The sequence below is a fragment of the Eschrichtius robustus genome, chromosome 1 (genome assembly GCF_028021215.1).
Source record: "Eschrichtius robustus isolate mEscRob2 chromosome 1, mEscRob2.pri, whole genome shotgun sequence".
In the NCBI taxonomy this organism is placed as follows: domain Eukaryota; kingdom Metazoa; phylum Chordata; class Mammalia; order Artiodactyla; family Eschrichtiidae; genus Eschrichtius; species Eschrichtius robustus.
This window is the reverse complement of record NC_090824.1, coordinates 133,162,791-133,451,148: the sequence shown is the minus strand read 5'-3', so window position 1 is coordinate 133,451,148 and position 288,358 is coordinate 133,162,791. Positions and strand designations below refer to the sequence as shown.

General features: G+C 40.5%; 3 protein-coding genes, 1 long non-coding RNA gene, 1 other non-coding gene and 1 pseudogene across 10 annotated transcripts; 4 read left to right on the top strand and 2 right to left on the bottom strand.

The window, feature by feature from the left end:
* The first annotated feature begins 75,683 nt into the window (after positions 1-75,683).
* On the top strand, positions 75,684-103,750 carry ADPGK (ADP dependent glucokinase). Of its 3 annotated transcripts, none has more exons than XM_068555092.1 (7): positions 75,684-75,986; positions 82,791-83,016; positions 86,886-86,948; positions 94,024-94,144; positions 98,590-98,786; positions 99,409-99,507; positions 102,153-103,750. In XM_068555092.1, exons 1-7 carry the CDS (start codon positions 75,748-75,750, stop codon positions 102,699-102,701), a joined length of 1,494 nt encoding a protein of 497 aa, XP_068411193.1. In that variant the 5' UTR covers positions 75,684-75,747; the 3' UTR covers positions 102,702-103,750. The 3 variants fall into 3 exon arrangements, with proteins under 3 accessions (XP_068411193.1, XP_068411185.1, XP_068411202.1); XM_068555084.1 differs by having other exon boundaries at positions 102,150-103,750; XM_068555101.1 differs by lacking the exon at positions 75,684-75,986 and adding an exon at positions 76,172-76,272 and having other exon boundaries at positions 102,150-103,750.
* An 841-nt stretch (positions 103,751-104,591) lies between these two features.
* On the top strand, positions 104,592-112,174 carry LOC137771569 (uncharacterized). 2 transcript variants are annotated; one of them, XR_011075387.1, is made up of 4 exons: positions 104,592-104,701; positions 105,629-105,673; positions 106,022-106,061; positions 111,965-112,059. It is a non-coding gene; the product is annotated as an uncharacterized lncRNA (long non-coding RNA). The 2 variants fall into 2 exon arrangements; XR_011075386.1 differs by lacking the exon at positions 106,022-106,061 and having other exon boundaries at positions 111,965-112,174.
* On the bottom strand, positions 111,637-157,926 carry BBS4 (Bardet-Biedl syndrome 4). Of its 2 annotated transcripts, XM_068555057.1 has the most exons (16): positions 157,854-157,925; positions 145,565-145,616; positions 133,013-133,086; positions 130,960-131,023; positions 129,314-129,425; positions 128,261-128,333; positions 123,033-123,086; positions 121,154-121,281; positions 118,780-118,834; positions 117,718-117,786; positions 116,586-116,738; positions 116,322-116,493; positions 114,625-114,694; positions 113,861-114,002; positions 113,105-113,306; positions 111,637-112,557 (listed from the first exon to the last, which is right to left on the bottom strand). In XM_068555057.1, exons 1-16 carry the CDS (start codon positions 157,875-157,877, stop codon positions 112,448-112,450), a joined length of 1,554 nt encoding a protein of 517 aa, XP_068411158.1. In that variant the 5' UTR covers positions 157,878-157,925; the 3' UTR covers positions 111,637-112,447. The 2 variants fall into 2 exon arrangements, with proteins under 2 accessions (XP_068411158.1, XP_068411164.1); XM_068555063.1 differs by lacking the exon at positions 113,105-113,306 and having other exon boundaries at positions 157,854-157,926.
* On the top strand, positions 151,842-151,914 carry TRNAV-UAC (transfer RNA valine (anticodon UAC)). Its single transcript has one exon. It is a non-coding gene; the product is annotated as a tRNA-Val (tRNA).
* Positions 157,927-170,460: 12,534 nt separating the features above from the next.
* On the bottom strand, positions 170,461-287,405 carry ARIH1 (ariadne RBR E3 ubiquitin protein ligase 1). Of its 2 annotated transcripts, XM_068555043.1 has the most exons (14): positions 286,802-287,405; positions 243,879-243,946; positions 221,990-222,134; positions 211,922-212,014; positions 211,368-211,423; positions 191,343-191,409; positions 189,916-190,022; positions 187,699-187,741; positions 187,088-187,159; positions 184,231-184,361; positions 180,783-180,840; positions 176,542-176,802; positions 174,987-175,099; positions 170,461-173,828 (listed from the first exon to the last, which is right to left on the bottom strand). In XM_068555043.1, exons 1-14 carry the CDS (start codon positions 287,168-287,170, stop codon positions 173,744-173,746), a joined length of 1,668 nt encoding a protein of 555 aa, XP_068411144.1. In that variant the 5' UTR covers positions 287,171-287,405; the 3' UTR covers positions 170,461-173,743. The 2 variants fall into 2 exon arrangements, with proteins under 2 accessions (XP_068411144.1, XP_068411135.1); XM_068555034.1 differs by lacking the exon at positions 176,542-176,802 and having other exon boundaries at positions 286,802-287,255.
* Positions 252,812-253,805, top strand: LOC137766332 (large ribosomal subunit protein uL1 pseudogene; annotated as a pseudogene).
* Positions 287,406-288,358: the final 953 nt, after the last annotated feature.

Here is a 288,358-nt window from a genome sequence, read left to right as displayed (position 1 = left end):
GAGTCCCCAGAACCAGAAATGTCTGAGGTCCATGCTGTCTCTCAACTAGTCTGTCATTCTAGCCAAAAATTTCTCTTTATTTTTGCCTGAGCTAGTGTGAATTGAGTTTCTATCATTTGCAACCAAAAATCCTCACTATATGAATGGCATCATGATTAGATACTAACATAAAAGATTAGATGCTAAATATGTGGCCCGACAAGAGCAGAAGAACTAGGGCAGAGACCCACAGAGCAGGAACATTTGAGCAACAGTCAGAGAAAGTTTTGTGTGTGTGTGTATTTTTTTTAATTTGGTATTTTGATAGCTTTTTAAAAATATTTTATTTTATATTGGAGTATAGTTGATTAACAATGTTGTGTTAGTTTCAGGTGTACAACAAAGTGATTCAGTTATACATATAATGTCTCTATTCTTTTTCAAATTCTTTTTCCATTTAGGTTATTACAGAATATTGAGCAGAGTTCCCTGTGCTATATAGTAGGTCCTTGTTGGTTATCTATTTTAAATATAGCAGTGTGTACATATCAATCCCAAACTCCCAATCTATCCCTCCCTATTACCCTTTCCCCCAGTAACCATAAGTTCATTCTCTAAGTCTGTGAGTCTGCTTCTGTTTTGTAAATAAGTTCATTTGTATCATTTTTTAAGATTCCACATATAAGTGATATCATATGATATTTGTCTCTGTCTGACTTACTTCACTTAGTATGATAACCTCCAGGTCCATCCATGTTGCTGCAAATGGTATTATTTCATTCTTTTTAATGGCTTAGTACTATTCCATTGTATATATGTACTACATTTTTTTATCAATTCCTCTGTTGATGGACATTAAGTTGCTTCCATGTTTTGGCTATTGTAAACAGCGCTGCAATGAACATTGGGGTGCATGTATCCTTTCGAACCGTGTTTTTCTCCAGATATACGCCCAGGAGTGGGATTGCAGGATCATATGGTAGCTCTATTTTTAGTTTTTTAAGGAACCTCTATACTGTTCTCCATAGTGGCTGTATCAATTTACATTCCCACCAGCAGTGCAAGAGGGTTCCCTTTTCTCCACACCCTCTCCAGCATTTATTATTTGTAGACTTTTGATGATGGCCATTCTGACTGGTGTGAGATGATATCTCATTGTAGTTTTGATTTGCTTTTCTCTAATAATTAGCAATGTTGAGTATCTTTTTATGTGCCTCTTGACCATCTGTACGTTTTCTTTGGAGAAATGTCTCTTTAGGTCTTCTGTCCATTTTTTGATTAGGTTGTTTGTTTTTTTGAGATTGAGCCGCATGAGCTGTTTGTAAATTTTGGAGACTAATCCCTTGTCGGTCACATTGTTTGCAAATATTTTCTCCCATTCCATGGGTTGTCTTTTGGTTTGTTTATGGTTTCCCTTGCTGTGCAAAATCTTTTGAGTTTAATTAGGTCCCATTTGTTTATTTTTGTTTTTATTTCCATTATTCTAGGAGAAGGATCAGAAAAGATATTGCTACGATTTATGTCAAAGAGTCTTCTGCCTCTGTTTTCCTCTAAGAGTTATATAGTATCTGGTCTCACATTTAGGTAAAAGAGACTGAAGACTAGCAGCCAGAGAGGTAGGAAGAAAACAAGGAGAGTGAGGTCATGGAAGACAAAGGGAGTGAGGCTTGTAAGAAGGCTTGGTCAGTATCATCAAGTGCTACTGAGAAATCAAACAAAAAAGAAATGGAAAATTTCATTGGGTTTTTAGCAGTGGGACACCCCTGGTGATCATGATGAAAATGGTCTCAATGGACGAAAGGGGGTAGAATTTTGATGGTCAAGTGTTGAGGGGTAAGCAAGGAAGAAAGTAGACACAACGAGTGTAGAAAACACTCAAGAAATTTGGTTGTAAAGGGAGGAAAGGGACGGGATGACAGCTGGAGAGGACATGGTTGTGTCAATGAAGTTTTTTTTTTTTAAGATAACAAAGATGTGAACACATTTAAATGTTGATGGGAAGAGACCAATAGGAAGGTAAAGATTACAGCTATATTGGGACTTCCCTGGTGGTCCAGCGGTTAAGACTCCGTGCTCCCAATGCAGGGGGCCCGGGTTCAACCCCTGCTCAGGGAACTAGATCCAGCATGCCGCAACTAAGAGCCCGCATGGTGCAACTAAAGATCCTGCACACCGCAACGAAGATGCCATGTGCCACAACTAAGAGCTGGGGCAGGCAAATAAATAATTTTTTAAAAAAAAGATTGTAGCTGTAAGTGAGGGAGGAGACACAGCAGTCCCAGGGAAGGTGAGAGGGGCTGGAATCTAGAGCATAAGCCTTCACATAGTAACAGGAGGGTAAGAGGGGAATATAGGAGCAAGTTCAGATAGGTTTGAGGTTTGATGGCAGAAAAATGGAGGAATTTTATCTGTGAAGTAGCAGCAAGGTTATTGCTGATGGCAGCAGGGGGCTAAGACGTAATGGGCCAGGGAATGGTCAGGGTGGAGGTTTGAGGAGAAGGACTGGAATGGCGCATGTGGAGAACAGGAAACAGAGCCCCAGAGGAAACCTAAAGGGCTGACCCGACGTGTGGAGCTGCTCTCAGCAGTGTCAGTACAGGTGTGAAGAAGGCAAATGGTTGAGCCCACACAGGGTTGGGATTTTACAGGACTCAGGAACAGCGGAGTAGAGGCCCTTGGAAAGCAGCATAAGGAGGGAAGGGAAGGGAAGAGAGGAGGAGGCTGAGAGAGAGGCTAGAAGTAGAAGGTTGAGGACCTGGAAGTGGGAGGCTGGAGAACAGGTGGAGAGAGTGTGTTTGGGCACAGACACTCATGCAGCCCCTACCTGACACCAACCAGAGGCCACCGCCTGCCCCCAACACCCATTCGTGATTTGGGTCTCCTTAACTAGGTTATGAGTTCCATGATATGCAGGGCTACTTGGCCATTGATGACAGATGAGGATAGATAGATAAATAGATAGATAGATAGATAGATAGATAGATAGATAGATAGATAGATAGATAGATAGATAGATTAGATAGATGATAGATAGATAGATAGATAGATAGATAGATAGATAGATAGATAGATAGATAGATAGATAGATAGATAGATAGATAGATGGATAGATAGATTGATTGATTTTGCATCAGGGAAAATTTTCAGTTCCTTTACCCATGAGGAGTTGCCAGGTAGGGGTCCCCACTTTTATGGCCATCACACAAGCACACACAGACATAGGCAAACACAGGGTGCAGAGTGCAGGCCTCTGGGGGCACATGGACTGAGGCCAATGCAAAGATTCACCGCTAATAATGCTAAAGCCATCTCCACTTCGTTTTTCAACCAACACTCCAGCCGCACCGGGCTCCCCTCTCTGGTCAAGGCCAAAGACTGACGGGGCCAGTAACAGCCTCTCAGACCAGAAGCCGGCCTCCCACCCATACTCTGGGACTGATGAAGCAGGCTCCACAGGGCCAGCTGCCCCTGGCCCTCCTACAAGGAGAATGACCGAGGGCGCCAGCTGGCCTCGCCCACAGCCTGAGGACTAAGCTAAGCAGAGCGGCCCCAGGAGCCCCTGAGGGTCCTGACGGCCAGCGCATCCAGATGATTCCGTTCTTCAACCTGCCTGTGCTGCTCGTTTTCCCTGATGGAAGAGCTCCAGTTGCCCCCATATTTCGCCCAAAGAAAGCAGGGCTGAGGGGAGAATAGGGTCTGAGACAGCAAGAAGCAAATGCCTACAGATTGTCCTCGACCGTCCTTCCCAGAGAAATCAGCACTGGGCTGCGAGTAACCTCATTAGACCCGGAGCAAGGCAGGCGCCTCTGAGTCGATGGTAGGATGATAAGGAAAGAGAAGCAGGAAATGCGGGCTTTCTGGACCTCTTCTTGCCAACCAACCAGGAATACTCATGCAATTTCCAGCAAATCTGCCTAGGTTAGAGGTCTCTAAAAGTCGGTCCCCTGAGCTTCTTCTCTTGACAGTTTCTAACGGTGATGCGACTTAGAGAAACAACTCCCAGAGAAGGACCTTTTGAGTCCTGGGCTAGGAGAGGCTTCCCTCCCAGGCCTCCGGGAAGCTGGGACGGAGTAAGCAAGGAGAAAGGGCATTTTCTGTTCCTGCCGCCCTGCCAGCCACCGGCCCGGGAGGGAGTGTGTGCTACCCACTGCCCACAGCTGCCCAGGTGCGGGGCTCCAGGCTGAGAACGGCTCCCTTTTACTCCCTCCATGCTGGCTGGGTCGGGGCTGAAGCTGACAGCAGGAGAGGGGCTGAGCCGCTGCAGGAGCAGGGCAGGCCCACGTGGGGCAGAGGCGGGCAGCTGGGGGTGCTTGAGGGACAACTCCCCCTGCGATTGCCCACTCCTTGCTACTGCTCCTCGTGCCGGAGCTGGCCTGGGCCTTCACTGAGCCCCTCTCACAAGAATGCTGGGTGATTGATGACTCTGGCCTTGGCAGTGATGCAGAGTTGGGTGGGAGGTCGGTAGAGATGAGAGTCTCGGCAGCAGGGCAAGGGGTGGCTTCCTCGCGGGCCTGGCCCTCTGGCCTGACACAGTGGAACTGGTGGAATATGTCCACCTGAGTGGGGTTGGAAGGTAGCGAAAAGAGAGAAAGGGAGAGTGCCTCTCAGGGCTCAGGTTTGTGTGCATATGGGGTGTGTGTGTGTGTGTGCATGCATGCATGCGTGTGTGTGTGTGTGTGTGTGTGTGTGAAAACATTGCTCCTTTGTGACAAAATAGGACTGGCCTATGTGGAGGGAAAATTTGAGTGTACAGTGGAGGCTCTGACAAGGGCATGCTTTGGTGCAGGATGGGCTGGTGTTTATTGGGTTTCTCAGTCATCCATTTGTTGTATTAGTTATCTACTGCTGCATAACAAATGACTCCAAAACTTAGTGGCTTCAATGAACAACATTCCTCATCTCACTGTTTCTGTGGGTCAGGAATCCAGGCACAGCTGTGTTGGGTCCTCTGGCATGAGAATCTCATGAAGCTACGATCAAGGTGTCAGCCTGGTCTGCAGTCACCTCAAAGCCCAACTCTTCTGGCTGTTGGCAGGAGTCAGTTTCTCACTGGCTGTCAACTGGAAGCCACTCTCAAGTCCTAGCCACATAGACCTCTCCATGGGGCAGCTCACAATGTGGCAGCTGGCTTCATCAGAGCCAGCAAGTCAATAAGAGAGAGAGAGAGAGGGAGATGGAGTCATGATCTTGTATAACCTAATCTCAGAAGTGACATCCAGGGACTTCCTTGGTGGTCCAGTGGTTAAGACCCTGCGCTCCCAATGCAGGGGGCCCGGGTCCGATCCCTGGTCAGGGAACTAGATGCCACATGCCACAACTAAGAGCCCCCATGCCGCAACTTAGAGCCCACATGCCACAACTAAAATATCCTGCATGCCGCAACTAAAAAAAAAAAAAAAAGATCCCGCGTGCAGCAACTAAAGACCTGGCACAGCCAAATAAATGAATAAATATAAATTAAAAAAATTAAAAAGTGACATCCATCACTTCTGCAATATTCTACTCATTGGAGGTGAGTCACTAGGTCCAGCCCACACTCAGGGGAGGGGATTACACAGGGACATGACTACCAGGAGGTGGGTTCATTGGGGGCTGTTTTGGAAGCTGCCTACCATGTCCATTAATTCATTCAGCAATTATTTAATGAGGACCCTCCATGTACCAGTCACCATGCTGAGTGTGGATGATAGAACAAAACGGTGACTGTCGCTTGATGATTACAATCTGGAAGGTGAGGCACATAGTAACTAAAGAAACACGCAAATGAATATCAAAATCTACTACAGAAAATGCCCCCAAAAGGCAGTGGGCAGTGGTGGGGGGCAGCACATTGTGCTATGAGAGCATTTCACCAGGGGACCGGGCCAGGGGGCACCCTGAGGAAGGGATGATTGAAGAATGAGCTAACAGTTAAGGGAAGACCAGGTGTTAACTGGGTGATGAGAAGAGGTGAGAATGGCAGGGGACACCCAGCCGGCCAAAGGAACAGCATCGTCTATGTTTGACTGTGGTGTGTGTAAGCCAAGAGCCCGTGTGCATGTGTGTTCTGTTCCTGGGTGGATATGGGTATCTACACTGTGTGTGTGGACATCGTGGGGAAACAGCACTACCGGTACACTTAAAAGACTCTAAGGAAGGGACAGGAGGTGGCAGGGGACAGAATCTGAGCAGCACTCTCTCTAAACATCCAGAATTATGTTTCTTCACTCTTCTCCCTGCTCTTCCGCCCTCTCCATGACCTCTCTGGAAGGTTTCTTTGGAGAGTCTTCTGTGTCCTCATAAAAAGCAAAAATCTGCTGATGCAGCCTAATGCATTATCCTGAAAAGCAGAGCTCTCTGGGGGAACTAGCTCTGCCCCTGCCCCTGCTCCTGCCCCAGAGGGGAAGTTCCATTCGGCAAACCGGCATCTCCCTTGTTAAAGAGACGGCCTATTGATTGAGGCCAAAGTGACTTTTTATGGGTCCAAAGACAGGAAGGCAGGGCCCCCTGTAGGAGGGAGGTGGGGGGCTGTTCTGCGGCCAGTAGGAAGGACAGAGCAGGGGGGTGGGAAGGGAGCCGGGGGAGCCCCTCGTCAGGACAAGGCCCCTCTGGGTGTCAATGGAGCCAAATGTGGAGGAGGCTGGTGCTGAGGCAGGATGCAGCATGACATGTGGCCCAGCCCCACACACCTGTGTGAGGCTGACGAATCCCACACACTGCCTGGTCACTCGGAGACAAGTCCAGACCTATGCTAACCAGCAGAACTGAGCAAAAGCCTACAGGATCCCTGTCCTCTAGGCACCTGAGGAGGACTTCCCTCTTCCCAGCAGCACCTTGGTAAGCTATGCAAGCAGTCGCTGTGTCTGGAATCCTGCCCCAATCCCTCAGCCTAGCAGTAAGGGTCTGACTCCCATTCATTCATGTCTTCATTCATTCAGTAAATATCCACTCCTGTGTGCCAGGCACTGCATTAGGCTCTGGAGACACAGATGTGGTTCCTGCCTTCATAGACTCTCCAGTTCAAATAGCAAGTAATCACTGAATGATTTTTCACTCACCGTGTAATGACAGTTGTGGAAGTGACATGAAGGAAAAACACAAGTGAGAGCTAGCACGGTTTGGAAGACATTATGGTGTCAGGGAAGGGGCTCCTGGTCTATATGTTGTCCTCTGGTACTTGCTGAGCCCTGCAGAGGTGACCTGGCCTGTCCAGGTGTCAACCTTGGTCCCCACGACATTCCTACAACAGTGTCCATTGCTGGCGTGACATGTGGTCCATTTTCTCAGCAGATTAAGAGTACAGTGGTCTACTCCCTTCTGACCCACCACCCATTTTTACAATGGCCGGCCCTGTCAATCCTCTGACCCATCGTTATACTGTGCTGGTCTGGGGCTGCCCTTCCCACTGTCTCTGCTCCAGGGTCCCCTTGCCCTACAACAAAATGGACCCCTGGCAGCCATGGGAGCTCCCCATAGCCAGCCATCTGCTTGGCGCCTCTCCAGGGCCCAGGAACATTTTCTTATCCCCTTCACAAACCACTGGAAGTGAAAGAGTCTCTGGGTGGGGTGAAATGAGAGGCTAATTTATATCCCCGAACCCATCATGAACCATGATGTGGGGACTAAGGTACCAGCCCCACCATGTTTCTCCCTGGTCCTCATCACTTGCCCCGCAGCCTGAATTTTTATCTCTTTCTGTGTCCTACTCTTCTTTCTTCCCTGTTCAAACACCCAGTCCTCTGAGCTTGGGATCTTCAGAGCCCACAAATGCTTTTTTCTCCACCACAAAGTCTGACTTTAACAAATGAAAATCTTGCTTTTATGCCCATTATAATTTCCATCATTTTAAAGCAGTGGTTCTTAACCTTAGCTGCACTTTGTAGGGACCTGAAAAGTTTCCATTCCAGGAACTTCTGATTTAATTGGTCTGGGGCTTAGCCTGGGCGGCAGGATTCTTAAAGCTCCCAGATGATTCTAGTGTGCAGCTAGGGTCAGGAACCACTGCTTTAAAGAGTCCCATTTATGAGTAGCAATGATGTCTTCTTTTTTTTTTAATTTATTTATTTAATTTATTTATTTTTGTCTGCACTGGGTGTTTGTTGCTGTGTGCGTGGGCTTTCTCTAGTTGCGGTGAGGGGGGCTACTCTTCGCTGCGGTGCGCGGGCTTCTCACTGCAGTGGCTTCTCTTGTTGCAGAGCATGGGCTCTAGGCGCAGGCTCAGGAGTTGTGGCGCACGGGCTTAGTTGCTCCGCGGCATGTGGGATCTTCCCGGACCAGGGCTCGAACCCGTGTCCCCTGCATTGGCAGGCGGATTCTTAACCACTGTGCCACCAAGGAAGCCCCAGCAATGATGTCTTTTGTCTCCACTAATCCTGTCCTCCCCATGAAGAAACCTAAGCCTCAGCATCATTCATTGATTCAACACGTGTTAGTTGGGCCCCTTCTACGTGCACTGTTCTAGGTGCTTGGGACACAGCAGAGAACAAAACAGACAAAAATCCCTACCCTTGGAGAGGTGACATTCTAACCAGGAGAGAGACAGGCTAGAAACAATAACAATAATGTGTAGTAAATTTCATAGTACATTCTCAAGTGAAAAGTGCTAAAGGAGAGGGGAAAAAAACAGGGTGAAAGGATCCGAGAGGGAGAATGCTCATCAATCAAGCTAGACCTTATGGAAAAGGTGACATTTGAGAAAAGACTTGAAGGAGGTGAGAGAGTGAGCCAAAGCAAATTCCCAGAATAAGAACCATGGTGGATATTTCACAATATTATCCTGCTACCTGTATGTAGAAGGGAGGACCAGAAGGACTTGATGATTGAATGTTGGGGTGAGTAAAAAGAATCCCTTAGGGATGACCCTCAGATTTCTTACCAAGTGTCCTTCACTGCGCTGGGGACACTGAGATCTGGAGGTGAAAGTCCAAAATTACATTTCAGACATTCTGGTATGAGGCATCTACAAGACATCTAAGTGAACCAAAATGTAGACCTGGGGGCGACCAATCTCAGCCCATGGACCACATCTGGCTTGCCATCTGATTTTTAAATTTTTAAATAATTGGAAAAAATCCAAATGAGAATAATATTTCCTGAAATGTAAAAATTATGTTAAATTCTAATTTTTAAATGGTCAGAAAAAACTGAGAAGAAAATATTTCCTAACACATGAAAATTATGTAAAATTCTAATTTCAGGGTCCATAAACAAAATGTATTGGAACACAGCCACGCCCATTCATTGTCACATTTTCCATGGTTGAGTTTGCACTATAATGGCAGAGTTGAGTAGTTGGAACAGACACCATTTAGCCTACAAAGCCGAAAATATTTACTGTCTGGCCTGTCACACAAAGAAATTTGCTCAGCCCTTGCATAGACGATTGGATGCATGGATCTGGAGCTCAGGAGGATCATGTAGGCTGATGATGTGGGTGTCGTTAGCATCCAGAGGTATTTAAGCCATGGATGGCGATGAGATCGGAGCTTGAGAAGGGAAGAGGATGAGGTCAGGCCCTGAAAAACTTGGATATTCGAAAGTTGGATAGAGGAGAAAGAGGTTAGAAAGGAGACGAAGAAGCAGTAGCCAAGAGGTTGGAGGAAAATCCAGAGACTATGTTGTCATGGAAAAAAAGAAAAAGTGGGCAGACCAAGAGGTCAAAGATCAACGCTGCTGAGAAGTCAAATATCATAAGAATGGAAAGTATCTAATGAATTTAGCAACAGGAAGGTAATTAGTAGCCATAGTGGGAAAATTTCAGTGAAGCACAGAGAGAGGAGGCCAGACTGGAATGGGATGAAGAGAGGACGGTGAGGAATGGGGATGTGATATAAGGATAACTTTTTCAAGAAGCTCAGCTGAGAAGGGGACTGCATCAGCCCATAGAGATAAAATGGTGTCTAGAAGTGGAGGAAAGTCAAGGAGGTTTCATTGTTGGTCATTGTTGTTTGTTTTAACATCTGATTGATTGGAGGGTATTTGATTGGCAAAGGGGGAGAACGAAGACACAGGAGAGAGAACAGCCACGGACAGAACAAAGTGGCCTGGCCCTGTGGAAGCTCACTGGCAGAAGCCCTGCCTGGGCCCCTCCTCTACCTCCATGAGCCCTTAGAAGTCGGGGAAATAAGCTCAGACAAGGGGAGCCCCCGCCCCCTATGGCAAGTGCAGTGGAAAAGGGAGGCCCTCTGCATGCAGACAATGTAACTTAAAATCCTGGCTCTGCCTCTGTGTGACCTTGGCAAGTGACTACTTGGAGTCTCAATTTCCTCATCTGTAAAGTGGGGCTAAGCCTCCCTAGTTCACAAGACTGGTGAGGATCAAGTGCGATAGCGTTCATGCACCAACCACTGTCTCTAACACATGGGAGACACTCAACAAACGTTAGATTCCCTCCTCCCTGTCCCAAACCACTCCCAGCCCAGCTACTTCTCAGACTTTGTCTTGGAAAAAAGAGAAAAGAATCTTGGACACAAACTTGACCTACATTCAGTGCCAAGTCTCTTGTCTTTGAGTCTCAAGTCTATTGCCTTTGGAAGAGAGGCAATTCCAGCGATGCACTTAGCCAGCTGGCCCAGACTTGGCCAGATGTGTTGTTTTGGAAGCTCCCAGCGAAGGAAGGATCCTGAGATTCCTTCTTCCGATTAGACCCTGGCATGAGCCCTCTGACCTCCTGAACTCTGGAAGCTTTTGTCAAAACAGGAATTTCTAGCCCGTTTTGTCAGAGTTCTAGTTTTGTAGGGGGTTTTGTAGTATCGTGGACTGTGGGGTTGGCTAGAATTGTCAGCAGGGCACCAAGCTTTCACCTCCAGAGAACTTACAGGAGAAGATGGTTTCTCGTTTGACTGCTGAGAGTCCACAGAGATCGACAGTCCCCAGCACAAAGGAAGGTGTGGCCAAGATCAGGAGACATGGCCGATGGTGGGTGGGGGAGTGGATTGACAGGCAGTGTCCAGCATTAGCACACTTGTGGGGCCATCTGCACAGAACACCTGCCTCCTGCAATCAGCCTCTCGGGCTGTGACTCAGCAGCATCCTGTCCTAAGCATCGTCTCCCCAACCTGTTGTTTAGAAAAGATAAAATAGATCGATTTCCCTGGCATTTCCCTTTCAAAGCTGGCAAAGTGGCTGCAACCCCTGCTTTATACTCAGTCAGGGAAGCATTTCATCATTTTCTAGGACAAAAATCCTATGAAAGAGACAGACCAGGCTGTCTTTCATCATAAGAGGTCAGCGCAGCAGGCCAGGGAGGGAGAGAAGCCATTTGTTCTGGAAAGTGAATCAAAGTATCAAAGCCACCTCCTGCAATTATTTAAATTAAATATTACATTTCAATGAATGTAAGATATATAATTAATAAAGGCACCCCAGCTTTTTTATAGTCTTACTGGACTGCAAAGAGATCGTTACCAGAACAAACTTCTCCCACAGTGCCCCAGATGACGGGTGTGTGCTTGTGAGCTGATACGTGCATACGTGTGCGTGTTCAAGTGAGCGTGTATGCCTAACTGTTTCTGCGAACTTGTGGCTAAGGGGTCATTTACTACAAAAAGCCCACCTAAGCCAACTTAAGTAAAAAGGCATTTATTATAAGGAACTGGGAACATCTCGCTGTAACAGACAAGTTGGTCAGTTTCCCTACCCTGTCAGAGTCTGCATCTTCTGGTTGGACCAGACCACCCCCTCACTGACAGCCACAGCACGTTGGACTGGGACATCTGACCCACGTGGCATTAGTTGGCTTCTCACTCCCAGAAATTTGAGACTGGGACACAGACATGTGAGTTAGTTCATGGTAGTGTACCCAGGAGGACATGTCTCAAAGACATGTGTCAGTGTTTGAATTATGTAGCACCTTAGCACAGTGGTTCTCAACCTTTTGCATGCCACAGGATCACGTAGGATGTTTGCTAAAAATGTGGTTTCCTTGGCTGCATCCCCAGAGATGCAGGGCTCTGAATTTTTAATAAATGCTTCAAATGATTTGAATGCAGGTACTTCAGCAAGAAGAGAAAGGAAAGCAGATGAGCAATGAAAGAATTTCATTGCCCCAGAGAGAAAAAGAAAGAAGCGCAAGTAGCTGCTTTGGTTGACGATGGCTTCCTTTTTCAGTTCCAGTCCTTCATAAGGCCCTTTTGTCTTTCCTGTCCTTGTTTTTGGTGGATAACTTTGATTCCTAAGATTTTCTAAGTTGGTTTCTGTTTCTTGCTACCAAAGAATTCCTAAAAGCGTTTGTGCTTATGGAACCCAAGGGTATGTGACCATCTGGTCTCATTAACCATAGCTGGTAGGAGAGGGGGCAGGACCACTTGCTACAAATGGCCACCTTGACCCACCTCTCCGACAGGTACAATAGCAGGTCCTTTCTAAGAAGGAGTGTTGTCTGGGAAGACACCCCGAACACATTTACCACAGGAGAATTTTCTGAGAGGGCCTAAGGGCCCGTGGGTGTTTGTCTGCCTGTGTGTGCATGCATGTGCCCAGCTCTGGTCTGCTGCCTGTGAGCCCTGGGTATGGTATTTTCTCAGAGACAAGAGTATAATTGTGAGTGGGTGTGTGTTACTGAATCAGTCTGTGCACATGAGTGGGAGAGAACGAAGCCAAGCTGCATTCTAGGTTATAATTGTCCACATTAGAGACTCATTAACTATATCACTACCTCTACTCATAATACACCAGATCATATTTAGAAATGAGCTTCTTAAAGAGATAGAACAGAGAGCCCTACTATTGGGGCATGGTGAGGAGGGGATACCATTTGGAAAGGTAAAAGGTAATAAGGGTTGCTGCTCAGAATACCTGGGACTGGGCAGAGACAGACACCAGGAGTCTGTAGGGTCTATCCCCAGACATCCCCAGCAAGCAGCAGGTTCAGTCTGCATGGTGTGGGAATGCGGCCCGAGAACCAGGAGATAACAAGGACACAACATGCCTGGTGAGAAGTCCCCGAGGGGTTGAGAGTTCATTCAGTGATCAGAAGAAGAGTTCTGGTACTGTCTCAACAGGAGGATTTTTATCTACCTTCATGAGACTCTTGCAGCATCCTAAGAGCACTTCTACATCTCTGATAGGCACCACAATTAATTTTTCATTACACAACAGAGCAAAGAAGAGAAAACCTCTCCTTCCCATAGACCCCCCCCCCCACCCAGCACTTTATCTGTATCTCTCTGATGTCATGTGTTACTTTCTATCTCATGTCGTATCATGTACATTCCCATCTACAAGCTCTTTGGAGGACACCCTCAGCCCCTCACCTAGATCCCCCTCAGATCCCCTTTTGCAGTGCTCATCCCCCAGCTTCTGTGTACTTTGCTACTAATTGTTTGCAGCTGTGACCTCCTTCAGAGGTTTGCCGTTGGGCTCCTGGGGCTGCTGCAAACATATCCACATATCCAGAGTTATAGGTCTGGGAGTGCCTAGGAGTTTACTCCCCATCCCCTCCCCACCACTTTCCAGCAATGACTAGCTGGTACAGGGTTAAAAAGCCCACCTCTCTTGCCTGAGTAGATGCAAACTCTCAGATGCAATTTGTACTCCAGAGCTCCCCAGGGGCCAGCCAGAGGTTTTGACTTCAACTGAAATCCTTCCTTTCACTGACCTTCCCCTTCTGATAGTGCTTCCTCCACTCCCTTACTGATTTCTCCTTGGAACACTTTCTTATCAAGTCCCTTGAGCTCAAATCCTTGTCTCAGAGGCTGCTTCTCAGAGAATCTTCTTCCTAGTGTCCTAACTCTGCCCACAGCCCCCAAAAAGGCAATTCTACATACCATGGGACTTCACCTCCCTGGCCACAGCTAATCAGACCAGGTGGATTCCTTATCAATGCAGAGCCAATTAAATTCTCAAAATGGATAATCATTCTACATGTGAGGACTAAAACTATAAATCTCTTAGAAGAAAACAGGAGTAAATTTTCTCAACCTTGGGTTAGACAATGGTTTCTTAAATACACAGTTTGCTTGGACTGCTACAAGAAAATATCATAGACTGGGTGGCTTAAACAACAGACTTTTATTTCTCGCAGATCTGGAAGCTGGGAAGTCTAAGAGCAAGGTACTGGCTGATTTGGTTCCTGGTGAGAGCCTTCTTTCTGGCTTGCAGACAGCAGATTTCTTGATTTCTTGTGGTGTCCTCATGTGGCAGAGAGAGAGAGAGCAAATTGTCTGGAGTCTCTTCTTGTAAGGGCACTAATCCCATCTTGAGGGCCCTACCCTCATGACCTTATCTCCTAAATACCCCATCTCCAAATACCATCACGTTGGGGGTTGGGTCTTCAACATACTTATTTGGGGGAACACAATTTGTGTGCCAATAAGCACATGAGAAAATGCTCAGCATCATTAATCATTAGAGAAATGCAAATCAAAACCACAACAAGATACCACCTCACAGTCACTAGGATGGCCAGTAGGTGTCCAAAAGTCAGACAGTCACAAACATCATCAAGGATGTAGAGGAACAAGAACCTTTATACACTGCTGGTGGGAATGTAAAATGGCACTGCCACTTTGGAAAACATTTTGACAGTTTCTCAAATTGTTAAACCTAGAGCTACCATGATTCAGCAGTTCCACTCCTAGGTATATACCCAAGAGAAATGAAACATATCCACATGAAAACATGTACACAAATGTTCATAGCAGCATTATTTACAGTAACCAAAAAATAGACACAACCCAAGTGCCTCTCAACTGATGAGTGGATAAACTAAATGTGGTATATCTATACAATGGAATATTATTCAGCAATAGAAAAAGAATGAAGTACTGATACATGCTCTGACATGGATGAACCTTGAACACGTTATACTAAGTGAAAGAAGCCAGACCTAAAATATTACATATTGTTTGACTTCATTTATGTGAAATGTCCAGAATAGGCAGAGAGACAGAGGATAGATTCGTGGTTGTCTGGAGGTGTTGTGGTGGAGGGAGGTGGTGGGGAGGGGGCATGACTGCTAATACATCCAGGATTTCTTCTGGGGGTGTTGCGACTGTTCTAAAATTAGATGGCAGTGATGGTTGCACAACCCTATATATATATATTTTTTTTTTTAAAAACCACTGAACTAGGGGCTTCCCTGGTGGTGCAGTGGTTAAGAATCTCCCCGCCAACGTAGGGGACACGGGTTCAAGCCCTAGTCTGGGAAGATCCCACATGCCGTGGAGCAACTAAGCCCGTGCACCACAACTACTGAGCCTGCGCTCTAGAGCCCACGAGCCACAACTACTGAACCCACGAGCCACAACTACTGAACCCACGAGCCACAACTACTGAAGCCCACGTGACTAGAGCCTGTGCTCCGCAACAAGAGAAGCCACAGCAATGAGAAGCCTGCACACCGCAATGAAGAGTAGCCTCCGCTCGCTGCAACTAGAGAAAGCCCGCACGCAGCAACCAAGTCCCAGGACAGCAAAAAATAAATAAAATAAATAAATTTTTTTAAAAAACACTGAACTTAAAATAGGTAAGTTTTATGGCATAGGAAACATATCTCAGTAAAGCTATTTAAAAATAAAGCCTCATAGTTGGGTCCACTGGATATTTCTTTGTATCTTCCTGATAAACGGGCTCCTCCTCCTCCTGCGTTTCTCCTTTATTACTTCCTCACAACCACATTCACAACACTTATGCCACCACATGTGTGGAGGTTTTCCACACCAAGCAATTCTTTGCAACACCAGCTGGGTGCCCTACAATTCAATGCAGTTTGACACTAACCAGAGTTAGTTAGTTAGACCCCCACAGGTTAAGGGTGTCATCCCACAAGACTGCCCCCGCCTTTACCTCAGACTCCAGTCACAAATCTAGGTTGTCACCTGTGCTTCTGAGCAACCAGCTATAAATCACTTTCCCATAACCCCGCCCTTGGGTTCAATCATTTGCTAGAACAGCTCCCAGAACTCAGGGAAACACTTACTTATGCTTACCAATTTATTATAAATGATATGAAAAGGATGCAGATGAAGAGCCAGATGAAGAGATACATGGTGTGAGGTCCAGAAGAGTCCCAAGCACAGGAACACCTGTCCCCATGGAGTTGGGACGTGTCACCCTCCCAGCACATGGATGTGTTCACACACCTGTGAAGCTCCCTGAACCCCACAATTTGGGGATCATTATGGAGGCTTCATCAAGTAGGCATGATCGATCACTAACAAAATCTGCAGCCCTTTTCTCCTTCCCCTTCATGGAGGATGAGGGTAGGTCTGAAAGTTCCCAGCTTCTAAACATGGCTTGCTCTTTCTGGTGAACAGACCTCACCCAGGAGCCAACCGAGCATTGCCCCATTAGAACAAAAGACACTCCTATCACCCAGGAAATTCGAAGAGTTTTAGGAGCTCTGTGCCAGGAACTGGGGGCAGAGACCAATATGTATTTTGTCTATTGTTTCACACTAGCCTTAAACTTCTGAGTGGGTTTCTGTATCCTGATGCCAAGTATTCCTAAAGACACCATGTCTCTTCTCCCTATTAGACTGTGAATTTCTTAAGGACAGGCTGTGCACATAATTCATATATCAATATGTTGCTCCAAATGCCTTGCACTCTCTTGCTCTCAATCTCAGAGGAAGAGTTACCTTTTCTCCCGCCCCAAATACACCTGTACACCAGTAATTGCCCTCATACCAGTCTATCCTCTTGAGGGCCTCCCTTTATTAATTACCCCCTTTTCCTGTCTCCGTCAAGACCCTCTGTATATTAAAACACAGAGTCTCTGGTCATTCTTGGACCCAGGTCTCCTCAAGCTATCCTGATACTTTCTCCATCCTTCACAGCCAACCTTCTCTGAAAACCAGACTATTCTCCCTCACCCTGTTTCCTCACCTCTTTTGTCCATTATAGGCTGGTTTCCACACCATCACTCTCCTGGACACAGCTCTCACCGGGATAACCTATTAATTCCTCATTGCCAAACACAGTAGATTCATTTAATCCTTGTGTTGGTCACAGCTTTTACATAGCTTTCTCTTGGGTCTCCTCCAGCTTCTCTGACTGTTCCTTCTCAGGATGTGTCCTGCCTCTATTTCCCCTGTCATCCCTTAAAGGTTTCCCAGGGACCTACCTTCTGCTGTAATGCCTCCTTCATCATCACAGTTCCCTTGGATGATCACATAGACTCCCAAGGTTTAAACCTCCAAAGATTCCCAAGTTGACATCTTCAGACTAGACCTGTTCCCCAAGATTCCAGCTCGTACACTTCCTAGACATCTCGACCTTGATATTCCATAGGAATCTCAAATTTGATGTGTCTAAAATGTAATTAATTATCCCCACCCTACCCCCAACTTCACAACCACCACAGACCTACAACTCAGGGAGTCCCTATCATCGTTATGCTTAATGACACCACCATCCTCTCCAGTTCTTAAGCAGAAAGCTAAAAGTATCCTCAGACCCTCCATCTCCCTCACCCCACATAAAATCTGTTAACAGGTTATTTTATTTTACATTTAATAAATCTAATATCTTCACACCCAGGGCTTCAGCCACACTGAATCATTTGTAGTGCCTGAGATACACCGTGACTTTTCCCCACCTCTGGACTTTAATATGCATTCTTAACCTCTCCTTGGAATGCTTCTTCCTACGTCATCCTCCAAAACCCAACCCAACTACTGTCCTTCTTGGGAAGCATCTTCCATCATCCCCAGCAGAATCTGCTGCTCCTTTGAAACACTGGACACCAACTGCTGGACTCTGGCCCACATGCTTACTTTATCTAACTTTCCCAGCTCCCTCTGTAGCCTCAGTTCCAGGGCACAGAGGGAGGAAAGAACACAAATCTAAGGGATCTTCTACCCCTCCTTCACTTGTGTCCCTGTCCTCCACCCATTTTCCCTCACCTTTCTCCTGCTCTCTTGGGCTGTGTTTCCCAGGTTCACGTGTCATCTGGCTTCTGATGGTGTTTGGCCCTTGGGGAGCACTGGCAGGAAATTGAGTCAGGGTTGGGGAGCCAGGTTATTTCTCCCTCTGCCTCTGCTTTAATTGCATCTCTGGCAGTTGCTGTGTCTTTTCCATCCCTCCAGTTCCTGGCAGACAATCCCACTTGGTTCAAACGCTTACTGAGTGCCTTCCAGCCTAGGGGTGATAGTTCTTCCTGCTACTGTTAATCTCTGAGTTGTCTCACTGTCTTCTGTTTGACTTCTTGGCCCTTCTATCACCTGTTGTTTAACAAATTCCTTTCATTAACGTCCCTCATTTTAAATATTCAAGTGGTTTCTATTTCTTGGTTAGATCTTGACTGATCCAACTCTAAATAAGAAAGAGCTTCACTGTGAGGTGAAGACAGGAGTCTGGAGCCTTGGGAGCATAGGGGAGAGGACTGGATTAGAGACCCATGTGGGAGAGTCATTGACATAGTGGTGGAGGATAAAACCTAGGAGCACTGAAGGATGGAACTATGAGAGCAGCAAGATTGACTACACAGTGGATAGGAAGCTCACTACTCATGAAGCAACCCGTCCCAAATTAGTGAAAAATACTTGTTTAACATATTGAAATCTGCCTCGCTCTAACATGCACCAATTGTTACCATAGATCACATCTCATTTTTTCCACATGCCAGTCTTTTAGGTTTTCAGTGAGATATATCTTGCTCCCTTCCATATCTTCTCTACTGTGACATATCCAAATCTTTCCACTTATTCTTGATGGGGCAAGGTTTCTGGGGCCCTCACTCTCCTGACCTGGTTGCTCTCCTCTGGACAAGCTCCCATTTAGCAGTGTTCCTTCAAGACAGGCTCCTAGGGTGGAACACAGGTCTCTAGATATCATCCCACCTCCTTGCTGCAGACATTAAACCTCTGCTGATGCACCCAAGACTGAATTCCCTTTTGGAGCTGTGAGCCCAACTGCTGGTTCACTGTGGATTTGCAGACATGTCACAGAATGGGAGAAAGGATGAGTCTTCCATCTGAGCTAAACTTGCCCATTCTTGTCCGTGGTAATTTGTTGGACAGCTCAAGATGCATTCCAATCCCCTTCTCCTTTCCCACCTCCACCCTAGAAGAGGGAAAAATGAAATTCTTTCCCACCTTTCTCTGAACCTAGTTCTGGTCAATTAAATATGAATGCAAATCTGTTGGGAGCTTCTGAGAAAGTTTTCACCTTCCTAATAATAGGGACAGATGTCTCTGGAACCATCCTTTCCTGGTCCTACCTGCCTTTAACACAGTTATAATGTGACTCTAAGAGAAATGCCTAGAGAATCTCAGAGAGGCTGGCCTTGACACTGTTGGGTCACTGAGCCAATGCTGACAACCACCTACCTTTGGACTTCTTGTTGTGTTAGGAAAAAAGTCTGAACCAACGCACTGGGGAAAAACATTGTCAATTTATATTACAAAGAGTGAACATCCCTAATATTTAATAGAGTTTCTGAAATAAAGAAATCAACAACTATTTAGAAAAATAAGCAAGAGACATGAACAGACCATTAACAGAAAAGAAATGCAAATGAATGCCTCTTCACTAGATGAAAAGATGCTCAACCTTGCTCATAATAAGAGAAATACAAACAGGGATTTCATCCTCCTCTATTATGAAGGCAAAAATTCAAATTTTAAATTTATTTATTTGTTTATATTTTACTTTTGGCTGTGTTGGGTCTTTGTTGCTGCGCGTGGGCTTTCTCTAGTTGTGGCGAGTAGGGGCTACTCTTCGTTGTGGTGCGTGGGCTCCTCATTATGGTGGCTTCTCTTGTTGCAGAGCACAGGCTCTAGGCCACGCGGGCTTCAGTAGTTGCAGCACATGGGCTCAGTAGTTGTGGCTCGTGGGCTCCAGAACGCAGGCTCAGTAGTTGTGGCACACGGGCTTAGTTGCTCCGTGGCATGTGGGATCTTCCTGGACCAGGGCTCGAACCCGTGTCCCCTGCATTGGTAGGCGGATTCTTAACCACTGCACCACCAGGGAAATCCAAAAATTCAAATTTTGACAACCTACTCTGTCAGTGAAGCTCTGGGAAATAGACACTTTCATAATTTGAGGATGGGAATGCAAAATCGTACAACGCCTATGGAAAGAAATTTAGCAAAATTATCTAGGCATTCAGTCTTCAACCCAGCAATCCCACTTCTAGGAGTACATCCCAAAGATAAAATGGTAAAAATAGGGCTTCAGAAAAATCAATGAAAACTCTACAGCTAATATCACATAATGGTGGTAGACAAAAAGCTTTCCCCCTAAGATCAGGAACAAGGCAAGGATGCCTGCTCTCTCTACCTACTTTATTCAACATTATATTGGAGCATAATTCAACAGTGCAATTAGGCAAGGAAAAGAAATGAAAGACATCTAGTCATTATTTGTAGATGACTATCACCTATGTAGAAAATCTAATGAAATTTACCAAAAAAGCTGCTAGAATAAATAAGTTTGCACTATTGCAGGATATAAGATCAATATACAAAAATCAATTTATATTTCTCGATATCAGCAATGAACAATGAGAAGTTGAAATTTTTTTAAATACCAATTAAAATAGCATACACAAATATGAAATACTTAGGGACAAATCTAACAAAAGATGAGAAAGATCTAAACACTGAAAACTATAAAACATTGCTGAGAAAAATTAAAGATCTAAGTATATTGTGTTGGGACTTCCCTGGTGGCACAGTGGTTAGGAATCTGCCTGCCAATGCAGGGGACACAGGTTCGAGCCCTGGTCCAGGAAGATCCCACATGCCACGGAGCAACTGAGCCTGTGTGCCACAACGGCTGAGCCTGCGCTCTAGAGCCCATGAGCCACAACTACTGAGCCTGCATGCCACAACTGCTGAAGCCCACGCACCTAGAGCCTGTGCTCCACAACAAGAAAAGCCACCACAATGAGAAGCCTCACACCAAAATGAAGAGAAGCTCCCGCTCGCCGCAACTAAAGAAAAGCCCGCGTGCAGTAACGAAGAACCAATGCAGCCATAAATAGATAGATAGATAGATAGATAGATAGATAGATAGATAGATAGATAGATAATAAATTGTGTTCGTGGGCCAGAAGACTTAGTAAGATGTTATTTCTCCCCAAATCGATATACAGATTCAAAGCCATCCCAACCAAAATACCAGCAGGCTTTTTTGTAGAAATTGATAAACTGATTCTAAAGTTCATATTGAAATACAAAAGACCTAGAGGAGCCAAAACAAAGTTGGCGGAGAAGAAAAAAGTGGGAGGACTAACTGCCTAATTTTAAAACTTACTATAAAGCTACAGTTATCAAGATAAATATTGCTGTAAATGCAGACAAATCAATAAAACAGAAAATAGAATCTAGAAATAGATCCACACATGGACAATTGATTTTCAGCGATGGTGCAAAGGCAATTTAATGGAGAAAAGATATTCTTTTCAATGATACAGGGACAATTGGCTCTCCATATGCAGGAAAATGAACTTTGATTCATACCTTGCACTATTTACAAATATTAACTCAAAATGAATCATGGATCCAAATGTAAACTAAAACTATAAACTTTTTAAAATCTTATTGAAGTGTAGTTGATTTGCAGTATTGTGTTTAATTTCTGCTGTACAGCAAAATGACTCAGTTATATATATTTTTTCTTTTTCATGTTCTTTTCCATTATGGTTTATCATAGGATATTGAATATACTTCCCTATGCTATACAGTAGGACCTTGTTGTTTATCCATCCTATATATAAGAGTTTGCACCTGCTAATCCCAAACTCCCAATCCTTCCCTCCCCCACCTTCACTCCCCATAGGCAGCCACAAGTCTGTTCTCTATGTCTATAAGTCTGTAAAACTATAAAACTTTTAGAAGAAAGCATAGGACGAAATCTTTGTGACCTTAGGTGAAGCAAAGATTTCTTAGCTTTCTTAACACTGAAAGTACACTCTATAAAAGAAAAATTGATAAATTAGGTTAAATTTAGGATAGGTTATTTAGGATAAATTAGGTTAAAATTTTTAAAGATTAAAAATTTCTGCTCTTTTAAAAATACTGTTAAGAGAACAAAGACAAATCACAGACTGGAAGAAAATACCTGTAAATCATTTACCTGTTAAAGGATATGTATACAGAATATACAGAGGACTCACAAAATTAAGTAAGAAAACAAACAACCTAATTAAAAATGGGCAAAAGATTTTAAAAGACCAAAGAATACATATGGATAGTAGATAAGCATATGAAGATTTTCAATGTAGTTAATCATTAGGGAAATACAAATTAAAACCACAATGAGATATTACTACACAGTTATTAAAATGACTAAAATAAAAAAGAATGACCCCAGCAAGCATTGGCAAGGATGCAGAGAAACTGGAACACTGCCAGTGGGAATATAGAATAGTGCAACTACTTTGGGAAATAGTTTGTCAGTTTTTTAAAAAGACAAATATAGACCTACCACGTGTTTCAGCCTTTCCACTTCTGAATATTTACTCAAGAGAATGAAAGCACATATCCCAACAAAGACTTAGAGATGAATGTTCACAGCAGACTTATTTGTAATAGGCAAAAACTATAAATGATTCAAATGTCCATCAGCAGATGAATAGATAAACAAATTTCAGTGTAACCATACAAGGGAATACTACTCAGCAAGGAAAAGAATGAACTGTTGATAGATGCAACAACATAAGTGAATCTTAAAATAATTATGCTGATTGAAAGACTATAGACAAAAAAGGGTCCATACTGAGTGATTCCATTTATATAAAATTCTAGAAAATGCAAACTAATCTATATTGACAGAAAGCAGATGAATGATTCTCTGGTGTGATAGGCAATCTCTAAAATGGCTCCTTATACTTGCCACCTCCCTTGTATAATTCCTTTCCCTTGAGAGTGAGCTGGATGTAGCTACTCTAATGAATAGAATGTGGCAAAAATGATGATATTTCACTTCTGAGATTAGGTCATAAAGAGATGATGACTTCTCTCTCTTTCTCTCTCTTAGGAAAACAGCTGCCATGTTGTAAGCTGCCCTAAGGACAGGCTGATGGGAAACGGAAGTCATGCACTCAACAGCTTGTGAGGAACTGAATCCTGCCAACATCCATATAAGTAAGCTTGGATGCAGCTCTTCCCTTGGTCAAACTGTAAGAGGAGACCACAGCCCTGGCCAACACCTTGGTTACAACTTTGAGAGAGACCTTGAGGCAGAGGCACTCAGGTAAGTTGTGCCCAGATCCCTGCCCCACAGAAAATGATAATTGTTTGTTGTTTTAAGCTGATACATTTTGGGGTTATTCCTTACACAGCAATAGCTAACTAATACACCTGTAGATTGGGGGTAGGGGCAGGTGTGACAGGTAGGAGAGAGGGATTGCAAATGAGCATGAAGAAAGTTTTGGGGGTGATGGATACGTTCATTATCTTAATTGCTGTGGTCTCATGGGTGTATACATATGTCAAATCTTACTAACTTATACACTTTAAATATGTGTAGTTTACTGCATGTAAGTTATATCTCTATGAAGCTGTTTTTTAAGAAGTTTGCTGAAAAGTCAAGTAAGGAAAGGACTTCATCAATGGATTCAGTAGCATGGAGGTTAACAATCTAGAGTGACTTACTGTCTGTATTTGCCAGGGACTGAGGTGAGTGTAAGACATTCCATTTTAAAAATTGAGAAAGTCCCAGGCACATATGGATGAGCTGGTTACCCTGCTGATGACACTAACAAGAGTAATAGCAGCATCCATTGCGGAAGTCAATGTCAACCTTGTCAAAAGTTGTCTCAGCGGGATGATGGGAAGAAGAATTGGGGGCACTGCATATAGTCAACTCTTCTGAGGAGCTTTGTTGCTGTAGTGAGAAGAAAATGGTGGGAAGAGCTGGAGCGGGTGTGAAGTCAAGGAAGTAAGTTTTAAGATGGAAGTCATTACAGTCTGTTTGTGTGCTAAGTGAAGTAGTCTAGTAGAGAGAAATTTTTTTATAATACTGAGAAGAGATACTTGCAGGAGAAAAGGCCTCCAGTAGGTGAGAACTACTTGTTAAAGGCAGTTTCCTCAAGTGTCCTAAGGCTCCCTGCCAGGCCACAGGGGCTCCCAAATGGGTCAAAGGACCCAAAAGTACAAGTTCTCTCTTCAGTTCTTAGATCCAAGTGACTCAATCTTCTATAGACTCTCATATTTTGAGTCAATTCAGGGTTACTTACTAGTCAGCTATGAATGAGTCATGAAAGGTTACTAAATGTGCTATTCATCAACGAAAATGACCCCATACTTTGATTGTGTCCTTTGCTAAGAAATCTGTCTGTGACCCAATCTTTAGCAATGTTGTCAAACTCTTACACTGCAGGCACACTTGCTTATGGTTAGAATTTCACAATTTGGGGGAAGGATATATTGTCAGTATTTCATCAGTGTTACCCTGAACTGGCTGTGTTTTTTTTCATTGCTAACGGCCTTGCCATTTTTATTATAGAAGTCTCTTTTCGTTTAGCTTTATCAGTATCCATTTAGCTTTTTGTAGGTTGTTAGGTTAATTTCAGAGTCTATAGTGATTCAGATTTGCATCAATAATTTTTAACCGATAATATTCCTATAATAGACTTCAAGACCCTGTGAGTCTGATGTTCAAATGTGAATCATTCACCTCTCTGTTGACTGTAGGGGAAGGTGTCATGTGTGTTGGACTGATTGTGACTATCGACTACTTTAATAAGTAAAATCAAATTATTGAGTTATTTTTAAGTTTTTGGGAAATTGTTTTATAGCACAAAATTTAGTAGTATGTTCATATTCTTCTAAGGTAACTAATAAGTGAATCATTTATATTGCTGGCAACATGATATATCCAACTTGTTGTGTTTCTTCTCTTTCTTTGTAATCCTGGAGTTTTTTCCTAGTGGAAACTCAAGGAGATGGGAGAACACAAAGCTTTATATTCTCCCTGTAGGTGCCGCAGTCAAAAGATTCAGGAGCCCCTGATTGTAGAGGGCATTTTAGGGCTTCTCAGGACAAGGATTTGTGCCGGCACAGGTCAAGTTTACATTTCCCAAATCATGTCAGCTGTGGTTTTCCTAATTCCGGGCTAGCTCACAAGTGTCCACAGGCCATTCCCTCTTCCCAAGGAGTGCCCAGAGGACACTGTGGCTTTGCTGCACAGGAATAACATCCTATTTTCTGGGCTGTGTCTTTGCTTTTTTCTTTTCTCCTTTGGCTTCTCTCTTTTCCTTGTCCCAAGATTGACTGTTCTAACTATAGTTTCTAACAGGTGTGCAGCCAGGGCAGGGAGGCTGTGGTCCAGCTGTCCCCAGACACATGGATTCTCTCCAACCGTCTTGCTGGAATCATGGGGCCCTGAGCGCACTCACTGAGGGAAGATAACCCTCTCGGGGTCATGGCAGGGGGAGGGGCAAAGGCAGGGGAGGCTTCTCATTCCCAGAGCAAAGCAGAGGCCAGGAGAGTGTGGGAGTTATCCCCAGATCCAGGAGCACCGCTCGGGTTCAACAAGGAATCAGGAATTAGTTCCTATTTTCCCATTCGTGGGTGATACTGCCAAATGTCTACTCAATATCCATCCCCTCCTCGTTCTTTCTTATTAATATAACCCTCATTTGAGCCTCACCTGCCTCAGAGTAAGCACGTACTATGGGTGAAGTACTGCTGTATTATTTAAGGCACACATAAACTCACTGTGCAGAAGAGTTTGTGCCTACGCTCAGTGATTTACCTGAGATCTCACAGCCAACAGGTGGCGGAGCTGGGTTTCAAACCGAGGTCTGTCTGACTCAGAGATGTATCCTCTTTCCTCTCTACCTCCTGTCTCCCTAAGAAGAGAAAGATCCACATGCAGAGGCGGGAGCCCTAGAAAGCACCTATGATACCCAGGCTTATCTCTGGGGATAAGATCATCCCATAGAAAAGGTGGCAGTCTCTCCCCAGGACCACCCAAAGTTTCACTCCCTTCTCTCAATGCATGGCCCAGAGCTTGGCTCAGAGTACAGGCTCAATGGGAAAAGAAGAAATGGAGGAGAGGAGAGACAAAGGGAAAAAAAACGAGGGAGGGAGGAAGATATCAAACAGGCATGTCTTCAGCTACCTGCCCCAGCCCCAGGTCCCAGGTTTAAGGATAGTTTATCAGTTAGGACTTACATTCAGTTAAGGAAAACAGCGATGGAACTTAAAAACGTAAGAGTTTATTATGAAAAGTAGGTAGTGGTGCTGTGTTAGTGGTTCAAAGATGCCAGGTTTGCAGTCTCTGTTTCTCCTCATGGTCACAAAATGGCTGTTGTAGCTCTAATCATCATGATCTAGGCAGGAAGAAAGGAAAGCAAATCTTTCTTGGAAACCTTTAACTTATGTCTTAGTGGCCAGAACCAGGCTGGGAAATGTAAATTTTAATTTTGTTTGTTGTTTAGCAAGGCTTCTTTGCTCTGTCACCCCCTTCCCCTGCCTCCTTCTCCACTTCTCATCCCAGGAAATGATCTCTAAAGTTCAGAGGAGGCTCAGCTCACACATGTACCCTCATAAGAAAGGACAAAGCAGGTCATGCTGAAATTACGAAGATTCTAGAAGATGGATCCAAACCCCAGAAATTTCAGACTTGACTTTCAGAGCACAAGCTCTGCCCCCATCTGACCCACTGGGCTTTCTGTAGCTTGATGGCTCCTCTGGGAGACCCCCTAGTCCCCAGAACACACAGAGAAGGCAGGAATTGACCACAAACATCAGGGAGCAAATTCTGGGTCAGTTATGATGTTTTCAGCTACAGGTAACACAAAACTGCAACTCAAAGTACAATATCTCTGAGAGAGTTTATCATCTCACATATCAGGAAACCCAGAGATGAGAGGAAAGGACTCCAGACAGGGTACTTCAGCACTCCAGTTTTTCTCTCTCTGGTTTTCTGAGAGCTGCCCCACTCTATGTGTTGGCTGGTAGCAAGATGGTCACAGAAGTTTCCAGGCGTCACAGCTGGATGAAGAAGAGAGACTATCTCTTCCTGGGATATTTATTAGAAGTGTGAAAACCTTTCCCAAAAGCCCCCTGCAGATTTTTCTTCATGTCTCCTGTGGCCTCTTCACATGGCCTGGGCTTCCTCACACTATGGAGGCTGGGTTCCAAGGGCAAAATCAGGATAGAGAGAAACAGAACCAGATGGAAGCCATATCTCTTGTCATGACCTAGCCTCAGAAGTCCTGTAGTGTCACTTTTACCACATTCTACTCATGGAGACGGTCACAAAGTCTCACCCAGCTTTAAGAAGAAGGGAAATGGAATCTAACTCTTGATGAGGCAGTAACAAGTTCTGGAAGAGCATATGAGAACTGATACATTATGGCCGCTTTGGGAAAATACAATCTCTTGCATCAGAAGATCCTGTCACTCTCTGCATAGCCTGCCCTTTTCCACCACCCCCTCACTGATCACTTCCATATCCAGGTCTTACCTGGCATGATCTAGATCACCTGCAGAACCCTATTGCAAGGGAGTCTGGGAAATGTTGTTTGGAGCTTTCCAGCCTCTACAGGGCAGGAAGGTAAGCTGAAGCAGGTCAGAATAGGTAATGAATGAAACAGCTTACAGTGTCTGCACAGCTAAGAAAGAAGAAAGAGGGAGTAAATAAATAATTGGGAAGTGGCTCGTGGGGTCTGTACCTTTTCTAATCTCTACTGTTTAACTCTTTCCTGTAACATCAACAAGTATCTATTGAGCGTCTCCCGTGTTCCAAGCAAGCTAGGCTAAACAAGACAGATAAGGATTTTAGAATCTATGAAAGACAGTCTTAGACAGAGAATCATTATAAATAACTGTATTTACAATTACTGTAAGGGCTTTACAAAGAAGTAGTGTATTCTGTCCTTCCTATTCCCACATATATATCTTGCCAGCCAGCCTGATAGGAAACTTCAGACATTAGAGACTGCCCTGAGCCTTCCATAAATCCTCTGTAGTCATTACAGGACAAAGCTCATCTAGGTGCTCAGATATTACTTAGTGTATTAACTATTCAGAGTTAAGCAGTAAAGATGAGTAAAGGTAAGTAAGTGTCTAAATAAATGTAAAATTCTGTAACAGGCTAGTATCAACAGTATCTGGACAAACTTGGCACTAACCAAAGAAAAATAAAGGCTTTGGCCTCAAAAATGAGAAAAGTTCAATTCCAGGTATAATCCCAATACTGACAAGAGTAGGCAGTGGGGTCTATCTCAAGACAGAAATGTGAAATTCCAGTGCCAAGGCCGCCATTAACTACTTGTTTCAGGAGATGTAAACATTAGATTTCCTCAACATCAGCCCTGAGAAATGGAACTTAAGCTCCCAAGGAAAATCTGCCAGTTATTCCAGGGAAATGTGGGTGCTGACAATGGGATGAGGTAACCGTGATTGGACTACGTGTCTGGAAACAATTACATCCATATTGATCTACACCAAAGGTGTTCTCATGGGGTCACATGTTCAGTGACCCCAGAAGGTCTGTGTTTTAGTCTTGTTAAAATAGATTCCCCGTTTGGGCTAACCACACAGGGCTCTTTTAGTAGCTAAACCAAGAGCTGTGTTGATGACATTTTAATATATATTAAATCATATGTTATTTCCTCAATTAACGTAACGAAGTCAGGGGAATAAACAGCACAGCCTCACACCCATTCTTTTCTTCTCTGATGCTTTCTTCTTAAGAAACAAACACACAGCTTCATTACCAACAAGCTCAGAATAAATTAATTGGAGCTGAAATCCGTGAAATTAGATTCACTTTTCTAATTAGCTGAAGAGTTCACAGATACCAGGGTGGTCTTTATCTCAGGCTCTCTTCTTCTCTGGAAGAGGATGGCCATTTGTGATCTCAGAAAATTAAGCCTTCCCCTCTTACATTCTACAAAGGAATTTCTGATTGAAGTGTAAATGTGAATTTCCTTTGGTCACCCGGAAGATCATTCTGAAGCTGTGAATCCTGAACAAATTCCTCATTAATTCCACCCCATGGTTGGGAGATTGTGTGATAAGGCAACTTCCCTTTCCAAAGGATTTTTCTTTTTACTAATAATGTCCTCAGCTTAGTTGGCATCTTTCTCCATGGAGTTCAAAGTGATTTTGAGACTATTTGTCTTCAATTCTCACATCCCAGACAGGAGAAATAGGGGCCAAGAGAGAAAGCAACTGCTTTCCTGACCGTCAAGTAAAGGAAGCTGAGGTCAGGGAGCCAGGTGCACATAGAACAAAGTTTTCAAGATGACCCAGTGAGTCAGTGGCAGCCCTGGAGCATCCCAACTCTATTTTATTCCTTACCCCCAGCTAACCAACAATCCCAATTGTCTCCCCAAAGTCTAATATTGTCAAACAGACCCATGGGGCTCTAAGTGAGAACTCTGGAGGCCTGACACTGCCCCTTCTAATGATTCACTCTAAGTGACTTAAAGTGACATAAAAGGGCAAAATTTGTCCAATGAAGGAATCAGCTCCCTGTCCATAGCAGCTAGATTCTCACTTTCAGGAATTTCCTGAATCATGTACGCATTCAGTTACTTGAGCAAATTTTATTGAGCAGCTATTATATGTCAGATACTATTCTGGGCACTGCAGATAGAGAAATAATAAAATGAATGAAAATCTTGGCTTTCACAGAGGTTGTTCTAGCGGGGAAGACAAACAGTAAACAAGATAAATAAGCAAAACATAAGGTTTGTTAAATGGTGATAAATGCTAGGGAGAATATAAAGTAGGGAGGTGGGATTTAAAATGTTAAGGTGCATGAGGGGGTGTATTTTTAGTTGGAATGACCAGAAAACACTGCGTTGAAAGAACCCGGGAAGAGGTGGGAGACCACATTGAATGCTGTGGAGGGTAACATACCCTTGTGTGGAACAGAGACTAGATGTTTTCTATAGTCTCCTTTGAAGTAAATTTATGCCTCCTGCTTATGCATTTGTGAATATGGCTGATATCTATCCTCTATAGGAGTTAAGAAATTAATTAATATCTGTACTGAGTTGAATAGAGTCCCCCCAAAATTTACATCCACCTATAACCTCAGAATATAACCTTATTGGAAATAGGGTCTTTGTAGATGTAATTAGTTAAAATGAGGTCATACTGGATTATAGTGGGCCCTAAATTCAATGACTGGTGCCCTTATAAGAAGGCCATACAGAGACACAGAGAACACACATGGGAAGACAGCCATGTGAAGATGGAAGCAGAAATTGGAGTGATGGAGCTACAAGCCAAGGAATGCCAAGGGTTGCCAGCAACCTCCAGAAACTAAGAGAAAGGCAAATTCTCCCTGAGAGCCTCTAGAACGAACCAACCCTGCCAATACCTTGATTTTGGACTTCTGTTCTCCTGAGCTGTGAAAGAATACATTTCTGTTGTTTTAAACCACCCAGTTTGTGGTAATTTGTTACAACAGTCATAGGAAACCAAGACAGATTTTGGTAGCTGGAAGTGGTGCTGCTATAACAAATACCAAAAATGTGGAAGTGCTCTGGAATTGGGTAACAGGTAGAGGCTGGAAGAATTTTGAGGTGAATGATAGAAAAAGCCTAGACTGCCTTGAAGAGAGTGTTAGTAGAAATATGGACATTAAAGGAGATTTTGCTGAGAGCTCAGAAAGAAGTTAAGAGGATAATAGAGAACACTTCTATTATCTTGGAGAAAACATATACTGTCATGTACAGAAAATTGATAGACATACGAACATTAACGATGTCTCTGGTGAGATCTCAGATGAAAATGAGGTCACCTTTCTTCCAGTATTGGAAACTGGAAGAAAGGTGGCCCCTGTTATAAAGTGGCAGCGAACTGGGCTGAATTGTGTTCTAGTGTTGGGTGGAAAGTAGGTCTTCTACTTACTAAGGGTATTAGATAAGGATATCCTTAGTAAGGATAGTTAGTTAAGGATACTTCCAAGCAAAATATGGAAGGTGCAGCCTGGTTTCTTCTTGCTGCTTATAGCAAAATGTGAGAGGAAAGAGATAAATTAAGAAGGAACTATTAAACAAAAAAGAACCAGAACTTGATGATTTGGGAAATTCTCAGCTTATCTATATCATAAAAGACGCTAAGGCACACTCTGGAGATAACCCCAAGGGTGTGGCCAGACCTTCTACTCAAGAGATTTGGTGTGTAATTCGTTGATCCAACTAACCATCTCAACAGAAGTCAGGAGGAGAGTTGGGGTTATCCAGGAAGGGCCTAGAGAGAATTCTCATGTCACATGACATGGATCCCACAAGGATTTTGAGGATGTTATGCCACCAGAAACACTACCAGCATGGGCCGAAGAGAGCAGAGATGGAACAAAATGAAGGAACGCTACTGACTGCTGGGATTCTACAGGCAGGAAGCCAGACAGTAGAGCTACTCAACTGTGAACATGTGTTATCCTTCAAGAGAAGAAAAGAATGACTTTGAGGGGGCTCGGAGGTCAGCAGGGCTACTTGTTCCCCTAGAGAAAGTGGCGCCCAAGACACCAGGGTCCCTGAGCAGCAATTTTCGTTCTCCACACACAGTACAGAAGGAGAGGAACATCAGGGAACAGCAGAGGCAGAGGCTGAGGCACTTAGGTATCAGCAGCAATCCTGACAGAGAGGCAATTAGACACCCTATCCCTATTTTCCAGGTACCACATCAGCCTCGATATGCTGGTGAGATCCTGAAGAGGAAAAGGAAGCTCAGTAATTACTCTAATGGAATTGTCCATTCCCCTTGTGGGATAAAACTACAACATCATTATTAGGTTACTTTACAGGAAATGAAGAACGTGTGTATTTCTTATACACCTGAGTGAAGAGACTAAAATTTATGTCTACCCGAATGTTTCCAAATTGTCCTTATAAAAAAAGATTAAACCAATGAATACTCTTATAAGCAATTATGAATGGAACTGTTTCCTTAGTTGCATGAACAGTAGATGTATCTGTTATCTATTGCCATGGAAGAAATCTCCCCACAATTCAGTGGCTTAAAACAACAATGATTTATTATTTTTCATGATTATATTGATTGGCTGGGAAATTCTTCTCCTGGTTTCTCCTGGGCTTGCTCATTTGGCTGCATTCAGATGGAGGTTTAGCTGGGCTGGAAGGTTCAAGATAGCCTCATTCACATGCCTAGTGCTGTATGTCAGCTGGGGCACTTTGGTTCTCCTCCATATGGACTCTCATCTCCCAGCATTGACTTCCATACATGATGGGCTCAGGGCAGCATTCCAAGAGAGGGAGATTAGATACTGCAGGGCCTCTGAAAGCCTGGCTCTAGAGCTCACACAAGCTCACTTGTGCCACATTCTATTGAGAAAAGCAAGTTATTAAGCCAGCCCGGAGTCAAGGGGGTAGAGGACTGACTCTACCTCATGATGAAAGAAGAGGCAACATCGCTTATAAAGATGTGTGACCATGGGAAGGCAGGGTCCACTGGGGTCCATTGTTATAATGATCTACCACAAACCGCCCTCTGGTCCCAATGATTCACATCCCTCCCACATGCAAAATACACTCACCCTCTCATGAGACCCACAAATTTTCAAACAATTACAGCATCAGTTTCCAAGTCCAAGACCTCATCATCTAAATCAGATTCAACTGTCGATGGGGCTTCTTGGGAACAGCTCCTTGGATAGTGCTCATGTTGATCCAGAGACCTATGAATTAAAAAAACAAGTTATTTGACCTCAACACAATTAACAGAAAGTGGCAAGACAGGAATAGGCTATCCCCCAAGAGACACCTCCATTTAAAAAGAGGGTAAATGGGAGACACATAATAGTAACTGTTTCATAGCATTTTTGAAATCTAGCTGGGCACATGTCAGCAGTTCCCCCAACTCTAGGGTCAAAGAGTGTTCCTTTATTGGGGGTCTATTTTCTGCTTCCTGGGAGTAGTTCCCTAGTTATTGCTCTCTTTGTTTCTTTGCTCCACCATCTGAGACTTCTTTCCTTTTCAATAATTAGTGGATCATATTTACAGCTGGGTAGCTCTCTCTACCTGCTTCCTGCCTACAAAAATTTAAAAGCCCAGAGACCTCTTTTCATTTTGCTGTTTCTGTTCCTTTTCATCCAAACTAGTAATGTTTTTGCTGGTACAATTCTCTTTAAAATGGTGTGGGTTTCCCGTGAATCTGATTGAAAATCAATGCATGCTTCAAAAGCCACATTCATACTTTCCAAACTATGTGTCTTTCTACTTTAGGTTGGTGTCAAGGTTGTGTTAGAAGCTCACGTGTCTAAGAGGATCTATTAAGCACCACCTTAAATCTTTCTGAGATCTAAACAAAGAGTCTTACAGTCATAATCATGATTCATTCTTTACCTGAGACCATTTCTTACTTTGAGAATCTTTTGCTGGCGAGAGTGTCCTGGAATCTCCATATGGCCTCTAAATTCTTCCTGCACACTGAATAGTCTTGAGTTTCTTTTTCTCTTACAATACCTTATCATGTGCTGCTAAAAGAAGCCAATGGGCACTTTCAATATTCTTCCTGGAAATCTCCTTAGCCAGATCCACAGGTTCATTAACTACATTTTTTGTTCTCAAAGGTAACACTAATTGTTCCTCCACAATATAACACAGGTTGCCCTTTCTCCAGATCCAAAGAACAGTTTTCTCACTGCCTTTCCATTAACCACATCCTCATCATCCTTCCAGCCTCTAGCTGCCACTCAGCCCCAAAGTCTACCCACGTTTTAAGTTTTTGTTGATAGCACCTCTACTCCTAAGTACAAAGTTCTGTTTCAATTAGTCTCTGATACATTAAAAAAAGCTACCCCAAAACTTAGTGGCCTAAAGTCAGCAATCTGGTCTATGCTCAGTTGGACAATTTGTCTCTGCAGCAGATGGTTTCAGCTGACTCACTCAAGCATTTGCAGCCAGCTGGTACCTCAGCTGGGGATGGAGGAACAAAGATGGCCTCGCTTACATGCCTAGACTCAGCTGGGATGACTGACATGATTGAAGTTGGCCTGGGCCTCACTCTCTGCACAAGGATTATTATCTTCAAGGAAGCTATCATGTGCTCCTTTACAGGGAGTCTCAGGAAACAGGAAAGACTCCTTAAGGACCAGGCTCAGAACTTGCACATCCCTTTCTCTGCATTCTCTTTGGCCAAGCAAGTCACAAGCCCAGCCCAGATTCATCATGGGAGAGAACTACAGAAAGGCACAAATTCAGCACCTTTGGTTCTCAATAGTATATCAGTAGCCTAAAAGATTGGCAGTGGTCTGGGCCCCTCTAGGTCAAAGGAGAGGCTCTGGTCCAGAGTAAGTACGCAGTCAGTGCTGACAAATGAGCAAATGAACATGTGCGACCTGCCCTCCTCACTGACTGAGAGAGTAACTTGCCCCAGGAGAGAGAAATCCCCCAGTCCTGCCCTTTGCTGCATCGCCATCCCCTCACTGTAAGCTCTGGCTTTGGCCCCCTCCTCTCCACTCTCACCCGCAGCTGTGGAGCCAAGACCGGAAGGGTAACCCTCGTAGCCACAGGTTCCCGCCCGCTCACCGCTTGGTGTCATCATGCCTGGGTTACCGTGATGGCAATGGGCTCTCCCCTGAAGTCCAGCAGCACAGCAGCTTGGGGCCAGAGACCCAGAATGATGGCAAAGAACAGAAAGGAGGGGGTGGGCAAGAGGATGCCGGGAATGTCCCCACCACAGCATGACCTCACCAGCCACAGAACCATAGACCATGGAGGGCCTGAGCCACTGCACAGGTGGAAGTGGAGGCCCGGAGAGGAGCCTCTGGTCAGCGGCCAGTGGCAGAGCCATGCCTCAGGCCTGGGGGTCTGACCTTTAGTAGTCCATTTATTCTCTTAGAGGGCCACTCAGCAGACACTGACCTGGATCTGAAGGCTTGCCAGGACTTGCCTCTGGCACTCAGGAGAGGGTGCAGGGGAAATAGAGTGAACAAAGAGAGAGAAGGCCATCCCTTCCCCAGGGATCCCCCCAACAGAACCCTCTCTCCACCTGAGGCCTCCCGTCAGCAGGAACCCCACGAAGCAGGGCCAGGTCTTGGGAGTGTCTCTTGGTCCGGAACTTGCCGTGTTCTTCCTGGTCCATCAAAGGGGAATGTTGCCTCCCCCCACCAACCCTCAGTGCTCACCCAGTACCCCCAGCCTCTTGCCCCAGCTGCCAACTGGGACAGCCGTGACACAGCCTTCACCAGCCCCATTCCCTCAGCCCCCACCTCCTCTGACCCTCCCACCCCCTCCAGGACGCCCACCTGTGTCAGCCCCCAGAGTGCACAGCCCTGAGCTCATCAGTCAGTCACCTTCCCTGCCCCTGCTCTGCGCTGGGCCCGGGAGACAGCAGTGTTGCAGAGGCAGCCCTGCCCTCAGGTCCTTCCAGACGTGGACAAATAGCCATTTCCCTCTGACAAGCAGATTGATGCTTTCCTCTCAGGAGAGGCTCTTAGAGCCTGGGAAATGTTCCCCCTCTGCGTCCAGAGCAGCTCTGAGGGCAAAGAGACCCGGAGCTGAGGTCCCTCTCCCCAGCCACCACCTCCTCCCTGGGATCTTCCATAAATCCTTGGGTGACAGGGAGAAAAGGACTAAGAAGAGTGAGGGAGGACTGGAGAGAGGTGCATGTCACAGGCATCCTCGTGCACACACAGACTCAGGCCTGCACATCCCGCTCAGACAGGGGCACACACATGCCACAAGGTACATGCACACAGAGACACAAACACCAGGCGCACGCTCGCACGCGTGCGTGCACACACACACACACACACACACAAGCATAACAACACACACATGTACTTAGACACACAAATGCCTGCACAGAGTCACACCCAGGTAAATGCACACATAAACGTACCTACTGACATAAGGCACTCACATCATCACGCAGGGTCATGTACAAACACAAAAATAATATGGAGATACACACATGCTGCAGCCGCGGCACACAGACACTTGCACATAGACTAGTTCGCATGAGGTTGCCCGACTCTCATAATCACAGTGGGCACGTGCATCACATTGGCTCTACCCCGGGGCTGGGCGGTGCTCCCTACAGCCTGGGGTGTAGCACAGCCCCTACCCGGGTGGTCTGAAGCCTCTGACGGGAAGAGGGGAAATGCAGAAGGGAGGAAGATGCATTCTGAGGAAGTCCTTAGCCAGGCTGAGGGATGCATCCAGTGGCCCTGGGACAGGGGAGGCTCCAAAAGAAGTGCCAGGCGATTGCAAGTCTGAGGGTGTACAGCTAGCCACGCTCCCCACGCTGCAGGCCAGGAAACTCCAACCCAGTGTCCAAAATGAAGGGCTGCTATCCGGGCCTGAGGGGGCTTCTGCTGAGAGGGAGGGAAGCAAAACCTCCCGGCCCTTGCCCTCCCTCCACCCTCACTAGGAATCCCGAAGCAGACCTGCTGTTCCAGCAGATTTCCAGGGGCGGGAGCAAAGGAATCGATGAGGCTCAGAGCATTTACAGCCAGTGGGAAAAGCTGCCCTGGGCCTCTCTGACATCAGAAATAAATGATTCCGCGAACAGAAAACCACTCAGACGCGGCCAGAATGACCAAACTAGTGAGTGCTTCCACCTTGAGGGACTGCTGGCAGCTTCTGGCTGCAGTGAGCCCTGGCAGGGCTGTCTGTGCAGCCCAGGGTCAGATCACACAGCATCCAGGCCCCAAGACCCCAGCAGCCCAAGCTACAGCCACCGACATTTCTGCCAGGCAGCCTCTCAGCCCTGGGCACAAGTGAGACCGGAACCTGGGGGCCCATCCTCTTAGAAAGCAGCTGCTTGGAAGGATCTGTCCGTGGACAAAAATGGGGTTTTGTTTTCTTAAACAGAAAATCTGGTTTCTTTCTCATCTCACATAACTCCAAGGCTGCTGACAAACTCGAGAAAGGAAGAAACCAGTAGGCACACAAGATCCCTGGCTCATGCGGGACCCGTCCACCTGCTAAATCCCCCAAGTGTTTCTAGGGGTCCCAGAAGGTGACCCACATGTGCTCATGGATGAAGCTGGTCAGTTGCTATACAACAGCTGCAGATTTATTCCTCTTCTGCTAGGGACTGTGTCCGCCTGACACTGCCACTTCTGCTGGGTAGTTCTGGGTCCCTCTGACACCTCTATGGGGCCAGAGCCTGTTCCCAAGCCAGGCAAAGTGGGGCAAAACCTCTCTCCTCCCTTGCCATGCTCAGTCAGAGGCATCCAGAGCAGGGCTGCTTGGGGCCCATTGCCTTACAGAATTTTAGGGAAATGAGTTTTGCCGTTCTGACCATCCCAGCCATTCTCCCCTCCTATGCCTTAGCATCCAGACATGAGCCCGTGGGCGCTGGTAATGGAGACAGAGGAAAGGCTGGACCCAGAACTACTTTGCCCCTAATGCCTCCATTGGAAAAACTCATTGGCCTGGTCACCTCTTCCCAAAGGACTGATGGTCTACACAAAAGAGGGTGCTGTCTCACCAGTTGCCAGAAATATCTAGCCTCATCTGAATTCTGGAGATGGACATTGGTTTGGCTCAAGCAAGGAGTCCCATTACATGCAGACACCTTTTGAGCCTACAGAAGTAATGACAGCACCCTAGTAATGTCAGAAGCAAGGCCCCGGCTTGGAGCTACCCACCAGTAACTCCACCTGAAACTGCCCAACAGACAAGAACGTTGTCTCCCAGGGGCGGATCCTTGTGCTCTGCTCTGAGACCTGACCACCACCTGCCCCCTAGTATAGTGGGCAGAGGATCTAGACTCCCACAATCCTCGCTCTACTTGATTCTGTTCCATACAAAATAAAGACTGCTGGCGTTGAAGAAAGGAGGGATTACTGACCCGAGCTAAAACCCAATGTTCTTCCAAGAGCTCACCCCACCTCACTCCTCCAGTTCTGGCCTTAGTACCCTTGCTCAGTTTTGCAGCCTCTACCCTGCTGCTCTGAGACAGGCCCTGAGGACCCATTACACTGCAGTCTTGATAACCAGCCTCACCAGAGACCCTGCTCACATCCCAACTTCATTTCACCCTCAGTCTGACCCTGAGTGACTCTATCCTGAAAAACTGTAGCCTGTTACCTTTGGCTTCTGTATTTACAGGGAAGTTTGAGTGTAGTATCAATCTCTGGCTGGACATCACCCAAATATCCACAATCTTCTCAAAGACGATGTTAACAGCATCCCCAAGTGTGTTGTTCTTGGGCTCAAGCAGCCCGAAGAGGATTCTTGGGAGAGAAGAGACCTCTAGAAGAGCAGATCTGTGTCTCAGGTGGCACAAAGAGAGAGGAAGGTCTCACAGTTGGCTCTGAGGGCTAGGGGACCTGTTTGGGGCTGTGATCCCCCTTGGGGGGCAGCAAAGGGTGTGAAGTGGTTCAGAACATGCCACCCCCAAATATACTGCTTTGGCATGTTGATTATCTTGAGCTGAAGGCACTTGAGAGACAGCAGGTGCAGGAAGGGCTCTCTGCCCTCCCCCTTTCTACCTAAAAGCAGGTCATAAAATCTTCCCTGAGAAAGGTGATCTCCCTGCACCAGGAAGAGAAGAACATTCTTATCAGCAGAGCCTGGGAGCCGACGCCTAAATGAGCCTGTACAAGCAAACCTACTAAAATCATCCTTATCTTCCATTTGTTTCCCCCATATATTCTCTAGTTGCTGCCCCACAAGGTACTGCCCGGTCCCCTTTGTCTTGACACATCCCCACAATTTATCGTTCTTTGTACAAAAGGGGATAGAAGCTTCTGGGCCTAACGGCTTCTTCAGGTCTTCATTTTCCTTCTGAAGACTCCCATGTGCACATAAAAATATTAAATAAATTTGTATACTTTTCAGTATACAAATCTAACAGATAGATTATACTGTTAACCGGACTTGTGCCTGCTTAATTCTTAGGCCTGCCACAGAACCTAAGAGGGCAGAAGGAAGCTTTTCCTCCTCTACAGGAGCATCTTAGAACCTAGCAGTCTGAGGAGATGTGCAAGGTGTGCTGATGATTTAATTGCCCCCAAACTTTAATAAATGCTTCAGACTTCAAAAACTCCAACATTTCTGTCATTCCTTAGGCCAATACTGATGCCTCTTGCTGTAACGCAGGGTATCAGGTTGTTGGCACTTGGGTGCTATGGTGAGACGCCAACAACGACTTAGTTCATCTCTTGACACCAGCTGCACGAGGCATGTGGAGGGTCCCCTAGATGTGAGAGATGACACCCAGGGCAGGGTCCTGCAGTGTAACCCACTATAACCAGCGTCCAGGCACCAGCCTGCCTTTGGGTTAGTCCCACAGGGGAACTAGGAAAGGGTTCCAAAAGAGAATACAGGAACCAAGAAGGGTGTAGAGGGAAGTGATGCAAATTGTGCTAGGAGAAAGGCATACTGCCCACGGCCTTGGGGACATTTGTGAAGATGAACACAGGGGTTGGGAGAAGCAGATCAAGGAGCCCTTCCAGTCCTGGAGGTGAGACATCTCTAATCCTGAAGTGCAAGCACCCAGCCTTCCGCTCTCCTGACTCCACGTGCCCTCTCTGTCTGGGACACAGAGACATGGTGCTGGCCACAGGTGCCTTCCTGGTCAGTTCTGCGAAATTCATTCCAGGCTTCTGGTATGATCTGTTTTATGTGTACATTGACCATAGGGAAAAGAAGCCCTAATATCTCTCTCTACATACATTGTGTGTGTGTGTGTGCGTGTGTGTGTGTGTATATATCGTGTGTGTGATTACTATTATTATTATTTTTAAATCTGAATGCAGTCGGAGATGTGGTCCTAAAAGGATGATAGAATTCCTCAGAGGGAGAGAGCTGCTCTTTTTCTTGGGAAAACACCTTAATGGATCTCTTAATTATGCAAAGACAGGCGCCAGAGCCGCTCTGGACGTGAGGATGACACAAAGAGGAAGCTAAATTGCACTACGTAAAAACTCACAGGAATTTTGGAACCATTCCAGGAGGTCGCCTTAGGAAAGGGGTCCCCCGCAAGAAGGGAAAAGTCAGGGGCTTAAGGAAAAAAGGCAGCTGCCGCAAGGAGTTCCCTGTGCCGACAGCCCTTCTGGCCCTGACACCCTAGGGGACAGCATTGATTTCCTCCCCACCACACTGGAGTCACTTTACCTAGATGTTAATGAAAAGGGTGACCTAGAAAGCTGGAATGCTGAGGCGTCTGGATTACAGATTTCAACTATTTCGCTCCTTGGGTTGCAGATTTTTATTATAAAGCAATAAGTTGGCTTTTTGGTGTCTACCTCTGCTTTTCTGGGAGTCGGGAAAGGGTGGAAGCAGCGTGGGGAACTGTGAGTTGGAGATGAGGCAACTGGCCACCAAAGAGAGATTCAGGGATTGAACAGAGATCACCCAGGGGTATCTGACTTTAGTTCTGTTTTGTGCTTTGCGAGGTCACCCTCTGTCCCATTGCTTCATCAAATCATCAGTAAAATCTGCATCACTTGCTAATGATTTGTGGAGTCCTATCTGACCTTGGAGGGATGTGATTATGCTAAGTCCTGCCCCAGCATGGGCACGGGTGATAGCAGACACTCGGTCACACCTGGGCTCCACCTGAACTGAACGTGTTCCATTCAAAGCGCTGTCCTTAATTCTCAGGTTCTGTCCTTCCTATTTTTTATGATATGATGAGATTTATTTTTCACATACTTACTTGACAAAATAAAAATTTCAACTTAGTATTGCCTCCCTTTTTATTTATTTTTTTTTAAAGTCTAGTCGATTGACTACCTTAGTTTCAGGTGTACAACGTAGTGATTCAATATTTTTATAGGTTATACTCCATTTAAAGTTTACCTCCCTTTAAAAAGAAAAACCTTTCTTACTGGTTCTTGAAATCCCAGAGTCGGACATAAAGCCACACTGACGGTCCTGCGCCTCACATGAATCTTACTGAGGTCAGAAATGCAGGGACCCTTGTGAGGAGAGTGGCTCTCCCTTTCATAAAGCTTTTTGCTGCTTCTGCGTTACCGTGTGCAGCGTTACTATTCTCTGTAGCATCAGGAAGGCCAGCACAATCTTTGAAACAATGAAACCAGCCTTTACAGGCAACAGATGAAAGTTTTATGGACACTTCATGTCCTTGGGCAAACTTCTTGGGTTTTTTTGAATAAGCATCAGACTTAGAGGCGCATGTATTTTCATCTGATGTTCAGTTCCCAGTATCAGAACTTTTCATCTCCTCAATCATGTTTAAATACCGTTTAGTCTTTATTATACATCACGAGGGAAAAAGCCTTTTCATGGCATCTTGTAGCCTTTTTCCTTGTCCTGAAGTGCCGTGGCCCTTTCTCACCCCTTATCCTGCATAAGGTTTCCACCTCCTCAGGCTCCTGCACCCACGCCTCCTCCCAGGATCTCCTTCCTCTCTGACCACTCCCAGATGAAGCTCTTCCTCCATGCTCTACCCATGGTCCTCTTCCCTCTCCATGCCAGTGCTTCTCAAAGTGTCATCTGGACCTGCATGCAACCTGTCCAGGTAGCCTGTTAAGCACGTGGCTGCCTCCTGCGGGCCTTGGAGAGGCTGTGAATCAGCCAGAGCTGGAGCTCAAGGGGACCTGAAATTACACAGAGCCACCTACGAACCTCTCTCCCTTCCCCAGGTCAGATGGAGGCTCAGTGGGCGACCACTTAGGGCAGGGCTCCTGGTGGCATATCTATCCTAGGTTTCCCATCATGTCTTTTAAGAAGGCTTCTCCCAGTCAAGATGTGCAGCCACATCTGTTCCCTTCTCTCTCCCCCACAATCAGCAAGGACATTTCTGCAGCACTGTCCTGGGCCTTCAGAGCTCTCAGGTGTTCAGGCCCCTGTGCCCCAAGGTCACTGGGAGGGAACTCGTGGCCAGCGCCTCTGTGTGTGTGCAGGCAGAGAGCGAGCACAGAGCCAGGTGGCTGCACCATGCGACACTCCGGCATCTGCACATCCCTGCCAGCACTTGGTAGTACTCAACCTCTCTTTTTGCCAGTCTATCACATAACAGTCTTTGTTGTTGTAATTGGCATTTCTTTGATTACTAATGCGGTTTGAGCATCTTCTTAAATACTCCTTAGCATTTTGAGTTCCCTCCTCCATAAATTGGTCGTTACCCTTTGCCCATGGTTCTATGCGTGTTTCTCAGCCGCTTGGCTCTGCCCAGAGGCTCTTGGGAGGGAAAGAATCAGTCTGGACTCAGAGTTCTCTCCACCCGCAGAAACAGCTTCCACGGTTTGGAGCTGCAGCCCTCCCTGGACATGCTCTCTCCTGAACTGCCTCACCCACACATGCTTAAATAAATGAGCAGTCCTAAACCAGGGTGAAGAATGTGCAAGATCCCAGAAGCTCAGTGACCAAGATGCTACACTGGGGAGCAGTTTATCTGGTGGGCGGGCTTCCTGGGAGGAAAAAGGCCAAATTCCAGAGGTTTTTTTTTAGCCCCTGTCGGGAAAGGCTAAACGATTGTTCCGGCAGACGCCAAGTTGGGAGTGGAGAGGGCTGGAGCGAAGCCCTGATTACCAAGGGCTCCTTGTGCCTGCTCAGGCCTCTGGCCTATGGAGTGAGGTGAGTTATGGAAGAATATTAACCTCCCTGTAGAACACGGGCCACGCCTCCTTCATGTGTGCTGAGGACATTGAACCTTCATAGATGGAGCTTCCACACCAAAGACGTTGTGGGACTGTGGCCTTTCACATTGAACCCCAAACCATTCCCCCACATGTTGGAACACACACAATATGTGTGAGGCATTGTGTGAGGGCAGAGGTACATGCGTCCAGTCATGTGGGTTTGGGCAGCATGGAATATTCATTGCAACATGTGTGTGTGCCTGTGTGCTTGTGGGTGGGACATGTGTATATGTGGGTCTGCTAACGTGTAAGTGTTTGTATGAACATGACTGGGCACAAGTGGTGTGTGCATGTATGTGCACAACTCTTACAAAGGACAAGGAAGTGAGGGGTGCCATACTATGATAAATGAAGAATATGAAAAGCTCATAAGGAAAGTAGAAAAAGAAATTGTTATGGACTGAAAGTTTGTGTCTCCCCCCAAAATCCACATGTTGAAATCCTAACCCCCCAATGTGATACTATTAGGAGATGGGGCCTTTGGGGGTGATCAGGTCATGAGAGTGGACCCCTCATGAATGGGATTAGTGCCCTTATAAAAGAGACACCAGAGAGCCCTCTCTCCCTTTCCACTATGTGAGGACACAGCAAAAAGATGGTTGTCTATAAACCAGGAATAGGGTTCTCAACAGACACCAAATCTGCCAGCGCCTTCATCACGGGCTTCCCAGCCTCTAGGACTGTGAGAGATAAATGTTGGTTAAGCCACTCGGTGTATGGTATTTTGTTACAGCAGCCCAAGCTAAGACAGGAACTAAAGGAAGTAAAATTGTGTTTCTCCCTTCTCCTCCTCTTCTGTATACCTTCTATGACTTTCAGCACATGGTGACTCAGAAACATTCTGAAACAATCTCAGAGTTGGACGGAATCATCTAATGCTTGAAACCCTTTGGCAGGACCTCCAACAAGTAGCTGTCTTCTTCTGTTCAAACACTCCTGATGGGGCCTAGGGTGTTCACTGCTACTCCAGGGAGTACATCTCTTTATCAGGTAGTTCTGATCACTGGAAATACCTTCCTTATATTACCTGAAATCAGTATCCCTGCAGATTCCACTTGCTGACACAGGTTCTATCCGACAGGTTTCACAAACCAAGTTTCTCTTCCCTGTGCCAGCTTTGTCATGGTCTCTTGAAATATGACCCCCAGGACTCAACATGATTCTCCAGACTCAGTCAGATCAGAGTAGACAGGACGGTTGAAAAGTATTTGCCATATCCAAAACAAGGTAGGGATAGGGACTGATATCTAGAAAATTCTGAGATCTCCTACAAATCAATGTAAAAAAGACAGGCACCACGAAAATTGGCAAAGGATAGCAACCAGACAATTTATGGAGTAGGAAACTCAAAAGGCTGAGGAGTGTCTGAAAAGATGCTCAAACTGTATAGCAATCAAAGAAATGCAAGTTAAAACAACAATGAAAGATTACTTTATATGTGTTAGACTGGCAAAAAGAGAAGCTAAGTAATACCAACTATTGGCAGAGATGTGGGTGGTGGAATTCTCACCACTGGTGAGAGTGTCAAATGATGCAACAACTTGGGACAGCAGCCTGGACTGCCCAGGTAAAATAAGGAGGCACTACCCTCTGACTCAGTAGATCCTTGCCTGGGTATATAAATGCCCAGAGGCATTTTCATACAGGTCCATAAGGACATGTCCAAGGATGTTCATACAGTTGTTTGTAATTGCAGGAACTTGAAAGCAATCTGAGCATCCATCACCAGGGGAGTAGGTAAATATGGGAGGATTCAGCATTTTTGAAGCATTTAGAAGAAATGAACTTGATGTACTTGTGGCAACATGGATGGAAATTTACAACAAAGTGCTGCTTGGGAAAAATAAAACACAGAATGAGCTCTATGATATGATACATTTATATAAATTTTGAATGACAGAAATACACACTTTACAAGAAGATATACAAATAAGAAGAGTGAGATGATATCTCATTGTAGTTTTGATTTGCATTTCTCTAATGATTAATGATGTTGAGCATTCTTTCATGTGTTTGTTGGCAATCTGTATATCTTCTTTGGAGAAATGTCTATTTAGGTCTTCTGTCCATTTTTGGATTGGGTTGTTTGTTTTTTTGTTATTGAGCTGCATGAGCTGCTTGTAAATCTTGGAGATTAATCCTTTGTCAGTTGCTTCATTTGCAAATATTTTCTCCCATTCTGAAGGTTGTCTTTTGGTCTTGTTTATGGTTTCCTTTGCTGTGCAAAAGCTTTTGTTTCATTAGGTCCCATCTGTTTATTTTTGTTTTTATCTCCATTTCTCTAGGAGGTGGGTCAAAAAGGATCTTGCTGTGATTTATGTCATAGAGTGTTCTGCCTATGTTTTCCTCTAAGAGTTTGATAGTGTCTGGCCTTACATTTAGGTCTTTAATCCATTTTGAGTTTATTTTTGTGTACGGTGTTACGGAGTGTTCTAATTTCATTCTTTTACATGCAGCTGTCCAGTTTTCCCAGCACCACTTATTGAAGAGGCTGTCTTTTCTCCACTGTATATTCTTGCCTCCTTTATCAAAGATAAGGTGACCATATGTGTGTGGGTTTATCTCTGGGTTTTCTATCCTGTTCCATTGATCTATATTTCTGTTTTTGTGCCAGTACCATACTGTCTTGATTACTGTAGCTTTGTAGTATAGTCTGAAGTCAGGAAGCCTGATTCTTCCAGCTCCATTTTTCCTTCTCAAGATTGCTTTGGCTATTCAGGGTCTTTTGTGTTTCCATACAAATTGTGAAATTTTTTGTTCTAGTTCTGTGAAAAATGCCAGTGGTAGTTTGATAGGGATTGCATTGAATCTGTAGATTGCTTTGGGTAGTAGAGTCATTTTCACAATGTTGATTAATCATTAGAGAAATGCAAATCAAAACTACAATGAGATATCATCTCACACCGGTCAGAATGGCCATCATCAAAAAATCTAGAAACAATAAATGCTGGAGAGGGTGTGGAGAAAAGGGAACACTCTTGCACTCTTGGTAGGAATGTAAATTGATACAGCCCCTATGGAGAACAGTATGGAGGTTCCTTAAAAAACTACAAATAGAACTACCATACGACCCAGCAATCCCACTACTGGGCATATACCCTGAGAAAACCATAATTCAAAAAAAGTCATGTACCAAAATGTTCATTGCTGCTCTATTTACAATAGCCAGGACATGGAAGCAACCTAAGTGTCCATCAGCGGATGAATGGTTAAAGAAGATGTGGCACATATATACAATGGAATATTACTCGGCCATAAAAAGAAACGAAATTGAGATATTTGTAGTGAGATGGATGGACCTAGAGTCTGTCATACAGAGTGAAGTAAGTCAGAAAGAGAAAAACAAATACCATATGCTAACACATATATATGGAATCTAAGGGAAAATAAAAGGTCATAAGAACCTAGGGGTAAGACGGGAATAAAGACACAGACCTACTAGAGAATGGACCTGAGGATGTGGGGAGGGGGAAGGGTAAGCTGTGACAAAGTGAGAGAGTGGCATGGACATATATACACTACCAAACGTAAAATAGATAGCTAGTGGGAAGCAGCCGCATAGCACAGGGAGATCAGCTCGGTGCTTTGTGACCACCTAGAGGGGTGGGATAGGGAGGGTGGGAGGGAGGGAGACGCAAGAGGGAAGAGATATGGGAACATATGTATATGTATAACTGATTCACTTCGTTATAAAGCAGAAACTGACACACCACTGTAAAGCAATTATACTCCAATAAATATGTTAAAAAAAAAAAAAAAAGAAGAGTGTATTCTAGGCAGGCAAGGAATGGAGAGAAAAAAGAACAAATTAAAAAACAAATGAAACAAGGAAAGGGGCTTGTGTGGACTGATAGAGATATGCCAAGGATCAGAGGTTGAATAAATAGCATATTTCCATTAATGTGGCCTAAGATCATATTAGCATTTTTAAGTAGCTACACAAAGACTACCAGGTTTCTATGCCAGATATTCCTACCACCCCCACCTAAATAAATGCTTTTTTAGACCTAAATACAGAACTACTCACTTAGTCCTATTTCAGCTTATCTTGGCAGATTTGGTCAATTTTTTCAGGTTATTGAGCTCTGTATGGATCCTGATTCTGTTATCCATGATGCTGCTACTCTTCCTATCTTGGTGGCATTCAGGATTAAAGTCTATGTGACCTCTTCAGTCTCTTTATTTTTCTAAATTTTTTTAAATTGAAGTATAGTTAATCACAATGTTGTGTTAATTACTGCTGTACAGAAAAGTGACTCAGTTAACATACATACATACATATATATATATATATATATATTTATTTATTTATTTATTTATTTATTTATTTATTAAATACTGACTATAGTGTCCGGTGCTATACAGTAGGACTTTGTTGTTTTTCTATTCTATATATACCAGTTTGTATCTGCTAATCCCAAACTCCCAATCCAACCCTCTCCCATCCCCTCCTCCTTGGTAACCACCAGTCTGTTCTCTATGTCCCTGATTCTGTTTCTGTTTCATAGATAGGTTCATTTGTGTCACGTTTTAGATTCCACATATAAGTGATATCATATGTTCTTTGTCTTTCTCTTTCTGACTTACTTCACTTAGTATGATAATCTCTAGCTGCATCCTTGTTGCTGCAAATGGCATTATTTCATTCTTTTTTATGGCTGAGTAGTATGCAGGCTCTTTAAATCCTCTCCCATTTAACTCTTGGTAGGCATCCACTGTAGGTCAGACCCTGTGCCAGGTACAGGTAATACCAAAATGTAAAGAATGAGGGCTTCCCTGGTGGCACAGTGGTTAAGAATCTGCCTGCCAATGCCGGGGACACTGTTTGGGCCCCTGTCCGGGAAGATCCCACATGCCATGGAGCAACTAAGCCCGTGCGCCACAACTATTGAGCCCGTGCTCTAGAGCCCGCGAGCCACAACTACTGAGCCCACATGCCACAACTACTGAAGCCCGCACACCTAGAGCCCATGATCCGCAACAAGAAAAGCCACCACAAAGAGAAGCCCGCACACCACAACGAAGAGTAGCCCCCACTCACCGCAACTAGAGAAATCCCGCGCGTAGCAATGAAGACCCAACGCAGCCAAACTATAAATAAAGAATGGGTCCCTGTCCTCAAGGAGCTCACAGTCTAGAAGGGAGAGAGACGTGAGAACCCAAGGTTACAATGTAGCAACATCCTTGCTGCAAAGCAAGGGACATGGAAACAGAGGGAGGAAGGGTAACCAGGTCTCTCTGGGGATTAGAGAATGCCCCAGAGGGGGAAGAATTTAGCCTGCAACTTGACAGGAAAGGAATCAGCTGGGAGGGAGAGCTGGAAAGAGAGTAGCAGGAGGAATGGTCCTTCAAGGCAGGGAGCGAGCATGCATGTCTGTGTTGGCCTGCCCAATCTCCATTCCAGCTTCTCCCGGAGTCCGTTCTCCATTTTTCCTCTGGAAAGCTGTCCCACCCTGGAAAAGCTGATTCCAACCCCTGCTCCAGGGATGGGCTCAAGACCTGGACCGTCAGAGCATCACCTTCCTCTCACCACTGTGATTGGTTAATAAGTGGGCACCTGACGCAAGGCAAGCCAATCAGATGCAACCAGAGCTAATCCAGTACTTGGCTTGAGTACCCATGTGAGAGGGACACTCTTTCTGCTGGATTTGTTCCTGTGAGGATGTAGTCATCTGGAGCTGTGGCAGTTATCTTGCCACAATGTGAAGACAAGCCTATAGGAGAAAGGAACCAAGAAGGGAAAAAGCAGAGCTGAGAGATAGATGATGTGGTGACACTGCTTGAGCCCTTGGACCCAGCCACACCTGAAGCTGAGCCAGATCTACCCCTGGACGTTCAGTTACGTGAACCAATAAATTTCCTTTTTGCTTAAGTCGATTTGAATTGGATTTTCTGTTCCCTGCAATTCAAAGAGTCTTGACTGGTCCAAAATGACAAAACATGAAATTAGACAAGTAGGCAAGGGCCAGATGGGAATTTAGATTCTATCCAATGGGATAAACATTGTAGAAACTGAAGAATCCAGAGCAAGGAGTAAATTACATGATTTGCATGATTCACACCAGAGATTAGTATGGTGGCCAGGGTGGAAGATGAGACCAGAGGCAGAGAAGCAAGTTAGGAGCCTAATGCAGTAATCCAAGTAAACAAAGATAGCATCCCAAGCCAGGAAGAGGAAGGAGTCTTAGCTTAGTATGTTATAACAAATTACCATAGACTGGCTGGCTTAACCAACATTTATTTCTCATGGTTCTGAAGTCTGGAGGTCCAAGATCAGGATACCAGCATGGTTGGGTTCTTGGTAAAGGCCACCTTCCTGGTTTACAGATGGCCATCTTCTCATTGTACCGTCACATGGTGGAGAGCAGAGAGAGAAGCAAGCTGTCTTGTTTCCCTTCTTATAAGGAAGTCCCAAAGACCCCATCACCAAATATAACCACATTGGGGATTAGGATTTTAACATGTGAACTTTGAAGGGTTACAAACATTAAGTCTGTAACAGAAGGAAAGGAAAGAATGGACTTAAGAGATGGGATCCATTGGATTCAGGAATGGAGTAGAATTGAGAGAGACATGGGGATAAGGGAAAGGGAAGATTCTGGAATAACTCTTGGGTTTCTGGTATTGGTAACTTTATGGGCCACAGTGCCCTTCGTGGAGACAGAGAACACTGCAGAAGACGCAGGTTTATAGCAGAGGAGAGGGAAGAGATGGAGGTGAGAAGGAAAGGGCAGTGATGTGTTCAGTCTGAGACATGTTGAGTTTTAGGTGCCTATGAGACATCCATTGAAATGTCCAATAATGGGTCCACAGGTCTAGAGTTCAGAAGACAGGTCCATGGCCTAACAATATAATATAATATGATTATGATACAACATACTATGATGGGATAAGATAATATGATTCTTTCATTTCCTGTTCTCACTAACACATTACAAAAAAAACTAAGTGGCTTTTTATTTTGCTTTATTTTGTTAGAGAAGATGTGAAAGTTAAGTAGAATCTGGCTATGTTTTCACACACAAACACATACGTGCACAAATAATGACAACTCAATTTTATAAAAATGTAACGAAAATGGTATAAAAACCGTTTTATAAAAAATAAAACGTTTTATCTCTTTACTTCTCTTTGACTCTCAATTAATAATGGATGTAAAAGCAGGCCTTCAATTATTATTCTAACAAAGATAGTCCACATCTTTAAAAATTATTTCATCTGTATTAATACTTAAAATCATCTAAGAAAAAGCGAAAGAAAAAAAAAAAAGAAGACAGGTCCATGGCTATAGATATAGACATAGGGTGAGAGAAGACTTCCCAGAAGAAGTGATAGCTGAGCTGAGAACCCGAGAATGACTCAGAGAGAGCTAGGTGAAGAGAAAGGGGGAGAGCTTCAGGTAGGAGGCACTGCGTACATGAAGACCCCCAGGCCTGAGAGAAGTTGGCCTCTGCTCTGACAGTCTGGCCTTCATTTTGAAAATAATAAAGAAAATGGAGATTCCTGGAAAATGCAGCACATCCACCTCTGCCTGTATCTCCTGTGAGCCCCCAGGAGCGCTGGTAGAGAGAGAACGTGGCCAGCACACAAGGGACCAGCCACGGCAACTAACAAAAGCCAGAGGTATCTTCTTGTCAACCTTGAGCAGCAAAGCAGCAGACGTAAGCAAAGAATAGCTAAAGCCGTTGCAAGAAAGAATTTCCTTTGAAACATCACAAATGAAAAACAAAATCCTCCTAACCTAGTGACAGGCTCCTGATGGAATAAAGCACTTTCTCTGAAACTACCCCCAAATTAGCAAAACCATAATTAGGATTACTAAATGAATAGATCAGAATTCCATAGAGAAAATATTTACTCAGGCAAAACCTCCTCAATTCAATAGCTCTTTCAATTAATTTTTTCTAAAGTTTTGGATTTCCACAGACTAATCTGCTGGCATTTAGAAGGATTTGTAAGCCACTCGCCAAGTAATTAAAAAGTGTGAAATGTCTTTGCCAGGAAGCTCTTTGGGGACCTTTTTGGTAACATACAGAGAGGAGAAATGTATCCGAAACACCTCCCTGCAGCCAACAGGACCCTGCCTCTCAGTGCTAGTTCATCTCCTACTGGGACATGCCTTACAAACTTTCTCAAGCAGCCTAGGGTTGTGCAATGCCTTGGCCGAGTCCTAACATCGTCGTTGCCCCAGCTGGAGGGACAGAGCAAGCATGGGAGCCTCCCTCACTGTAGAACTGAAGGTTTCATCTGGAGGAAGCTAATGGATGATTAGAGCTGATAGGGCTCACACAACGGAGACGGACTGTGTTACTGTTGTTTTTTTTTTTTGGCTGTGTTGGGTCTTCATTTCTGTGCGAGGGCTTCCTCTAGTTGTGGCAAGCGGGGGCCACTCTTCATCGCGGTGCGCGGGCCTCTCACTGTCGCGGCCTCTCTTGTTGCGGAGCACAGGCTCCAGACGGCGCAGGCTCAGTAGTTGTGGCTCACAGGCCTAGTTGCTCCGCGGCATGTGGGATCTTCCCAGACCAGGGCTCGAACCCGTGTCCCCTGAATTGGCAGGCAGATTCTCAACCACTGCGCCACCAGGGAAGCCCCGGACTGTGTTACTTTGATTGTGATACTGAATCAAGCCTGGGCCACAAGTGAGATAGGCTGGGACCTGCGACCCTTCACCAAAGTGCTGGCACCTGGACAAACATTTCATCTCCTCGAGCAACAGAATACAAAGAACCTATAAGGGACAAAACACAACTGCACGCATGCGCAGTCGGGGCAATTATGAACAATAAGATACAAAAAGGCCAAACCAACTGCCATTTCTGAGGTGCCGGGAGCAAAAGCAGAGTACTGCGCATGATCTCTGCACACAGCACCACCAAGGGCAGGGGCAGACCACCTAAGCTACCCCTCCGGCCCGACCCACCGATCTGCCCACACCCTCATCCCGTTAAAGGAACCAGCCGCCCTTCTCAGGGAGTGAGCAAGGGTTACTTGTTTTTACTCCCTCATGCTGCAGCATGAGTCCTAATAAAGCCTTGCCTGAATTCCTCATCTGGCCTCTTATCAATTTCTACTGATTAAAAGAGTCCAAGTACCCGAGTCGGTAACACATGGAGCGCTGAGATTAATTTAGAGTACCCTTAGATTTTGACGAGTGGGACATGTGGGAGAATCCTTGATGTGGAAGGTAAGCAAGGTCCTACCCAGAGGCCTATCTCACCTATTGCCTCTGTGTTCCTTACCCGCTCACATTCCCCAACCACACGAGTCTCTTCATCTTTCTCCAAACTCACCTTTTGCCCCAGTTGTGCCCTCTGTTTTAAATGTTCTTTTCCTTAAAGAAGGGAGTTGTCAGACTGGAGAACACAGGGTAGAGGTACTCAGTGCTCCATGTAGCCCTGAATGCGGGCCTGGTGCTCTTGCAGTGCAAGCCTCTGATCCCCCCTCACCAACCCTCAAGCATTCCTCCTTGTTCCTCCAAAGAAAATCCACCACACAATGCATTAGAGTCAGAAATTGATTTTGTTCTGAAGTTTCAACAGGGAAGACACAGTAGAGGGTCACATTGCAGAGCACACAGCAAACTCAACAGAAATTCCAATTAGACATGTCACTCTCCCTGCAAAGTTTCTCGTCAGCCACACAGTTCCCCTCCCCCTTGACCCTTCCAGGAAGCTTCAGCCTCTACTCCTGCCACCCTCCCCCATATATTTCTCTCTCTTTCTGAAGAGAAGTTTAACTTTTCCTTGTCTTGCTTCCAATTTTAGAGTCTCCCTCCCATGACCCCACTCAACAGTCTTTGAATTCCATCTTCTTTAGAAGGCAGTGGGAAGTTGTAAATAACAAACAGTATTTTTCCACGTCAGACCTTTTTCGCTTGTGAATGAGTGCCAGAACTCCATGGGAAACACAGTTCGAGGCCTGGCCGAGGATGAGTGAGCAGCTTTAGTGGTCACTCTGGCTGCGGGACCTCCCCCCGGAACCACCTGGGCCTTCCTGTGATCCTTCTGAAGAGCCTGAGATCCTTCTGAAGAGCCTAGCAGGGGCTGTTCCACCTGGAAGTGGGCTGCAAAGGCCTCACCAGACCACAGGAAAAAGAGACCCAGACTAAAGCAAGAAAGTGGAAGAATGGATCTTTACAGGAAAAGATGCCCATGCTTCAGTTGCCTGAGGGCAGCTTCTATAAACTATAAAATCTCAAGTCACAGGGCATTCCGATTGGGTGGTTGCTGGGTTCCCACATGCCTTGAGAAAAGGAGACAACCACAGCCTTCCTCTCTTCTTCAAGCCTTGCCCACCTATTTCCACCTGGGAAAGCTGGGATTGCCATGCCAATCCGACTCAGGTAACTGAATACAGCTGTTTCCACAGGGGTGGGTCTGAAAGCTGCTGGCAGGAGAATCCAGCTGAGTCTTTAGTATCTGTTTGTACCCACATGTTGCCCTGGGGGAAAAAGAATTATAACTCTTACTCAATAGAGGAGGATAGAAAAACATATCTAATGGACTGGGGCAGCCCCAGATAGATGTCTCATTGCTGAACCCCTAGGAAGAGCTCAACTTAATGGCACTTGAATTTAAGCCTGTGACTTAGAGTTACCTGTAGGCTGGGATGAGGATGGGAGCAGTGGTTTGGAGTCCTGGCTGGTGTGGAGTGTCTGAATTTCTGACTAACCAGCAGGGGGCAGCAATGAGCAAGATCCAGAAGTAGTTTGTAGGCTGACATCTGCATTACTGGAAACTTTGGAAATACTGAGGAGGGAAACACTTGGAAGGATTGGACTTCCTGTTATTCAGATTGGTGGGGATGCAGAGCCTTCATACATTGAGATGTTTTGTTTGGGAGCATTTTACCTGCAGAATCCACCAAGTTGGCTGTTGTCAGATATTTATACAGATATTTACATTGATTAAGATAGGCATCTGACAGATTGTACTTTCCAAAGATGGCCACAGCAATATCACCCATCCCACATGTCCTTCTATGATGTAAACCTACCACACCCCTATCAGGAAGTTGAGTTTATTTCCCCTTTGTATCTAAGTTATCCAACATTTGCTTCATCCAATAAAATACAGCAAAAGGGATATTGCATCAGTTCTGGGCATAGCTTTTAACTTGCCTAGTAGCTTCTTCTTCCTGCCTCTGGGAATGCTCTCTCTTGGGTCCCTTTCAGAACCAAGCTATTGACTATATTTTCTTCTTTTCTGTATTCTGAATGCTCTGGCATTTGAGGCCTTGATCTGGAGAGAATGCCCCTCCCAGGGTTAGTTCATTCCTAGACCCTCCCTTACGAGTGTGCCCTTGATATACAAACCAACAAATCTAGAGCCCACACTTCCACCATCTCCTTTATCATATTCTTACACACTAAGCCAATATCCCCCGTGCCTTATCTCACTCCAGGGCCACGTGCCAGACAACTAAGGACCACCTCCATAGCCAGGGCCTAAACTTACTCACTGTGCCTACCCTGCCTCGCCCATGCCTTCCCGCAAAAACCCTGATAAAGGCTCTGGAACATGCTCTCCTCTCCCCGATTTCTGCCTCCCGATGACCCCAGTGCTTCCTTGTGTGGCCCTGCATGGCACGCAATGCCTCCTGTTTCTAGGGATCTGTGAGTGTAAACGTCTTCCTCCGTGTCAATCATTTCCATGTCTGCATGTCTTACCATACCTGATTAAAACAAGTCCTGGGTACTCTTTAGAACAGCCACAATGTTATGAGAGGCCCAAACCACATGGAGAGGCCACAGGGAGGCATGACAGTCAGTAGCCCCACTTGAGCTCCCTGACAACACCTTGTGTCAGCTGCCAACCACATGAGTGAGCCCTCCTGGACATTCAGCACAGAAAACCACACAGCTCTAACCAACTTCTGACTGCAACTGCTTGAGAGATGCCCAGTTAGCTCCACTGAGCTAAGCCCAATCAACTCGCAGAATAATACATTGTGCTGTAAACCACTCTGTCTGGGGGGTGGTTTGATACACAGCAGTAGATACCCAGAGCATGCATGATGTTCTTTCACCGAAGGATCAGTTCCCATAACGTTAAATCCCACGAATGGTACTGTAGCTCCTTGCTACTCAAAGCTTGAGGACCACCTGGAAACTTGTTACAAATGCAGAATTTCAGCCCCATCTCAAACTTACTGAGCCAGAGTTTGCATTTTAACAAGAACCCCTGATGAGTTGAGTGCACGTTAAAGTTTAAGAAGCACTGCAGAAGAAAATATTGACTATACTCTGCCCAGCTCCCCCTCGGATCTTTACTGGAGCTGTTCTTTCTGTACATGCAGACAGCCAGAAGTGTCTGGGAGTTTATGTCCCCTGGGGTAGCCCACACAATGACCAACTAGTATGGCAGTATGAAAGCCTAGCTCTCTTGCCTCGAGGTGGAACAAACTAAGGGGTAATTTTCTCCAGAGCCATCAGGATCAGTCTAAGGCTCGGACTTTGCCTGAGATTTCACTCTTGCTTCACCTCCTCCTCTTCCCTGTCCTGCTTTCCCCACTCCCTTTCCAACTTTTCTTACGAGCTCTTCCCTAATAAATCCCTTTTAGGTGACCCCTCATCTCAGGATCTGCAACAGGTACCTCACATGAGAACATTTCAACTAATCAGAACGTGGCACTGCCCTATCCCGCCCTAGTCCCACAGGTAGTAGTTATTGGCTAACATATGAGAACAGAGAGCACTGGGGGGATAAAAGGCCTGGGGAGGAAAAGAAGGCGATGAGCATAGACAACTCTTTTGAAGGGCTTTGCTATCGAGGGGAACTAAACAACGATGCAGGAATTGGAGAGAAATGAAAGTTGTGTTAATTACATTGCTGTATAACCCATAACTTCAAAACTTAGCAACTTGAAACAACAAACATTTATTATCTCACACAGTTTCTGAGGGTCAGGAATTCCTCAAGGTGGTCCTGGTTCAGAGTCTCTCACAAGGTTGCAGTCAAGATGTCAGCCAGGGCTGCAGTCCCATCTGAAGGCTTGGTGACGGCTGGAGGATCTGCTCCTAAACCCACTCACATGGCTGCTGGCCGGAGGCTTCAATTCCTCTCCACTTGGGCTTCTCCACAGGGTTGTTCATGACATTGCTTCCCCCATAGAGAGTGTTGAAAGAGACATATTTGCAAATGTGTAGGCAGGAACGGGGAAGGACATACTGTTAACAGTTGGTAAAAATCCTTAACTCTTGGGAGTGGGATTGAGGAGCACAGGACGGTGGGAATGATGAAGATAGACTTCCACTTTGTATGCTTCTAAATTCCTTCTGTAATTTTAAAACATTAAAGGAGAAAGCTTAAATGAATTGCCAGTAGTTGGTAATGAATAAAACTGCAAAAATATCTATGAGAAGGAGAAGTGACAAGCATAGAAAATTTGAATTGGGTCATAAAAAATATGTGGGGATAAAAAAATATGTGGATGATTTTAGAGGCATGTATCTGTCCCATGTGGGATTTCTGGAAGCAGGTTGTGAGCTCTGGAATTACTGCAGACCCCAGGCGAAATGGAAGTTCCTACCTCCACTAAGAAAACCGAAAGCATTCTGGGAATCTTCTTTCTCTCCTGTTTACTCTCCCCAACATAGGGGGGCATCAGCTCTGACCAGCTCTCGTGGCCTTCTTTCACCAGCTGCCTGTCTGGGGACTGACCATAGGCTTTCTGGTCTCATCTTCGTTAACACCTCAGATGCAAACATCTCCTGCTTCCTACGGCAGGTGTGACCATTTGCCCTGGATGTAGGGTCCCAACTCCTCCAGCAGACACAGCAACTGAAACAATTCAGTCTCAGGTTTTAGCATCAGCCCCTAAGAGTAAAGACAGGTAAATAGTTTACTCTCAGCTCCAGAAATGCACCTGCCCTCTGGCCCTGCCACAGAAGTAGCCACATTCCCTGAGTTCAAGGGACAAAGAAGCCCTCTTGAGCCTGACCCCCTATCCCAACAATGTGTGGAGCTGACCATCAGGCCCAGGAGAGGTCCTGGCTGTGTTGAAGGCAACATCACACTCTCGGTGTGGTCCTTGGCTCAGAAGCTTCCTCTCCAGGCATGACACTCAAGGCCCCCCTCATCGTACACAGATGTGGGGTGACTCAGGGAGAAGCGGGGGCTGCAGAGGCTTGTGGAAATGATGGGAACTTAGGGGTCTGCACCTATGTCAGGACAATGAGAGAACAGAGGTCTTGGCGGCCTGAAATGAGAGCCGCATGACATAGGGTAAAACTCAAACAGAGACTGAAGAAGACTGTGGGGTAGGATTCATCCTGCTGGCTTCTGGTGCCACCCTTAGACAGAGGCAAGAGTAGCCCCTACCGAGGGTCTCTTGACTTTCTGAGTAGTGTGGTGCATGGACCAGTGCCAATCCACAAACAGTCTGTTACTGGTTCTTGATGAGTTCGCACAAAAACTGAGACTAATTTCATGTCTGTTGAATTTGTAAAACTTTAGCCTTGTATTTTGTATGGATTTTTAAAATTTCATTTTTCTAGTGATTTGCTTTTATTGGATTTTTACAGAAGAATTGGTTTGGATTGGATTGGAAAATTAAAAACCGATCCTGCACCACAGAAAATTTGCAAAGCCCTGCTCTAGAAGATCCCACACATCACAAATACACAAAAAATAAATTGATTAAGGAGCACTTGGGATCTGGTGCTCAGCACGGGCATAGCGCAGGTATGCAGGTAACACGGTTCAGGCCCCAGGAAACACCACTGCCCTATGCCCTAGACACAAAAAACAACTGTGTCTGAACGTCACAAAGGTTTCTTGGCTGTGCATCTACCCACATCGGAGGCAGACACTGCTTCAGAGTAAGAGGAAGATTTGAGTGGCAGAAGCACTTAGGTAAGAAAAAAAAAAAAAAGACAAATTAATTAGCTTGTCAAATCCTTTTTCTCAGATAGCATGAATGCAGTAGTTTCTTGCAGGGTGAAGCGCCATTTCCCAGGAAGGCCATACATCCATTTTCATGCTTTTCTTTGTGCTCCAGTTCGTGGTCCAGGGGATACTCATGAAATAGTGTGGTACTGACAGTTTCACATGGTGGCTGAGGAACATTCTGCAATGTTCACACTTTATTTTACCTTTAAAACCATATATATGTTAAGTATAGATACATGACACTAATTCTTCCCATCATTGCATGAATCTAGATATTACTTTAAGAGATGGTGAAATTTACAATGTAAGAGGTAGAAATTTATACTGTGAAATTAAAATATTTTGTAGTATTTTCTGTAATAATGATAACTTATCTTAACTCCGTTAAAATATTTGAATGGAATGTGTACAATTCATGGTTCACTTGCAAATTTAAATATGGTTTTTAAAATTTTGATGACCATCTCACTTATTATTGAAACTTTCTCCAAATCAAAATGAATTTTTTTAATTATCTAAGAATTACATTGATTCAAATAAGATAGTCTAATTTATCATCATTTTCAATAGAACATAAATTGTGCAAAAATGTTGATTTTTGGTAATTAAGTAATCAAGGTCATTAAGTAATATTGCAATAAGGAAAGCAAGAAAAATAAACTTAATGAAAAGATACACAACAATTTATGATTTATGTAGATGTTGATCTTATTACTTATCTAAACATCACCAGCCGGTCCACAGAACGTCCAAATACGTGCAAAAATAATTAAATTCTGTTATCTTAACTGGCTTGCCAACTTTCATTCCTATAAAAACCACAGTGTTACACTGTGTTACACTGTAAATAATTTTTTTGATCTTATGAAGGTATATTTTTCAGGATAGGGGGATAGAATTTTTTATCTAATAGTTTATTGGCTTTGTTTATAATTTTAAATATTTACCCGTGTACTACATGGGCCTCCATTTAGTACATAGACCTGCTTAGAGTTGTCTTCCTGAGCTAGGCTAGGACCGCCCAGCAGTTGACTGGAGGTTAGTGAGTTCACTGCACACTTTAATTCACTTAAGAGAGGGTGCATCAGGTGGATGGAGACGTGACTTGAACACAAATATCCGAAGGGAAACATGGCTTTTAGATAATAATTATTTGCAACTGATCTCACGTCTCATTTATTCTTCAGTTAGTAGAGATTTTTGTCTGACTGTGGCTTAAGAAAGTCACTGTAGGTGTGACTGACAGTGGATGTCTGTAAGAGCCACCTCCGTGATCTTCCTTTGTGGGTGTCCCTTCTTTGATCCTGGAGGGACAGGATCTGAGCCCTGCTGAGAGAGGATGCCTCTGTCCTAGATGGTCACTCCTCCAAGCCCTGCTCTGGAATCAATGCTGCTGGTTAAGGACAGGAGGAAGTGAGCTTCCAAACATCCACAACTGTCCACCTTGCCCCAAACTAGAGGTGGAGATCTCCTATGGACAGAAAAGATCACAGTTTACCCCGGGACCTCTGGACCATGAGCCCTGAGGGAAAGCACTGTCATTTACACCATTTCTCTGCTGAGAGGCATTTGCTTTGTTCCCAGGGTGTGTGTGTCTCCACACACACAGGCATCGTGCATGCACCTCTACGATCAAAGCTGCAATAAAACACCCTTGTACATGGACCCTTAGGTGGAGGCTTTCATTTCTCTGGAATAGATTCCCTGGAGTGGGATTACTAGGTCAAAGGGCATATGTATTTTTAATTTTAATGGATTTTTCCAGATTGATTTCCAAGAAGGCTGTAATAATTTATATCTCCACCAGCAATGATTTTTTTTAATTTTATTTTATTTATTTTTTTATACAGCAGGTTCTTATTAGTTATCTAGTTTATACATATTTGTGTATATATGTCAATCCCAATCTCCCAATTCATCCCACCACCACCACCGCCCCCCGCCACCAGCAATGATTAAGTGCACACTTTTCCCCCATATGCAATAGGTATAGAAGCCCTTTTTAATTTTGCCAGCCTGAAAGGTGCAAACTGGTATCTTATTACTACTTTAATTTACATTACCCAGAATTCTAATGAATTTCAGCATCTTTCCACATAGTTGGATAATTTTCTTCTCTGATTTGCATTACTATCATTTTATTTATTTCTCCATTGGGTTGTCTTACCAATGGGTAAAAGCTCTTTACATATTACAGCTTTGACTATCAGCTGCATTACACATATTTTTTCCAAATCTAATGTTTGTTCTTGACATTGCTTACAGTATCTTTTGCCATAAACGTGCTTTAAAAATATCTATATGCAAAAATGTCTATCTTTTTTGATCTCCTAGATTTCCAACTTTGGTTGGGAAGGTCTTCGAACCCCTAGTTTATATGAGGCCTCCTTGCCAAATTTTTATTGAAGTATAACATACATATGAAATACTGCACATATTTTTGTGGATCCATAAATTTTCACAAGTGAAAACACTCATGTAACTGGGTCCCAGCTCAAGAAACAGAACATTCCCAGCACCCTAGAAGCTCATTCGTGTCTCCTTTCAGTCATTACCCTCCCCAAAGAAAGATTAACCTCTACCTTGACTTCGAACATAATAAGTTAGTGTCAAAAGTTTATTGAAACGAATCATCCATATGTACTCTTTTGTGCCTAGCTTCTTTAACTCAGCAATGTGTTTGCGAGATTCATTCATGCAGTCCACTCATTCTCATTGCTGTGCAGTATTCCTTACATAAATATACCACACTTTGTTTATCTGTCTTATTGTTGGGTTGCTTCCAATTTGGGTCTTTTACAAATAGTGCTGCTATGAACATTCTTGTACATAATTTTGGTGAATTTATGTTTGCATTTCTGTTGTATATTTACCCAAGAGTGTAATTTCTGGATCACGGGAGAGGTGTACATTCAGCTTTTGTAGGTATGGCCAGTTTTCCAAAGTGGTGATTCCAATTACACCCTCACCAGTAATGTAAGAGATGGCTTAGTTGCTCTATATCCACCCCGGAACTTGGTTATCATCTGACTTTTTCATTAGGTGGGTATAAGCTACTGTTGTACTGTGGTTTGTCCTGCCAGATTTTTAATATTTTCTTTTTTACATTTTAAGCCCTTAATTCAGCTGGAATTTTATGTTTGTATATGATAAGATAGGAGTCCATCCTGACTCTATTTCAGACAAAGAGCCAGATGTGCCAGACTAAATAATATATATTTTTGCCCGGCTTTGTCTTGAGTATAAGTAGGCATCTGCCAGGTGGAGTGAGGTCGGGGACAGCACTCCAGGCTGACGGGGCTGCAGGAGCAAAGGCACAGAAGCATGAAGTGGCATGATGTGGGTAAAATTAAAAGTGTGGCAGCAAGAGGCACAGGAGGGGAGGCAGAGCCAGCTCTTGTCTTTCTCGCAAGAGTCCACAGGCACGAGGCTGCTGTTGAATGGGTGCACCAAAGAAGGAAGGATCCCCTCCATTTCTGATGTCTGGGGATCTTCTTTGAGATTCTCATTTTGAAAAGTGTGATTATGTCACTTTCAGGGGAGTGCTAACTGAGGTACTTATTATGATCTATGACATGTATTATTTCATTTAATCCTCACCGTGACTTCATGATGGGGGCACTATTAACCTCGACTTAACAGATGAAGGCTGCAGGCTCAGAGAAATCAAGCAGCCTGCCCTCAGTCACACAGCTAGTAAGAGCTGAGATTAGAGCAGCCCAGGTCTGCCTCCCTCCTGAGTTCCTACTCTTTCTTCCAGACACACTGTTGGCACTGCCAGTGGACGGAGACTTGAGCTTCCAGCCACTTTCCAAACAATGGAGCATGTGATGAAGCAGGGATTTATAATCATTCCTTCAAGCCCCTGCAAACAGACCTTGTTGGTGGCTGCTTTCTCTTCCCCAGTCACACTGAGTGGTTGATTTCTTGGGAAACTGAGTTGCTGTTCCAGACAGCAATGGCCTCTTCAGCTGAAAAGCAAGCAGGATCATACTGAGGTGGCTACTCTGGGCCCATATGTGCAAGTTTATGAGTCCACGGAGAGAAGGGAGCGCACTCCAGGAGAAGCAGAATGCGGTGAGAGAGACAGAGAGCGCCAGGTTGCCTCTGTCCTCCGCCCCCTTCCCAATTGCAGTTCTAGGTCACAGAAGACCCAGCTGTTCTTTTCCCACCTGGGAGAGATCTCTGTGCCCTACAATAACTGCCCCCCACCCCCTGTAACCTGCACTATCTCTGTTCCCCTACTGCCAGGGAGACACGGACACTCATTGACAAGAACACACTGGCACTCAGACACACATCAGACTCCCAGACACACGCAGGTGACACACAAGCTCCACGCTGGCACAGCAGAGCCCAATCCCCACTTACAGAGAAACTGCCTCCTGGAATATGAGATCCCAGAGAATCAGTCTAGCTCAAGCATTTTCAAATCATGCCATGTGAATTATCCTGCAGAAGGAAGTCACACAAATAATGAAGCAATTTCCCACCAAAGGGAAGACTATAACTGCTAGAGATAATTGTAGAAAAGTACACTGAAATTATGAGGTGCCATTTCCCTCTATCAGATTGGCAAAGATTTAAAAGCTTGATAATATCCGGTGTTGGTGGGTGTGTAAAGATAGGCCATTTGGCAGAAAAAAATAAAGAATTACAACTTCTGGGGTGGGTAACTTGGCAATATATGTCAAAACGTTAAATGCAGCTGCCCTTAATCACAGTGATTCCACTCATAAAATTTTACATATATAGAGATAGATAACACCACACAAACATACTGATTAAGGAAGTTCACTGCAGTATTTGTTTACAAACCAGAAAATTGGAAACATCTAAAAAAATCCATTAATAAAAAACTGGCCAAATAAGTTAATGGTATACAACTACTATATATAAAATAAATAACTAATAAGAACCTACTGTATAGCACAGGGAATTCTACTCAGTACTCTGTAATGACCTAAATGGGAAAAGAATCTAAAAAAGAGTGGAGATATATATATATGTGTGTGTGTATGTGTGTGTGTGTAACTGATTCGCTTTGCTGTACAGCAGAAACTAACACAACATTGTAAATCAACTATACTCCAATAAAAATTAAATTTAAACAAGTTAAGAATACATATCATGGAATACTACTTAGCCATTAAAATGCTGAGGTGGACCTCTATGGTTCTGACATGGAAATATGTCCACAATATATTTTTTATTGAGGGATAGTTGTTTAGAATATTATATAAGTTTCAGGTGTACCACATAGTGATTCACAATTTTTAAAGGTTATACTCCATTTATAGTTATCATAAAATATTGGCTGTATTCCCTGTGCTGTACAATTTATCCCTGTAGCTTATTTATTCGATACATAGTAGTTTGTACCTCTTAATCTCCTACCCCTACCTTGCCCCTCTCCCCTTCCCTCATCCTACTGGTAACCACTAGTTTGTTCTCTTTATCTGAGTCTGTTTCTTTTTTGTTATATTCACTAGTTTGTTGTATTTTTTTAGATTCCACATAGAGGTAATAACATAAAATTTTGTCTGTGTCTGACATTTCACTAAGCATAATACCCTCCACGTTCATCCACACTGTTGCAAATGGCAAAATTTCACTCTTTTTTATGGCTGAGTAGTATTCCATTGTATATATATATATATATATATATATATATATATATATATATATATATATATATATTACATTGTATGTACCACATCTTCTTTATCTGTTCATCTGTTCATGGACACTTAGGTTGTTTCCATGTCTTGGCTATTGTAAATAGTGCTGCTATGAACATTGGGGTGCATGTATTTTTTCGAATTAGTGTTTTCATTTTCTTTGGCTATATACCCAGGAGTGGAATTGCTGGATCATTGTACTTCTGTTTTCAGGGGTTTTTTAAAGTTATTTATTTATTTAGGCTGTGCTGGGCCTTTGCTGCGGCATGCGGGCTCAGTAGTTGTGGCATGCGGGCTTAGTTGCGGTCTGTGGGATCTCAGTTCCCCGACCAGGGATCAAACCCAGACCTCCTGCATTGGGAGAATGGAGTCTTAACCACTGGACGACCAGGGAAGTCTCTATTTTCAGTTTTTTGAGGAACTTCCATACTGCTTTCCCACAATATGTTTTTTACTTGAAGAAAAAGTAAAGTACAGAAGAGCACATTTTTTTTATCCCATTTGTGTTTTTAAAAACATGTTTGTATATGTATAGACGGTATCTATAAGGTATACAAGAAACTGTTGTAGTAGGTAGCTCTGGAGTTGAAAGGGGAGTAGGAGGGAGGGGAAGAGAAGGGAGGCTGATTTTTTTACTTAATAACCTTCTGTACTATTTGACATTTTCACAATGAGCATGTGTTAACTGTATAATAAATTATTTTAACTAAGATTTTTTAAAATATATTAAGGTTTCCTGTAAGATGTCACTTAGAAAAAGAGCTCTACCACAAAAATTTTGAAGAACCTTTATGCCACCCAACCCTACTGTACAAATTGCCAGGTGAAATTGTGAAAGCCTTTGCAAGTGAGGAGGAAAAGTACTGTATAGAGTAGTGGGCTAGTGTAATCTTCCAGGCTATCTGACTCTATAGTAGTCTCCACCTGCCATTGTCTTTGAGTCTGTAAATTGTAGAAAAATGAAAATAATACAAATGAGTCTTGTCCATAGCAGTACATGCATTTTGTCGGGTGAAGGTACAATTGATTTCCCCCCACTGTGGAAGAAGTCAATTTTGGATCAATTAACAAATTCATTTCATTATTCTTCATTGCCAGTATGCGTATCTGGTCTATTTTTTTAACTTTCATTTTATTTTATTTATTTATTGGCTGCGTTGGGTCTTGGTTGTTGTGCACAGGATTTCTCTAGTTGTGGCAACCGTGGGCTCAGTAGTTGCAGCACGCGGGCTCTAGGGCGCAGGCTCAGTAGTTGTGGCACATGGCCTTAGTTGCTCCGTGGCACATGGGATCTTGCCAGACCAGGGCTCGAACCCGTGTCCGCTGCATTGGCAGGCGGATTCTCAACCACTACGCCACTAGGGAAGTCCTGTGTATGTGGTCGTTCTATTGTCCTTTGAACTGATGTTTAACACATCACTGGTTCCCTCATTAATTAAATAAAATCTGACGCGTGTTCATTTTATATTTTTATGAGTTACGATTTTTCCGTTTAAACAATGATCTTTTAAGAAAGTGGAGACAGTGAGGACCAGTTGACGAAGGTTAGGTGTTCTCAAATTTGTCTATTTTACCTACATCATCAAGTAACAAGGATTTAAATCCTTCCCAATTTGACTTGAATACTTACTCCGTATAGAATATCGTTAATTTATAAGATGCTTTCTCACAAATATGTATACACACAGTCACACACGCACAAACACCCTGCTGACATGTACAAACTCCCACACAGATGCAGGACCCCTCCCCTCCCCGCCACGCGCGCGCGCACCACTGGAACACGGGTTCTCTTCTACAAAGCGGCTGAAGGGCTGGGGGTGGAGCGTGGTCCCTTCCCGCAGACCCTCGATTGTGCCACGCAGGGAGAAGAGGTGGCCCCCTCACTTATAACCGTGGGCCAGAGGCGGCGTGTTGCTCGGGTGCTGCGACAGGGGCTCGAGTCCGGGGAGGCAGGCCCAGCCCCATCCTCAGAGACAGCGCAACCTGGGAAGTGGGCCGCCCCCTGGAGAACCAGCCACCGCCCCAGGCGCCACACCCCGGAGTCCTGGGGAGTCCAGTAAGGCTGCCCGGAGCCGGTGGCCTCCGCACTGAGGTTTGAAAACCCTGAAGCCGAAACTTCAAGCCCAGGAGCACGGCGGCTGCTGGACTGAGCAGGGGATGAAAAAAGCCGAGGCTCCAAGCGCGGACCGGTTGAGCTGATGGCGTTTTTGTTGCGCGGAAAAAGAAATCCCACGAGAAGAAGACCCGGCGCTTGGCCTGGCCCCTGAGCCGGGAGCGGCTCGGCTCAAGACTCCCCTCCCCGTGTCCCGCGCGGTCCCCGCCCCACGAGTCTGACGCTCTTGCCGTGGGCTCTCGGCGCCCCCTGCGGGCTCCGAATGGCTCTCCCTCCTGGCGCGGGCCAGCCGGGGGAGGCGTCGGCCGGAGCCTGAGGGGCGCCCCCAGGATGCCGGCCAGGTTGTCGGGTCCTCGGTCCCCTCGAGGAGCCGGGGGCGCTCCTGCAGGCGGGGCTTGGTTCTGATGCATCCCCGAAGGTGCCGCATCCACACATCTCCATCACCGAGGGAATTCCATCCCCATTCCGCAGATGAGGAAGCCGAGGTTCCAAGTCGGAGCCTGATGCATCCAGGGCACCAGGTGGAGTCTGTGGGACCCCAAGGCCCATCCTCACTCGCGTTCGTCTTTCTCCGCCTAGGGACAACTTCCTTTGCCCTAGAAAGCCTAGCGTGGCCACAGACTCGATGGTTTGAGGTGCACTCTACGTTCCCTCTCTGTAGGGTTTCTTGGAGCCGGAGAGGTCGCCTGGAGCATCCTTCATGGAACGGGCTGGCAAGGCTGCGGTGTGGACAGCAGTGCATGTGGAGTGGGGTTATTCCTATCTACTACAGAAGGGACGTGGAGTAACTTTACTGGAGGCAAATCTGAGAACATCATCGGTTGTGCCCTTGGACATAGGTGTGACTCTATCCTTAAGAGACGTTGAAGAAACTCAGCAGATTTTGCTGTGAGAATGTTCATCCCTCGTTGTTTGTAATAGCAAAAACTTGTGAGAAGTCTAACTCTCTACCAGTAGGTTGAATAACTACTCGTCTATGCAGCCATGAAAAATCATATTGGATAAAAAATTTTGGTGATATATCAAAATGTTCATTATATTGTTAAGAAAAAATCATTACAAAACAACATATACAATAATAAAATTCCACTTTTGTGAAGATGGACGTATCCGTGTGCACTCATTAAATTAAAAAGTCTGCAAAGATATACAGCAAAAAATTAACATTGATCAGTGGGATTAAGGGTGAATTTTAAAGTACTTATACCTTTCTCGGGGCTTCCCCGGTGGCGCAGTGGTTGACAATCTGCCTGCCAATGCAGGGGACACGGGTTCGAGCCCTGGTCTGGGAAGATCCCACATGCCGCGGAGCGACTAGGCCCGTGAGCCACAATTGCTGAGCCTGCACGTCTGGAGCCTGTGCTCCGCAACAGGAGAGGCCGCGATAGTGAGAGGCCTGCGCACCGCAATGAAGAGTGGCCCCTGCTTGCTGCAACTAGAGAAAGCCCTCGCACAGAAACGAAGACCCAACACAGCCATAAATAAATAAACAAATAATTTTTTTAAAAAAGTACTTATCCTTTCTGTATTTTCTAAATGATATATACTGAATATGTATTGTTTTATGATTTATTTTTTTAAGCAGAAAAAGCCCAGTACTCACTTACCCCAAGAAGAGCAGCCTAAAGAGTTGCATCAAGGAAGTAAGAAAGCGGATTACTGGGGCATTTCCTTCCCCCATCCCAGGACAGCCACAGGAATTGTGGTCACCAAGAGCTGCTCCTTCTGAAGAATGTGACAGTGATGATACATTTTCCAAAGTGTTGATTATAACACAGTTTGCAACATGACTCAATTGGTGGATCACGCATTTGGCCACAAATCAGGAGCTCTGGAAGAAAAATCGCTACTGGATACCCACTCAAGTTGAAATGGATAAAGTAACTGACCAATGTGCCAGATTCCAGAAAGTTGACAAACATGCAGTAAGTAATGCGGTTCCTTTCATATACTAGCTCCATGCAAATTGACTGGAGCACATAGAGCAACATCTGAAATCCATTGAAGAAGGAGGGGGTTTATCTGCACCAACCTGGGCTTGCAGCTCTAGGCTGTTCATGGTGAGCATGTGAAGCCATCCTGTTGATGGATTCAGTTGTGATTGGGAACGGTGGTGACAAAGTAGGCTGTCAGAAAGGAGCAAGTCGTCCATATTCTCCCAGGCAAGGAGACAACACTGAAAACTACTTTAGGCTTTTTCCTTTTGAAACTTGGCAAAGCGGAATTTGCTGAAAAGTAAGCAGTGCAGTCTGTTTTTAATTTCATTTCTCAAGAAAGCCAGCTAACTTTCATCATGACTTACTAAGCTTGTATCTTTTTTGGAAGTTAACTTTTTCGTAAACCTTAACTAAAGATATGTAGAATTTTTATGTGTGAAAATAAAATCTAATTGTTAGCATATTTTTCCAGTGAAGTAGTAGCCACTTTTTGTTTTGAAAGTTATTCTTTATTGTGCTAAACAGTACATAGTGCCAAAAACTAAGAAAAACATGTATGATAGTTTTAACATCAGGAATGACTTGTTTAAAGGAATCTGTTTGCAATAAATTGTAATTAACTGTAATGACCCTCTAAAGAAAGATTTAGATGACCCTTTAAAGAAAGATTTAGAAATAAATTGCTAGAAGTATTAATTCATTAACAACTAAAAAAAGGAAAACATAAACATGAATGAGGATGGCGGGAAATGAATTGCCTGCTCTTTCTGGGAGGTAGGGAAGTAACATCCACACTGGAACCTGCAGGCCCTGCCACTGCTGCTGAGGCCAGGGACCCCAAGAGCTGACCACTTGGGATGTTTGCTGCCCCTGGGCTGAGCACTATGGTCTAAGTCTGTGGTATAAAGAAGGGCTACTGCCGTAGAAGGAGATAGATGCAACCGGCTTCATTCTCAGAAGAATTTTTTTCTTTCTGTCTCAGAATTTTTTTAAAAGAGAGTGTAGCATGTCTTTAGAAATCAGAGATTCAAATCTCAGCACCCAATGTCCCCACCACCACTATCACTAACTGTGTGCTTTTGGGCAAGTTGCTTAATCTTTCCCAGTTTCTCATCCGTGACATGGAAAGAACAATATTCATATTGTGCAGTAGCTGGAAGATTTGTTATTATTATTCAACAAGTATTTATTGAATGCCAGGCACTATTCTAGTCACTGACTAGGACAGACAAGCTCCCTGTTTTCATAGAATTCATATTCTAATTGGATGAGATCACAATAAACAAATGAGAAAATCAGATATGAATAAGTTCTAGACAGAAAGTAAAGGAGGGAGAGGTGATAGAGCCCTACAGGCTCATGCTATTATATTGGTTGGTCAGGGAAACTCTGTGTGAGCAGATTGTATTTGAGCAGAGATATGAATGGCGGGCATGCAGAGATCCAGGGGAGAAACTGGATAAAGGGTCCAGAGGACTTCTCTGTACTATTTTTGCAGCTTCCCGTGAATCTACAACTATTTCAAAGTAAAAAGGTTTTTAAAACGCAATTAGCTATTGCTACACACTACAGCCTAGATGATCTCAAAACAATTATGCTGAGTGAAAAAAGCCAGATCAAAAAGAGCACATACTGTATGATTTTATTTATATAAACATCTGGAAAGTGGAAACTGATCCATAGCAACAGAAAGTATTTCATCAATTGCCTGGGTACAGAGTAGGAAGCAAGGATGTCTGGACAGGAAATGGTGGGAGAGAGGGATTACAAAGAGACATGAGGAAGCTTTTGGGGTAATGGATATGCTTATTATCTCGATTGTAGTGATGGTTTCAGGGTGTGTATATAGGGTAAACTTATTAAATTGTATACTCTATTGTGAAGTTTACTGTATGTTAATTTGATCTTAATAAAGGTACTAAAAAATATTACGTACCTAGAAATAAATCATGCTAAAGATGTGCAAAGCTTCTACACATAAAAGTCTAATATGTTATTGCAAGACATTTAGGTAGATCTAAATAAATAAATGGATGTATTGTAGTCTTAGATGGTACAACTCAACATTGAAAAGATGTCAGTCCTCCCCAAACTGAAACTGATGAAAATCCTAACTGGATTTTTTTTTTTTTTTTTGACAAGTCAATTTGAAAATGTATACAGGAATGAAAAAAGGCCAAGGACAGCCAAGACACTCTTGGAAAATAAGGTAAAACATTTACATTATCACATCAGAATAGTGAGGTGCTGGTATGAGGACAGACCAATGGAACAGAATAAAGAGCCCCAAAACAGATCCACACATATGTAGACAATTGATATTGGACAGAGGTGGGAAAGCAGAGTCATTGAGAAATGACCGATAAAAGGCACTGCGTCAATTGCGTATCTATAAAAATTCCTCCCACAGTACACAAAAATCAATTTCAAAGTGGATTAAACACATAAACATGAAACATAAAACCATACAGCTCTGAAAAGGTAGTATAGGAGAATATCTTCGTGACCCCAAGTAGGGAAATATGTTTTTAAACAAGTAACAAAAAGTACCAATGATAAAGGAAAAGGCAGCAATAAAAAGGAAGAAACTATTAACTACATTAGAATTGAGAACTTTATTCACTAAAGATAGTATAAAGAGAATGAAAAGACAAGCAACGTGGGTGGAAGACAAGATATTCGCAACTAACTAACATAAAAACCCTGTCAAAACCACAGTGAGACACAGATAAAAACCTTGTCAAAACCACAGTGAGACACCATTCTTTGCTGCTAACATCCTATAGAATGGCAAAATTTTAAGAATCTGTTGGTGTGTACATGGAGCAACAGAAACCCTCATATGCTGCCAGCGGGAGGGTAAACTGATGTACCACTTGGAAAGATGTCTGATATTATCTAGTAAAGTTGAGGAGAACAAGCCGCTATCATATGACTCAGAAATTTCACGCTTAGTTTATACCCTAAAGGAACTTCTATACCTGTGTATCAGTAGTGTGTGCAGAGCAATATTATATATAATAGTAAAGCACTGGGAAAACTCCAAATGTTCTATACACAGTAAAGTGGATAAATAAATTGTAGTATTTTTCATTCAATGGAATATTGTTTAGGTGCTGAGCAGCTAAAAATTAGAAAAGGTCACTGTACAGTGATCTATGAAGAGATGCCTGTCCTCCTTATAGTGAGAGAGTGGCAGCCCAGGAGGCCTGAGAAGAAAATTAAATATAGTTCTCAGGAAGCAATCATAGCAATGGCAGGGAGTGTTTTGGCATGTGTCAACATGTAGCAGACATGTGCTAGGCTCTTTTAAGATAACTCTAGCTCCCACAACCATTCAGTGAAGTAGGAATTATTCTGCAGGTAAAGAAACTGAGGGACAGAAAACGTTAACTGACTTGCCTGAGGTCACACAGATAGTGGATGGCAGAAGTGGAGTTTTAAAACCAGGCATCAAATCCCACATTCTCTCCATTTAAGTAGAAAGTGGTGATTGCCTGGCAACAACCATTCACCAGCTCTCCTTTCTTCCAGAACCCTGATTTTGTCATGATGTACCCCCTCCTCTGTGCTGTCACCCTAGGGATGGCAGAGCCAAAGACAGAACAAGCCTGGGCCCCTGACGACTGGAGAGCAGTGACATCCTGCCAGACCAGTTGAACGTTTTTGCTTCCTTTCATTTATTTTTTCCTTTATTTTAGTTTAGAAAACAACTCTTAGGCTAAGTGGTTCGAGAACCGTTAAAGTTCTTGAATGAAGAAGGAAAGGCAGTTGGAAGGCACACTTTCCATTGCCTTCCAAACGTACATAGCAAGTGTTACAGAACCCAAATCCGAACTATAACATATGCTGCATGGCCTCCAACAGGGCTGGTCGACACAGCCTGCAGAGGAACGTCAAGCAGAAGGGCCTGTACGTGCAAAAGGGCTGCAATAGGCAGTGTGATAGCAGCATTCCAGGGAGCCTGAGCCATTCCACGAGAGCACTGTGGGACCAGCCTGTGCTTCCCCACCACCTGCCCCCACCACCCCCTGACTCATTTGCCCTGTGAAGCTCTTGGGTCCCTGCCACACAGAAGCTCAAACAGCTCTGCACCTTCCACTTTCCCCTGCTCAGCACTCCCTCTCAGTCCAAGCAGTTCGTCCCAAAGTGGAAATCCAGAGCCACCACACTGTTACATCCCCACAAACTAAGAAGGTCCCTGCTCCCAACCTGTGTAGGAAGTTCTGTCACTGTCAAGGAGCTGTCATGCCCTCCTCACTGCTTTGCTGCTAACATTCTTGTCACCCAGCTCCTGTGCCTTCAATGGCCCTGCCTCTCCCCATTCAGCAGCCCATCCTCTGCACTCTGCTAGTGCCCTCCTGATGGCAGGTCAGGGAGGAGGATGTCGAATTGCCCAGAGCTGTGGCTGCAGACACAAAGCCTTCTCTTTTCAGATCCTGGGATCCTTTATTCCTTCTTTTTTGTATCCTGGGAGTTTTCTATAACCTTCAAAGCTGTGCTCTGACACTGGCCTTTGGGTGTAGCCTGTGGTGTCCCTGGCATCAGCAAAGGCCTTGACACAGAGCAGACTTCAGCGAGCAGCTTGGATAAAACCCCAGAGGCTTGGCGGTACGGGAAGAGTGGGTTAGCCCAGGTTTCATGAGGATGTTTGGTCCTACTTTAGTTTCTGTTCCAAATGTGGGAACAAACATGCTCCTTAAAACACTTGAGATCACATGGGTTGTGTTGACTGGCATTTATGTCAAAGCCAAAGCCTTAAGCTAATTTGGGACTGACAGGACTCTGCTAATCCCTTATATAAATATGGGATCTGCTCCTTGACCTTCCAGGTCAGGATCTTGGGTGGGACACCTGTAGCCTTCGTTTGCCTCTGAATTTTCTGGAATAAAGTTGCTTTTTTCTCTCATTTCAAGGTCCTGCGAGAGAGAACCAATAACAAAGACCATGTCTGGAAGCAATTTGGGTTGGGGGAGGGGTGACTTGAGGCTTGTCGAGTCCTTTTCTCTTTGTTCAGACTAGGCAGGGGAGCCACAGCTGCCCACTCAGGGCTGTTTTGTATAATTGCCCCAGAAATCTAACTTCTAGAAAAACAATTGGCTTGCGGAGCATTCCAAACTCATTAAATAGATAGATGATCAGAATCTGAAATGACTATTGTTCACTAAGGAAATCTTTCAAGAGGGACCATACTACCGAGAGAGCTGAATGCCAGCCCCTGAGCCTCTAGTGAGGAGTAGAAGGAATCAAGGCCCCTATGATTGTGTATGAGACCAGAAGCCACATCAGGCTCCAGCATGACTGGCAACTGTCACTCATGTTCTTCAGTTCCCACAGCTCCTGCCTTTAATTGTCTGTTGAAATTGAAGTTGGTGCTGGGCCCATTATCCAGCCTCACCACCACCCACAATGCAAACAGATGCTGAGTGAACAACAAACAGGAGCCCCAGAGTACCCCCATAATGACCAGATGGGGCACGCTTGCTGCTGTCACCCACAGAGTACCAGCAGCCTATTTAGACTTTTACATGAGAAATGAACTTCCATTTTGTTCAAGCTGCTGTTGTTTGTTACCAACCTGGGTTCTTGGACTCTTTAATCGATAGAAATTAATAAGAGGCCAGATGAGAAATTCAGGCAAGGCTTTATTGGGACACATGATGCAGCACAAGGGAGTGAAAACAAGTAACAGGTGCTCTTTCTGGCTCCCCGAGGTTGGGGGGCAGGGGGGCAAGCTGGTCCCTTAAGTGGAGTGAGGGTAGGGGTGGATTGGTGGGCCGGGCTGGAGGGGTGGCTTAGGTGGTGTGCCCACCCACTTGCTGGTGCTGTGTGCAGGGGGCATGCGCAGTACTCTGCTTTTGCTTCCAGCACCCCAGAAGTGGTGGTTGGCAAGGGAGCAGGAGGGTGGGAGAGGGTTGGAGTGGGAGTTTGGGATTAGCAGATGCAAACTGGTATATACAGAATGGATAAACAGCAAGATCCTACTGTATAGCACAGGGAACTATATTCAATATCCTGAGATAAGCCATAATGGAAAAGAATATGAAAAAGAATGTATATATATGTATAAATGAGTCACTTTGCTGTACAGCAGTAATTAACACAACATTGTAATTCAACTATGCTTCAATAAAAATAAATTTTAAAAATAGATTCAAAGAAACAAAGAAGCGGCAGTTGGGTTTTGGCCTTTTTGTATCTTGTTCATAATTCGCTGTGACTGCCCATGCCTGCAGTTATTTTTAGTGCCTCATAGTTTCTTTGTACTCTTGCTCCAGGAGGAGAGGAGGAGATGCTTGTCCAGGTGCAAGCACTGCAGTAAAGGGTCCCAGGTCCCAGGTTCCAGCCTGCCTCTGTTTTGCCTCTGTGGGTAAACCCCAAATTCTAGTATTGTATATTTGATAGTTGCTAATAGAGTAGATCTTAAAAGTCCTCATCACAAGAAAAAAAATAGTAACTATATAGGTGATGAATGTTCACTAAATTTATTGTGGTAATCCCCATTTTATTGCACAAAATGTATATGTATAGAAAATCATTATGTTGTACACCTTAAACTTATACAATGTTATATGTCAATTATATCTCAATAAAACTGGAGGGGGGAAAAGTTCTGGCAAGGCTAGAATGAAGCAGCAGAATTCAGTACAAAGTGCTGGCAGTTCAGCAGGTGTCCTGGGAGCCAGAAGGGAAGGCCCCAAGTGGCTTTCTCTCCACATCACTTGGCGTGGAGCACTTCCCTGCTCCTCTAAGCCTGTCTGCTCCATGGTCTTCCCACAATTCAGCTTCCTCTGCTCCCCCAAATCTTCACCTTGGAAATATATTTAATTGGCCCTATCTGACCTTCAACCTTGTGTGATCTTGCAGGTCCACAACCAAAACCAACTAGCTACAGACTCTTGGTTCAAATTCTCAGTAGAGAGAAATGGTCTCTGGCCAGCCAGTGAATTCACTGCTTTTGAGATAAGTACTGCTTCAGTCACTTCTGGGGTGGTAGGAAAACCTGCTCACTGGGGGTCATCTGGGGGAGCAGTTTCTCTGGGAACTAAATGACACGTCTCCCTGAGGAGAGAGAAGGGATAGGCAACTCTAGTGAAGACAGCTTCACACAGATCTCACTGGCTCCTTGGCTTCTTTCTTTTCTGTGGTAGCCCAAATCTCTTCCTGTGTGAACATCTCCTTTGAAAGCGATGCTATGGTCGGGTGGGCTGGGTGGGGTGAGCCGGAGAGGATAGATGACCAGGATAGGGAAGTGCTGGTGATATGGGGCTGGGGGAAATGAAGCCTAATGCCCAAGATCAAAGCTAGAGAAATAAGATCCACTGCCAAGTCCAAAGGTCAGGGGCAGTGTGGAAAATCAGACACAGAGCCAAAGTCAGGAGCCTGCAGATCTGGAAAAATGGAAACTGGCCAGGAACAAGACCAGACCTGGCATGATGGCTGCTGAGAATGAGTGGGCAGCAAGTCTAGCTTCACTGGCTCTCAACCTAGGCTCACACACAGAAGAGTCACAATGAAGACAGGGCCTGCTGGGTTTAAGTCATATTACCAAGGGAGAAGAGGAGAAACGAGGGTTTCTTAACCCAGGTCCAAAACCCCCCTATGTGGTACACAAGAATGTGTGCATTTGTGCATTTTCTGAGATTGTTAAAGGGAAGAGCGCCCCCAAAAGGGTTATTTTAAGGTTTGAATCTGATCATCCAGCAAGGACGATCACTGCGGGCTCTCCCAGTCTCGGCAAATGCCCCGAGCAGCTGCGGGTCTCGGCCACGCTCCAAAGGGATAGAATTCCTCTTGCCACGGGTGCCCCAAGGGCTCACAGCAGCGCTGCTGCCATCTGATTCCTCGGGGGAGCGCCTAGCCCCGGGCGTGAAAGAGGATGAGCTTAGTTAACAATGGAGGATGGGGGGCTTCCCTGGTGGCGCAGTGGTTGAGAATCTGCCTGCCAATGCAGGAGACACGGGTCGGGTTCGAGCCCCGGTCTGGGAAGATCCCACATGCCTCGGAGCAACTAGGCCCGTGAGCCACAACTACTGAGCCTGCGCGTCTGGAGCCTGTGCCCCGCAACAAGAGAGGCCGCGATAGTGAAAGGCCCCGCGCACCGCGATGAAGAGTGGCCCTTGCTTGCCGCAACTAGAGAAAGCCCTCGCACGAAACGAAGACCCAACACAGCCAAAAATTAATTAATTAATTAATTAAAAATCCTTCCCTCTACTTTAAAAAAAAAAAAAAAAGTGGAGGATGGACAGACGGGCAGAGGGACAGATTAAAACAGGGGGAGTGTGATTTGTGCCCCTCTGAGGAACTGCAGGCCCAGCTCAAATGGGGAAACCGACTGGATCAAAGATTGACATGAGGTTTGCCCGCTTCTTCAAAATCCGTCCGGTTCATCCTACTGGGAAAACAAACGTATCCGTGCCGCTCTATTTCGGGGTACGGATGGAGTTCCCGGAAGGGGTACAGCGCCTGGACAGGCCCTACGGACTTTGATCCAACCTCCCTCAGGGCCTCCGAACCGCGAGCGCCCCCAAGAGCCAGGACTTGGACAAAGCAAGAGGGCTCTCCGCCCCTCTCCCACGTCCATCGCCCCGCCCCTCCGGGGGACCGCGGCGCGCCGGCGTGACGTGACGCGCGTGTTGACGTCGGCACGAGCTAAGCCCGGAAGAGGCGCGGACCGCGAAAGGAGCTGTGCTCAGCGGCTCGCACACCTCTGTGTGTATGGCGCTGTGGCGCGGCTCCGCGTACGCCGGCGTCCTGGCGCTAGCGGTGGGCTGCGTCTTCCTGCTGGAGCCGCAGCTGCCGGGGTCGGCGCTGCGCTCGCTGTGGAGCTCGCTGCAGCTGGGGCCTGCGCCCGCGCCCGCACCCCCAGGACCCGGCTCCCCTGAAGGCCGGTTGTCTGCTGCCTGGGACGCGCTCATCGTGCGGCCTGCCCGGCGTTGGCGCCGCGTGGCTGTGGGGTGAGTGCCTGCGGAGCCTGCCTCTCTGGACCTCTCCAGGAGGTGCGGGCGCTCCGGGCCTCCGAGGGCCGCCTTGGCGGAGGTCAGCCGGCTTGGGAGCTGGGAGGTAGAGCCGGCGCGGAAACGGGTTCCCAGAGGTCCCCGGGAGGCCCTTCGGCACTGGTGTCCACGCTGCCTCCTTGTCGAGAAGCGTCGGACGTCTGGGACGAGCCCCGTTCGTCACTGCTGCAGGGACTCACCAGACTGCTTTTTCCTGTCGGCTGGCCCCTGCGCCCTTCTCGTCTCGGTAGGACCAGCCCCCTTCTCTCATCTCCATAGAACCAGCCGAATAGCCTCTTGCAAATCCCGCTCAGCCTGACTCCTTATAATTCGAGCCTCCTCCATTCCAAGCCCTCCTTCTCTGGCAGCTGCTCTTTGGTAGTCAACAATGGTTGGTCTTAGCACTTTGGCGGCACCCTCTTGCTTCTGAACTACTTGAAGGTGTGGTCGCTGCCATTAGTTACCGAGTTTATTTCTTCACGCCTTGTTTCTGCTTCCTTAAATGCCGTAGTCTGGAGACCACCATTCTACTGAAACTTCTCTCTCAAAGCTCACCGGAACCGTGTTGATTTTCACATTCAACTGCTTCTTTTAACCTTCTCTGTCGACTGTTTGCAGCCTTCCACGCGTTAAGCACACCCTTCTCCTTGAAACTCTTTTCTTCCCCTGATTTCAGTGACACTGCATATTTAGGGTTCTCCCAAATCACAGAGCCTCCTTTCTTTGTATTCCCCTCCCGCGTGTTAAGTAATTATTCCCTTTACACGAATTTTAGTTCTTGTCTCAGTTCGACTTTAATATCTTGCCCTCACCACAAAAACAGGCCTTCTACTGCCCTACTAGTTCCTGTGAGTATTGGGACCAGAAAGGTTAAGGTAAAGCAGAGTTATCCTGAAGATTCAATTAAATAATCCATGTTATTTAGCATAGTGTCTGCTTTAACGAGCAGACACCTAACGTTAGCTACTATTTTTTTATATCAGCATATTTATCGTTTCTTCAGATGTATCCTCTTTTACCTCTTCTTTCAAGTTCAGGGCCTTTCACCTGCATCCTTTTCAGCTTCTTAATTGTCCTCCCTGGTTTTGTGAGCATTCATTCAACAAATATTTGTCAGCTGCATGGTATGTGTCAGGTCTGTGCTAGGTTCTGAGGATACAGGGATGAATGAGGCAAGGTCCCAGCCTCGTTTGTTGGAAACAAATATATTCGTTATTGTGTTAGTCTGCTCGGGCTACCGTAACAGGATACCACAGACTGGGTAGCTTAAACAACAGACATTTATTTTCTCACAGTGCTAGAGGCTGATAGCCCAAGAGCGAGTCCTCTCTTAAGGATTTGCAGATGGCTGCCTTCTCGCTGTGTACTCATTAGACCTTTGCTCCATTCATGAGCACTTCTGGTGTCTCTTCCTCTTTTTAAACAGACACTAGTCCTGTTGGATAATGGCCTCATTTAACCTCAGTTACCTCCTTAAATAGTTCCTACCTCCAAATACAGTCCGATCTGTGGTTAGGGCTTCAATATGAATGGGGGGCGGGGGGCGGTGAGGTGACACAATGCTGTTTGTAATGATTACGAAAAGTGCTTTGCTGAACTAGTGGTGGAAACAAGGTAGCCTTGTGTCTCAGAGAAGAATTACTGATTCTTCCCAGGATGAGGTTTCAGGAAAAGCTCCATCTGAGAAGGTGACAATCCATTTACTATTGCTACATCACAAATCACCCCAAAACTTAGTAGCTTAAAACAATGGTCATTTTATTCTCATGATTCTGAGGTTTGATTGGGTTCGGCTAGGCAATTCTCATTTGGGGTTTTGTGCAGTTTCAGGCAGATGATGGCTGAGACTGGGATCATCTCAAGGGTTGATTGTTGTTGTCGGCTACAACCTCAGCTGTGGTTTCACCTGAACACCTACAGGTGGTTTCTCTATTTAGCTGTTTAGCTTTTTCACAGCAGGGTGACTGGGTTAGGGGAGGGAATTCCCTAAGAGGACCAGGCAGAAGCATTAATGCCTTTTGTGACCTAATCTTAGAAGCACATAGTGTTGCTTCTATCATAGTCTCAGGTCCAAATGGTTTTAAGGGGAGGGGACATAGAACACACCTGGATGGGGGGAATGTGAGCGGCACATTGTAAAAAGAACATGTGGGATGGGACATCTTGTGGCCATCTTGGAAAACATATTCTGTTACAGTGACTTGCAAGGGCCAGGCCCTGGAGAAGAAATGGAATTTCTCCACAAAAAGATGGGAGAATAAGCCCACCTAGGCAGAGAGGACCAAATGTGAAAAGGTATTTGGCTTGTTTGTGAACAGCAAGTTGGCCCTGTATTTAGGGCAAGGACCTTATGGTAGAGGGATGTCAAGCGATGATGCTGAAAGGAGCCTTTTGTATCAGGGTAGGTGATGGGAAAGCCATAAAGGTTTATAAGCAGGTAAATGATGCTAAGTTCTTTGCAGAGACTAACCAGTGGAATGTGAAATTTGAGCTGTGGTTGTAACCTATTTGACTGCTTCACGCTATTTTTGTGGGTAACAGACATACATTGTTACCAGCATTTCTCATTACCCAGATTTTCAGCCTAAAGATGGGAATGTATAAGGAGTAGGTGGGTGCAGTACTGGTACCAGAATCTCATTTGGCAGGTGTGTGTGTGTTGTAGTTTGATCTTTCAGGAGAATACACACACACACACACACACACACACACACATATTCACTCTCTTTCACATACTCAGTCAAAACACACAATTTGATATGACTCATAAAAAGGAAAGTCTTGAGACTCTGACGCTAGTTAAGAGTCCATAGAGCTTTTTCTTGTTTGGCAATGGCTTTCAACAGGTGAGATTTGAGAAGAGTTTGGGTGTTGTACAGTAAATAGAGACATCAAAAATGACAGGATCTTAATACTGGGGATCTTACAACAACCTTATGCAGGCAGATACAGAGATTGTCATCCAGCTTTCACAGGGAGTAAACTGGGGCTTGGAAATACTGATTTGCCCAGGATCACACAACTGTCGAATGCCTGAGGTGCAGCCTAAACCCATTCCTGGCTCCACATTCGTGCCACGTTGTTGCCACGAAGAGATTAAGAAAAAGGAACAAGTTTGTGGTGGAAGGTAACCATTTTGATTTCAGAGGAGGGGAAATGTACATTCCTGTGGAATTTTAGAGGAAGCTGGGCCCTCAGCTGCTGACAGCCAGAGGCTGTAGTTGAGGAGCAGGGTTGCAGACCTTGGGAGACTCCAGCACTTAGGCTGAGGCCAGAGACTGGACAACATCACCCAGGAAGAGAAAGAAGGGAAAGTAAATGGCAGGGGTGGGATTCGGGGAGGCACTGCCATCCATGTAAGGGGCAGGTGGGAAGGGACCAGGGAAATAAATGATAGGAGAGGTTTCAAGAAGATGGTCAATGGCGAGCCCACTGCCACATCTTTCTAAAGCATGTGCTCCCTCCCCTGCTTCAGAATCAGGCCCTGGTCCTAAGGTTCATTGGGTGAATGATGAACCCCTCATCCTAGCATTCATTCTCCCTTACCTGGCTTCACCCTGACCTTTGAAACCTGTCTAGCTCTTCTACCCTGTTGAAACTCTCCTAACTGGATCAGCATTCCTATTGTGTCCAGACACAAGGTTAATCCCTTTGTCTGCGTCTTTGCTTGTGTATGCTCCCTGTGGGTTTCAGTATCAGATAAATCTGGGTTTGAATTTAGGCTTCTCCAGTTATGGCCTTTGGAATGTTAGTTGGCCCCCAGCCTCACTTTTCTCAGCTGCAAGCAGTGATGACTACTTCCCTATCTTAGAACGTTTTGCGGATTGGCGTGGTCTGTCTGAAAATGCCTGCCTTCTTTCTCTGTCCAGAGCACCATCCAGGGTGTGGCCCAGGGACCACTGTTCCTGCGTCTTGAATTTCTCTTCTCTACGGTTCTGTATCTTACAGCGATTATGATTAACTCTCATAATATCTCAGGTAGAGTGTGAAAGCTAGAAGGAACCTTAGGAAACGATTTACAGACAGTAAAACAGAAGAGAGGTGATAAGGACCACCATCCTTGTCTTTAAGGAATTTACGATCCAGAAGAAACTGTCCCTCATTCCCACCCCACCCCCAAGTCTCTGATACTATGCCTGGCAGCCCTGGCTCCCAGCATCCTCTCTGCTAGCACAGCCACTTGTTCAGGCATTCAGCATCTGTTGCCTCACTTTATCTTCCAGTTGTTTCATCTGTGTCTGTGTTTTCTCAAAACTCACATTGTAATCTTTTATACATTTCTTATTGAGCTGTGAAATTCTGCCTAAGTGTCAAATGAGCATAATTTTGTCTTCTGGTTTTTTTACCTCCCCCCCCCCCCCCACCGCCCTTTAATTTTCCCCGAGAAGAAAGTACCTTAGGTAACGTGCTTGTTTACATTTTAGTATGCTGTTGAAGTGCAGAGAAAGATTCTTGTTCTGGTTGAAGTATTATAAAATATAACTAGAAAGCACACCTAAACGTACTCTGTTTACTATCTGGCGCATAGTAGTGTTCAATGATTTTTTTACTTTAAAAAGCTACCAAGTAAATTTTTTCCTCTCTAAGATTCTTTCCTTTAGTATTCATGACATGATTAGGTGGGGGATAGAAAATGTTCCTATGATAGTTACATTATTTTAACTCAAAATTTGTTCAGTTGGGTTTTGTCTTGTGCTGCAAAATGTGCTGAACATTGTTCCTTTCAGTTTTGTTTTCCTGTAAGTGCAGTTTCCTCCATTCTCACCTTTAAAGAATCAAACTCTATTTAAAGTCTCAGCACAACTAGATACGGAGGTGATGTGTTTATTGAAGTTGATTTTGAAGTCATTATTTCCAAATATGGGTATATCGCTCAGTATCTGAACTTTTGCTGTCCAGACTCAGGACCCAAATCCATTTGGATACATTTTCTAGGTAGGGCTGCTTGGTGGGAATGGGTGTCTCACGCTGTCCAAACTCTCACTGTCTGAACGTTGGGAGCCTATTGGAGTCTGAGAGCCAGGGATGCCTGTATTCCTGTTAAGATTCTACCCTTCAGACATCTAACGTTGCATGCAGTAGAAATAAAGGACACTTCGTGTGAGGTGGGGTTGAGACCAGTTTACAAGGTGTGTTGATTCATTATTATGTAAGGCTGTGAAAGGATTATGTTTTAAATGTATCATTAAGAACCTGCCACATGCATGTCAATGTGTTTTATGTGCTGAAAAGTATACTCACTTTTAGATTATGCTTTTCCAGTTGAACAGAGTAATTATATGTGTGTTTGACTTTAAAGGAATAAAAATTTGAGTATTTAAATGCTGTGCGGTAGGCAAAAACCTTTTCAAAAACATGGGATTCATAGGGGAAGAATTAATAAAAGAATCTTTATGATGAGTATGCAATCAGTTTTGCGTCGTGAGGACGGATGTGTTTCTTCCTTGCCCTTGTAAACCTTCCTTGAGTGATGTAAATAATATCTAGCCCACATGAGAACCTTTTAAAAATTGTTATTAGGTTCTAAGAGTAATGTATGCTTGTAAAAATTAGAAGCATATCTGATGAAAAAGAAAATTCCTCTCCCTTACCACCATCTCGTTCCTCATCTTAGAGTTGGCCACCATGAATGATTTGATCAACAGATTTTTAAAGGAGACTGGAAGGGAAACACTGTAGTTATATATTACACTAAAATCCAATCCATCAGGCCTTCTTTACTGATGAGTTTACCTTCTGGTTTCAAAGCTACTCGGAATTAACCTGGAAGCACAGCCTTGTCACCAGAAGCTGTTTCAGTTGGTCATCCAGCCCCACTGGCAGGGATGGCAGAGGCAGGAATAAAGGTGCCTGTGGTGGGGCAGGAAGACCTCATTTAGCTACCCAAAGTGTTTGGAACTTCTCTTTTAAGGGATGACTTTTAGCAAAGAAACACTGAAAATGTAAGCCAGAACTTTTCCATGCACACATAGGAGGGGCCATGCCAGACAGCCTTATATGTACTTTATAATTTCTGTAGCACCAACCAAGTGATGTCGCACTGGCTTCTTATCAGCCTTTAAAGTTCATGGATGGGTCCAGTGAACGCCTGCCAAGTAATGATTTGTTACAGGCTGCAGGTGCACTTCAGTCTTTAAGGCACCACTCAGCTCTAAGAATTTCAACTGGGAGTATTTAGACATTTAGGTATTTAGTGTATTTTACCACCATCCTAATATATCTTCCGGGGGAAGGTGGATTTTGACCAAAACTTTTATTTTGCTTACTCTACAGCAAGCAGTGTTCCTAAGCATTTATTAACTTAATCTTCACAACAGCTCTATGAGTTAAATACTCATATTACACCATTTTATAGATGAGGAAACTGAGACAAAGAGAAATTAAAAGTGACTTGCCCACATCACACAGCCAAGGTGAATCCAGACAGTTTGGTTCTGCCACCATTTTCTCAAAAATGCTAAATTTGTGTTATCATGATACTTTGTTCTGAAATGCTGAGCGCCTGTCTTCTCTCTTTGTAACTAGTGTAAAAGTTTGCCAAACTGTTGCCAAGAGTCCCGTGTTCTGATCCTAAGACATACATCCAGATAAAGTAATCCTTCTTCTGCCATATGCTATTTACTTTCCAATTCAGGTTTCAAATCCACTTCATCTGTTTTTTTGTTTGAATACAGGCCTCTGAAACATTTCCCTGTTGTTAAATGCAAAGTAGTTGCCCCAGTGCTTCTGTTTCTTTCACACTGTCTCTTTCTTCCTTCCTTCCAGAGTCAATGCATGTGTGGATGTAGTGCTGTCAGGGGTGAAGCTCTTGCAGGCACTTGGCCTGAATCCTGGGAATGGGAAAGATCACACTGAGCTGCGTTCGAGGAATGATCTAGAAGAGGCCTTCGTTCACTTCATGGGGAAGGGAGCAGCTGCTGAACGCTTCTTCAGTGATAAGGAAACTTTCCATAACATCGCCCAGATTGCATCAGAGTTCCCAGGAGCCCAGGTCTGTTTGCCAGTGGTAAATTAAGTTAGGGTGGGGAAAGACACCTTGTTTGTGTGGTTTCTAAAAGCAACCAAGCAACTTTTTTCTCCAGTTTGCCCTAAGAGGGTAATTGTTAGGAATCCAGTTCTACAATGTTTTTCTCTTTTTTGAAAACTGTATCTGACCTTCCTTTAACTCTGCTGTTTCTAGTCAGTTCAATTCAGCCAGCGTTTATGAAGCCAGCGTTATGAAATTTTGGTTCTGGGTTATCCATTAAATTGCTCTTTTTTCGTGTTATTCAGGTTTAAGGTAGGAAAGATATCTACTCCAAACTTGTTTGGGTATCGCTTGGCTGATAACTTGCAGTAATCTTAATATGGCTGAGTTCTTCCTAAGCAAAACAAGGCCAAACCCACAGAGAAAGAGTTCTAGCCTTTGCCTGGGAACGAGGGAGCTGGGTCCTTACCTCTGCTCTGCTGGTCCAGAGCAAGTTTTCTCATCCTCAGCACTGTTGACGTTTAGGGCTAGAGAATTCTCCCTTGTGGGGTTTGTCCTGCACATTGTAAGGTGTTTAGCAGCATCTCTGGCCTCCACCCAGTAGATGACAGTCTCACTCCTCCTCTTCCCCAGTTGTGACAGTTAAAAATGTCTCCTGACATGGTCAAATGTTTCCAGGGTCAGGGAGAGGAGGGATGCAAAATCACCCTGGTTGAGAACCACTGGCCTAGTTCGGTGGCTCTCCGACCTGAGTGTGCATCAGAATCACTTGGAGGGATATTGAAACACAGATTCCTGGGCCGCACTTCCAGAGTTCTGATTCAGTGTCTGTGGGGTGGACCCAAGAATTTACCCTTCCAGCTAGTTTCCTAGTTATGTTGATGCTGTGGTTCTGAACACCTTGTTCTGAGAGCCATTGTTCTACAGGGTAGAGCCTCTCAGAGATAGAACTTAGAGCTCCCCAAGCCCACCTGGTGATCATAAACAAAGCCCTGGGGCCTGCATGGTCCAGACACTTCCTGCACCTGCTGCTACACCTGCCCTCACACCTCTTACCGGCAAGTTTTGGTTGGTTGTTTGTTTAAGCATCTCTCCACCCCACCGCGTCTCACGCCCAAATTTTCTTACCTAAAATCTTCCTTTGGCCCATCACCCCAGTCTGGGTGTACTTCTCACAGGGGGAGCTCTTAATGCCATTTTTGATTTGTACCTTTCGTAGACCATTCTTTATGACCACTTATTTTGATAACTATTAAGATTTTAAAGTTTTTTTTCCCTTTGAAGCCACCCATTTGAACATTGGAAATGGGCATGGGCATTAATTACCCAGCTGAGTTTCTAAAGAAAACAGCAAGCTATTAAAACTTCAGTTACAATCATTTTGACAGCTGAGTTTGGTAGTGAGAGTCTGATCTTTTTTTTTTTTTTTTTTTTCCCTTTCTGTCTGCACAGCGCAGCTTGGGAGATCTCAGTGTTCCCCAACTGAATCTTCACCACTAGACCACCAGGGAACTCCCGAGATTCTTATCTTTTATGAAAGAATATTGATAGTTCTAAAAAGATGGCAAGTCTACTGCTTAAAAGTCTTTGAGATTGTAGTATTTAAACCACCAATTTGCTTTCTATTCTACTTTCTTCTGCCTTTTGTTTCATAATGCAAACATTTTTTTCTACAGAAATTTTATCTAGCTTTTACATCATCTAAATTATTTCTTAACGTTGTAAAACCTAAAATGTGTTATTTATCTTCCACTAGTGTGACACTTCATTCGGTGCCTTGTCAAACTCCCTTAAACTATCAGGCAGATTGACTGATAAACAGCAGTTAATAATAACTATTATATGAAAACTCCAAAATCCACTTCATGGAATCTTAATGTTTCACCCAAGATTTTTAGTAAATTCTTCTAGCCACCATAGTAAATAAAAAATTAAGGTTAACATGTTAAAAGGCCAAATTTCAGCCTGTATATCACAGAAAGTTTCAAATTTATCTATAGTAAGCCATTACTGTCCCACCTGAATCCAGTGATCGGTCAACACAAACCTTGGTTGGGCTGAAAGTGATGTCTAGCATGCAGAGTTGAGTTACTTATTCTGTGCCTCTGCATGGGACTGGGGACTAGGAAGGTGAGGTGGTAGCATTCCTCCCAGGCAAGGCTGTTGATGAGGTTTCTCAACTTTCATAATAGAGCATCCGCTGTATCTCCTACTTGTCAGGTTTCCAAAACACATGAATCCGTCCTCAGCACAATGGAATACTAGCCTTGAATTATCTGCTCTCCTGCTCTAGGTCCTCAGCTGAGAGGTGTGGTGTTTAGGAGAAAACATTGTCCTCTATTAGAGTCTGTTACCTTTAGAATTTACTCCCAGGAAAGCTCTTATGTTTCCTGATGCATCAGTGTGTTTCTTCCTTTCTCAAAATCTAGCAACAAACATTTACTGAGCACTTATTGTAAGAAGACAGTCCTTGCCCTGAAAGAGCTAGACATGTCCCCAGATGACATTAGCCCAAGCAGACAAGGGCTGTAATGGATGTTTGTTCTGAGTATAGGAGTGGCGAGTAGCAAGGGATCTGTAATCCTGTCTGGAAGGGGGGTTGTGGAGGCAGAGGTGGCCATGGGAAAAGGGAGACAAGGCATTGCAGAAGAGGTGATGCTGCAGGTGATACTTGAAAAGTGATCAGGGACTTACCAGTGAATGAGAATGGGGAGGCATCCTAGTCAAAGAAAGCAACATGTGCCAAAGGCACAGAGACAGGGAGGAAGGCAGACTTGGAGAGCTGCAGGCATGGTACGGAAGGGAGGGCGGGAGATGCAAGTAGAAAGGAAAGCAGGGGACAGATAAAGAAAGGCCTGTGTGTCTCACTTAAGAGTTGGATTTTAAAACTGATTCGGAAAGACACATGCACCCCAATGTTCATAGCAGCATTATTTACAATGGCCAAGATAAGGAAGCAACCTTAGTGTCCATCAGTAGATGAACAGATGAAGATATAGTGTGTGTGTGAGTGTGAGAGAGATGGAATATTACTCAGCCATAAAAAAGAATGCAGTTTTGGTATTTGCAGAAACATGAATGGACTTGGAGGGTATTATGCTAAATGAAATAAAGTCAGACAGAGAAAGACAAATACTGTATGATATCACTTATATGTGGAATCAAAAAATACAACAAACTAGTGAATATAACAAAAAAAACAGACTCACAGATAAAGACAACAAACTAGTGGTTACCAGTGGGGAGAGGGAAATGGGGAAGGGGCAGTAAAGGGGTAAGGGATTAATAGGTACAAACTATTAGGTATAAAATAAGCTGCAAGGATATATTGTACAACATGGGGAATATAGAAAATATTTTATAATCACTGTAAATGGGGTATAACTTCCAAAAATTGTGAACCACTATATTGTACACTTGTAATTTAAATAATATTATATATCAACATGATTAAAAAAATTGAGTTGGATTTTAGTTCACTGTAGTATTTATTGATTGATTTTCAGGAGGAGACTGTCATAGTCATATACTCATTTTAGAAGGGTTGCAGTGCTGAAGATAAGCTCTATCCATGCTTGTCATATTTCCTTTTGTTTCCTTATCTGTTCCAGTTGCCTGGAAGCTCAAGGCCAAATTTGATCTACAGTTAAGGCAATTATACTAATTTCCAAGCGTAGCAATTTGTTTTTTCCACCTTTCCTTATAACTCATTGTCTATTAACCTATGGGGTTAATGTTTTTATTAACCTCATCTGTGTGTACTTACAAAGTCACCACGAATTTTTTTTGGAAAAAAATGGACTGTAAATTAATTCAATAAATCAAAACATTATTAAGCTTGGGTAACATAGTTATGCTAAAATACTGTCTAATAACCTTGAACTGTCTTATAGCACTACGTAGGAGGAAATGCAGCTTTAATTGGACAGAAATTTGCAGCCAACGCAGATTTAAAGGTAAGTCAAATTCCCAGATTAAAACCTGTGTCCTTCACTAGTGTTTAAGTAATTTTAGGAGTAAGAATGAGTCTCTGTCTGTTCCTTGATTCAACTTGTGCCAGACCCTGGGGCTCTTGTTAGGAATATACTAGTGGAAGGAGAGGAGTGGTAGCTAATGCTTTCTGAGTGCTTACTGTGTGCCTGACGTTGTTTCTAGTGTTTGATGTGGATTACCTCATTTAATCCCTGCAACAACCTGTAAGGCTAGTTGGTACTCGTGCTGGTACTGCTATTGTCTTGCTTTCCACATGAAGCTTGAGGCATAGGGAAGTTCATAGCTAATAAGAAATAGAACAGGGACTTCCCTGGTGGCGCAGTGGTTAAGAATCCGCCTGCCAATGCAGGGGACATGGGTTCAATCCCTGGTCTGGGAAGATCCCACATGCCACGGAGCAACTAAGCCCGTGCGCCACAACTACTGAGCCCGCACGCCACAACTAGTGAAGCCCACACGCCTAGAGCCTGTGCTCCGCAACAACAGAAGCCACCACGATGAGAAGCCCGCACACCGCAACGAAGAGCAGCCCCCGCTCGCCACAACTAGAGAGAGCCCGCGCGCAGCAACAAAGACCCAATGCAGCCAAAAATAAATTAATTAATTAGTATTTAAAAAAAGAAAGAAAGAAAAGAAATAGAACAGTTCTAACCTAGGACCCCAGAGTCCATGTTCTTGAGTACCTTATCATGTAATGGTTAAGAGCACGTGGGCTCTGGAGTCAGTGCCTGAGGCTGGGAATTGTACAGTGATGAGAGAAGACTTAATTGGCTGTTCTGTGAGCCTGGATCCAGAGTGTTGAAAAATGAAGGCCACTAGATGGGGGTCAGTAGGGACATGTCTTCAAGTCTTAAGCCATTTGGTTTAAGTAGAATTAAAAATTACTGCTATGTTCAAAATAACATCTGAGTAAGAAGTTCTTTTGCTACAAGTGGAATAGGTCTGAGGGGGAAAGACAGCAAGGAGGTTATTGCTGCTGTCTTGCTGTAAAATGATTGAGGTTTGGATAGGGTAGCCAGAAGAGGAGAAGCCTATCTAAAGCCTACTAAAATGGAATCACTTGGTGCTAGATCGTATATGGGGACAAAGAAGGTAGGTTTAACAAAGATGATTCTAGAGTAAGTGAACTTGAGAAGTGCAGGATAGACGTGGCTACTGACGACAGAGAAAGGAAACCATAAACAGTTCTCAGGGGCACAGAATCAGAAGCCCAGAGATGGGCCCAAAAATTCAGATAAATGTTCAACAGTTTGAGGGGAAAAAATTCATATGGAGCCACACTGTACACCGAGGGATGGATGTGCTTAGATGTGGAGAGCATATTAAAGTGTGAACATTCACATTTTAGTAAGAATTAAAGTTTTCATAAAATATTAGGGTGTGGGAAATTTTTTTTAAAATAGTCATTATCTTTATAGATAGTAATTAACTCCCAGACAGAGAAAATTAGAAATTACAGGGCTGACCTTCAGAAGTATTACCAGCTAATGGATGGAAGAGAAGAAAAGATCAGTCATAAACTAATTAGAGAGAACCCAGGCCCTTTCCATCAGAATCCTGGGCATTTGTATGGGTCCATAAAAGGCCGCTCTTTTGACCCTGAGAAGTAATTCTGGCCCTGGAAGTCCTGGGTTAGATTGACCTTTCAATATTGCCCTCGTCTGGGACCAGTATTTGCTGTTGGTCTCTGGAGAAGCTGGGCCTGAGACCAGCCCGACTGGAAAGCATTCTGATTTTTAAAAAAAGAAAAAAGGGCTTCCCTGGTGGCGCAGTGGTTGAGAGTCTGCCTGCCAATGCAGGGGACACGGGTTCGAGCCCTGGTCTGGGAAGCTCCCACGTGCCGCGGAGCAACTGAGCCTGTGCGCCACAATTACTGAGCCTGCGCGTCTGGAGCCTGTGCTCCGCAGCAAGAGAGGCCGCGATAGTGAGAGGCCTGCGCACCACGATGAAGAGTGGCCCCCGCTCGCCGCAACTAGAGAAAGCCCTGGCACAGAAACGAAGACCCAACACAGCCAAAAATAAAATTAATTTAAAAAAAAGAAAAAAAAAGTCTGGCCTTGGTAAAAGATTGAGGAAAGAAAAGGGATATCTCTTACTCAGTCCTCACAACAATCTGATGAAGTTAAGGTATTATCACTGTTTAAAAGATAGGCGATCCAGAGATGTTAAGTAATAGATTAAGTAATGTGCATAGGCTCACCTAGCTAGTAAATGATGGAGCCAGGATACAAACACTAGGCTCTGCCATGACCTCACCACCCTATACTGCTCTCTCAGAGAGATTCAATTTAACTTGCTGAAATGCTTCTCGACATGGACCAAGTGATCATCTGAGAACGACCGCAGATTAAGGATTAGGTATTTTCCAAAGGCAATAATAATCGTTAACACTTGCGTAGTTCTTACTGTATGCCAGGCACTGTCTTAAGTGCTTTACATTAAATTAACTCATTTGATCCTCACAGTGCCCCATAAGGGAAGTCTATTATTATCCCCATTTTGTAGATAGAAAAAATGAGGCATGGAGAAGTTAAAACCGTTCAAGGTCACATACCTAGTAAGGAGTAGAGCTGGGATTTGAACCCAAGTAGTCCAGCTCCAGCGTCCATGCTCTTTACAGCCAAGCTATGTTGTCTCAGAAATAGACCCTGGTGAATATAGTAAAGGTAAATTCAGTGGAATGGTGAAATAGAAGCCAGATTGCAGAAGAGAACAGTGTCTTTATGGAATATATTTTGGAATGTAGCCAAGAATTAGAAGTAGATGTTGGATCTTGTCAAATGCTGCTTCTGCATCTTTTGAGACGATCGTGTGGTTTTTGTTTTTTACTTTGGTATATGGTTATTACATTGATTTTCAAATGTTAAACCAACCATGTATCCCCAGAATAAACCTCACTTGCTTCTGATGTATTACCCTTTTTATATATCGTTGGATTCAATTTACTAAAATTTTGTTTAAAATTTTTATATCAATTTCCCTGAGGGATATTGGTCTGTATTTTTCTCTTCTTGTATATCTGTCTGGTTTTAGTATCAGAGTAATACTGACCTTATAGAATGAATCGGGAAGTATTTCAATTTTTTTAAAAAAGAGTTTGTGTAGAATTGGTATCACATCCTCCTTACATGTTTGTAGAGTTCACCAGTGAAGCCCTCTAGGCCTGAAGTTTTTGATACGGGAAGGTTTTTAACAATTTCGATTTAATAGATAAAGAGAAATTCTGATTTTTTATTTCTTGAGTGAGCTTTGGTAGTTTTACCTTTCAAGAAATTTGTCCATTTCATCTAAGTTGTTGAATTTATTGGCATAAAGTTAGTCATAATGTTCCCTTATTCCTTTAAGATCTGTAGAATCTGTAGTGATGTTCTCTCTCTTTCCTGATACTGGTAATTTATGTCTTTTTCATTTTTTCTTTTCCTTGATAAGTTTGGCTATAGGTTTATCAATTTTATTGATCTTTTCAATAAACAATGAGCTTTCAGTTCTACTGATTTTTTTTTTTTTCCTGTATTTTTCTCTTTTCTATTTCATTGGTTTCTGTTTGCTTTGAATTTAACTTTCTTTTTCTGGTTTATTAAGGTAGTAGCTGAGGTCACAGATTTGAGACCTTTGTTTTCTGGTACAGGGTGTTTAGTGCTTATAAACTTCCCCTTAAGTACTGTTTTAGCTGTATCCCACAGATTTTGATACTTTTTGTTTTCATTTTCATTCAGTTCAAATGCTTTCTGATTTCCCTTTGATTTCTTGAGATGAGGTATTTAATGGACCGTCTATGGACTACTTAGAAGTGTGTTATTTAGTTTCTAAATATCGGGAGGGTTTCCAGATATCTTTCTGTTATTGATTTCTATTTTAATTCCATTGTGATCAGAGAATGTGCTTCTCTGATTCCTATTAAATTTATTGAGACTTTTTTATGACCTAGAATATAGTCTATCTTGGTGGAGTTCAATGTACACTTGAAAAGTACATATTTTTCTGTTTTGGAGTGGAGTGTTCTATATATAAATGTCAGTTAGGCCAAGTTGGTTGATAATGTTGTTCAAGTCTTCTATATTCTTAATGATTTTCAGTCCACTTGATTTATCTAATACTATTGAGGGAGGGGTATTGACATCTTCAGCTATACTTATGGACTTGTCTATTTCCCTTGCAGTTCTGTAACTTTTTGCTTCATGTATTTTTAAGCTGTTATTAGATGCATAACTCTTTAGAATTGTTACATCCCTCCACAAATTGACCCTTTTATCATTACCAGGGATAAAGAAAATAATTTCATAATATTCTTTGCTGTGTAATTTATTTTGATTAAAATAGCCATTCCAGCTTTGAATCGTGTTATGATATATCTTTTTCCATCCTTCTGCTTTTAACCTGTTTGTGTCTTTATATTTAAAATGTGTTTCTTGTAGGCAGCATATAGTTGGGGCTTGCTTTTTAATACACTTTGACATTCTCTGTCTTTTATTTGGGGTGTTTAGACCATTTACATTTAATATGATTGTTGCTATATCAGATAGGTTTAAATCTGACACCTTGCTACTTGTCTTCTTTAGTGGTTGCTTTAGGGTTTATAATGTACATTTTTAGTTTATCACAGTCTGCTTTCAAGTGATATTATTAAACCACCAGATAGAACGTAAGAACTTTAAAATAGTGTACTTCCATTTCTCCCCTCCAGTCTTTATACTATTATTGCCATATATTTACTTCTAGATAGGCTATAAATCTCATTCTATGCTGTTAATATTTTTCTTCAAGCAGTTAATTATCTTTTAAAGACATTTAAATAATAAGAAAAAGATCTTATATACTTATCCAGAGTTACCATTCCTGGCGTTCTTCATTCCTTTGTTTAGATCAGTATTTCCATCTGGTATCATTTTCCTTCTGCCTAAAGGATTTCCTATTTCCTGTAGTGCAGATCTGCTGGTGATTAATTCTTTCAGATTTTGTATATCTGGAAACTCTTTCAGGCTAAATTGCAGCAGGATCTGTAGGGCTTACTCAGTTTTTTTCTGTTTGTTAGGGATCACTGTCCTTTGTTGCCCAGTGCCTAAATGTTTTGAAAACCATTGTTTCATAAATTTTATCTGTTTTGTTGTTGTTTCAGGCAGGAGGGTAAATCTGGCCCTTGTTATCTCATCTTGGAAGCTGAAGTTCTAGCCAAGAATTAGAGAAAAGAAATAAAATTATAGGGGCAAGACTTTTCAGAATTGGCAAATAGCGAGCATGTGTCGAGAGGGAAGTGTATTTTCACCCAGAAGCTGGGATTTCTTAGATGCATGAAAATGCCTGTGTACAAACAAGCAGTTAATTAGCAAGTAAAAATGCCTTTGGAAGCTTCTGGATGGGGCATATCAAATCTGAAATGGTGACAATCATCTTTGAGGACTTTCCTTCGAATCCTGGTCCAGGCCCTCATGGTTCAGGGGCTTTGAGTCTGTTAACCTGGTCATGAGTGGGGCCAGAGCTGGCATGGCAGAAACAGCAGCAGGTGTGACGTGGCTTCTAGAAGGAAAAGCCAGGAAGAGGCCCAGGTTGGAGTTGAAGAAAAGGTTTTTAAAAAGTTGCAGCGCACCTCCCCCCATACTTTCTGAATCGAGGTGCTCTTTTTTTTTTTTTTTTTTTTTTTTTTTTTTTAGGATACTCTGAGCTTTAATATGTTACTGTTGTAGGTTAAGAGGATTTTATTTGCAATGAGTTTTGAAGAGATTTATTCCAGACTTTTATTTCTTAATTTCTTTTGAGACGGGTCTTCCATTGAAATCACTTACAAAAACCCAGATTTATAGAATTGCATGATGCTATCTTTTTTTAATTTAATTTAATTTTTTTTATTTATTTATTTATTTTTGTCTGTGTTGGGTCTTCGTTTCTGTGCGAGGGCTTCCCCCAGCTGCGGCAAGCGGGGGCCACTCTTCATCGCGGTGCGCGGGCCTCTCACTATCGCGGCCTCTCTTGTTGCGGCGCACAGGCTCCAGACGCGCAGGCTCAGTAACTGTGGCTCACGGGCCCAGTTGCTCCGTGGCATGTGGGATCTTCTCGGACCAGGGCTCGAACCCGTGCCCTCTGCATCAGTAGGCAGATTCTCAACCACTGCACCACCAGGGAAGCCCAATCGAGGTGCTCTTTAATTCTTCTATTTGGAAGGCTATCTTGTTCACAAAGCAGCTAAGTATAGTAGGGAGCCTGATCCCACAAATTAGGTCAGCTGGTTGATTATTGTGGTTCTTTTCTATACTGTGTAAATGCAAACAGTTGTTTTCATCTGGCAGTTTTGAGCAGACAACATCCTGTATCTGTTTGCCTACACAGGATGTGAGTCAGTTAAGAAAAGAGAGAAAGTGAGGTACAGTGTGTCTTAGTCTGCTCAGGCTGCCCTGATGACAAAATGCCATAGACCGGGTTGCTTAAACAACAGAAATTATTTTCTCACAGTTCTGGAGGCTGGAAAACCCAAGATCACAGTTCCAGCAGGGTTTGGTTTCTGATGAGAGCTCTCTTTCTGGCTTGCAGACAGCCACCGACTTGTGTGTCCTCACATGGCCTTTCTTTAACAGGTGTGGTGGAGAGAGAGATCTCTCTCTCTCTTTTCCTTTTCTTATAAGGCCACCAATCCTACTGAATTAGGAACCCACCCATATGACCTCATTTACCTCCTGAAAACCCTATCCAGATATCATCACATTGGCAATTAGACTTCGACATGGGAACTTGGGGTGGGGATGGGGAGGCCAGACACATTCAGTCCCTAATAGGGTGCATGGGATTCAGCAGCAGCATAGGTACCTGTGTAACATGTGTGACGTGGGTCTTTTGTCAGCCTCTCATTTCTGGGTACGTTGTGTCTATAGCCCCCAGGCCCTGGTAGTAGCCCTTCTAGTCTGTACCTCCAAACCAAAAGCTTTCAAAATTGGATTTGGAATCCAGTGTTTTGTTGAAATGCATAGAATTTCTGGATGTACCTTACTGAACAGATTCCATGGGACGAGGGACAGATCTCCTGATAGACTTCGTATTGCTTGTCTCCAGGTTCTTCTTTGTGGTCCGGTTGGTCCAAAGCTGCATGAACTTCTTGATGACAATGTATTTGTTCCACCAGAGTCACTGCAGGAAGTGGATGAGTTCCACCTCATTTTAGAGTATCAGGCAGGTAAGAGGAAATGAGTAAGTAATGGTGTAAACCTGGTCAGAGGGCTGTGTGTTGTCAGATGGGGGGTATCACTGTGCTAGACATTTATCTTTGTAAATTGGCAGGATCCTGTTCTTGCCTTACCAAAAGCTTCCTGGCCCCTGGTTCTACTGAGTTGATACTGACCATTGTCTCAAGGGAGAGTGATATAGAGTATTACAGCACTGAAGAAAATTCCCAGGTCTGCAAATGTAATTGATCTGAACCCAAGAGATACCAGGCTGTAGGAAAGCAAGCATCTTGAATAAAAATGAAAATGTGTTAAACACATATATTTAAAGTTTTTCTTTATTACTAAGAAGAGAGAAGGGCAGGTAACATCGGCTGAGCTCTGTGCTGGGTTCTGCCCTAGCGCTTTCTGGCCAGCTGTTCCAAGCTGCTTAGGGTTAATACCAGGCCTCTGGCAAACTTCCTGTGAAGCATTTTATTTTCCCTTGGGTGCGTAAGTGGCAGTGTTTTGTATGTAACAACACATATTATTTCCCATTACATAATGTTCCAATGTTTATAACTCCAAATCCACCCCATCCCACCCTACCCACCCCCAGTAGATTTTGTGTGTTATACAGACTACAGATCTGATTTCTGAGAGAATCCTAAATACCTGAACGTATTCTAATTTTGTTTATTTGATTCCGTGTATTTTCCCTGCTCAAAACTCAGACTCTTGAATTTCTGATTCAACACATTATTAATTCACGTTAAAGATTCAAGCATCTAAACAGACTAATTGGTACCTTAAAGCAGTACTTGCTTAATATGCATCAGTGAACTGCTTCCAAGTCAGACGATTAAGAGAACCTCACCTACTAGAGTAATTGACTTTAATATAAGACACAAAATATAGTGCATCTTAAAAATTATGCCTTCCGCCAAGTACAAAAAAAAAAAGAATTGTTTCTTGTTTCTGGTTCTCTTTTGGGTGCTTACTAGAATGAGGGAGTTAGGAAGGGCAGGGTCAGAATATTAGAGACAAGATGTTGGAGTGAGCAGTTCCCATTTGCACAGTTTTTGAGTTTCTCTCAGTGGGAAATCAGAATGATGGCTCTTACTGCCTGAAGGTAGTGGTATGGAGCGAGCTGCTCAAATGAAAGGCGTGAGCAAGTCTGTTGACTGGAAGGATCTAGAAGAGCTGAAGGTATGCCTTTGAGGCGCTGCTGCCGCTGCCAGTTCCAGATTCGTCTCACGTCCGCTCTGCTGGCGCTCACATCATGAACTTGGGACCTTTCTGGTCCCCGTGCCTGTCATTTTCCCTGGTGACTACAGAGTAGAGAGACTAGTTTCTTCACCAAGACTTTGCTGTTGTATTTGACAGCTGTGCCTTGTATGTGGTTCAGAAGACAGCACAGCTTATCTTGAAAGGAGATTGTCTCCATCCTTGGGTTTACAAGCTTCCCATTTCAGTTTTTCTTTTCAATGCCTTATTTCTTAGTACAAAGCAGTGGCCTTCCATTCAACTTTAGGTAAAGTTACATTTTCATCGGCCCCTGGAGGAAACCTAGTCTAGCAGCCCTCAGGTCAGCTCTCTTAACAGAAATCCATCCGCTGCTTCTCTCTAACCTAAATGAATAAATTCCCAGAGGGGATTTGTCAACTTTTTTTTCCTTCTCTCCTACCAGACCTTTCCAGAGAAGCTTATTTTCAGGCTTTGGGCTGGGGATCCAGTGAGTCATTGCATAGGTTTTGCTGACTTACTGACTGAAGGGCAAGATCATAAATTGAGAGAAGGGATCACTTAAGGGAATAAATTCAAAGCTTAGTGAGAAAAGAGGGGCGTTGAATATTATTACGGGCTCACCCTGTCTACGTTTCAGTCATTTTGCTTTTCGGGCCGCTCCATCAGTCAGTCCTGCGTCCTGTGGAAACCGCCAACGAACAGCTCTCACATCCCTCCTTGTCTTTGCCTTGCGGAAGCCTGTTTATTTTTGCCTCTCTCACTTTTTCCCTGAGGAAATTAATTTGTTTTGAATGCCATGTGGCTCTTCTCTCCTAGGTTGAGTTAGATAGCGCTTCTTCGCAGTTTCACTCTGAGTGGCAGTTCCAGGTCTCTCCTCGTGGAGAACACTCATGTTGTGTGTTTTTCCCATTGTACAGCGTCTTGTTAGTTGGGGAAGTGTTCGTTTAGAATTCATACCCGCATCTTTTGTGTCATGGACATTGGAGTCATCGTTCTGTTCTCTTCCTCGTGCGTTCTTTTGCTGATTCGGTCACGTGGCTATATGCTGCGTGTGGTGTGAAGCAGTAGAAATATGATGATAGAAGAAGACACAGGCCCTACCCTCAGTCCACATTTCCCTACAGGAGGTGGAGTCTTGAATAAATGATTGCACAGTTACGTGCCAAGCCCTATAGTAAGGCCCAGTGGTGGCCCAGGGAAGGAGGTACTGTAATCGAGTCTGCTTGGAGGTGGCAGAGTTCGGAAAGGCTTCCTGGGGGAGGCCGTCCCTGCGTTGGGCCTTCAGAGATGAAGCAGAGTTGGAATGCTGCTGTCAGCTCTGTGGATCACCATTGGGTATTTTCTTTGGACAAATAATAAAGCATGGGCCAGGAGTTAAGAAAGGAACATGGTGTTTTAACAAGTATAACCATTGCATCAGGTTTTAGGAAATAGGTGATGTTTTCTTTCCTGTTATACAAATGACCCACGTATGAAGTGTTTTTCAGAGGAATGGATTCGGTAAAGGTGAACTAACTCAGAGCAAAGGAAGGATGGGTTTTCCCCGCCTTGACACCCGCTCTAGAGTCAGCCCCGCCCCTCCCCCCACGCGCACTCTGCAGGGAGGCGGGGCTGCTGTTGGCAGAGGCCCAGCGGAGGAAGCAGGAAGCAGGAAGCAGGGCACTGACCCGGGGCACATCAGCCGGCAGCGTGAGGAGACCCTCTGCTGGGGTGGCTGCCGTGGGGAAAAATTTTCTGAAGGAATAACCAGTAAATGATAAAACCAACGGAAGACTAGGTTTCAGCATATGGACTTTGATTTTGTAAATGGGACCGGTCCTTTGCGTGGAGGGAGAGCTGTGTAACCCTAGGTCACAAATCCTTGCCCCCCCCAGTCTCGGGCAGCGCGCCAGGCTGGGGGTGACTGCTCCTCCTGGTGCTCGGGGAACGTGGCCTCTAAGGCACTGCCTCAGGCTGAGTTTTGAGATTTTCAAGACTTTAAGGAGAGGAATGTGGGATGCGCATGGGATGGCACCGAGTGAGCTTGGGGAGGCCTCTCCAGCCCCCACTGCCCCCCTCCCCTAGGACTCGGGCACTAGCGCACTCCCCTCAAGTGCTTGGCAGCTGGGGGCTCTCAGTTGGTAGTTCCCCACCTGACTGCACATCCGGGTCTCCAGGGGTGGGGCCCTGCCACCTGCACATTAAAAACTAGGTTCCACCCGAGATGTGGCCTCCTGGCCGGTGCCGAGGGGCACTCCTGTAGCTGCACACAGACTCCCAGCTCCTCCCCCCGCCCAAGACGCCACCGGGGAGGGTCTGGCCTCCCTCTGCTTGAATCAGATTAGTGAACGCTGAGTGGGCACTCTGTGCAGGGGACTGTGACCAGGCTGTGGGAATCAGGGACGTACGGTGTTGGGTGGGATGGGGCACAAACCTGCGAAAAGTGAAGTAATGACACAGGTTTGAGTACTGGTTAACATAGTAGAAGAGAGGACTCAAAGCAAAGTGATGAATCACCAAACCAAGTAAAGGAAAATCTCTGTGGACCCTCAAAGCAGCGAGAGTGCACCTCAGGCTGGAGCGGTTGGCAACCCTTTCGGGAGGTAGTAACACTTGAACTTAGTCTTTTATTCATTATTCATTATTCCAATTGTTATTCCCAAGCAGCTCGCTCACGGGAGGCTAGAGCAGCCAGATACTCTTAGCTTCCGGATCAAGTACCCAGGAACCACCAGTGGGCGGCAGGGAGGAGGAGGTGCAGTCATTCCAGCCTCCTTAGGTCCCAGCTAAATGACAGGTGCTGGGGCGTTATTGTGAGGTGGAAGGTGCTTTGGGAAAGGCAGCATGTCCTACATTCGGGGACCTGCATGGTGCCCACTGTGCACCGGTGTTTGGAAGTTGTGCTCTGCGACTGGGGGGGACACGGGCGCCCTGTGTTTGGACAGGAGAGCTTCCCTGGGACTCAAGGGGAGCTACTTGCCAGCTCCTTGACAAAGGCACACAGCACCCGTGCTGTGTTTCTGTGTTTTTGTGGGGCTGGGGTTGGGGTTTTGGGTTTGTTTCTTTCTGACCACCATCCTCCTGGCTGCGGCACCATGCTTCCCCTAGGCCATGGCAGCCAGGGTCCCTTCAGCCAGAGGCCAGCCTGCCCAGAGCCAAGGCTCCAGTGAGGCCCCCGCCAGCCCCCGCACAGCTAGGAGACTTAAAGCCTCTTCCTTTTCTTCCCATTGTGTTGACTGGGCTTTTCTAGGGGAGGAGTGGGGCCAGTTAAAAGCTCCCCATGCCAACCGATTCATCTTCTCCCACGACCTCTCCAACGGGGCCATGAATATGCTGGAGGTGTTTGTGTCTAGCCTGGAGGAGTTTCAGCCAGACCTGGTGGTCCTCTCTGGATTGCACATGATGGAGGGACAAAGCAAGGAGTTCCAGAGGAAGAGACTCTTGGAGGTAATAGCACTGTTACGGAATTTCACAGATTGCAGCTAGTGTTTTCCTTCAGATCCCTGCCTCCCTTGGCCTCTGCAGCTTGCGCTGCCTTGCCCTGGGTCCTGGCCTCCCGGGACGTGTCGTGGCAGCCGAGAAGCCTGCCTCCCGCTCCAGCGAGGCTCCTCATGGGGTCCTCTCAGGCACGGGCAGCATCTTGCGTAGGACAGATCAGAACATCGTCTTGCCTGAGCCTCTGCTTCCCGTGCTAAACTGAACGTGGCTGCAAACTGCAGTGTTTGTAGTTTGTGTCCTTTATGTTTTCTGTATCATCTCATTGACATCAGCTGTGCTGCAGATTCACACAGCAGTTGAAGCTGACTGCTCGGTTTAGGTCCCCAGGAAGAGGCTGGCTGCGTGAACGTGCAGGGGCAGTTCCTTGTGCGCTCTGAGTCCTTAACCCCAGTGCCTCTCTGCAGAGCCTGGTTTTCCCTGGTGGGAAAAGCCTCCCTTGTCCACAGTGTCTGTGGCCGCCCACGTGGCCGGGAGCTTTCATGAGGATGCACTGCCTCTCGGGATCTGTTCCTTCCCTCTTGCCTGACTTCCTTCTGTTTCTGATGGCAGTGCTCTCCTCTTGTCTCTGCAGGTCATGACGTCCATTTCTGACATCCCCACGGGTATTCCAGTTCACCTGGAGCTGGCCAGCATGACCAACAGGGAGCTCATGAGCAGCATTGTGCATCAGGTAACCCACGGGCAGCACGCGGGGGTCACGGAGGTGTGGGTGTTGTCTCACTCAGACCTGGGTCCATGAGATCCAAGTCCAGGAGCCAGGACTGTGCTGGAACAGGATCTCCTACTAGATTAGGAATATGGCGGTGTTACTGATGGGTTCTTGGGGCGTGTTTCTCCTTCTGGAATGGGGAAGTTGGAAGTGAATGCCTTTTGCAGCAGAACTCAAAGGAGAAAACTGAAAGCCCAACTTGGATGCTTTCAGTTGAACTTCAAGAAGTTCAGAGAAAGGAAGTTTGGGGGGATGCTTCACTCCCTCACCATCAGGCCCTGAGGTGTTCAGCCTTTGGACAGTAGCAATGATCAGATAAATCCAAGAGTGTGACGCTTAAGAGCACGGACTTTGGAAACCAGGGTTGGAATGCCAGCTTTGCCGCTCGCTAGCTTTGTGAACTTAGGCAGGTTAGTTAACCTTTCATTTTATTGTTATTTAACCTCTTTAATGGGTAATATATTCATGTGGTTCAAAACTCAAAGAATATTAAAAGATACACGGTGAAGTCTCGCTTCCTCCTGCCCCCTGTATCCACTGTTAGTAACCTCTTTACTAGTTTCACCTGATCCCTCCAGAGTTATTGTGTACGTATATAAGCAAATATGGGAATATAGCCTTATTTTTTCATCCTTTTTTACCTCCAAAGATAGCATAGCATACTGCATACACTGTTGTACACTTTGCTTTTTTTCACTGGATGCGTTTTGGAGATCTCCTCTTTGTCATCACGTGGTTAGAAGAAGCGTGTGGTGCATCCCGTGTCTTTAACTCCAACCAAAGCTGGGCATTTGGCTCTCTGCCCTTTGCTGTACCATACAGCGCTGCAGCAAGTAACTTTGTACATGAGTTTATTTTGCCCATGAGCAGGTACATGTGTATGATAAGTTCTCAGAAGTAGAATTGCTAGATTGGGGCACAAAAAGCATTTGTAAGTTTGATATTGCAGTATTCTCATCCATGAGCACTGTACCAGTTTACTTTTCACTAGAATTCTCTACAAGTGCTTGTTTCCTCATATCCTTGCCACTGGAATGTGATTAAAAACATGCTTTCTTGCCAATCTGACAGGTAAAAAGTGGTATTTCAGAATAATTTTTTTTAATAGACTACTTTTTAGGGCAGTTTTAGGCTCACAGCACAGGTGAGCAGAATGTAGAGCCCCATGTAGCCCCTGCCCTCCACACCCAGAGCCTCCCCCATCAACATCCCCTGCCCCAGAGTGGGGCGTTTGCAACAGTCAGTGAGCCTACATTCACATGTCATCATCACGCAGAGTCCATCGTTTACATTAGGGTTCACTCCTGGTGTTTTTCAGTATCTTTTTTTTTTTACTTTTTGGTCACAACTTGCAGCATGTGGGGTCTTAGTTCCCTGACCAGGGATCGAACCCGCACTCCCTGCAGTGGAAACGTGGAGTCTTAACTGCTGGACTGCCAGGGAAGTCCCATTCGGTATAATTTTTATTCTCGTATTTCTCTTTTTGAGGTTATTTTTTCACTTCTTTAAAAAGCCATTCTTATTTCATTTTCTGTGTAACTGTCTACTTAACCTTTCTAAGCCTCGGTACCCTTATCTGTAAGATGGAGGCAATACCTCCTTCCCTCAGAGCGTTACAGTAAGAAGTGAATGAAATAGAGCCAGTAGCTCAATGTCTAACACAGAACATGCAGTAAACGGAAGTGGTGTTACGTTAGCAAAGGGACAGGCCCTTGATTTTTTTTTTTTTTTTTTTTTTTTTGCCACACCACGCAGCTTGCGGGATCTTAGTTCCCAGACCAGGGATTGAACCCACGCCCTCGGCAGTGAAAGCGTGGGGTCCTAAACACTGGACCGCCAGGGAATTCCCAGGCCCTTGATTTTTTTAAAAATATATGCACGTGCACACACACCCCTACATACCCACAGGGCTCATCTCTCTTGCACAAACATTCACCATATGCAGGTCCCCGGCTCTAAGGAAGGAAGTGCTAAGTAAGAAAGATAGTAAGGTGGACATAGTGGTACCCCTCAAGATAGAAAACCATGGCTCTTGTTTGGTGCCCTTTCACACACAGTGTTATTAATAAATTCAGTCTTCCTAACCCACACCTGCCTAGAAAGCTTAGATCAGACGTGAAGCCACTCTCCTTGCTTCTTGGTGTTGTGTGCGAGGAACCCTTACAACCCTGCCTGTGGGCTTCTCCACTGTACTGGTGTGACACCTGCTGACATTCAGGAACCGAGAGTCAGGCTCCGTCAGTGGTGAGAGCCTCTGCTGTGTGTGCAGAGGCAAAAACTGGGCACCGTGGAAAGCAATACAGAGCGTACACCTCTGCCTTTGTCTCCCAGCATATAAACAGAAGACTGGCTCTAATACAGAGTTACTGCAACTTTCCAGTTTACCGCAAGTGATGATGAGCGTGGAGATAGAGGTGTAATAGCCAAAACAGGGACCTTGATCTGTCACGTCCCCCTGCAGACTTCAGGGGCAGGGAGTCTTGTGGTAAAGAAGAAAGATGCCGGCCCTACCTGCCTTCCCTGACATTAGTCGTTGGCTGTGTCCTAGGATACTTAGGAGCTAGATGTCCATCAGAAAAAGACCCGCATTTTGTTTTTGTTAGCAGGTCTTTTCTGCCGTGACTTCCCTTGGGCTGAATGAACAGGAGCTGTTATTTCTCAGCCAGTCGGCATCTGGACCTCACTCTTCCCTCTCTTCCTGGACCGGTGTTCCTGATGTGGGCGTGGTCAGCGACATCCTCTTTTGGATCTTGAAGGAACATGGGAAGAGTGAAAGCAGAGCCTCAGACCTCACCAGGATCCACTTCCACACGCTGGCCTACCACATCCTGGCAACTGTGGATGGACACTGGGCCAACCAGCTGGCGGCCGTGGCTGCAGGAGCTCGCGTGGCCGGGACGCAGGCCTGCGCGACAGAAACCATAGACACCCGCCGAGTGTCTCTGAAGGCGCCCCGCGAGTTCATGACCTCCCGTTCGGAGGCCGGCTCCAGGGTCATGTTAAACCCAAACGAGCCAGTGGTCAAATGGCACAGGGAGGGAGTGTCCTTCCACTTCACACCAGTGTTGGTGTGTAAAGATCCTGTTCGAACTGTGGGCCTCGGAGATGCCATTTCAGCCGAAGGACTCTTTTATTCAGAAGTACACCCTCACTAGTAGGAAGATTGTTGTGGGTCATTTTTCTGAAGGAGGAAAACTAGCCAACCTAAGAATGACAGAAATTAAGTGGTTTGGGAAACAGAATTGAGAGTGTCAAAACCGTTTCTAGATCTAATTGAAAGACAGCCAAAGAAACAACAGCAGATTAAACTGTACCAGATACATTCCAGCCAGTTGACGATTACACAGAAACATTTCAGGTTTTAATCAAAGTTCAGCTATTTACTAACAAGACTGGATTTTTCTTCTTGTTTTTTGTTTGTTTGTTTTTTTATGTTGTGTGTTACAGGGGTAAAAACTTGATTCCCAGACCCCTTCTTCAAGTATTTTAGGCCTGACCTCTTTACCCTCGAGAGCATGTCGGTTTGGAGAAAGCACTCCTCCTTGCCCACCTCGGAAGCGCATGCTCACTCATCCGCTCCCCTGTCTCTGGTAAAGTGCAGTGTGAGTTCTCGCATTCTCTCAGCTCAGCGCCCATGGCAGGATCATGATTTCCATTCAGTGTTCTAATGAAAAAATTTAATGAGCACACCTTGTCAGTCTTCTGCTCTCAAACTTAGGGCAGAGCCACAAGTAAGGACAAAACAGGCCCTCCTGTGCTTCAGAGACACAGCAGAGGCTGGGAGCCTCGTGGTTCCCTTGAGGGAGCCAGTCACTCTGCAGTTCAGGAGCCTGGCTGGCTTGCAGGGTGGCGCTGTGAGCTGAAGGGCTGTGCCTTCCTGCCCTGGCTCCTTAACTGTAGGCTGGCTGGTCAGAGGCTCCTGTGCCTGGGCCCAACCTCATTGCCCAGCTCTGGACGTGCTTTCTGCAGTAGGAGACTGATCTATGTTCTTTCTGATCCTTGAAGGCATTTTACAACTGGAATATGCTTCTGGGTGTATAACAGATCATGTGTGTTTTACATTGACACATCACATCCATTAAAGAGTTTGACCTCATAAGAGTCCCAGGATCATGAATAAATGTCATGTTATGTATTTATTTTTTATAAATCAAGGAGACTTCAGCGTGCTTTTAAATATTAAAAACAATTTACATTTCAGGAATCCTAAATCTGTTTGTGATTGATTTCATTTCTACCACGACTGTGGAGCCATATAAAATGTAAATCATTTTGATCTTGACTTGTGACTTACATGTTCCTCTGCTCTTGAGGTGTTTGATTATCTTGTCTTCCCCATCAGTAGGTTAGGCAGCCCCTCACACTGAGTCTGAGCTGTAGGTCTGTCCTCTGGTTTAAAGTGACAGAAGAGGGACTTCCCTGGCTATCCGGTGGTTAAGACTCCGTGCTTCCAATGCAGGAGGCACAGGTTTGATCCCTGGTCTGGGAACTAAGATCCCACATGCTGTGCGGTGCGGCCAAAAAAATTAAAAAAATAAAGTGACAGAAGATACTAGTATCAAGTAGTCAAGCCAGTATGACCCAGCAGTTGGAAAGAGTGTGGTGAGCCTTCTTAGTGTGTTCAAAGAGCAGTATAGACACGTGTCATCTGGTGGCAGGCCAGCTTAGGTCACAGGTAATCATTCACGCTGGGCTCACAGCAGCAGCTTCTGGAATCTCAAAGCTACCTCAAGTTCTCCATTTAAAATGACCTTCCCCCCTGCCTTGCATGAGAAGGAAAGGCTTGATTACTCCTTCAAAGACAACTTAAGCCTAGAGAATTATGCAGCTTGAAATTCAAAGCAAGTAGCTTATTAAAATCTCCGGCTGCTACCTCATCAGTCTGCCTTGAAGCTCAATTAAAAGTAATTAAACCACCTTCTAGTCTATTTTTAGAAAAGCTTAAGTGAGATTTCTATTTTCCCAAGAAGAGTTAGAATAACTCATCACTTACGTTCTAAACCTAAGCAGCAGTGTTCTCCATGTGACCTTTTTCTTACAGGCAGCCCCTGTCCTTAGCATATTCTCAACATTTCTCCAGTTTTCACTGGTGATGTCGAGGAAGACGTTCAGGAGACGTGGGCAGCACGTACCTCAGAGCAGTGTTTTTCAAAAGGTGGGTTTTGAACGATTAATCATTACTAAATCAACTTGGTGTTTATAGAAAGTATCAAAGTGCATCATACATTATGGGGATAATTATTTTAAGTATTGTTTTGTAAAACTTTCTGTATTCCTGAATGTGTGTGTGTAGATACGAATATACATGCACCCCTCTGTGAACGTCCCACCTTGTTGAGAAGTAGGCTAAGCTTTGGAACTAAGATTAACTGGGCTGTATCACCCAGGACAGACAGGTGGAGCCAGAAGTGAGTTGGAAAGGCAGGAGAAACAAGAGGTGGAGCTTCAGGCCCTTTTGCTTTGAACTATATTTTACAGAGATTTCCATGTATGATTTTATATGAAGAAGAAAAGCTTGAAAATCCCCTGGACTAGAAAGGGTGCCCGGTGAAAAATGATCCTTCCTAAAAATGTTCTAACACTCACTCTTGAATTCCCTTGAAATTGATTTAACACCCAGGGAAAAGCTGCAGCACACAAAACACTGTCAGAAGATAAGAATTCAGCCAAAACTCAGTAATATTTATTGCACAGATTCAGTTTGCATTTTATTCTCTTACTCTGTCAAGTTTGAGTGGGGCAGAGGTAATTATTCATCAGCAGAAGAAATCCAAATTCTGTACAGGGTTTGAGGTGGTGAGTATTGTATGACATTGGACAAGGTACCTTTCCTGAGCCTCATTTTTCCTCATCCCTAAAACAGGGCTAGTAATGGTCCTTACCTTCGTAGGGTTCTTAATGAAAGAGGAATGCGGAGCAAAGTATTAGCACAGTATGTGGCATGTATATAAAAGTTTAATAATTGTCAGTTACTATTACTAAACTGAACAGGCAATTTTCTGGGTCTCTTTAGGACTACTGAAAATCATTGAAAAGCTACCACAATGATAATTTAACATTTTATTTTTTGGTCTTTTTTTAGGTAAAGATTTTCAAACAGTGAAACTACAAATTTTAAGTCCATTTGGTAAGTTTTGAGAAATGTATATACCTAATCTAACCCAAGTGCCCATCCAGATACAGAATGTTTCCATCCTCTCAGATAGGTCCCTCAGGCCACTTCCAAGTTATCCTCAGCCTCACCCTCAACCCCAGACCCCTGAAGCACCCACTATAATCTTTTTCACCATAAATTAGTTTTGCCTGTTCTGGAACTTCATAGATATGGAATCATACAGTATTTAGTCCTTTTGTATAAAGCTCTTTTCTTTATTTTTTGTTTCCTCACTGATTTTTTTAAAAATTTTTGTTGAAATTTACAATGTTGTGTTCGTTTCAGGTATACAGCAGAGTGATACATTCTCTTCCATTATAGGTTATTACAGAATACTGAGTAGAGTTCCCTGTGCCATACAGTAGGTCCTTGTTGATTATCTATTTTATATTTAGTAGTGTGTATATTTTAATCCCAAACTCCTAATTTATCTCCCCCCCCCTTCCCCTTTGGTAACCATAAGTTTGTTTTCTATGTTTGTGAGTCTTTCTGTTTTGTAAATAAGTTCATTTGTATCAGTTTTTTAGATTCCCCATATAAGCGGTATCATATATTTGTCTTTGTCTGGCTTGCTTCACTTAGTATGATAATCTCTAGGTCCATCCATGTTGCTGCAAATGGCATTATTTCATTCTTTTTAATGGCTGAGTAATATTCCATTGTGTATATGTACCACATCTTCATTATCCATTCATCTGTCGATGGACATTTAGGTTGCTTCTGTATCTTGGCTATTGTACATCATGCTGCAATGAACACTGAGGTGCATGTACCTTTTCAAATTATGGTTTTCTCTGGATATATGCCCAGGAGTGGGATTGCAGGATCATATGGTAGCTCTACTTTTAGTTTTTTAAGGAACCTCCATACTGTTCTCCATAGTGGCTGTACCAATTTACATTCCCACCAACAGTGTAGGAGGGTTCCTTTTTCTGCACACCCTCTCCAGCGTTTGTTATTTGTAGACTTTTTGATGTTGGCCATTTTGACTGTTGTTAGGTGATACCTCATTGTAGTTTTGATTTGAATTTTTCTAATTAGCGATGTTGAGCATCTTTTCACATGCCTTTTGGCCATCTGTATGTCTTGTTTGGAAAAATGTCTTTTTTAGATCTTTTGCCCATTTTTTGATTGGGTTGTTTGGGGTTTTTTTTTTATATTGAGCTGTTATGAGATGTTTGTATATTTTGGAAATTAACCCCTTGTCAGTTGCATCATTTGCAAATACTTTCTCCCATTCTGTAGGTTGTCTTTTCATTCTGTTTATGGTTTCCTTTGCTGTGCGGAACCTTTGAAGTTTAATTAGGTCCCATTTGTTTATTTTTATTTCCATTACTCTAGGAGACAGATCCGAAAAGATACTGCTGCAATTTATGTCGAAGAGTGTTCTGCTTACGTTTTCCTCTAGGAGTTTTATAGTATCCAGTCTTACATTTAGGTCTTTACCCATTTTGAGTTTATTTTTGTTTGTGTTAGAGAATGTTCTAATTTCACTCTTTCACATGTAGCTGTCCAGTTTTCCCAGCACCACTTATCGAAGAGACTGTCTTTTCTCCATTGTATATTCTTGCCTCCTTTGTCATAGATTAATTGACCATAAGTGCATGGGTTTATTTCTGGGCCTTCTATCCTGGTCCATTGATCTATATTCATGTTTTTGTGCCAGTACCATACTGTTTTAATTACTGTAGCCGTAAAAACCCTTTTCGTTCAGCATAATGTTTTTGAGATTATGTTGTTGCATGTAGCTTGTTGCTTTTTGTGGCTAAGTAGTATTCCACTGTGAATACGGTGTTTCCGTTTGGGGCTTTTATGAATAATGTTGTAATCGACAAGTCTGTGTGGGCATTTTCCTTCCTCTTGGGTAAAATACATGGGAGTAGAATTGCTGGGATGAATGTATATCATGAGATAAGTGACAGACCTTTCTCCAAAGTGGATGGCCCATTTTACACTCCCACCAATGATGCATGACAGTTCGGTTGCTTCTTGTTCTTGCCAGTATTTAGAGTTGTCAGTGTTTAATTTTAGCCATTTTGATGTGTACATAGTGGTATTTCATTGTGGTTTTATTTTGCATTTCCTTGACGATGGACAAAGAACGTTTTCACGTGCTTACTGGCCATTCATATATCTTCGTGAGGTGTCCAAATTTTTTGCCCATTTTTTTTCATTTGGTTCGTGTATGTTGTTGTTTGGGTTATTAGTTTTTTTATTATTGAGTTGTAGGAGTTTTTTATATTTTCTGGATATAAGTCCTTTGTCAGATGTATTTTGTGAATATATTCTCCTTGAATATATTCTCAGTCTGTAGATTGATTTTCATTTTCTTCATGGCATAATGGGAAGTTCTTGCTCCTGTTTTTTAAAAATTTTTGTAAGACTGGATTTAATAGAATTCACTGGTGAAATCATCTGAGCCAAGAGTTTGCTTAGGGTAGCTTTTGATTTATAGATTCAATTCCTTTGATAGGACCTATAAAGCCTTTACATTTCATCTTGTTTCAGTTTGGGTATGTTGCATTTTTCAAAGATTTTGTCTATTGCATTCAAGTTGTTTTATTGTCATAAAATTTTTCATAACATTCCTTTATCTTTTCCATGTCGTATAGGACCTGTAGTGCTATCCCTGCTTTCATTCCTGATGTTGGTAATTTGTCTCTTTTTTCCCTTCATCAGTTTAGTTAGGGATTTGTCAGTTTTTGTGCGTGTGTGTTTTTTCATAGAACTTTTGGCTTCTTAGATTTTTCTTTAATAGTTTCTGTACTTTGGGTTTATTTTGCTCTTGTTTTAGCTTAAGGTAGAAACCTTTATCAGTGATTTTCTACCTTTCATTTGTTCTAATAGAAGCATTTATAGCTCTAAGTAAGTTTCCTTGTAAGCACAGCTCTTAACTGAATCCTACAAATTTTGTTTTCATCATTCAGTTCAAAGTATTTCCTAATTTCTCTTTTGATTTCTTCCTTATTACAAGTATGTGTGTTTAATTTCCAAATATGTAGGTTTTCTAGATATTATTTCTAATACAATTTCATTGTGTATAGAGAACATGTTCTGTAAATTTCAATCTGTTGACTTTTGAGACTTTTTTTTTAAATTTTATTTATTTATTTATTTATGGCTGTGTTGGGTCTTCGTTTCTGTGCGAGGGCTTTCTCTAGTTGCGGCAAGTGGGGGCCACTCTTCATCACGGTGCGTGGGCCTCTCACTATTGCAGCCTCTCTTGTTGCGGAGCACAGGCTCCAGATGCGCAGGCTCAGTAATTGTGGCTCACGGGCCTAGTTGCTCCGCGGCACGCGGGATCCTCCCAGACCAGGGCTCGAACCTGTGTCCCCTGCATTGGCAGGCAGATTCTCAACCACTGTGCCACCAGGGAAGCCCCTGAGACTTATTTTATGGCCCAGTATTTGGTCTGTCTTGCTAAATGTATTATGTGCAGTTGCAAAGAATGTATTTTCTACAGTTACTGCTTGTAGTGTTCGATAAATGTCAACAGAAATTGACAAGCATGCCAATATGTCCTTTTACACTTTTTGTCTAATTAATTCTATCAGTTGCTGAAAGAAAAAGTGCTAACAACATATCCAACTATGATCGTGGATTTAATTCTATCAATTTTTACTTGATGTACTGTGAAGTAATGTTAGTTGCGTACATATTTATGATTTTCTACTGAATTGACTGTTTATCATTATGAAATGCCCTTTATTTCTGGTAACACCCCTTGTTTTGAAGTCTCCTTTATCTAACATTAATATAGTACTAGGCTTTTTTTTATCCTTTCTGTGCTTTTTAACTGAAATGTTTAGTCCACTTACATTTTTAAGTCTAATTACATTTTAATGTAATTATTGACATGACTGGATTTACATTTAACATTTTGCTATTTATTTTCTCCTCGTTCCATCTGTTTTTCCCCCCCCTCTCTACTGTCTTTTTATTGGGTTGGCCAAAAAGTTCCTTTGGTTTTTAAGTAAAAAGATGCATTTTTCATTTTCACCAAGAGCTTTATTGAACAACGTAGTCACCGTTTTCTTCCACTACCTTCTGCCGTTTTTCAGGCAAGTTCATAATTCCATCTTCCCAAAACTTATCTTTTTGAGTAAAGAACTGTTCCAGGTGCCTTTTACAGTCTTCCAGGGAATTGAAATTTCTTCCATTAAGAGAATTAAATTTAATTAAATTAAAGACCGAAGTAAATGGAAATCCGAAGGTGCAATGTCTGGTGAACACAGCGGATGAATCAGAACTTCCCAGCCAAGCTGTAACGGTTTTTGCCTGGTCATCAAAGAAACATGCAGTCTTACGTTATCCTGATGGAAGATTATGCATTTTCTGTTCACTAATTCTGGACGCTTTTCGTTGAGTGCTGCTTTCAGTTGGTCTAATTGGGAGCAGTACTTGGGATTAATCGCTTGGGTTTTTCCGGAAGGAGCTCGTAATAGAGGACTCCCTTCCAATCCCACAACATCACCTTCTTTGGATGAAGACCAGCCTTCGGTGTGGTTGGTGGTGGTTCATTTCGCTTGCCTCACGATCTCTTCCATTCCACATCGTACAATATCCACTTTTCATCATCGCCCTGTCACGACTTGTTTTAAAAGCGGAATGTTTTCATTATGTTTACATAGAGAATTGCATGCAGAAATACGGTCAAGGTTTTTTCTGCTTAATTAATTTACGTGGAACCCAAACAAACATCAAAGCAATGAACATAACCAAGCTGGCGCAAATGATTTTCAGTGCTTGATTTGGATATTCTGAGTATGTCAGCTATCTCCGCGTGGTATAACGTTGATTGTTCTCAGTTATTGTTTCGATTTGATCGCTGTCAAGTTCAACTGGTCTACCCGACCGTGGAGCATCGTCCAGCGAGAAATCTCCAGCACGAAACTTGGCAAACCACTTTTGGCACGTTTGATCCGTCACAGCACCTTCTCCATCCACTGCACAAATCTTTTTTTGTGTTTCAGTTGCGTTTTTACCTTTCTCGAAATAACAAGCATAAGATGCCAAAAATGCTTTTTTTCTTCCATCTTCTACATTAAAATGGCTACACAGAAAACTCAATTTTGATGATAAGTTTTTTTTACTTGCGCACTGGTATGACAGCTGTCACAGTACAATCTAACAAACAAAATTGTTTTGAATGAAGTTAAAGACAACTAAGGGCTACTAGAGCCATCTTTCTTACAGGAAAAAAAAAAAACTTTTTGGCCAACCCAACAGCTATGCTTCTTTGCATCTTTTTAATGGTTACTCTAGGGATTAGAATATGCAGCCTTAACTTTTCACAAACTATTTAGGATTAGTTTTTTTTAACCATATCATGTGAAATATAAAAACCTTTCAACCATGTTTCCATATACCCCCTTGTCCTTTAGTTATACATATTAAACCTCACATATAATGTTATAATTTTTACTTGGAACCGTTATGTGTATTTTTTTTTAATTAAACCAAGATGATATTTTACATTTACCCACTGGTTTATATTTGTTGTCTGTGGGAGGATTGGTCCATTGTGAGCTCCTCTCTGTTATCAAACAATAGGGATTTTTTTCCTTAAGAACAAAATGATCATTGTAATCATACACTCCAAAATTTTACTTCATTTTGTACTAATATTATTGAGTAAGAAGAACACTTTTCCCATTGCTAATTCATACTTCCACTTTCCTGCCTCTAATTTGAGCCATCTAAAACCACGTCTGTATCTGTAACTGTGTACTTGGTCTCATTTTTCTAATTGTCATGTAATTTTTCTGTGATGACATGAGCAACTCCCATACTAGGAATTAGAATAGCTCCTTTCTCAACAGAGTGAATGAGAGACTGCAAATCCACAAACCCCAAAGACTGGGCAGGTACAAGGTTCTTTTAAAAAGTTTTCATTGTGATCCCTCATTTTTATACCTGAATGACAACTTTCCCCAAAGGGATGATACATAATCTTTATTCTGAAAAGTATATATAATGTATTGATAACATCTGGTCAGTGGTATCATTGACTGTCAAATAAAAATTCCTCAGTTAAGCAGCTCTTCCTTTTTTTTTAAATCCTTGGTGCTGATACCAGACCAGCCCTTCATCTCTACTTCTTTTCATACTGACATGATCTGGCTCTACACTCTGACCTCTCAAGAACAAGACATAGGGACTTGTTCTGGATGCTCTTGGGCAAGTGCAGCTGGGATACTCAATAGGCTGGGCCTCAATTTAAAGAGCTTGTTTCATCATTATTTTTTTTTCTTTTAAATTTAGACTATTAGAGCTGGATTATTAATCCAAGATTTGTGTTTGCTTCAGTGGCTGCTATACCACACAGCCCAAGGATCAGCTCAGCTAAGACAGACAAGGCTTTGTCATGACAGGACTACTGCGCAGAGGTCTGTCTCAGACTTTCCTTCCACAGAGGAAGGGGTCAGCCAGCCAGGAGAGAAAGTCCTCTCCAACGCAGACAGCATCACATGCCCTGCTGGCTCTTGGCACTACATACATAGAGCCGAAGCCTTGCTCTCAATTCTTAGGGAACCTGTCTGGGCCATCTTCTCTCTCCTTCCTAGCTGACGGGGCAGCAGGGGACTGCGTAGGCCTCAGGCTCCTCGTGATCATCATAGCACGTTCTGCGTTCTAGTTCATGATGCCCAGGGAACGTGCTGGCCTCCGTGCTGCCTGTGTCATGGGACCTTTCCTAATCTGGAACATCCTCGCCAAAGAAACCCCAACTCTGGGTTCATCCTACACCTATTTTTCTGTTATTTGTGCTGATGCTTCAGTTGGTTGTGCTTCCACAGTGGGCTCTGGCTCCAGAGGAAGAGATGGTGGCTTTGTGAGCTGGGATGTTCCTCCGGCACCTAGTAACAAAACAAACAGCTTGAATTCTCAGTTCCATGGTTCCAGAAGAAATCAATATTTTCACTGTCAAGTTTCAAGAAGAAACCCCGTATCTTCTGAGACTAGTGGGACTGTGGCGTATCTGGGCAGCTGTGAAGGAAGACCACAACTGAAGAAATAAAGTAACAGTCAGGTCTGCCTTCAATGACCTTATAAAAGAAATGTTTAATTACTTGCACCATGCTGACTTATGATAAGGCAGTGAGAATTAAAGCGAGACTACATAACGAAAGGTGCTGCAATGTATTTCTAAACCTGAGTATTGTAAAGACCCAGTGTACCGACATCCAGCTAAGCCTGCCAGTAGCTGTTACCTTTTACACAAATTGCCTTAAGGAAACAAGTGACAGTTTGGCCACCCTTGGGCTTTTTTCCCCTTCTAGGCAGCACTACATTGGATGTGTCCTGAGTCTGAAAAGCACAAGCCTCATTCAAAGCTGTAATCTCTTTGCAGGCACATGTGGCTTGTACCCATAGGTCTTCATGTAGCTGTGTGTAGCTTCCTACCTGAGGGGAGCTTCCTATGTGCGGCTGCTGAAGACATTGCCTGTCCTAGAGCTTGATTAGAACCCAGAGGCTGCTGGAAACTGGCGGCTTTACTGGTTGAAGTGGTCCGCTGCTTTGATTTGGGATCTTTAACTGGTTTAGTCCAGACCAGTGCCTCCCCGACCTGGAGAGCAGCCCCCAACTTCTGGGCCATCTCCACCATCTTGTGCCCAAGTGGGAAGGAAAAAAAAAAAGAGTCAGGTCTGACCGGCAGAGACAAGCCTCATCCCAGGTCTTCAGCAGGCAGGTGGTGATTAGCTGAAATAGTGTCTGCTGTACTAGCATTTGAGGGAGGAAACACTTAACTGCAAAGAAATCATTCTCAAACAGCAGAGGCCACATTGCCCTGAGTGGATGGCAAGGGAGTTCTTTAAAGGCTCTCAAACCCAACAATTCAAGTTTGGTGCATTGTTGGACTAAATTCTTGCCTTTCCTATGTGAGGAGAATGGGAGGAAGCTACAAAGAGACATAATACAACTCATTTGAGCTGAGGTCTATCAATAATAGATATAACTCAGTAAGCCTGAATTTCCTCTTACTATTTTCTTCCAGGAAAGTTTCTTCTCAAGCTGTTCTTAATTGAAGAATTCATGCCACTAGGAACGTCAAAGCCAAAACAGGCATGAGCCTATATAATACCTTACATTTGGGCTATTTGGGCTTGATTCAAAAGTCTCGTGACAGCTTGCTTATGACTCCTAGGAGCTAAGACTTACCTCTGGGTCAAATTCCAGAGAGCTACTGTCCTTGAGTAGGTTGACTTTCTTCTCCATCTCCCGGTACTGGGCCAGGGCGCCCCTCTCCTCTCCCTGGTTGTACAGCAGCACAGCATAGTTCAGGTTTACCAAAGGGTTACACCTGTGCAAACAGACAGGGATTCTTATGGAGCTGGGGCTTTGCAACACATGGTCATTCAGAGATCCTTCTCACTGCACAAAAACAAAACTGGCTAAGTACAGACAGCTCCACTCCACAGCAAGGTGGGGTTACACACGTGTTGTGTGGACCTTTGGAGAAGAATCAGGGAATTAACTGCCCAACCAGCAAAGCAGGTACTGGGACCAAGCCTGACATCTCGGCCCTCAAAAGAGACGAAAAACAGGTCCCTACCCTGCTGCCTAACAGAGGCCAGTGGAATAAATCCCAGGAGAGTCAAGTGTATCTTAAATTAAACTGAGCCCAGAGTCCCATGTGACATTCCAGCGAGCCCACAGCTATCAACAACCCAAGCCCACTGACAGCTCTCACTTCCTCTGGCCTCCTTACTACTAAGGGCTGGAAACGTTTTCTCAGAGTCAGCGTTGGGTCCTGCTGAGCCACTTTGTCCTCAGGAGCCACGTCCTTCGCACGGAGGCCCGCTGTGCACAGAGGCACAGGGAGCAAGCAGCTGGGTGGGCTCGGCAACGCCGGGGCCGTGGCGCCACCTCGCGGCTCTGCAGCGTCCAGCCCTCCCAGCAGCATTCCCGACGGGGCGGCTTACTTATCCAGGCGGACTGCTTCTGCGTAGGCTCTCCTGGCGTTCTCTGTATCTTCCAGATTGGTCAGAGCCACTGCAACAGAGAAAGTGAGTGTGGTGGCTGAAGAGCCCGGCGGAGAAAACACAGGGAATGTTTCAAGACGGCGGTTCGTTCAGCCGCCAAACCTAACTCCTGCTGTGCCCGCCCAGCTCCTGGCACCACCGTCTGCGCAGCCACTCAGCTTGGATTCCGGCTATCATCTTGTTCAACGGTCCCCTCTCCACAGTCAGTCAGCAGCCGGGTTCCGTGAATTCCATTTTTTACAGCTTCTTTGCTGACACTGCCCTGGTTTAGTCGTGTCAGGCCTTCCGTTTTGTTCCCCAAGGGCACTGTCCCGCTTGCCACAGCGCAGGCTGCCAGGTATCTCGCTGACTGAGACGAATCTGACCGCGTCACCAGCCTACTCAGGAATGCTCACATGCTCACTCCAGCACCCATAACCGGACCTTTAAACTTTTGTTTAGCAACAGAACACTCTCCCTTTTTAAATCAGCATTTTCTGAAAGCCTGACCTTTAACACAAACAACAGCAGAGCTGCTCTGGAAGCCCTGCCCGCTCCACCTCCCCAACTGTTCATCTACTTCTACCAGACACAAGAGGAGATCTAGGAACACAGTTGGGAAAAACAGAGCCTCTGGGATCAAGTGTACAGTCCCTGTGCTGTACTCAATGGTCCTCCATACTCTGACGCCAGACTACCTCTCCTGACTCATCTCCCACCATGTTCTACAACACTATTGCCCACTAATGGCCTGGTACCTCCTGCAGTTTCATGGCTGCATGCCTTTACTCAGGGACTTCTCAGCCATTCTGTACTACTGAATTCCAGCTTATCTTTCACAACTCAGTGTGAAGACCATCTCTGCTTTGTGAAGTTACAATTGCTGCTTATGCCCTACGGTACAGCTATTTGTTCACATTCCTGTATCCCATTATGACTGGGGTATCTTTATAGTCAGACAGCCCCCAAATAACCACCACTCAATTTGCTTTTGCAACCTTCCTCTTATAAATCAGAACCTCACAGTAATGACCAAAAACACCAAACAAACAAACAAAAACCAAAAAGACACCTGAAGACTACTGTCAATGAGAACATGGAAACTGCTTTTAGGTATACATTTTGTAACTTCAGTATAAGGAGATATATCCCCCAGAAAGAATATTTAGTCAGTACTTTTATATTGTACTAGCAACAGCAATAGACTAATTATATAATGACAACAAAACCAGTAGTTAACATTCATTGTGTCTAATCATGTAATCCTCTCATCAACCCTATGAGGTATAGCTGGTAAGTAGTAGAGGCAGGACCCCACCTAAAGCCCAAGATCTTAACACCTGATGATAACTGGAGCTTGGCTGGATTCAATACATGAACTGTCACGGGAAAACCACTGTTAAAAGATGAACTAGAGACGAACCTGATTGAACCTGCTGGTCTACTGAGTGAAATTCCCCTAAGTGAGAAGCAACAAGGTGCTCTGTCATCTTTTTCTTTCATATTTCTTCAAACTCTAGGACAGTAATCCAGATTCCTATGGGATCTGCAAGGGAATGCCTTCTATGGGACATTTAACCACTGGCCTCCTATGATTCTAATTCATTTTTCCCTGAGTACAGACTGCGAAAGGGGTTCTTCACACAAATGTATCTTACCAGCCAAGAGCATGTAGAGCTCCCCCATCTTTGGCTGGAAGTTGATGGCTGCACTGAGAAAATGGAAGGCTGATGCATACTGCTGCATAGTCAAGTGGACAAGGCCCAAATTATACAGAATCTTCCAATCGAAGGGTGCCAAGTAGTTGGCTCGTTTCAGGCAGCTGATAGCCTAGAGGAGAGAGCGGGCACTCGGTGAGAGGCTGGGGCAAGCTGGCAGAACCAGTAACTGAACACAAACCAGGAAAATGAGGAGACACTCACTGCCACGTATTTCTTCTTGCCAAAGAAACACATTCCAATGTTATTCCAGAGTGGAGGACTTTCTGGAACAGCACAGGCTACAACTCTGTATTTGGTGAGGGCAACATCAAAGTCCCCATGGGTCTGCATCATGCTGCCTGCTGCCAAGATGGCCTGAAAACATGGGATGTGGAAAGTTGGTAATTCAGTCATTCCCAAAAGGCTGTCGCGGTGAAGTAGGCTTCCTGAGTCTAGATACTCCGCAGGCGCGTCAGCACTGGTGGGACTGAAAAGCTTCTCCCAGGGACCCATATACTGTATCCAAGCTATTGGAACAAACGCTCATGAGGGACACTCCCGCACCCCACACGGGCTCTCTTTGGCATAATACAGAAAAGTCACTGACTTTACCCAGCTTATTTTTTTTCCTACTGGTGGCCAGGGGAGCCACTATTTCAGAGTATCAGGGCCCTGTAAGTAAAAAGCACCTTTAACCCGTTCCCTACAGCCCCTACTTGGTACACCAAGTGCTCTAGACAACTCAGGTGCACCTGTCCTTGGCCACTAAAGGTGCAGCTCCTTCTGCCACAGGGCAGAGGGTGAGTCAGCCTTAGGCTTCACTGGTCAAGCTTTTCATGTCTCTAAGGAAAAGGGTTAAGGTGGGGTGCTAAGTCAGGCTAATACGACTTCCAAGGTCGGACTGAGTCTGTACTGTTAACAAACAGCCGGTTTTGCTGCATCTCCCTCAATGATACATATCTACATGATGATCTCCTCCTCCCCGAAGTCGTATCTGGACAAGAGTTGTAATCTCAGATTCATCAGGAATCAAGTCATTTCAGCAGATTTATTTCTGACAGTAGTTATAGAGGCTCTGCCAATTTCCTAAGTAACATATAAAACTTTACCAGCACTACAGTTTTGCTTTCTGCATAAGTTAACAGGCCCAATATAACAAATGTGCTCTTTTAGAAGATAAGAAGCAGAACACTGACACTTTACAGTATTTTCAAATGAGAGCCACGTTTATTTATAACTTTTCTAAGGAAAAAGTACTTTCTCAGATACACAGAACGCTTTCTAGGGCCAGATCACCTCTAGGAGTGGTGGGACCGTCTGTGTGAAGGCTCTGGGGTTTGACAGCCTGCAATACCTTGTAGTTGGTGGGGTCGTAAGTCAGTGCATTTCCAAGATGTTCAAATGCCTTCTGGTAAATGCCGAGCTTGGGAAAAAGCAAAAGCCAGAGAATTACATCGGGGTGGGGGTGGGGGCGGGACGGTAGTTAAGGAGACTGGCCAACCACCCCCTCATCAGACACACCCTGACTTTTCCGGGTTCTTCTGACAGAAAAAGAACTACAGATACCGGATTCTTAAAAAAGAAAATTAAGATCCCCACGTTTGTTTTCCCTCCTATTTTGTTGATTTGTCCCCTGATAAGGTCAAGGTAGCTGTTTGCCAGGAACCGCCTCTGCCACACTAGTGCTGTTCCACGCCAAGGCCTCTTGGCAGGAAATGGGCTGATTCACCACATCTCCCCTGGGGCCAGCCTCCCAGGCCAAAGCCCAGGAAGGCCCAGGGTTAAGCTCCTTTGAAAGAAAAATGAAACAGATGAAAAGGCCACCACAGAGGCAGGGCTGGAGGCAGGATCTGCTAAGCGGGCAACCTGGGGCGTCGTCGACAGGGTGTGTGGGGCAGGGAGAAGCCCTGAGGGATCCCTGGGGCCTCAGGCAGACACAGAACAGCGATGGGGCCAAGAGAATCCCACCCACACTCAGGAATGTGGAGGGGAGAGGAGACTTTTTATTCTAGACAATGCTTTGCCTTCTCTCTTTTCTAGAGGACGTGGCTGGGAAGAAGGAACAACAGAAATGGCCTTTGCCCCAAAGCCCTAGCGGTACCACAGCTTCTCCTCCCACCACAAAATGCCAGCCCCTTTGACCCCAGTTGTTTCTCATATGTGTTCTTGCCTTGGTTGGATAAGAATTATAATTGCACTAGGCTCAAACAGATTTATTTGCTTCTGATTTGAATGCTGAAAATTAAGTTAATTCCTTTAGCAGACAAAGAATATCAAATGCAGAGAGTAAAGTTCATGTCCTTCTTATGACCTTTCATAAGTTGTGTTAAAGTAAAAATGCAGGAAAACCACAACACATACAAACCCAAAAGCACTTCTAACGTCAAGGCATGGATGAGTAAAGAATTCCTCTTACCTGGAGGTAGAGTAATCCTAAAGTTGTGAGAAGTTCTGTATTTTCTGGTGAGAACCTGCAACACAGAGATGCTCAGAGGGAAACAAGATGTGTAAGAGAGACACTAAGATACACACATAGTAACTCACCCTTGTGCACTACCTGAGACACCACTGCGCCTCCCACTCCCCGTAGGAACTCTCAAAGGGATTTGGGAATTCCCTTCAAAAGTAGGTCACCTCAACCCTAGCTACAGGGAGGATAGCTCAGCAAGAAAGAATGGGACTTGGAACCCAGACTCCTTTCGCAGGACATTTTCTTAGGGCCAAAGTCCTTAGAAAGAACCTATGGAATATTTTGTGCCACTGTCTTGATTCACTGATAGAATTCAAGAATAATGCCCTATAAACCAAATCAGTCTAGAACACACACGGTTTTAGTCCTTTCCCTCTTGTGAGATTTTTTTTTTTTTCCTGTTCTCACTGCACTCAATGCCAGCCAGCATAATTTCCTGTGTAATTTAGGATCCCAAGGCCCCTAATGCTCTGCTCTCCACATTAAACAAAAAGCCATACTGAACAGCCAAACTAAAGAAGGAAGACACATACCCGCTCTAGGAAAGAATTAGCTGTTGGCTTTGTGGAGTAAACACGGGCTTAAGTATCTGCCTTTCCAATCCCTCGATGATATCTGTCTTTGTCACAAAGCGAAAGCAACACTGCGCTCACATGATCTGACTACGGGATCAGCAGGCAGCTGCACCAGTGAGAGTGACAGAAGGTGAAGAACAGTGTCCCCTGTTTCTAAGCAATGAGGTAGGGTGCCGGTTACCAATGGGGAGACCAGAACCACAGGGGCCAAAGCCCCAGCCCAGGGAGGCCTGAGCTGGCCAGACAGAGCTTATTCAGTTCAACTGAGTATTCGCCCTTCACTTTCTGCCACAAATACCCATCCTGATCACTTCCTCCCCCAAAGCAACTAAGTAACTTCCATGATTCTGGTGGGTGTCCATCCCCCCACCAAAACATGACTACTCTCTCCAAAGCTGCGGGTCATAAACAATGGTTTCTATAATCTCAGTGAGGCTCCAAATGCTCAGTTGACCTCTTTTCTCCTTTGAGAATTTCAGTGACTTAAGTCCTTGACCAGCCACTAGAAGAATGTGTGAGCTAATGTAATTTATGTGAGCTAATAAGCTCAAAGAGCCAACTTATAGAATGCAGGGGTCAGGGATCAAAGCTTCCACCCAGCACCAAAGAGACTTTAACATATGCTACATGGCCTCCTTCCTACTTGTCCATATAAACGTAGCCTCTTGATGACAGAAGTCTCTTTTGTAGCTTAACAAACCAAAGGATTTTTATGTCTTTTCAGATATAAAATATGGTTGAAGAAAATTCCAAAAGCAGTGTTGTGACTAATATAACCAGAAAAGTTACTATCATGGTAGAAGACAAAGGTAATTAACAAATTAATAGAAATCTAAGTTTAGTTCAAAGTCTAATTACCAGGAATAATAGACTTTGTGGCCTTAAACCACAGATGAGGCATTCTATTAACTGACCAAACAAATGAGACACTAAAGCATTTTGCTACAGCTATCCCACTTAAAACAAACACGACAAGACCCCAGACAGAAAAGACAAGATAGCATGTGTCCCTAGAAAAGAAACGCAGAACACCACACTGGGAAAGCCAGTCAGTTACGTTTTCAAGGGGGATTTGGCTAACCCTAATGATATTTTTCAAAAGCATGATATTGGTCTCAGGCTAATGAGGCCAGATCTTTATTACTCAATCAGGAGATTTCTCTCCCTAATATCCTGAGACACAACACCTTTTATAAAGTTTAAAACCACAGTGGCAGACTGCCAGCTGACTCCAAAATCTGCTCTCTCCTTCCTCCTAGGCACATCTGCCCACCTCCCTTGCAGCTAGATGTGGCCACCTCACTAATTTCGAACCACAGAATGTCAGCAGGAATGATGTGTGCAACTTCCTATTTATTCAGTACTTAGCTTCCTATACCACCTCCCCCGACCACAGCCTGGAGCACAGATGCTACAGTAAGTCAGCTGCAGCCATGCAGGTGAAGGCAACAACCTAAGGAATGATGAGGAAGGAACATGGGAGGAACCTGGATCCCAGACTGATCTTGTGGAGCAAAGCTGGCCAGCTAGGCTAGACCAGCCACACTGATGTGTGAGAAAGAAACAGGTCTGTCTTCCTTATTTAAGCAATCGGGAGCTCTAAACCTTAGCTTAACAGTTACTCTGGCTCCTTCAACTCACAATGTGTAACCAGTCACACGTGTTCTCTCTTAGACTTGGGAGCTCATGTCTGCTCCCATTTTTGTTTTAGTTTCTCACTGCTCTAAAGGAACAGACACACTTACTCCACTGCTTTCTTGTAGATTTCGATGGCCTTGTCCAAGTCTCCCTCCAGCAAGTGGATCTTGCCCAGCATTATGTAAGTCAGATCATGCCTGTTCAGATGTAGGGCATTGTGCAACTGGTCTTGTGCCTAACAAGATTGACAGAGTAAAGAGAACCAGATCACTACCGTGAAAGGACAATGACCTTGTATGGCTAATGTAAAGACAGAGCTCCTGCTATACTCATGTAGGAATATCACATTTCAGCAAATGCCCCACTACCCAAAAAACTAAAACATACCCAAACCGTGCTTGCTCATAGGACAGCTGGCAACATGGAGTGTCTGCCTCTAGAGCCACTTGGGAAGCTTGTACAGATGATTAAACTTCTTGAGTGTTTTCTGCTTTTTTGATATTCACACCCATGACTCATATTTCATAAGTTAAAAGGGATATCATGGTCTGCCCCAAACTCAACCCCAGCTGCACCGCTGACCAACTGCACACCCTTCCCCAGGGTGGACCTCATTTTCCTCACCAATATTTTGATGAATGAATGAATCCTCATTTATTCATTCAACATGTATTCATCGAGTGCCTGTTGCTCTAGGTACTAGTACACCAGAGCTAACGCAAGAGCTTATGTCCTCGTAGATGATGAAAAGGGCTTTGTTTAGTCCTTCACTGATTCAACAAGTATTTCTATAAATGCCAGGTACTGTATTTGCTTAGCCTGTAGGCTTTATAGTAAAATCTAAATATAATGCTTCTCCTCCATACAGGTCTGACCAAAAACCAATTCCACCTCTCCCTGGGCTCAGAATAATCCTATGAATAGATATGTACTTACTTGAAATATCCTCTGAAGAGAGAAAGCTCCTAACCAAGTATGTAACACTGAAGATCTAGATCTGCCCAGAAAACCTAAGGGACCCACTAAATATGTATATTTTATTTACACAGATATAGGTATTATTTATTTTTATATATCTCACAGGAGCAAAAGTTATTCTCATACCTCAACTGCTGATGTACAGTTTTTTTTTGCACACCCCTGAGGGATTGATTAGGTTGCATCAATTTACAAATTGATATATATTAAACACTGTCAAATGGGTATCAACTTATTCAGATTCTCAGTCCTGCCAGCACTGGAAAAAGGAGAATAAAACTTCATAATCACTAAAGTGGGAGCTTTATGAAGGAAACTCTACCCAGCCCCACTATCATTAACTTTTAGAGTTTCTATAATTTGGTCTATCCCTCAATTAAGATATACATTTTTTCCCTTATCTGAGTAACAGGGTAAGCGCAAATGTTTTATCTGATGTAAGAGCCTTAGGCACTACAGCCTAATCACAATGAAATATAAAAATGAAACATAAAAATCTCACATGGAAAATAACCTTAAAAACTGAAACTCAGAAATCAAATCTATTTAAGATTAAAAATTCATTTCCAATGACCTTAAGAACTAAAATCAGTTGCCACTGGAGCATAAGATAGCTCACATGGTCATAATTACACTTTTAAGACTTACAGGTCCACTTTTTGATATCTAAGTTTTATTGAACACTTGTGTTTCCGTTCTGGAAAATTAAACTAGGGGGTGGAAAATAAGAAGAGAGGAAGAAAGCAATTAGATTGCCATTCCCTAATAATATTTCTAGAATTTGTCACTTTCTTGTTAAAAGCAGGAAAAAAAAACAAACAGATGAATAGTGACAAACGAGAATAAAAATGGGGATAAATGTATATGGCAGTTTCAATTTTTACTTCTAAAAATCTCGGCAAGCAGCAGGAATAATACAAAATGAGCAATGGCGCCGCTGTAACAAGTGTACCCTCAGTGAAATCCCCAGCCAGCCGCTCAGCCACCAGCACCATTTCTGTAAATTACCTTGTCCAACTGTTTCAGGTAAATGTAGCAAACTCCTAGGTTATGACAGATCTCCTACACACGAAAGAAAGGAAAACAACTTACTAAGTTCCACAGTAACTATTAGAGTGAAACAACAGGCGTCTAGAGATTATTACTGCTTGGCAAAATTTAAACTTTAAAACATGCACTATGGTTAATTTTTTACTTGAATCTTAAACAGATTATAAGAGATAAAAGCAGAATAAACCAGTGATCTTCCTGGGTCTATTTAGTACCTTGGGGTGCATGCCCAGCCCATTCCTACACCTTTTTTCCTCTAAGAGCTGCTCATTGAACAAACCCTTTGTCCCCTCTTCTCAGAAGAGACTACCACAGCCCCTGCTCCAACCCTAAGGAGGTGTAAGTGTGTCAGTCAGAGTCCTTTTCCTAGGAATCTAGGAATTCACTAGGCGGGATGGACTTGGGGACTGACAGCGCCATCCGGAGGCCACTAGGATGGAATACGTAGATGTAATTGGAGCCGATCTTCAGAAGACTATAGCACAGGTCAGCAAACTCTGGCCCACGGGCCAAATCCATCCTCTGCCTTTTTCTGCAAATCAAGTTGTACTGGAACACAGTCACGACCGCTTGTTATGTATCGTCTACAGTTCTTTCACACTAGAACTTCAGAGTCAAGTAGTTGCAACAAAGACTGTATAAATCCACAAAGCTTAAAATATTTACTAACCTGCCCTTTACAAAAAAAAATTTGCCAACCTCTGATCTACAGAAAGAAAATAAATCAAGCAGAAATGCAGAGAAGCTACCTTGGTTGCTGACATCTTTCCAGTTCTAGTTCACTGCAAGACCAATCTGTATTTCCTGACCTTGTGTTCTGTAAAATCTCCCCAACTCCCTTATATTAAACCTCCCTTTATTTAAGGCAGCTTTAGAGAAAGGAAAATGCAAGGGTGAGAAGACTGCTCCTGGGAAACAGTAAGGACCATCTTGTTAGTAGTGGGGAGGTGGAGAAGCACATTCAGACCCAGAAGTGTCCCTCTCGGAAGAAACATGAACCTTACACAGCTCAGAGACAACAACCGGTTTAATGTTTTCCAAGTTCCCTAACATAACAACAACAAAATAGCAATCAGTGATTCTATGCCAGATGTTTTTCATATACATTACTTTAATTTTCCCAGCAAATCTGCAACATAAGTATAACAATTCTGATTTCAGAGGTAAGAAATGGAAGCTCAGAGAAGTTAAGCAGTTTGCCTAACTTACGACAAAAAGTATCAGCACTGGGATGTTTTTTTCTTAGTTCTAAATCTTAAAGAATTTCAACCATATATAAATGTAGACAGAATCACCATGTACTCATCATCCTGCTCCAACAATAATCCAATCCATACCCCCCATCTCTCCCACTACTTTTGTAAGCAAATACCAGATAGTATCACATTTTATCCACAAATATTTCAGTATGTATTTCTAAAGGATAAGATCTCTTTTTTTTTTAAGCTACCCACAATACCATTATCATACTTGAAAAAAAATTAGTAACTGCTGATACTGAATCATGTTCAAATTTCTGATGAATGTCTCACATTACAAAAAAAATTTTTTTTTCTTAAATCACAATCCAGGGACTTCCCTGGTGGTCCAGTGGGTAAGACTTGGCACTCCCAATGCAGAGGGCCAAGGTTCGATCCCTGGTCAGGGAACTAGATCCCACATGCATGCTGCAACTAAGAGTCCGCACGCCGCAACGAAGATCCCACATGCCGCAACTAAGACCCAGCGCAGCATGCATGCATGCATACATGCATACATACATAAATTTATTTTAAAAAATCATAATCCAAATAATTTCCACACAATGCAAAAGCACTGGGATTTGAACTCAGGCCTGTCTCTAAAACTTGTATACCAGACTTCCCTGGTGGTCCAGTGGTTAAGAATCCGCCTGCCAATGCAGGGGACAGGGGTTCGATCCCTAGTCCGGAAAGATCCCACATGCCGCAGGGCAGCTAAGCCCTTGTGCCACAACCACTGAGCCCGTGTTCTAGAGCCCACAAGCCACAACTACTGAGCCCATGTGCCACAACTACTGAAGCCTGCGTGCCGCAACTACTGAGCCCACATGCTGCAATTACTGAAACCTGCACGCCTAGAGCCCGAGCTCCACAACAAAAGAAGCCACTGCAATGAGAAGCCCACGCACCGCAACAAAGAGTAGCCCCCACTCGCCGCAACTAGAGAAAGCCCACAGGCAGCAACGAAGACCCAGCTCGGCCAAAAAAAATTTTTTTTTTAAATAAAACTTGTATACCTTCCACTTCATCACCCTATAAGAATATACACAGGGAGCTGGAGAGGGGAAATGTAGCCCTACTGGTCCTTTAAATGTACTGGAAGGTAACTAACCCGTAACCTTTTTAAATCATTTCTCATAGATATTATTTGAGAAAGCAGTAGCAATATGCCTTAAACAAACTGACAACCAAGAAAATTTGTGAAATTTGAAAAGGAAACTAGAACAAATCAGAGTTAAATCCTGTCTTTCATGGGGTGAGAAGATGCAGCAGACATCCTGCAAGGGCAACTGGTACAGTGGAAAGATCACAGGCCTAAAGTGAGGAATCCTAGATTCTAGGCCTGAATTCTGGCTCTGGTTCTGCCACTACCTCACTGTGTGCCCTTCAGCAAGTCACTCCATCTCCCAAAGCCTCAGCTTCCTCATCTATCAATACGGGAAATTCTCCCTACTTAACAGCTGTTCCACAAGTCAAATGAGATCATGGCGGGAGGAATTACTATTCCCCTGCTGCAGCCAGACTGTGGAATACCCTGATGAGTCGAAGGAAGTAGGGCTACAAGGTTTGCTGCCGGCCACAGGCACTCATGAAGCATGTAGGGCAGAGAGTGGCTGTTTGGGGAATGACCACCTCTACTGGCACCAATGGACTGGTTATCCCAGGTGAGTCAGTAATACCAAATGAGCTCTTTCAACCAACTGGACAAATTGAAAGACATTCTCCATTCCCCCTGTCCTGTCCCTGAGCTCTCCTGTCTCACTTCCTCTCTGTCTCCATCTATGGGCTCATTTTCTCTTCAGCTCAGCCCTTCAAACTGTTTTTTCCAGGACTCCATCCTCAGCTCACTGCACAGTGAGCCCATCCAATTTCATGGTATTAATTATCACCTTTTAAGTTGTTGACTCCAAAATGTGTATCTCTAGCCCAGAACACTTGAGTTTCAGATTTCTATATCGGGCCATGTATTGGATACATCTCAATTTAGATATCCTACCAGAAGGTACAATTCATCATGTCCATAATCTTCTAGAAGACAGGACTTAACTCTGATTTGTTATCATCACCCTCTCCCAAAACTTGCTCCTCTTCCTTCCTGTATTTCCTATTCTAGTTGATTGTCCCATAAACCACCAATCCATCTTTGCATCTGCAGCCCAGTGCCTGGCACATAGACGTTCATTTGTTGAAAGAAGGACTAAGTGAATGAAACAGCAACTCAATTTTCCTTTATCTGTAGCTTTACTTTGGCCTTTGGCTATAAAATACTCAATGGCAAAAAGACTTAAACATCTCAGTCTTTAGACCTGCAGAAGAAAAGTGACTGACAAAAATAATAGTGCTGTGGGACTTCGCTGGTGACACAGTGGTTAAGACCCCACACTCCCAATGCAGGGGGCTGGGGTTTGATCCCTGGTCAGGGAACTAGATATCATGTGCATGCCGCAACTAAGAGTTCACATGCCACAACTAAGGAGGCCACGTGCCGCAACTAAGGAGCTGGCGAGCTGCAACTAAGGAGCCCGCCTGCCGCAACTAAGACCCAGTGCAACCAAATGAATAAATAAATATTTTTTAAAAGTAATAATGATAGTGCCATAAGAACTGCAGGGAAAACCCATGCTAGCTCTTTCTACTAATCAATCTAATCCTTCACTCTTAGATATGTCTTTCTAAGAATCATCAGATAGTTTGAAAAAACCAATAGCATGAAAAAGAAGAACCAAAACAGAGGAAGAAAAAGATAATTGTGGAAAGCAGAATAGAACTTCAAAGGGTCAGAGACATGGAGAGGCTACTGCAAGAAAAGACAAAAGTTCTTAGAAATTAAAGATATAATCACTGAAATAAAAAATATTGAACAGGTAGGCTAAATAACAGAATGTGAATATAGCTAAAAACAGAAGTGATGATCTGGAAGATAAGACTGAGGCAATGTCTCTGAATGTACAGCAAAGACAAGGAGGTAGAAAATATGAGAAGCAAGTTAGGAGACAAGTAGAACAGGTACAGAACACGTCTGATAGAGTAGAAAACAGTGTGGCAAATCCTGCTAGTTATTTACCTAACATTCATTCTCTCTGTTTACCTTACCAACAGAACCCTAATTTTGTTTAGAGTGACAATATATTTCCCAAACTTCCTTACAAAAGGGGTAGTTGGTGTGATGTAAGTGAAAGTCTGTTGGGGACTTCTAGGAAAATTATACTTTCTTGATGAAGGTTATGTCCTTTTCTCTTTGTTGCTTCCTCTTTCTCCCTACCTAGAATGATGATGTGATGTTAGAGCTGCAGCAGCCATCTTGTAACCATGAAGAAAAAGCCTCAGCATTGACATCGTTGGCCCACCAAATCAACGTTGGCAACTACTTACCTGGATTTCTTGTTTCATAAGAAAAAAATAAACTCCTAATTTATAAAGCCAATGTTTAATACAATGTTTTGCTGCAGTTACACACAATCCCTAACTGATACAAAGAGACAATAGAGAGGAAAAAATAATCAAAGAACTACTCAAAAAAAAAAAAACCTTGCTGATCCAAAGAAAGGCAAGGGTCTTCAAAGTGAAAGAGCCAACTGAATGTCCACAGATAAGGGGGATAAAAGAGAAAAGAAACACATCTAGACAACTATTACTGACATTTCAGAACTCCAATGATAGAAAATCCTCAAAGCTTCTAGAGAGGAAAGTGGGGTTATCAACAAGAATCAGACTGGTAACAGACTGCTCATCAACAACACTGACAGCCAGAAAACCAGGCAGCAATGTCTGCTGAGTTATGAGGAAACATGATTTTTGATCTTATACCCAGCCAAATCATCGATCAAGTGTGAGGATAAAATAAAGACAGTTTTGGCATGTAAGAATTCAGTAATAATAACAAAAGATAGCCATATGATAAATGGAACCATTAGCATGTCACTAATAACAAAGTTCCCTACTTACCCAATCTTTCTGGTTAAGTTTAGCTGCTTCATTGTATACTTCAGTGGCAGCTTTATGTTTTCCCAAAAGAAATCTGGGGAAGAAACCATTTTCTGTGATTATTAATGCAAAGCTTTTACAAGACTACAACCCCACTAGTCCCACATCTGACTCATGTTCCAGCCAGCAGAGAATTCGGGAAGCCTCTTCCCTGTAAGCTGGCTGTGCTGGTTTAGCCAGTGAGGCTGCTGTACACCAACAGCAGAAGCTCTCTTGGTAGGGACAGAATTGGTTCCAAGGCCTTGGGCCCATTCTACACCAATTTTAGTCAAAGTCTTCTGTAATTTATTTTCTACAATGTACTACAAATGTAGACCAAAAAAGAAACAAGCCAAACTAATTACCATGTTAAACAAAAACTGCCACAATTTTTCATCATGATCTATTAGGGACAGGCCCTTCTCTCCCAAACTAAGTCTCTTTCCTTGATACTGGATCATCATTCTGGAGACACACGGGAAGATCAGCCTCTATGCAAAGACAGTGCACGTTATGAATGACAACGTAGGTAAGAAAGTGAGAGTGGGAATTCCACAGAACACTTTACTACTCTGGAGTAGTAAAGCTGTTAGTACTTAACAGCTTATAAAGATAATGGAGGTTGCCTGCATCCAGGAACCTTCAGGGCATTCACTCAACCAACACTTATTAAAAACCTACTGTGTATCCAGTATTATGCTAAGTGTTGGAACAGTAGGTGAGAAAAATTCCATGGGCTGCCAATACGATTAGGGTACTTGAGGCACAAAATGTTCCTATTTATAAGAGAAACATTATCAGTGGTCCCCCATCAAACTAGAATATACAGTGTTTGAAATACTCAGTTCCTTTATACTAGTTATCTCATTTTCTCAAATTTCAAAATTAATCCACACTCTTCAAAGTGAATCTATTATACCCATTAAGCAACCCTCCCTCTTATGTATCCGGCTGCCAGAAGCAGCTCCAGCCTGAGAATGCACTTTACGTTGTTCTCTGTCAGTGCCCTAGGGCCTCCAGGCTGCCAATACTCACAAAGATCTGGCCACCTGCTTGAGGTTATCAGCAGACTGAGGGCTGAGAACAGCACACGTCTGAAAGAGTTCTAGGGATTCTTGGATATTTCCTTCCAGGCGAAATATCAATGCTGCCAAGAAAGAGAAAACACAGAAAATAAAATCATGTTCTAGGAAGAATGGAGCCTGACATCTGAAAAATTGGAGAAGAAGGAGGTAGGAAATCATATCAAAGAAATTCTTTGGATAATTGTGTCTCTAATACAATCAGATATGACTTCAGATGGATTGAAACAAGCAGCAAAGTTGATGATGAGCTAAAACCTTTTTTTTAAGGTATCTGGAATCTACCTATTCCTCCACTCCCAGCTTCCACCACGCAGATAATCGGGTACCTTGTAAATTATCCCACAAACTCTTCACTATAAGAACATTCTTATAGCTCCTCATCAGATGCTCTATTTATCATGATAATTCCAACATCCACCTGATAGTTTTCAGAGAGTACACTCAAATGGGGCAAGTGCAATCAATTAACTCAAGTCCAACAAGGAGATGCTGGCAAAGAATGCAGTAATATTTCAGACTTGGTTTTCAGTATAGCAACCAATCAGAATCAATCATTTTTCAGAAGAATTTACATGCTTAACTACTATCAGGCACTGTAAGTCTGGAACTTGTGATATTGGGAATAAAAGAGCATTATTTGGGCTTCCCTGGTGGTGCAGTAGTTAAGAATCTACCTGCCAATGCAGGGGACACGGGTTCGAGCCTTGGCCCGGGAAGATCCCACATACCGCCGCGGAGCAACTAAGCCCATGCGCCACAACTACTGAGCCTGCGCTCAAGAGCCTGCAAGCCACAACTACTGAGCCCACGCGCCACAACTACTGAAGCCCGCGCACCACAACGAAGAGTAGCCCCTGCTCGCCACAACTAGAGAAAGCCGGCACACAGCAACAACGACCCAATATAGCCAAAAATAAAAACAAATAAATAATTTATTTTAAAAAAAGCATTATTTGCCATGATATCCTAGATATGTCAATATCTTACCAATTATGTCAGAAAATTATATATTAATTTGAAGACTACAAATGCAATGAGTGGTAAACAAAACCATTCATTTACATCAAAGAGTCAAAAAGATAGTTCCTGGGAAAACTAAGGATGCTACTTTGGGCACTACAGAGTAAAATTCCAATCAGTGGTTCCTATACTTGATTTCTGATGAATTTCATTTATTCTCTGTTTTATCCTGTATACCTCTAGGCTTCTTCCCTTCATCCTGACTCACCTTACAAAAAATCCTCAAGCTTTTCCTCATCTCTTTTAGCTTGACTACAAGGAACCCTTCCAAAAGCTTCTTCTGGACCTGAAACTGCTGCATGAGGCAGGGACCCTAACAACTGTTCTGAAAAACACTAGCCGGAAACTAGAATAGGGGTGAAGGATAGTAGCAAGTTTTTTAAAGAGAACTAGTCATTTCTGAGGTCAAATCCAGCACAATAATCATGTTCTGATTTCAAAAAACAGTAATACTAAATAAGAGATTTGTGGAACATTTACTTGAATTTAAGTATTTCGTAAGTTGTTTGCTCTTTTTCCAGAACATAGGCAGAGTGTGCACTTCTCTGGCAAGAAGAGAAGAAATATATGTCTTACCTTGGACATAGATAGCATATTCACATAACCCCTGAGTCTCCTGAAGCTGTTCTTTGATAACATCCTGAAAAAGAAAGAAACAATACTTCTGAGTAGTGGTTAAGTGTCTTCAAATGTTTTTAAGAAAAGGTAAACATGGACAAGGAGTACATGTAAGAAATCTACGATATTAATGATGACTAATAAAGTAGTTCATTCGGATTCTTAAAAAAATTTCAACTCTTGTTATGATTGCTTATTCTAGAACAGGGGTCAGCAAAGTACAGCCCACAGGCCAAATCCAACCCACATAGCCTATTTTTGTACAGGTCTCAAGCTAAGAGTGGTTTTTTTATTTTTAAAGGGTTATTAAAAAATAAGAGAAGATGAAGTATATGAGACAGAGACTATCTGTGGCCTGCAAAGCCTAAAATATTTACCATCTGGCCCCTTACAGAAAAAGTTCACCAACTCCTATCTACACTCTAACTAGGCAGGCTAAGAAAACTATGAAAAGATTTCCGTGCACCATTATAGACGCTAGGAGCTCTCTGATGAGCAAAGTACAGGCTCTACCTTTGTCCTATGATGGGCTAAAACCAGGGAGCTATACAGCTCAGAGGGCAATCACCTGATTCTAACCTGGAGAATCAGGGAAGGCTTTTCCAGGCTAAACCGTTTCAAATCCTATGTTAGCAAGGGATGGAGGAAAAGCTGAGGTGGCCCAGAGAGTCAGAGAGAGAAGGGCTTCAAATGCCATGCTAAAAAAGGTTGAGAGCAATGGGAAAATCGTGATAAATTTTAAGTGGGAAGTAACCAGATTCTATTTGCTCCATTTTTGGAATATTGTGGAAATAGATGGAAAGGAGGCAAGATTAGGGGCAATGTTGGCATAAGAACTCTTGTGGTTAATTTAAATAAAAATGACAGGGATTAACTAAGGCGTGGGGTGGGGGGGCAAGTGGACAATGTCTTGAGATAGTAAGAGAAGGATCTCCAGAACTTGATGATTATCTATATTATATTAGGGAAAGTGGGTCAGAGGATTCTGACACAGACAGCTGGGTGAATGATGGTACCTATCCCCAAGGCAGGGAACAGGAGAAGGAATAAGTTTGGAAAGAAGAAGATAAATTCAGCTACAGAAAAGATGAATTTGAAATGCCTGGGAAGCATTCAGTACGCATCTCTAAGATCAGGAAGAAGCGTGTGGAATGAGCAGAGAAAGGAGTCAAGGACAGAACCTAGAAATAGCCCCAACTCTTAAGAAAAAAGCAAAAGAAGAGAAGCCAAAAAAAAGGAAACAGAGAAAGTGGTCAATAAAGGAAAAGGTAAATAAGAAAAGGAGAAAATCACAGATGAAAAAAAAATCTTTCAAGATCCATACTGGAACATTGCTAGTTCTTTACATTGTCATAGGTACAAATGTCACAGGTATAAAAACTACAACCTTAAAAGCATTACAAAGCTCCGAATGCCAAAAAACGAGAATGCCAGGGATATATTTTGCATGATGATACTATTCTCTGCCAGCAAGTTGTAACGTATATAGTAAGTTACCAAAGATACAGTTTAGAGAAAATACAAATGGTTTTAAAATATATAAAGGACCAAGCTCACCATAATAAGAGAATTATAAAACTCAATGAAATACCATTTTTCACCTATCCAGAGATCAAACAGTTAAATACTATGCCATATTGAACATCTGCTCTCCACCATGAGACCAACAAGTCCCAGAGAGTGGCTGCTCCTTCAGCCTGGTCTTGAAATGAGAAGACACAAGGAGCACACTTGAACCTGACCCACAGGCTGTGGTCAAACCCAGCCAACCTACAGCCAATCTGAAGGCCCATGAATAATAAGTATCTGTTGTTAGAGGCCACTGACATTTTGAGGTTGTTTCTTAAGCAGCATTATCATAGCAAAAGCTAACCAATACACAAAATGCAGAGAAATAAGATTTCATACATTTTTAGTGAGAGCTAAACTGTCACACAAACTCTGAGTGACAGACACAGTTAGTTGCCTAACCAAAGCCTGCCTCTCATGTTCTCTATCATTGGCCTCTCACCTTGCATGCTTCATAATCCTTCCGGATATAGTGGAGATGTATCAACCAGTTCTGCTTCTCCAAAATAGGAAACTCTGGAGCAGGGTATCATATTTTGACAAAACAAACAACACAGTCATTGTTAGGTTCTCTCCTTGAGCATTGTCCTCAACTAACCACAAGCATACTGTAATATCATGTTAAATTCTTCATGCTGCTGACCATAAGAATGCAGTGCATCAAAAATGTGTGGATTATTAAATTAAGAGATACTTGTCCTACTATTACACATTGAATATATACTTCTGTTCAGTTTTGGTTGTTTATAATGTCAGTTTCTCAACTGATAACTTGCCTGAAGAGAAAAACAGAATCATTCTTTCCCTCTTTTCCTCGCTCTCTCTCTCCCTGGTTTTAGAACGTGAATAAGATGACTTTCCAAAGGATATTTCAGGAGTGTTACTAACAAAATATACATACTATAGTTAATATCACATCTGATAGATCAGAGGACCAAAAATAGCTAAACACAGTCTTAGCAATAGCTCAAATGTGAAACATTATACTGTTGCCCAGGAATGAGAAGTCAACAAGAAGAAAAATATTTGAGCCACTGATTCATGATACAGAAACCCTGAGTTACTATCCCTTTGAACTCAATTAAAATACAGGAAAAAATTCATTAAGAAATTATTTTTCTATGGTAAAAAGGAGGACAAGTATTCACACCAACCTCAGAACAGTGGTGACCTCAAGGAAGGAAGAGGGAAGAGTAGAATTAGGAAGCAATAAAAAGGAGATTTCAACTGTTAAATGCTTTATTTATCAAAAAAATTAAAAGCTCTAGAGTATACATGGCTAAGTGTATTTATTTATTAAATCTGGCCTGTAAGTTCACAGGTGTTTGTATTTTTTTATGCATTTTAATACATGTTTGAGGTAATCCCTGTTTTGTTCCGTTTTAATGATCATTTTCTTTTTGTTGTTTTTGTTGGCCACACCACGCAGCACGTTGGATCTTAGTCCCCGACCAGGGATGGAACCCCGCACCCCCTGCAGTGGCAGCGTGGAGTCTTAACCACTGGACCACCAGGGTACTCCCTGATTTTTAAAAATGTAAAAGAAAGGGTATAGCAGGGGAAGAAAGGGAAACGATTTGTAATCATTTGTAATCACTCTGTTCCAGAACCTTAGGCGATATATCAACGGAAAACCCAAGACTTATATGTCCATAGTATGACGGGAAGGAAAAAAAGCTTACTATGACCCAGAATTAACATTGCAGGAACACAAAAATTAAGAATGCTGCTTACTCTTTCCCAAGAACAGGGAACAGCAACAGAATCTGTGAAGTGAAATTATGACAGAAAGTATGGATATGATTTTATATACCGAAAGAAAGAAAAAAAAGATAAAATGTTAAGCAACTAACTCTTCATCTTCTGATTACCCACATTCTCTGACTGAGACCACCCTTCTTCTAGTCAGCAAGGGCCTATGTGAGATTCTTCAATGACTTTTGTCTCCTTCCTTCTCTTCCCCCAAGCCCCAACAATCATCAGATATTAGCCATTCATGTTCTGCCTAACTAACCACTTCCAGAATTAAATTTCCTACTAAAGACCACACAAATCACCAAGCTTAAAGATGGATGTGAGGGACTTCCCCTGGTGGTCCAATGGGCAAGACTCCACGCTCCCAATGCAGGGGGGCCCAGGTTCGATCCCTGGTCAGGGAACTAGATCCTGCATGCATGCCTCAACTAAGAGTCCACATGCTGCAACTAAGAAGTCCACATGCTGCAACTAAGAAGTCCGCATGCTGCAACTAAAGATCCCACATACCACAACTAAAAGATCCTGCATGCTGCAAAGAAGATTCCACGTGTCGCAACTAAAACCCAGCACAGCCAAAATTAAATAACTAAATAAGTATTTAAAAAAAAAGACAAACAATAAGACGGATGTGAGTGGGTGTGCATGTAATCTTGGATCAAGTCTCAATTGTATGGCCTACCTCAATGTTACCTACCCTCTAAAGCAGCAGTCCCCAACCTTTCTGGCACCAGGGACCAGTTTCATGCAAGACAATTTTTCCAGGGACCAGGGGGATGGGGTGCGGGGGTGGTTTCGGGATGATTCAAGCACATTACGTTTATTGTGCACTTCATTTCTACTATTACTACATTGTAATACATAATGAAATAATCATACAACTCGGCATAATGCAGAAATCAGTGGGAGTCCTGAGCTTGTTTTCACTTGCCACTCACTGATTGATAGGGTTTTAATATGAGTCTGCAAGCAATTGATTTATTATGGTCTCTGTGCAGTCAAACCTCTCTGCTAATGATAATCTGTATTTGCAGCCACTCCCCAGCGCTGGCATCACCGCCTCAGCTCCACCTCAGATCATCATCAGGCATCAGATTCTCCTAAGGAGCACGCAACCTAGATCCCTTGCATGTGCAGTTCACAGTGCGGTTCCCGCTTCTATGAGAATCTAATGCTGCTGCTGATCTGACAGGAGGCGGAGCTCAGGTGGTAATGCAAGTGATGGGGAGCGGCTGTAAATACAGGTGAAGCTTCGCTCGCTCGCCCACGGCTCACCTCCTGCTGCGAGGCCCAGTTCCTAAGGGGCCACGGACCGCTACCAGTCCATGGCCCAAGGGTTGGGGACCCCTGCTGTAAAGGGAAGGAGACAACTGAATCCTTTGAGTTTACAATATCACTAAGTATCATTGCTTCCACAACCTAAAAGAAAATTTATAAAATGCAAATTTGAGTCTTGCCTATTATTACAATCTTACAATAAAAGACGAGGCATTTTTTGTGTTCCATGGGTGAAGAATGGAGGAAAAAAATGTTCAATTTGTAAGGTACCTCAAGGGCCCAGAGACTCATGAAATGGAGTACTAGGGATGAGAAGAAGGGAAAGCACCATCAAATTCAAGTGCCTAACAGTCATTTCACACTCCTGACGATACAGTTTGTCTAAAAGCTAAAAGAACTTTAGGCTCATCAAAGACTTTATAAATCATTTCAGTGCCCCATAACTGTCCTATTAACTGTGTAGTCTTGGGAAATTTACAGTTTCCTCATCTATAAAATAGAGACTCATTCATTCATTCAATAAATATTCACTGAGTACCAACCACATGCCAGGCACTGGGGATACAAGAGCAAACAAAACTGGTTATAAGCTTTCAGGGAGCTTATAATCGGGGCAGGGGTGGGGGGTGCGGGTTCGGAGAGTGCTGGCAGAAGGGATAGATGATAATAAAATCTCCGTTATTAGTTATATGCTTCTCACATTTAAATAGGAGAGTCAGGGGATGAAATAGCCTACAGAGATGTGAAGATTGAATGACAACACATATAAAGAGGTTCAAGTACTGTCTGGTACATGCTAACCCCTAAAAAAGTGTTAACTGTTGTTGCTGTTATTTTTATCATCATTATTATTAGTCATTTTCAAAAATGAGGAAATTCTGGATACCACAGAAATCCCTATGAATTCTGAATTTACAGTTAGAATTTTACCTGTAAATGTGTAAGGTGAATTTCTTGTATTCCAAATCATTGCTCACTCCAATTCCCCCTACAAACAGGGATACTGGTTCTTATATGCTTTCACAAGTATTATGAGAATTACCTATTTGAAAGGTCCTCTGAAAAAGATAGGCATGTAAGTGCAAAGTAGAGCCCCTCTTGTTTACAGCAGAGCAAGGTGGTCATCTCCCATGTTACACTTTAGTAGGAGTCTGTATTACCATGGAAGTCAGGTGGCCAGCTGATGAGATAAAGACAAGGTAAAGCCTTTCAGTCATCACCAAGGCAGTGGGGGCAGAAGGCTGGCAACCTGGCAACAATATTCCCTTGCCCTTCTCTTCTCCTGCCCCCATTCCACTCTTTTGTGACATCTCTTTCTTTCCTCCTCTAAGGATGCACAAGACATATCTTAATTCCATAACTGAACAAACATGACATCACAAGAATTCTTCTTCCCTGTAATTTGCCCTAGGTGCGAAATTCTCATAGAAATAACCAAAACTCAAAACTTTACATAAAACTGATTAATGGTAGTGAACAGCATCCTGGATATATGAATGCTGAGCAGAAAATTATTGTGCTTTGAACTTTTAGTTGAAAAATTTTCTAAAATGACTAAGGCTTTTGTAAGTACATTGTAAATGAACTCTTCTTTGGTAAAGGATCTCTTCCAGGACCAGAATACAGGCAACACATCAAATTTTTATATGTAGAAGTCCAATCTTGATTCAGTACCAGACTTCTATGGGACTTAGAGCAAGTTACTTAAGTCTCTGGGCCTCCATTTTCATGCCTATAATTTTCACTGGAAAATTATGAAAAATCTGAAAGTGATCATTCAATAAAATGTTAATTTCCTCATGTTATAATAGGAATTATAACACTTTTCTACCTCAATATATTATTTGAGACATCAAAAGATATAACAAATCTTGAAAAGAATGTAAATGGAAGACATTTTTATTAGTATCAATTTGAGCTCTGTATCAGACAGGGCCTAACAAGGAAACCCAGAAACCACTTGAGGATTTAGAAAAGAAGGACTTCAATGCAGTGAACAGGTGAGGGAAGAAATGAGAGGCCCAACAGGGAACAGTGATGCAAATCAGAGGTTAGCATGGGAACAAGTCACTACCACCTCTAGGCTGAAGGAAAAAGGAAGGGAATGTATTGCTACCAGTATCCAAGGCTGAAGTTACCAGGAGGAAGCTGAAAGCAGAATGGCCTGACTGGCAGAAGCAACAAAAGAGACGCTTCCAGAAACCACCCCACTCCTCCAACTTTCCAAAGCAGACAAAGAGGGGAAAGCCCTGGCTTCTCCTACTTCTTACCCTCTAATCTCTTGCCAGTTCCTCTCACTTGCTAACCCAGCCAGAAACTGCTGACACCAGAGCCTGGGAAGGAATGAAGCCCACAAGGGTCAGCTGCTCACAATACTCAGCAGAGAAGGGAAGGGTGAGGAATGGATCTGAGGGCAAACAGGCCCAGGATCAGCAGAAATACCAACTCTGCTCAGGAACATAGATGATGATGGAGGAGGAGGAGGAAACTGGACTGAATCAGTAGTCACCCAAGGATCCACGTTAGACGATAACTTTTTAAAAAAATATTAAACTGCTACCTATCCAACTTGTTTGCTTCTCATGAGCTTAAAATGGGATGAGGAAGAAAGGAAAAGGTCATATAAAAAGATCAATTATGGTTTTACTACATACCCTAGATTATTTTATTTTACTTTCTCAAATCAAAACTTAATTATATTTTATCCTTCTTAGGGGTGCATGGGTGTGTGTATCCCCCATGTGTATTTATATATGATATTTTTATATATTTATATGATTTACTTATATCTATAATTATATAATATTGATATGTAATTTATATATATATGTATTTGATATATATCTATATCAAAGTGTTTTCTCCCCTATTATAACACTGAATGTTCCCATGAGGCTAGTGAGTCATGCAATTCAGGGACTATTCCAACATTACAGATGAGGAAATTAAGACTCCAGAGGTTAAGTGATTTGCCCATACTCAACAACTAATTAATGGAAAAGGCAGGACTATAGCCCAGGTCCCCAAAGTTACTCGTTAAACTATACCAAGTTTCTGCCCCAATTGTAAATGACTTTCTAATTTTAAAATATAAGTGTCTGGGCTATCAACTAGACATAACTTAGCAATACAAAATTAGTAATGATTTTAAAGTTTTTCTATTATTAAAAAAAAGCAGGGCTTCCCTGGTGGCTCAGCGGTTAAGAATCCGCCTGCCAATGCAGGGGACACAGGTTCGAGACCTGGTCCGGGAAGATCCCACATGCCGCAGAGAAACTAAGCCCGTGCACCACAACTACTGAGCCTGCGCTCTAGAGCCCACAAGCCACAACTACCGAAGCCCGCGTGCCTACAGCCTGTGCTCTGCAACAAGGGGAGCCACCGCGATGAGAAGCCCTCGCGCCTCAATGAAGAGTAGCCCCCGCTTGCTGCAACTAGAGAAAGTCCACGGGCAGCAACCAACACCCAATGCAGCCAAAAATAAATAAATAAAATAAATAAATTTATGAAAAAAAAAAGCAGAACAGGACTTTTAACACATTAAGGTAGCAAGATTTTCAAATTTTTGAAAAAATTGGTTGGGTTTTTTTTTTTTTTAATACATACTTATGGTAAGACAAAGCTGAAAGGACACAGAGAGTATTAAAGACTCTCTCCATTCCTCCTCCTCACTAGAGGTGAACAGTTAGTATTTTCTAAGGAATTTCTATGCCTATATAAGCATATGGGCAAATATACACGTGTACATGTACACAAAGGGGATTATATTAAACATATTTGGAAACTGTCTGCTTATATCTACTGAATCTAAGTACATCCTTTCCAGTGACCCAGCAATCCTGCTCCTAGATGCATGTGTACCCAAAAAACATATATTGATACTTCATGGTGGCATTATGTATAACACCTCAAAATTAAAGTATCCCAAATGTTCATTCAGAGTAAAATGAACAAACTGGAGTATCACCCCACAATGTATTGATAATACTAGATTATAATGAAAAAAAACAGCCACTACTACATGCAACAATATAGATGAATACCACAAAGATAATTTTGAGCAAAGAAGCCAGATATTGCAAAGTACATACTGAATTATTCCATCCATTTATATTAAGTTGAAAAGCAGGCAAAACTGATCTACATGGTAGACGTTAGATACAAGTAACCACCTTTGAGAGGAGCGGTTAATGACTGGTAGGGGGCATGACGGAGGCCTCTGGGATGCTGATGATGTTCTATAACTTAATCAGGATCGTTAGTACCTGAATATGTTCACTTCGTAAAAATCTACTGAGCTGTACAATTATAATTTATGCACTTTTCCATATGTATGGTATATGTCAATAAAAAAGTGTCAAGTCGGGAATAAAGACACAGACCTACTAGAGAATGGACTTGAGGATATGGGGAGGGGGTGGGGTGAGATGTGACAGGGTAAGAGAGTGTCATGGACATATATACACTACCAAATGTAAAATAGATAGCTAGTGGGAAGCAGCCGCATAGCACAGGGAGATCAGCTCGGTGCTTTGTGACCACCTAGAGGGGTGGGATGGGGAGGGTGGGAGGGAGGGAGATGCAAGAGGGTAGAGATATGGGAACATATTGTATGTGTATAACTGATTCACTTTGTTATAAAGCAGAAGCTAACACACCATTGTAAGGCAATTATACTTCAATAAAGATGTTTAAAAAAAAAAAAGTGTCAAGAATCAAACTAAACACCGCCTCAACCAAAAAAATTAATTTCTGCGGGACTTCCCTGGTGGAGCAGTGGTTAAGAATCTGCCTGCCAAAGTAGGGGATACGGGTTTGAGCCCTGGTCCAGGAAGATCCCACATGCCGCGGAGAAACTAAGCCCGTGCGCCACAACTACTGAGCCTGCGCTCTAGAGCCCGCAAGCCACAACTACTGAGCCCGCGTGCCACAACTACTGAACCCCGCGTGCCTAGAGCCCGTGCTCCACAACAAGAGAAGCCACAGCAATGACAAGCCCGTGCACCGCAATGAAGAGTAGACCAAGCTCGCTGCAACGAAGACCCAACACAGCCAAAAATAAATAAATAAATTTATTTTTTTTTTAAATTTAATTTCTGCAATACCAATGCAGAAGAGGAGGGGGAGACATACAACTCAGTCTGCGGGTAAGGGTCAAGACTTCCTAGACAAGACACAAAAGGCATTAACCATAAAGGAAAAAAATTAATAAATCAGCCTTCTATCAAAATTAAAACTTCTGATCATCAAAAGATACATTAAGGAAGTGAAAAGATAAGACATAGGCTGAGGGGTGGAGACAAAATTCACAATACATATAATAGGCAAAGGGCTTGGACCCCAAATATATTAAAGAATTCTTACAAATCAATAATAAGAAAACAAACAATCCAATTTAAAAATAAGCAAAAGACTTAAACGTTTCCTTCACAAAAGAAATGAGTGACCAATAAGTACATGAAAAGGTGTTCCACAACACTAGTCATCAGGATAATGCAAATTAAAGTCACAATAAGATACTACAACATACCCACCATCATGTCTAATATGAAAAAGATGGACAGCATCAAATGCTGGTTTGAATTTACAGCAAGCAGAACTCTCATAATTGCTGGTGGGAGAGTAAAATAGTACAACCACTCTGGAAAACAGTTTTGCAATCTCTTATAAAGTTAAAACATACACTTTACATATGACCCAGAAATGCCACTCTCTAGGTACTTATCTTACAAAAATGGAAACACATGCCCCACACCCACAAAAAGATGTATAAATGTTCATAGAAGCTTTTACATAACTTTCAAAAACTGGAAACAACACAAATGTTCATCAACAGGAAAACGGATAAACAAATTGTGGTATAGTCTTACAACAGAATACTAGACAGCACTTTCAAAAAATAAAAGAACTACTGATATATATATATCTCAACATGGATGAATCTCATAAACATTATGCTGAGTAAAAGATGCCAAAAGCTAAATAGTACATACTGTATGACTTCACGGCAGGAAGTTCAAGCACAGACAAAATTAACTTTCAGGGACAGAAATCAGAACAATGGTTCCCTCTAGGACAGAAATGAAGGAAGGATTGACTGTGAGGAAACTTTCTGGGTGATAAAAATGGTTAACTCGACCTGAGTGATGATTACATAAGTACATATAGTTATCAAAATTCAAAAGTTGGGCACTTAAGATTTGTAGATTTTACTAGCATTGGGGAAAAAATAAAAGTTAAATTTAATTTTTTTATTTAAATTAAAAGTTAACACTGTTCCTCAAAAAAAAAAAAAAAAAAAAAAAAAAAACAGAATTACCACATGAACCAGCAATTCCACTTCTGAGTGTACACCCAAAAGAGCTGAAAGCAGAGAGCCTCTTTCTACAGTAGTTGCTGCTAAGATGCTTCCAAGGAAGCTAAGGTCACATTGCGGTGAGGCCCTGAATAGCACCGAGCCTGGCAGCCGCCAGCTGAGCACTTTCACCTTCATCTACTTGGCCTCATTCTGCACTACAATAGGTGACAGTCACAGAGGATAGATCAATGTTCTCATTAAAGCAGCCAATGTAAATGCTGAACCCTTCTGGCAAGGCTTGTTTGCAAAGGCTCTGGCCATCACCAACCTGGGAAGCCTCATCTGCAATGTAGAGGCTGGTGGACCTGCCCCAGCAGGAGGTCCCACCGCCTCTACCACTGTTCTCCAGCTAAGAAGAAAGTGGAAGGCAAAGAAAGAAGAACATGAGGAGTCCAATGACAACATGAGCTTTTTGACTAAATCTCTTTTGTAACATATTCAATAAAAAGCTGAAGTCCGATAAAAAAAAAAAAAGAAAGCAGGTACTCAAACAGGTATTTATACACCAATGTCCATAGCAGTGATGTTGACAATAGCCAAAAGGCTGAAACAACCCATATTTCCATCAACAGATGAACGGGTACACAAAATATGTACTGCATATACATACAATGGAATATTATTCAGCCTTAAAAAGGAATGAAATTCTGTCTAACATTCTATAACACAGATAAACCTTGAAAATAATATGCTAAGTGAAATAAGTCAGACACAAAAGGATAAATATTGTATGATTCTGCATATATGAAATATCCAGAATAGGCAAATTCATAGAGACAGAAAGCAGAATAGAGGTAACCAGGGGCTAGAGGGGAGGGGAAATGGGGAGTTATTATTTAATGGGTACAGAATTTGTTTGGGGTGCTGAAAAAGTTTTGTAAATAGATAGTGGTGATGGTTGCACAACATGGTGAACGTAATTAATGCCACTGAATTGTACTTTTAAATGGTTAAAGAAGTAAATTTTATGTATATTTTGCCACAATTTAAAAAAGAATCTTCTATTAAAAAATACTCTGGGGACTTCCCTGGTGGCACAGTGGTTAAGAATCCGCCTGCCAATACAGGGGACACTGGTTCGAGCCCTGGTCCAGGAAGATCCCACATGCCGCGGAGAAACTAAGCCTGTGCGCCACAACTACTGAGCCTGCGCTCTAGAGCTCGCGAGCCACAACTACTGACGCCGCGTGCCACAACTACTGAAGCCCACATGCCTAGAGCCCGTGCTCCGCAACAAGAGAAGCCACCGCAATGAGAAGCCTGCGCACTGCAGCAAAGAGTAGCCCCTGCTCTCTGCCACTAGAGAAAGCCCACGCACAGCAATGAAGACCCAACAAAAATAAATAAATTAATTAATTAAAAAAAAATACTCTGAAAACAAACCACAAGCTGAGATCAAGTTTATCACATAGTAAATACCGTCTCAGGTTGTAGATAAAACTCATTCTGGGCTATATAGCCACCCCAAAATGGATAAGGTCTTCAATGAAGACTCCTTTAAAGAAGGAAATATGCCCATGAAGTAAATCAATTAACTCACCTCAATTATGGATAAGGTCCTCAACTGAAAGCCAGAAGAAAGTTATCTGAGGTCATACCATGAGGAAAAATGAAGAGGACTTAAGTAGCCCCGTGTAGGATATTATTTTCTCAGAAGCATCAAGTAGTTCTGATAAACAATTCCAAATAAGTTGCTTGTTCTTGAAAAAGTCCTAATATATTTGGACAAAAATCCCAAATAGAAAGTTGTTTATCCCTTCCACAGCTGGTACTCACTACCCTCAAGACTAGAGTCAAGCTAGGATATGGGTCTCTCAAGCTGAGGAGGGAAGGGGGCAGGATGGGGGACAACATCCAAATCTAGACTCAGAACTTCTCAGTCAAAATGCCACGGCTGCTGCTTGTTCAAATAAAGTCTCTCTGCCTGCTAATCCAACTTCTGTGTGAATTCCTCACATTAAACTTACCAACTTCCTACCTTCTACTTTAAAGTATCATACTACTTAACCACAGCAGTGGTTCTCAATCAGGAACAATTTTGTACCCCCAGGGAACATCTGGCATTTTTTATCTCATTAGCCTGAATTGGGCATGGGCCAATTCTTGATTGGTGTATACTAATTACAACTCTCCTGGACTGGGAGTCAAATGAACCACAGGGTTTGACCCTGGAGGAATTATGGAAAGAACACTGGAGAGATGATTACAATACCCACAAGCCCCGCCACCAGACTAGCCAAATCACTCTTGTGATGAAATGAAATGACAGATACCACAGCGAGATGATTCTCATGTCCAGAAATGGTGTTTAAATTATTAGCGATGATGTTAGACATTGGCAGAATTCATCCAAATTTCACAAATAATCTAAATGGTACATGCACTGCTCTTTACAGTGTTTTCCTAAAAAAACTCTTTGAAAGTATATTCCTGAAAGTTAATAATTTCCAACAACTTGTATAATTTCAAAGTGTAACTGAAATGTCCCAAATAAACAGTTTATTGACAAAATCAACTTTAAAACTCTTAGCATACAACAGGAAAACACATGCTGCAAAAGGGCATATAGCCTGGTGCTCAGGTATGCAAACAAGAGCAACACACAGGACCCTGGGCAAGTCACGCCCCTTCCATGGTTTCCTCATCTAGCAAATAATAAATGAATAAATTATAAAACAGATGGTCTCTCCTGCTAAACAAAAAGTTCAGGTATTTTCCAATGCCTGGCAAGTAGCTAGGACATCCAGTCCTTTAGACATGGAAGAACATCCAGTATAGTCACTGACAACTTGATGCAAACCCTCCTAAGACTTCATAGGTTAACAACTGAAGAAATTCTATTCCTCTATATAAAATATATATCCCTATTGGATTTTATTTTATTTAAAAAAATTTTTTTTGGCTGAGCCGCATGGCATCTTAGTTCCCCGATCAGGAATCAAACCCGGGCCCCCAGCAGTGAAAGCACCGAGTCCTAACCACTGGACTGCCAGGGAATTATCTCTCTATCATATTTTTAAAGGCAGTTCTTTACAATATAGGTCCTCACCTAGTTAGGCTTCCCAGACTCAATTTTTATAAAACCTCACACTTATTTAACATATGTATATATGAGATTATTTGAGGCCTGATATGTACTATAGGAACTTTAGAGTGGTTTTTCCACAAGTAGAAAATTAGTACACATTTATATAATAATAAAACCCCATTTAAACATATTTACAGGTAAGGACTTCCCTGGTGGCACAGTGGATAAGATTTCACGCTCCCAATGCAGGGGCCCTGGTTCCATCCCCGGTCATGGAACTAGATCCCACATGCATGCCGCAACTAAGAGTTCATATGCCACAACTAAGGAGCTCGCCTGCCGCAACTAAGACCCAGCATAAGCAGATAAATAAATAAATAAACATATTTATAGGTAAAATCAATCCCGTAATATCTAACAACTTCACAAAATAAAAGCTAGATTTGGCAGAACATTCAGACTACTGCTTTTCCCAACAATCATATTTTTAAAAGCGCTAGTGGATACAGGATAGAAGAATCAATAAGACAGAGAAACTGTGCAAATATACACACAAAATGAAATTATATACAGACCTTTTTTCAGCCGGGGTTTTAGAGATTCAGCAGATGCAGGAAACTGAGTTCTCTGAAATGAAAGAAGTCTGTTAAAACACCACCATAAATCTTGCTAGCTTAAAGAATCATTCAAATAACAGTCATCAATAGCTCTCCAATCATGCAAGTAATCCATTACCTGCACACACGTACAAAGAATTATTTTGAATATGGTTTAAAAAACAAATGTCAGGTCATACTTTTGCTGTCCAAACTATGAATAATGTATAACGCATATTTATAATTACTTACAATATATATTTATTATAATTATAATGCATGATACAATGTATACAAATTAATGTCAACATATTAGTATTATACTTAATGCTATACTTCTTGGCAGCCAACCAAAAAAGTGATAATTTTGATAAGAGGAAGCTTATGAGGTCATCTACACAGAGATGGTCTAGCACTCAGTTCTAGGAGGGAGTATTTTAAAAGGGGCATTATTTAATATTATAGATACTATACTGTACTATAACTTCGCAGAAAATCTTCAAATGAATTTTTCTTTTATTTACCTCCCATGTTATATAAGGTATGATATAAGCAAAAATAATGGCTGAACATTTCCAGAAGTAATGAGACACACTAATCTTTAGATTCTGGATGCTCAACCAATTCTAACCAAGTTAAATGAAAATAAATCCACACTTTAGATCCATCATACGGACCTGCACAGGGACAATAATAAGTTCTTAAAAATAACCAAAGAAAAATAATATCACCAGATTACCTGCAATGAAAGGACAGTTAGATTGACAGCTGACTTCTCAATAATTAAAAATGGAAGATAATATCATATGACATTATAAGAATAACTATCCCCAAGAGTATAAAGTACTAAGTAAAATGAATATTAACCTAGACATGAGATCAGCAAACTATGGCTCACAGATCAGATACAGCCTATGTTTATGTGCTCCACAAGCTAAGAATAATTTTTATATTTTTCATGGTTAAAAAAAAATTTAACAATATTTTATAACACATGAAAATTATATAAAATTCAAACTTCAGTGTCTACAACCAAAATTTTATCAGAACAGTCACACTCACGTGTTTACATATTGCCTATAGTTGCTTCCTACAACTGCATAGTTGATTTACTTGTGACAGAGAATATATGGCCCATGAAGCTCTAACTATTTACTATCGGCCCCTTAAAAAACAGTTTGCCAACCCCCAATCTGAACTCTTACACGAATCAAAACTAACATTCACGGAAAATGGCAAATTTTATAAGGCTTTCAGACAAATAAAATTTGAGAGTTTTTAGAATCCCTAAATAAACTTTTAATGGACATATTTACATTAGGAGAAAGGAAAACAACCCCAGAAGGAAGGAGTGGAACAAGCAAAGGAATTGGTAAAATATGGACATATATTATAAGCATCTACTTACTGAATAAAACAAAGTACAATTTGTAGTGCTGAACTGAGAAACACAAAAACTAAAAAACTGAACAACAATGGCATGAATTGGCAGAAAGCAAAGGGTAACAAAACATTCGATGATCCCTGTATTATTCAGGTTTACATTTGAACTTTAAGTTAAATATATATTATTTTTAAAAATCTGGACACTCACTTAAGGACGATTAAAGTAAGAAAAGGAGAAAAAAATGAAATTCTCTAAAAGACAGATTATCAGAATGGATTTTTTAAAAAATCTAGATATATGCTATCTGTATGCGGATATCAGAATGTGGAGAAAGCTCTGACCCTCTGAAGATGCTGGGCTGGCAGGTTCATGCTGCTGATTAGCAGGTGTGTTGACAAGCTTTCTAGAACGTATCTGGGGTGAGAAAGAGGGCTGTGGGGAAAAAAAGACTTCTAATGTTAAGAATAGCTAAGGAACTTCCCTGGTGGCGCAGTGGTTAAGAATCCACCTGCCAAAGCAGGGGACACGGGTTCGATCCCTGGTCCGGGAAGATCCCACATGCCACGGAGGAACTAAGCCCGTGCACCACAACTACTGAGCCTGTGCTCTAGAACTCTCGAGCCACAACTACTGAAGCCCGTGTGCCTAGAGCCCGTGCTCCGCAACAAGAGAAGCCACCGCAATAAGAAGCCCGCACACCGCAACGAAGAGTAGCCCCCACTCTCCACAGCTAGAAAAAGCCTGTGGGCAGCAACCAACACCCAATGCAGCCAAAAATAAACAAATAAATGAATAAATTTATTAACAAAAAAAATCTGGGTACTCACTTAAGGAAGATTAAAGAAAGAAAAGAAGGAGAAAAAATGAAATTCTCTAGTTAAAAATTATCAGAAAGGATTTTTTTAAAAAATCTAGATATATGCTATCTGTATAAAGAAACATCTAAAACATAAGGGCAAAGGAAAACAAAGTAAAAGGATGAGAACAGATACAGCAGGAAAATAGAAGCAAAAAGAAAAAGTAGCAGTATTAGCATTGAGACAAAATAGACATCAAGAAAAAAAGCTTCATCAGGAAAATGAAAACAAATTAGACTGAAGATTAAAATGGAAAGAGCAAATTTTAAAAACTTTAAAAAATACACTATACATAGAGAATCCTAAAGATGCCACCAGAAAACTACTACAGCTAGTCAATGAATTTGGTAAAGTAGCAGGATACAAAATTAATGCACAGAAACCTCTTGCATTCCCATACACTAATGATAAAAAATCTGAAAGAGAAATTAAGGAAACACTCCCATTTACCACTGCAACAAAAAGAATAAAATACCTAGGAATAAACCTACCTAAGGAGACAAAAGACCTGTATGCAGAAAACTATAAGACACTGATGAAAGAAATTAAAGATGATACCAACAGGGCTTCCCTGGTGGTGCAGTGGTTGAGAATCTGCCTGCCAATGCAGGGGACACGGGTTCGAGCCCTGGTCTGGGAAGGTCCCACATGCTGCGGAGCAGCTAGGCCCATGAGCCACAATTACTGAGCCTGCGCTCCGCAACAAGAGAGGCCGCGATAGTGAGAGGCCCGCGCACCGCGATGAAGAGTGGCCCCCACTCGCCGCAACTAGAAAAAGCCCTCGCACAGAAACTAAGACCCAACACAGCCACAAATAAATAAATAAATAAATAAAATTAAAAAAAATATATATATATATAGCTAGGTTTAAAAAAAAAAAAAAAAAGATGATACCAACAGATGGAGAGATATACCATGTTCTTGGATTGGAAGAATCAACATTGTGAAAATGACTAAACTATCCAAAGCAATCTGCAGATTCAATGCAATCCCTATCAAACTACCAATGGCATTTTTCACAGAACTAGAACAAAAAATTTCACAATTTGTATGGAAACACAAAACACCCCGAATAGCCAAAGCAATCTTCAGAAAGAAAAACGGAGCTGGAGGAATCAGGCTCCCAGACTTCAGACTATACTACAAAGCTACAGTAATCAAGACAGTATGGTACTAGCACAAAAACAGAAATATAGATCAATGGAACAGGATAGAAAGCCCAGAGATTAAACCCATGCACATATGGTCACCTTATTTTTGATAAAGGAGGCAAGGATATACAATGGAGAAAAGACAGTCTCTTCAATAAGTGGTGCTGGGAAAACTGGACAGCTACATGTAAAAGAATGAAATTAGAACACTCCCTAACACCATACACAAAAACAAACTCAAAATGGATTAAAGACCTAAATATAAAGCCAGACACTATAAAATTCTTAGAGGAAAACATAGGCAGAACACTCTATGACATAAATCACAGCAAGATCCTTTTTGACCCACCTCCAAGAGAAATGGAAATAAAAACAAAAATAAACAAATGGGACCTAATGAAACTTAAAAGCTTTTGCACAGCAAAGGAAACCTTAAGCAAGACAAAAAGACAACCCTCAGAATGGGAGAAAATATTTGCAATCAAAGCAACTGACAAAGGATTAATTTCCAAAATATACAAGCAGCTCATGCACATCAATATCAAAAAAAACCAAACAACCCAATCCAAAAATGGGCAGAAGACCTAAATAGACATTTCTCCAAAGAAGATATACAGATTGCCAACAAACACATCAAAGGATGCTCAACATCACTAATCATTAGAGAAATGCAAATCAAAACTACAATGAGGTATCACTTCACACCAGTCAGAATGGCCATCATCAAAAAATCTACAAACAATAAATGCTGGAGAGGGTGTGGAGAAAAGGGAACACTCTTGCACTGTTGGTGGGAATGTAAACTGATACAGCCACTATGGAGAACAGTATGGAGGTTCCTTAAAAAACTAAAAATAGCACTACCATACGACCCAGCAATCCCACTACTGGGCATATACCCTGAGAAAACCATAATTCAAAAAGAGACATGTACCACAATGTTCATTGCAGCACTATTTACAATCGCCAGGACATGGAAGCAACCTAAGTGTCCATTGACAGATGAATGGGTAAAGAAGATGTGGCACATATATACAATGGAATATTACTCCACCATAAAAAAAAGCAAAATTGAGTTATTTGTAGTAAGGTGGATGGACCTAGAGTCTGTCATACAGAGTGAAGTAAGTCAGAAAGAGAAAAACAAATACCGTATGCTAACACATATATATGGAATCTAAAAAAGAAAAAAAAATGGCTCTGAAGAACCTAGGGGCAGGACAGGAATAAAGACACAGACGTAGAGAATGGACTGAGGACACGGGGAGAGGGGAGGGGAAGCTGGGACGAAGTGAGAGAGTGGCATGGACATATATACACTACCAAATGTAAAAAAGCTAGTGGGAAGCAGCCACATAGCACAGGGAGATCAGCTCGGTGCTTTGTGACCACCTAGAGGGGTGGGGTAGGGAGGGTGGGAGGGAGACACAAGAGGGAGGAGATATGAGGATATATGTATATGTATAGCTGATTCACTTTGTTATAAAGCAGAAACTAATACACCATTGTAAAGCAATTATACTTCAATAAAGATGTTAAAAAAACACATAAGGTAGGGAAGGATTACTTCCAACAAGATATAAAAGCACAAACCAATTAAGAAAAGATCTAAACATTCAACTACATTAAAAGTAATAACTTCTGGGGACTTCCCTGGCAGTCCAGTGGTTAGGACTTGGTGCTTTCACTGCCAGTGTCCCTGGGTTCAACCCCTGGTTGGGGAACTAAGACCCCATAAGCTGCGCAGCTCGGCCAAAAAAAAAAAAAAAAAAAAAAAAAATTAATAACTTTTGTTCCAAAGAAGAAATAAAGACAGAAGACTACGAGAAGATATTTGCAATACAAAACAAAACCAAAAAAAGACAAAGAATTAACAGCCCGCAACTATAAATAACTATAAATCAATAAGAAAAACAAATAGTGAGGTAGAAAAATAAGCAAAACATAAGAACCAGGCATTGCACAGAAAAGGAAATGGAGACAACCAGTGATGCTCTACCTAATTACTAACCAGGGAAATGTAAATTACTATCACATTAAGACTTCATTTCATATCCACCATGTTGACAAAATTTAAAGCTATATCAAGGATGTGAGCAAGAGGAACTGGTGGTAGAAGCATACATTGTTACAATCACCGCAGAATCTCCCATAAGTTACAAGGTTGAAGATGTACATAGCCCAGAAACCAGCAATCCACTTCGAGGAATACCCTGGGGAAATTCTTAGATCAGGAGACATATATGAGTGTTCATAGCCAGGTATGAGATACTCTTACTCCTGAAATTTTGTACCCTAAGCGCTTCAGTTGCCTTACCCTAGTCCTGGCCCTGTTCATAGCAGCATTCTTTTTTTTTAATTAAAAACCAGAAGGAAAAAAAAAGTTGAACTTACAGAAACAGAGAGTAGAAAAGTGCTTGCCAGGGTTAAGGATGAATATGGTCTAAGGATCTAATGTATAACATGGTGACTATAGTTGATAACACTGTACTGTATAATTGAAATTTAAGAGAATAGAATTTAACTGTTCTCACACACACAAAATAGTTATACATATGAGGTGATGAGTGTATTTAATTAACTCAGCGGTGGGAATCCTTTCACTGTGTGTGTGTGTGTATAAAATCCTCATGTTGTATACTAACTTTATTTGTCAATTATACCTCACTAAAGGTGGAAAAAAATCAGAAATAACCCAAATCTCTATCTAATAGAATGGACATACTGTAGCATTTCCCTATAATGAGATACTTCACAGCATTAAAAAATGAAAAAACTAAACATTAATTTTTTAAAAATCAATATATTGTTTAAGGGTATTAAGTATGACAAAAGCTATAAAGAAAACCAAAAGAGGGACTTCCCTGGTGGTCCAGTGGGTAAGACTCTGCACTTACAATGCAGGGTGCCCAGGTTCGATCCCTGGTTGGGGAACTAGATCCCGCACGCATGCCACAACTAAGAAGTACGCATGCCACAATGAAGATCCCGCATGCCACAACTAAGACCCAGTGCAGCCAAAAAAAAATAGTAATAAATAAATAAATAAATAAATTTTTAAAAAAGAAAACCAAAAGAATAATTAACATAAAGTTGAGGAAAGAGATCATTTCTGACAGAGAAGGAGGAAAATGAGGTAGGGGAGACATTTAGGTTTCAAAGTTTTTTGTGTGTTTTTTATGTATTTATTTATTTATTTATTTTTGGCTGCTTTGGATCTTCATTGCTACGCACAGGCTTTCTCTAGTTGCAGTGAGCGGGGGCTACTCTTCGTTGAGGTGCCCGGGCTTCTCACTGCAGTGGCTTCTCTTGTTGCGGAGCACGGGCTCTAGGCGCGCGGGCTTCAGTAGTTGTGGCTTATAGGCTCTAGAGTGCAGGCTCAGTAGTTGTGGCGCACAGGCTTAGTTGCTCTGCAGCATGTGGGATTTTCCTGGACCAGGGCTCAAACCCGTGTCCCCTGCATTGGCAGGCGGATTCTTTTTTTTTTTTTTTAAGCTTTGTTCTCATAGAATTTTTTTTTAATTAATTAATTTATTTATTTTTGGCTGTGTTGGGTCTTCGTTTCTGTGCGAGGGCTTTTTCTAGTTGCGGCGAGTGGGGGCCACTCTTCATCGTGGTGCGCGGGCCTCTCACTGTCGCGGCCTCTCTTGTTGCGGAGCACAGGCTCCAGACACGCAGGCTCAGTAATTGTGGCTCACGGGCTTAGTTGCTCCGCGGCATGTGGGATCTTCCCAGACCAGGGCTCGAACCCGTGTCATCTGCATTGGCAGGCAGACTCTCAACCACTGCACCACCAGGGAAGCCCCCGGCAGGCGGATTCTTAACCACTGTGCCACCAGGGAAGCCCCAAAGTTATTTTTAATGACTCATTTCTTAACATGTGAGGTAGGAACACAAGCTTTTATTATAGAGTTGATGCTTGAACAACAGGGGTTTGAACCTTGAGGGTCCACTTATATACGGACTTTTTTCAATAGTAAATACTACAGTGCTATATATTCCAAGGTTGGTTGAATCCACAGATGCAAGGGAACTGGGGATAGGGAGGATCACTGTAAGCTTTACTTAGATTTTCAACCGTGCAGAGGATCAGTGCCCCTAATCCCCATGTTGTTCCTAGGTCAACAGCATTGTTCTTTAAAACTTACAAATAACATTTTATTCATTTTTTTCGAAGTATGATATATTTCATAACAACCAAAAAATCCTCAAAATAAAAGAGAATACATAATTTGTTCTTTTAGCTATTTTATTACCTTGATTTAACATATACAGAAATCTTAATAATAAAAGAAATAACCCATTTTTAAATGGGCAAAAGATCTGTAGAGACACTTCAAAGAGATATAGATGGATAAGCACATTAAAAAATATTGAATATCATTATTCATTAGGGAGATACAAATTAAAATCACAATAACCACTACTACACATCCACTAGAATGGCTAAAATCAAAAAGACTGACAATACCAAGTGTTCACAAGGGTGTGGAAAAACTGAATCCTTCATACACTGCTCATGGGAATGTAAAACGGTAGAGTATAGCCACTTTAGAAAACAGTTTAGCAGGTTTTTTTTTTTTAAACATAAATTTACCATACAACCCAGCAATTACTCTCCTAGAGAAATGAAAACATATGCATGCAAAGATTTGCATGCCAGTAACAATAGTGACATTATTCAAATAACCAAAAACAGGAAACGTTCCAATGTCCATCAATTTGTGGATAAACAAAATGTGTATGTTCATATAGTGGAATTCTGCTTAGATAAAAAGTTACAAACTACTGCTACATACAACAATACGAATGAACCGTAAAACACATGCTAAGTGATTCCATTATATGAAATTGTAGAAAAGGCAAAACTATGCAGACAGAAAGCAGATCAGCCATGGGGCTGGGGTTAGGATTAGAGATAGGCTGCAAGTGGTTACAAGGGAACTTTCTGGACTGACGGACAGACGTAAGTAGATCATGGTGACAATTGTGCAACTATATAAATTTACTAAAACTGATCAAACTGCATACTTAAAATAGGTAGATTTTATGGTATGTGTATTATACCTCAACAAAGCTGTTTTTTTCTAATATTTATTTATCTATTTGGCTGTGCCAAGTCTTAGTTGTGGCATGCGGGATTTTCGTTGCTGCATGCGGGATCTTCAGTTGCAGCATGTGGAATCTTTTAGCTACGGCATGCGGGATCTAGTTCCCTTACCAGGGATCCAACCTGGGCCCCCTGCATTGCAAGCGCAGAGTCTTAGCCACTGGACCACCAGGGAAGTCCCATAGCTACTTTTATAATGCAAAAGAAACCAATTTTTTTTTTTTTTTTTTTTTTTAATCTAACTGGGATTTTTTTTTTACTTTGGGGAAAAGTAAGAATCTTAAAGGGTCAAAAAGCATTTTCATGAGTCAGCAATGCTTTCTTCTGCACAAAGTAGAATTAAAATAAATTATAATTTTTTGATGAGTCTCTTTCTCAAAAGATCTTCCAGGACATTCTGAGATACAAAGGATTCTATTAGCCCACTCAATCTCATTCATAACTGGGATATATATAGAATAAGTTCTTTACTTTTTTGGGTTCTTTCTTCATTTTTAAGTAGTTCTGTGATGATTTATTCATCTAACAAATATTCATGTAGCACTTAATATGTGCTAGGCACTATATCTGAGCCAAATCAACTAGTGCAGTAGTAATTTTTGCTTTCTGTTCTGAAAGGTTTAATCTTTTAATTTACAGGAAGATTGATGGGTATTTATACAAATACACCAAAAAATAGTAATTAGGGAGTTATAAAAATGTTTATAAAGCATAGAAACCAGAGTTATTTGCTTGGTTTTTTTTAAGATCTCTAAACTATTTATTATATATTCTTAAATAAAACATAAATATCAGTCCCTAGTTTTCCTAAGGAATAGGTAATAATCCTCAGTAGTTTGGTAGCATATTAGAATTTCTGTGTGTCCCACCTTGGACTAGTTTTACTCTTTTTTGCTGGGGTGTCTCCTAGTCTCAAGGCCTTTGCTGCAGAATTCTTAGATTTTTACTTATGAATTTGTTCAAAATTCTCTGAGTTTTAAGTCTTTTAGTCTTCTCTCATCCACATCTATGTGTATCCATATCTATAGATCTACATGTTTTTCCTTTGTGTCACAAACAGATCAAACAATATACCCTTGTTAAAAACAAGACAACAGGCCCAACATGGAATCATATTTGCTAAGCCTCATGTCACCAAACAGAGACTTAATTACAGTTTCAGCTCTCCCAGAAATGGAATTTTAAACCAGTCAATCAGGAGTCATCTGATCAGCCCTAGTTACATAATATGACTGATAAACCTCTGCCATCCCCTAAAGGAAAGTGACCTTGCAATAACCAACTCACTCTGTCTGTAACTTCCTTGTTCCTGCTCCTTGTTGCCTATTAAAGCATTCTATTTTGTACAGCTCCTCAGAGCTCCCTTCTGTCTGCTAGACTGGATGCTGACTGATTTGTGAATCACTGAATAAAGCCAAGTTGAACTTTCTTTTTTTAACACCCCACTCCACAACTAGCTTTTATTTAAATGTAAACCATGGAAATCTCTCCACATCAATGTATATAGTTCTAACATTCTTTTTAATGGCTGCATAATATTCCTCAGTATGGGCATATCAGAAGTCATCCATTACCCTACTAATGGGCATTCACTTTGCTTCCAGCTTTTTGCCATTATAAACAGTACTGCAATGAGTACCTTGGACTGGGTGCTTATGTTTTGCTTTTATTTCAATGGGATACAGGTCTAGGAGTGGCACTGCTAAGACCTTTTAATTCTATTACAAGATGCCATATCACTTCCAAAAAGGATAAAACTCAAATTTCCATGCAGTGGTAACCTGAAAGATGAGTTACTATAAATATAACACTGCTAGCATTAAACTTGATAATAATGGAAATGATTAGTTAACTTGCAGCTGAAGTGCTAAAGTCATATCAAAAAAAAAAAAGCCAGACTTCGCTGGTGGCACGGTTATTAAGAACCCGCCTGTTAGGCTTCCCTGGTGGCACAGTAGTTAAGAATCCGTCTGCCAATGCAGGGGACATGGGTTCGAGCCCTGGTCCGGGAAGATCCCACATGCCGCAGAGCAACTAAGCCCTTGCGCCACAACTACTGAGCCTGCACTCTAGAGCTCGCGAGCCACAACTACTGAACCCACATGCCACAACTACTGAAGCTTGCACGCCTAGAGCCCGTGCTCCGCAACAAGAGAAGCCACCGCAATGACAAGCCCGTGCAACAAAAGGAAGAGTAGCCCCCACTCGCCGCAACTAGAGAAAGCCTGCCTGCGGCAACAAAGACCCAACACAGCCAAAAATAAATAAATTTATAAAGAAAAAAAAAGAATCCACCTGCCAATGCAGGGGACACGGGTTCGAGCCCTGGTCCAGTAAGATCCCACACGCCGCGGAGCAACTAAGCTCGTGCGCCACAACTACTGAGCCTGCGCTCTAGATCCCATGAGCCACAACTACTGAAGCCCACAGCCTTAGAGCCCGAGCTCCGCAACAAGAGAAGCCACCGCGATGAGAAGCCCGCGCACCGCAAGGATGAGTAGACCCTGCTCACGGCAACTAGAGAAAGCCTGCATGCAGCAACGAAGACCCAACGCAGCCAAAAATAAATTTAAAAAAAAACAAAAACGTCATCCTCTTTAATACACTACCAGGGATTCAAAAGTATAGAACAATTCTGCCATCACGTTCCTATTCCGTTCATGAACACCTACCTATACCTGCAGTAAGCACTAGAGAATAAGCTATATTTGCAACAATGTCATGTTACCCTTATACCTAACATTTAAGACTATGTAGCTGAAGTATTTTCTTTAGTATGTTTTCAATGTCTAAAATCTAGAAACATTAATCATGCTTTTAATTTTTTTTTAATTCGTAGCTTAACAAAAATCTTTGCTTTGGGCCTCCTGGTCTGTATTCAGAGTTTTATAATTACACTAAAATAATTTGATTTCGCTGCAAATGAAGAGAGACAGGAAAACAAACAGGCCCCCTGACAAGGTGATACTGGCCGGCCAGCTCCCTAGCAGCCAAAACTAAGTTATAGAAGTCTGTCAAAGGCTGCTATTTTGTCTCCTAAGTTTTCCAGGGGGGTTTTCAAAGGGCAATAAATCCCGAATAAATAACTAAAGTCATTCTAATAAACGTGCAGAACATGCTTTGAAATTCAATATTAAAACAAGGCAGACAAGGTTTCACACTTGGAATTTTACAGAAATTAGATCCAATTATGAATTTACGCCTCAAAAATAACTACTACTGGGTCATCCCGAATTCACCTGAGTTACTCTGTATTAGCAGTTCTGTGGAGTTTAAATCAACGACTAACTCAGGCCAGCTGAATTCCTAAATTTGCGAAAACATGCTCTCGCCCCATCCGCAGAAGGTAATGACGCTGAAAGCTTCCAGGATTTGTCTCATTCAATGCCTAATCCAGGGGATTAACAGAAACTGTCTCTGCACGGGTGGTAGTGCTTCCTTTCCAAACCTCATGAGACAGAAAACATGGAGCTAGGAAAAGAGCCATTTCCGATGAAGATCTCCTAGAGCACCCCAAGAGAGACCCCAGTCCTAGCACAGGCCCAGAGCTGCAAAGAACTCAGCAGGGCCCCAGACGGAGCAGTTTCCGGGAGTCGGACCGTGTCGCCCCGGCCACCCCGAGGCGCTCCAGCCCCGGCCACGCATTTCCCCAGCGGCAGCTGCGTGGGACACAGGCCGACCGCCAGCCCCCCTTCTCCGCTCCGCCTGGCCCTGCCCAACCCCGCCTGGCAGCCGGGACACCAAGCAGAACCTCAACGCTCACCGTCGCGAGCCTCTGCTCAGCCATCTTAGCTCCGCCCACCGCTGCGAGGCCGGAAGTCGGCTGTTTCCCAAAAGACCAGGCAAACGGAAGTCGTAGGGCTGGGGAAGCGGGGAGGGGCCTGAGTAGGGAAAGAAGTAGATCGCCGAGCGGGAAGCTTTGCCTGGGAGGAGGAGGGTCTTCTGGAAGCGGGGAAAGGGTTGGGTGATTTCCTGCGGCCCACTTGGCTCTAAAGGAGCTGGTGAGGGAATGCGCAGCCAGTCGTTCCCTTCATCCCGGCCAGCCCCTACCGCCTTACACCATTGTGTGGACGCTGCTTGAGAAACCCCCAAAAGCGCTGGGTGGAGTGGCCAGCCACAACTGGGACGGCAGCGCGCTCTCCCGCCGCCTGGCCCTGCTCTGCTTTGACGCCACCCAGCATTTATTTCCAGCGTTCTTCCGGGAGTCCCGGCCCTCAAGCCCAAACCCTACGGCGGAGAACCTCATTCTCGCCTTACATAAAAATTCCTTGTTTCTCGGCTGTCTTTGTCTAACTAAGGTATTACCCGCCTCATCAGCCTCCCACTTTTGTTTACGCTAGAGTTTGCAAATCCGCTGCTGGTGGGCTGCATTTGAAGGCAGTCTTGTTTTGACTGGAAATACTTAAAAATCAGGAGATCTCGCAAGAAAGCCAGAAATCCGGCCTCGGAATAAATAATGATCCGACAGTGGGCCTGCATTCCTGCTTGGCGGTAAAATAGATCTGAAAACAGCTGCTACTGTACTTAGGCATTTGTTGGCCTTTTTGCCACAGTCCTGTCTTCCCAGCACACTTCAGCCGTTTTACATTACCTTTCTAGCCCCTGCTGTGGTGAATTAAATGCTCAGGCTTTCCACTGGGTGACCGTGGAAATACGTGGGCTTTCGAGTCAAACATGAGTTCCGTATTTGACTACTGCATGACGTCAGCCAGTCATTTCTTTGAGCTTCATTCATTCCAGTACCAGGAGCTATGCGATGAGCGAAATACGCGGGATCCCTGACCTTCGAGTGTAGCGAGGAAGTCACACATTAAATAACGTAAGCAAAGTTTATGAAGAAACAGTTCACTAAAGAAGAAATACAAATGCCTCTTGAACATACGAAAATATAACTTTGCAAGGAAGAGAAAACATGCAAATTAAAGTTTCCAAGAGATATTTTCCACCTCTTACATTGTCAGAGAACAAAAATTTTCATTGAGTTGTGAGTAAACATGCATTCTTCATCTGTGGCTAGAGGGAATGTGAATTTGTACAACTTCCATTGACAGCAGTTTGGAAATTACTACCCAAATTTAAAATGCACATAACCTTTAACTTCTTTATTTTAATTCTAGGAATATATTCTATAGGTATAAATGTGGAAAATGACTTTAAATACAGAGTTATTCAATGCAGCATTGTTCGTAATAACCAAAGCCTGAAAACAACCTAAATGCCCAATAATTAAGGTTAAAGAAATAATGATGAGCCCATACTGTATGGTACATGAAAAAGAAACCATTTACATAGCGATATAGAAGAATTGTCAAGATATATTAACAGATAAAAACAAAGTGCAGAAAAATGTACATAGGATCTGTTAATAAAAGAGAAGGCAAAATTAAGATGAAAATTATGTACATAGTTGCTTATATACTCAAAATCTCTGAAAGGATATTCAATATGCTAAAAGTAGTTACTTGTAAGGACGAAAACTGGGTAGCAGAGGGACAGGGAAGGGAAGAGACTCTATATACCCTGTTACAATTTGAATTTTGTATGAAATGGAAGTAGTTACTTGTAAGGAAGAAAACTGGGTAGCAGAGGGACGGGGAAGGGAAGAGACTCTATACCCTGTTACAATTTGAATTCTGTATGAAATGGATGTATTACCTATTCCAATAACAGAGAAAATTAAAAGAACAACATAACTATATAATTATAATTGTGATAATGCTGAGGAAAAATACAGAGTAGTAAAAGCAAATAACAGGGAGATCCAATCTAGACTTGTTTGGACAGGGAAGTTTCCCTGGGTAAGATATGTTTAAAATGAGACCTAAAGGATAAGGCATTAGCTTGGGGAAGGGGGATGAGGAAGTGGGCAGGCTGGGGAAAAATTCTAAGGCAAAGGAAAAGCTTGTGCAAAGGCCCTGAGGATGGAAGCAGCTTGGCCAGTTTGCAGCACAGAAAGACCAGCATGGCTGGAAAGAGGAAGGGGAAAAGAGTTGGTTGCAATAGGTGGAGAGGTAGGAGAGACTAGTGGTGCAGATCCACAGAGGCCATGCGAGGGATTTTACTCTAAGGACATTGGGAAGGCACTAGAGAGTTTTGAGCAAGGAGTAACATAGTCAAAATTAACATTTAATTCATGTTAAATGAATGAATGTGTTCATGTTAGCTAATGAGTGGAGAATGAATTGAGAGGGGGACAAGAATTGATCATCTAGGGGTGACTAAAAGGATACTGCAAATGAAATGATAAAACAGTTCACTTGGACTAGAGTGATGGGAAAAGGAGAAAAAGTGAATGGATTCTCAAGAATTTTAGGAGGTAAAACAAATTTCCTAAGGTGTAGAATTGGATATGGGAGAATGAAGGAAAGGGATATAGATGTCACAGAAAGATTACTTCATTTCTAACTTTAAAAGCAACTGAGTGACTAGTATAGTCAGTTACTGAGATGGGGAGCCTTAGGGAAGATGATGTTGGTAGAAAGCTCATGAGCATACTTCCTAATATATAAAATCTCCCTGAAAGGGGTCCTGTGAGAAGTAAATGACATTTTTTGTGCCTATGTTATTAAATAGGTAGAAGCCATTATTATATGCTTAAAAATCTCTCCTTTGACCCCAGATCTTAGAAAAAAGAGCACTTTCTGTGCAAGGGCCCTTTTCATGAGAAAGCACGTTGGTTTCTCAAATGTCAATAACCAAACTTAATGTGCTAATTAGGTAGGTAATTAGAAAAAAAATCTCAAAAAACATAACATCTTCACAGGAAGATCCCAGAATCACATAGATAATGTTTCTTGTATAACATATAAGTCTTCATTTCCCTTAGAAAACCTCCTTGGATGTAATCTTGTTTATCAGGATCATTCAAGTCATATAGCTGGGTAAGGCATTCCAAACAAAATGGTATTTATCTTTTTTACCCCATGGTAGGGGCTGAGGAGGCAAGAGAGCAATCTGACATCAGTAACTTTTTAACATCCCCAATATATGTATAAAGAAGGAATTACAGTTGAGTTTCTACATTTGAAATACTTTAATGTGTCACTCCTACTCTGGCAGGGTCTACCAGCTTTGTTCTGACACCACCTGCCAGGCAACTCTCCAGCACCTCATGAGTCTTTTGCGGTATCCAGTCTTCCCCAAACCCATACCACCAACTGCTGAGAGCCCAGCCAACACCTTGAGAAACACTTTGAATTAATATGAAGCTCCAGGGGCCTTCATGAAGCATTTTAAATATGCCCATTCCTGATACTACAGATACTCAACCACAAATGTGGGCAAAGGCATATATACTGCAATGTTTGTGAGAAAAAAAAAAACAAAACTGGTTAACAATCCAAATGTCCATCACCAGGGACTGTTCAAATAAACCACGGTACAACCATACGAAGACATATTATGCAGTCTGTAAAGGACTTCAAGATGGTGAAATAGTTAAATGAGAAAAACAAAGTATAGAAGATATAGTATGGTTCTATTTGTATTAAAAAAATAAGGGGGGAAGATATGCACACTTTTTGTATACAGAATTTTGAGAAACAATCAGGAAACCGGTAATGATGTTTGTCTCTGTAGAGGGACTAGAGAGGACTTGGGAACCTATAATGGGAAGGTAATTCGCTTTTCATTGTTCACCACTCTGTAAAACTTAACATTTTATTATCCATGTATATATAATTTTTAAAATTATTTTTAAAATATGTAAATGAAACTTTTTTTTAAACTCCCATTCCTAGAATTCACTTCTCATTTGTATGTAGAAAACCACAGGAGAATATATCTCCCACCCTAGCAAACAAAGGCTAGATTAGCTAGAAAATCAAAAATATTTTTAACTCATCAGAAAGCTAAGGACATAAAGAAACCCTAAGTGAACTAACCTCCAGAAAATGCTAAGTCCTTCATAGGAGAGAAGAGATACATGGCTGCTCATATTCCTGGCTGAACTATGCTAAGAAGAGAAATCCACCATAGGGGAATAAAGAGAAGCCAGTTGAAATTTAACAAAACTGTCAGCCTCATGGAGGCTGGCATGACATTAGAATCTAGAGGACCCAAATCCACAGAGAAAACCTGCACCCACCCACCAATCTTACCTCTTGGATCTTAAAAAAGTACAGGTAGGTAGTAACCAAAAGTGGGAAGGGGGTGTGTATAATAGAAAAGTTGAGACAGATTACTCCTTCCCTTGAGGTAAGTGGAGACTTTCCCAAGTGCAAGATAACCTTAAAATGAGGAGGCAAAGCAGGAATGCTGAGAAATCCACCACAGATACTCTTGAAGGCTGAGAGTGAGGCAGGAGGGCTGAGAGACCCATCCCCCAGGCATTGTGGGCATTCTTCCTGAAAAGACTAAGGGTAGGGCACACACAAGAGCTGAGAGAAATACCTCTCTACCCCCCTATCCCAGTGCCCAAGAAAATCTGGCAGCTAGGCTGGTTTGTCCACATTTTCCACTAGAAGAGATCTCCTACGTTTCCAAAAGCTGACACCTTAGCTACGAAGCAAAGTCAGGGTGAACTGAATCAAACTAAGGCTGCAATAGTGCCCAGATCTAGGTCAAATATACATCAGATTGACTGAGCCATTACTCAAATGGCTGAAAGAAAAATGGGCATGCCCCAATTTGAAGTAATACTTACTTCAGTCTCTCCTGTTTTTTATACAAAACGTCCAGCATACAATCAAATATACAAGACATGTGCAAAAGCAAGAAAATAAGATCCACGGTCACAGAGGAAAGGTTCAAGAGAAGCAGAATGAGAAATGACCCAGATGTTGAATTATCAGTGGGATCTTTAAAATAACTCTGGCTGAAAGTAAAATGCTTAAAAATCTAGTGGAGGCTAAAATATTACAATCAATAGATAGGGTTTTTGAAATAACTATGATGAAAATGCTTTAAAAACTCTAGTGGAAAATGTGGACAACATACCTGAAAAATGGAAAATTTAAGCAGAAACATAATAACTATACAAACATAATGAAATGCTAGAAATAAAAAATACAGTAGCAGAAAGATTTCATCAGATAGGTTTAAGAGAAAAGCATCAGGGTACTTGACGACAGCTAAGTGTCAAGTATTCAAACTAAAAACAAAAAGAGAAATGAATGAGGGAAAATCATCTGAGATCCGTAGGATAATGTCAAATCATCTAATATAGGTGTAATTGGAGTCTCAGAAGGAGAGGCAAGGCGGAAGAGTATGGAACAGAAGAAATATTTGAAGAGATAATAGCCAAGAAATACCCAATATTAATGAAAGACAGCAACACAGATACAAGAGGTTCAGTAAACTCCATACAAAGAAAAACATACCTAGACATATCATAGTCGATCTGCTGAAAACCAAAGATAAAGAGCAGATGTAACCATGGGGGGGAATCACATTATGGACAGGGAGACACACAAAAATGATGGATGATTTCTTACCAGAAACAAATGAGACCTGAGGACAAATAAATGACTTTAAAATACTAAAAGAATAAAAGGTCAACATAGAATTTAATATTCAACTAAAATACCCCTGGAAAATAAAGATATTCTCTGACAGATAAAAGCTGAGAGAATTCATCTTTAGAAAAACTGCAATAGAACAAATGTTAAAAAGAAAGTTCTTCAGATTAAAGGGAATTTATAACACATGGAACCCTAGACTGGCTGGAAAACATGAACAGAAATAATAATGAAGTATTGTGGGAAATGAAGTATTCTGTGGGAAACAGAATAGAGAGCCTAGAAATAACTACACACACATATGGTCAGTTGATTTTCAACCAAGATGCCAAGTCAATCTAATGGGTGAAGGAAAATCTTTTTAAACAAATGTTGCTGGAACAACTGGGTATCTATGTTGAAATAAACCTTGTTCTCTACAAATAATGAATTGGAGATGGATCATATACTTAAATGTAAAACTCCAAACCATAGATTTAAAACCTAAAACCAGTGAGATGGATAATAGATAGCCATAAAACCCCAAACCATAAAACTTCTAGAAGAAAATACATTCTTTGTGAGCATGGGGGTCATAAAATCATAAAAGAAAAACTTGATAAGGTGGACTTTATCAAAATAAAAATTTCTGTTCATCAAAAGATCCCAGTAAGAAACTGAACAAACCATAGTCTACAAAAAAAAAAAAAATCACAGCACATATACCCATCAAAGGACTTGTATCCAGAATTCACAGAATAACCACAATAAAAAGACAATTCAATTTTAAAATGGGAAAAGACATGAAAGACATTTCATGAAAGATATACAAATATAAAACAAGCATATGAAAAGTGCTCAGCATCACTAATCATCAGGGAAATGTAATGTAAATTAAAATCATAGAGTTATTTCATACCCACTAAAATGGCTAATATAAAAAACACTGATAATATGAAGTAACTGAAACTCCCATACATCACTGATAAGAGTACAAAATGATAAATTACTTCAGAAAACAGGAAGGCAGTTTCTCAAAAAGTTATGACTCAGCAATTTTCTACTCTTAGGTATTTATCCAAGAGAAATGAAAACATGTACCCACAAAACAAAAAAATATAACTTAAGAATATATATATAATATCCTTATTCATAATTGCCCCAAATGAAACAACCTAAAAGTCCATCAATAGGAGAATGAATAAACAAATTGTGGTATATTTATAGAATGAAATGCTACTCAGCAATAAAGAATAATTTATCAATACATACAACAATATGCATGAGTCTTTAAAGCGTTATAAATGAAAGAAGCCAGATGTAAGAGTACATATTATATGATTCAGTTATATAAAGTCCACAAGCAGGCAAAATAAATCTTCAGTGAGAAAAATCGGCAAATGATCATTGGAGTAGGGAGGGGAGCAGGGATGATTTGAAAGATGAACAAGGGAACTTTCTGGGTTAATGGTAACTATATCTTCTTTTGGGTGGTTATCTCACAGAGGTATACAACCGCTGAAACATCAATCTGAACACTTAACATGTGTGCATTTTATAATACATTGATTTCTATATATCAACTTAAAATAAAGGTGAGTTGAGGATACCTACTCCAGGAGCATCTGTCCCCGACCCTTTACTGAACTGTCTGATTTGTTCTCCTCAGTATGATCTTTGGGCTCTAATCTGTTCAGGGCTAGGCCCTTGATTATAGAATTTATCTTAAAGGGCATACAATCCAGTGCCCCTAAGAAGTAGCATTGAGAATCTGTGAAGCGATTCTGTGGAACCAACAGTTCATTTCCATTGGTTAGTGAGCAACCATTTGACCATTGTAAGGCACTGACTTATACTAATGTGATTTTAACATGAATCGATGGTATTAATACTTAACTTACCCTATTGCAAGGTAGTCAAAACAATGGAGTAAAAATTAATTCTTCAAAGGTATGGAGAACACTATTATTCTTCATAAAAACCATCCTCTGGTATTTGCTGCCATGACATTTACAAGGCTCTAAACCAGTCACAGGATTTTGGATACAAATTTATTTCCTATCCAAAGTAGGTGGACACTCAGATCATGCTTCCTCCTTTGTTAGAAAACACTATAGTATTTGCTCTAGTTATGTAGAAATGAACCACAAGTCAGGGTCATACGGTAGGAATTTATTAACAAACCAACAACTTTGTTCATACCAGGAAGACCAGCAATTAGGTTATAAATAACTTGAGAGCAGGTGCAAGAACTTACAATTCTAGAGCATTCTATTAGAATGTCTACTGCCTAAGTAGACCCATAAGAGACGCTCCATGAATTCTGGTTATCATTTTACACGGCACTCCCTTTGAGAAAATGATGTGACCTGCAGAGGTGGGAGTACACACAGGGAGTCTCCCTGTGAGAGGAAGGTGGGAAATTCAATAAGTAGTGATGTTTTTGGATAGGGTCCCTCAGAAAACTCAGGACAGTGTGTTTGCTCACTCCTTAGGAATCCCAACTTGGCCAACTGATTCCAGAGAACCAGATCCTCACTGCAAAAGCCCTGATTCACAATTCTAAGAAATCGTCATTTAACATACACTGAAGTGGTTTCTAGGGCACTGCTTTGTTGTTACCCACACAGAAACCAATTTTAACCATCAGAAGGAAATCTAAAATCTAGAGAAGCAAGTTTTCATCCTAGACAGCTTTCTGGAGAATTATCTATCTACAATAGAGAATTCATTTCTATAATCACTTTCCGAATTCTCACTCTGAAAGAAACTTGAATACTCCGTGGCAAAAAGGAGGCAGCTTGAAAATTAAAAACCAAACTTTTATATAGGTGGAGTAGTGAGGAGGGAAATACAGGTGCTAAATAAAACACCAAATCAGGAAATGTTATTTTGTGCACAGGAAGCCATATCATCAGCTCAACATCAGCAAGATTGCCTCCTGGAAAGGGTTTGGAAATATGAGACTTGCTTTTTTAAACTCTCATTAAAATGCCAGGGTGGCTCTGAAATGTGAGGGAGAAGAAAAAGGCATACTTTGGGTCCTTCTTAGTAGAGTATCTGAGGTTAACAACAAAAAGACATGTTTTGAACAGAGAGGAGCCAAAAATAAGAATTAGTCATTGAGTCTCCTGAGGTTGGAAATCCCCTAACTAGTCTATGTAATTTTAGCAGATACTTTTGGCAAGGTTGTTTGAGAAGCAGCTATAGTAGTGAAAAGAATTTAGTGTAGTGGTCAAAATGTGCCTGCAGATCTGCCATTAACTGGCTGGGTGACCTTGGGCAACCCACTGAGTCTCTATGTAGAATCAGGATTAAATGCTTCAGACAAACAGACCCCTTTGTTCACTGCTGTACCTCCAGTGCCTAGAACAGTGCCCAACACCGTGGGTGCTGACAGAAGGAACTCAGGCTTGAATCTTCATTCTGCCACTTACAAAAGGATGACCTCAAAGAAATAACCCACCTTCTTTGCGCTTTTATTTTCTTATTTATAAAATGGAGATGGCAACTATCTCATATGATGTGCAATTTTAAAAAGATGGCCATGAAGCATTTAGTAAACACTAAATAAGTTAGCCATAATTATCTATTACATACAAACTCTTTACATTTATTTAAAAGAGAAAACTTTCAGGGCATTTTGGTATTGTCAAGGACACCTGTGATGTACAGCCAGTGAGCCATGATCTCCAAAGTCTGCCTCCCAATCCACAGGGGTAACCCCCCCAAAGCCACATTTGTACCAATGATCTTGTTCCATGGCTCTGTCTGGTTGTCTACATGAGTCTGGGACAGTTAACATGTAACACCTAGAGCTATGGGGGTGGCTGACAGGAAAAGCAGAAGCCTTTAGAACGATGTGGATGTACAGACTGCAGACAATGCCAGTTTAGGAGTCCAAAATGGCTTTCTAGTTCCTGGATCCGATCTCATTATGCCTTTGGGAGTCTATGAGACAGCTCTGTATCCTTATTTTTTGCCTAAGTTAGTACTAGTAAGCTCATTATTTGTAACTAGGATTTGTTTTCCCATTAATTTTCTTTGACCCTCACAATATTCCTATAAAAGACAATATAACATGATAGAATGAACACATGGAATTAGACAAGCACAACGCTGCCATAAACTCTGTTAAGCTTGAGTTAATAGTCTATACACCTTTCCTCTCATTTATAAAATAGGATAGCAATGCCTACTGTTTTAGGGCTGCTTAGAAGATACAAATAACACAAGTAAGGCATCTGGCAAGAAGCACTCAACAAATTATAGCTCCTATTAGTATCCCCATTTTACAAAGGGAAAATTATGGCTGAGAAATACTGATATTCTTTCTACTACACCAACTACACTAGGAATAAAAATAGGAAAATCCACTGTCTTCTAACATACAAGTTCATCAAAAGAATGAAAGTGACAGCAAGAAACTTGTGACTTTCAAGTGCTCTGAATTTAAGTGATTAAATGGAATTGCGCATTGACTTGAAACAGATAGCTTAACCACTCAACAATTTGCTCAGACTCTACACTAATTTACTTCCAGATAGGGTTCTCTCCCTGGATAAGAAAATATATTGCCAGTTGACGTGAATATTCTACTGAGCTTGTCAGTTCTACAGTTCTTTTGGTTTTGTGAATTTTATTTTCTCCAAGGTGGACCACTTACCAAAAAACCAACAAAAAAACAAATTGGGCGCTTCACACTATACCCGAGGAGGCACCATTCCACAAAACCCATTCAGCTAGGGCCTACAGTGTGCCCCTTTCCTGAGCTTGTAAATTCACCCCACGTCCTATTGTCCCTTATGACTAGAGTGCTCAACTACATTCCTCTTTGAAACTATGTAAGTATCTAGAACCTTGCCTACAGGTCTCAGACTGCACTGCACACTCATCAGGGTTGGGGATGGGGATAAGACTTTAAAAATTATTGATGTTCAGGACACAACCCAAAGCAATTAAATCATAATTCCTATCGGGTGGAACTCAAGCATAGTGTTTTTTGGTTTGTAACTTTTGAAGTTTCTCAGTGATTTCAATGTGTAAAATGGACATTAAATTGGAACACAAGTTGGAAAATGACAAGGCCCATGTGCAGTTCTTTGATTCACATTTAAGAATATTTTAAATTAATGACCAACATTTCAAAATTGAGAGAATTCACGTAAAGTGTATTTCACAGGCTCCTCTGAGAGCCCACTTAGCCCAGGGTAGTCTATTAAAATATTTACCTAGTTCTTGTAGCCATCTGAGTTTGAGACTCTTGGTATTACTTGAAACCCCTGGATTACTGTGGTAGTAAAGTTGTGCCTTTTGGCATTGTTAGAGCTGCTAGCTATCAATGTGTGACTGATTTACACACTAATTGGCTCCTACTCTGAAAATGGTCCTAAACAAGCATATCTATAGTTTAATCGTAGTCTGAAAACTGCTTTTCAAAAGAATCTCATATTATTTTCCCCAGCCTAAATGCTATTGCTTAGAGAAACATCAACCACAGTTGCCTCCACTCCTGCAGTAGGCAGTATTTGATTACTTCCAGTTGAGCATTTCCGAGTCAGCTATTTCATCGTGGGTAATTAAGTGGAGAAACAAATTCCTTAAAATGAACCAGAAATACACCAACTTTATCCCCAAAGAAATCTGAAAAAATGAGGGGTTCACACTTTTTCCTGTTTCTGAAGGAGCCAAGATTTCCCCCTAATGCTCACTACTTATCTTCTGAAAGTCCCATAGGCCATCCAGTTCCAAGAAGAAATGCTGAGAAACAAAGGGAAATGAGCTATTCTGTGCATTTTCAGTTACAAAACAACTTCTGTAACAAGTTCCAATAGACTATCCTAAATTCTTCACATTGGAAATTCATTTGAAATAACTAGACCTACAACTGCAAATTACTTGGCCCCTGTTTATCAAATCAAATGACGCTGAACTGTTTACTGTCAACTATCACGCAGTCTTCTCATGATGCCTGTCCTAATCACCAAGATGGGAAGAGCTATTCTTCTATCCATGGCTGATTTATTTGATGAGGCAAAACACAGAGCCACATTAGTTGCAAACTCTGCAATAGCAAATTGAAGATCAGAGATAGTACATAGCATTCCTCTAACAGTAGCAGTGACAGGCATTTATACAGTCTTTGATGTGGTTTAAAAGTACAACACCGTAGATAAGAACCACCTTTCTTGGTATTGAATGCTAGGTCACTCTGAGACCAAATTAAGAAAATATGATACAAAGAGGTAGTACGATGTTCATCAGATAGAAGAAAGCTGGAGTCCCAGACAGGAGAAATTGTGAAATCTTGGGCAAGTTACTTAACCTTGTTGAGCCTTATTTTCTTTTATAAAACAGAGTAACTTCTACCCCACTTGCTTTAGACAATGATACAAGTTAAAGTGCTTTGAAGATACAAGTGATAAATGAACTCTCATAATTACAGATCCAAATAAGACCAAATTAAATTGTCCTAAAATCTGGACTTGGCTAGAATATCAATAACAAAGATCTCAACTTTGGGACCTTCTTTAAGACAACTCTCCCTCCATTCCTATGGGAGATATCAGCTTCTAAAAGTGAGCTAAGTGGAAGTAATGTGAAGGAGTTTTAAGCATGAGAATGACTTTTTAAATATTTTATCTTTATAAATTGACAAAGATCTACTGAGCATTTAATATCACTGTTACAACATGAATAGCAATCTAAATTCAATGTTCAAGACACAGAAATTGGAAGTCTTCCAGAAAATGCTCTGAAGGCTTCATTAACCAAGATAATTGTTGGGGATAGTCTCATTCACAGTTCCCTGAAAAGAAACTGAACCAAACCTTGACATTTCATGTTAAGTAGGAACAGTGAATAAGGCACATAATACAGGTGACTGTTAGGCCACCGTCTCTTTTTTTAACTATAAAAATAAACATAAGTAACTAATGGAATAACAAAATAAAAGTTTATTTTATTAGAATTAGGAATGTTCTTTCCCTCTGGGCAACCTGAACAGTCCAGTTACAATGAAAATCTAAGAACAGTTATTTCCACAGCACAGGGTGCTCTATGCACAAAATTACAGGGTTAGGAGCATTTAATCAATTTACCGATCTGATTGTCTCACCAACCCGCCCCCTCCCATCCCCCAAGTGCTCTATACTGGGATTTGTAGCTAAAAGATTTTGTTACATCAAGTCCTTTTCTCTCTTATACTAAATTTCAGTTCCTAATCATGGTTGATCCACATTTTACACTGCAGATTCAACCATTTCAAATCAAGTCAGTCAGTCTTGGATCTGTTATATTTGTGTGTATGTATACACCTGTGTACTTAATATATTTATTTAAACACACATAAACACATACAATCTGGGTCGCAGCAGATTACACAGAATTTAGAGTCTGATGATATTATATACTACTCAATTTTACCACTGTGGTTTGTATCCTGCGCTTTGGATCGACATTTTATTGTAAATCATTTAATGTCCAACTACTGCTCAATGAATTGTTCAAATGAAGCATGCACTTTTCAGAAGACCTCAAGAAGACAGGGAGACCCTGGTGCTGACCATGAATAGAGCCCTCTGACAGAAAGACTTAGGTAGGTGAAACAGGGAAGCTGTCATACAATATGGCTTGCCTATCCCAGCTGGGGTCACTGAAGTTACTAACAATGAAAGCAATTAACTCAGGGAATTCTGTCAAATATGGAGACAGCTGTTAGAAGCTTGGAAGTGGAAAATGCCAATTCATCTTGATCCATACAAATTAGGGAATGCACCCACAATTGCTATACCCTCAGGTAATATGCCAACACTGAAACTAGAAAGCAGCTCTAAAAAGCACTGTTCCTCCATGGGTGGGGGCTGATATTATGAAGTGCACACATTGTTTCTGGATACTTGTTGTAAGGGGAGCATGTAGAAAGGATTTATGACACTCAAACTTAGATACTGCAGTTAACTGGTAAGGTTTTTTAAAAACACCACACATACACAAAACATTTTAATGGAACCACATATATCTAGATAGCAACTCTGGCTGCTTTTCAAAGTTACCAGGGAAAGGAACTTATTCAAGCTTTCTTTAAAAAAAAAAAAAAAAAAATCCTTAGTTTTGATAAATGTCAATTAAGATTGATGCAGTCATTTAAAATAAAGTCAAATGGTTGACAGGGAAAGGGGAGGAGAAGAGAATACGGAAGCAGACACTGAGTTCAGATTTGCACCTAAGGTGGCAAGAGAAGGGAGGATAAAAGGTACAGGTAAAGTTGATCCTAAAGCAACAAGTGGTTTAAGGAAGCAGCATAATATATTCAGCAAACATTCACTGATTTTTGATGGGAAAAGAATAGTTGCAAGTACATCTCATGTAACAACCTTTTCTAAAAGGAAAAGTAGGGTTGATTTAGCAAAGCCTAACTTAGGCAAAAGGCCAGAGGAAAGTGAACCTACTTCCCAATGATGTAATAAGATGTACAATGCAAGAGCAGACAAAGCTGCCTCACAAACGGTAAACACTCCCTAGGCGCAAGACATTTAGAGGAAGACAAAGAGGTCCTTCAGCCACAAGTGGTATTTAGTATTAAGACCTCAGTCAAGTTGCCTAGTTCACTCTGTACTCCTGTATAAAACTGACAGATTTAGGGATGCTAATCTGTTGAAAAATACCACAGCAAGAATGGCCTAAACAGATACATAGTTAATAAAACCACCACCACCCTTTACTTTTAACATAGCTCTTAGTAGAAATTTCATAAAAATGGACATCACAGCTAAAACACATTATTAATTCTCCTATTTGCTGACAATAGAAAAGAAGCAAACAGTGGTTTCTATTTAAATGCACTAGATGGGAATATCAAGTTCTAGGGTGTTTGCCTTCAAACTGAACCCACAGCAACACACATAAGCAATTTCAGTATCTGCCATTTTTAATTCACAATCTGAAACTAAGTGAATGGCTATTTATTTATATTTAAAGGAAAAACATTCTATCTGACACCCTAACGTAAAGAAGGGTGAGAGAAGAGCCATAACTAAAATCTTAAAAGGCTCAAAGCAGCAATTAAGGGGAAAATTTTTTGAAATGTTTCCTCTGGATGTGGCAGGAAGCCTTCAGCTATATGACACGGGCACACAAAGGCTTACGGAGATGCATGAGGCCGTGGAGAGGGATGAGGTTGGGGACTAGGTGATTCTTGAATTGCAGCAGCAAAGCTCCCTGTTGCAGCCCTTATCAGGCCATGGCATTCAGTCAGAACTTGACTTCTCTATACCCAACCAGGAGCTGGGAATTCAGGGCATGAGGCCCATGGAGAGCAACAAACATATCAAACCAGAGAGGGCAAAGTAATCTCAGGAAAGGGAAATCAAAGAGCTCTAGACAGGTCTTCCAGAGGTGCTAAACCAACACACCTTTTAGCCCAACCCTCAACCCTGGAAAGATAAAGCAAACTGAAAGAAAATGCACAGCAAAAGACATAATCTTGAAGATTTTTAAAGAATAAATATTTTTTGTAATTAAACATTATGCAAACACGTGCCACGCTTGCTTTGTCCATGCATATGCGCTATATACAATTTTGAAAAATACTGTGTTGTCCTCTTGTTTTAAAAGTCATATACAAAGTTTTTTTGTTTTTTTTTTGTTTGTTTGTTTAATCCCTCTTTCTGCCTACCCTCTTCCCCGCCCCAAGAATTTTCTTTACAAGGAACTAATCATCATTCACTCATGACCTTGGGGTATGAGAGAGAGACAGTCTGCGTGTTTGGGTGTATCTGTATGTGCATGGGAGGAAGGGGAAGAGGTCCTTTACCAAAGTACAACAAAATGGCTGGTTTGGACATGAAAAGCAGTGTCAAGGAGCTATTTTAAATTTTAACTGTACTACACTCAGGAAAAAGAAAATGAAAAAAAAGGAGTCAGCTTTGAGAATGAAGCTACGTTACAAGTTAAAGTTGGAGGGCTTTTAGTGTGTCTGTCACACTTTTGTTGGCGGCCTAGAATACTGTTGTACAATGGTTTATCTACCTTTTTTTATTACAATATAATTTACTTAAACTTTCCATTAACAAAACAGAATTCTGGTACTATAGACCAGCGGTGTCAGAATAGGCTTAGTGCCTCCTTGCTTGTATTTGTTTTGTTTTGTTTGTTTTAATTGCATGAGCACTCTAGATGGTAAAGTTTTCAGAGTTCATTTTATGCAGGGCCATTCTCAGTCCTCAATGTACTCCCACAGATCTTTTTCATAGCCTTCATGCACATGCTGTAACAAAACCCTTCGTCGACTCTCACAGTATCTGTAATCAAAGAGAAAAAAAAAAAAAAAAACAACCCATTGTCAGCCTCCAATAATTAAAAAAAGAGGCATTTACTTATTTTTTAAGGTTCCCTACAGTTTATCCAGACTTAGAACCAAGTACCTGTTTTCTGTTGTTGTTGTTTGTTTTTTTTTGGCTGTTCCGCATGTCTTGTGGGATTTAGTTCTCCGACCAGGGATTGAACCCAGGCCCTCAGCAGTGAGAGCTGGGAGTCCTAACTACTGGACCACCAGGGAATTCCCCCAAGCACCTGTTTTTGTTTTTAAGAGGCACATTTTCAGGTCTAGATGTAAAGACATGACTATTTCTCATTTTAAAAAGGTATTTTTTGAAGTTCCCAGTTTTGGGAAATTAATTCTAGAGCAATAAAATAAAGGCCTTAGAAATCATCTGACTCAATCTTGTCATTCTACAGGTAAGTAAACAGTTTTAGGAAGAAGTAGTTTCAGGGGTTATTTATTCACACCTGTAAAATCTTAAAGTACTAGTGGCAGCTATAGCCGGCTAAGGGAAGTGAAAATATTACTTAGGACTAAATCTCCAAGTCTTCCAAATTCCCAAAGGTTTCTACTACTATTAAAAAGATATTAGTATTTGCCAGAAAACAGCTGTGGGAGAAAGAGCTCCATGTTGAGAAAGCAAACATTCTGCACCTTTCACTTAAGTGGTAACATATCTTAAAGTATCATCTATCTCTAGGACAAAGCAAATCTCTCCTTAGAAAAAACAAATCTTAGAAAAACTCTTTAAAAAGTTTGGGTAGCTCACTTGTCAACAGCCATGATCCACAGGATCCCTAGGCTAGGGCCAGCATCCTAATCTCACCCCTCATCCTAATAGCCACTTGCCCTTTTGGGGCTCCTTCTTCCTGTCAGGGCAGCAACTACATAGATAAAACTTCATGGAAGAAGCAGAATCAGCCAGTGGGATAAACGGCTGATTTCCTCCCTATGCTTGACTAGCACTATCTGGAATCTGTTGCCCAAAGGACAGAAGCAATCTGTGAGAAACATGGCAGCAGCTCAGTTATTGAATATGCTAAACCCAAGTTTCACCATCATCTAACTTCACCACTAAGGCATACCAGACCACCGGTGGCAGACATTTTTGTTCAACAACTACTGGAGAAAACCTTACCTGTACTTATCTTGTACTTTCTGCTTTATATCCTGCAGAGAGTCTTGGGAAATATCTCGTTCAAGGTAGCCCGAGAGCACCTCTGTGGCATTCTCTAGATCTGCTTGGTTATTCTGTAAGAGGAAGAAGAATATATAGTAAATTTTGCCTTCAAAAGAAAGCTAAAAGATAAACCATCTTAGCTGCTTCCTTGATAGACTGTGGCTCAGCACCAATTTTGTAATTTTCACAGGTGGTTTAACTGCACCTGTAAAGCCCTTCATCACTTTCACCCCTAACAACTTGTTTTTTCTTTTCCAGGACAATTTTTTAAATATTAAAAGAACTAAAGATTTATCCATTACCTCTGGAAGAATATTAATGACAATCTGAAAGGACATAAGAAAAAGTTTTTGGAATCTTCCAGTTCTGAAAACTGCTATTGGCTAAAGCTTGAGGAAAAATTAGAAACCCATTATTCTTTATATCTAGCTAGATATCTACTTCTTGTAAGAGAACACTGTATGGAAGATTAAAATTTTGTTATCCTTTACTACTATGGCTAGTTCTATGTATTTACCGATATAAATTCCCATCTGCTAGTCACTGTTATTACCCAGCCATCTATCAACATCAATGTTGCATGCATCAATTTTAAATGAGCATCTCTACTTGAAAAACCTCTACTGCTAAAAGGCCCCCTTTTAGTCATTACTTCTCCACAAAAGGCAAGCACCATATTAACTTCTAATACCATGTATTAGTTTTGCCTGAATAAAGACTTCTGAAAGAACTTATGACGTGCCAGGTGTTACGTAAGCATTATACATGGATTGTCTCACTTAAACCTCTTAACATTTATAGAAAACTTATCCCCATGCTAAAATAGAGATATAGACGAGGTTAAGTAATTTGCTTCAAGTCAACAGAGCTAAAAAGTGATGAAGTCAAGATTCAAATTCAGGGCTAATTCCAGAGCCTGCACACTAAATCGCTAGCTGGCTAAACCACATCAATTTGAACGTAGTTTACAGCAAGAAATCTAAATTTCTTGTATCTTCCTAATAAACACGAAACTTTTCTTTTTTAATTTTTTAAATTTTTATTCATTTTATTTATCTTTGGCTGCGTTGGGTCTTCGTTGCTGCGCGCGGGCTTTCTCCAGTTGCGGCGAGCGGGGGCCACTCCTCGCCACGGTGCGCAGGCTCCTCATTGCAGTGGCCTCTCTGGTTGCAGAGCACGGGCTCTAGGCGCGCGGGCTTCAGCAGTTGTGGCACACAGGCTCAGTAGTTGTGGCTCGTGAGCTCTAGAGTGCAGGCTCAGTAGTTGTGGCGCACGGGCCCAGTTGCTCCGCGGCATGTGGGATCCTCCCAGACCAGGGATCAAACCCGTGTCCCCTGCACTGGCAGGCAGATTCCTATCCACTGCGCCACCAGGGAAGCCCTTAACACTAAACTTTTAATCCACATTTTTGGGCAGAGAGTAAGCTTTAAAACTCTATATATCTTATCTATGAAAGGCAAGTAGTCCTATGACACACAGGTGGGTTTTTTCCCCACTCAGTAACTATTCCTACCTCAAAGATAATGGACTGGTTATTCTTTTTGAGGTAGAAAGCGAAGACATAAGTGTACATGAGTGTGGCACGACACTGGCAGAGGACATCAACTGCTTTCTTCAGGAACTGCACCTCAATCCAGGACATGTTGTGCTGTTGCATCTCTTCCATTTTCTGCTTCACCTGAGCATATAGTTTGTGCTCAAAGCGTAGACTCTGCATGTGGTTCATATAGCGATTACAGTAGAACAGGTACCTCTGAAGGGCTGCCCTAGATCGCTGTCCCATTAAGAAAAATTAAGGTCACATAATTATAACAAATGTATTATATATACACAAAAGCTGATATCATATTTACTGATGAAACGGTATAGGAATTTAGGCTAAAATCGGGAACAAAGAGACATCTACTGCTACCTTTGTTATTTATAATTTTTTGAATGTCCTATAGCTGTACTTTCCAATACAGCAGCCACTAGTCACAGGTGGCTATTAAAGTAAAACAATCAGTTCCTCAGTGTTCAACAGCCATATCGCAGTCAGTGCCTACCACATTAGATAGTGGTAATAAAGAATATTTCCATCATTACAGAATGTTCTACTGGATAGCTCTGTTCTGCGGTATGTAATAAGGTACATCAATATTTTAAAGTAGAAAACAAAAGAGAGGCAACCAGACATCATATAACACCTAATATAATGCAACAGAAACTATACAGTACCACTGGTTAAGTGATCTGTGTTCTTTCCACACCCCTCCCCAAATCGAGTCTGAATTCAAGTATCTAGAATTAACCACCAGTTTCAGGAAATTCAGGGATAGAAGAACCTATTAAATAAAACCAGGGAGTTGCAATCAGCAAATCCAGAATGTGTTAAATTCTGCAAGAAAAATGACTTAGTTTCCTCAACAAACAAATGGCAAGGGAAGAAAAAACCCCCCCCCAAAAAAAACAAAAAAATGAAAGGACCTATAGATTAGAGGATCACATCCAACTTGTGCACCTGTATGGATCCTGATTTAAACCAACTATAAAAGAAAGTTTATGAGATAAATGGGGACATTTGAACACTGGATAGTTGATGATATTAACAAAGTACTGTTTTAAGTATATAATTATAAAATAATATATAATAAATATATATACAAACATAATTATGGTACTACAGTTTTATGAAGAGTCTTTTAAAGTACATGAAGTATTACAAAAAAAAAATATATATATATATAAAAAATATCAGGTCTAAAATACCTTTAAATACCTTTAAAATTCAACATGAAATAAAACCCACACCAACACTGCAAATAAGACCCATTTTTAATCAAATGTCAGAATCTGGATTGAGAAATGCAATCAGTATCCTAAAAACACTTTGGAAAAACAAACAAAACAACAACCTGACTGCTTAGAACAGGGGTAGGCAAACTCTGGCCTGTGAGTGAAATCCAGCTGCTGCCAATTTTTTGTAAACAAAGTTAACTTGGAACACTGCCATGCCCACTCTTTTAAGTCTATGGCTGAGTCAGCATTTCAAGAGCAGGGACAGAATTGAGTAATTGTAACAGAGACTATATAGTCTGCAAAGTTGAAAATATTTACTATCTGGCAACTCACAGGTCTAGTAGATAAGAAAATTCAGGGAATTCCCTGGTCGGGGAACTAAGATCCCAAAAGCCTTGAGGCCCAGCTGGCCAAAAAAAAAAAAAAGTAATCTTGTTATCTCTAGCACCTAATATGAAAAGAAAGAAAGTCTAGTAGATAAGAAAATTCAGGGAATTCTCTGGCGGTCCAGTGATAAGGACTCTCACTGCCAGGGGCCTGGGTTCGATCCCTGGTTAGGAAACTAAGATCCTGCAAGCTGCACGGTGCAGCCAAAAAAATAAATAAAAATAAAAATTAAAAAAAGAAAAGAAAATTCCAATGTCCACCCCTGTCATAACTGTGGCATAGTATATTAAGTCAACAACTTTCTACAACACAGGTAACATCCTTCCAAGGCACTCAAAGTACCATCTATGTTCTTTCTGTATTGTGTGCCAACTTTCAAGTACTTTTTAAGAACTACAACTCCCAGAAAACACTAGGCCTGAGTATGGAAGTAGGGGAAGTGAGGAAAGAATATGCTAGATATGTGCAATGGTGTGCTCCATTCTGGGAGGTATGGCTCCCACTTAAATAAACAAACAAATACAGGCACTCATATGAAATTTTTCCCTGTACACCCACAGGATCAGAAGATTCTAGTTTAGTCCAAAAGAAATGAGCTAGAAAAATAATGCATTCTAGCATCTACAATCTACACATTAGCAGGGCTTAGAAGCTATGCCCAATAATCCACCCTCCCTGTGGACCTCAGAAAGGGATTCCTACCAGCACCCAAATGCAGACCAGGTAAGGCCAAGGATAACCCATATACTTTTTGTTGTCAGCAAATACCATATTCTGGCTAGATCTAACTAGACTACTCTTCATTCAGGATAAGTAAAAACTAAAAGCCTACCATGGTTATTAGGAAAAATGTAACGCAGCATAAGAGAAAAAGAACAGTTCTCTATGGACTCAAAAAAAATATTATCAAAATTAGAAGAAAATTTTAGGAAAATTTATGGTCTCTTCAGCAGAATTTAAGACAATTGTGACTGCTTAAAACAGAAGCAGAAAGCCATGAGGGCTAAGATTTAAAAACAAACAAACAAACAAACAAACCCAAAACAGAAGGAGATGCAATGACAAACTGAGCTAAATAAAAATGTAACAGTAGAATCGATTCCAAATGGGAGGTAGGGAAAAGCATGACTGTCATTGTAGAGTTTTGTATATAAAGATTACATGGGGTGATGTTTCTCAAACTGTAGTCTAAGGATGCTAGACAAACTGGAGTAGGGGTGCCAAATGATCTGGTTTAAACAGACCATGGAATGTTTAAATATTAAAAATCTGATAATAACCTAAAGAAAACACAAACACTCCGGGCCATATGAATGAACTTATGAGAATCAACATTTTCAGGTCTTACATTTGTGAAATGGCTAAAATTGGCATCAAGCAAGATTACTTTAACTGCACCAGAGTTGAGAATAATAAGTGATAAAAGAATATATTAATGATAAATTCTGATCAAATCAAATTTTGATGCACTGTAGGGGTGAATGTGCAATAGGTGAGATCTAGAAAACTGGTGGGAGAACAAATTATCACATGGCATTTAGTAGTATGGGTAACCCTAAATTTAAAAAACCTGGTCTGACAACAGTCTATCAACAGTAATTTAATTTCAGCAAATAACTTATCTGTCAAATTAGTTTTAACTTGAGTTCCACTGGTTTTGTGGTCTTCTTGGTTTGGGTGTATAGTTGCTTAAGAGTTTACAGCTGGTTTTATGTTTAAACATAGTTAAGTCGTATTATAATAAATATAATTTAAATCAACATTGGAATTTGTGGAGGTTTTTTTTCCTCCTTTAAAAGGATCACAGATATTGTGAAAGTCTGTAATATGACTGCCTAGGTTATATAAATATATTCCTTTGTATTTATGGTAATTTAAATTATGATAAGTTTTAAAGAAGCATTTAAAAAGTGAAACAATAACAAACAGGTTTTGTTTTGGATTGCATCCTGGCAAGGCAAGCCATTTAAAAAGACTTTGCGGGGACAACTGGGGAATTTCAACACAGAATGGATGAATGTAAGGAATGATTAAATTCCAGGATTCTACAATTATGACAGAATTATCAGGCTGAAAGGAAATAAAAGTGTTACGGAATCTAATCCACACCTAGGGTTTGAATCCCGTCTACTATAATAGTGGGTTATTTCCCTATCCAGTAAGAGGGAAATCCCTACCTCCTGAGACAGTTCATTCCAAATCAGCTCCCCTAAAATCATTAGAGCTTCCTGATGAACAATGAGATAATTAATTAAAAGAAGTAAGACTGCATATAAATTGCAGCAGTGCCATTTAACAAATACTATTCTTTAGTCTCCTTGCTGGGAAGGGAAAATCTTGATACTGAAGACTACTGAAACCTGAAAGTGTGCTAGATTAATTTTAAAAAATGCAAACAAACTTATAAATAGGAGTACTCCTGATATCCATTTTGCATAAGATCCCCTCTCTACAGGTACACAGATACCCAGTATTTACTGGAATGTCATTTCAACAAATCTTTCAGAACTGAACACTCCAGCTAAATCATTCCCTAATCAACATAAAATGCATACTCCTGTTCAACTGTTTGAAAATAAATGTACTTACCTCCTGTGCATCTCTTGCTGCCTTTGCATCATCCTCATTATAGCGGTTACAGTTGTACCTTAAAGTAAGTGAAGAGGATTCCATAAAGCCATAAATCAATGGAAAGGGAACAAATCACAGAATTTTAGCCTGGATTTAGAGATTACCTAGAACCAATACTCTCTTTTACACAGATAAACTGAGGTGCAAAAAAACAAACACCCCTAGTGTTTGAATCCTTTCCATAATAGTGTGTCAGTTCTCTACTAGTAATAGGCAGTTAGTTCTCCACCTCCTGAGGCAGTCCATTCAAATCAGCTTACCGATTATCATCAGAAAACACTGCTATTCTAGAACTTCCACTTACCAACAGTAGTTTGAACTTCTAATTCAATTTTTGAAGAAAGAGATCACCTCATCTCCTAGGTTGTCTGTTACTTAGCCAAATATTCCCAGTTTTTCCAGAATTACTCACCTTCTTATCCTCACTTGTATACACCAAAGAAAACCAATAGCTGACAGACTGCTATGTGCTTTATATGCTATTACAGTTTACAAGAATCACTGAATCTTCCTAGAGAGGTCAGCTCAGAGTGGAGATGTATAAAACTGGCACTTCCCTTGTTCCTCTGTTTTCTTTTACGGGAACCTACATTACAGGAGCAGCTGACGTTTACTGGGTGTTAACTACATACCATCCACTTACTAAGGACTTCAACTGTACTATCACATTTAATCCCCTCAAGCACCTTATGAAATATTATCCTCATTGAGCAGATGAAGAGAAGATAAGCAACATATTTAAGGTCAAAAAATAGAGCTTCAGAGATGGAAATTAAACTTATGCCCATCTGCCAACTGAGGCCCATGCTCTTAACTAGTGAGTTCATGTCTTCAGAGTCTTTTAACAGTAATCTTCTTAGAAGAATTTTGAATTTAATGTAAATCTTGTTAAACTGGATTCATTATTCCAGCTTGCCAAGTCCTTCAGGATTATAATGGTTTATATATTCCATATCCCTCTTTGATGTTACCCCAAAATGTATACAAGATTCTTATACTAGTTCAAGAAAATCATCAGTACAACTGACCAGAAAAGCAGTATATAGTTGATGTGAATAAAAAAGATGAGGACAAAGCCTTTCAGCAAACCTTTAAAGCATTTCACTAGAAGACACAAACCTATTATCTGTACTCCAAGAAATGGTCATTCAGTTAATCCCAAACCTCCCTGTCTGTATTCACAGCCTAGGCCACAAACCTCTCAGTCCACAGTGAAATACCTTGCTGAAATCTACCAAACATTCCTATATCCATCAACCTAATAATACCATTTGATTCTGGAATTTCACATAAGAGAAAAACTAAGTTATACGGTTCATATGCAGCTTGTGGAATCAGAAATTTTGGATATTTGGGATTACGTTCTGTCTGCTCCCAATCTCTGGTACCTTTCCATTTTCCGTAAGTACTCAGAAATAACCAACAATGGCTTACTGATCTCATCTTGAAGTTTTTAAAGTAACCCAGACCACAAATCACCTGAGTCAGGAGACTTACTAATTTTCCCCCAGGCTGGGTTATAATCCTCTTTTACCAATAATTACTCTACTCAAGTTAGCCCAAAGACTGCCTCTTCTTGCCCTCTACTGGTCAACTATTAACACCTCTTCTTTCTATCTGACACATCCTTTTAAACTTTCCTTTTGATATTTTTCGATAACTTTTAAGCCTCAACTCATTCTGGGCTTTAATCTGCCAAAAGAATTTTAAGGCCAAGAAAGAAAGCAGGGCCCATCTATACTTCTAACTCAGATGACTGATAGTGCTACTTGGAATGCTTTTTTGAAGATTTCTGAGGCATTTTCAGATTTAAACAAGAAAGCACAGCATGATTTATCTGCAATGTTAAAGACACAGGCAACATTTCTGACACCCCTGGTCCAGGCCATTCTTCATTCTTCTGTATCCATCATTTGTTTTGTACCCTTTCCATTTTTCAATACAGCTCATTGAAAATTTGAGTTGTGATCAGAGATTTCCTTACACACACACAAAGTCTCTTTAATATCTCTTCTTTCCTATTCCCTCTCCCCTTCACTAGGCTTGTTTAAATACATTCGAGTGAATTTAGTTTCCAGGAACACTCTAATCCTCCAGTTTGACTTCCTAAAATCTAGAGTACCTATACCCCAAATACCTTTCCTTGGCTCTAACAGTGGTAAAATCACTTTCTTTCCTTCTATCTAAGCAATTAGTTTTTACCTGGTTCAGAATTAATGTCAGACAAATAATCCCTCTTACTATTCCTCTAATTAATGAATCTAAAAGGAAAGACTTGCCACTGTCTTAAGTTCAGACCCTCCTCACCTTGTCTTGAACTTGCAATTTCTTCCCCTCCCACCCACGCTCTACAAAGCAGTCACAATGTCCAGATAACGTATGTAAAGCACGTAATACAGAACCTTCTCATCTGAACTACAGATCTAATCTTGTCACTCCCAGTTAAAATCCTTCTGATAATGTCCAAACTACTTTAGGTCCCAGCCTACTTTCTCTTTTCCTATTCCCCACAATTTGAGCAGCCACACACTCAACACCAATAGGAGACAGGCAAGTAACACAAATGAGTGAAACAGGCAATTTGCATACTATAACACCCAGAAATATTTCCACTTTTACCAGGAGATGTGCTAGCTCCCATTTTTCTCATTTTGAAAAAAATGCATCAAGGCATCCTCAATCTAACTTGCATTTTTCCCAAATTGATAAGAAATGTACTTGGAACAAAGGTATGTATTGCTACCAAATGTGACTAGTGCCATCATGATATATGAAAATGCCAATAAGCTTCGGTCTTGGGAAAACAAACTGCAAAGTAAAGGCTCCATCTAAAGGGCTACTAATCAATTCCAGGTGATTTCTGCCAAACAGAAATGCAGGCCTGTTCCTATGTTTCAAAGAGAGGCTAAAAATCTGGATAGCATTGGGCAATTTTTCCAATTTTTAAAGTTGGAACAAATTTTTTGTCTAATGGCGGTACAGGGTAACTAAAACACAACCGTGGAAGGGGTTTTGCCAAGTCTCTGAGTTTTCAACTATTATCTAGAAAGACATATTAGACAATGCAACTCTTTTCTGGATAAGTCACGTACTTTCACATCATTCTACCATTGTTCATGCGGCTCTTTTTGCCCTGAATGTTATTCCTACCACTTTTTAAACAAATGAACCCTTAGTCCTCCTTGAAGTTCAACTCAACTGTTACATGATCTGTGAGATAAGCCTAATTAATCCCTCTCTCTGGATATCTTGCATATACTTTTAACAATGATCACACACTGTATTCATTTATCTAGCTCCCAAGTTAGATGGTGATTTCCATGAGGTAGAAACCTTATTCATAATACGTGGCAGATACATCACATACTTATGTGAACATGTTCTTCCCTTCATTTCCCCAACCTACCAGGCAGATCCATGTGGTTCCCAAGGGCCAAGACACACCCAGCAAAACTCTGCTTTACAGTTCTGGTTACGACAGACCATGTGATTACAACCGCCATCCTTCTCAATTGTGACATGGCATTTGGGACATTCCTATGAAGAGAAACTATAAAGTTGGTGTCAATGCTACACTGAGGAGAAGCCAGTTTTAGATTTGGTTTATTTTTAAATACCACAGTTATTGTGATTAATACATGTAAAGCACTCAGTGTCAAACAATAAATACCATTGAAAACGAGTTGTTATTATTACTGGCTATTAAGATGTATAACAACTTAAGGATTTGTTTTAGTGGGGTTGGGAGACAAAAACATTTTAAGTACTTTTAACCAAACACATAGTAGTAATAGTTTTATGGGAGGTTAAACATTTTCTTCATGTAAATATATTCTTCTAGTGTCATCTAGAAATAATCATTGAGTACTTCCTGTATCCCATACACTGTTCTCAGTGTTTTATATGCATTAACTCATAATCTTTATAGTGGCCCTACTCTTATTTCCATTTGTCAGATGAATAAACTAAGAAAATTTTAAAGAAACTAGTCCAAGGTCACACAGGTAGCAAATGGTAGAGTCAGGATACAAACCCAAGCAATTTGGCCTCAGGAATCAGGCAAGCAAGATGGGTAAATTCTTTTTGTGGCTACTGAATTTCCCAACTTTCTTGTGGTCCATTTACAATTGTGCTACAGAGATCACTTTTCTTTTTTCCAAGACCGTATCATTTTCTCGGTTGCTAATGAGCCAAAGTTATTACCCTGCAGGCATGTTTTTTTTTTTCTCTTGAAAAATCTAGAAAATTAAACTTACTCATTATTTTTAAGAAAACCATAAGATGTAAAGCTTGGATTTTGTTGTACATTTTTGTATCTGACATCTGTTACTCCCATAACGGGGGGAGAGGATCACCCATTATATTACTTGCAATTCAGCTATTGTGAACAGACTACACTACCCATAAACTATAGTAATTCAATAGGTCAATACAGCAATATTTAATTATACATTTTCAATCAAATTTTTGAAGTCACTCACATAAAAAAAAATACTACATTTTCCCAAAGAAGCAAATTCCAGGCCTAATATATCTGTTTCATTCTATATTTCTTAGCTATAATTAACTAATTAGTATTAATTTCTTAATATACCAACAATCTGCAAATCCTTTAAAAAAGCTAATAACAAAAATAAGCTTCTGAAATGTCTCAGAAGAAAAACTCCTCAGTTTCATCTCAAAACTGCCAAGTAGATAAATCTGTTATTACAAATTGCCATTCTTGCTTAATAATCTACCTTCTAAACAAACTCAAAACATATTCAAGCCTATACTCCCTATTTTAAACATCTTGGGGATTCAGAGTATTTGGGGATTTTTCTAGATACAGAAAGAGGGCTACAGTTTAATCAAACTACTTAGGGAAAATATAACTGCCCTATTCTAAATACTGGTTTGAAAGCAGATTCTGGGATTTTAATGAACATTTCTGGTGGGGAAACCTTCAATTTTTGAAAAAGAATGCTTGGCTACCAGGAAAGTTTTAAAAAATAACAAGAGCAACCACTTCCTGACATTATAGTTAGGTTTTTTTGAGTGCCATAAGGTATGTTTATCGTGATGGTTTTAGAGAGCACAGAAATATCAACTTCAAAACTACATTCTTCAAAGATGTGGGCATTTGTTTTATGCGACAGGACTCACTGTTTTACTGCTAATGCTTTCTGGGAGATAGAAATGTATACATATATTTTAATCTTTATGGGTAGAGCAGGGTACTAATGGTATAAAATCATGTGCTGGCCTTCATCATTTAAGCACTCATTCTTATCACTATCCTGAGACTGAGTGATGGAAGAGTGCAAAGCTGTAACTAACTCTGGTCAAACGACTCAATATTCTTTAAAACATCATCTTCATATGTGAAAGACAATAATAAAAATGAGTAGCCCATGAATAACCTTATTATCCATCACCCAAGTCACTTCCTATACAAATAGGATGTAAGATTGAATGTTTACACAATTTTCTACTTAGAAATTAGCTGGGTACACAGTTCAGATTCAAATGCTTACTTATTACTTAGTGATAGAAAAGAAGGGTGCTCAAGATTATCTGCATTTGTAAGACATTCATCTAGGGTTAAAGAAGTGGTTCATGGCATAAAGATACTGAATTTTGAAACTAGTATCATGACCAATGTTATTCAAAAAATAAAAACCAAAAAACCAAGGATACTCATATTACCCCAAAGCTTCTATTTCTCAGGATTCAAGTCTCTTAATAAATCATATTTTGGAAGTTTAACATGTTAAAAATGTTAAACTTGTTAAGCCCAATTCAGTTACATAATAATAAGTTACTCGGTTATTCTGACTGAACACTGCCCTAAAGAATGACTCCTTAGAAGTTAAACCCTGGGGATTTTAAAAGGCAGAAATATAGCCTAGTTAAAAAAAAAAAGCTAGGTGGAAAAAACTCTATAATACATTTGTATACTAAAAGGCAGCCAAGAACAGTATGAAAAGATATTATCAAACCCCAGGGTAGAAAAATTATCAACTACTGCTTTTCTGATAGAAGAAAACTTCTACAGCAGAGTACCGTGCATATTGCACTATAGTAATCAATAAAATAAACTCAAACAGTGAAACAAAGGCAAATTATTAATAGGCAATAATTCTGAAAATAAAAAGTAAACCTTAATCAAGAAAAAGGTAAAACTAGGCCCTTTATTAGGTAAACTTACTACTTTTGCTAATGCTGATACACCTATCCTTATCAGTTTCAATACCAAGAGTTTACTGAAGGAAAATACCAACCTTTGTGTTGGCTGCAATCCAATTAGAGGTTTCACTGTCATCATCACACTTTTTAATCCACTTCTTCAACCACTGTTTGAAAACAGGAACCCTTTTCAGTACAACAGAAGACTCAAGGATAGCAAATTACATCAACACTTAAATACAGTCAAGCTTAAATGTAAAAACCAAAGGGTAAGATTATCACTGGGTTTACTACCTTTTAAACCAAGAAATCCTCTGATTCTCATATCCAGTCCAGGTATACAAAAATCAACCAAAGGAGGACTTTCTCTGGCTGAAGCTAAGTGGGGAACCTAGAGCTCAAGGAGAGGCTCAGCTGCAAGGTGTGTCATTCCCCTCAGCTAATTACAAAGCCTTCCAAGGGAGGTGCCTTAACCCTCAGTATCTTTTTTTTTTCCCCATTATCTTGATAATAATCAGGAGATGATTTTATTCCTAAGGAATGTTCCCTGAATACTTGCAAAGATCACCTGAAATAAAAAGGGTAAAATACTATCTTCCATTTACTAATGAATAAATAACAAACTTGTGGGCCGTGGCTTTCAGTCATCAAGTCTTAGAAGTACTCTACTACCTTATTTAAAAATGAAAATGCCAGGCAAACTCACCTTACATTTAACAGGGTCATGCCAATTTTCTCCACAGTTAAAGCTGTTAAGTGACACAAGAGTTAAAAGAATTAAGTCCTACCTACTGTAAGTAAAGTAAACAAACAAACAACTTCATGCTTTACAGTTCCTCAATACTTTCACCAGTTTCTAGTGACTGCAAAATACAAGGACAGGAACCATGTCTATTTTATTCTACAGTAAATTATTTAGCATTTAGTATTGGGACCAACACATATTTGGGTGTGTGTGTGTGAAATGAGGAATGACTTGTAAGCATGAAGACATGCTATGATGACAATTTCATAACAGATGACTATTTAAATAGCTACCAAACTGTTAAGACAATAAAATCAGTTTAGTTAGATTTGTATTTTTCTGATAGTTTTTAATATGTATAATTCCTTGTTGTGACCATTATCTAACTGAAACCAAAATGAAATCATGTTCAATAATTTGAACTTAAATTTCAACCAATGCTTCATAGGCATATATTAAATATTTTATTTAACACTCCAAATGAAGAGTTAAAGAATGACTTTGTAGGGTAATTCTATACTTTAGTACTAATGCACAGTAAGCAATATGTGGGAAGCAAACAAGTCACATCTCTGCATGATCCAAACAAATGAACCTCAGCCAGTAGAGATAAATTGTACCAAACAAGGTATAAAGCAAAAGACTATGTCTACATATTCTCTAAGACTATATTAATTGCTAATCCCTTTCTGTTTTCTAGGCACATGGTACATACATTTGTTTAAAAAGTATAAATTAAGAATAAACACAAATGCTTGTGAAAAAGTAACCATGGTATGGCTGATTAATCAGCTAATCAAGTAATTTGGGAATGCCAAAAATCCCTTGCAAATTAGAAGAATGAAGTGCTACATCAGTTTAAATGAAGTCAGGATAACAGTTACTTCTGGAGATGAACATGGGGAATGGAATGGAGAAGGGAACATCAAGAAGCTTCAAATGTATCTGTCATGTTTTATTTCTTGACAAAAACAAACAAAATACTGATTCTGATTAAGCTGGGTTTTAACTATGTAAGTACTCGTTGTTATTCTCTATACTTAAGTCTGTATTTGAAATATTTCATACTAAAAGTATATTTGAAAGTAGGTAAGGAATCAGACTCTACCCTCTGTCTACAGCGTAAACTCTGAAACAATAATGAATATTTAATCTTTACCAAAATAGCATGTATTTTACATAAATTTAATCTCTATGAGTTTACCTACTCTTTTTGGAAATACTTAGTATTAATGATATATAAGTCTAATTCTATAGATGTTTGGAGAAAAAGAAGAATGATACGGAATGCCAATAAAATGTTTATTTGTTAGTTACAGAGCCCCCTGGCTTGACTGGCTTCTCATTCCTAAAAGATCCATAAGGGAATGGAAGATCATCTTAACTCTCTAATACGTGATATTGGAAATTCCCTGCTAAATTGAACCTAAAATTCAAAGGCTAAAGAGTATGCTACAGCACTCCCAGGAATCCAGGTTACCAAGAAAGCTGTGGCCAGGGGCCCCATAGAACAACTCTTAGTTAAAGAAAGCACATCTATCAACTAAGTTTTATCTTTCCAAATTTATCTGCATATTTTTAGGAGTAAGATTAAACTTGTCAGAATAAAGGAAATTAAAAACAAAACAAAACACCTAACTGTGTATTTTATTTCCTAAGACAGAACCTAAAAACAGATCAAGAGCCATAAGGGAACCAAACATAATTTGACAAAATAAGCAGTCAATCAGAAATGAGAAGAACTTTTTAAATTTACAATAAATAATGTAATAATAAATATAAAACAGATAAACTTGAAAAAAAAAAAGAAATGAGAAGAACTGTTTTTGTCCCAGATCTTTAAATTTGCTGCCATATACGTTCCAGTGGAGCACACAGAGAATGTGATTACCGCTGCATTTTTTTTCCCATAAGAAAATAAATCCAGAAGTTAGAGCAACAAAGAAAGAGGAAAAACTATCTTAAGATGTGACTTTTTAATCTAATTTTTATTTAAAAGAAATACAAACTATTTAAAGTCAACATCACCCACCTACCTCAGATAAAGAATATTTTCTATTTTTTTTCTTTTTCTTTTTTAAAAATTGGGGTATAGTTGCTTTTTTTCTACTATTTTACTAATAAAAATAAATAGAAAAGCTATGTGCACTACTCCAATTTAGGAAATCACTTGCTTACCAAAACTGGCGCCCACATTTGCAGCGAACAGGTTTAGCATCAGGATATTGGACTTTAACAACATGGTGGCAATCTGGGGCAGGACACCACTTTAACAGTCGATTGCACTGAAATACAAGTTGGAACATAAAAAATGACAGCAAATTAAATCATGATGCAAGATTTTCCAGTACACCATGCAATTATTTATACTACTTCCTCACTATCACAAAGTGGGGATGGTGTCACTGACACATAAAAACCTGCCAGCAATACTTAGTCTCCTACAGCAATGCTTTTGGATGTACTGTTCTTCTAAGATTATAGATCCCGTGAAGACCTGGTATTATAAAATATATAACCTATCTCTTGTTCTATCTTCAAAATCCCACTGAGAACTTTAAAATAAATGATCACCATTATGTGATCATTAACAAGCATCAATTTGTCTACGGTTCTATTTCAGGGCAATTTTAAAAGATACAAGAAAACAAGATACGCTTCTACTTAGGGAAGGCGTTTACATGCTATAGAATAGTATGAAACAAGCTGAGGGATACACATGGAATTTCTCTCTTTGACCACAGAAAGCTCTTCTAAGAACAAAAGCCAGTGCCTAAACCACAGCAAAGATTCCACTTTAGTTCATCAAAAGAAATATAACTTTTGAAGTATTTTTATTATGAGACAAAACATGGCTCAAGGAACACTCCATCAGAACTCAAGTTTATTGACCATTTCAAAAAATATACTATTCCTAAAAAATGCTATTTTCTAGAAGATCTGACCTTCAGTTTAATCTCTAATAAAAATTAAAATTACATTCTAGAACTGAAATACCAAGTTACACTGGTGCTCTTGTACAGGGGCTGGCAAACTTCTTTCACTTAGAGCCAGAAAGTAGAGATGTTTGGCTCCGTGGGCCATATGGCCTCTTTAGCAACGACTCAACTCTACCACTGCAGCACAAAAGCAGTCGCAGAATAAAACTGCATGTTCAAATAAATCTTTATTTACAAAAACAGGCAGGCCACAGTTTGCCAACTTCTGTTAAGACATATTTGATAAAAACGAACAAAAAATCACTACATAATTCTTTTTAAACGAAGTTTACTGGTAATGGAAGGTAAAACAAGCAGAGATATAGCAGGGTTAGAGTGCCCAACATGATTAAACATGACATCACTAATAATCAGCTAAAATTCTCTGCTAGGGATAAAGGAAGACTATAAAATTATTTTATTCTCAAAGCTCAAGATCGATGAAAAGACATCTACTTATTGGTTTATCACATTCCTTTGAGAATAAAGGTATTTTGGTATGCTTCATAAATGAAGACAAAAATTGAAGTTACTGTAAAGGTGTTTCTTATATAAGACAAACTGATATTTCTATTAATAAACAGAATTCCTTTTATTTAAAGAAGGAAAACTTATGCGATCACTTACCTCTACAAAGCTATTTGTTATTAAATGCTGATACTTTAATTTAACTTTTGAATCTGTGATCAGGCGCCTGAAAGCGAGAATAAAAGTTTATTAGGAAGTTTTCAGCTAAGAATATTTTCCTCATTTATAAAATAAAATCTCAATGCTCTGTGCTATGAAAACTGCCTTAAATTGAAAAATACTAAAATACGCATAAACTGTCAACAAATAGAACTGTAGGAATCAAAACAATAATTTCAAAGTTTCTATAGTTTTATTTTGGTAGACATTTCCCCATTTCTTATACCCTAAATATTCTATTTTTACCCAGTTTGTATTGTAGTCTAATGACTTACCAATATTGTCAAATTTAGGCCCCTTTTAGAGTTTTCTGACTCTGATATCTTGCCTTAAGACAGCAATTCTCAGCCACCTTTTCTAAGATCCCCTCCCAAAAAATCTGTGTGTGAAATAAGGGATGTTGGTAGGAATGTTCAGAAATGGATCCAGGTTTTGCTAGATATAATTTTGATAGCCTCCTTCTTCTGAAATCTTTTGGTTAATTTATCAGAAATGCCTGCTGACTGCAACCTGGCTTCCTTTATCCACCTAGAACACCTTAATTCACAAGAATTTCTTGAATTCACAGGAACCCATGAAAGTGAAGAACCCTGAAGCTTAAGTGCCATTAATTTTAATAGTAAACATTCCTGTGAGTATTATAAGAAAATGGTGTTAAAGCAGAAAAAGAGTAATTCACAAAGCCAGCAAGAAAGATATCAAAAATGCACAGTCCAGAGAGAGACCTTCAAGATGGCGGAGGAGTAAGACATAGACATCACCTTCCTCCCCACAAATACATCAGAAATACATCTACATGTGGAACAACTCCTATAGAACACCTACTGAACGCTGGCAGAAGACCTCAAACTTCCCAAAAGGCAAGAAACTCCACGTACCTGGGTAGGGAAAAAGAAAAAGAAAAAACAGAGACAAAAGAATAGGGACGGGACCTACACCAGCGGGAGGGAACTGTGAAGGAGGAAAAGTTTCTACACACTACGAAGCCCCTTCACTGGCAGAGACGGGGGGTGGCGGAGGGGGGAAGCTTCGGAGCCACGGAGGAGAGCACAGCCACAGGGGTGCAGAGGGCAAAGCGGAGAGATTCCCGCACAGGGGATTGGTGCCGACCAGCACACACCAGCCTGAGAGGCTTGTCTGCTCACCCGCCGGGGCGGGCGGGGGCTGGGAGCTGAGGCTCCAGCTTCTTCAGAGGTCAGACCCCAGGGAGAGTACTGGGGTTGGCTGCTTGAACACAGCCTGAAGGGGGCTAGTGCGCCACAGCTAGCCGGGAGGGAGTCCGGGAAAAAGTCTGGAACTGCCTAAGCGTCAAAAGACCATTGTTTCGGGGTGCGCGAGGAGAGGGGATTCAGAGCACCGCCTAGACGAGCTCCAGAGATGGGCACAAGCCATGGCTATCAGCGCGGACACCAGAGACGGACATGAGACGTTAAGGCTGCTGCTACAGCTACCAAGAAGCCTGCGTGCAAGCACAGGTCACTATCCACACCTCCCCTCCTGGGAGCCTGTGCAGGCCACCACTGCCAGGGTCCCGTGAACCAGGGACAACTTCCCCAGGAGAACGCACGGCGCCTCAGGCTGGTGCAACATCACGCTGGCTGCTGGGCAGCAGGCTCACCCCGCATCCCTCCCCCGAGTCTGAGTGAGCCAGAGCCCCCGAATCAGCGGCTCCTTTAACCCCGTCCTGTCTGAGCGAAGAACAGACGCCCGCAGGTGACCTAAATGCAGAGGCGGGTCCAAATCCGAAGCTGAACCCCGGGAGCTGTGCGAACAAAGAAGAGAAAGGGAAATTTCTCCCAGCAACCTCAGGAGCAGCGGATTAAATCCCCGCAATCAACTTGATGTACCCTGCATCTGTGGAATACCTGAATAGACAATGAATCATCCCAAAATTGAGGTGGTAGAATTTGGGAGCAACTGTAGACTTGGGGTTTGCTTTCTACATCTAATTTGTTTTTGGTTTTATGTTTATCTAAGTGTTTAGAGTTTATTATCATTGGTAGATTTGTTTATTCATTTGGTTGCTCTCTTCCTTTTTCTTTTTTTTTTTTTTTTTTTACTTTTTCTCTTTTTGTGAGTGTGTATGTGTATGCTTCTTTGTGTGATTTTGTCTGTATGGCTTTGCTTTTACCATTTGTCCTAGGGTTCTGTCTGTCCTTTTTGTTGTTGTTGTTGTTTTTCTAAGTATACTTTTTAGCGCTGGTTATCATTGGTGGATTTGTTTTTTGGTTTGGTTGCTCTCTACTTTCTTTTTTTTTTAATGCTTTCTTTAAACTACTTTTTAATTTTTTAATTTTTAATAATTTATTTTTTATTTTAATAACATTAATTTACTTTATTTTTTTCTTTCTTTTTTTCTCCCTTTTCTTCTGAGCCGTGTGCCTAACAGGGTCTTGGTGCTCCGGCGGATGTCAGGCCTCTGCCTCTGAGGTGGGAGAGCTGAGTTCAGGACACTGGTCCACCAGAGGCCTCCCGGCTCCACATAATATCAAACGGCGAAAGCTCTCCCAGAGATCTGCATCTCAACGCTAAGACACAGCTCCACTCAACGACCAGCAAGCTACAGTGCTGGACACCCCATGCCAAACAACTAGCAAGACAGGAACACAACCCCACCCATTAGCACAGGGGCTGCCTAAAATCATAATAAGGTCACAGACACCGCAAAACACACCACTGGACGCGGTCATGCCCACCAGAAAGATAAGATCCAGCTTCATCCACCAGAACACAGGCACCAGTCCTCTCCACCAGGAAGCCTACACAACCCACTGAACCAACCTTAGCCACTGGAGGAAGACACCAAAAAAAAAACGGGAACTACGAAGATGCAGCCTGCAAAACGGAGATCCCAAACACAGTAAGTTAAGCAAAATGAGAAGACAGAGAAACACACAGCAGATGAAGGAGCAAGGTAAAAACCCACCAGACCAAACAAATGAAGAGGAAATAGGCAGTCTAGCTGAAAAAGAATTCAGAGTAATGATAGTAAAGATGATCCAAAATCTTGGAAAGAGAATGGGGAAAATACAAGAAATGTTTAAACAAGGACCTAGGAGAACTAAAGAGCAAACAATGATGAACAACACAAATACATTAAATTAAAAATTCTCTAGAAGGAATCAATAGCAGAAGAACTGAGGCAGAAGAACGGATAAGTGACCTGGAAGATAAAATGGTGGAAATAACTACCACAGAGCAGAATAAAGAAGAAAGAACGAAAAGAATTGACGACAGTCTCAGAGACCTCTGGGACAACACTAAACGCACCAACATTCGAATTATAGGGGTCCCAGAAGAAGAAGAGAAAAAGAAAGGGACTGAGAAAATATTTGAAGAGATTATACTTCAAAACTTCCCTAATATGGGAAAAGAAATAGTCAATCAAGTCCAGGAAGCGCAGAGTCCCGTACAGGATAAATCCAAAGAGAAACATGCCAAGACACATATTAATCAAACTATCAAAAATTAAATACAAAGAAAAAATATTAAAAGCAGCAAGGCAAAAACAACAAAAAACATACAAGGGAATCCCCATAAGGTTAACAGCTAATCTTTCAGCAGAAACTCTGCAAGCCAGAAGAGAGTGGCAGGACACATTTAAAGTGATGAAAGGGAAAAACCTACAACCAAGATTACTTTACCCAGCAAGGATCTCATTCAGATTCGACGGAAAAACTAAAACCTTTACAGACAAGCTAAAGCTAAGAGAATTCAGCACCACTAAAGCAGCTTTACAACAAATACTAAAGGAACTTCTCTAGGCAGGAAACACAAGAGAAGGAAAAGACCTACAATAACAAACCCAAAACAATTAAGAAACTGGTAATAGGAACATACATATCAATAACTACCTTGAATGTAAATGGATTAAATGCTCCAACCAAAAGACACAGACTGGCTGAATGGATACAAAAACAAGACCCGTACATATGCTGTTTACAAGAGACCCACTTCAGACCTAGGGATATATACAGACTGAAAGGGAGGGGATGGAAAAACATATTCCATGCAAATGGAAATCAAAAGAAAGCTAGAGTAGCAATTCTCATATCAGACAAAATAGACTTTAAAATAAAGACTATTACAAGACACAAAGAAGGACACTACATAATGATCAAGGGATCAATCCAAGAAGAAGATATAACAATTGTAAATATTTATGCACCCAACATAGGAGCACCTCAATACATAAGGCAAAGACTAACAGCCGTAAGAGGGGAAATCGACAGTAACACAATCGTAGTAGGGGACTTTAACACCCCACTTTCACCAAAGGACAGATCATCCAAAATGAAAATAAATAAGGAGACACAAGCTTTACATGACACATTAAACAATATGGATGTAACTGACAGTTACAGGACATTCCATCCAAAAACTACAGAACACATTTTCTTCTCAAGTGCTCATGGAACATTCTCCAGGATAGATCATATCTTGGGTCAGAAATCAAGCCTTGGTAAATTTAAGAAAACTGAAATTGTATCAAGTATCTTTTCCGACCACAACGCTATGAGACTAGATATCAATTACAGGAAAATATCTGTAAAAAAAATACAAACACATGGAGGCTAAACAATACACTACTAAATAACCGAGAGATCACTGAAGAAATCAAAGAGGAAATAAAAAAATACCTACAAACAAATAACAATGAAAACACAATGACCCAAAACCTATGGGATGCAGCAAAAGCAGTTCTAAGAGGGACGTTTACAGCAATACAATCCTACCTCAAGAAACAAGAAAAATCTCAAATAAACAACCTACCCTTACACCTAAAGCAATTAGAGAAAGAAGAACAAAAACACTCCAAAGTTAGCAGAAGGAAAGAAATCATAAAGATCAGATCAGAAATAAATGAAAACGCAATTAAGGAAATAATAGCAAAGATCAATAAAAATAAAGCTGGTTCTTTGGGAAGATAAAATTGATAAACCATTAGCCAGACTCATCAAGAAAAAAAAGGGAGAAGACTCAAATCAACAGAATTAGAAATGAAAAAGGAGAAGTAACAACTGACACTGCAGAAATATGAAGGATCATGAGAGATTACTACAAGCAACTATACTCCAACAACCTGGAAGAAATGGACAAATTCTTAGAAAACCACAACCTTCCAAGACTGAAGGAGGAAGGAATAGAAAATATAAACAGACCAATCACAAGCACTGAAATTGAGACTGTGATTAAAAATCTTCCAACAAACAAAAGCCCAGGACCAGATGGCTTCACAGGCAAATTATATCAAACATTTAGAAAAGAGCTAACACCTATCCTTCTCAAACTCTTCCAAAATATAGCAGAGGGAGGAACACTCCCAAAATCATTCTATGAGGCCACCATCACCCCAATACCAAAACCAAAGATGTCACAAAGAAAGAAAACTACAGACCAATATCACTGATGAACATATATGCAAAAATCCTCAACAAAATACTAGCAAACAGAATCCAACAGCACATTAAGAGGATGAAACACCATGATCAAGTGGGGTTTATCCCAGGAATGCAAGGATTCTTCAATATATGCATATCAGTCAATGCGATAAACCATATTAACAAACTGAAGGAGAAAAACCATATAATCATCTCAATAGATGCAGAAAAAGCTTTTGACAAAATGCAACACCCATTTATGATAAAAAAAACTCTCCAGAAAGTAGGCACAGAGGGAACTTACCTCAACATAATAAAGGCCATATATGACAAACCCACAGCCAACATCATTCTCAATGGTAAAAAACTGAAAGCATTTCCTCTAAGATCAGGAACAAGACAAGGTTGCCCACTCTCACCACTATTATTCAACACAGTTTTGGAAGTTTTAGCCACAGCAATCCGAGAAGAAAAAGAAATAAAAGGAATCCAAATTGGAAAAGAAGAAGTAAAGCTGTCACTGTTTGCAGATGACATGATACTATACATAGAGAATCCTAAAGACGCTACCAGAAAACTACTAGAGCTAATCAATGAATTTGGCAAAGTAGCAGGATACAAAATTAATGCACAGAAACCTCTTGCATTCCTATACATCATTTTTCCTGATGAAAAATCTGAAAGATAAATTAAGGAAACACTCCCATGTACCACTGCAACAAAAAGAATAAAATACCTAGGAATAAACCTACGTAAGGAGACAAAAGACCTGTACACAGAAAACTGTAAGACACTGATGAAAGAAATTAAAGATGATACAAACAGATGGAGAGATATACCATGTTCTTGGATTGGAACAATCAACACTGTGAAAATGACTATACTACTCAAAGCTATCTACAGATTCAATGCAATCCCTATCAAACTACCACTGGCATTTTTCACAGAACTAGAACAAAAAAGTTCACAATTTGTATGGAAACACAAAAGACCCCGAATAGCCAAAGCAATCTTGAGAAAGAAAAACGGAGCTGGAGGAATCAGGCTCCCAGACCTCAAGCTATACTACAAAGCTACAGTAATCAAGACAGTATGGTACTGGCACAAAAACAGAAATCTAGATCAATGGAACAGAACAGTAAGCCCAGAGATAAACCCATGCACATATGGTCACCTTATTTTTGATACAGGAGGCAAGAATATACAATGGAGAAAAGACAGCCTCTTCAGTAAGTGGTGCTGGGAAAACCCGACAGCTACATGTAAAAGAATGAAATTAGAACACTCCCTAACACCATATACAAAAATAAACTCAAAATGGATTAAAGACCTAAGTGTAAGGCCAGACACTATCAAACTCTTAGAGGAAAACATAGGCAGAACACTCTATGACATAAATCACAGCAAGATCCTTTTTGACCCACCTCCTAGAGAAATGGAAATAAAAACAAAAATAAACAAATGGGACCTAATGAAACTTAAAAGCTTTTGCACAGCAAAGGAAACCATAAACAAGATGACAGGATAACCCTCAGAGTAGGAGAAAATATTTGCAAAAGAAGCAACTAACAAAGGATTAATCTCCAAAATATACAAGCAGCTCATGCAGCTCAATATCAAAAAACCAAACAACCCAATCCAAAAATGGGTGGAAGACCTCAATAGACATTTCTCCAAAGAAGATATACAGATTGCCAACAAACACATGAAAGGATGCTCAACATCACTAATCATTAGAGAAATGCAAATCAAAACTACAATGAGGTATCACCTCACACCAGTCAGAATGGCCATCATCAAAAAATCTACAAACAATAAATGCTGGAGAGGGTGTGGAGAAAAGGGAACCCTCTTGCAGTGTTGGTGGGAATGTAAATTGATGCAGCCGCTATGGAGAACAGTATGGAGGTTCCTTAAAAAACTAAAATTAGAACTACCATACGACCCAGCAATCCCACTACTGGGCATATACCCTGAGAAAACCATAATTCAAAAAGAGTCATGTACCACAATGTTCACTGCAGCTATTTACAATCGCCAGGACATGGAAGCAACCTATGTGTCCGTCGACAGATGAATGGATAAAGAAGATGTGGCACATATATACAATGGAATATCACTCAGCCATAAAAAGAAGCAAAATTCAGTTATTTGTAGTGAGGTGATGGACCTAGAGTCTGTCATACAGAGTGAAGTAAGTCAGAAAGAGAAAAACAAATACCGTATGTTAACACATATATATGGAATCTAAAAAAAAAATGGTTCTGAAGAACCTAGGAGCAGGACAGGGATAAAGACGCAGACGTAGAGAATGGACTTGAGGACACGGGGAGGGGGAAGGGTAAGCTGGAACGAAGTGAGAGAGTGGCATGGACATATATACACTACCAAATGTAAAATAGATAGCTAGTGGGAAGCAGCCACATAGTACAAGGAGATCAGCCCGGTGCTTTGTGACCACCTAGATGGGTGGGATAGGGAGGGTGGGAGGGAGACGCAAGAGGGAGGAGATATGGGGATATGTGCACATGTATATCTGATTCACTTTGTTATAAGGCAGAAACTAACACACCACTGTAAAGCAATTATACTCCAATAAAGATGTTGAAAAAAAAAAAGCATAGCCCAATCTCATTAAAATCTCTTAAATGAACAGGAAAGTTTTGTACAATTTGGCTTCATCTATTTCTTGAGTTTCTTATCCCACTCACTTCTCTTCTTCCATAAGACCCCACCCTGGGACTTCCTTGGTGGTCCAGTGGTTAAGATTCTGAGTTTCCACTGCAGGGACCACGGGTTCTACCCCTGGTTGGGAAACTAAGATCCTGCATGTGGCACAGTGTGGCCAAAAAGAAAGAAAAAAAAGACCCCACCCTGTCCTGAGCTACTTTCAGTGTACTCCCCTCATATCTGTATTCTTTCAAAAGAGTATGCACCACCCTTCCTCAGAGGTTTTTGCTTGGGGCCACCTCCCTTGGAAAGGAAACAAAAGACTATCATAGTGGGGCTCTGAGGTGGGACAGCCTAGGTTAGAATACTGGCTTCACAACTTACTAGCTATGAACTGAGGGGTAAGCTCCTTGACTTTTCCATTTTTCAGTTTACTAATCTGTAAGATGGGGAGCAGAAATAGAGCTGGCCGACTAGAATACTGCCTGGCAAATAGTAAGCACTCAATAAATATAAGATGAAGTTGCTATTATTATTATTATTATTTTATTTCACTCAGCTAAGATGTATCGTTACTCATAGAGGCCTTTTCTGACAATTCACCATACCAGTCTAGACACAGACCACCTTTACCTTAGTTCCTATGGCACATTATACACCTCTCCTTTATAGAATGTGTCATAATTTTCATTAGACAGCTATCTGTATAATCATTTGTTTAATATCTGCCTTCCTGTTTCCCTATCCCCAACCAAACAATAAGCTCCACGAAAAGATCTCTTATGTCCAGTACACTGCCTGGTCTGTGGAAAGTGTTTAATAAGGATTTTTTTAAATGAGTAAACCTCCACATCTTGCAGATGTTGAAAATGAGGTATAAAAATGATTAGTGCACTTGGCAGTTCCTCAAAAAGTTAAACACAGAATTACCATATGACCTATCAATTTCACTCCAAGGAATCAAAAACATGTGTTCAATAAAAGTCTTGCACACAAATGTTCAAATAATAACACAAACGTTTCTACAAAAAGTATAAATAACTCAAATGTCCAAGAACTGATGAATGGAGAAATAAAATATGGAATATCCATATAATGGAATATTATTTAGCCATAAAAAGGAATGGCGTCCTTATACATGCTACCACATGGATGAACCTTGAAAACATTACGTTAAGTGACAGAAGCCAGACATGAAAGATCACATACTGTATGACTCCATTTTAATGAAATGTCCAGAATAAGCAAATCCACACAGACAGAAAACTGATGAGCGGTTGTCAGGGTCTAGGGGGAGGAGGGAGTGAAGACTGACTGTTTAGTGGATATGGGATTTCTTTTGGTACACTCAATTGTGTACTTTAAACTAGTCAAAATGGTGAATATTGTTATATGAAATTTACATCAATTAAAAAATAATTAAGAAACAGACTCAAAGTCAGAATCCCTGATTTCCAAATACATCTTACTCCCTCTATTACCCATAATGCTTCTCTGATGTGACAAATCCTAATGATTTCTTACAGATGATTCTAGCCTAAGCATAACTGGTGAGAATAAAGGTCAGCCATAGCTATTAGGCCAAGGTGACTAAGCCTTAAGTTGGTGATAGGGAAGAAAAAGAAAGTGATCTCCCATCTTTGAGAATAAGCATTCCCAAGAAGGCAAGTGTCAACCTGGCCATTAATAAGCTAATCTCTTCACAAGGTCCTGCTGCCATCACTTATGTTGAAAATAGCTATTATGCCAATTCTCACCGTAGAAGGCAGCTCTTTATCAAGGTAAAAAAAAAATGACTTTTACTGAATGCCATCTATATATACATTCTGAGCACAGGGTCAAAAGCATTTAAACGCCCTTGAGTTTTGGGATAATTCTACGCTTTTACAAATGAGATAACTGGAGAGCTGTGCTTTGAAACCAGGTAACTTTAAACACAGGATTTTTTTTTAGTATGCCAAGTACTTTAGTATACTTACACTAAACATATAATACTTATATGCCTTATACTTATATAGCACTCTGAGTAAGTCAACAATATTACGCTTCAATTTAGGACTAATGATGAAATATTTTTCTTTAAAAAGGGTTTTTTCCTCCCCCTGACAAACCAATTATAGGTAAATATAAAGAATGAAATAAAAATCACCTTTAACCCTATTGCTCAGGAGGAATAACCACTCAGGATTTTTATGAATCTAGACCCTTTCCTCTTTTTTTCTATAAATGTATGATATATAATTTTAAACAGAAAATTTACTACGTATTATTTTATATCTTAGTTTTTTAAAACTAACATTATAGGCATTTTCCAATGTATTAAAATAATTCATAAATCTTTTTAAAAGCTGTATTACGTTCCATCTTCCCCTACTGGTGGGCTTTTTGGGTTGTAGGACTATGACAATGTGATGATTAACAACTTTATAAAAAAATCTCTGCTCAAATTTCTGGTCATTAAAAAGAAATGTTAACGGGCTTCCCTGGTGGCACAGTGGTTGAGAGTCTGCCTGCCGATGCAGGGGACACGGGTTGGAGCCCTGGTCTGGGAAGATCCCACATGCCTGGGAGCAGCTGGGCCCGTGAGCCACAGCTACTGAGCCTGCGCGTCTGGAGCCTGTGCTCCGCAACAAGAGAGGCCGCGATAGTGAGAGGCCCGCGCACCGCGATGAAGCGTGGCCCCCGCTTGTCACAACTAGAGAAAGCCCTCGCACAGAAACTAAGACCCAACACAGCCATAAATAAATAAATAAATAATAAAACAAAATACTTAAAAAGAAATGTAACATATTCTATCATCTGAATTCATGTAATCACAATCAAAGGTAAAAATGATCTTACAATCATCTCTGGCTCATCTCCTTCTTTTATCAGAGTCTGACTCTAACTCTACCTTGAAAACACATCCAAAATCCAACCATTTCTCACTACCTCCTCGGCTACAGTCTTGGATCAAACCAACATCATTTCTCTTCTGGACTGTTTTAATAGTCTCGCAATCTCCTTGCTCCCACTTAGTCTCTTTTTAATACGAGCAGTCAGAGCAATCCTCTATGACCAAGTCATTCCTCTGCTCAAAATCCTCTCATGGCTCTATCTTAGAATAAAAGCCAAAAACCTTAATGGCCTATTAGGCCTGACACAATCAGCTTCACGCAGCCCTCCAACACCCTTCTCTGCTTCCCTTCAATCTGTAACTTTACATTTATAGTTCAAAAACATTTTTAAAAGTTTAATAATTATCAGTAATTTAATCCCTATCTATATACTTTACCTTATTAATTACCAAAGCTTGACAAATTATTTCATTTTGCATTTCAATGAGACGAGGAAATTATTTTCAGTGTGAACTTGAGTTCTGATCCCTTAAGCATATATTTTAAAACGGACAGTATTCTATACATTTGAGACAAATTTCCTACTTAGAATACTAAAGTGGTGCTTTTCTGTTTCATCGTAGAGAAATGATGGGGGGGGCATTAATTTACTCCACTATGAGACATACAACTTTAAAGTCACATGTTTTCAAAGCATTCTCCATAAACTCTCTGTAGACTGCCTTAAAAATAAATACAACCTTGGGGTAAGCAAAGATTTCGTAAGTAGCAATAATCATAAATGAGGGAAAATTAGGAATTAGATGCCATTAAAATAAAAACTTTTGTTCACCAAAAATCATTCAGAGAGAAAAAAAGGTAAGCCACACACTGGGGAAAATAGTTGTAATACATATATCTAACAAAAGACTCATATCAGAATATTTTAAGGATTCTTAGAAAGTAATTAACAAATAGACAAAATAACAAAATTTTAAGAATGAGAAAGTGACTTGAATGGGCGCTTCGTAAAAAGTGATATCCAACGAAAGATGTCTGACATCATTACCCACCAAGAAAATGCAAATTAAAACCACCATGAGATATCCCTACATACCCACCAAAATGGCTAAAGTTAGAAAAGACTAGTAATACAAGTGTGAACAAGGACTAGAGCAGTCACACACAACTAGGAGAAGTGGAGGTACAACTACTTTGGAAAAGTAGATAGATACTCTGGCAGTATCTATTGTAAGGCTAAAAATCTCACTCTTCAGTATATACCCAAAAGAAATCAGTGCATATCTACCCAGACACTTTCAGGAATATTCTTTGTAGTTTTTTCACAGTAGTCAAAACCAAACAAACAAACCAAAAAAACTCCAAGTATCTATTATCAGGAGAATGAAATGCTACATAGAAAAAAACAAAACAAACCTAAAAACATACACATACACTTAACAACATGCACATACCTCAAAGAAACACATTACATTATAACTGAAGCTGATACACACTCAGAAAAAGAACGTGCTACGTAATTCCATTTAAATGAGGTTCAAAAACAGGTAAAATGAACTGGTGGTGACAGAAGTCAGAATAGGTAGTGGGGGTGAGATGTATACCGTCTGGGAAGGGTCACAAGGATGAATATTCTGGGTACTGGAAAAATTCTGTACCTTGATCTGTGTGGTTAGTAAAACATACTTCTAAAGTAAATGTACTTTACACACTTTACTGAATTTATTTTAGAACTTAATTCAAAAAGTAAAAACAAAAACCAATGCACAGCAAATTGAACTGACTATAATTAAATAAAAATGATGTATCTCCACTGTAAAAGACGAGATGCTCTACTATACTGTGATTAATACACATATCAAAGTTTAGTTTGTCTCTTGCCTCAGATGGTACAAACCATCTGAGGGTCTACACAGCTTCACAAGCCTATGTGATAGAATGTAAAAAATAATCGTCTGACTTGGATGTTTGGAATATTCATTCTTCTTGGAGCAGCACAGACTTACAGGACTACGTTTACTTTGCTCTGGATCCATTCAATTACTTGGCTTTATGTAAGATCTACAATTATAATATTATAAAAGCACTGGCTTACCATTTTGTGACTAAACCTACTGACAAAACATAAAAGAAACTGCTCCAGAAGAGATTTAACTATAAAGTTGACAATATAAAGTAATTATGTATCTAACAGAAATTAGGGGGTAGAAGAGACTAAAGGTGAATGACAGCACAGAGGCAGCAATTTCCTCACCTTACATAGTAAGTAGTTAAGATTTACTGCTTAAAGTTGATGGAACAGGAAATAACTATCAAAAAATAGCTTTTAAGTTATATTATCTAATTTAAGACAACCTATTTTTTTTTTTTTTAAAGAAATTCACGTTCTTTTTTATTTATTTATTTATTTATTTATTTATGACTGTGTTGAGTCTTCGTTTCTGTGCGAGGGCTTTCTCTAGTTGCGGCAAGTGGGGACCACTCTTCATCGCGGTGCGCGGGCCTCTCACCATCGCGGCCTCTCTTGTTGCGGAGCACAGGCTCCAGACGCGCAGGCTCAGTAATTGTGGCTCACGGGCCCAGTTGCTCCGTGGCATGTGGGATCTTCCCAGACCAGGGCTCGAACCCTTGTCCCCTGCATTGGCAGGCAGATTCTCAACCACTGCGCCACCAGGGAAGCCCGACAACCTATTTTTAAAAGAACATTTCTGCCCTTTTCAGACAAGTGGGGAATTAGTCAATAGAGGTATGGATTATCTATACCAAGATCCTAAGATCCATTTTAAAAAAATCTTTTTTTATAATTGAAGTATACTTGACTTACAATGTTGTGTTAATTTCTGCTGTAGAGCAAAGTGATTCAGTTATATATATATATATATATATATATATACACACACACACATATATATATATATATTCTTTTTTATATTCTTTCCATTACGGTTTATCACAGGATATTGAATATAGTTCCCTGTGTTATACAGTAGGACCTTGTTGTTTATCCATTCTACACATAATAGTTTGCATCTGCTAACCCCAAACTCCCAATCCATCCCTCCCCCATGCCCCCTCCCCTTGGCAACCACAAGTCTGTTCTCTAAGTCTGTGAGTCTGTTTCTCTTTGGTAGATAAATTTGTTTGTGTCATACTTTAGATTCCACATATAAGTGATATCATATGGTATTTGTCTTTCTCTTTCTGACTTACTTCACTTAGTATGATAATCTCTAGGTCCATCCATGTTGCTTGAAATGGCATTATTTCATTCTGTTTTATGGCTGAGTAGTATTCCACTGTATATATGTACCACATCTTCTTTATCCATTCATCTGTTGACAGACATTGAGGTTGTTTCCATGTCTTGGCTATTGTAAATAGTGCTGCTATGAACACAGGGGTTCATGTATCTTTTTGAATTACAGTTCTGTCTGGACATATGCCCAGGAGTGGGATTGTTGAATCATATGGTAACTCTATTTTTAGTTCATTTTTCAAAAATCTTATGTATCAGTTAAAGCTTTAAAGAAAATCATGTGGCATAATTTTGCTAGGAGTGAGTGGCAATGAGTTGCTGTCATCATCTCTGCTTATCTGTTTCTAAAAACCCCCATATATGAAAATAAACCATTCCATTTTTTAGACACACCTTGCAGGATGTTGAATCAGAACATCACAATTCCAGATATGTGTTCATGATAACAATGATTAGTCAAGGTGTGACTAAATACATTACTTGCAGGTCTTTAAAGATTAAACAGATACAAGTTTACCTTTATCATCCCTAAGATTACTAGAGAAGCTATACATAGAAAAAGAAATTTAGGCCCCAAACAACTACATAGAAAAACTAACCTACTGTGAGTTCCCTGGTGGCCTAGTGGTTAGGATTATAGGCTGTCCCTACCGTGGCATGGGTCCAATCCCTGGTCGGGGAACTAAGATCCCACAAGCCGCATGGCGCAGCCAAAAAAAAAAAAACACAAACCACTAACCAACTACTAGTATGAACAGAGACAAACATTTATTCAGTCTCAAGTGATAAATAATTTAGATAAATAGTTCTCATTAATCTCATGAAAGCATCAAAGAAGGGGAGCCCCACTTAGCCAAATAGCCCTAATGGTATCATAGCACAAATCAATCACTGGAGTTAGCAATGATAACATACGCTTATGAAAGCAGGGAGAATAATAAATTTCCAGTTACTTATTCAAGGATACGTGCCTATTACACACCCGTTGTGAAGGAGTAAAAAGGTGAATCCAATGAATCACTAATCTTAAGAAGTGAGTCTAAGAAGCACTGAAAGATCAGTGAATAATTTCTGTGTAGTATTTTACCAAGGTTAGAGTCACACATCCTGAATGGAAATATGAAAAGAATTCAGTCAACATAAATAGGGTACCTGGAGTCAACTTACAGCCTAAGAAAGAATACAGACAAGGATATAGGCAATTACAAAAGTGCAGGGTAAGGGAAATATGGAGGATCTAAGGAACTCATAGGATGTCTATCCAAAACAAAATGAAAATGAGTTAAACTGAGGTGTTAAGAATGACTAAGATGATGAGTAGGTTAAGAGAACTGAAGAGTAAAACAGAAAGCGAGTACTGCTTGTAAGAAACAAAGTCAGGAGACAGTAGGAAAAAAAGTAAAAAAAAATCCTACCAAACCAAATGCAAATAAAATGCACAGTACTTTCAAGAAACCAAGCTCTACGTGGCTAGAATAATGTGAGAAAAGGTGAGGCAAAAGATAAAGTTGCATAGGTAAGCAATATAGGACAACGAAAGCCATTTGTGAAGAAGAACTGGAAGGTGGTAACACTGGGTATAAGGGAATCACTTAGGAGCCAGTTGCAGATTCCCAGCTAAGACAAGACGATGGCGTGAATCAGGTTAATGGCAGTAGAAACAGAGAGAAATGGATGGATTTAAGGGTAATTAGGATGAGGAATTTACAGAATTTCGTGCAAGGATGACTCTGAGAAACGCAGGAGAAAAGTGTTATCAGGGATATCACCAAGGTTTCTCATTCAGGCAAATCTTTAACACCAAGTGATGCCATTATTTGATACTGAGAAGCAAGAAGAATGAGTCTGGTAGTGGTAAAGGTAGTAGGAGGGCTGGACAAGATAAAGCCAGAGGAATGTACAAATGAAGATGCCTGATAGGCACTAGGATATATGGGTCCCAGGCTCAAAAAAAGAGTGTTAATCTGGAGATATGAATTTGGGAACTTCCGGGGCTTCCCTGGTGGCACAGTGGTTAAGAATCTGCCTGCCAATGCAGGGGACACAGGTTCGAGCCCTGGTCCGGGAAGATCCCACATGCCGCGGAGCAACTGAGCCCATGTGCCACAACTACTGAGCCTGTGCTCTAGAGCCCGCGAGCCACAACTACTGAGTCTGCATGCCACAACTACTGAAGCCCACGCCCAGAGCCTGTGCTCTGCATGCAAGAGAAGCCACTGCAATGAGAAGCCCGCACACCGCAACAAAAAGTAGCCCCTGCTCGCCGCAACTAGAGAAAGCCCGCACACAGCAACGAAGACCCAATGCAGCCAAAAAAAAAAAAAAAATTAAATTAAATTTTAAAAAAAAATTGGGGAATTTCCAATGTAAGCCTAGGGAGAGTGTATAAAGTGCATAGAGTGAGGATAGTGGGATGGACAGAACCCCGAGGAGCACTCTTTTAGGAAGAGGCGAAGATGATTTTGTAAAGTCAGTAAGAGTAGAACTAGAGTAGGCCTAGGGTGGTGGCCTTAGGAGTACATGGCTGAGGTGAAGGGGATTTTCCTGGAAATGAGTAGATCACAGAAATGAAAGGCTATGGCAGGAGTTTTCAAACATAAGTATGCATCAGAACCATACTAAGACAGCTTGTCGTTCATATTGCTGGGCCCTGTCCCCAGAGTTTCTGATTCAGTAAGTCTGGAGCTGGGCCTGAGAATATGCATTCTCTTAACAAGCTCCTAGGTGATGTTGATGCTGCTGGTCAGGGGACTACACTTGTAGAACTACGGGGCTAGGGTGTAGAATGAACTACACATATGGGCACTGAAATCACATTGGATGACAGCAAGCCTTGGGAGAAAGAAAAGATTGTGTGTGAGGTGACAGCACTACAAATAATTAAATGGGACAGACCAAGATGTCAAGCAGAGAAAAGCACAAAGGACCATGATACAGCTGGACAACAAGGCTCAAAGGATTTATGGATTTTAAACCGAAGAAGCGAAATGGTCTGAAAACAGCATTTGGGACCAAGGGGAACAATGACTTTACCTCTTGACCATAAAATACACAGGGGGAAAAACGCTAGCTTCAAATTGAGAGGGCTAAAGGGTAATATGTCTTCAGGAAGAATCAGGTTTCAGTTTCAAGTTCCAAATGAGTTTAATTCGAATTAAAACAAGAAACCATTTTTTAAATCTATCAAGTTGGAAATTTTTTAAAAACTGATAATCCATCACTGGGAAGGATTCAGTTTCTTTCATACTAAGAAAAAAAAAAGCATATTTCAGTTATGGATCTTAAGATTTTTTTTTTAATAAATTTATTTATTTATTTTTGGTTATGTTGGGTCTTCGTTGCTGCATGCAGGCTTTCTCTAGTTGCAGCAAGCGGGGGCTACTCTTCGTTGCAGTGTGCGGGCTTCTCATTGCGGTGGCTTCTCTTGTTGTGGAGCACGGGTTCTAGGCACGAGGGCTTCAGTAGCTGTGGCACGCAGGCTCCATAGTTGTGGCTCACAGGCTCTAGAGCGCAGGCTCAGTAGCTGTGGCGCAAGGGCTTAGCTGCTCTGCAGCATGTGGGATCTTCCCGGACAAGGGCTTGAACCCGTGTCCCCTGCATTGGCAGGCAGATTCTTAACCACTGCGCCACCAGAGAAGTCCAGATCTTAAGATTAAAAGTGAAAAACTGCACATTCTCTCATTTAATTAACCTTTTAAATTCTAAAAGAAAGAAATTATTCATTTAAAAGAAAGAATATGGAAGATATAGCATACAACGATTTAAGGTAAAATGTGGATGTGCACCAGCATGCACATCCAAAGAGCTCAAGGAACCCCAAAGAGGAAAAACACAAGGAGAACCACATCTAGATATATCGTAGTCAAAACTGTTTTAAGACAAAGACATAGCAAATCTTGAAAGCAGCAAACAGGGGACAAAAATATTATTAATAGCTGACTTATCAGAAACAATGGAGGCAAGAAGACAGTACAATGACATATTCAAAGTGATGAACCTATTAAACAAAAAGCCAAAGAGCATATACATTTGTAGAAATCACCAAACTGCATTACAAAAAGGTTCTAAAAGTATACTCCCCATTGTACTATATGCTCACTCATATTAGATATTACCAAATTCTTTCTTATTATCAGTCCTAATAACCTTCTATGATGAAACTCATCATAAACTGTCAAACTCTTTTCATCCTCATCTCTAGTAATCTGCTACTCTGTGCTCTAGCTACTACAGAATACATAACAGAGAAGTTCATGGACTATTTAAAAAATATTGGCATCCCTTCTTTAATACTACCCTCCACTCCCTCAACCCAAAATTTTACTCTTTGATATTACTCCCTAAGTAAAGCTTCCCTAAATTCTTCAGATAGAGTAATTTGCTTCTTTGTAAATGCACTTTATATATACATTTATACATAAAACTTAAAACTATGCGTTTTATTTATTTATTATTATGAACCTCTTGGAGAAAGGAAATGTATCGTAATTTTTTTGTTGTTCTCCTGTGTATATGTGCTAATGAGTAGGTTCCCAGTAAATGTCTGCGGAATGAATGAAAAGATACAGTGACCTATGCTGATGAAATGTACTGATGAAAGAATACAAAGAATTAAAGTATCGGGGGCAAGATAAAGAAGGCTGGAAGGATGGCAGTACTTTAAGATGATACATGGTTTATGTTTGTTAGCTTATAACAATAATGGAAATAAGATTTACTGGAAGATAGAAACAGTATTAACACAAGCTGACAACAACAGTAAATATATTTTAGTAAACCAAAGTAGGTTGGGATTAACAAAGTGGAATCAGTGGCTTTATAAACTGTACTGGTTAAGTCAATTTATGGCTTCATTAGATTAAGGAATTTGCTCACTAAAGCACACGGCTGCTTTTACTTTTATTACCTTCAAATCCCAGTGCTTAAACACAGACATACCTTTATATAGGCAATTATCCAGGACTAATTATACAATTTGTCTGTGGATCATTCAGGCCCTTAATATGTTTATCTTCCTAGACTGAAATCAATTAGGTAGCCTGAGGTCACGAAAACAGCACTGACTCAGGAATTAAACAACCTGGGATTTTACCCCATGTACAGGAGCTAACTATGCTTGTTTCTTCAAGTTCCTTTCTCTCCTTCAAAAAGGAACCTTCCGCAAGGCCAGGAGATAGCCAACAGCCTCCAGCTGCAGTGTCTTTGGGATCCGTAGCAGTGTTCCAGCTGAGGCCACATTCCCCCTGGTTAGCTCCCAGTGAGAGACTGAGCATGACAATGGTACCAGGGCCTGGCCATTTCTGCTTACTGAGGTATTCCTCTGTGGGAAACCTATGCACTGGAGTTGTCTGCACAGGGCTGACAGAGACTCTCACAGCTGCAACATAGTCTGAGTCTCTTCCTATTGAATCCTCCTTCCTTCTTTCTCTCCTTTAACAAGTGTCAGAACTGTATCATGGTCTGTCTAGTGCTCCTCCTCCTCTTTATCCTACATAGATGCTATCCCACAATAAATCGCCTTCCCTTTTAACTTTGTCTTGGCATCTGCTTCCCAGAGGACATCAACTGACACACTGACATATCCTATTCTCCAACTACAAGGTTTACTGAAATCTAGCTATCATGTATTGCCAACTTTACCAGAATACTGACTGGGCATTTAACCAGGTTACAAACAGGCTTGTGTACTACAAAGGAATATAGATTAGAAAGTCTCTTCAGACTCTAAAAATTTCACCTCCTCTATGGTGTTGAGCGAAAATTAACTTGGTTTAACTAACTAATCAATATTCAACATGCAGAATCTATCAAAAGTACTTACATAACTGTGTTGTCATCCACTAAGATATCACAACCATGAGCAGGACACGAAATAGTCTGAAAAAGATCAAAATTTAAACTATGTCTTCATTCAACAAATATTTACTGAATGTTTACCATTGCCAGGAACTTTGCTAGGTTCTGAGGATACCTTAACATTTATAGGACCTTAATCATTCCCTTTCTATTAAAGGAAACGTGTGTGTGTATGTGTATCACCATAAGTAAGTAAAACTGCTAACCCAAACAACTGGATTTTCAATATAAAACTTGACTGGCAAAAGCAAGAGATATGACAAAAATTCTCAACCAGTTTAGCCTGATAAATACAAATGTTAATGCCTGCTGAGAAAATATTACCTGGACTGGATCTTTAACTGCAATGCCTCATTGTAAATAGAAAAGAGTCTCAATTATCTTTTATTTGTTTTAATCTAGAAAAAAAAGTCCACATGCAATTCACAACCCAGAATGCTTCACCTGTTTATTTCTGTGTAAGGGTCTAAACACTATAAGAAATTCAAGAAAAACTCAGAAACAAATTAGCATTTTTACCTGTCCCATGCCTTCTTCCATTATTTTGGTAGTTAAATATTCGCTCCAGCACTGCATACAAAACTTATGTCCACATTCAAGGCCAGTGAAATACTGCAACAAAAATAATACATGGACTTTGAAAAGACATTATCAGGAGAATCACTATACATAGTGACTCAATAAGGCTCTATTAGGTCACATTTCTCGCAGTGGCTAAAATGTCCAATTTGACATGACTAGATGGGCTCCTAAAATGAACTTCTAGGTGGTGAAATCTATGCACGCAAATTCATTGAACACAAAACACCTAATTAATGAGAAATGCATCTGCAGTAGATATTTATAATTTTTAGGAAAGGCACACAACAAGTTTGTACCAATAAGCATATGAAAAGATGCTCAGTATCCTTAGTCATCAGGGAAATGTAAATCAAAGCCACAGTGAGACATCACTTCACACCCACTAGGACGGCTATAATCAAAAAGACATAATAAAAGCGTTGACAAGCATGTAGAGAAATCAGAACTCTCATACACTGCTGGTGGGAATGTAAAATGCTACAGGAACTTTGGAAAACACTCTGGCATTTTCTCAAAAAATTAAACAGAGTTATTATCGTATGATCCAGCAACTCCACTCCTAGGTATATACCCAACAGAAATGAAAACATACATCCCACATAAAAACTTGTACACAAACGTTCACAGCAGCATTATCAACAATAACCCAAAAGTGGAAACAACTCGAATGTCCATCAACTGACAAATAAGCAAAATGTGAAATATCAATAATAACAGAATATAATTCAGCCATAAAAGGGAGCAAAGTATTGGTACATACTATAATGTGGACGAACCTTGAAAACATGCTAAGTGAAATAAGCCAATCACAAAAGAGCACATACTGTTTGATTCCACTTATATGAAATGTCCATAATACACAAATTCATAGAGAAAGAAAGTAGATTTGTGGTTGCTCAGGGCTGGGAAGCTTGGGAAGGAATGAGAAGTGACTATAAAAGGAACAGGTCTTTGGGGGGTTACTAAAATGTTCCAAAATTAATTGTAGTAATGGCTGCACAACTCTGTGACTATACTTAAGACCACTTTAAATAGGCAAGTTGTATGGTATGTGAATTCATCTTAATAAAGCTGTTATTTTACTTTATTTTTTATTTTTATTTTTTGGCCACGCCACGCGGCTTGTGGGATCTTAGTTCCCCAACCAGGGACTGAACCCGGCCCACGGCAGTGAAAGCACCAAGTCCTAACCACTGGACCACCAGGGAGCTCCCAAAGCTGTTATTTTTCAAATGTGACACCAATACAGCACTTCATGGAGCTGCATGGAACATGGCTAACCTAGAAAATAAAATGTTATGGAAACCAAAATATTTACTCAGAAAAATAGTAACATTTGAATAATAAGAACAATAGTAACATTTTGGTCTAATCTTATACTAGTTACATGATTTGAAATACTATCAGTTTGACGGCTGGTTAAATGAAGGATACTATCTTCTATAATGAGATATTAAAAGTAGGTACTTTAAATAATATTAAGAGAGTCTAGAGGACTGTATTTTCAAAAGACAAATAATGGTTATCATATTTTTTTTTATTTTTTTTATTTTTTTAGAATTTTTTTTTTTTTTTTTTTTTTGGCTGCATTGGGTCTTCGCTGCTGCGCGCGGGCTTTCTCTAGTTGCAGTGAGCAGGGGCTACTCTTCACTGCGGTGTGCAGGCTTCTCCTTGTGGTGGCTTCTCTTGTTGCGGAGCACGGGCTTCAGTAGTTGAAGCACGCAGGCTCAGTAGTTGTGGCACCCAGGCTTAGTTGCTCCGCAGCATGTGGGATCTTCCCGGACCACGGCTTAAACCCGTGTTCCCTGCATTGGCAGGCGGATTCTTAACCACTGTGCCACCAGGGAAGTCCAATGGTTATCATATTTTAGTTTAAGAATATTTTACAATATTTACTACCAAATTATTTTTAAATGAATAAGTAATATAGGCTGATGTTAAAGACAATTATTTAACAATATGAGTTTATGTTGGAAAAATAAGTCTCCCTCATCCCCATCTTTCTCTACCTTGTCCTCTGCCTCTACCCAGAAGTAATCACTATTTCCAATATCTTACATATTATATTCTTCCAGAGATGTTCTAATGTACACAGGTACACACACAGTAAAAGTACCACAAACTTTCTTCTGCATCTTGGTTTTCTTTATTATTATTATTATTACCTTTGTGATTAAATGAATGTGTATCAGGAAAAATTTGTACAAGTGAAACTGTAACAGTATAAACTTACAGTTTGATTATTACAAAGCTTTGTTCATAGGGGGTGTTGCAATTTACACTACAGAAGAGAACCTTGGTGGGAATATGACCTTGGTGACCCTTGGTGACCCATGTCAAAACCTTGGTGACCCATGTCAAAACAGTATATTATCCAACTCCTGGATCTCTGCCAATCTAACAGGTGAAAATGAAGTAACTACCATTAGTGTTCATTTTAATTTCTTTTTATGAGTGAAGTTTAAACATTTGAAAAAAGATTTAAGGCTGTATATTTCTTTTTCTGTGAAATTTCTTCTCCTATTTTGCCCATTTTTCCTCTGGGCTTTTTTTCTAAATGATTTACTGGGGTTTTCTACTTATGTAGAAAATTGGCTGTTTGTAAGTGTAGAAAATATTTTCTCCCAGTTTCAATGTTTACATTTTGCTGCTATGCAGAAGCTCTTTATTCATATGAGGCAAAATGTATTAGTTTTAGAATCTATGGCTTCTAAATTAATTTAGATATAAGCAGTTAGGTAGGTAAGAATCAAACTTTCCAGATGGCTACCAAGTTGTTCCATCAACCATTTATTAAATACCCCACCTTATCTGAAATGCCTCCTCTATTATATACTATTAATATAATTAATAATTATTAATATTAATATAATATACTATTATACTATACTATTATAATATACCTATTATATACTAAATTCTCCTCATGTATACTTGACTCTCCTGTTCCACCGCACTGCCTACTCCTTTTTTTCGGTTGCCCCAGATTCTAGTTGCGGCTTGCACGCTCCTTAGTTGTGGCATGAGAACTCTTAGCTGGGGCATGCATGTGGGATCTAGTTCCCTGACCAGGGATCAAACCTGGGGCCCCTGCACTGGGAGTGCAAAGCCCTATCAACTGCGCCACCAGGGAAATCACTGCACTGCCTATTCCTGAATTTGGTACGACTAGTTCCCCCCCTACCGCCATCAATCTATTCTTCTTTTTCTTTATTTCATTATTATTCATCTTTCCAAATACTTGGCATTCATTTATCTCCCCTCTTCTTCATACAGATCTTTCATATTTCTTGCCAAGTTTATTCCCAGCTCTTTTATTCATTCTGTGGCTCTTATAGTGACATTTTAAATTCTATAACATTTTCTAATTAGCTGTTATTTGAAATATGCTTACAAAATTTCTGATGTTGCTTATGATATAGATGAAAATAGTCAGGATACAATATTATAGCATATCAACTATATAAAAAATACCTGGAAAGTAGCCGGGGAAGAAAATGTTTCAGAGCCCTGAGACTGGTTTTACAGAACAAATCATGGAAAATATCAAGGTTAAAATATGGTTCTATTCAGGGACTTCCCTGGTGGTCCAGTGGTAAAGAATTCGCCTTACAATGCAGGGGACGCGGGTTCGATCCCTCATCGGGGAACTAAGCACACGTGCTGCAACTACTGAGCTCGTGAGTCTCAACTAGAGAGCCTGCATACCGCAAACTACAGAGCCCATGTGCTCTGGAACCCGCACGCCACAACTACATAGCCCACACACGCTGGAGCCTGCGCACCACAACTAGAGAAGAGAAAATCTGCACACCACAACTAGAGAGAAGCCTGCGCTCTGCAACGAAAGATCCCACGTGCCGCAACTAAGACCCAACACAGCCAAAAATAAATTAAAAAGAAACAATACATAAATCTTTAAAAAAAAAAAAATATGGGGACTTCCCTGGTAGCGCAGTGGTTAAGAATCCACCTGCCAATGCAAGGGACATGGGTTCGATCCCTGGTCCAGGAAGATCCCACATGCCATGGAGCAACTAAGCCCATGTGCCACAACTACTGAGCCCATGTGCTGCAACTACTGAAGCCCGCGTGCCTAGAGCCCGCGCCGCACAAAAAGAGAAGCCAACGCAATGAGAAGCCCACGCACCGCAATGAAGCATAGACCCCACTCACTGCAACTAGAGAAAGCCTGCATGCAACGAAGACCCAAGGGAGCCAAAAAAAAATAATAAATTAATTTTTTAAAATATGGTGCTATTCAGAGATTGACAATGATTCTAACTCATTCACAAAATGAGTGAAGACAAATATTTGGGAAATCAATATTCTCATCCATTAAAAAAAAGATATGGGAAATCAGTAAAAGAATCTATTCTCATTACTCCCCAGTAGTGAAGGAGATCTGGCACTAACCTGTTGCCAGATTACTAAAGGAGAGTATTTGATTTTTGAGACTATAATGAGAAGGGGCATTCTGTAAAGGACAAATACAGTAGAGTCATGTATCAGCAATTCTAACATGTTTTACTGGTGACTTAAAAACACATACACAGGGCTTCCCTGGTGGCGCAGTGGTTAAGAATCCACCTGCCAACACAGGACACGGGTTCAAGCCCTGGTCCGGGAAGATCCCACATGCCGCGGAGAAACTAAGCCTGTGCACCACAACCACTGAGCCTGCACTCTAGAGCCCATGTGCCACAACTACTGAAGCCCGTGCACCTAGAGCCTGTGCTCCGCAACAAGAGAAGCCACCAAAATGAGAAGCCTGCGCAGCACAACGAAGAGTAGCCCCCGCTCGCCACAACCAGAGAAAAGCCCGTGTGCAGCAACAAAGACCCAACGCAGCCGAAAATAAATAAATAAATAATAAAATAAATAAATAAATAAATAAAAAGAAAATGGCCTTAAAAAAAAAAAAAGAACACATACACATCCTCATGTGCTTTATTCGTTTTTCAAAGACTGAGAGATTAAAGGTCACAATGGTTAGTAAGTGACCACTGTAAGTAACACCTTTACTTCTGGGACTTCTACACCAGGACTCATTATAAGATAAGATAAAAGGACAAAAAGAAAGCTTTTTTTCCCCTCCCTTTCCAATAACTTTTTTTTTTTTTGATGTGGACCATTTTTTGAAGTCTTTACTGAATTTGTTACAATATTGTTTCTGTTTTATGTTTTGGCTTTTTTTTTGCGGGGAGGCATGTGGGATCTTAGCTCCCCAACCAGGGCTCAAACCCGCAACCCCTGCACTGGAAGGCAAAGTCTTAACCACTGGACCACCAGGAAGTCCCCCAATAACTTTTCTAATTAAATAGATAACAAGACTAAACAAGATAAATTAGAAAAATAAATCACACACGCATGTCCAAAGATAAAGCAAAAACTAACCTGTAGTATAAAGACATATTCATTGTGCTCAAGAGTTTTGTCATCAGGCTTCCCTGGTGGCACAGTGGTTAAGAATCCGCCTGCCAATGCAGGGGAAATGGGTTCGAGCCCTGGTCCGGGAAGATCCCACATGCCACGGAGCAACTAAGCCCGTGTGCCACAACTACTGAGCCCGTGAGCCACAACTACTGAAGCTCACACGCCTAGAGCCTATACTCTGCAACAAGAAAAGCCACTGCAATGAGAAGTCCGCGCACCGCAATGAAGAGTAGCCCCCGCTCACCGCAACTAGAGACAGCCCGCGTGCAGCAACAAAGACCCAACACAGCCAAAAGTAAAATAATTTTTTTTAAAAAAGAGTTTTATCATCATGGATATATCAGGGTATCATCCTGTCTGTCTTAGTTCCCTTTCCTTCCTCCTCCTCTGATATATTTGTTCCCTTACTACCTTGTGTTTACCTACTTGGCTCCCTGGGTCTTTCCCTGATACAGGGGATCAGATTATCTTTTCGTTAAACTTACCCCTGTTTATATCATAAATATATCTGACCAAGAATACACTAAAAATATATAAAATATTATCTACAACAGAAATTAATGGTGCTGAAGAAAAAGAACTGAAAAAAGAATACATACTCTTAAAAGTTTCATTTATCTCCACCATTTACACAGATAGCAACTAATGTCAAAGAAAAGAATATTAAGAATTATCTTTCTTCTATCAGAAGTTGCCCATATAATCTCTAAGCTTGAAGCCATTTTGTTCATAAAAACTGAGCAAATAATCAGGGCACCAGTTCCCTCGTCTGTAAAATGGAATGAGTTAAAAAGGAAGATAGAACACAAAGATTCAGAAGTGCCCCAGGGATGGGGAAGCAGAGGTTGGACAACCGTCACAATCTTCAACTTTGCTTTTATCTATTTAATATATCTTATTCTTAGAAAATACAAATTATTTATGTCATAAAAATGATACGGTAGCCCAAGCTATATTTCCTAGTAGAGCTAAATCTTATGCTTTGATTCAAAAGAACATTATTATAAAGTGAGTAACTGTTACCAGGACCAGGAACCCCCTGAACTGGCCACAACACAAGGGGGCAGAGAGATGGGGGAGGAATCTCTGAACTTGAAGAGTGTTCCAAAATCTCAGGAAATTGTTTTTAAAGAAGAGACCACCCAAAATAGTTAACTCCAAAGTATTATAAACTAAGCTGTCAGAAGCATTTACTTAAAATCTGTTTTCATGTGGCACTGTAATAAAGCAAAGTTGCTTTCTAGGAGAAAGGTATCAAAGATACACAATAATAAAAGGCTAGTATCAGTGTTTGAAGAGAGTAGTGGAAACTGAAACATGGGAGTTATTTAAGTAATGTAAGTAAAGAATCATCCATCCAATTAATAAAGCATGAATGAAGAATCTCAGGTGACATTTACTTGCAAAACTGAAGAGGTTAAAATTATCCTTCTTCATTAGCCTAAAAACTGTGAGAAAAGAAGTCCTAGTTTCACCATGATTACTTTTTCCTAACACTTTAACTTACTTTCCAACCCATGCTGCTGTTTGCTTTTCCTGTCATTTACATAGCCAAACTTCCTTTAAAAGAGTAATCTGGGGCTTCCCTGGTGGCGCAGTGGTTGAGAATCCGCCTGCCAATGCAGGGGACACGGGTTCGAGCCCTGGTCTGGGAAGATCCCACATGCCGCGGAGCAACTAGGCCCGTGAGCCACAACTACTGAGCCTGCGCGTCTGGAGCCTGTGCTCCGCAACAAGAGAGGCCGCGATAGTGAGAGGCCCGCGCATCGCGATGAAGAGCGGCCCCTGCTTGCCGCAACTAGAGAAAGCCCTCGCACAGAAACGAAGACCCAACACAGCCAAAAATAAATAATAAATAAATTTTTTTAAAAAAAAGAGTAATCTGTATATTTATTGCCTCCCCTTCCTTTACTACCTTCAAGTCAATAACTCTTCGGCCCATGCAGTTTGGTTTCCCATCTTACCACAATACTGAAAATATTGATAACCTTCCAGGATCATCAGTCAACTTCTTGTTGTTAATTCCAAACTCACCTTTCAATTCTTTTCTCTGAAGCTAGCATTGTTTACCATTCTTGGAACTGCATTCTCTTCCTTTGGCTTCTGTATTTCCTAGTTTACCTAACTACCACACCTTCAGAGGTTAGTTCAAATGTCAGTGTCTGTGGGAAGTTCTCCCTGATCCAAAACTGGGTTAGGTGTCTCTCCAACATGTTCTCACAGTATCATGCCCTATCAAAGCACTTACCATTTTTTCTGACTATGTCATTTTACTTATCTGCCCAGCTAACCTGTAAATTATCTAAGGCAGGCATTATGCCTTTATTCTCCGTTGTTTCTAACGCTTAGAATTGTGCCTGGTGTGTTGAATGATTGAATGAATAAATAGTGGTTTCTCCATCATCAGTTACAAGTGCAAGCACAATTTACACAGTGAATATCTACTCATGATTTTCAATTCTAATTTGTTCAGACTGCCAATACCAAGGGCACTGAGGAAGTTACAGGGGTTATTTGCAAGCAGCTAGCTTCAGTACTCAAATTACATTTAAGATTTAAACTAAGGAGGAGCAGCTATAATAGAACACGAAGAGAAATGCCAAGGAATAAGGAAACCTTGTATAAGCTGGGACAAATTATTTGGGTCTCAGTATTACCTCACAGAAACATTTATAAACTGTAAACACTACACAAATGTCAACTATTAAAGAAAGATGATAAAATGGTCAAAACATGAAATTAACGTATTTTTAATAGCAGTGCTGATTGCTCTTTTTAAATACTTAAGTTAGGACTGTGATTTAAGGAGAGGGAAATGAATAAATAGTAGTTTCAGGCTGATAGAGATTTGAAAGAATATCTTACTCAATTTATTTGAAAGATTAAAAACACTGAGACCCAGCAAGATTAGATGATTTACTACCCAAAGCCAAAAAGCTAGTGTTAGAGCTGTGATCAAAACTTGAGAATTTGGAAATTCAATTCAGCATTTTACCTACTAAATTATTTTAACTCTGATTTTCCATTTCTCTAAGAGAATGTAATTAACTTTCTTTTAAAACTTCTTTTCTAAGCACCTGTATGTGTAAACAAATTAATTCCCTTCAAATGGGAACCTTTAGAGGTACACATGTTAAACTCTAAGATTAACAATGAAAAACCTTCAATATGTTAAAATATATAACATGGGTGACAATGACCTGGTATACACTAATTACTAGAAAAAGCTGCTTAACTATTAGAGAATATGAACAAGGTAGTTATAATTGTTGTATAATTAAATTATTCTTAGATATACTGAAACATCTTAAGAGGTGAATTCCAAGTAACTAAACCCCCTTTTTTTGCCACAAATGTAATTTTCCTATGGTTATTAATAATGTACCTTCATAGGAAGACTATGTTTATTTAAGCCTAAAATTTCTTCACTAGATATACCAAAGTTAATCATCTAAATTCAATAGGTTTTTAAGAGTGATACTTGTACTAAAGAATCTCCATTAGGGCTTCCCTGGTCGCGCAGTGGTTGAGAATCTGCCTGCTAATGCAGGGGACACGGGTTCGAGCCCTGGTCTGGGAAGATCCCACATGCTGCGGAGCAACCAGGCCCGTGAGCCACAACTACTGAGCCTGCGCGTCTGGAGCCTGTGCTCCGCAACAAGAGAGGCCACGATAGTGAGAGGCCCGCGCACGGAGATGAAGAGTGGCCCCCGCTTGCCACAACTAGAGAAAGCCCTCGCACAGAAACGAAGACCCAACATAGCCAAAAATAAAAATAAATAAATAAATTTTTTTTTAAAAAGCCATAAAAAAAGAATCTCCATTAGAATGGATCTGTGTGAAAATCCTGAAAACCCTGAAAGCTCCCTAGTGAAATAGCATTAAAGACATTTTATAAGTGTTTTGGGTATTTATTCTAAAAACTTAGTTTTAAACCTATTTAAATCTAATTTGGATGGAAAATAATTCTGTTCACTGCCTACCTATTACACAATTCTCTCATGGTGGTAATATAAAAATGGAAAAGATTTAAGTGTGTAATGACAACTTGGACAAGTTGCTGCTTTAAAAAGCAAATGGGGGCCTCCCCTGGTGGCGCAGTGGTTAAGAATCCTGTCAATGCAGGGGACATGGGTTCGAGTCCTGGTTCGGGAAGATCCCACATGCCGCGGAGCAACTAAGCCCGTGCGCCACAACTACTGAGCCTGAGTGCCTAGAGCCCGTGCTCCGCAACAAGAGAAGCCACCGCAATGAGAAGCCCGCGCACCACAACAAAGAGTAGCCCCCGCTCACTGCAACTAGAGAAGGCCCACAAGCAGCAGCAACGAAGACCCAGCACAGACGCAGACACACACACACACACACACCCCCACACACAGCAAATGGGGGAGGACTGAGAGAGAACAAGCTCTTACTCTTTCTTTCCCTTTCTTTATCCTTAATATATTGATAGGTTACTGCTTTGCTACAATCCCAGACTCCCAGATCTTCCTTTATTTAAATAATGAAAAGTTGATTTACCCTCTGAAATACAGAGTCAGTGCTAGCCTTAAACTACCAGATACTCACCGAGTTAGGGTAGTTCAAGTAGCAGATCTGACAAGGCATATCCTGTGCTGATGACCTTGTATTCATCTGGCGTGTTCGAGACTTTTTACTTGGATTAATTACATGACACTCAGCAAAGAGCTTCTCCAGGTTTCCATCAAAGTACCTGCATTATTTAAACAGAAAGGATGAGAGCCCAGCAATAGCACACCGTTAGAGCTCTCCAAAAACCTGATTTTCTATAGGGAAAGTCAATGCAGTAAATTAAACCAAGACCATAACCTTTCTTGCTCAGAAGAAATAAGCTGTATGGCTACAAACTGTAGCAAATAGAAGCATATGTGTATGAAAGCAGATTGAATTTTTGTTGCTATTTTGACACTTTTTACTTTGTTTCTATCATGAGAGGTTAAGCTATTAGTATATTAACAGCACTACAATTAAAACCTAAGGATGAAAGTTGTACTATCTCTAAGTGGGACCTTATGAAGAGTAATGGTATTTCAGAAGGCTAGGCTATATTTTATACCAATGAATTCATTTTATTAATAATTTTAGTTATACCATTTTAAATATATTAGCAAGTAAACCACCTATAAAGCATACCTTATCCCACAAATCATTTAAAAAATGAAACTATTACATGTGTCTCATTCTACAAAAGACTTGCTTTCTAAATATTCTTTTAAAATAGTTTTTAATAGGAAAAGGGAAGGAGGAAACAAAAAAAATCTATCTTCAAAAGTTTTTATATCAAATCATCTATACATTAGCTTTTTCATAAAATATGTATCTAAATATATAGAAGTAGTTCACCATCTAATATGTCAACAGCATGGTATGGCAAGTACTAGCTACAGAGTTTCAACTGAACTGTAAACTTCTTGACAGAAGACAGTGGTAAATAGTTAGCACAACATCTCCCATTAATGCAGTTAAGACATGGTCTTTGGCCTCCTGAAATATCTTAATATTCTAAATGGAAAAGCAATAGATAGAAAAACTTTCAATGTGTGAATCAATATAACCAGCAAAAACATTAACATGGAATCTGATCAATTTACTTTTTAGCTTGTTAAGTCTAGGTTTAAATAACTACAATGTTCTAAACAGGAGGTTCTCAAGTTAAAAATAATCAATACTCAAGAGATTCTCAATATTTTTAGTGGAAATCTTGTTCAGGCTTTGTTCAAAGCATTTGCTATATCTCCGGAAAATCACTCATGAGAACAATCCACATCACTCTCCTAAGACTGATAAATATCTTTTTATAAATACTTTGACTACAGTTATGTGTCAATGAACTGGTCAAGTTATCAATCAAAATGTCAACATATTATAAAAGGGGAACTCATATGAAGTTGTCCCTGATCAAAATATATAGAGCAGATAAATCAAATGCTCTACTACAAAGGTTATCTCTGAAAAAAACCTAAGATGTAAGTTTTATCTGAAAAATAGAAAACGTATGAAGCTAACACTTAATATGAACAGGTAAACCAACTAAACCCCTTGTTTTTATAAAAAAATATTCATGCTCACAAGAAAAGACAAACTCTTGGCATCTAAAACTTAACTACGCAAAATTAGCAACTCCTAATACTTTGGTGAACAGACTAGACAGCATTCTATGCAAATACAGACAAACAGACATGTGCATATTTCATATAATCTCATATTCCAGGCTTATTACCTGCTTTCTTCACTGAACAATCTGTAACATCTTTGTCATGAGCATGGGTGGGTCTACGTTATCTTTCATTGTTGCATAATATTTCCCTGTAGGTATATACTATAATTTACTTGAAGCTGAACTTCACTAATTTTTCTGTGAAGATTTTGCTATTATTTTATGAGTTCAGTATGTAAACAGGAAGAGTAACCCTTTGTTTTATGGATTGCTTTCTTCCCACAGCTTCTAACTTGCCTTTGAATCTTGCTTAATGGTGTTTAATTGCCATTTTTAATTTTTATGTAGGCAAATTTACCATGCAACACTGTTGTGATTTATGGATTTCATATGAAGTTTTTAAAAAGATCTCTATACCCAAAGACTATAAAAATTCATTCATGATTTAGGTCATTCCTTTACACTGTTTCCATTAAAACTGTTGATTCACATGGAAATTATTTTTGTGTAGTAAGGGGGAAAGCAGGGATTCCATTTTATTTTAAGCCAAATGTCTAACCATTTACTTTAGGTCTCAGCTTAAACCGCACTTCCTCAAACAAATCTTCGACAGCTCCTCCCCCTTCAATTAGGTAAGGTTCTCTTGTATTACATCCTCACAGTACTTTGTACTCCCGTACAACACATCACATTACTAACGCTGTAATCGTCATTTTATGTTTTTCCTGCTAGAATGTAAACCCTATGAGGACTATTTTATTACTGAGGTAGCCCTAGTACCTAGAAGAATCTTACTATAAGTGTTCAATTTCTTTTTAAAGAAAACAGTGACTTTTTAATGATACCTGATAATAAATCTGAATTCCTTTATTTAGGAATATTTCTTAAAGATAGCAATATATTAGAGTTTATAGTTTTTGGTCCATTATAGAAGGCAAATAGCTTTCAAATACAGCCCAGGTAAACAGAATGGGGAGTTGAAGAATCCACTCATATTGCAGATCACAGCAGGCAGGCCTAGAAATTTTTTTCATTTATTAAGTTCCATTTTACAGAAATGTAACATTTTAAAATTTGTTATTTTTATTTATTACTTGTTTTGTCCACCAGTGACTCTGCTATGGTTTTCTGGAAGATACTGAAGTCTAATTTATTTTTACTAAACATAACTTAAAATGGGTACTTAAACCTATTTCGCCAACTTTCAATAATACATTGATTGTCCTTGTATTATATGACCCTACACTTAACTCTATAGTTTTGGTTGGAACTTCCTGGAGCTTTTCCCAGTTGATTGTCATTTTACATAATTTTTTCACTAATTACACTGTTTTGACATTATATAGCTTTTCTTTCAAGAATAGTAAAAACTGCTTTTTGTTTCCTAAGCTTGAGAGCCTTAATTACTTAGACATAATTAAAATGTTTAATTGTATTCAAATGCTCACTTTGGCCAAAATCCTACCCACCCCACCCCCAATATTCTCTATATTGACAGCCTCCATTTTCTTCTGGTACCCGTTGTTATTGAAGTCTGTGATCAAAATAATTCTCATTTTAGAATTCAAATCATTTTTCAACTGACATATATACAAGGTTTCTTCATTCTTTAAGTTTAGTTCTGTAGGGTTTTTATCTTAGCATTTAACTTTCTCTTTTGAAATGCCATTCAGGTAGTAATTACTTCAAGAGCTTTTAGTTATTAAGACCTGCTTGATTTGTACCCAGCCTTTGCTAATTTTCCTCCTTGTCTACCTTCTACTAATTCTTTCTTTGTCCTCTTCTTCTCTTACATATCTCCATTTTCCATAGTATCTGCTCTATTTCTTGCTGTTGCCAATGTGGTTTTAACTTCTGCAAGATTACTGCTCGTCCCTTTATTTTTTTTCTTAGTTCTGTCAGCTTCCTTTTCGTCTTGTTCTGTTGTTTCATCAGTTTATCTTTGATCCCTTATCTCATAGAGTCTATGCTTACTTTAATCTTCTTAAAAGAACAAAGAAGGTTTTTTCAGCCTGCTAATTATGATAGTTTTCTTAAGGACTACTACTATGCTCAAGAATACAGGTGGATTCTTAACTCCCCACAGTTTGTATACCTGGTCACTATATATTTGAAAGTTCCTTCAGTTTGCTGGCTCTTACATACACCCTTGCCTGTGAAAAACAGACCAAAATGGAGAAAGACTAATTCAATGTGAGGCACTGAAGTTCAGGTACCTTATTTAATGAGTTAACACACATATTCTCCCTCTGCTTCACTGACTTTGACCAAAGTCAACAGCTGCAAAGATTATGCTAGGACACTGCTGCCCTCCTTTCCTGCAAAATTTTCCCATCCTTTTGAGAAAATCATATTGATGAAAAGAAAAACAGAATAGCAGTGGTTTTTCCTTCAGCCCGCCTTTCCTCGGTGGGGCAAGGGCATGATTAGAGTATCCCCACCCCATCTCTCACATGGCCTAGATTAAAGATTGTTAGAATGGCTGGGAATTCCCTGGAGGTCCACTGGTTTAGGACTCTGTGCTCTCACTGCCAGGGCCCTGGGTTCGATCTCTGATCGGGGAACTAAGATCCTGCAAGACCCGCCACCAAAAAGATTGTTAGAAGGGCAATCTGAAAGGTTCTTCAGTAGAGATTATAAACCCTCTTCTCTCTCTAGGGTTCCTTCTGTTCATTCAGTATGTTTATATAAATATAGTTAAGCAAACTGGCACTTAATCAGCCAACCTTCCAGAAAATCTAGATCTTAATTTTTCATTTTCCTTGACTATTAGACAGAAATATACCACATAACAAGAATTATGGTTATGGAGAGGGGAGACATGGCAGGTGGGGTGTATCACTGGCTAAAGTTTCTTCTTGAATTCTGAATGACTAGCATCACTGTTTGCCATGTCAATATTTAATTTTGTCATTATGAGTTTATTTTAAAAGCCACTGGGGCTTCATACTTCATAAAAAGATCACTGTTGAAGTTGTACTTATTTTCACAACAAAATCGGAAAAGCAAAACTGTTAAGCTAATCTAAAGTTATATACTGGGCTTTTCTACTATTTATTTTTGGGTTACCAGAGTTCAATTCTCCTTATAGGTCTTTAATGCTCCCATATATTTTTATACATCACTTATCTACTACTATAAACCTGAGAGAGAGCTAAAACACACAAACATATATATGAAAATTTATAAAAATACATTATTTTATATATATATATATATATATATATATATATCTCCACAAATAAACATGTATAGAAGTAAATGAACTTTTACTTCTAAATAACCAAATAATTTTTGTTTCACATTCTCATGTGGCATTTTATGGGTACCAGACTTCAATTTCAAAAGGTAACAAAACAGTTACAATTATTCTATACTTTATGTTCTGACAAAGCACTAAAAAAGATCTGTGACATCAACATCTCTTCTAGGAATTGCCATTTCAACCATCCTTTGCCCCATTAACCTGATTCTAAACTGTGTAATTCTTTCCACTTTTAGAAAAGGTATATTTAAGGAAAAATATCAAAGGTGCAAAGGAAAAGATTTTCATTTATATCTTATGGATGAATAAAAACTGCCATATTTATAAAAAGCAAAAATAATAGATAATGCATGAAAACGCGTCTTAAACCAGCAAAACGGAACAAGAGAGTAGACACACCAGGAGATAAGGCTTTCTCCAGTCTTTACATATAAACATTATTTTCAGAGCTTATTCCTCATCTTCTATAGAAAGAAGCCAGTAGATCTAATACTGTATGGTAGTATAAGCAAGTCATTAAGAATTACTGAAGAGTTCTTTTTCTTTGGGGGAATGAGATTAGAACTGATGATTTGAGCACTATTTTTCATTTATAACCCCCTTAAAACCTTAAAATAAAACTTAAAACCTTTCAATAACTTTAATTGTGTTACTTAGATAAAAATTTAAATTTAAAAAGGGCTCCTGAAGTAGAAGGTAAACTTTAAACAAATTAAAAGATTTACCACATTCTTTGTGGTTTTTAAAGGTATTCTTTCAAAAGGACTAAAATTAGAATGTAAGGTTAACTAGCAAACATATGAACCTCTACTAAGTGAAGTTCAGAATTCCAGAGAACTAGTTAACTGTCTAGGGATTTAGGGATAGAAAATCTTTTTTTTCTAAGGAAGACTTTTGGCCCTCGTAAGAAAAAAGATCTAATGAGGACATACACAAGTCTATAAAAACTTGCTTTCAAAGTTTTGGGTTTTTTATGCTAGTCTAAAAGATAAATTTAGCTCATATTTTAATATTATTATACATGGTTTATAGCTAAATAAATGTACCGATTATGTATTTTTAAGAAAGAAATACTTTTTGAGATTCTGATAGACTTTTTTCCCCTATAGGGGAAAATGCAACCTAAAACAAAACAGAACCAAAAACCCAGCAGGATACTAAAAAAAATCTCCTGAGCTTGCTTACTGCTAAACAAAAGACCACCTGACAAAAAAGTTACTAAATACTGATAATATTACTTTCAAGTTGCAGTACAAAAATCTTATTGCATAATTTTTAAGAACCTTTCTGTGTTCTTGCATACTTTATCCTTTTGGTTCTAAGCCTTGATGAAGGCAAGTGTATTAAGAAAACTAACCACAGTGAAACAGATCTAAGATAACTCCATCTAGGCTTGAATTAGCAAAATCATAACAGAAACACAATAACTATGCCATCTTCCAAAAAGGCTCCCATTCCCATTTATTACAGAACAATTTAAATACACAAAAGCCAAAAGAAAAATAACTTGAACTCCCACATACGCACCACCCAGCTTTATCTATTACCAATATTTTGCTAATTAAAAGACTTTTTGGAAGAATAAGACTTCATTCTCATATGAACTTTCAAGGTAGATCTGAAACTACGCTGGACATTGTAAGAAGAAGCTAATAACGATTCCCTTCATAACAGAGAAGAGAGAACTCTACACTACAGGCCTCAGAAGACACATATGTTGGTTTCACTGGGTATTCCAGCCACACTTAAATACGCACGTGTCATCTTCACTGGTAGTTGTCCATGTTCTTTGGCTTGATTATGATTATTCCAATTTACCAAGTTCTGCTAACCTGAAACCCCTGGCACTTCAACAACTGCACAGTACCCAAAACATTCTAACTTATTTACACATGCTCATTCCCCTCCCCTGCGGATTCCAAGCTTTTATTACTTTCTCAAAAGAGACCATGGCTCTCAAGAGACCACGGCCCCCAAAACGACAAGAACCAATACTATTTTTTAAAACTATGTTTTACTTCAAAGAAAACAAAGACAGTAGTTTCTGTGCCCCCTGTCCAGATATGTGCATGCAAGGGAAGTCTACACCCTCTGCTCTGCTCAATGGTCTTTTCCTCCTGCTATACATGAACAGCACAACTCAGTAAATAAAATGAAATAAACTACTTGTGATTTATGCAATAATGGGTCTGATTCCAATGAAAGACAAAAATGATTTGAGTACAAGAAGAAATACCCTTTTATTATTCTGATAACGGTGTTTCAATATATTTAACGGAAACCCACAGGTTGTCAATGTTAAGAGCCTATAAACCAAAGTATGTTTAAAAATCTCGCTACGCTAAAACCAAGAATAAGCTATCAAAATATGAGACAGTATATAATTAAGATCATTTTTATATAGTTCCCTCGCAGATTAACCAACCATATGTGGGAACTGTGCGAGTTAGCGGCAATGTTAATTGCTTTGAAGGAAAGAAACCTACAGCTATTTGCAGTATGTCATTCTAAGTATGCAAGAGGTAGGAGGAGAATGCTTAGGGAAGTATAGAAAATAGTACCTAACTTCAGGAAGTCAAAATGACTTAACAGTAAATGTGATAAGAATTCAGGGACTAAGGAGATGCAGGGGGCATCATACAACCCAGGACAAGAACTAGAAAACTGCCAGTACTTCAGAAACCCTCCAAACATCCCTTTCTCAGTAACAAGCTCCTCTTTCCCCCAGAGATAATCACTACCCCATTTTTCTTTATAGTTTTACCACCTAAATATGCACCCTTAAAGAATATAACTTATTTTTGCCTGTTTTTGAATTTCATATAAACAGAACCATACAGGGGATAAGTATTCTGTCGAATTTGTTTTCCTTTCACTCTATATGACAGTTTTTAAGATTCATCTATGTAGTCACTCGTAGCTCTAGTTCATTTATTTTTCACTGCTGAACAGTTATATAAATATACCACAATTGTGTATCTATCTATAGACATTTGGGTTGTTTGTAGTTTGGAGCTGGTATGGATAACACTGCTATGAACATGCTTATATACAACTTTCAGTTTAGACATGCATATTTCTTTCTGTTAGGTATATATACCTGTGAGTGGAATTACTGGGTCAAAGATATGCATGTAAATGCTAAGAGAAAAAAATAAAAATTTTATATTTCTTTCTAAAATCATTTATTTTAACAACTTATCTGTAGACTCCTTTGGATTTTCAATGTAAACAATTCATATCATCAGTGAATATTAACTATTTAGCATCTGCCTTACAACCATTATACTTTATTATTATTTTCGGTATACTACTGGCTAGGATCTCCTTCAGTATGAAGTGAATGTTGAACATAAGTGAAGATAACAGACACCCATGTCTTGAACTCCATCTAAAAGAGAAATATTTTCAACATCTCAGCATGAACTATGATATCTCCTACAGATGTTTTTATAGATTTATTAGATTAAGAAAGTTCCCTTTAATGCCCAGTTTGCTAATGGTTTCTTTTTAAAATCGTGAATGATTACTAATTGTTAGCAACTGCTCCTCTGCATCTACTGAAATACTATTCTCATTAATTTGTTAACTGACCAACCATATTTAATTGTTTCAGGTTAAACCAACCTAGCATTCCTGGGATAAATCTCAGCTGGCCATGCTGGAATATTATCCTTTTTATGTATTGCTGAATTCAATTTGCAAATACTTTGGGTTTTTGTTTCCCTTTGTTTGCATCTATTTACATGATAGAAACTCTAATTTTTCTTTGGGTTTTAGTATCAAGATTGTGATAGACTTAAGAAGGTGAAGGATCCTCTTTTTCTGTTTTCTAATATAAAGTTATATATTATAAGGTTAGAGTTACTGTCTCATTAAATGTTGGTAAAAATTTCTAGTATATCCATCTGGACTTGGACTTTATAGAAAATTTCACTTTATAGTTATAGTCTCATATGGGTTTTTTATTTCTTATGTGAATTTTTATGAATTGCAAATGTCTAAGAACTTATCCATTTCATGTAAAATTTCAAATTTCAACACAGTTATTCACAATATCTTATGAGGTTGGGTTGTTTTTTTTTTTTAAATATCTGCAGGATTCAAAGTGACATTCCTTTTCATTACTGATATTGGTTATTTGTGCTTCCTTTTCTTGGCTAATCTCATCTTTTGGCTTCTTAATCCCCTTTACTGTATGTTTCTTTTCCATTTTATTAAAGTCTGCTCTGTTATTTCTTCTTCTATTTTCTCTGAATTTATTCTGTTGCTCTTTTTCTATCTTGACACATCTAGCTCATTAACTTGAGGCTTAAGATGAATGCTTAGCTCATTACTATCCTGATACATGCACTTAACATTCATTTATACACTTTTTAGCACAAATTAGGCTGCATTCCACAATTTTTTTCCCCTTAACATTCAAATAGTTGCTTAAATAGCAATTATGAATATTTGAGACTTTAATCAACACTGATAGAATTTTAAATATTGGCTTAAAAAAAAAACAAAGGCTAGGTACAACATAAAGCCATCTATATTAATTAAAAGATAGCACTGTTTCTAAATACATTTTCCATGATTACAGTATTCTACCATAGCACTTATTTTCTTTCACCTACTGAGGTATCATCCTACCATCACTTCCCCTTTTGCTATTGAGAAGTCAGCTGTTCTCTAGAAGAATGTAAGTATAATACACACTTTCTATATCTATTTTTCCCTCTATATACATTACATATACACACACTCTTACACTTTTTAAAAGTAATCTTTCTTGCATCTTTATTGCTTTTATGATTTTTTTATTTTTATAGTTTCACTATGTTTTAAAATGTGGATTTCTTTTTACCATATTTCATAAAATCTAAAATGCTTTGGGGGGGCTTCCCTGGTGGCGCAGTGGTTGGGAATCCGCCTGCCAATGCAGGGGACACGGGTTCGAGCCCTGGGCCAGGAGGATCCCACATGCCGCGGAGCAACTAAGCCCGTGCGCTGCAGCTACTGAGCCTGCGCTCTAGAGCCTACGAGCCACAACTACTGAAGCCCGCGTTTCTGAAGCCTGTGCTCCTCAACGAGAGAGGCCACCGCAATGAGAGGCCCGCGCACCGCCATGAGGAGTAGACCCCGCTCAGGGCAACTAGAGAAAGCCCGCAAGCAGCAACAAAGACCCCGCGCAGCCAAAAATTAATTAATTAATTAATTTAAAAAAATAAAATGTTTTGGTACCAAAATCTCATGATCTTATCAGAAAGTGAAATGGGGAAATTTTCACGTAAGTCAAATTTTCAATCTTGTTGGACTGTAAGGTGCCGTCAATTGAAAGATGCATTCAGATTTCGACAGATTTCTAAGATGTGAAAAACTACATCTTAGAATCAATGAAACAGTATTTTATTATGCATGGGAACTGTCAAGCTTCTTAGGGCAATTTTGTCTCTTACCAATCTGGAAAATTAGCCATTTTACCTTCAAATATCATCTCTGCCCCATTTTCTCCTCTTTTTCTAAACTCAATGGAGACCTTCTTGCTCTATCTTCTATTTTCTTAACTTCTCTCGTGTATTTTCCATCATTTAGTGTGTGTACTTAATTCTGAAGTGTTTTGATCTTCTAGTACACTAAACCTCTCTTTAGCTTTGTCCAACCTGCTGTTAAACTAATCCACTGAGTTAATTTTGCTTATTTTGTTTAGTAAGTTTTTTTTTTCAAATCTGTACAACAGCTCATACTTCCTAGTTCCCTTATGATAGCATACCTATTTTAGTCTATGTCTGACTAATTCTAACATCTGGAGTCCCAAATTAGTATGTTTTCATTACAAAAATAATTTGAGGAAGTAGTCTGAGGCCTTACTGTTCTTTCCCTAGAAAAGATTTACACTTGCTTCTGTCAAGTGCCTGGGTACATTAACAGCCTGGGACCATCTTAATCTAAGTTCAAGGCTTAAGGTTTTCTGGGCCACCCAGATGACCTGAATATATCTTCAGTCTTTAGAGGAGCTGGTTTACCTAATCCCCACTCTCTGTGGGCCGAGAACTCCAACTTTTTTCCCACTAACCAAAGGCCAACAAAAATCACATCTCAGTCTCTTAGCCACCTCTTCTGGATCAGCACATACTTCTAGGGCAAAGCAGACTGCGGTGCTTGGCTCATTTGTCTAGATTTCCACATTCTCTTGGGCCTTAACACTGTAATTCCTATTTTTCTAATTCTTTGATGTTCTTTCTTTTTTAATTTATTTATTCATTTATTTATTTTTGGCTGCTTTGGATCTTTGTTGCTGTGCGCAGGCTTCCTCTAGTTGCAGCGAGTGGGGGCTACTCTTCGTTGCGGTGCACGGGCTTCTCATTGCGGTGGCTTCTCTTGTTGCGGAGCACAGGCTCTAGGCATGCGGGCTTCAGTAGTTGTGGCACATGGGCTCAGTAGTTGTGGCACATGGGCTCAGTAGTTGTGGCTCGCGGGCTCTAGAGCGCCAGCTCAGTAGTTGTAGCGCAAGGGCTGAGTTGCTCCGCGGCATGTGGGATCTTCCCGGACCAGGGCTTGAACCCGTGTCCCCTGCACTGGCAGGTGGATTCTTCACCACTGCATCACCAGGGAAGTCCATTCTTTGATGTTCTTGAGTTTTTAAAAGATGTTTCAATATTTCATCTAGCTTGTATTATTGTATTTAGTGGATGGAATGGTCCAAATTACCAGAAGTTTCCCAGTCTCCTGTATTTTCTGTCTCAGTTAAAACTCCTTCACATCTCTTACATCAACACTCTGCTTTCAATTAACTGTCACCAACCTAAGTCAAGCCAACATTTTCCTTTTATCTGTATTATTGAAATAGTCTTCCAATTCGTCTTCCTGCCTCCAATCAGCTCATACTGCTACTGTAAGATTTTTTTCTACAATAATGCTCTTATATTACATTTCTGCATAAAACAACTTACTCAATAGGAAAGAAGTCCAAATTTATTTGCTAAGCTTTCAAGGTCCTCCATAATGTACTTCCTACTAAACACATCCAATCATTTCCCCTCTATTCTTCATGTACTCTAGCCACTCTAAATCTCATTACCATTCAATGCATGTTCCTTAAACTTCCTCCACGCCAACTTGTTTTCTGAACCTGAAATGCCCAGATTCCCACATTGCCCTTCCACCCTCCGCCCTTCCAGGTCCAATCAAATGCCATCTCATCAATAAATTCTTTCTCACCTAAGTCAGAAATAGCCTTTTATGGAGCCAGAAGGGAAAAGCTCCACGTGCCTCTGTGTCTGCGTGGGCCAGAAGAGTTCTGCATGCAGACTAGCAGGCCAAGATCTGAGCCACAGCAGCATTTTTATTTCAGATTTTAATAACCTTTTGTATGTGTTGAAAACCAAACCTTTTTAACAAGTTTTTAAAGCTTGTCATAAAAAACAGACGTCTTTTACAGTGAAAAACACACAGGGGAAAAAAATCATCTATTTTGATGTACCCTTTGATAATGATAAAACGCCTCACACATCACTCTCCATAGTGCACAGAATGAATGAGTTCTGGGCTAAGTAGAAAAAAAGGTCAATGCTGTTTTTGTTTTCTTTTAGAATCATTACCTTCTACCATCTTTCAACCATCTGATCTCTATAGTAGAAACATTATCATACTTAACATAGTTAAGTTTGAAACTTGTCTTATTTTAATGTAAAGATATGCTTCCTTTTTCCTACAGGCAGTCTCTCTCCTTCCTCACAATCCTACTGTGCAGGTACTATTGTTGCTCCTGTCAATATTTTCAGAAATGTTATTTTCTTTTAAGTGAAATTTCTAGCCTACACTTTGATGTCATGTGTTCCCTCTATCTTTCAAATTTCAAGGTTCCTCTTGACCCTATCCCTTACCCCAGGAAGCCTTGGAGACCTTACCCTGGCTCTCTGGACTTTGCATACTTTAAATAATTTAACTACCCTTAATTACTTGCAAAATAAAAAAAAAAAGCTTCATAATTTTCATACCTTATTACTGATTTTAATGGGTTGTTAATTTCAGTCCTGTAGTTTTATTTTGTTTAGATAGGGCTAGGCAAGGAAAAAAATAAAGACAACCATATTCAGCAGTGGGAAAAAAAAAGAGAAACAAATAACCTTTTATGTATTCCCATAAAACTTTACATCTAAGTACCTTGGGGATAGAAACTACGTATGATACATTGTTGCATGTACCTATTCATCACTAAACTTCTGCTCAATGTCTTACACATAACTAAGAGTCAAACATATTCTTGAAATTTATAAAGCAGCAAGATAGCAGGGAGACTAGGGAAAACAGAACGGATTTAAAAAAAAAAAAAAAAAGGAAATAAGTTCATATGAGGTAACTAAAGGAGAAAACTGCTCCAAGTTCATACAGGTAGTAGGTGGTGGAGCAAAGATCCCATGTTCTTAACCACTACAGTATAATAAGATAGTACATTTGCTGCTTTCCACACACTGTTCCCCAATAATACCTGAGTTGTTTAAAGAGGAAAGACCTCACTATACTGTAGAATAGTAATGAATGCTATCACAAAAGCCAGGCATCTGACAAACCAAATTTACTTTCACATTCCAGCAGTTAACTGTGAAACGATATACTATTATTAATGTGTTTAAGGAAAGCTCCATACTATCATAATAACATACAAGGGCTAACTCTAGTACCTAATCACTAAATGGGTGTTAATGCTTCAGAATGAAAAGTGAAAAGCTATTTGTAACATAGTCTGGAAAAGACTGATATCAGTTTTTAAGATTCTTTGATCATGCCAGTCCATTTAAAGTAGTGAGTCATCAGCCACCTGTATTTCCCCTCACCTCAGACAGGCCAGTTAACTCATTAACACTCACCTTATATACTGTCAACTAAAATGAGTCTTAAAATAACTGTAAGAGAAGAAATCTCAGCTGCAGGAAAGAAGATAACTGACCTTTTACTTGTTACCAACTTTAAAGGAGCTTAATTTGGCACAGGGTGGCTGTGGTGGGGGCGTTTTGGCTCTAACTCCTGCCAAACGAAAATCTGATTTACATGCGCGTAGTAAGTTAAATAAAAGTTCTATTGTAGAAAACAAAACCTAGAACGGGCTGAATTTAATTAAAATATTTACTAAACACTAACTATATATATTAGGAGTTGTGTTAGGTGCTAGGAATGAAAGACTAGTGAGGTATTTTCTACACAAGGAACTCTAACAGAAGTTGTGAAATATTAAACCAAATACATATTAAAGCACAAAGGAAAGAGTAATTAACTATCTTGAGAAATAAGAAAAGTATCTTAGACGTAAACCTTAAGTTGGGTTTTGAAGAACAATTAGGACACAGGACAATAAGAAAGGCATGCTAGGAGAGGGTCAATGACAGTATAATTCCAAAGGTGCTCCCTAGAGCTGTGGAGCTAATAGGCTACATTGACACCCACAGAAACCCTGTGGTCAGATAAAGGAAACATTTCCAAAGTTGAGGCAACACAAAAATGAATTTGGTGACCACCTTAAAAGTTCTGTACTACTCATGTGTAGTATAAGAAATAAAGAGGGGACTTCCCTGGTGCCGCAGTGGTTAAGAATCTGCCTGCCAGTGCAGGGGACACGGGTTCGAGCCCTGGTCCAGGAAGATCCCACATGCCACGGAGCAACTAAGCCCGCATGCCACAACTACTGAAGCCCACGTGCCTAGAGCCCGTGCTCCGCAACAAGAGAAGCCACTGCAATGAGAAGCCCACGCACCACAACGAAGAGTAGCCCCCACTCTCCACAACTAGAGAAAAGCCCATGAGCAGCAACGAAGACGTAGCCAAAAATAAATTAATTAATTAAAAAAAAAAAGAAATAAATAAAGAGAAGATTCAGAAAGGCAGACAGAAGCTGGAATTGTCATAAAAAGAAAGAGAAGGACAACTCACTTTCTCAGTCTCTCCTGCTGGGAGGATAAATGCCTGGCAGGAGCAGGCTGATCTTTAGTTTATGTATAGTACTGAAGAAGGGTCAATGAGAAATTCATTCTACCAAAGAGGCAAGGAGATACCCAGCTTTCAAAGGCTGCAATAGCAGAAGTACTAGTCGTGGTGTCACACGCCCAATACCTGATGCTACGAGCTATGATGCCTGTGCCCAATGGCAACAGCAACAGCTCTTCCATTAGAATAGTCTGACTCTGATTTCTGGCATTTTTTTGGACTCACATACTTCGTGGCTGATTCTCAATACGTAATGTCTTTTCCACTTAACCTCTTAAAGTTTGTTTACAACTAAAATCCCTAACTGATAACACCAGAAAAGGAGACGGTTCAAGATATGACAAATGAAACAATGGAAGGAACATCCCACAAAAAGTATGATAGAATCAAAGCCCAGATGGAAAGGTTGGCCTTAAAAGAAGAAGGACAGATTTGTTATTGCTGCACTTCTGATTCTCCGATTTTCTCTGTTTTGCTTCACCTGGAGAAGCATGGGAAGAAACCTAGTGAATAGAGAAAATTCTATTTAATTTGTAAAACAGAAATGAAATCAATCTATAGAGTTAAAAAGCAGAAGGCTGGGTAAGAAAGAAAACAGCAAAGGTCTGGAAAACGGCTACTAGAGACAAAAGAGACCAAAAAGTTAAAATGGCCCCTTCCCCACCTGCACCAAAACGTATTTTTAAAAAGAATAAATCGCTCGTTTTTAGGATCAGGACAGATCTGTTTAAACTGCAGACTAGAAGGCCGGGGGGGCAAGTAAGAAGAATTAATGGCAAGAATCTATTTATACTTTTATTGCCCTCACTGGACCATGAATTCCTCCCTCCAGGGCTGGGACTATGGCTCACTAATGAATAAAATAAAAGAAACATTTATATGCCTAGTATATGGAAATAAGAAAGGAGAGTAGAGAGGACTAAATTTAAAACATTTCACAATTTTGACTAAGAATCATCTTTAAGTATGTCAAATGAATCGAAATAATACTTGAATACATTCTGTGTTACCCACTGGGAAGCAAGATTTTTTTTAATGTTATGTAACAAAATTTATCGGCCATATTGTCTAACTTTGTAATTCCTGGGATCCTAAATAGTTACAAGATTATCATATGAGTAACCTTCATTTTTATACTCACGAATTGGGAGGTGCACAGCGTCACTGAAGCTAAACCTCCTTACATTCCATGCTTCTTTTCATTTTCCAAGGGTATTAATGGGGTGAGGGGAGAGGGAGGAATGGAAAGGGGCCTAGGCATTGGCATTTAAAAAAATTCTCAGGTGATTCTAATGTACAGTCACTTTAATAGTTTATCAGTTGATTCTCTTGAGTCTCCTAGGTATTGATTATATTGTCTATATAGAATTTCTCTTCCTTTTCTAAAAAGAAAGTGTTTTGATTACAAATGAGTGCTTGCTTTCTGAAATAGTTATTTTATTATAAAGTTCTTCTGTGATTATTAAGGAAAATTCACAGAATACAAAAAAGCATAAAGAATCTTTTAAAAAATCCATAATCCTCCTATCCCCAAAATAATCTTCATGCCACTTATTTAATTTTCCATGTTTTACTTTATTTATCAGAACTTCCAATACATTTAAATGGTGGTGACAGCCAGTAACTAACGTTTCAAAATTAAATATAATTTTGCTGTAGATTTTTAGTTGATACCCTTTATTAAGCTAAGAAATTACCTTTTTAGTTTGCAAAAAATTGTTTTTTCTAACACAGGGGTAAATGCACAATATTATTAAATACATTGCTGGCATTCATTATAATTACCTTTTGGTTTCTCTTCATTACCCTGTTAAAAGTAGTAAATGTTATAGACACGTCTTTTCCCCAATGGTGACCCATTCTTGCATTCCTAGGAGAAATCCTACTAGACCATTAATTCTTTCAATTCAATTACTTTATCCATGAATTCAAAAGGTATGTTCATAATGAAGATGGTTTTCTTATGCTGTCTTTGTCAAATTTTGTAACCAGGGTTATTCTGATTTGGCTAACATGAATTAATGATGTCCTACCTTTTTCTATGTTCTGAAATAGTTTTTCAGAACTAGAAAAACTAGCAGTTCCTTAAAGGTTTATTAAGACAGAACTTGCCCATAAAATCATCTAGTGCTTTTGGGGGAAGGAGAGGAATCTTTTAGTATATTTATTACATTTTTCCACAGTTGTTTTCGTATTTTTTTTCGGGGGGGGGGGGGGGGAGCAGTAATTTCCATTTTTAAGCTTTCAAACTTAACGGTAAAAGTGGTATACACAGTATTAATTTTAGATTTTGAAATATTTTTCCTAACCATAATTATGCATTATTTCCAATGCTGTTTATTTGTGCCTTTTCCTCCTACCGAATCACATTTGCCAATGGTTTATTTCCCTCCCTTTTCTCAAAATAGACTTTTCATTTATTTATTTATTCATTCATTCATTCATTTAGGGCTGCACTGGGTCTTCGTTGCTACGCGCGGGCTTTCTCTAGTTGCGGCAAGTGGGGGCTACTCTTCATTGCGGTGCTCGGGCTTCTCATTGTGGTGGCTTCTCTTGTTGTGGAGAACGGGCTCTAGGCGTGTGGGCTTCAGTAGTTGTGGCATACAGGATCTAGAGCGCAGGCTCAGTAGTTGTGGCGCACGGGCTTTGCTGCTCCTCGGCATGTGGGATCTTCCTGGACTAGGGCTCAAACCCGTGTCCCCTGCATTGGCAGGCGGATTCTTAACCACTGCGCCACCAGGAAAGTCCTACTTTTTTAAGAGCAGTTTTAAGCGCAAACCAAAACTAAGCAGGAATTACAGAGGTTTCCCATATACCCCGCTGCCACACACACACAACACAACCTCCTCCACCATCAACATCGCACATAAGAGTGGTACATTTGATGCAACCAATGAACCTACACTGACACATCATAATCACCCAAGTCCATAGTTTACATTAAGGGTCAGTTTTGGTGTTGTACATTCTATGGATTTAGACAAATGTAGAGTGACATATACCCATCATAACAGTTTCATACAGAACACTTTCACTGCCCTAAAAATCCTTTTTGATCCACATACTCATCCTTCCCTCCCTCTAACCATGATCTTTTCATTATTTCCATAATTTTGCCTTTTCCAGAATGTCATATAGTTGGAATCATACAGTATGCAACCTTTTTAGATTGGTTGCTTCCACTTGGTAATATGCATTTAAGGTTCTTCCATGTCTTTTCATGGCTTGATAGCTCATTTCTTTTTAGCAATGAATTACATTCCATTGTCTGGATGTGCCACAGTTTATTCACCCATTCACCTACTAAAGGACATCTTGATTGTTTCCAAGTTTTAGCAATTATGACTAAAGATGCTATTAATATCCATGTGCAGGTCTTGGTGGGCATAAGTTTTCAACTCATTTGGGTAAATACCAAAATGCGTGACTGGACTGTATGGTAAGAAACTGCCAAATTGGAAGCAAAGTGGCTATACCATTTTGCACTCCCACCAGCAATGAGTGAGAGTTCCTGTTGCTCCACATCCTCCTCAGTATTTGGTGGTGTGTTCTGAATTTTTTTTTCCCCTTGGCCGCACTGCGTGGCATGTAGGATCTTAGTTCCCCAACCAGGGATCAAACCCATGACCCCTGCAGTGGAAGCTCGGAGTCTTAACCACTGGACTGCCAGTGAAGTCCCTGTGTTTTGGACTTTGGCCATTCTAATAGGTGTGTAGTGGTAATTTTAACTAGCAATTTCACTTTAATTAGCAGTGCCCTAATGATGATGTATGATGTTAAATATATCTTCATATGCTTATTTGACCTCTGTGTATCTTCTTTAGTGAGGTATCTATTAAGATTTTTGCTCATTTTAAAATTGGTTCTTTTTCTTACTGTTGAGTTCCAAGAATTCTTTGTATATTTTGGCTAACAGATATCTTTTGCAAATATTTTCTCCCTGTCTGTGGCTTGTTTTCTCATTCTCTTGATATTTCCCTTTTAAAAAATCCATTTCAAAGATCCATCTTTCTGCTTTATTTATTTTTGTTCTCTAATTCATTAATGTTGCTTTCATCTTAAATACCTATTCTACTCTCTTTGGGTTTATTTTGTATTTTTCTAACTTCCTGTTTCAAAGGCTCACTTTGTTTCCTACCTATTTATCTTTTTCTTATAGATACTAAGACTGTAAATCTCCCTGTACCTCTTCAGCTACATCCCACATTTGTCCTCTCATTATTTAGTTCTAATTATTTTAATAATTTCATTTTGGGATTCTAAGAGTTTTTTGCAAGAGTGAAAATAGAACACATATCAATTTTTCTTGGAATTTATTATAGCCCAGAATGTGATCAATTTGAAAATAATATACTCTGAAGGGTACACCAAATACCAATTCATATTTCAAATCCTCTCCATGTTTATTTATTGATAAACAGTCTAGAAGAAAACTCTAGTGTAAACACAGTTATATGTCGAGAGACAGCAACCACAAAACAAGAATAAAGTTACTAAAATGAATATGTTGGATACGGTTGAAATAAACAATTCAAGATGGCTAAATAGCAGAATGGAGGCAGAAAGAAAAGCAAGTTAGTGAATTAAAGGTAAACCTGAGGAACTTTCACAGACCAAAGTAGAAAGACAAGTACAGATGAAGCATTTTGAAAAAAGGTGAAAAAAATCCAGTAGTTTCAACATGTAACCAACAGGAATTCTAGAAAGCAGCACCAAGAGAATGGAGAAAAGATAATATTAAAGAAATAACAGATAAGAATTTCCCAAACCAAAAACATGAGTCCTCAGACTTAAAGTGCCCAACTAGCTATGTTTTCAAAACCTACTCCAAAATTTCAGAATATTAAGGATTTCTCTTAGAGCACTCAAAAACTGATCACATATGAATCCTGACTTAAATGACTAAAGGATGTATTATTCTAGAGGGAAAAAAGTACATCTGGAGAAAACAGTAGGATGCAAGAAACAAATTAGCCAAAAAAAAAAAAAAAAAAAAACACACAGAAGTTAAATACACTGATAGTAAAAATGCTTAACATGAAATGAAAAATTCAAACATTATCAACTTATCCAACTGAGAGGGGAAGAGTGGAGCATAGAGAAGAAAAGTATGCTACAGTTTTTGTCTTGTGCAGGGCATGGATATAAATAGTGTGACTAAATATTGTTATAAACTTTGCATATACATATACATATAACTATGCATATATAAATTGTAAGGCTGACCCCTAGAAAAGCTGAAATAAAATATATAACTTTGAAATTATAAGGGGGGGAAAAAGGGAAAGAAAACTTGATCAAACCAAGAAAGCAGCCAAGAAACTAACCAAACAGAAAACATGGTAAATATAAAGCACAAATTAAGGTAAATCAGTAGTGAAATATAAACATATTAGTAATTATGAAATAAAGTGTAGCAGTGCTACTATCAGACAACATAGGATATAGTAATGTGAAACTCATTAAATGACACAAAAAGATATTGCATAATGATTTAAAAACACTATTTAAAGATTTACAAGTACCCAATAACATATCTCCAGAAGATGTAAAACAGAAACTGAAATTACAAGGAGAAACTGAAAAGTTCATACACACTAGAAGTTCCCAGAAGCTGCCTAATTTTCAATTCATACTCATCACACTTAAGTTCTACAATATTTAACTGAAAAATGCTTTCAGCAGTGTCAGCAGTGTTGTAGGACAAACTTGAGAATGTCTTTGGAGAGATATATTAATAAGAAACAAACTGTAAATAAGTTTAGTTCAGTAGAAGAGTATCAGATGTAAACAATGAAAACTACTTTTTTCCTAAACTTTGTGTCATAAAGTAAGTCTGAAAATAAATATGAGCAAAATTAAGAAATACCACTGACTTCAAAAAAGGCGGTCAGCTCCATGGGAAAAAGAAAAAAAAGAAAAATCACACTAGTCAAGGATTTTATTCTTCATGAACCTTGGGAAAGCTGTATAGTATGTGTTTAAGAACATAAGCTTTGGAGTCCAACAAACCTGAGTTTGAGTGCTAACTTCTTGCGTTACAAAACTGAGATAAACACATCAAGCTCTAAGTCTTAGTTTCCATATCAATTAAGTGGGATAATAATTTGTAGCTCCATAAAGCTATCACCTGGATAAAATTAAATAATGCCTGGCACAGAGGGCTGAATAATTAAGAATTATTGTTGTTACTATTAAATTGTAGCTGGGGTACAAGATGTGAGAAACTGGGTAATATTCTTGGTAGTATTTAATATCTGTTTTGCAAAGTGCTTTTGATTTTAAAAATCAAATGGGAAATATTTTCCATTTACTTCTCATAATATTTGGGTTCTCATTTCATAACAAAAATTAGTTGTAATTTAAAAATTAAAATTAGAATTGCTAATTTTAGACTGAGAGAATAAGGCTGATAGAATAAAGGCTCTCACCCTACCACAAAGTGCCCCAAATTTCCAATTTAAGGAAGAGAAAAAGATAAAGAATGGCACTATTATTATCATTCTCCAGTCCCAGAAATTTCTTCCCTTTTGGAACCAGAAACATTTCCAGAGAGAAAATACCCAATGGAATTTAATCCTGCATGGAAACCAGAGAACGAACCAGTCAATCCAAACAGCTGTTTTGGTGGCAAGGATACCCTGAGCAACTTCTTTGTTTTTACTGAAGAAATGTCATTATTACACCTCAGGTAGATTTAAAGGTTTATGGGCACGAAGGTTTTAAATAATTAAAGGAAGATCTTATTCGTGTGCTCCAAGAGTATATCAAGCCCTTTACGTATTTTTAGTTCTCAGTACTCAAGAGGATACATTTTAGAAGACACTGAAGCAGAGCCCCCACACCTCACCTCCAAAATAAAAGGAGAAATATTAAGGCTGAGATCCCTTAACACTAAGTTTATTGCAAAACTTACAGATGGTGAATACATTAAAGCAAATACCACTTGTACACTGGTTTGTTCACATACTTACTTGTGTCTCATAAATTCAGTTCAACAGGCTTTCTGTGTTACTTCTAAGTATGAAACTGACAATATAGTTCCTTACCTTTCCATTAGCTTCTCTTTATCCCAATTGAAGTGGCTAAGGAGTATTCTTGTGATAGTTGCTGGATTCTAAAGAAGGGGGAAAAAAAGTCATTTTAAGGTAATAGCACTTCACTGACATTTAGTGAATTTTTAGGTTGAATTTAAAGTTCTACAACACCCCACCCAAATTTCCTTTCCTAAGATATTTCTTTATTCCCCTAAGAAAATACCAACTTTTTGGGACTTCCCTGGTGGCACAGTGGTTAGGAATCTGCCTGCCAATGCAGGGGACACAGGTTCGAGTCCTGGTCCAGGAAGATCCCACATGCCACGGACCAACTAAGCCCATGCGCCACAACTACTGAGCCTGCGCTCTAGAGCCCGCGAGCCACAACTACTGAGCCCACGTGCCACAGCTACTGAAGCCCGTGTGCCTAGAGCCTGTGCTCCGCAACAAGAGAGGCCACTTTAATGAGAAGCCCATGCACCGCAACAAAGAGTAGCCCCCGCTCGCTGCAACAGGAAAAAGCCCGTGCGCAGCAATGAAGACCCAACGCAGCCAAAAATAAATAAATAAATAAATAAATAAATAAAATTATATTTTAAAAAACCAACTTTTTATGGACACCAAAGGGGAAAAGGTGGGGGGGGGGGATGAATTGGGAGATTGGGATTGACAGATATACACTAATATGTATAAAACAGATAACTAATAAGACCTGCTGTACAAAAAATAAATAAAATTAAATTTAAAAAAAAGAAAATACAAAGTTTTAATTATAAGATCAAGACTATTTAAAAATAGTTTGTCACACAAACTCAGATCAGGTTTCTATGGGATTCTAAAGTAGAATTCAAAATAAGCCAAGAAAAAATTAAATGAAAAACTACTGTATAATTAAGCACTAATTAAAGTGAACCTTTTTGCAATTAGATTTAACAGACTGCCACATCAGCACATTGTAAATCAATAAAATTTGTAACATTTTATGTACTGAATAGTTCAAACGAATCCAAACCATTTTTAATTCAGAAGGTCCTTCAGACATATTTAATGAAAACAACAAAATACCTGTACTATGAAATAATTTATAGAATATAATCTTCAGCTGCTATTTCGTTTGTAGAAGGAAAGGCTACCACCATGAAATAAGCCTAAAGTTGACTGCCTTATCATTCAATGATGTCACAAATACTTCCATTTCCCTTGAAACTAGAGAGCAGAATTTTAACTCAAAAGGCAACGGGGGGTGTGGGCCGCGGCCAGGGACTTCCCTGGTGGCGCAGTGGTTAAGAATCCTCCTGCCAATGCAGGGAACGGGGTTCGAGCTCTGGTCCAGGAAGATCTCACATACCACGGAGCAACTAAACCCGTGTGCCATAACTACTGAGCCTGCGCTCTAGAGCCCGCGAGCCACAACTACTGAGCCCATGTGCCACAACTACTGAAGCCCACACGCCTAGAGCCCATGCTCCGTAGCAAGACAAGCCACCGAAATGAGAAGCCCGCGTACCACAAAGAAGAGTAGCCCCTGCTCGCCGCAACTAGAGAAAGCCCACGCACAGCAACGAAGACCCAACGCAGCCAAAAATAAATAATTAAAAAAAAAAAAAAAAAGGCAACAGGGCCTAAGAGATGGATGAAATCCAACTCATTCAAAGATACTAGAGCTAGTTACAATGTCAGAAGTGAAATTCAAACCTGAGTCTGCTTATTTGTATTTCAGGTATGATTTTATTACATCAAATAACATTACAAAAAAGGTCTCTGCATATAAACTACCTTTATTTCACCATAGTTAGACAACAGTATTAGTTAACTACTGATTTAGTTAAAAAGTAATCTTGTATAAAAATGTCATGAAAGAAATCCCTATCAATTATTCTCAATAATACCATTTTTCGCAGAAAAATTCACATACATCCACTTCCCCTTTGGCAAAAAAGTCGAAGATGCGGACATTATAAGTCCCAACCCTCCACACTCCAGGCACATTTTGCTAATCCATCTAGGTATTCCTTACTTCTTGAACCCAGACTCCCCTAAGAATCCTCCTTTAACATAGCACTTGAGAAAGACACTACCAATCTAGAAGAATTAATATGTGAAAAGAAACCTATTAGCTGATCCTAAGTTATAATATTTGTACAGAATATAGACATTGTCAAGTGTCCAGAAATATGATACAACAGGTTTTTACAATAGGATTTGCCTACAATTGAAATAGTTATTCATTTAGTCATATGTAAAATAAGGGCAATAATCCTATTAATTGGGAAAATTAAGTCTAGTCGTAGCCACTGGGATTTTGCAAATATAACTTTGCGGCATCCAATGCACGATATAATCTCTGCCACTAGACAGCACACTTGGGGGAAAATGTTTCAGGAATTGTTAATTCTCAACTTGCAAAGAGAAAAAAGGGAGAGATGCGGAAATGCCCTCTTTGACTTAATATTGCTAAATACCTTTTCTGTGTTTGAGTTCAAAAATTGGTCTCGGGACTTTCCTGGTGGTGCAGCGGTTAAGACTCTGTGCTGCCAATGCAGGGGGCATGGGTTCAATCCCTGGTTGGGGAACTAAGATCCCACATGCTGAATGGCAGCGGCCAAAAGATTAAAAATTAATTAATTAATTAAAACTGGTCTCATCCAGAGGTTCCCAAACCTGTTATTGGTTCTTCAAAAATTACTATGGAATGTTCTGTTAAAAAACAGATTCCTAGGTTCCACTCCCAAATGTGCTCATTGCCAAAGGGATTCAGAACATTAGACTACTCATCCCCCAGGATGAAGAAAACATGACAACTTTTCTGATTTTAGCTGTTTAAAATTTTCTGTGTAGGTATAATGTGTTTAATAATGTACACACTGTATTGGAGGTACATGTCCAAAAGTTTTTCCCAATTGGATATTACTGGAAAATCTGGCTAAACCACATGATGATGCCGGAATATCTACATTCTGCCAGGGCTCTACACTATAGGGCAGAGGCTGTTTCACAATACTAAATAAATATATTTGGGTCACTATCTTAATGCAGCTGGCTCAAGTCATTTACGTGCATTGCACATAAATGGAAAGGTGATGGGGGAATGTCATTTATTGTGCATCTACTGTATTCCAGACCCTGTAACAAGGTATTTTATACATCTCGTTTAACTCTCAAAGCACTCTGTAAGGTAAAAATACTTACCTCCCATTTTAAATATGAGAAAACTATGACTAGGCTCCAAAAGGTTACAAAAACTACCCAATATCATGCAGCTAATTTAGTGGAATAGTTGTTGGGACTTCACTGGTGGTCCAGTGGGTAAGACCCCGCTCTCCCAATGCAGGGGGCCCGGGTTTGATTCCCTGGTCAGGGAACTAGATCCCACATGCATGCTGCAACTACGAGTTCACAAGCCGCAACTAAATATCCCACGTGTGGCAACGAAGATCCCGCATGCCACAACTAAGACCCAGTGCAGCCAAAATAAATTAAATAAATAAATGGGTTTTTTTTAAGCTGATATTTAAGTGGAATAGTTGTGAATTCTCACGTAGGACAATCTGGATCTAATATTCCTTCATTTATTCTATATAGAATAATCCGAAGGAATATTAAAGAGCTCATTTAACTACTAGTCATATGTCTAAATATCCTTTATATCCTCCACCAAAGGGTAATTCAAAGCAGGATGAAGAGGGGATGGCAGAAAGCTAAGCTTTCTGAGGGACTGAAAAATGTTCTACGTCTTGAATGTGATGGTTGGTTATATGAGGGAAAACATTTATCAAAACTCAAACTATACACTTAAAAATGGGTACCTTTAGTCATATCAATAATGTTTATTTTTATTTAAAAACAGAACAATCTGTTTTCTGGTCCTGACCAAGACGGAGTAATAAACACAACTCTCTCCCACCAATTACAACTAAAAACTCTGGACAAAATACAAAATACAACTAACAGAGTACTCTGAAAATTAAATAACAGCAGGCAGATTGGGGAGAGCAGTGAAAAACAACAAATAAGATGATGGTGAGTATCAGTTTGTTTTTTCTCCTTTATTTCCTGGCTTTGACACAAGGGTAGGCCAAATAGGCATACTGTATAGTAGGCACAATCAGCAAAAGCTGAAACAACATCTTCTTGGCCAGAGGACTAAGGCAAAAGACTCCTGGAGAAGGTGGGGAGAATACTTTTTTCCTTTTTCCCTTGTTTCTCCCAGCCCTGCCCTGAGGCCAGTCCCAGCCATGAAACTACACTACTGCAGACCAAAGAAAACCACAAGAGAAAACCAACTGCTCTGAACAGAGGAACCAGGAAGACGAACCCCGGTGTGAAAAAAAAAGAGTGTGGGAGAATCCCTATTCTTTTCTTTTCTTTTTTTCTCTTGCCACTTCACCTCAAGGCATGACAGGCAGGAAACTAAAACTGAGAGAACTCCATGCATCTGGCCAGAGGAATGAAGGAAAGGGCCCCTGGGAGATAAGAGTGTTGAGGAAATCACTGAAAGGAGAGAGATGGAGAAGTAGATTCCTAATTCTGTGTATGAACCAAGTCCTTGGCTCACATGTAAGCTATACATGTGTGGAACACAGCCAAAGAATAGGAGAGGCTGCCAGAACCAGAACCAGAACTATGATATAAACCACTGCCCAAACCCTAGATCAACCTAAGTGGGAATGGGAGGGGCAAACTCAATATAGCAAAGACTTTGAAAACTTCTGAACAGATAATGGAACCAAATCTGTACATAAAGTGAGAAAGGACTTTCAGGTAGAACCTAACTGGGTTGACTTATTTACTAAAACAAAAGATCCTCACCAATCTCTAAAGGATTTTAAGAGAACGCAGAATCTCACACAACGTTTCAAACATCCAGGACAGAATCCGAAATTACCAGACAAAGCAAGAACAACAAAAATCTGATCAGTTATCAACAGAGAAGACAATTATTTGATTCTGACCCCAAGATAACCCAGATATTAGAATTATCAAACCAAGACTTTTCAAGTAGCTGTTAAAAACATGATACATTAGGTAAGGGTGAACACCTTAAAATGAATTAAAGAAATTCTTAGGAAAAAAGCTCAAATTATAAAAAAGAACCAAATGGAAAATTTTAGAACTAAAAAACCCTAAGATCACTCGATGGGCTCAACAGCAGAAAGGAGATGACAGTAGTCAGTGAACTTAAAGATATGTCAATAACAATAAAAGTGTGTGTGTGTGTGTGTGTGTGTGTGTGTGTGTGTATATATATATATATATATATATATATATATAAATAAATAAAAGAAGTCTCAGGGCCCTGTGGGATAAAAAGCTATCAGCCTAGAATTCTATACTCAGTGAAAGTACAGTTCAGGAATGAAGACAAGGATACTCTCAGGCAAAAGAAAACCAAGAGAACTCATTTCCAGCAGACCTGCTCTAAAGGAAATGCCAAAAGAAGTTCTTCAGACAGAAAGCAAATGGTACCAGAGGGCAACCTGGAACTTCAAGAAAGAAGGAAGAGCAACAGAAATGGTAAATGAGTAAATATTATAGACTATTCTTCTCTTCTTATGTTTCTGAAAAATATACAAAAACTGTTGAAACCAAAAATTATAACATGTCATGGTAAGGTGAAGGGTTAGATGTAACACATATGACAACTACAATATAAAGGGACTGATAGAAAGGTCATCTATATAGCTATAAGGTTTCTATGTTACACTTGGAGTGGTAAAGTATCAACTCTAAGTAGAATGTGAAGAGTGAAATATTTATATTATAATCCTTAGAGCAACCACTGGAAAAAAAAAAAAAAAAGAGAGAGAGATGGTTAAAAACACCAATAGAGATTGATCATTTTGTGTGATACTAGCTTTTGTTTTAAAGTATACGTATGTATTAAAAGTTCAATGAAATATCCACCTATTTTCATTTAATTAAGACCTTAAAAATCAGAAACAGATGTTGACCTTTATCAAATGCTGTTACAATATCAAAGGAAATTATCACATTGTTGATCTTTTTTAAATCTATTAATGAGATAAATTATGTTAACATAATTTCTAATAATAAGCCATTCTTGCATTCTTGGGGGGAAAAAAAACACCAATAGATACATGAAGTGGAATATTTTCAAAATTCCAATCCAAAAGAAAGCAGAAAAGGAGGACCAAAGAGAAAAATAATTTAAAAGACCAAAATTCAACCACATCAATAATTACATTAAATGTAAAAAGTGAAGGAAAAAAAGCCACTTAAAAGACAGAGATAACTATACAAATACCAAATTATTACACTGTATACCTGAAACTGATGTCATATGTCAATTATACCTTAATTTTTTTAAAAAAATTCTTTATGCTGCTAAATAAGAGACAGAGAGCTTAGTTTTTTTTTTTAAGGCAAAACTATATGTTGTTTATAACAACCTATTTTCCAAAATAATGACACATAGAGACTAAAAGTAAAAGGATGAAAGAAGACGTATCATGCAAAACACTAATCAGACAAAAGCTGCAGTGGCTATATTTCTCAAAGTAAACTTCAAAACAAGAAAATTTACCAGTGATACAGAAAAACCTCACAATGGAAAGGTCAAGTTACTAAGAAAACATGCACTTAACAACAAAGCCTCATAATAAATAAAGCAAAAACTGATAAAAATGAAAGAAAAACAGACAAATCCACAATTATACTTGGAGATTTCAATGCTCCTCTCTCAGTAATCCATTTAACAAGTAGAGAGACTATTCGGAAAATAAACCATCTATCAAATAACCCAAGGGTCAACGAGGAAGTCTTGAAGAAAATTAGAAAACATCCTGAACTGAAGAAAATGAAAATACAACACATGAAAATTTGTGAAATGTAGCTAACACTGTTTAGGAGGAAATTTATTGTATTAAATGCTTACATAAGAAATGCAGCATTGTATTAAATGCTTACATAAGAAATTTTTTTTTCAAAAAAAAAGCAAACTATATCTAAAGCAAGCAGAAGAAATAATACAAAGAGAAGTCAATAAAACTGAAGATAGAAAAACAAGAGAAAATAAATGAAACCAAAGCTAGTACTAAAGATCAACAGAACTCTAGCAAAGACTAACCAAGAGAAAAGAGACCCAAATGACCAGGAATTCACAACGTAGATAAAACAGACCAATTTTCTTAAAAGTCACTAACTACTAAAATTCACTGAAGAAGAAATGGATAATATGAACATCCCTATATCTATTAAACAAACTGAATGAGTAATTAAAATCTCTGCACAAAGAAAACTCAAGACCCAAATAGTTTCACTGGTAAATTCTACTAACCGTTTGATACAGCGGTCCCCAACCTTTTTGGCACTAGGGACCAGTTTCATGGAAGACAATTTATGGATGATTCAGGTGGTAATGCTTACCTGCCACTCACCTCCTGCTGTGAGACCTGGTTCCTAACAGGTCACGGACCCGTATCGGACCTGGGGGTTGGGGAACCTATTTTTCCTATTTTTGGTTTAAGGAACCCAAAAATATCAATTCTACACAATCTCTTACAGAAAACAGACGAGGAGGAAACACTTCCCAATTCCTATTATAAGACCAGCATCACCCTGATATCAAAATCAGACAAAAAACATTATAAGAAACTACTACATGAGCAAAGATGTAAAACTCCCCAACAAAATATTAGGAAATCAAATCTAGCAATATATTAAAAGAAAGATAATTACACCACAACAAAGTGGGGTTTATCCCAGTATTGCAAAGCTATTTAAACATTCAAAAACAAAAATCAGTAAACATAATCATATTAACAGCCTAAATAAAAACTACAAGATCATAACAGTAGGATGCAGAAAAAGCATCTGACAAAATTTGACATCCAGTACTCATAAAAACTCTCAGCAAATTAGGAACAGAAGGGAATTTCCTTAATTTGGTAATCTATTAGAAAAATTACAGCTAATAGAAAATCTATTAGAAAAATTACAGCTAAATTACAGAAAAACTACAGCTGTCGTGTTAAAAATGACATGATCTATGTAGAAAATTCCATGGACCTACAAAAAAGTTCCTAGAATAAATGAGTTCAGCAAGGTTTCAGAATATAAGACCAATATATTTTTTTAAATTTTTATTGGAATATAGTTGATTTACCATGTTGTGTTAGTTTCAAGTGTACAGCAAAGTGAATCAGTTATACATATACATATATCCACTCTTTTTTAGATTCTTATCCCATATAGGTCATTACAGAGTACTGAGTAGAGTTCCCTGTGCTATACAGTAGGGTCCTTATCAGTTATCTACAGACCAATATTTTTTTTAAAAACAGCTGTATTTTTTTTTACATACTAGCAACGAATAAATGGAAATCCAAAAAAATTTTAAGTTCCATTTACAACAGCACCAAAATATAAAATATTTAGGTATAAATTTAACAAACTATGTGAAAGTACACATATGCTGAAAACTGCAAAATACTAGTAAAGGAAATTTTAAAAGACCTAAATAACTGGAGATATGCCATCTTCATGGGTTGGGAGACTCAATGTAGTTAAAACATTAATTCTTACCAAACTGATCTATAAGATTCAACTCAATACCAATCAAAATCCCAGTGGGATTTTGGGGTAGATGTCAACAAGATATTTCTACAACTTATGGATTAGCAAGAAAACTAGAATAGCCAAAATAATTTTGAAGGGAACACCACCTGACTTCAAAACATACTACAAAGGTATAGTACTGGCAAAAGAATAGATACACAGGTCAAAGGAATAGAAGAGAAGCCAGAAATAGATTCATACTAGTATGGCAAAATGATTTTTACAACAGTGCTAAAACAATTCAATGGGGGAAAAAATCTTTTCAGCAAACAGTACTAGAAGAATTAAGACATCTATCCATCTACATCCATACAGATATATTTTAAATCAACTCTGACCTATACCTCAGACTTCATACAAAATTCGTAATGGATCAGACGTAAATGTAAAACATATGAGTATAAAACTTCTGGGAGAAAAATCTTTGGGACCTTGAGTTAGGCAAATAGTTCTTAGGTATCAGAAGTACAATCCATAAGAAAAACAGATAAACTGGAATTCATCAAAATAAAAAAGACACTTAAGAGAAGGGAAAGACATGCCACAGACTGAGAGAAAACATTTGCAAATCACACATCTGACAAAGAATTTGTACCTAGAATACATATTTCAAAAATCACTTGAAGCCTAACAAGAAAACAAAAATCCAATTCTAAAAATAGGCAAAGCTCTTTTCTAGTTATCGCGGTGCGAGACACCCTCTACGAGGTGGTGCGGGAAGTCCTGTATGGGAACCAGCGCAAGCGCCAGAAGTTTTTGGAGACGGTGGAGCTTCAGATCAGCCTGAAGAACTATGACTCTCAGAAGAACAAACGCTTCTCAGGCACCATCAGGCTTAAGTCCACTCCCTGCCCCAAGTTTTCTGTATGTGTTCTGCGGGACCAGCAGCATTGTGATGAAGCCAAGGCTGTGGATATCCCCCACATGGACATTGAGGCCCTGAAGAAACTCAACAAGAATAAGAAACTGGTCAAGAAGCTGGCCAAGAAGTATGATGCCTTTTTGGTTTCAGAGTCTCTGATCAAGCAAATCCCACAAATCCTGGGCCCAGGCTTGAATAAGGCTGGCAAGTTCCCTTCCTTGCTGACCCACAACGAGAACATGGTGGCCAAAGTTGATGAAGTGAAGTCCACAATCAAGTTCCAATGAAGAAGGTGCTGTGTCTGGCAGTGGCTGTTGGCCACGTGAAAATGACAGATGATGAGCTTGTGTACAACATCCACTTAGCTGTCAACTTCCTGGTGTTGTTGCTCAAGAAAAATTGGCAGAACGTCTGGGCTTTGTACATTAAGAGCACCATGGGCAAGCCCCAGCGCCTGTACTAAGGCACAGCTTAATAAACCATACTCCCACCATTAAAAAAGTAAATAAATAAAATAAAATAAAATAAAAACAGGCAAAAAATCTGAACAGACATTTCACCAAAGAAAATCCATACAGAGACATGAAGAAGCACATGAAAGGATGCTCAACATCATTAGCCATTTGGGACACACAAACAGAAGCCACAAAGTTATCACCACATGCCAATTAGAATGTTGGGGTGGGGGGAGAAATCTGACAATCCCAAGTGCTGCAGTGTGTGTGGTGCTACTGGAACTCTCATACACTGATGGTGGGAATGCAAAATAATACAGCCAACAAGAAAAAGTTTCAAAGTTTCTTACAAAGATAAACATATACTGAGCACAACCCCAAAATCTCACTATTAGGAATTTACCCAAGTGAAATGAAAACTTATGGTCACCCAAAAACCTGTATGAGGGTATTTATAACGGCTTTATTTGTACCTGGCAAAAACTGGGAACAATCTAAATGTTCTGCAACTAGGGAATGGATAAACAAATTGTGGTACATCCACTGGATGGAATACTACTCAGTAATAAAGAACTACTGATATACACAACAACATGTATGAATCTCAAATGCAAATTCTAAGTGAAAAGAAGCTAGACTCAAAAGGCTATATATTGCATGATCCCATTCATATGACAAGGTATGAAAGGCAAAACTATAAGGATGGTGTACAAATCCCCTGGTTGCCAGGGATTAATGGGGGAGGGGTTGACCAAATGGGGTAGAAGACGGGAGTTTTTTTAGAGGGTGACGATGGAACTGTTCTGTAAGTTCACTGTGGTGGCCATTACATTCTCTAGGCATTTGTCGAAACTCATGGAATCGTACACCCAAAAGTATAAATTCAGTGTATGCAAATTGAAATATAAATTTAAAATATAAATTATAAAAGTCATCTAACCTGCACTGGATCCTCTATAATGGAATTCTGACTGTTAAAAGTACAATGATACCTTATAACCCATCAATTACTGGGTATTTATCTGGAAAAACAAACAAAAAAACAAAAAAACCCCCACAGAAACACTAATTCAAAAAGATACATGCACCTCAATATTCACCGCAGCATGACTTGCAATTGCCAAGATATGGAAGCAACCTAAGTGTCCATCAACAGATGAATGGATAAAGAAGATGTGGTATATATATGCAATGGAAATTTTGCCATTAGCACAACATGGATGTACTTGGAGGGCATTATGCTAAGTGAAATAAGTCAAAGACAAATACCGTGTGATATCACTTATATGTGGAACCTAAAAAAATACAACAAACTAGTGAATATAACAAAATAGCAGCAGACTCACAGATACAGAGAACAAACTAGTGGTTACCAGTGGGGAGGGGGGCAACATAGGGCCGGGAGGTACAAACTACTGGGACAGGCTAAAAGGATGTATTGTACAACATAGGGAATATAGCCAATCTTTTGTAATAACTGTAAATGGGGTGTAACCTTTAAAAATTGTATAAAAGGGCTTCCGTGGTAGCACAGTGGTTAAGAATCCACCTGCCAATGCAGGGGACACAGGTTTGAGCCCCGGTCCGGGAAGATCCCACATGCCGCGGAGCAACTAAGCCCATGCGCCACAACTACTGAAGCCCGCATGCCTAGAGCCCGTGCTCCACAACAAGAGAAGCCACTGCAATGAGAAGCCCGGGCACAACAACAAAGAGTAGCCCCCACTCGCCGCAACTAGAGAAACACCCGCGCGCAGCAACGAAGACCCAACGCAGCCAAAAATAAATAAATTAAATAAATAAATTTTAAAAACAAATAAATAATAAAAATTGTATTTTAAAAAAGTGCAGCGTCAGAAGGGCAATCCTAAACAGAAGAACACAGATGTGATATTATTTAGTGCCAGGCACTTTATATACATTATTATTTCATTTAATCCTCACATTAATACTTTATGTAAGGTAAGCATTATATACATTTTACAGATGAGGGTAGAGAGGTTAAGTGACCTGACCCAAGATAAAACAAGTTTTAACCGGATCTGAGTATTAGATGACATTTATAAAAATTTATGCTTATGGCACCCTTAAAGATTCTTATTTAATTGCTTTAAGTTGGGGACTGGTCAAAGGAGAGAAATCCACCTATGTATGCTACCAAAATTCATAATTAAAATTCACTAATCCATTATTCTAGTGGAAAGTCAACTCAAGCTCTTGGATGAAATAAACAACTCTTCATCTTGTTCTTACTGGTGTTCCTCTTTTTTTTTTTTTAAGGATATAAACAAACCAAACAAAATCAGTTAATGAGAGAAATCACTATAATTAGAAAACTAATACTACTGGCAGCGATACATTTAACTTTCAGGACAATAAGGCAATCTAAAATGTCACATCATCTCTAGTTATAAACTCTAAAACAATTGTTTCCCCATTCTGGCTACATATTAGAATCTCCTGTGGAACTTTAAAATACCAATACATGGACTTCACTGCCAGCAATTCTGATTCAATGGTCTGGAATGGGACATGGATACATGTATTTTTCACCCAAACTTTTAACCTCAAGTTCCCCAGATGATAGTAATATGCAGCCAAAATTAGGAACTAATGCTCTAAACACAGTTTCCCACTATGGGGGCTCTGGAAAAGTAAAGTGTATATGTAGAACTCTCATATGAATATAGTAGTGTAATATTTTAGTAATTTGAAGAAAATTACATTTTAGGGTTATAGCAGGGGCGTTTGCTTTGAAAGTATCTCCAAAGTTCCATTTTTGCATTTTTAAAAAGTGGGTCTGAATATGCCAACTGTCCCAGCTGAGACTTTATGCACTGTCATCCTCCATCATTTGATCAAATGATTCTCAACTTTGGTAGCACATTAGAATCACCTGAGCTTTTAAAAAACTGATGTGCAGGCCACATCCCAGGCCAAATACATCAGAAGTGAGGTGGCGGAGGAGAGGTGGAGGAGGGGACTGGGTATGAAAGGGAAGAACCTGGGCATTACCATATGCATTCCAATATGCAGCCAAGGTGGAGAACCACAGTTCTAGATGTATGCATGTATGCAGACAGGCCCAAATTCAAAAGAGTATGACAGACTCTCCTGGTAAATCAACCAAGCTGCTGAATGACATTGCCAGGATTAGTACTGTGGGGAGGCAACTATTTTTTGAAAAGTCTCAGCAGACAACCTTCTTATTTTAGGGGAAAGCTAAATATTAGATGAATGGGTTTTATAATATTAAAGAGTAGCCTAAAATGAACCAGCAAAAAAAAAAACATTTTTAACCCAATTAACACACACAGAAAGACTTCCAAAGCCTAGATTTTATTTATCTCAGAATTTGCTCTGAAATAGAATTAAATAGATTCCATCTCAAAACTCAGTTTGACAATTTTCCTACACAAGAATGGGCTCATTCCAATGCAGGGGACGCAGGTTTGATCCCTGGTCGGGGAACTAAGATCCCACATACTGCGCAGCAACTAAGCCTGCATGCCACAACTACTGAGCCCATGCACCTCAACTAGAGAGCCTGCATGCCGCAACTAGAGAGAGAACCCTCACACCACAACTGAAGAGGAGCCCACGCGTCGCAACTAAGACCCGACGCGGCCAAAAAATAATAATAAATTTTTTAATAAATTTAAAAAATATAAAATAAAAATAAATAAATAAAAATTTAAAAATTTTTTTTAAAAAGAATGGGCTCATGCTTCTACATTATGTTTCTATCTAGCTTAATCTGAGCTCCTTAAGAGAACTGCTGGTGATCCAAATTTTATAGACTATTAATGTGCCTTTTTAAAGCAATATTAGAAACCCAAAGCTGTAAAATACAAAAACTTCTGTACAGAAGTGTTTGCAACACCTACAATAAAAGGTAAATAAGCAAACATACACGTCCACAAAAGACAAATAATCCAACAGAAATGGGCAGTTTATGAGTTCAGCCAAAGAATACAATTGGCTGAAAAACAAGAAAATATTCAACCTCCATAATACAACTATTTTTAATCTACCACAATGGCTAAGATCTTAAAAACTGGTAATATCCGGAAACAAAGGTGTGGGGAACTGGCCCACAACATGTTTGTGAGATGGCAACTCTCTCTTTTTTTTTTTTTTAAATGAGTTTTTAATTTTGGACATGTTGAGTTCTAAGTGCTTTGCAGACATTCAAGTCTTGATTTTTAATTTATTTATTTAATTTATTTATTTTTGGCTGTGTTGGGTCTTTGTTGTTGTGTGCAGGCTTCCTCTAGTTGTGGACAGCAGGTGCTACTCTTCATTGCGGTGTGCGGGCTTCTCATTGCCGTGGCTTCTCTTGTTGTGGAGCACGGGCTCTAGGCGCGCAGGCTTCAGTAGTTGTGGCATGGGGGCTCAGCAGTTGTGGCTCGCAGGTTCTAGAGCACAGGCTCAGTAGTTGTGGCACACGGGCTTAGTTGCTCCGCGGCATGAGGGATCTTCCTGGAAGGGCTTGAACCGGTGTTCCCTGCATTGGCAGGCGGATTCTCAACCACTGCGCCACCAGGGAAGCCCCAAGATAGCAACTCTCTTAAAACCTTTGTGAGAATAGTTTAGCAGAACTGATCAAAACTTAAAATGCACTTGACCTAGGACCTAGAAATTCCACTTTTAGGAACCTAGCCAAAAGAAATCTACAAGTGTAAAAGGGTAAGAAAAAGAAATTTCACATGCACATTATTTGGAAAAGCAATAAAGCAAAGACAACCTACATTTTCCCAAGAGGAAAATGCCTATAAATTATGCTGTAACCATACTTAAAATATTATGCAGCAATTTAAAAAACAAAAAGAAAATAGATCTGTGTGCACTGGAATGGAAGGATACTACTGAGATACCACTGTACCACTGAGTGAAAAAAGCAAGTTACTGAGCAATGTACAATATTGCATTTTTGTGTTTAAAAAAAAGTAAATTTGTATGACATATTGAATGTGCACTTTAAAAGGTTTAGAAAGCTGTCCTTGAGAATTATATCTCCAGGGACTGGTTTGGGAATAGGGTAAAAGATTTTTTCTACTTTATAATCATATGAATAGAAATTTAAAATGTTACTTTTACAATAATTAACAGTAGTATAGGCCTTGCTACTTCAAAATGTGGTCCACAAAATCTCAATCACCCTAATCTCAAAGGGTTAGTTAGGAATGCAGAATCCTAGATCCCAATCCACATCTACTGAATGTTCATTTCAACCAGACCCTCAAAAGTTCCTGAGGTGACGTGTACGCACATTAAAGTTTGAGAAGCACTGGTACAGACTATAGGAACCAACATCTGAGCTGGTCACACTAACTGTAAAAAGTTTCATTTCCAAACTCTCAGATTTAATTAAATACTTGATTTCCTTCTAAGAAATGATCATGTATAATTCAGGTATAATTTGCCTTCCCTTTAAAGGTATATAAGAATGCTGAGAGCTTTATACTAAGAGTCACTAAAAGGCTGCAATATAATTAACAGTCAATGACATACAATAAATCCTTTAGGTATCCAAAGTTCATACAGTACTACATACAAAATGGAAGAGTAGTATCTTGTCACCAAAAGATGCTCTTGACTTTGATCAATCAGGAGTAGGTGCCAGGAATAGAAACCACTAGATATTCTGAGCAAAGGGGGAGTTAATAAAAGAGAAATTGGGTGCTTAATGGTTTTAAGGACTGGAGGAATGGGGCTGTAAGGCTACGTCTGTCTATAAGAATGACACGAGAACACTACACAACTGAATCACAAGGGACTCGCCCCACCTTAAGCCACCAATGGAACCACTAAATTCAAGAACAGCAGACAACTGTGATCCAAAGGAATCAGAAAGTCACCACTGCCACTGCCACAACTGCCACTATATAATCGTGAAGAAAGGTGATGTACACAAGAGTCTAGCTGCTGCCTTTGCTACAAATGCCTCTTGATAACACAGAAAGTGAAGAATGAACAATGCAATGCTGCATTTCCGCTACTGCAGAAAAATCTCACATTTTCACAACCCAGAAAAAAAAAAGGGGGGGGGGGATGGGGACAGAAAAGGGAAGAAAGACGAACCCCCTTCACACCTCACATACATATCTAATTGCCAGCAACTATTTCACATCTAAAACCCTAAACGCAAAATAGTCTGAGAAATAAAGTTTTTGGCTTTCTAGCCCAACAATACAGAGAGGTAATTAGGAGGGTTGAGGAAGACCATCTCACAGAATTCTCAGATGGCTTAAAAGCTATATTCACAAGAAGAATTTACAACTAAACAACACTAATCCTCAAAGTTTCCAGTTTTGAATATTTACTTCTAAGCTACCATCAGCAGAAGGAAGGTAAAAGAAAAAAAGGGGGAAATGTTGAATGTAATGAAGATGCTTCCTGGATATTATTTTAGCAAGAAGTTCACACTTTACTCACTACCCTTGGAGATTATTTAAAATAAAATTTAACACCAACAAGTTTTGACCAACTATTTGTAATTCTGTAGATCCATGATACTTAACTTGAAATTTTGCTGAGATATGCATTTGAACTATAAATTTAATCCTGATGTACCGAAAGTTGTTAATGAATGCACCTAGCCAACTACCCATCAATGACACTTGAAATTTGGCTTTGTTCTTCTTCACCTTGCCCTTCAAATGCCTTGTAGGCGTTATATGAAGGAAATTACTTCCTTCTATATCATCTTAAATTTGAAAGGTCAAAGATCTCACCTCTAGAGAATGTCAAGAGTTTAATCAGAATAAGAGAAATAAAATGCTTCTGTAAATGGAAGGAAGGTTACTAAACTGTGTATAATCATTTAATTTTCTGTAAAAATTCAACTGCAAACCAAAGGGGTTGGGTGATGGAAGGGATATATTTACATAAACAGTAGAAACAGTATGTAAAACTTCTATTTTACAACAGAAAAACAAACTCATGTAAATAGCAGTATACTTTAGCATTTAGTTGAACAAGAGCCAAGTCACCTCCAACAATCATAACTCTAGTTTTAAACCTTCACTGTTACATGAGGCCTCATTCAGGCAAAACCTGGGTGGAGTCTCAGTCTCCTAACTGGCTATTCCTTGAGTGGAGGTAAAAAATCCTATAGATAAAAAGGGTAAGAACTAAAAGGTAAGGCCAAGAATCAGGTAACTCCAATTCCAAACTATCTTGGCATAACGGAGCTAATCTAAACCACAAATGAAGATTCTATATAGACCACCTTATGTTATTTTACTATTTTTGTGGTAGTTCAGAATTGTGAGAAATAATTAAGGTTATTTGGCAACCTTGAGTTATCTACTCACATTCTCACCTCTGGTTCCAATGGTCAAGCCCAAAGTATTAGCAATCCACATGGCTATTGTGGCACATACTGCAAATGTTCCACCAAACACACAACCAAAACATCTGAGTGACTTCCATGTACTGTCACTTCACCTTAACACTACCACCAGCCATCTGCAAACTACCTAAAGATGGCATACAAAAATTAGTTCTGTAAAGTGAACTGAATATTGTTAAGAAGTCTTGTGTGTAGTTACTTCTTCTTCTGGAGGTACTTAGAAAAAGAGATACCTATACATTCCCAACTACTTTTTTTTTTTTTTAAACAGTGTTTGACCTAGTATTTTTAACTATATCTTTTAACTAATATCCTTCCTTTCCCAACATGGCAACTCGAAATACCTATCGATAACTGGTAGGATTCTGATTAGCAACTGACTGACTACTCTTTACTTATTCATACTCTATACATGTATATGTGGTACACAAAATTTTGTACAATATAAACATAAGTGAGATTATTTGAAACTCATAGTGCTTTAGAGAACAAACGTATGGACTCCAAGGGGGGAAGTGGGGGTGGGATGAATTGGGAGATTGGGATTGACATATATACACTATTGATACTATGTATAAAATAGGTAACTAATGAGAACCTACTGTATAGCTCAGGGAACTCTACTTAGTGCTCTGTGGTGACCTAAATGGGAAGGAAATCCAAAAAAGAGGGGATATATGTATACGTATAGCTGATTCACTCTGCTGCACAGTAGAAACTAGCACAACATTGTAAGGTAACTATACTCCAATAAAAATTATAAAAAAATAATAAAAATTAAAAAAAGAAAATCATAGTGTTTATATTTTAAAAGTGTGAAAGTTTTATTTAAGTAAATTTGTATCTTACAAATGCTTTTCTAAGAAAAACTACTTGAAAATAGAGTGATTATAAAAGTCTTTAAAGATCAAAAAGTAGTCATAAATCCAAATGATCTTGAAATAGACAAAAATATACTCCTGTATCATTTAAAGAAAGTTTTATAACCAAGCTGTAACAGGCCACATACATCCCCGGTACATACTCCTGCCAATTATTCTCAAAATTCACAGCTCAATGGTTAAGAATAATGAACAAGGAACATGTGGCACATACAACTGGAATCTTTCTTCATGAAGGCTTGGACTAAGAACACTTTTAACATATATTTGCAGAGGGAATTTTAAAGAATGAAGGTATCACTAAATGTGGACCTTTAAGGATGGGATTGCACTGAATCACTGTTAAATTGTTAAAAATTTAGTGGATGTACACAGTTTTAGAAGCTAATGGTAACCTCAAGGTTTAACAACCATCTTTGCCACATCCCAGTTGCTAATGATTTCCAATCCTTTGAGAAAACCATTTTAAATTTTTAGCTGTTTCTTCTGGTATTTATTTTCATCCTAAATAATATGCTTATGCTCCGACAGTTACTATCTTTCCATTTTAGATATTATCTATCACCTTCCCTGTGAAAGTTGAAGATTTAGCACTCCTACATGCACCCACTCCCAAATCATCCTTATATTATTTTAGCATAGTTTTTATTCAAGCCACTATCCATTGTTTTTAACAATCAACTAATAGGAACTCCGAGAGGAGAGGGAAGGGAATTACCAAAGCAGTATTAAAAGTTTATTTCCCAAAGCTTTAAAAGGACACAAGTCTTCCAGTTGAAAGGGTCCAATACGATCAGAGGATTCACATTTATACATCTCTTCAGAACACAAAGGATAAAGAGAAAAGGCTGAAACTTTTTTAAAAAGTTATCAAGAAATGGGAAGCAGACTGGTATTAGATTTATTAGCAACAATGAATGCAGAAGGCAGTATCCTTCATATGCATTCCAGTCCAGAAGTTTCCTGGCTAGCCAATCTAGCAACCAAGATTAAAGGCAAACTGAAGACATTATCAGAGTCACAATGAGCAATATCCTAAAAAAAGTTATGTGGAGTTAAATTAAGAATGTAGTCCAGCACTCTGAGACTAAATGAGACTAAATCAAGAAAAAAGACATAGATCTAAGAAACAGGGGCAGAAGTGTAATGTAAAAGTTCGTGATTGATGGCTATACAAGAGGCCTAGTGGGAAGGGCATCCTGATTAGAAGAACAAAATGGAGGACTCCAGGAGAAGTGCAAATACAATCCAAGCGTAAACTGGACTACTTGGACTGTCACTAAATGATATAACCATAAAAACAAACATTACTCAATGGTGTCACTTTAAAAATCAAGCTATGAGCGAACTAAGACTTGGTTATGATCACAAGACAAAGGAACTTTGATAACATAAAAGTATAGGTAGCATAAACTGCGATCCTCAAAGGTGCGAAAAGGAAGAGGAAAGAGATAATGCCAAAGGGTGATGGAAAGAAAAAGGTGTATTAATTAAAAGTATAAATGTAATCATTTGAAGACATAATAGGTATTTACTTTTTTGTTTGTTACCATATGTAAGTATTACTCTTTTTTTAAAATCACAAATTACATATTGGAGAAAAGAGCTACAATAACTATCATATATTAAGAACTAACTAAGTGGCTTCCCTGGTGGCACAGTGCATAAGAATCCACCTGCCAACGCAGGGGACATGGGTTCGAGCCCTGGTCTGGGAAGATCCCACATGCCACAGAGAGTCTAAGCCCATGCGCCGCAACTACTGAGCCTGTGCTCTAGAGCCCGCGAGCCACAACTACTGAGCCCGTGCGCCTAGAGCCCATGGTCCACAACAAGAGAAGCCACCGCAATGAGAAGCCCGTGCACCACAATGAAGAGTAGCCCCCGCTTGCTACAACTAGAGAAAGCCCGTGTGCAGCAACGAAGACCCAATGCAACCAAAAATTTAAAATAAATAAATAAAATTTAAAAAAAAAAGTTTAAGAACTAAGAATAGGCACAAAGGATATGAAAAGGCAATTCAGAGAAATGTTCAATTAAAACAACCAAGTAATATTTTCTTTATCAGACTAATGAAAATTTTAGGATTCTTAATAGTGTCAGCAAGAGTATAGAGAAAATGATAGTTCACACACTGTTGGTATAAACTCCGTAACCATTTTTGAAAACATTCAGTCGTATTTATAAAAACCGTAAATGTCTATACCCAAAGGCCAGCAAGCTCACATCCAAGGTTAGGTTAGGTCAAGAAAGGAAAAGGAAGGAAAGGAAAGGAAGGAGGCACACAATAGAGAATGAACAAAATGCCCAACAATAAGGTCATATTAGAAAATACTGTACAATCGTTAATTCCATAGTATACCATTAAAGGAAAAAACAGCAACTTGCAGAATAAAGTGAGATTGGAAAAGGAAGTGGGAAAGAGTACAAATACAGCTATTTTTCTTCTAAAATAAAACATTTCAATTGTAGATTAAAGTTTATTGACATAAGCATAAGAAGGCACTACTTTAAAAAAAATCAAATCTTAGCATGATTTAGATACAGTTAAAGTTTCCATCTTTACCCACTTACTAAGAATTCCTTTTCATAAAGACATAGATTAACCAGATTTTTTAAAGATATCACCAACATGCATTTTAAGAAGGTGAAAACTAAAAAGCAGAAGTTACTTTTGAAATGTCAATAGTGGCAGTCAGAGGGAGATCAGCTCGGTGCTTTGTGACCACCTAGAGGGGTGGGATGGGGAGGGTGGGAGGGAGGGAGATGCAAGAGGGAAGAGATGTGGGAACATATGTATATGTATAACTGATACACTTTGTTATAAAGCAGAAACTAACACACCATTGTAAAGCAATTATACTTCAATAAAGATGTTTAAAAAAAAAAATAGTGGCAGTCAGGATTAGAACATACCTAGGTCTCTAAAATTCAGAACTATTTTGCTTTATACTGAGTTGGACTGCTAGATCTGACCATTGTGAAGAAACTATAGATTCATGACTAATATTCATTTTAATATGCCATGCGATAAGATAAAAAATAATTTGTGATTTATTTAGACCATGAAATACCTAAAATACTTCTGAAAGAAGGTGCTAAATATGAAATATGAAAGTTTAAAAAAGTTAACCAAAAAAACATGGGGGGCGGGGAGGAGGGCATCTTAAAATACACCAAAACATCTTGTCTTAAACACTATTTATTCAAAATATCTGTACTATGGTTTACCATGGAACTTCACTTCAAAATACATTTCCACATTCAAGCGACAGTAGACTAGATCTCTTCAATATAGTATATAGTTTATTAAAGTAACTATTATCATCAGCTTTTTGGGGCCAGAATTTAGGCTATAAGTATCTAAGATTTTAGGTTTTACAGTCATTTTGAAAACCCAGCAATCTTCACTGAAAACCAAACACCAACTTTTATCTGCCTTTTCATTTGGGAAGCCTTGAGAAGCACTGTATTACCTATTAGAAAAACAAAACCTCTTTCTTTTAGAAGCACAACAGCAAAGAAAATGATGCAAATATCTGTATCGTTCAGCTACCCCTATAAAATCTCACTTTACAGCCAATACTAGAGTAATAAATAAGCAATCCAACATTTTACCATATTATATATAAAGCTTTCATTTCTTTTTCTTCATATGTTTGCATTGTACTGCCTAAATTCTTAAAACTTGCCTGTGATTTAGGTCTTAGGATTCAGCTCTCTCATTCTAACCCAGTATTTACAAAAAAAAAAAAAAAGAAAAAAGAAAAATGCCAGGAATTGCTATTACAACTGCTATCATTTAGCAAGTAAATGGATCCAAATATCTAAGTAAATGCTACGAATATTTAAATAAAGGTCCTTAAGATTCCTTATATAAGTTAAAGGACAACCTGGAAGATTTAGATTATTTCCATCAAAATAGAATCAGATATATAACATTAATACATAAATATACACACATGGCCAGATCAATCGATCTTTCCTGCTTCTTCTCCCAGTTTTATAAATGTGATCCTTATGCAGCCAAAAATAAATAAAACAAATAAATAATAAATCTTTTTAAAAAATAATAATAAAATAAATGTGATCCTCTGTCATCATAGTTTCTGAAAATCAACCAGGTCCATGAATCAAGCAAATATCATAAATATCCTCCATTTAATCATTTCTTCTATTATTCAGCATTTTTTTAAAAGATAGTGGCAAATACCAATTTACTTTGTTGCCTGAGTGCCAAGTAAGCTTCTGGTTTAAACAATAAAACTGTGCCCTTTGTAAATAGATATGTCAAATTTGTCATGTCAGAACAGGCTTTCCATAAAGATTCACAGGATAAACAGTATGCCCTTAAATAATTAGGTATTTGCTGCCAATACGTGCTCACACATATGTGTTTAATGATCCTTTAATAACTTGTCTTTGGAATGATTCTGTCCTACCTTTGCTGCTGCAGCCCTCCTGTCCTTTGCATCACTGAATTCATACTTCTGGAAGTACCCAATATGCACTGTAACAGACAGATGGACAGATCAATGGGCCACAGCGACAAAGGCCAGAGAGACAGACTTGACAAAAATTAAAATCAAGGTATATAAAGGGGAGGGAGGAACCAGAAAACATATCTACCTATATTCTATAGTAAAATACCTGAACTTCAGATCTGCAACCCTCTCATCCACATACCAAATAAATTATTCTTGATTTCCATTTTATTCTCTTCTTTCAACTAGAAACAGTACCACTGCCATAGGCAAAATAATCAGTATTTTTAATACCATCAGCAGTTACAGATACAGCAGGCATTTCTGTAACCATGCCACACGACTTCTTCAAATAGAGGTTGCTCTTTAATACACAAGAAACTATCGCATCCAAAGAAGACTTTCAATGACAAAATTAAAATGGCAACTACTACACACACAAAATTTCTACTGCAGTGCCAAGGCCTATGTGATTATAGTATACTACTGGGAATCACTGAATGAAAGTCACATTTCAGCATTTTATCATTCTGTGTTTTCCTGTCTTTCTATGTAAAAATGTTTGCTCACACCACATCTAGATTAATTTGGGGGCTTAAAAGAATGTATTAGTGCCATTTAGGCCAATTTCCAAGACAGAGTAAAACATTTATCCACAAAACTACCAACAGTATCTTTAAAAGCTATATAGAGTCCTCCTGCTAGCTCAAATCCATTCAAATGAATATTCACACTTCAAGAAGCTTCTAAAAGTTATTTTTTGAAAAGTACCTTTATATCTCAAAATGCTGGCTTGGCTTAAGCTTCATCAAAAACTTACATCTATGTATGTCATTTTAATTTAATCAAATATTTTATTTTGCATGCATCTAAAATAATACAGAGCCAAGCTACATGTTTAAGAAACACTGAGGGAAAATGTTTCCCCTTCTATTTCCAGGGAATCTAACCATTTACACATTTCTTATTGTAACCCCTCAAAAACATGAGCAGGTAATGAGTAATGATAATCAAATGTAATCCATAATCTCTGACTAAATTCTAGACTAGAAGAAGAAAAGCTATGAAAGACAACTGGGAAAATGTGAATGTGATATGTATACTAGATTTTTTTCTCTATGACAACTTTATTCAGATACAATTCATATACCATAAAACTCACTTTCAAAATGTGTGATTCAGTGGTTTTGATTATATTCAGAGTTGTGACACATAGTTGTGTAAACCATTAATTTTAGAACATTTCATCACCCCAGAAACCCCATACCCATTTGCAGTCCCTCCCCATTCTCCCCTTTCCCCACCCAGCCTCTATTTTTTTGTCTCTATGGATTTGCCTACTCTGGACATGTCCTATAAATAGCATCATACAGTATGAGGTCTACTGTGACTGGTTAATTCTGTCATTTAGTTTTACTTATCTAGGAAGGCCAACAAGCTGATAGCTTGCCATGGACATCAAATAGGTCTGTTTTACTGGGGGAATGGAGGAACTATTAATTCAGAAGGTTAGTTAAATGAAGGCTGCTTAAAGCTTCAGCTACATTTTAACAGATGAGGAAAGACAATTTATTAAAGTTAAATAACTGATACAAAGTCACAGAGCTGATAAAAGGCAAAGTTGGAACTAAACTTAGTTCTATATGATGCCAAAGACTTAAGCACCATTTTATCTCCTAATAAAATAATCCACCAATTCTCACTGATGCTACCCTCCTAATACCTTGAATACCTCTCCCACCTCTCCATTCCTGCCTTGCTAACCTCATCATATATTTCTTGCTCAGATTATTGTAATACCCTTCTCACTACTCTCCCTGCTTCCTAATATCATCCTGTTCTCATTTACTCCCTATACTGCCAACAAAGTGGTTCTTCTCAACACTAATCCTATATTAAAAGTTTATAGTTGTTTCAACTGGCCCCATCTCATTTAGCACTATGCTAAAGCCTTTCACAAACTGCCTACCTGTCTAGCCCCAGCTCCTACCACACTACTTTCCAATAATTTTAGCAATCTTTTCAATTCCTTATTGTTCATTCAACAACCTAGACCATTAATAGCTTCTGGCTTTTGTACATTCCATTAATCTTCCTCCTCTGTCTGGAATGCCATCTCCAATCCCATCTGCCTAGTGAGTTACTATTCATTTTTCAAAACCTAGCTTCAGACCCACTTCCACCAGGATCTGTCAGTCCTTCCCAGAAAACAACACTAAATTCCTTCTCTGACCTTGTAATTTTTACTGTTGTACATATCACTGTATTATAATTTATTTATACAAGCCTCCTTAAAGAGTTGTCCAGTATCTGTATTCCCCCAGCACGGTGTAGCCACTAAAAAAATACTAGGTAAAAAATCAAACACTCAACTTATATACTGTTCTCTAACTAAACTGAAGCATTATTTTTAGGATCCCATTAACCTCAGAAATTCATAAAATAATCATGATATTTAGGGTCTTAAATGGAGCATAAAAATCAGGGTAGGGGAACTGTGGAGGTTCTACTTTTAAGAGAAAAGTATTAAGAATAAAGATAGTAATACTAGTGATTACCGCTGAGGGAGGGAATCAGGTAGTTATTAAGGTGGGAGATTTTCTACTTTTTTTATCTTCTGTACTTTTTGAATTTTGAGCCAAGAAAATAGCTGTTTGTCAAACAAAAGTTTTTTAATCCTAAAAAAAAAAAAAGTATCAAGTCTTAGAATACTAAGGCTGTTTCAATTTTTTTTTAATCAGAGCTTATGGAGGAGAGTTCAGTCATATTGGCCCCAGCATGCAACGTATTTCTGTATTTTGTTTTGGTTACACAGAATGAAAACCCTGACTCACAAAGATATGAAATTTGCATTGCCATTTCAGAATATTCTTCACTTAAACTGATCCAGAAGCTTAAAAAAAGGCAGTAGAAAACAGTTTATTCAGAGTTGACTTGTTAACACTGTCTAGCAACTGCCTTTATTTTTATAAATGCAGAGTCAGAGGAAATATGCAGAACTCAAAACCCCAAAACTATTAATAGTAGAGACACATCAAGATGAGTTATCTATCTACTTGTTACTGCAAAACCTGCCAATGTCTGCAATGAGGGTATGAACAAACATCTGCCTCTGCCTTGCCTGGCATTTATTTAACTGAACAGGGCGCGTATGTGCTGCTACAATGTTCTACCTTCTGTAACTCTGAGCAGCCATACACAGGTCTGAATCCAAAATACCAGTTCATAATAATCTTCAATCAACAATCCATAAGAAATGAAGCAGAAGCTTTATTCTGGATTCTGCACACACAAAAAATGTTAGCCTGGATATAGTTTAACACATTGGTAATCTCCAATATGATAAATAGTTCTTTCAAAATTATAGAAAGGCTATCATGAGGAAGGGTTAGAACCAGGTAGGTTCAAGTAAAAAGCTACAGAGAGAAATATATTAACACCTGGAAAAACTCAAAATCAGAGCTGTTCAAACATGAAATGCGCTCCCTTCTAGAGTGGCTGTGGGGGTTTAAGTCACTGGGGAGGTTCAAGGATAGGCTTAACCTACTCTTAACCCTAAAAGGGATCACTTAACAGGGAGGTGGTATACTTGGTAAGTTGTTGGCCAGCATAACCTTTAAAGATCCTTTTCATCCTTGTTAATCTTACTCTATGTGAATCAAAAATTGTGTTGACTTAGACATGAAACAAATATCAGGCAAGTTTACTGCCATCCTTCATTCTTTAGCTATTGTTTACGTATTATGCTTTCATTCCTAAGGGTGCCTAGAGGATTTTTGTGAATTTTAAAGTCCTATTTTCACCCTTTTGGCTTTACAGTTGCATGGAATGCAACATTATAAGTCAAGCTTCAGGTACTCATATATTTCAAGGACCCAGTGTTAACTACATTAATGCAACGTGAGTTGAGATGATTATAGAAAACAGACAAAATGCTTAGGGCCAATGAAACGGAATTATTATATTTAAAAAGTCAGACTGGTAAGTAATATTATATATATACTCTCTTTTCAAAGGAATATTACTTCCATATTAAATAAGATGAGTTTAAATAGTGAGTTATCAGTTAATACACTCCTCTAAGAACATCACAAAAGAAATATTTTCTCATTATTGAACAAAGTAAGTCAAGTCAGCTAATCTCCCTTTAAATATATAAAGCATTTGTTATCCAGCGCATCCATAACAATTTCACAATGCTATTCTCCCAGAACCTCTTGGTGCTTCTGTCAGGAGAATGCTGACTTTGTGGACCACTGGTCTCAGTTTGTAATTTCATACATAGATCACAAATAAATTTTATATTACATATATACATTCTATAACATCCACCAAGTATGTAGAATTATTTAATGTCAAAACTTTGTTTTTAAATGCTTAATTTGGACTAGAAAATAGTAAATGTTATAAATAGCAATTTTGGCTTGAAATTTTCTTGAAGGTGGTATATAGGCAGGCTGGAAAGTTTAAATGCAGCTTGTAAATAGTAGACTTCTGCCTCTATATCACCCTGGTTTATTACTTATTTGGATTCATAAGCAACAGCACTGAAGTCACAAAACAGAGCCCATTGACTCATTCTGTACAAGTCAGTCTCCTGGTGCATACAAAGCTGGAGACAGAAAGGTAGAACAGGTCTGGAGAGACAAACAGGAAATACCCAGCACACAAGACAATAACATTCATATATGTTTTATTTATATTTAATGACATAAAATACTGAGTTCTGAACCTAGCCATGAAAGCCTGGGCAAGTTACTCAATTCCTCTAAATCTCAATTTCCTTATCTATAAAATAGTAAAAATACCATCTACTTCAGAGAAGAGTTGTGATGACTAACATTCCCTTAAATAACTGGTTAAGAACAAAAAATGGAAAATGTATCAGAGAAAGACAGAAGAGTTAATTCAGTGAAGTCAACAGAAGAGGAATGTGAACAATTCACAAATGAAAAACATAGGGATAGTACCAAGACTTATTTTTATCAATAATAAAATCAATAAGAAAACTCATTCATATTCAATTTTGACTCTTCAAATCAATGTTTATCAGCTATGGTCCAGGAACTGTGCTGGTCAATGAGAATACCAAAATTAATACACTGATCCTACCTTCAAGGATTTTCAGAGTCTATTTAGCAAGAGAATAATAGAGATTATTTTTTAAATAGAAGTCTATACAAAATCCTGAGACCCACTCAAAGGGAAAGATTCAAAGAAGAAATGATGTTTAAGGTGAGTCATGAAGTATTAATGAGTTTATCAGGGGAAAAGCATTTGAAACAAAGGAAAAAGCCTTACAAAGGCACAAAGAAAAATTTCACAGGGACTATCATTATTTTGCTATGTCAAGATGAGTGTGAAGAAATGACAGATAAGGTAGATAAAGGTCAAATTATGAAAAGCCTGATCTATCATGCTTAGAATCCTTTCTCCTAATCTGCATCCTCTGGTAACCTAGTTACTGGAACCCCCTACGCTCAGAACCCCTAGGCTTAGTAGGTTCCTCATAAGCACCATTTCCTGTCCCATTCCTACTGCTTATCATGATTGGTAAAGATTTGGTGTTCTTTCGCAGGACATAAACTTAGACCAAGTATGAACATTTTTGACACTGTCATAAACTGAACAGGATGACCACTCAGGAAAAAAAAGGAGACATTCAGCATTTCCTGAAAAATCTGTGGCGACCACACTACACTCACAAGGCCCCATTTTCCATCAATATCACCCTTTCCACATTCTTCCAATTTTTCTGATTTTGCTAATGAGACCCTTCTAATAACTTCTAATAGCTTCTAACAAGACTCTACTTATCCACACAAAGGACTACTTTCCTTCTTTCCTTAACACCAACTAGTCTCTTCGGAAGGCAGGGCTTTCCTTAACCAAGCAGCAAACAGGGGTCAAAACACAACAAACGTGAAACACATCAGGGTTGACCTGATGTAAAAATAACACCTCAAAAGACAAACTGTTAAGTGTGGGATTTCTGGGTAATGGAAGTACACTAAGATACTCAACTATGAAAACCAGGCCAGGGCAAGTCAAGAAACAGGATATAATTGAGATCAGGCTACATGTGGATAAAAGTGGGCATGATAGGTCCTGAGCTATTGACTTTATAATCAAGGATTTATTTACATGTCTGCCCTTCCTAGACTAGGAACCCTGGACAGGAAGGAATGTTCTCCACTCATCTTTGTACATCTTGAAAGCAGTTCTTCAGCACAAACCAAGCCTTCAGATAAATGCATCCTCTGCTGACAGGATGACTACAACCTCATCAGAGACCCTGACCCAGAATTACCCAGCTAAACCACTCAAAACTATAATACACTAAATGTTTGCTGTTTTAAACCACTAAGTGTTAGGGTAATTTTTTTTTTTTTTAAAGAAATTCACGTTCTTTTTTATTTATCTATTTATGACTGTGTTGAGTCTTCGTTTCTGTGAGAGGGCTTTCTCTAGTTGCGGCAAGTGGGGACCACTCTTCATCGCGGTGCGCGGGCCTCTCACCATCGCGGCCTCTCTTGTTGCGGAGCACAGGCTCCAGACGCACAGGCTCAGTAATTGTGGCTCACGGGCCCAGTTGCTCCGTGGCATGTGGGATCTTCCCAGACCAGGGCTCGAACCCGTGTGCCCTGCATTGGCAGGCAGATTCTCAACCACTGCGCCACCAGGGAAGCCCCTAGGGTAATTTTTTATGTAGCAATAGATAACTAACACAAGAGACTCATCTAAAATCAGTCAATTAGCTAAAATGAAAGATTCTTTTAGGACTGTAAAGCTTTCAGTATACAAATACAAAGAAAACTTAAGTACAAGAATTTGGCTCAGTCAAAAGGTCCAACTAAAGTCTGAAAAAGTTTGGTACAGCAGAAAGAACTTCTATTTTAAAAGTCAAAAAGCCGGGGCTTCCCTGGTGGCGCAGTGGTTGAGAATCTGCCTGCCAATGCAGGGGACACGGGTTCGAGCCCCGGTCTGGGAAGATCCCACATGCCGCGGAGCAACTAGGCCCGTGAGCCACAATTACTGAGCCTGTGCGTCTGGAGTCTGTGCTCCGCAACAAGAGAGGCCGCAATAATGAAAGGCCCACACACCGCGATGAAGAGTGGCCCCCACTTGCCGCAACTAGAGAAAGCCCTCGCACAGAAACGAAGACCCAACACAGCCATAAATAAATAAATTAATTAATTAAAATTGTATAACTTTAAAAAAAAAAAAAAAAGTCAAAAAGCCCCAGTTTCAGGACTTCCCTAGTGGCGCAGTGGTTAAGAATCCGCCTGCCAATGCAGGGGACAAGGGTTTGATCCCTGGTCTGGGAAGATCCCACATGCCGCAGAGCAACTAAGCCCGTGCGCCACAACTACTGAGCCTGCGAGCCACAACTACTGAGCCCACGTGCCTAGAGCCTGTGCTCCGCAACAAGAGAAGCCACTGCAATGAGAAGCCCGCGCACCACAATGAAGAGTAGCCCCCCGCCCACCGCAACGAGAAAGCCCCTGCACAACAACGAAGACCCAGTGCAGCCAAAAATAAATTAATTAATTAAGAAAAAAAAAAGACCCAGTTTCAATGACCTCCACCAGTCTCTAACAGAGAAACTCCTGAGCTTCCCTGAGAAACCCATTTCTCAGCTTCCCTAACTTCAAGTTACTTATCTATATAATGGAGATAATGCTATTTTCTTGGGATTTTGTAACGAATACACGTGAAAACACCCTAGCATGTTTCATAAATATCAGCTGTTATTACCACATTTGTCTATGTTTGTGAGTCTCCCCTTACATAAAAATGAGTAAATTAGATCTTTTTTTCCTCCATTCTGTTATTTTCCCAAATCTAAGATAGTCCTTACTCCAATCTTTAAAATGTCATACCGTCTAGCTGGAATTCTAGTTCAAGGAATACAGGCAGCCTCTAGAAGTGAAAAGGGCAAGGGAATAGATTCTCCTCTAGAGCCTCCAGAAGGAACACAGCCTGCCAACTCCTTGATTTTAGCCCAGTGAGACTCACTTTGAACTTGACTTTCTCAACTGTAAAATAATGAATTTCTGTTGTTTTAAGTCACTAACTTTGTGTTAATTTATTACAACAACAAAAGGAAACTAATACTGAGACTTGAAGGGGTGTCTCAGTGAATGGAGGAACACTTGGTCTTCCACCCAGGACATTTACTGAATCCTGGGATTGCACAGGGCCGAGACTAAAAATCTAAAACCTCTGAAAGGCAGAGGGGCAATGATTAAAGTTTGGGACCCCCTAGGGAAGGGACTGCTGAGGAAAACACCAGGTTCTTAGTTGAAGACTCTAAAAGGCCAATGGCAGATAAAAGATAAACTGAAACTGAACAGGGCTAGAACTCAACCTTACTGTATTAAGGCAACCATTCATCACTCTCACTGTCAAGCAGAAGGAAAAATAAAAATCCTCTCTGGAGGAATCCATCATCATCCAGAATCTCTAAATATTTTATATACAGTGTTCGGCATGCAATCAAAATATGTCAACTGACAGGAACACCTGACTGAAAACTGGGAGGAAAATAAAGATAATATAAAAAGACTAACAGATAATTCGGATATTGGAGTTAGCTGACAAAACTTTTAGGAATAAATTCTTAATATGCTAGAGAAAATAGAGCAAAAGATGGAAAACAGATGAAAAAGAAGAAATCACCAGAAAATTAGCATCTATAAAAAAAGAATCAAATGGAAACTCTAGAATATAGTATCTGAAATTAATAATTAATTGAGGGGTGTTTAATAGCAAATCAGACAAAGGAGAAGACAGATTTAGAGACCCAGACGATAAATCAATGGAAATCATCCAAACTGAAGCACAGAGAAAAAAGGATGTAAGATACACGAAAGAGCATTGGACACACGTGGAAAATAACAAAAACCTCTAATGTATGTGTAACTGGACTCTTAGAAGGAAAGGGGATAAAGGCAGAACTGAGAATTTCCAAAACTCGTAAGACATCACAGATTCAAAAGGATCTGAAAACACAAAGCAAGATAAACACAAAGAAAACCACAACTAGACACAAAGTAAAAAATATTACAAACATCCAGATTAAAGGTTCCTTAGCTTCCTCCTAAGGCAAACAATGGAAGCCAGAAAACAATGGAATCTTTAAAGTGCTGAAAGAAAACTACTACCAACCTAAAATTACAAACATAGCAAAATATTCTTCAAGGACGGGGGTGAAATAAAAATATTTACACAAAAAATGTTTACTAAGTGCCTACTATGTGTTAGGTACTGTTCTGGGCACTGGGACTACAGCAATGAATAAAACAAAGTCACTGCTCTCATAGAGCTTTCACTGAAATGTAAGAAGTCAGAATATAAACAGATTAACAAATGGAATATGTCAGGTGGTATCTCTGCTAGCTCTTCCTTGAAATATTAAGCATCCCATTCTATTTCCAAACAAGTAATATTTCATGATTCACATTTCTAATATTTCTGTTAATATCCCCCACAGCATCTAACATAGCTTATACATAAATGTTTCTGATTAATCAGTAATAATTCCTAATCAGCAGTAATTCCTAACTTGTCATATATAACCCATTGCTAATTTATAGTAAACTCATATAATATCTGGCTAACTAGAAAACAGATTCTCATATCTGCTTCTGTATTCAATCCTTAAGTATGTTGTTTTGTTTAAAGAATAAAGAAAATGTAGCCTCTCAAAGATATGTAGTTGGAAAAAGCAGGAGAACTTTTATAGCCTTTTCAGATAAGTACAGATATTCTTTTTGATATTACACCAAAACTCAAAAAGTGGTCGTTTCTTAAAGGCTAGTTGTAAAATAGAATCTGAAACCACATCAAAGAACTTTTCTTATTCTTGCTATGTTAAAATCCAATGATCTATCTTGAACTCTGAATGGATCATTTACCAACGCATGATTGTGAAATATCACAATTGGTCACTGGAAAATTGGTCATTTGGAAAATACTTGTTCATTATGTTAAACAGATCTTCTAAATGTTCACATATTATACAGTATTTCATCAGGAGGCTCTCAGCCTCACAATGGCAGATATAAGTTTTCTAAAATTCTAATTTTCACTTAAAAACTAAACATTTTATCATTGGCAACAAATACTGTAAGCAGTTTTTCTTAAAATAACAGTTGTATTTCATTCATTTTGAAGAAACATTTACAAACATTTGTCTGAATAACCAGTTTGCCAGTCATTTTTTCAAGTAAAAACGGTGTTCCATCAAACAAGCAGCTTGTTCAGCTCACAAATCAAATGCACGTTTTTCAAGACAACCTCTGTACTTTAGTATGCAGAAGTGCTTTATGCATACCACCGATTTTGCCACATAAGCTAGTAAGAAAATGTGTGTACTTAAGGGATAAGATATAACACTAATAATTTTTACTGCTTCACCCAGGACAATAAGTGAAACCGACAATTTTACTGAGTGTATGGCAGTGAAAAATAAAATGACTACTGGTATAGTTGTTGCCACTGATTTGACCTGTGCTAAGGTTCCCATGGTTTTACCCACCCACTGCTTCTGCACCATCAGTACAAATCCCAGCGCATTAAAAAGGCAAGTAATGTCTTAAAAAGTTTTCCTCTTATAGGCCATACCTTGAGAACTACTGTATTAGAAGAACTCAGGTGTTTTTAACATAACTTTCAGTTCATATAAAGTGCCAGGGAACTACATGCAAATAATAAAGTTTAATCTACAACAGTCGCTATATATTCAGAGGCCTTAAAAAGCTTGCCCTCTTGGAATTTAAACACTTTTTTCTTGCCATCTTCTTACACTATTACTGTGGTGTTATCTAGAAATCATAAAATAATTTATTAGTGCCAGAAGAAAATCGTGTCTGGCTCCCTTTGGTTTACAGATAAGGAAACCAAAGAAGCAAGCATTTGCTAAAAGGACAAACTTCAGTAATGTATTCACTGAGTTTCTACTATGTCAGAGACTTAGTGTGACATATGCGATGGATGAAGACTCAGCTCTCACCCTCAAAACCCTCATAGCTGGCTAGTGACTTAGGTATTGGGATGGCTATATTACAGCCTCATGTAGGCCACACCAAACATCCTTACGAAGTGCTATGCAAACACAGGTAAGAAAGCAGTGATGGTAGAGAAGAGGGACCTGGTAAGAGATATGTAATATCTGAACAGGGTATGAGTAGGACTATATCAGGCAGTTAAAAAGAGAAAGAGCATCACAAGAAGAGGGACCAGCATGAGCAAAAACAGGAAAACATAAATGTGTATTACATATTAAGAAATTATAAGTAGTGCAATTGGGGTTGGTGGGAGAATCGGGAACAACAGAAGGTAAGACTGAAAAAATTAGCTGAAATCAAGATGGGGAAGCCATGAACACCGTATTAAAGAATCTAGACCAGAGGTATAATAGGAAATGTGTGTGGCAGCAGGGAGGACAATGAAGTCTCTTTTTTTTTTTAAGCAGGAAAATGACTAGTATATTTGTATTTGGTAGTATGATAGACAGACTGGAAGCCCAGAGACAAAAAAGCAAAATAAAAAGAGGCCCTAGGGAGTTTCCTGGTGGTCCAGTAGTTAGGACTCTTCGATTTCAATGCCTTGGCCTGGGGTTCAATCCCTGGTTGGGGAACTGAGATCCCACAAGCCGCATGGGGAGACAAAAAAAAAAAAAAAAAAAGAGGCCTTAGATTAGGCTTAGTAAACAGGAGAGGAATAACATAAATTTCAGAGGTAACTTGATCAGCGCTAATTAGATATGGGAAATGCAGGGCAAAAAAGAATCAGTGATGACTTTCAAATTCCAAGAATGGTTAACTAGTAAGTCAATCAAAGGAAGAACAGCCTTAAGGAGAGAAGGCAGTAAATTTGGGTTTCAAATGGGTTTCAGAGAAATATCTGTCCAAAATGTCGCAAGTTTCAATGTGTCCATATTAGAGGTTTTTACTTATAAACACTTGCTAAGAGAATTAGAAAATACTTCTCAGTCTCTAGCTTATACTTAACCCCTAAAAAATGTACAATTGTGACTGAGAAAGGATGTATTACCAAGTAACTGAAATCATTTAATATTTGAATTAGAAGTATGACAGTTTCAAAGGAGACAGCAAAGCAAGCCTGGGGAGAAGTGTCTGAGATTATAGCTATTCTTAGCATTGTCTAAACAAATGTCTTAGTAATAAGGAAATGTTACCTAATACCTCATTATCTGCTGTAGTTTTTGCCAAAATGTATCATGTCAGGTCACTGTGACACTTCTTCTAAACGGAACATAGGAAAAAGGAAAAATGCTATTCAGCAAGTTTACATTACAGGAAAAAAAACTACACGAAAAAACTCCCAATGCAGTATTTGGCCTTAATACTAGCATTCTCATTTTTAAAACTGAAAAAAAGTAGGGCTCTGAAAGTTAATCTGCCAGAGCAGCTGCTAGCTCAATAAGACCTTTTAAAACTGCCTTCTAAGATACCAAACTACCCATTAATTTAACTCAAATACCAAGTGGGCATCTACTATGCACCAAGATACATAAAGAAATGCTATTCAAGATCAAGCCAGATGACTACCTATCACTGGGTGAATAAAAATTTAGGAAGAAAGCTAAAATTTAGGAAGAAACTTAAATTACACGATTGTAGAAATCTACTGATTCTATAAAATGTGCCATTCTTTTGGAATTGAAGATCTAACACTGGCCCGCATTTTAATTAGCTTGGGCAGTTTTGATTTGCTTTGTTTTAAATACAGTAGGCTTTTTTAAACACTGAAAATAAAATAAGGCAAGGACTGCCACTACTATCTCCATGGGCTCCAAAGGATCCAGTCATCCCAGGTTAGAAGCAGCCTCAGATTACAGATTATTCTCTCACCTAGTAAGTGATCATCAAATGTCAGCCTAACTACTCATTCTTCCATTTATCCCATCATTTAATGGGAATAATTAAGCTATTTGTAAAGGTACATAGTAACACAGTGTGTCAAGATAGTCAAGATTTTAGCGAAGGGGACTTCCTGGGTGGTGCAGTGGTTAAGAATCCACCTACCAATGCCGGGGACACGGGTTCAAGCCTTAGTCTGGGAAGATCCCACATGTCGCGGAGCAACTAAGCCCAAGCGCCACAATTACTGAGCCGGCACTCCAGAGCCTGCGAGCCACAACTGAGTCTGCGTGCCACAACTACTGAAGACCTCGCACCTAGAGCCCATGCTCCGCAACAAGAGAAGCCACCACAATGAGAAGCCCGCACACCGCAACGAAGAGTAACCCCTGCTCGCTGCCAACTAGAGAAAGCCCAAGCGCAGCAACAAAAACCCAACGCAGCCTAAAAAAATAAATAAATATATTTATTTATTTTTAAAAAAAAGATCTTAGCAAAGTTATGGGCCTGTGATTCTATACCTATGGAAAGTGTCCAATGGAAAAACAGAGAGGTAGGCAACATACATATTCAAAGATATAGGTTCACTGTCATAAAAGGAACAAAGAAAAGGGGATTGATTAACTTCAAGAAGTTTTTCCTTCATGCTTCCAAACAATAATTGTTAAGAAAACAACAATAAAAACCTTCATCCAAAGGGCCACCCTAGGAACAACAGGTTAAAGTTAAAATGGAAACAGATTTTAATTCCATTTTTTTTTCCTAAATCAAGAGTTAAACTTAGAATGAGCTACATCACAAAATATCTGTCATTTACTCATTGTTAAGCAGACCGGAATGTTAAAGAGAGAGGATTCTTAGAGACACTGGACAACAACAGGGGCTTTCAACCCTAGTTGTACATTAAAATAAACCAGGGAAAACTTCTGTTTAATGACAATGCCTGGTCCAAACTCCCAGAGACCCATTTGCTTAGTCTTGGGTTATGAGTGCCAGCATTTTTTTAAATCCTCAAGTAAAGAAATCTGAATAAAATGAGTAGACTGCATCGATGTCAATATACTGATTATATTATACTACAGTTCTGCAAGATGTTACCACTGTAGAAAAATCAGTAAAAAGGGTATATGGGATCTCTCTGCATTATTTCTTGCACCTGCATGTGACTCTACAATTATCTCAAAATTAAAAATGTAATGAAAAAATTCCCAGGTGATTCCACTATGTAGCTAAAGTTAAAAACAAACAAACAAACGACTGGAGGATCTCAGATTCCTGCCAAGTCTAAGAGGCTGCAAATTATTCTTTCAGTCTCAGCCATTGAAAGGTAATTAGGAATGTTTATCATTTAAAGATATAATACTTTGCAAAGCCAAACACAAATAATTTATGGTTATTCAAAACTAAAAAATCCAAACTACTGTAATACTCTCCCATTTGTATATAAATTGATTGGATAAACATTATACAGTAGTTCTCATTCACCTCTTGACTGAACCAGATTATATATATCATGGTAGGTAGCCTGTAAAATGGCCCCCAGGATCCACCTCCTCGTCTTCCTACTTCTGTGTAATCTCTTCCTCTTGAGTGTGAGCTGGACTTACTCACTTAAAACAAGTAGAATATGGCGAAGGGATGGGATGTCACTTCTGAGATGAAGTTATAAAAGACTGTGGCTTCCATCTTGGGGGCTCTCTATCACACACCCCCCACCCGGCCCCCACCCCACAGGAAAGAAGCTACTGTGTTGTAAGCCACTTTCTGGAGAAGCCCACATGTCAGGAACTGGCCAAAAACCAGCCAGTGAAAAATCTGAGGCCTGCCCAACAGCCACACAAGTGAGCCTGGAATGGGATCTTCCCATAGTCAAATCTTGATAACTGCAATCTAGCTGATATATTGGTTGCAGCCTTATAAGGGACCCTGAGACGAGGCACCCAACTAAGCTGAAGCCAGAATCGTGGCCCGTAGAAAATGTGAGATAATAAATGTTTGTTGTTTTTAAGCCACTAAGTTTTGGTAGAAATATAGGGCTAAAGATAACTAATACATACAGCTGCCACAGGTCAAATCCAGAAGAAAGTAATCTAATCTGATGACTTCTGCCTACCTTTGTTCATAGTATCAAACCTCCCAGGTTCTACAACAGTATCACCCATAATTAACAAACTCTGTTTTACCTGAGCTGACTTCACCATCACCAGGACACACTTTCCTCATTCTTACTTCAATTTCTTAGAAGGGCTCCTATCCATTTGTTCTATCCATCTAAATCCTAGGCATCTTCCAGATAACATCCACAGATCTCTCTTCCATGAACACCTACTACTATCCGTTTAGCACTGACCTAATAGCTTTGAGTGTCTAAATTCAGAGACCGTGAACTCCTTGAGAATAAGTCTCATGTTTTCAACATGTTATACAGTATTGAGCAGTTGCATTTACAGTATCCAAGACCTTACATCCCTTCCAGTGTATCAACTAAAGAAACTCTCTCAACTATTTTTGTTTTTAAAAAAAAAAAAAAAAAAAAACCCAGGGGGTGAAGAAGGGTGGAAGAAAACCCAAGTGTTCCAACCTAGAATGTGAGATGTCACTAGTTTGGCTTGCATGTTTGCAATAACTGAGTAAAAACCACCCTAATCTGAAGGATAACAGTAATGATAACAAATCCCCTCTATGATTAGCCCAGTAAGTGTTGTGCAGGCTCTTGAAATTTTCCTTTTATTAGTTTCTTAAACAATCTGCCTTCCATCATTAACCCACTCTCTAGTAATTTATCACTAGTCATTACACATGGAGAAATACTGCTGTTAAATTTCAACTAGACCAGTGGTTCTCAAACTTTAGCTTGCATCAGCATCACCTGGAATGCTTGTTAAAAGAGACTGCTGGAGCCCACCCCCCTAGTTTCTGATTCACAGGTCTAATGCCATAAGTGATTCAAAAAGAATTAATGTAATTTAAAGCCTATAGCTCAAGGAGATCAGCTGGGAAAAGATAAAAGTTCAAGAGGAATAAACCACACCAAACACCTTAATAGCTTCAAAATACATACAAACACACTACTTCCCCTCTCCCCCACCCCAAAAGTTAACAAATTTAAATTCATCTTGATACAACCACTTGAATTCAATTTCTTGGAAACAATGAGCACCTCCAACTCACTGAGGTTTTAAAAGGATGTTAGAAAAACAAAGCATTAATGTAAAAAAGACCAATCCATTATTAGTTCATCACTCCTGTTTTAACTTTCCAGATCCAAAAAACAGGCAAAGGAAAACAAAACCTGAAGGTTCTGAGATGTAAATTAACTTGCCAGTTAGGAAAAGCAGTGGCTAGAACTGACTCCTGTACCAATACACAATACACTGGACTATACTGTCTCTAATTTATGCATGAAACCTCACCTTAGAAGCTCTTTAATTAAATATTTTAATTAAATAAATAAATGGGTGAAATAATATTAAAGATTTCAAATCAACAGCCAACAGAAAATTTCCCTCATAAAGGTTACATATTTCTGTTGTCTTTAAAACAGGTTATTTAGAATAATAAATAATAGGAAGACGCCCACCCACTTCTCTTTATGCCTCCTCTCTGACCACTCACATCCAACAGCCCCATGCGCCTCTTCCTCAGCACAGCCTTTAAACGTAGTATTCCTAAGGGTTACTTGACCTTCTCACTCTACTCATTCTCCCTGAGTGAGTCAAAATCATGACACTGGATGAACTATGACTATTCCAGTGGTTCGGAACTATCACTAGAGTGGCTAAAAATATAGAGATGCTTAGGCTCCAATTCAGACCTGACTAATGGATAACAATCTCTGGATATGGAGCCCAAGGACCTCTATGTTCCCCACCTCCATATGCTTCTTAGGCAAGAACCATGTCCTCTAGAGTGACCAGCACAGACACAAGGCACAACCAACATCTGCTAAAGATTGCTGTGGAAACACAAAACAGCAAATTTAAACATCCCTCAACTGCAGAGTTGCGTAGTGTTAGTTTAATAAATTACTTAGCTATTTAGGCAATTACGTTAGATAACCACTGTATTATTATTAACCACTTTAATATGAACAATACTAGTTAAGTAAATGTAGCTAGGTAAATCAGGGGCTTTAAGCACTTCTCTATCATTACTATATGTTAAAGAACATCTCTGATCTTTTCTTAAAAGTTCAAAAGGTAAGCTAAGTACCACAAAGAGTTTTAATAAAACAAGACCAAATTAGACAGACTATAACAAGAGTTACAGAAAGCCAGAAAACGAAGAGCTTTCTAAAAGAAAAAGTGTTAACTTACTTGACTGAAGACTAGAACTAACCCACAGATATCTACAAATAACAGTATTAATCTGTTGTTGCCCAGAAAAAGTAATCAAATTCCCCCAGGAAAGATTAAATTAACTTGGCATCCTTTTGACATTCAATCTTTTTCTCCTGCACATTTATTTTCAAATCCACTAACATAACTGATTCAAAAGTAGCACTGGAAAAAAAAAAAAAAAAGTAGCACTGGGAAGAAGGGGATTTAAATTTTCTAGAATTAACAGTAAGCTCCCTGATGTGAACTAAGTAAAACAATGGTTTTTAAACTTACTTAAAACTTACTGTCATATTAAACCAACATTAGTTTTAATTGAAAAACTTAAAGGCTCTATGAATATAAACAGGACTTACAAATCAATAAAAGATAAACATCCCAAAAGAGGGTAAAGTGAGCAAAAGCAAAGGGCAATTTATGAAAGAAATACCAATGCCCAATAAACACATTAAAAGTTCAACCTCATCAGTTTAAAAAAAGCAAATTTAAAAAATGATAATCTTTCTGAAAGCAATGTGGTAATATGTATCACATGGTTGAAAATAAGCAAATTCTTTGACTCAGCAATTCAATTTATCCTAAGAAAATAAAACATTCAAAGATATATCTATAAGCATATTCCCAATGAGGTTTACAAAAAATGGAAACTGGACAATAAAAAGGAAGACCAATAAAAACAGATTGATTAAATAAATTAGTTTAGATATGTAATTGTGTAAGCACTTGAAAAATAATTACTCATTGGCAGGAGAAAACTGACACTCCTGTTTTTGTAACCTGCTTTTTTCTACTGAAAACATAAAGAGAACACAAAGTTTGACTGTGTTATTATTAAAAAAAGAATATGTACAGTGTATCCACAGGTCTGGAACAATTACTACAGTTCAAATTCTGGTGTATCTCTCCCAGTGTCAGGCAAAATAATTCTTTTGTCTTTTTTTTTCTCCTTACCGCCATCAGTTTTTTCTTACAATGTAATGTGTTACCTGTGTAACTTTTTAAGTTTAAATCTATTAACATAAATAACCTATAACATAACCAAAGCCTAGTTTAGTGTACCATTTGCCTAGTGTATACCATTTGGAGAAAAAACGGTCTGGGATAAATCCTATCCTTTGATTTACTGATATTTCTAAATATGAACTTTTAACAAAGGAAAGATACTTATTTCAGCAATCCTACTTAAGAGCATGCTTAACCTGAAGCAAACGAGGAAAAAAAGAGTTGTATCAAAAATCCAGCATGAAAACATGATTAAAGTAGGACACGTAAAAAAATCCCTAGTATTTTGTAGGTCTCCTTAGTTCAGTTCATCCGCTTTTATTCCTTTTCCCCTAAACTAACAAAGAAAAAATGATGTCACATGCATTAGCTACATCTCTGTTCCAGAAGTGACATAAAGAACTTGTAAGCTTTGGCCTCAGTGATTAAGGACACACCTAAGAGCTGAAAAAGCTGGATGAGATTTACCTACATGAAAACAGACTATAAGTTAAAAAGTTAAATAACATCCATGAATTTTTAAAGTTAATTAAAATGCCAACAAGCTAGGTACAAAGTTTGAAAACATCAGATTTTATATAGATTTACTATATACTTTATATCGTAAATAAATGAAAAGAGAATTCAGGGTTTCACTGTAAATTCAGTTTCCTCAAAAAAAGAAAATGTCTCAATTTAGCGACCTAAGAACTCAACTGTCATATTTTTAGGATCAGAAAGAGCAGTAAAACTTATCTTTCTTCTACAACCCTTCAATTTCCTCCTCAAACTACATCATCTATAGAAAATTTGAGATTTCCACTCTTTAGTAATAGTACTAGATTTTCAGATTTTTTTTTTTTTACTATTATTCAAAACACTCTCTTCAAATAGGCCTAAATAGATGGTTCCACTTTCAAAAGAAAGTGTCGCTTACTAAACAGTACTGTAAAAATCTAATAATCATGCAAACTCAACAAGTAGGCAGTGACATACTGCTAATTTGCCAGTGAATATTGGCCAACCAATTTTAAGGGAGAAAAAAAATGACATACCAGAAGGCAACAGTAACCTGCTGCTCACGTACACAGTTTCATTTCATGTAACTAGTGTTTTCTAAGAGTTGCACTGAATCAAGACTCCATTTTTATTCTTCAGTCATACCCCTGACCCCTCATCATAATTGTTTTCTCCAAATAAATGTAAACTTTTGGTTTCCTAAAGTTCAAAAACGCAAAATCTAACCCACGAGAAGGTTAAATGAGATATGGTTATCAACTTAAACCGAGCCCAACTTACTGACCACGAAATACAAATTATCAGAGAAAAGGAGTCCAGAAGCATAAAGTCTCCACTTACTAACTCACAGCAGAGTCCTGTCCAATATTACACAATAACACTGCGTTTTGCTGTGGTTTTAGCTGCAAGGCTGGGTGTGCAAGCTGCAGCAACTATTCCAACAGCTTCAAGTATGCTACAACTGAAAAAAGTAGTAGTCAGGACCCAAAAGAATAGCAAAGACTTAAAAAGAGGCAAGCAGAAGCCTCACCATCAGAAAAGAAGACCCATCAGCACCTCTTCCGAGAAATAGTTCCCTTCCCCCATCTTTAAGTAGGCACTTAAGACTGCCAAGCAGATCCATTTCTTTATTAACTGGTGCCCACTTGGGGCAACCGTACACCAAGCAGCTCTTAGGCCTACTCTAACCCCTTCCAAAAGTTCTCAAGTGAGACTGAAGGCCGGAGAAACCGTCTTAAGGGCCCAGTTCTTCAGCTCTCCTCCACCCCACCTACGCCCCGCCCCTATAGGCGCTCCTAGGGCCAGAGGAAGGACACCCGGCCCAGGGACAGGCAGGAATTGCCCGTAAGAGAAGTCTTAGGCAGCCGGAGGCCTCCGCCATAGCAGGACCTGGAAAGCACCGCCCCCAGCGCACCTCCCCACACCCGGCGAATGTCTGCTCTATCCCCAGCAGAGACAGCGGAGGAGACTGGGCCGGGAGGCACCGGGCTGGGCTGCGCACCAGGCCCAGGCCTGCCCCTTGGGGCCGCGCGGACCACCCGAATCTGCTCCCGAGTCCGTCCCGGTCCAGCCCACGCCGGGGCCACCCTCACCTGGATGACCTCGTTGACCTCCCGGATACATTCCACCATGTGTTGCAGAATCTGCTCGGCCGTGAGCACCTCGTAGCGGTAATCCTCCTCCTGCTCGTGCCCCGGCCCGCCGCCGCCGCCGCCACCACCGCCACCACCGCCGGGCCCCAGAGCGCTGCCGCCGCCGCCGCCCGTCTCCCCGCACAGCAGTCCGTCCCGCTCCCCGCCGACGCCCAGCCCGGGCTCCACCAGCTCCACCTCGCCCAGATCCAGGTTATCATCGTCCGGCTCGTCGTCGTCCTCGTCCTCCTCCTCTTCGGCGCCGCTGTCCTCCTCACTGCACTCTTCGTCCTCGTCGAACTCGTAGTTGTAGCCCTCGTCCGAGTCCATGGCGCGACGCGCGGGGGCCCGGCGGACGCTGGCCCCTGAGGCGGGGAGAGGGCGGGGACGCCGAGGCCCCGGCTCTCGCTCCGGCTCCGGCTGATGTCCGGACGCAGGCCTGGCTCCGGCCCCGCGGGCCGCGGCTCCTCCCCGGGCGCGGCGGTTGGCGGTTGGCGGCTGGCGGCGGCGGGGAGGGCGCGGAGGAGGGAGGGAGGGAGCGAGGGGGCCGCTTGCCGCCCGCCTCAGTCAGACGCGGCTCCGCTCTGGCCCCCGAAGGAAAACAGTCCCCAGCGCTACCTCCACGGCCGCTGCTACTGCTACTGAGCCAACAAAGGGGCGTGCGTCACCGCGTCGCGCTGCGTCGTCGCGTCACTGCTCTTGACGTAGTCGCGCCCCGCCCCGCCCCGCCGCCCCTGCATGGAGTGCGGGGAGACCCCACGGCCCGGGCTGGCCCAGGGAGCGCGGCGCGCTCCGGCGCGGCGGGAATCGCCGGCTGGGTTCCGGCTGCGGACGCTGTTTGGGCCGACACCAGCGGACGGTGTACTGGAGGAGGCTGTGGCCTCCTGGTCACCGAGGGGGACGGTGGGTGGCGGGGGGCGGGGGGAGCACCTGGGCCACCCAGGTGGTGGTTTTTGCCGCAGGCCATGGGGATCCAGCCCCTCGCGCAGTCCGTCGGGGAAGGTTGCCTTCCCACCCGGCCGGGGAGACCCTTCCCGCCCGTCCTGGAGTAATTTCAGGAAGACCTCGGCTGTTCAGCTAATATTCCTGTTGCCTGGGCTGCTCAGTGAATTCTGTTTTATGCAAATAGTCTAAACTGTGTAGCAGGTGAACCTCGTTTTAAGTAATTCATTTGATTCTGTACAGACGTGCTGTGATTTTTAAGTCGCCTATAGTGACGTCATTTAAAAGAAGCGTTTCCTGAACTCAGCCTATCAAGCACCTATTCAAGGCCCTAAACAATGTTACAGTCATGGCTTGCCTTAAATGAGCACCGTGTAAGGGGTTTACATATATATTTCTCATCTTCACGGAGCCACAGTACCCATTTTATACCTGAGACTCAAAGGGAAAGAGACTTGACCAAGACCACAGAACACTTGCTCTATTTTAGCGCCTAGGTGACCTTAAATATCAATCATAAAAATACTTTAGAATGCATAATATGTATTATATACTGCATTGTATATAAAATGCATT

Coding starts and splice junctions, on each gene's coding strand:
- ARIH1 (XM_068555043.1), bottom strand. CDS start 287,170: ATGGACTCGGACGAGGGCTACAACTACGAGTTCGACGAGGACGAAGAG. Junction 187,742..189,915: donor AAATGTGGGCGCCAGTTTTG/GTAAGCAAGTGA, acceptor GTCACTTAACAG/CTTTAACTGTGGAGAAAATT. Junction 184,362..187,087: donor GGATTGCAGCCAACACAAAG/GTTGGTATTTTC, acceptor TTCTCTTCATAG/GAATGTCCCAAATGCCATGT.
- BBS4 (XM_068555057.1), bottom strand. CDS start 157,877: ATGGCTGAGCAGAGGCTCGCGACG. Junction 128,334..129,313: donor AAGCAGGTGGCCAGATCTTT/GTGAGTATTGGC, acceptor TTTCTTCCCCAG/ATTTCTTTTGGGAAAACATA. Junction 112,558..113,104: donor ACATAGGAAGCTCCCCTCAG/GTAGGAAGCTAC, acceptor TTTTGTTACTAG/GTGCCGGAGGAACATCCCAG.
- ADPGK (XM_068555084.1), top strand. CDS start 75,748: ATGGCGCTGTGGCGCGGCTCCGCGTACGCCGGCGTCCTGGCGCTAGCG. Junction 83,017..86,885: donor CAGAGTTCCCAGGAGCCCAG/GTCTGTTTGCCA, acceptor ACTGTCTTATAG/CACTACGTAGGAGGAAATGC. Junction 99,508..102,149: donor TGAGCAGCATTGTGCATCAG/GTAACCCACGGG, acceptor TGTTTTTGTTAG/CAGGTCTTTTCTGCCGTGAC.